At 33.4% G+C, this 251,601-nt stretch overlaps 19 protein-coding genes across 33 annotated transcripts; 15 read left to right on the top strand and 4 right to left on the bottom strand.

Annotated features, from left to right (window-relative positions):
* Window positions 1–12,014: 12,014 nt before the first annotated feature.
* Window positions 12,015–32,043, bottom strand: LOC105348927 (sodium- and chloride-dependent glycine transporter 1). Its single transcript, XM_011458536.4, has 13 exons — window positions 31,789–32,043; window positions 28,596–28,782; window positions 27,740–27,871; window positions 26,431–26,752; window positions 23,532–23,664; window positions 23,104–23,238; window positions 22,749–22,977; window positions 21,268–21,380; window positions 16,828–16,959; window positions 15,072–15,171; window positions 14,844–14,944; window positions 13,756–13,923; window positions 12,015–13,526 (listed from the first exon to the last, which is right to left on the bottom strand). The coding sequence occupies exons 1-13, from the start codon at window positions 31,846–31,848 to the stop codon at window positions 13,398–13,400; spliced, it is 1,941 nt and encodes a 646-aa protein (XP_011456838.3). The 5' UTR covers window positions 31,849–32,043; the 3' UTR covers window positions 12,015–13,397.
* A 4,175-nt stretch (window positions 32,044–36,218) lies between these two features.
* Window positions 36,219–46,880, bottom strand: LOC105319178 (sodium- and chloride-dependent glycine transporter 1). The gene is made up of 13 exons (XM_011416591.4): window positions 46,721–46,880; window positions 46,017–46,203; window positions 45,763–45,894; window positions 44,089–44,434; window positions 43,214–43,346; window positions 42,966–43,100; window positions 42,641–42,869; window positions 42,182–42,294; window positions 38,957–39,088; window positions 38,549–38,648; window positions 38,279–38,379; window positions 37,803–37,970; window positions 36,219–37,057 (listed from the first exon to the last, which is right to left on the bottom strand). The coding sequence occupies exons 1-13, from the start codon at window positions 46,778–46,780 to the stop codon at window positions 36,893–36,895; spliced, it is 2,001 nt and encodes a 666-aa protein (XP_011414893.3). The 5' UTR covers window positions 46,781–46,880; the 3' UTR covers window positions 36,219–36,892.
* Window positions 46,881–55,072: 8,192 nt separating this feature from the next.
* Window positions 55,073–64,111, bottom strand: LOC105348929 (uncharacterized). The gene is made up of 7 exons (XM_011458540.4): window positions 64,013–64,111; window positions 63,836–63,902; window positions 61,459–61,548; window positions 59,171–59,223; window positions 58,618–58,819; window positions 57,551–57,714; window positions 55,073–57,175 (listed from the first exon to the last, which is right to left on the bottom strand). The coding sequence occupies exons 1-7, from the start codon at window positions 64,094–64,096 to the stop codon at window positions 55,145–55,147; spliced, it is 2,691 nt and encodes an 896-aa protein (XP_011456842.4). The 5' UTR covers window positions 64,097–64,111; the 3' UTR covers window positions 55,073–55,144.
* Window positions 60,691–73,731, top strand: LOC105348928 (protein mono-ADP-ribosyltransferase PARP15). Of its 2 annotated transcripts, none has more exons than XM_011458537.4 (15): window positions 60,691–60,828; window positions 64,841–64,983; window positions 66,514–66,741; window positions 67,154–67,366; window positions 67,493–67,529; window positions 67,665–67,741; window positions 68,263–68,499; window positions 68,852–69,085; window positions 69,377–69,446; window positions 69,826–69,905; window positions 70,036–70,272; window positions 71,068–71,301; window positions 71,466–71,532; window positions 71,763–72,389; window positions 72,806–73,731. In XM_011458537.4, exons 1-15 carry the CDS (start codon window positions 60,774–60,776, stop codon window positions 73,075–73,077), a joined length of 2,811 nt encoding a protein of 936 aa, XP_011456839.3. In that variant the 5' UTR covers window positions 60,691–60,773; the 3' UTR covers window positions 73,078–73,731. The 2 variants fall into 2 exon arrangements, with proteins under 2 accessions (XP_011456839.3, XP_011456840.3); XM_011458538.4 differs by lacking the exon at window positions 60,691–60,828 and adding an exon at window positions 64,323–64,530.
* A 2,600-nt stretch (window positions 73,732–76,331) lies between these two features.
* On the top strand, window positions 76,332–83,641 carry LOC105348930 (uncharacterized). Its single transcript, XM_011458541.4, has 6 exons — window positions 76,332–76,485; window positions 77,618–77,729; window positions 78,065–78,153; window positions 78,370–78,486; window positions 82,486–82,542; window positions 82,892–83,641. The coding sequence occupies exons 1-6, from the start codon at window positions 76,414–76,416 to the stop codon at window positions 82,991–82,993; spliced, it is 549 nt and encodes a 182-aa protein (XP_011456843.1). The 5' UTR covers window positions 76,332–76,413; the 3' UTR covers window positions 82,994–83,641.
* Window positions 83,642–84,570: 929 nt separating this feature from the next.
* Window positions 84,571–87,702, top strand: LOC105348933 (uncharacterized). Its single transcript, XM_011458543.4, has 7 exons — window positions 84,571–84,970; window positions 85,151–85,297; window positions 85,437–85,585; window positions 85,911–86,021; window positions 86,502–86,583; window positions 86,713–86,916; window positions 87,380–87,702. The coding sequence occupies exons 1-7, from the start codon at window positions 84,757–84,759 to the stop codon at window positions 87,676–87,678; spliced, it is 1,206 nt and encodes a 401-aa protein (XP_011456845.3). The 5' UTR covers window positions 84,571–84,756; the 3' UTR covers window positions 87,679–87,702.
* Window positions 87,703–87,918: 216 nt separating this feature from the next.
* Window positions 87,919–91,796, top strand: LOC105348932 (protein unc-93 homolog A). Its single transcript, XM_011458542.4, has 3 exons — window positions 87,919–89,753; window positions 90,039–90,306; window positions 91,466–91,796. The coding sequence occupies exons 1-3, from the start codon at window positions 88,884–88,886 to the stop codon at window positions 91,681–91,683; spliced, it is 1,356 nt and encodes a 451-aa protein (XP_011456844.3). The 5' UTR covers window positions 87,919–88,883; the 3' UTR covers window positions 91,684–91,796.
* Window positions 91,797–93,387: 1,591 nt separating this feature from the next.
* Window positions 93,388–99,339, top strand: LOC105324791 (uncharacterized). Its single transcript, XM_066074866.1, has 7 exons — window positions 93,388–93,695; window positions 94,207–94,353; window positions 94,483–94,628; window positions 94,722–94,832; window positions 96,075–96,156; window positions 98,608–98,811; window positions 98,975–99,339. The coding sequence occupies exons 1-7, from the start codon at window positions 93,482–93,484 to the stop codon at window positions 99,268–99,270; spliced, it is 1,200 nt and encodes a 399-aa protein (XP_065930938.1). The 5' UTR covers window positions 93,388–93,481; the 3' UTR covers window positions 99,271–99,339.
* A 692-nt stretch (window positions 99,340–100,031) lies between these two features.
* LOC136272698 (protein unc-93 homolog A-like) lies at window positions 100,032–102,036 on the top strand. The gene is made up of 3 exons (XM_066074865.1): window positions 100,032–101,109; window positions 101,411–101,678; window positions 101,765–102,036. Exons 1-3 carry the CDS (start codon window positions 100,222–100,224, stop codon window positions 102,034–102,036), a joined length of 1,428 nt encoding a protein of 475 aa, XP_065930937.1. The 5' UTR covers window positions 100,032–100,221.
* A 732-nt stretch (window positions 102,037–102,768) lies between these two features.
* On the top strand, window positions 102,769–112,453 carry LOC105348940 (uncharacterized). Of its 3 annotated transcripts, none has more exons than XM_034444085.2 (22): window positions 102,769–102,923; window positions 104,477–104,553; window positions 104,639–104,754; window positions 105,125–105,214; window positions 105,441–105,697; window positions 105,894–105,994; window positions 106,089–106,183; window positions 106,345–106,460; window positions 106,758–106,888; window positions 107,105–107,197; window positions 107,836–108,008; window positions 108,239–108,334; window positions 108,727–108,855; window positions 108,953–109,096; window positions 109,190–109,274; window positions 109,503–109,603; window positions 109,903–110,053; window positions 110,566–110,703; window positions 110,877–111,062; window positions 111,632–111,859; window positions 112,065–112,178; window positions 112,315–112,453. In XM_034444085.2, the coding sequence occupies exons 1-22, from the start codon at window positions 102,805–102,807 to the stop codon at window positions 112,440–112,442; spliced, it is 2,868 nt and encodes a 955-aa protein (XP_034299976.2). In that variant the 5' UTR covers window positions 102,769–102,804; the 3' UTR covers window positions 112,443–112,453. The 3 variants fall into 3 exon arrangements, with proteins under 3 accessions (XP_034299976.2, XP_065930934.1, XP_034299977.2); XM_034444086.2 differs by lacking the exon at window positions 102,769–102,923 and adding an exon at window positions 102,937–103,016; XM_066074862.1 differs by lacking the exons at window positions 111,632–111,859; window positions 112,065–112,178; window positions 112,315–112,453 and having other exon boundaries at window positions 110,833–111,055.
* On the bottom strand, window positions 112,428–120,168 carry LOC105348941 (prestin). Its single transcript, XM_034444087.2, has 16 exons — window positions 119,763–120,168; window positions 118,613–118,723; window positions 118,096–118,376; window positions 117,502–117,666; window positions 116,101–116,256; window positions 115,917–115,999; window positions 115,452–115,602; window positions 115,241–115,354; window positions 114,843–114,920; window positions 114,572–114,667; window positions 114,271–114,377; window positions 114,110–114,179; window positions 113,812–113,985; window positions 113,376–113,480; window positions 113,227–113,281; window positions 112,428–113,124 (listed from the first exon to the last, which is right to left on the bottom strand). Exons 1-16 carry the CDS (start codon window positions 120,010–120,012, stop codon window positions 112,946–112,948), a joined length of 2,175 nt encoding a protein of 724 aa, XP_034299978.2. The 5' UTR covers window positions 120,013–120,168; the 3' UTR covers window positions 112,428–112,945.
* LOC105348935 (uncharacterized) lies at window positions 119,666–130,793 on the top strand. 2 transcript variants are annotated; one of them, XM_066074864.1, is made up of 14 exons: window positions 119,666–119,788; window positions 121,441–121,491; window positions 121,933–122,058; window positions 122,166–122,237; window positions 122,376–122,507; window positions 122,618–122,701; window positions 123,675–123,803; window positions 124,095–124,139; window positions 124,245–124,295; window positions 124,469–124,738; window positions 128,995–129,193; window positions 129,300–129,401; window positions 129,819–129,929; window positions 130,046–130,793. In XM_066074864.1, exons 2-14 carry the CDS (start codon window positions 121,454–121,456, stop codon window positions 130,634–130,636), a joined length of 1,950 nt encoding a protein of 649 aa, XP_065930936.1. In that variant the 5' UTR covers window positions 119,666–119,788; window positions 121,441–121,453; the 3' UTR covers window positions 130,637–130,793. The 2 variants fall into 2 exon arrangements, with proteins under 2 accessions (XP_065930936.1, XP_065930935.1); XM_066074863.1 differs by lacking the exon at window positions 119,666–119,788 and adding an exon at window positions 121,272–121,309.
* Window positions 130,794–132,460: 1,667 nt separating this feature from the next.
* Window positions 132,461–142,382, top strand: LOC105348936 (probable DNA double-strand break repair Rad50 ATPase). 4 transcript variants are annotated; one of them, XM_066074859.1, is made up of 15 exons: window positions 132,461–132,709; window positions 132,797–132,881; window positions 134,941–135,000; window positions 135,203–135,271; window positions 135,611–135,679; window positions 135,907–136,032; window positions 137,144–137,227; window positions 137,352–137,486; window positions 137,588–137,671; window positions 138,785–138,835; window positions 139,005–139,298; window positions 139,436–139,640; window positions 140,641–140,736; window positions 140,823–140,924; window positions 141,011–142,382. In XM_066074859.1, exons 2-15 carry the CDS (start codon window positions 132,844–132,846, stop codon window positions 141,599–141,601), a joined length of 2,004 nt encoding a protein of 667 aa, XP_065930931.1. In that variant the 5' UTR covers window positions 132,461–132,709; window positions 132,797–132,843; the 3' UTR covers window positions 141,602–142,382. The 4 variants fall into 4 exon arrangements, with proteins under 4 accessions (XP_065930931.1, XP_065930930.1, XP_065930933.1 ...); XM_066074858.1 differs by having other exon boundaries at window positions 132,461–132,881; XM_066074861.1 differs by lacking the exon at window positions 132,797–132,881 and having other exon boundaries at window positions 135,203–135,294; window positions 141,011–142,381.
* Window positions 142,383–145,110: 2,728 nt separating this feature from the next.
* Window positions 145,111–158,933, top strand: LOC105335918 (uncharacterized). Of its 2 annotated transcripts, XM_066074856.1 has the most exons (11): window positions 145,116–145,811; window positions 146,530–146,607; window positions 147,772–147,849; window positions 147,967–148,113; window positions 151,496–151,579; window positions 151,754–151,804; window positions 154,847–155,017; window positions 157,057–157,261; window positions 157,535–157,630; window positions 157,702–157,797; window positions 157,891–158,933. In XM_066074856.1, exons 1-11 carry the CDS (start codon window positions 145,801–145,803, stop codon window positions 158,512–158,514), a joined length of 1,641 nt encoding a protein of 546 aa, XP_065930928.1. In that variant the 5' UTR covers window positions 145,116–145,800; the 3' UTR covers window positions 158,515–158,933. The 2 variants fall into 2 exon arrangements, with proteins under 2 accessions (XP_065930929.1, XP_065930928.1); XM_066074857.1 differs by lacking the exons at window positions 157,702–157,797; window positions 157,891–158,933 and having other exon boundaries at window positions 145,111–145,811; window positions 157,514–157,632.
* Window positions 158,934–166,964: 8,031 nt separating this feature from the next.
* On the top strand, window positions 166,965–184,948 carry LOC105321465 (GRIP and coiled-coil domain-containing protein 2). 3 transcript variants are annotated; one of them, XM_066074854.1, is made up of 14 exons: window positions 166,965–167,092; window positions 171,121–171,169; window positions 172,527–172,598; window positions 175,838–175,915; window positions 176,014–176,151; window positions 176,342–176,425; window positions 178,275–178,325; window positions 178,483–178,623; window positions 180,014–180,064; window positions 180,211–180,351; window positions 181,489–181,687; window positions 182,995–183,090; window positions 183,168–183,263; window positions 183,351–184,948. In XM_066074854.1, exons 2-14 carry the CDS (start codon window positions 171,138–171,140, stop codon window positions 183,990–183,992), a joined length of 1,821 nt encoding a protein of 606 aa, XP_065930926.1. In that variant the 5' UTR covers window positions 166,965–167,092; window positions 171,121–171,137; the 3' UTR covers window positions 183,993–184,948. The 3 variants fall into 3 exon arrangements, with proteins under 3 accessions (XP_065930926.1, XP_065930927.1, XP_065930925.1); XM_066074853.1 differs by having other exon boundaries at window positions 166,967–167,092; window positions 181,489–181,693; XM_066074855.1 differs by lacking the exons at window positions 180,014–180,064; window positions 180,211–180,351 and having other exon boundaries at window positions 166,966–167,092; window positions 181,489–181,693.
* Window positions 184,949–189,245: 4,297 nt separating this feature from the next.
* On the top strand, window positions 189,246–202,712 carry LOC105319845 (glycine receptor subunit alpha-2). 3 transcript variants are annotated; one of them, XM_034444109.2, is made up of 8 exons: window positions 189,246–189,460; window positions 192,526–192,596; window positions 192,731–192,798; window positions 193,723–193,919; window positions 195,794–195,876; window positions 197,838–197,987; window positions 199,853–200,190; window positions 200,560–202,712. In XM_034444109.2, the coding sequence occupies exons 1-8, from the start codon at window positions 189,387–189,389 to the stop codon at window positions 200,719–200,721; spliced, it is 1,143 nt and encodes a 380-aa protein (XP_034300000.2). In that variant the 5' UTR covers window positions 189,246–189,386; the 3' UTR covers window positions 200,722–202,712. The 3 variants fall into 3 exon arrangements, with proteins under 3 accessions (XP_034300000.2, XP_034299999.2, XP_065930924.1); XM_034444108.2 differs by having other exon boundaries at window positions 193,693–193,919; XM_066074852.1 differs by lacking the exon at window positions 192,731–192,798 and having other exon boundaries at window positions 189,249–189,460; window positions 193,693–193,919.
* Window positions 202,713–206,453: 3,741 nt separating this feature from the next.
* LOC117681059 (glycine receptor subunit alpha-2-like) lies at window positions 206,454–215,133 on the top strand. Of its 2 annotated transcripts, XM_066074851.1 has the most exons (9): window positions 206,454–206,599; window positions 207,015–207,044; window positions 207,766–207,836; window positions 207,979–208,046; window positions 208,561–208,787; window positions 210,446–210,528; window positions 212,055–212,204; window positions 213,380–213,717; window positions 214,129–215,133. In XM_066074851.1, exons 1-9 carry the CDS (start codon window positions 206,526–206,528, stop codon window positions 214,288–214,290), a joined length of 1,203 nt encoding a protein of 400 aa, XP_065930923.1. In that variant the 5' UTR covers window positions 206,454–206,525; the 3' UTR covers window positions 214,291–215,133. The 2 variants fall into 2 exon arrangements, with proteins under 2 accessions (XP_065930923.1, XP_034299974.2); XM_034444083.2 differs by lacking the exon at window positions 207,015–207,044 and having other exon boundaries at window positions 214,129–215,132.
* A 4,107-nt stretch (window positions 215,134–219,240) lies between these two features.
* LOC105327475 (glycine receptor subunit alpha-2) lies at window positions 219,241–231,913 on the top strand. Its single transcript, XM_011427978.4, has 8 exons — window positions 219,241–219,462; window positions 223,242–223,312; window positions 224,308–224,375; window positions 225,065–225,291; window positions 227,401–227,483; window positions 228,755–228,913; window positions 229,503–229,846; window positions 230,130–231,913. Exons 1-8 carry the CDS (start codon window positions 219,380–219,382, stop codon window positions 230,325–230,327), a joined length of 1,233 nt encoding a protein of 410 aa, XP_011426280.1. The 5' UTR covers window positions 219,241–219,379; the 3' UTR covers window positions 230,328–231,913.
* Window positions 231,914–236,532: 4,619 nt separating this feature from the next.
* On the top strand, window positions 236,533–244,783 carry LOC105327474 (glycine receptor subunit alpha-1). Of its 2 annotated transcripts, XM_066074850.1 has the most exons (9): window positions 236,625–236,765; window positions 239,202–239,266; window positions 241,011–241,081; window positions 241,796–241,863; window positions 242,276–242,502; window positions 242,949–243,031; window positions 243,381–243,521; window positions 243,654–244,009; window positions 244,209–244,783. In XM_066074850.1, the coding sequence occupies exons 4-9, from the start codon at window positions 241,855–241,857 to the stop codon at window positions 244,422–244,424; spliced, it is 1,032 nt and encodes a 343-aa protein (XP_065930922.1). In that variant the 5' UTR covers window positions 236,625–236,765; window positions 239,202–239,266; window positions 241,011–241,081; window positions 241,796–241,854; the 3' UTR covers window positions 244,425–244,783. The 2 variants fall into 2 exon arrangements, with proteins under 2 accessions (XP_011426279.1, XP_065930922.1); XM_011427977.4 differs by lacking the exon at window positions 239,202–239,266 and having other exon boundaries at window positions 236,533–236,765.
* Window positions 244,784–251,601: the final 6,818 nt, after the last annotated feature.

Genomic DNA, 251,601 nt, shown 5'->3' with positions numbered 1-251,601 from the left:
TCTGAAAAAAGTACATCAATCTCTGGTGTATATATTATGTTTATCAAATAACTTCTAAATAAATAACCTGTGATCAATCTAGATCCAGAACTCTATGAACCAGTATGCATGTAACTGTCACCATTTTTGTTGGTGTGGTTTTTTTTTTACCAGAATATAGAATAGTATTCTGTAATACCGAGTATACCGCTGAAATAGGATGTCAGTACAACAATGTTTAAAACCACCGTATAGAATTTCATAAAAACTTGTTAATAATTAGGGCAAGATGTTAAGATTGCCCCTTTTAAATTTGAATTTCTTACCAATATTGAAAATACTACAAAAATAGTTTTAAAAGATGATCCTCGTAATTAAATCACTGAATAAAAGTTTCACAAAACTTTGTAGTTGATAAAGACAATAGTATAGATTTGTACATTTGCAGGGAGTTTTGATATGAAAGATGATTATTCTAATGATTATGAACCAAAGCACCTGAGAAACAATCTCTGGTTCACCTCTTTGAATGGGATGAGCTTATACTACTGTCGGTTGAGGTCAATGAATTAACCATCAAATCTGCTTTAAACTTTTTAGCCAAAGTCAAACTATCATATAATAGAGAAAAAAGCCCAAATACGGTTATTTAGGTTTTGAAGAATTTGAATTTTGGTATTTTCCTGTTGTATCTTAAAACAGGGCTCTTCTTCTAAAAGAAGGAAATACGTATTAAAAAAATGGTCACAGCCATGTTTTAGGAGCAGGTCTAATTCAAAAGTATTCTAGGTCAAAAGTGTACCTGGGTTGTATAGATGTTTTGGTGCAAGCAAGCAGACTTTACTCAACCAGTGTTTAGCACAGTCTTTACCCATACAGAGCCTAGCACAAAGTACCTAACATATTTTAATAATGCAGTGCCTAGCACAGACTTAACCCATGCAGCGCTTAGCACAGATTATACCCATACCATCCCAGCACAGAGAACTTAATTTAGCATATACTTTACCTATGCAGTCCTTAGCACAGAATTTACCTCGTAAGTATCTAGAAAAGACCTTATCTATACAGTGCATAGCTCAGGTTTGACCCATACAGTGCCTAGAACAGACTTTACCCATACAGAGCCCAGCACCAGACTTAATCTATACAGTGTCTTCTACAGACTTTAAAATATTCAGTGTCTTGATCAGACTTTACCCATAAAGTGCCAGGCTCAGACTTAATCTATACAGTGCTTAGCACAGACTTTACCCATAAGGTGCCTAGCACAGACTTTACTAATACAGTGCCTAGCACAGACTTCATCCATACAGTGCCTAGCACAGACTTCATCCATACAGTGCCTAGCACAGACTTCATCCATACAGTGCCTAGCACAGACATCATCCATACAGTGCATAGCACAGACTTTACCCATAAGGTGCCTAGCTCAGAATTTACCTATATAGTGCCTGGCACAGACTTCATCCATACAGTGCCTTGCTAAGACTCTATCCATACAGTGCCTAGCACAGACATCATCCATACAGTGCCTAGCTAAGACTCTATCCATACAGTGCCTAGCACAGACATCATCCATACAGTGCCTAGCTCAGACTTTTCTCATACATTGCCTATGATAAACTTTACCTATACAGTGCCTAGCTCAGACTTTACCCATAAGGTGCCTAGCTCAGAATTTACCTATACAGTGCCTAGCACAGACATCATCCATACAGTGCCTAGCTCAGACTTTTCTCATACATTGCCTATGATAAACTTTACCTATACAGTGCCTAGCTCAGACTTAACCCACAGGGCTTAGCCAGACTTTAACTATACAAATCTAGATTAGAGCACCAAGCCTAGACTTTACCCATGCAGTGCCTAGAACAAACTTTGACCATTCAATGCCTATAACAAAGTGTCTAACACAGATGTTACCCATACAGAGTCTAGCAAAGAGTGGCTAGCACATACTTTGCCCATACAGAGCCTAGCATAGAGTGCATAAACACAAACTCCATCCATACAGTGCCAAGCTCAGACTTTACCAATACAGTGCCTTAGCTCAAACTCTACCCACACAGTGCCTTGCATAGAGTGCCAAGCCTAGACTTTACCCATGCGGTGCCTAGCACAAACTTTACCCATACAATGCCTATAACCAAGTGTTAAACATAGATGTTACCCATACAGAGTCTAGCACAGAGTGTCTAGTACAGATTTTACTCACACAGTGCCTAGCATAGATTTTACTCACACATGCAGTGCCTAGCATAGATTTTACTCACACAGTGCCTAGCATAGATTTTACTCACACAGTGCCTAGCATAGATTTTACTCATACAGACTCTACCCATGCAGTGCCTAGCTCAGACTTTACCAATACATTTGCTAGCACAGACTTTGTCCATACAGTGCCTAGTACTGTACATGTATTTACCCATGCAGTGCATAGTACAGACTTCATTCATACAGTGCCTAGCTCAGACATTATCCTAAAGTGCCAAGCACAGACTTTACCCTAACCCATGCAGTGTCTAGCACAGACTTTACCCATACAGTGTCTAGCACAGACTTTACCCATACAGTGTCTAGCACAGACTTTACCCATGCAGTGTCTAGCACAGACTTTACCGATTAAGTGTCTAGCACAGACTTTATCCATACAGTGCTCAGTTCAGACTTTACCCATACAATGGCTTTGGGTGGATAACATGCATTGATCTTCAGGAATGCTGAATTGGATCTATATTTTTGTAATAGTGAACAGGTTGAAGATTATTGAGCAGTCCGTTCACCTGTGACCACGCCCGGATGTCTGGTACATAACTAGGCGATGGTGCACGTTCATTTGGGGAATTAAGCTCAAGGGGAATAAGTAAATCAAGAATGCACAAAGTCCAAATGGCAGGGTATGAGAAATGTTTATTAAAGATTGAATGTAATAAATAATCCAATCTACACACGCAGGTAACAACATTAATGAACAAGTCTTGTTCCTAACTGTAATTTAGAGAAAGGGGCCTAAACAGATGAATTAGAAATTTGTCTCCTAATGAAGTAGCGTTACTATTGGGCGCTGTACCAAGAATAACAATACTGATGGTTCGGATTATCATATATATATTTTCTGTATTAAAATGAACAACCCTGAAATATACAATGAGAGTATGCCTTATAATATGCACAACATGATAATGATATAAACAATTTATACGATGTACATAATCATATGAGTTATCGCTCTTACATAAACAATTACTTCATCCATGTAATTTCTACATGTACATATGCAATATTACTAAATCATATATTTATACATTTAGAGATATATCATATATATGCATCTCTATAATAACAACAATTAATAGATTTATTTAGGTAACAAAATATTGTAATACCTGATTGTGGATCAGGGTCCACTTCAAATAATTATGACAAATGCTGTTAATCAAGTCAGGATCCTGTTAAATAATAATGTGTGCGTATAGAACACTATTTTTGATAAATACCAACAAATAATAATTTCATTATCTGCTTTCACACTTAGCATTCTCACTGAATAGTCTTTATGTAAAAACTATAGACAATCAAAAATATTGCGCTATTTAATTAGAGTTTAACTGTGAATTAAAAAGTGAAAGAACTTACAGTATGAGGTCATGTCAGAAGTCGTATTTATTTGACGTATAATCTCAGACATATAATGTCCACCTCTCCTGAGCTCGACAAAAAACTAGCCCTCACTCTAAAACTACCTGCCGCGCACCGCGCGAAAATTATACCAGCCAATCAACAACCAGAATTAAATATAGAACTGACCATTTGCTATTTTTAACTTTAAGGGATAACACGTATAACACAACTTTTTAATATGAATGATTTTATTATTGTAATGATAAACGTTAATTTGTAAAGCTGAAATAAAAAATGCATAAAATAATATTTACGAAATTCAACACTATCACATATGCCCCCTCCACGAGAAATGACGTCCTCGTCATTATACTAGAGCATATGTGTAAACCTGACATAAACACAATTAAGAAATTAAAAATAAAAAACTATGATTTATCTAGTACAGCATTCATCATGGCCCTGCAAACCATGTTAACAACAAACTCACCTTCTCTCATCCATTTGGGTTGCTTCCGTGGACGAGATGATTTCCGCAGTCCACTGTTTCCATTTTCATATGACTCCCTGATTATTCCGGTATTATCATCTTCATGTTGTTCGATCTGCTCTAACTCTATACTAGGATCTTTATCGTCACCATCCTCATCATCATCCTCAGCATCATCATCATCATCCTCAGCATCATCATCATCATCATCATCATCATCATCATCATCATCATCATCAGCTCCTCTCACATACTCGTCACTTGAATCATTACTGTGATCTTGTGACGGTTTCAGTGGCCCAGGCACAACTTTACGGCATAATAATTCATCGTCGGATGAATCATCAGTCTCTTCACTCCTTGATTCTGGAGCTACTGCTGCCGTTGTTCTCTGATCAGAGTTCTTTTACCTTCTTGGAGCTGGTGTAGGTTTCTTACTAATGACAGTTTGATCTAAACTATCGCTTAGGTTAAGTGTACCTATAGGGAGCAGAAGATTTCTGTGTAAAGTACGCTTGCGTCCTTCACCATTCTCTTTACGAACAACATATACTGGTATGTCTGGATTCGGTCGATCTAAAACAACATAAGGTTCTTCCTCCCACCGATTTGCCAACTTGTGCTTTCCTTCAAAAGCTACTATTTTGACCATAACTCGGTCTCCAACCTCTATGTTATTTCCTCTTACCTTCAGGTCGTAATAATTCTTTTGTTTTCCCTGAGCTTCTTTAGTTGCCTTTGAAGCTAAATCATAAGCTTTCTGCAGCCTGTCCTTCATTTCTGCAACATAAGTTGTCATAGGTTGTTTGGTGATTTCCTGATCAAGTTCAAACGCTATGTCAACAGGTAATCTCGACTGTCGTCCAAACATAAGGAAATACGGTGCCTGACCAGTGGTTTCCTGTCGCAACGAGTTATAGGCGTGAACAATCGGGCCGACATATTTTTTCCAGTTATGCTTTTGCTCTGTCGTAAGAGTTCCTAGCATTTGGAGAAGAGTGCGGTTAAACCTTTCAGTTAGACCGTTCCCCATAGGGTGATAGGGAGTCGTTCTGGATCGTGCAATACCGCAAAGACTACAAAGCTCCTTGATTATTTTGGATTCAAAGTTTGCTCCTTGATCGGAGTGTATCCTTTTCGGAAGCCCATAATGTACAACAAAATTATTGAAAAATGCCTCAGCAGTAGTTTTTGCTGTCTGGTTACGAGTTGGCACAGCAACAGCATAGCGCGTGAAGTGGTCGGTAATGACCAAAATATTCTGGTAACCCCCTTTTGACGTTTCTAAGGAAAGGTAGTCTAAACAAACTAGCTCTAATGCTTCTGAGGTTTCAATACTAATTAAGGGTGCCCTAATGTTGGTAGGTGACTTTCTTAATATACAATTCTTACAACCCTTAATCCACTCATCAGCATCTCTAAACATCACAGGCCAGAAAAAACGTTCTCTAATAAATGCTACAGTTTTATCCCTACCCGGATGACCGTTGCTGTTGTGTGATAGCCTTAAAACCTCGTTTACTAGACTAGGAGGTACTACTAGCTGGTGTACAACTCCAAACTCTGTCTGAATAATTCTAAATAACTTACCTTCTCTTATTCTAAATCTGCTGAAGTTCTTCCTAAAAATGCGCGACTCTTGAATCTCTGGTAACTCGTGCTGTTCTGGACATTTGTCGTTCTCCACGAAGTATACCCATTCCTTGATTAACGGATCTTGTCGCTGCTTTCTTTCAACATCAAACTGGTTTATCTGCTGACATGGTAATTGCACCAAAGGTTGAAGCGCATCGCTGTCAATTGAGAGACTTTCAACCAAAGGTGACGGAGTCTGTACCATAGAAATACTGGCAATCGTCTTAACGCTGTCTAAGGAAATTGGAATGCGGTCTTGCTGTTGCGATTCTGGAAGTCTGGACAGCGAATCTGCATCTGCATTGTTGCGCCCAGGGCGGTAGCGAATTTCAAAATCAAATGCTGCTAATGCTGCTACCCAGCGATGCCCTGAAGCATCCAATTTGGCTGACGTTAAGACATACGTTAAAGGATTGTTATCTCTTACCATACAGATAATCTTGAAACTTTTCTGTAACTGCCCATTTTAGAGATAAAAACTCTAACTTATGTGCGGGGTAATTGATTTCAGAACGATTCAACCCACGACTTGCATAGGCAATTACACGGTCCTTACCATCCTGTTTTTGGTACAGTACAGCCCCAAGGCCTGTCAGGCTTGCATCGGTATGCACCTCAAACGGCAAATCAAAATCTGGATAAGATAAAATAGGAGGGGATGATAAACGCTCTTTCAGAACTTTGAATGCCTCATCTTGCTCCTTGCCCCAATTCCAGTCAGGAAACTTTGTTTTCTTCTTATTTGTTTTCTTGGATTTTGTGGTTGTTGGAATTAGACTCGTAAGGGGTCGAGCTATTTTGGAAAAATTCATAATGAATTTCCGATAATAACCAACAAAACCAAGAAATCTACGGACATCCTCTGAGTTTGAGGGCGTTGGCCAATTCTTAACCTTAGTAATTTTGTCATCGTCTGGTTCTATACCTTCTGCAGACACAACATGGCCAACATACTTAACTCGCCGTTTGAAGAGAGAGCACTTGCTAGGGGATAGTTTGATACCACAATCCTGCAATCTCTGAAACACCATCCGTAATCTGTCTACGTGCTCATCAAAGTTGTCTCCCGAGAAAACAATGGCATCGTCTAAGTAAATAAAGCAGATTCGATGAAGAAAGTCCCCTAAACACTCCTCCATCAACCTCTGATATGTGGCTGGCGCAATTACTAGGCCCATGGCCATTCTGTTGTGCTCGAAAAACCCCAAAGATCCAACCGTAAAGGCTGTCCTTTCTTTGTGCTCTTCGGCAATGGGAATTTGGTAATATCCGGATTTCATATCTAATACGGAAAACCACGCATTCCCTGCTAACGAATCTAAAATTTCGTCTATGCGAGGTAAAGCATAATTATCCTTTTTGGTCTTACTGTTTAAGTGTCTATAATCAATACATATACGAAGTTGACCATTTTTCTTTCGGACGAGCACAACATTAGATGTAAAAGGCGAATGCGACCTTCGTATAATTCCAGCAGCAAGTTGTTGCTCAATGTGCATCTTAACCTCATCCATCATAGATGGCGGAATTCTGCGGAAACGTTGCTTAAATGGTGTTTCGTCCGATAACTCTATGCGGTGCTCCACAAATGGACAGTAACCAATATCATCGTCTCCTTTAGAGAACAGTGATTCAAACTCGGTAAGCAACCTATGCACTTTTTGCTGCTGCTCCTCACCAAGTTCATCCTTAGGTAAGTCAATCTCTGAAAGTACATTTGATGTATCTGCAATAACTGAGTTTACAGGGAAATTCTGCACAGTGACATACTGAATTTCGCAAAGCAGTGAATGCGGGTTCACTGTGACTGTGTTAGTGGTGATATTGCTAATACGCACAGGTACCACATCTATCGCCTTTGTATCATACATGACCAATATAGGCTCTATATCCAGATCATTTGGTATTTTTGAGTTCATGGTCGGTGTAAGCATTCCACATACTGGATGAAATGGTATGGTATCACACATGTAACCATTGATCGTTATATCGGAGTTTGGAGATATTGTGATTCTGTCCTGTTCTGCAGACCTTATTCGGGCTAGAACATTATTACGATGAGCAATCTCCTTTTCTCTCAACACAAGGCATCGAAACGCAAGATACCAAGGGGTATGTAATTTAGCTCTTTGTAAAAATCTCACCCCATACCTCTCCTTAGTATCATTCATCAGTGTCGACAAAATATTTGTTCCAATTAAAACGGGCACTGTTTCATGATAATTGGTTTGATTGACTACAAGAAACAAACATGTACATGTTTCTGGTTTATCGGAAATGCCATCAACCTGCAACTCGCATACGATGAAACCATGATACGGCAAAACTGTGCCATCTGCACACTCAAGTGTTAGCAACTATAATGGAATGTCAGACAAATGAGTCTCATAAAACTTTCTGCTGACCGTTGAAACTGCTGAGCCAGTATCAATTAAAGACTGGGTGGGGATACCCTGAATGTACACTTGAGCCTCGTTTGATGAGCCAACGAGCGTTGATATCTGTGTTGGGTTTCTCTTTCTTTCATTAAAAGGTTGTATATCATAACCAAATCTCTTGGAATGATCTAATCTGACCCTGCACTTCCAATTAGGATGACCAGATTGACCACATCTCTCACACTGTACATCATTGACAATATTTACATTAACGGGACAATTTCCCTCTGTGAAGCTCCCAAGCTGTCCCTCATTAGAAGCTTCTAACCGTTTAAATCCTCATTGGTGCGTCTATATTGTCTGTAACCTCTGTAATAATTGCCTCGCTGTGTATTGTTTCTAAATCGTCCTGTACCAAATGATCTAAATCTCTGTATTGGTGTATGACCTTGGTCCCGATTGACCATTAGATTCATTCTGGGTGAAAGGTCGGCTATTGCCTCTCGACCTTTTAACCTCTTTCTCCACTTCAATCATCCTTTTGTCCATATCCTCAAGTTTCTTAAGTATAGCATTTAAAGAAGAGTCAGTATCCGATATACCTATTTGGGATATTTGCGACTGTGGCAGTACCGGAAGCAGAGGCGGATGTTCTCAAATCTAACTCGATAGTACGTAGTTCCCTTCGCAACTCTTCAAAATCTCCTATGGTGTCATACTTGTAACGGCTTGCGTTTCTTAAGTCTATGTCACTAAGTCCTGACCATAGCTTTGTTCTCAGCATTTCATTTCTGGAATCAGAGTTGAATGTTCCTCTTTCAATGCATGTCTGTATAAGATTTTCAAGTCTCATTCCATAATCTGCGACAGTTTCTCCTTCTTTTTGTTTTGCCTCATAAAACTGTTGGATTAACTTTTCACTGGGATAAATATTTCCGTAAATACCATCCAATTTTTGTATTATTTGGTCTGGAGTTGCATCAGTTGGTAACGTTAGCAGCGAACTCCTAGCCTTTCCTTTAAGCGACGAACGTATGGCTTGTAATATCAAACTTGTTGACGCTGAGCCATCTCTAATTGCGCATTTAACGTCGTTTTTCCACACCTCAAAAGACGTCTCAGATTTTTCTTCTCCAGAAAAAATTGTAAATCGAGGCCTTACATTTGTTGCATCATATAAGACACTTGTATGTCCTTCTGTAAACTGATTCTGCATGATTTCCTAGCTTCGCCCTACATCCTTTCAGTCCGAAATCTCAAAGCTAACTCTCTCTCTCTCTAAAAGAACTCATGTACGAGAATTAATTTTCTCTATGAATTGCCTAAGGTAAAGTTGTCACTTATGGCTAATCAAATAATTAAGTTATCAGTGTCATCCCTTTGATGTGAAGAAGTCAAAGTGGTTTTGTTTACCCTAACTAACACTTATGAGTGCCCAGTGCCATGAGCAGTGTCACTGACAATAAAGATTAACAATTACTGTGAAATCACTAAATATTCTAGGGGATTAAGAAGTAAACAACAGCTTGGACAACCTTTAGAAATAAATAATAAGGAATGCTTTAAATGTCAATAAGGAATTGCAAAGTATGGGAACATATAAGATAAGAATAAAGTAAAATAAAGTAAAATAAAGTAGACTATGAAAATATATGCTAAAGTTATCAAAAGTGAAATGGAAGTCATTTCACTGGTGATACACCTATAAGTTACAAGCCCAATCTTAATCAAAGAAATTGGACACACAAGACTGTAAGTTTGCAGGAATCATCGACACGAATCAATTGGGATTTAAATGTTTATATTAAACCTCAAAATTTTATGTACAGGTTTGAACACAAATTGATCACTCAAACTATATAATGTGAGTATATACTGATATTCTATAATTCAACATACTGTTATATCAAAATATGTTTAAAAACAAAAAAGTTTTTCAAAAAGGAGTCGTGAGGAGGATTTGAACCCAAAACACTGCATGGTTGTATTCGCTAATCCAGAACAAAACTAGTGAGCCATACGAAACTTAACAACATTGGGTATTAAGTAGTGTTTGAAACATTGTCGTATCTCTCGTCTTTGTTTTTTATATCTTTATATCTATTCCTATCTTGAAAACTGTAGGAGGAGTAATCCGTACAATGAGGGTACCCTATATGCAATATTTTGCCAAAAAAATGACAAAGTTCAAAAGCTGGTATTTTTTTCATAAATTATCAGAAAATAAAATCCTAGCAATATGCACACCTCTTATATATGTACAATTGATCTGCAAAAGAACAACTTCCTACCTTGAAAACTGTAGGAGTTATCCGTAAAATGAGGGTACCCTATATGCAATATTTTGCCAAAAAATGACTAAGTTCAAAAGCTGGTATTTTTTTCATAAATTGTCAGAAATCAAAATCCTAGCAATATGCACACCTCTGATATATGTACAATTGATCTGCAAAAGAACATGTTCCTATCTTGAAAACTGTAGGAGGAGTTATCTGTACAATGAGGGTATCCTTTTGGCAGCCGCCCGCCAACCTGCCCGCCCGCCCGCCATTTTCACCATTTTAATAACCGGATTTTCCCTTCGGAAATCCCGGTTAAAAACTACCTAATTAGTCATCTCTGGGTCATCTCTCCATCTTTTTTAAAAAGTGACATTTTTAATGTTGAAATATGTTATCTTTACATGTTTCAAATTTGTGGAGAGAAGACAACAAAATCATTTAAAATCAGCTGTAAATAAATACAAGGATTTTGCATAAATTTCATCATGTTGATATAATTAGTCCATATTTATTTAAACAATATTTCATTCAATATAATATATTGAATGGGGTTGGGCAGCAGGCACAGCCTATTTTAGCCCTCTCCCAATATTATATACCCATATTAGACCCATATTATGGTAAAACCTTTTGCATTTCAAACATTTTTCTATCCATTCCACATCCAACAGCAACCAAATGACGGTTATAATACAAAAATGTGCAAAATTAATCTAAGAAATTTTCACTCCCCTTGTGCGCCAAGATTCCTGCCGAATCTACATCTTGAGTACCCACTTTCTTTGCATTGAAGGTATATCTAGTACCTATAGGCCTTTCTACTGAATTTTTTTTAAATTTTTTTATCTGCTAGAAAATTTCAAGAAGGTACTTGCATCGACATACTTTGTAACCCACCTTTGCACAGTGAGAGTGAATGTATTTATTAAAGGTATGATGACACGTGTGTCTATCGAACACGTGTTTTTGTTTATTTATATTTATACCGGAAACCAAATTTGATTGGTTTCTATAATAAGTATTTCACCTGTTATACAGGTATTTAAATTAGAGAGGCGCGACTTCTCGTGTTAAGTGAATAAAGAAATTAGCGCCATTCGAAGGCTCTCTCTTCGTGCAGTTAGACGTAGCCCTCACCCACCCACCCTACTTGTTTTCGTGTATCATTTTATTGTAATTAACAATTTTTCTCATTATTGTAGAGAACTGAGGAGAACTGAAGATATTTGTCTATAACTTTATTCGAATAAACTGCACTCTTGAGAGCGCTTCTGTACCTACACACTGTGTTTATTTATTTTATAAATTATTTATGTTTGGTTGAGTGTAACGAATTAGAACATAAGAGGGGTATTATAACCATAGCAGGCACTGTCAGACTCACAGTCTGCTAAATACCCAGGAGTAGGAAAAACATTTTTAAGGATTGAATATTTTGGGGTTTTACACTAAATTTATGTCCTTATGGGATGCAAGACATCATGTGGCAGTAGTTCCCTCCTCCAATAGATAACCCTGCTAGCAAAAGAGATAAAGATCAAATGTAAACACACAACGCCAGACAAAACGGAGGGCAATAAGCCACCCCAATAAAACTTAAAAGTTACCTTAAAAAAAAAGCAAATCCAAAATTTCAGACAAAATTTATTGTAGCAAATTTCATTTAAAATAAGAAAGCTTACAGTATTTTGCAGTATGTTGCACATTATTTTGAACAGAGTTCAAAAAAATTCGCTTATTTAAATTAATTTAAAATTCCTTCATTTTGATATGTACAACTCCAAGCTACTTTGAACAAATATTTTCAAAAGTTAAAAAAAAATATGTCTATCAGTAAATTGTAAATACAACTCAAATCATAATATAAAAATTGTTTGGTCTTTAAACTTCAGCTCGTTGCAAAAAGAGTTAAAACTTAATACTTATACATGTATAAACTCTTACAGGTATGCAATTTTTACAATCAACGTATTCAATATGAATAACAATTTCTCTTATCTGGGCTCATGTCAAATGTTTAACATAAAGTGTCACTGTTCTTAATTTTTTTTTCTTCTTTACTGACAACATTTATCCGATCAAAGCATTAGCAGTTGTTCCAAAATATTTTAGCAGTTAAGACAATGCACATAAATTTAATCAAATGTAAATGTGTGAAGAGATCTGTTGGCAGTGTAAAATAATTGCCACCCCAGCCCCATTACAAAATGAAATAACAATACACATAATAAAAAAATATACATCAAAAACTAAATGTGCAAACAATCACATTGACATGTGTGTCTGTATTTGACTATGATGGCATAATCTAATTTTTTTTCTAATTTCAAAATAATTTTTGAAATTGTTTGGCTCAATTACAAAGATAAAATACCTGTACAAGTTCATAAAACATTGTAAAAAGATCCTTATCTATGAACAAAGAAAAAATTCAAAATATATCTATATTTTAAACCACTTATAATCAAACTCTGGACTAAAAAGACAATTCACAAACTAAATCAATAGACTATCTTATTCAAATTTATCAAGATCAGCTCTGAGGAATTCTATGATAATTTTAATTATTTTGAACAGGTCGAGCATATCTTGCCATATTATCAACAAAGTTAATAGACTATTGCTTGTCTATTGCTATATCTATATATAAAAAGTCAGCATGATCAAAACCATAAATTTACAGAAAAATTCAACAGTGCATTACAGTTGTGTAGTATCAATATATATAGAACTGGTGACTAGTGAAGCCCACAGCCTCAGTACCAGGAAAGTCAACTTTCATTTGGTCCCCATTCACTTCCTCTTCATGTAAGTTCCATTGTGTATTTACTGCAACAAGACCTTATCTGACTTGCCTAAACTATGGCTGTTCATTCATTCATTAATTAGCTAGACAAAAAACTACATTTAAAGACTGACATACACATTTGGAACAAAACATCCCAGGCAGTTTAATTCTCTTGAGATCTTTCCTCTTCATGTCATGTTGTGACCGTTGTAAGTTTGTGACTAGTACAAGTGGCACATGACAGAATCCAGTGACTCTTGGGAATTCTGTAGCGACTGTAAATAACGGACGCGGTGTTTCTCCACAGCGGGACCCCAATCATCTGTATGATGGACCAGCTTCTTGATTCGCTGCAGAAACAATTCAAACACTCAAAATATAATTCAGCAATTGCATGGAATTTAATATTCATGTAAAAATTCCAATTTTACTATATTAGCATATCTTTCTTTACACAGCTGTGTTAAACCTTCAGCATATCTTTCTTTACACAGCTGTGTTAAACCTTCGTAGCTTTTAACAGGTCAATATTTTTAAAGTGACTTCGTTGTAACATTTTAAGACTGCTAAAATACTCACTTCATAAAAGCTTCCCTTTTCCCTGAGAATGGCCAGGATTGCACAAATGGGGATAGGCATGAGAGAAACCAATCCCAGCATCCACCCAATCACAATGGCACCATCTGGATACTCGTATTTACCGTAGGTCACGGGACTTAGCTGGGTAACACTGAACAGCCAAACAAACTGTGCAAAAAAAAAGATTGTTTCATTATCTTAATATACAAGTACATGTATTATGCTTCTGTGTGAATATGTTAAATCAATGTTTTCCTTCTAGAAAGTAATAACCTAATCAAAATGCTTTTGACTTATCACAATTAGCATTCTCCCAGTAGACTGTCACTTCAGAAAATCAATTTTTATACGCATGCAAATAAATCTGGTTGTTGGAGTACATTAGCAGCATTAAAGCCATTAGTTTTCTTGCAGTGAAAAAAAATATTAAACATGGCATAATCCAAGACAATATATTTTGTCAATTGAAATTGTGAATTTCATTTGATTTGTATGAACAAAACAAACATGAAATCATCAAAATTTTGAAAGGTGTAGTGTGCGTCTCATTCTGTAAATTATCAGAAGATTTGCTTTTGTGATATACATGTACCAGTATGTTCATATTTGAAGGTGATCATTGCTATTGGAGACTTAGCTCCAGGTCTGTACCTCCCGGTCTGAAAAAAATTCAGATGGACGACCTGGAAGCTACAGTACCTTACATGTTAAAAGGTTCAATTTACAGCGCACAAAAACTTGCGCTTGTTTTCGACTGACTATCCTTATTTAATCACACATTTTGTAAAAATAATCAGTAGCATCATAAATTCTTCAGGCAATTTGCTTCTTATGTCTTTTGCAATCAATACAATACTGGTAATAACTAGTTAAAACTAGTTTTAAATTTTTCACAAGAAAGTTCAGAAAACAACGTTTAAAATATCTGTGAAATACGTCATTAATACTGTTAAAAACAACTATATTTTCATCAATATTATATATTGTATCCCCCTCTAAATACCAGACTTGACAGATAATTATCATCATTTAAATGCCGATAGGAGATCTGTCTTGTTTTTCTACTTTTATTATGATGAGTCACGTACAGCAATAGTAACAGGGGTGATATACTTCCAGCAAATCTTCCACCACAAACATGGCTGAAAGCCAATCATAAGCTCGATGTCTTTGTAAAACCTGTCAGTACCTGGAATGGAAAAATATTCCATTAGGAATTGTAAACTTTGTTTAATAATAACAAAATAGGAGGCTATCCACAACAGAAAGAATTCCACAATTATGAGAGAGAGAGAGAGAGAGAAAGACTGACTTACCATAAATCCAAGCAATAACAACACATTCAGTCAAGGAGAGCAACATCAGAGAGAATGTAGCACAGTACCAGTCCATGATCTGGAGCACGTAGATTCCTCCCTACAATAAATGGAGACAATTAAGGACCTATATGATACATGCGCGGATCCAGAAAATTTTTCCAGGGGGGGTCCGAAGGATAATTGTGTTTGCCAGGGGGGGTCCGAGGCATATTTTCGCGATAATTTTACTATGTAAATTTAATAAATTTTCATTTTCCAGGGGGGGTCGGGACCCCCCCTCTAGATCCGCGCATGTGATATATTTTTTTTAAGTAACCATGTTTCAGGCATGTTTTTGCAGGACTGGATTTTAGATTTTGGCAAATGGTGTAACATTAAAACTTATATATTTTGGATACATGTAGTTTTTATAAATGCTTACTCCAGCTATTACATGGGGGGGGGGGGGGGGGGGAATGATAGGCCCTGCTCCTGCTAGCACTAGCTATCCCTTTCGCCCATGATCAGTCAGTGGAGTATTGGTCTTTAACTGAAGGGTCTATGGTTTGCGCCTAGCTGTGGTCATTATTTCTATTCTATCACACATTAATCTAAGAATAATAAGAATATATTCATATTTCAGCAATTCTAAAAAAGAAATGACCTGAGGCAGTTGTAAAAGAAGAGGAGGAAGAACCACAACTAGACTCGAACTCGGAACCCTTCAGTTTATAAACCAACGCTCTACTGACTGAGCTAAAGGGTTAACCCACTAGCTAGTGCTAGAAGGAGCGCGGCAGTATTGAGCCTTTATATACACACTATTACACTCTTCCCTCTTTTCTTTTGAGATTTCGAAGATCTACCCCATGTGGGTTATTTTGTTTGTTGATATTGTAATAGAAGAGGAGGAAGGACCACAACTAGACTTGAACTCAGGACCCTTCAGTTAGAAAACCAACACATTACCGACTGAGCTAAAGGGTTATATAACCCACTAGCTAGTGCTAGTAGGAGCGTGGCAAGATTAAACCTTTATATACACACTAATACACAGTCAAGCTCTAAGGCTAATGTAAGGAAGAAATTATTTTGTCACATTGTTTTTTTCCTCTTCTTTTAAAATGAAGTGTAATTAAAGTGAAATTAAAGTGTAAATTCCTGTTAACACGCATTTCCTGACAGATTTGTAACCTCACTTCCTTAAATAACATCTTGTCAACATAATTTGAAGGCCTGCTCCATTGATAGGGTTAACTAAGTAGATACTTCCTTTACATTGTTATTCAAATCTAATCAGAAAAGAAATTTATTTGATAAAGGATAGAAAGGACTTGGAACTAAAAATGAAGAATCGGTTAAATAAAAAATAAGGAATGAATGTGTATATTCATAATGTGAATGAACACAAGATAAAACTTGACTGGACTTAGTTAATTGTGTGACTTAGAAACACTTTTTCATGTCTAAAGAATATTGTAAAAAAACAAATATCTTTTTTTAATTTGTGCAGGCTTTCTGTTAACAGAAAAATGCTAAACACAATCTAATTAAAATTAGATCCTTCACGTATTTGATATGCTCACAGCGACATATCAAATACGAGAGCGTGAAGGATCTAATTTTAATTAGATTGATGCTAAACACTGAAGGGTTGTTTACAAGCAAATAATGTCCTCCATTTTGTGAAAGATGTAAGGCACATTACCATGAATTTTTTTATTTAACTTAACAAGAGAATTGAACATTTTTTCTACAGATATTTAATAGTTACCTGCATTACGCATGGAATTCCCAACAAAAATTCGATGAAGCAGAAAAATGCTGTGAACAAGACCTTCCTGTTTTTCAGTAGATGTGGAAATTCGTCGATGAAGGCACTAGTCATGGTCTCAAACATTCCAAACTATAAGATCGAAGGTAACAGTGTCAACATTCAAATAATGATACATATTCAAAAAAGAAACTGGTTTTACAAAAGAATTCAGGAAGATCTTCGGCACTAATTTTGAGAATACTTAAAAATTTTATTGTAACGAATTTTGGTCGAGGTACAAAATTGTTTAAAACTATGAGTTCCTGAATGCTTAATGTGGTTAAAAACGTCCCAATGTCAGGATTCAAACACATGCATTTTGGATGAGAATTAAAAGAGAAATTCCAAGTGAAATCATTCCTGGCAATACCTATGAGTGCAGGGTCAAATGTCATTCATCAAAGAACCAAGAACATTACAAAACCCTGAGCACAGAATTTTGAATCAATTCTCAGATTGATTGTATGTCAAAAGGCCCTAATCCTGTTTACTTCCTTTGCACAATTTCTCTATTTTTAATTCCTGTTTTATTTTAGTGAAAATATTTTTGAAAAAAATTGGATTTAGTATTTCAATACCATTAAACCTAAATACTAAAGCCAATCGAAATGTCACAATTTTATTAAGTGTTCGACTTAAAAGGTTTGATTCATGTGCAAAGGAAATCAACAGTTTTTACAAGGTCTTTACAAAGCTGAAAAATTATTGGTATTCAAATTAATTTCTAATTCAAAAAATGATTTATAACAAACTCATGCCTATGTATGATTTTGAAAAATGGAAAATTTTGACAAAGAGTAAGAAAGAATCAAGTTACTGATTACCAATGTTTCATTTTAACAAAGACCTTGTATATCCCATCAACAAAACCTATGTGGATGAATCTTTGCTATAACATTGTGACAAGAGATGTACAATTAACAAGTTAATATTTTGTTTTTTTTGACATTTACATATTTTAAGTTGCATTGTTATCAACCTACAACAAAATGAAAGGGTGTTAAAACTTACATGCCCAATATACACGAGCTATTTAAAATTCCAAAACTGCCAAATCAAAGGATCCTGATAAAAGCTCCAAAATTTTTGCACCAAATTTGACGGTATAAAAATAATAAAATTAAAAACAGATCTAAAGAAAATTGAAAAGTCTGAATTTTTGGTAAACTGCTATTAATTTGATGTTTGAATCGTTTTTTCTTCTTTTTTGAAAATTTCTTTACTCATACACATTGGGCAAAATAAAATAAGGCACAAGTTGATATCTTCAGACTGGACCAGGTTGCCATGGGGATATAAAGACGTTGATCACAAGGTCTTCCTTTATCAAGTTTCACCAGAATCCTAGACAAAAAATAAACCAAACACGCATTTCAATTTGTTTTTCTAAGAGTCTATATATAAAAATACCATATATAACCCAAATCACAATCCACATTTGCATAAATATATGAACAAATTTAAAAAAACACTCTCCGAACCATATAATTACCTCCCTTACCTTTGCTTCAACTCTTAGATTTACTTATATTTAACAATCAGAATGTCTTCAACATCTGTGGGCAGCATTCATTTACTCTGAAATATTGGGATAATATTTGGGTGTATTTTTGGATTCTGTGGAGTTTTACAAATTATTTTGTAATGTATATAATATACATATATCCATGATGATGCATGATGATGGCTTTCTGATAATAAAAACATAAAAGCTCTAATCTTTCAAGATGAAATGGTTTTTTTTTTATCAACTAAGAACACCATACTGGAAAAACATTTTAAATGCAATGTAATACTAGAAAGACAGAATATATCTAGGTCGACCTGTAGGCTTTTATCTGGGAAAACTTTGAAATTCATTTATATGTAAATACATACAACTGTGGACTCATTCACTAAATGTTGCTTAGGTTATCTATAAGGTGATTGTTTCACCAAAGGCCGCAGTCTTTGTTATAATAAATGGACTAATAAGTTAAAAACCTTAATTAAACTGTACACATGTACCAGCTGGTAATCATTCAAATATACCAACTTTCTATATTCAGAACACGTACGTACAGATCAATAATGTAAGGATTAAAACACACCTGTTGAAATATTTCTTCAAACATAAAAACATTGATCCACAACCACCTGAAGTAAAGATACTACCAACCCCACTCCCATTTTCTGATATTCCTGGAAGTTAGTTGATTCTCTTTCCTTTGTCATCCATATTTTAATTGATGCAATCATAGTTCATACTCCTGTTACTGATGTTGAAAAAAAATCTTGATCATCTCTAGAAGGTGACAAAAGAATGAATGATAACACCCACTAAAATACCGATGAGACATAAGGAATCCACATACTCCTGCAAAAATAATCAGAAAAGAGGGGGGTGGGAATGGAAGCATTATCGATGCTTCTGGTGCCTGCATGGGTTATATATGAATTCATTGATTAACTTAGTGCCAGCAGACAAACTAAAGAATGAAGCAAAGCAGGAAGGTTTATCACTTTGAGAGTTAACTACGTAAGCTGAACACATGTTACGTTGTGGTAGCATGTGTACATTAAAATAAAATTGCATTTTACAACTCTAAGCATCCAGTCCATTCTCCAATGGGTGCATATCACTTGAAAATGATAGGAATGAGAGAATATATGGGGTTTAAGTTTTCATACACAGAATTACAACATTTACCATGTCAGAGATAAATTTCTATTTAACAATTCAATTTTCTCATTCAAACACAGCTTGTGTGCTGTAGTTATCGTGTTGCCATCCCCATCACTTACACTCGTTCAGCCTGAGTGTAGCAAATCAATACACTTTAAGAGTCACTTGTTGCAAGCCCTTTTTCCTTTTATAAATTTACATCAATTTCTAAAACTGGTCCATTGATCAGCTATGGTCACAACAGGATAGTCTTCAGTCCTGCTACACTGTAAACAATCAAGGACTGCTACATATACCAATGATGCTCTTATTCTAAGATATATATAAATGTATACTTCACATTTCTGCACAATTCAGAATATTTACAATTCTACAACATTTTCAATACAATGTACTGCATCCTATTATGAGGCATCATGCTATTTTATTATCATGCGGTCTACACACCTCTCTAGCTGGTCCGCTATTATTCTAATATATTACTTACAGAAAGGGGCAGAGGTGCATGAATATGTTGTTCTAATGTGCTGAATAGGAATGAAATCAATGTACCAATATACCTACACTAAACATATTAACTATTTCATTGTTTGTCCTACCAATACATGAACTCCTGTATACCATAAAGTCTAAATATTCCTCTATACATTATGTAAAGCAATGAAGCCCATTGTGCATACAATGCCAGCACATCAGGTGCAGGTTGTCAGGATGCAGAATCATTGACATATGACAGATGGCACGCAACAGGTGCCCTTTACCGGACCTCATGTCATGTTTTAATCACCCTGACCTTATCACTGTTGTCTCTGACCTTTATCATTATTGTGAGTTCCTAACATATGAGTAAATCAATTTATTTCCTAGTTTATCTATTGTTTGTACAGTGTTTTAAGCTGGGACTACCGGCATGGCTTCCCTGCAAGTTAATTGGTTGATTTATCACGGCTCTGTTTGGTATGTAATGTTATCATAATACTCATTTGTAGCAACAGGCATAATGGGCTCAATTCATGGATGAGGAAGTATTTTTATTACTCTTTGGAACAATGTTAAATATTCATATACTGTAGATTCCTTCTTTTACACGGGCACTTAATTCTGCAATCGCTAGAACATAAAATCACGAATGCCAAGTTTAAATCATAGTTTCATGAAGTTTACATACCGTATGTCCGAAAAACCAAAGTGAGATTTTAAAATTTGCGAGCAGTGTTTATTGCAATTTTACATGGATATTAATTCCTCACTTTTAATTAGGAATCTACAGTATATGCGGGCATTAAATATGCACGACATACAGTGAATTAGCAACACAAATATACTTGCACTCAGATGTTTTTGTTAAAAGCAAGGAAATCAGACTCAACAGATGCACTCACAAACATTAACAACATAAAAGATTCAAATAATTCAACAAAGCCAAGAATGATGTATGATGCATGAAGTGATATGAGACAAATGCATTGGCAATTCTCATATAATTTAATTAAACCAGATTATTTCATCTCTGAAAATAATATCATGAAATCCTAATATTACCACGCTCTTTTTCTCATGCATAGACAGCTTCTAAACATCACTAGGGATCTAAATCATACACTTAAGACTACACACTAGCTGAGTTTATATCTGAAGGCTACTCAGGTTTTCCATTATTAAGGTGTGTGCCACCATTATGTGATTAATTAATCAAATGAACACACAACCCATGCAACAAACCGATATTTTACCTGCGTATCTAGTCCTACAGCAAACAGCATCAGGAAAAAGAGAACCGCCCACAGGGGGGAGATGGGGAGCTTGACTACTGCCTCAGGGTACGCCACAAACGCCAAACCAGGTCCTGCAAGTTCACAGAAATTGAAACAATAATTAATACTGTATACATGTTGCCAATTTTCTTTCATTTTTGCAGTTAGCGTAGAACCTTGTTTACATTAGGCATTATTACGCAAATTATTAGCTTTTCTTCTTGAAAAATATAACATTTAATCTGAATAATTAGGGCTATAAGGTTGTTCATGCAGCTTCAAGAATTAAAATGCAAACACCACAAGTTGTTCATATTCAACCTCTGAGAGCATTATTATAGCATTGAATGATTTATTTTTGACATCGTCGTGTCAATAACTGCCGTCAGGTGAGCAGACAAATTGAATAACGCGCGTTAGCGCGTTATGATAATTTGTCTGCTCACCTGACGGCAGTTATTGACACGACGACGTCAAAAATAAATCATTCAATGCTTATATTTACATTCCCTTACTGAAGAAATCAATTGTTTACTGAAATAAATCGATATAAAGTGAAGACCACGGAGGGAGTAAATTAGTAACAGCAAGAACAGCTGATTTGTAATACCGGTTTAAACTGGTTTTCACAGAGACCGTTGAGATTAGATCGACGAGCATGGAAATATAATCCATGAAAAATAACTATTGAAATTTGCTTTTAACAATAAAGTCAACTGTTTTGTTGAATAATTATAAAACATGGTGTTTTGACAACATTTATGAAATACATTTTTTAACCGATTACATAGAAATCACTGTTTGAGAACTACTTATGTAAATTACATGTAAATTCATTCGCAGTGAATAGGTGTTGCATTTAGAGGCATTTAAACATCACGGAATTTAATGGAAAAACACAGTAGAATGTAAATATAAGGCTTGGTACAGCAAATAACTTTAATACATGTACTCCTTTGTTGATTCATATATCATAATGAAGAAGGTTCATTGCTCCAAAATTGAGCCTCAGGAGAATTATCCCAAGAGACAAATTATCAAAATATGTCTTACACAATATTACCACAGGATTTCTACGTAAAAATTAAAAGCTTTTGCTTTGACAATTACATTAATAACAGAAAGTTGTTATGAAAAAAAAAAAGAAAAGTGAGCATGACGCAGATGTTTTAACCCTCGCAAATGAATTATGTCTCTAGTTTAGACATTCTAAAAATTATATTTTTAAAAACAATTTCAGTAGAACATGCTTATAACAAAGTGCCAGGGATGAACAATTCTGATTCATAACAGATGTAATTCATTATATCTGATGTGTTAATAATACAATTTAAGATTAGGGGAAATGAAACTGATTTTGCTAACATAAATTTGATATATGGTAAATGCATTTCTTTTTATAATGTTTTATTCTAGTTAGCTAGTAAATGTGAAAATTTAAAGATTTTATTTGGACGTACCCTGAGTGACGACGTTCTTGATGTCAATGCCCGTCTCGTGTGACATGAATCCTAACACAGAGAAGATGACCAGCCCGGCAAACACACTGGTGCCACAGTTAATCAGGGGGACAATCATAGCGTCACGGTAACAGTTGTTGTTGAATTTGTTGAAGCTGGCCATGGTGATCAGACCTCCCCACGCCATTCCCACCGAGTAGAAAATCTGGACTGCTGCATCCCCCCAAACCTAGAGACGTTCAGATAAACAATGAGACGTTCAGATAAACAATTGTTTTAGATATGATTTTGATATGAATATCTGATGGATCATGTAAATTTTGATCAATATCTACTGCACTGTAGTGTCACAAACCTTGAATGTCAGGAGTTTTTCCCACTCGGGCACCAGATAGAAGTAAATCCCTGCCCCTGCCCCAGGGAGAGTGACGCCACGGATAAACAGAATAGTCAGAACCAGATAGGGGAAGGTAGCTGTTACATATACAACCTAAAAAAAAAATCTGAAGTATTATGGTACACCTTATTTTCACTGAGCTACCATAAGCAATTTGATTGGTCAAAATAGTGGTTTATCAGGAAAATGTCATAAATGATGCACACATATTTATTCTTTTATGGATCATAATATCAAAATGATGAAAAATACAGTTTTCATTGTTGATAATAATGTTTACTGAAAATGACACCTAAAGTGTATTCATTCTTCAATTTATCTTAAAACAAATGTAAAAGGCTATGGCAAAGACAAAGGTATATGATATTGTACAGTATTTCACCTACCCTTCCAGAGGATTTAACTCCTTTACACAAGCAGAGAAAGATGACAATCCATGCTATGGCCAGACAAATTAATAGTTCCCAGCGAATGGTGCCCAAATCCTCAATCCCCTCAGTGATTTGTAAAACCTCATTCCTAAGGACAAATAAGTTTAGTTATAATTATACATAAAAATAAATAATTTATGATATTTTGAAGATGGAGTGATTAACAAATCTTCTAATTTTTGTAAAATATAGTGCAAGAAAATTTAGAATCATCAAACATGTAATAACAAAAGGCCCATGGGCCTTATCAGTCACCTGAGTAACTGTAATGTGGCTTTTGCAATGTATATTCATGTGTATTATAATTGTGCTAATGAAATCATTTTTAATATTCTGAGATTGTTTAATTTAATCCAATAAAGTTTTTAAATTCTAAAATAACTATTAAAAAATTGTTGCATTACAGTGACATAACTGAACAAATCTTAAGTACAAAAAAACAATTGGTCGAAATTACACCACCCTACCCTATAAAATCATTAGAGCCCTGCCCTAATACCAAAACCCCTGACCAAGGGGCCATGAAATTTATAACTTTGGAAGAGTCACTCTTCATCATCAAAACTACAGCTTACTCCACTTATATTAAAATATCTGATTTTGAAATAGAAATAAATCCCCAGTTTTAGCCTCTCATTTTTTTAGCATTATTTAATGGATATAATGAAATCAGCTTTTTTGTATCGCTTATTGAAGCCAGTGATCTGTCCCCAGGGTGATAATGAGGTTTTTTTTATAACTGTTATATTGAAGTACTCCCTGGTGGTTGTTGACACAATTGGTGACAGTATTTATGCCTGACTGTGAATTGATAAGTTCTCATCTTGTGTGTTTTTATACTTCTTTTAAAAATAAAATTTATTTACTGTTGAATTCTTTGTTTTACCGTATACGGATGTATTGAGGCTAGACGTAATATGGAAACCCCACAGAAAAGAAAAACCTAATCTTCGGACACTAAATACAAACTAGTTATGGCTATTGACAAAGGACAAAGATTAAATTCGAAATAGCTAAGGATTTTGAGATTAATCCATACATTTGAAATACGGATATACTGAAATAATTTGCATGATCCCCTGAATTTCAATATATCCAGAGTAGGCTGTATGTAATTTATTTATTAGATTTTTACCCAGGAGCAAAGGGGAAGATTTTCAAAGAATTACTGAGTGACTGAGGTGACCTAAAAATTGATGTACCAGTAAATACGCATGTACATACATGCCCTTACATGGTACATTGATCTACATCATACTAGAATTTTTTATTTACACTTTGGGTCCTTAAACTATGCACATTTTTTAAGGAATAAGGAAGTATCTTTATCGAAGACATTGTTTACATTTCTGAAATATTTAAGCTTAGGAAAGACTATACTTGTGTCCATACTTTAAACATAAACATAAATCAAATCTGTAAACTTCCTGAAGGCGAGCTCATTGCCTGATCAACTTTTATGAAATACTTGTACATTTAACTAGAAGGCAAATATCTAAAAATCATTGATTTTTATGTAAAAAGGGTTTATTATATCTGCATGCCAATGTGTGAATTCAATTTGCAATTTATATACATTCTATTACAATTATTACCGAGATCAAAAAGATGCCGCAGAAATTATTCTCCAATATACCACGAATGTCATCAATAAATTATAAGATCTTTAACACAAACTAAACTCGAGTCAATCATGAGTATATAACTTAAAAACTTGCTCTTTATTAAAAAAAACATTGAAAACACGGGTTAGTGTCCTTTAGAGCGATGTGTATTCCTTTAAATGTTTATTTCAAAGAGCTAATCGCGGCTGTTCCAAGACCCTACCCAACACATTTTCACTGCTTGTTCGTCCAAATAAAAAAACGAATTAATACGTTAATTATCGAATTCATTAATCTAAACTAATAAAAAAAAATTCATAAATAATTTCAGAGTGTATTTCATTCATCAATAAATATATCGTCTACATTTGATTCCAATAGACAGTCTGCTTTCAATGTACGGTGTACATGCCGATGTACAAACAAGTTATTACTAAAAAACCTTAAGGGTTACGCGGAACAGCCGTCTCAACCAATCAGATTCATCTCACTTGAAAGTATGATCTACTTCCTCTCTCTATAAATAAACTAATCAGCTGATAGTCGGAGCTGTTAGTAAAATAGAAATAAAGTTCTTGTTATCGTGAATGTTGCAGAATAACCTCCGAGGTCAAGAAATGTTGTTTCGAAATATAAAAGCTGAGGCTTCAACATTCATGAAATCTCTATTTACTTTATTCCTTAATTAATGTAGATTTATATAAAAAATTACCAAATAATTTTTTTTTCATTTTTTGCACTATATATCTATATCCCATTTGGGCTATTACCGGTATATTCCAAACATGCTTTTGTATCCCATTTAGAAATTTAAATTCACTTTTAAACAATTAATACCATGTCTAATAAACCATGTTTGCTTTTGTGAAATATTCTAAATACATGTATCATAATGTTCATCTGAAAGTTCTTTGTTTTAAATAAAAAAAATTAATTTGCACGCGTTCTATGTTTTCATCATAATTCATAAAGAATATTTCAATGTTAATTGGATCAACAAAATCAGACATAAAAACAAAGAAGCATACATACTGGGAACTACAGAGCTATAATTAACCTGAAGAATATTAGTCACAAAATTCACTGAAGGAACTTTGATGATAAAATAACTGTGATGTAAGTATGAATACAACTATAGGAGAATGGTGGAAATGACCCCATGGTGGAATTAAGTTAAGGCAGTACAAATGGAGCTTTGGATTCTAGATACTTCTCCGTGCTTTGTCTTTACAAATCAATAAAACCCTTACTGCCAGAACTCCTCACTGGCTGTGATTCTGCCCGCCAGATCTGATGTTCCATTACTTGTTCCGTTAGCAATCCCCGAAGGCAGAAGAAGACCTGTCATGTTTACACCTGTAGTGTTGTAGCCCATCGTGGTGTTGACTGTAGAATTGGTCCAAACACTTTCCCCACGAACATAACAATTTTCTGTGTTCCAGGCATTATTGCAGGTACTCCAGGGTAGTACAGCCCGCAGGGAGTGGTACAGGAAGTAGATGGTCCATGTTATGATGATGTTGTAGTACACACACACAATACCAGAGATTATGACCATGCCATAGCCCACACCTGGAATAGCACAAAACAAATATTCTGGAATCACATTTTGATTGTCAGTTGAACTCTATCTGTATGAAGTACCAAACAAAACATTCAATTGGTTTCAGTAGTTCAATACATATTTATGATAGACTACTTTGTAGAATATCTTATTCTAAGGTTGGGTAGAGCTATTTTAGTAACAGGGGCTGTGGCTGCATAATACAGCCTGTGTGACTGTGTGTGTGTGTGTGTGTGTATTTTTGGTGTTTTTGATTTTGTATTGTGCAATTCGTTCAATCTTAAAAAGCACACACTAGTCCCATCTTGAAAAATTATCAATATTCTATATTTAGTACTATCTGAACCTTGAAGGAGTGGGCTTCCTTCCGCTTTTAAATCAACAATTTTATGATCGACACACTGATATCCCCATTTTCATTTTATCATAATACCGTAAATAATCTTTCTTTTTTTTTATATGTATACACTTGTTTAATGTAAAAATCCAAGAAATAAATCAGTAATAATCTAACAGACTGATATTATGGATTCCATTCATCTACAATTCAAGTCTCCAACACTGAATGTCCTTTGGAGGCCCTCCAAGTTAACATGGAGAGCACAGATTAGCAGCTTTGCTGTTTATGTTTATGTTTATGAGAGCTTGCGGTCAGTTAAAGTAAACAACTCCTCGGCAGGAGCCAAACAGATGAGATAAGAAGGTGGTCAAGCCAGGCCTGTTCCCCATTATCTCTGGTGCACTGTGACACACATTTTGATACAGTAACTGGGAACCCAGCAAAACAACTTTATGCAAAATAATGAGGTTTTTATATAAATTAATTTACATATCACTAGAATAAGTAAAGTGCAAAAGCTTTTAGCTGGAAAGTGGCACCAGGTAAATCACAAATTAATGATCATACAATTTAGCCACGGAAACATTGAATGCACGTGCCTGTCAGATTCTGGTAGAGCTACTTAACATACTCTTATGCACTATATAATGCTCACCTTTAAAAAGTGGAGACATTTTCCAGACACTGATAGGACTTAGACTTGCAAACTGTCCATAACTGATCTCCAGGAAGAATAATGGCATCCCACATAATACTAGGAAAATCACGTAGGGGATCAAAAAAGCACCTGCAGAAAAAAAAATTGTGTTTATTCAATGGAGGACAAGACAATATCTGCAGATATATCTTGTTAGAATATTCTTACATCCAGTAATTTTTACAATTGTTGATTTTGCACCTATAATACTTTTACATTCATTACTAAGTCACAAAAAATGAAACACAGAAATTATTTTTGGTTCAATACAGGTTTACTTCATTTTTTGCAATATTTGTAATAAAAAAAACAACAGATATGCATTCTCACAAAATGAAAATACCCTTTCGGCATCTGATAACTACAGGTATATCTGATTAATAGAACTATAGAAAATTTGAAGGATTGATTCAATTTATAGCAATGAAGCCTATTTTGTGTCAATCTCACTGAATTATTACATAAAATTCTGTTGTTTGCAACTTTGCATGACTATATATTAATGCAAGCTTTAATCAATTAACATGAAGAATCCAAATTCAAGTTGAAACATGAATTCTGATGACCTTGAGCAGTGAATCATCACATTCATCAGGGTTATAAAAAAATACAACACAAACTTTTAACCATTCTTAAGAATAACAGGAAAGACACAAATTATTCTACACTAAGAAACATATTCCCCACCTATCTTCCGGCCACATGCCGCCATTATATTATCTGATAATATGAGCCAAGTGCACCCATTAACTTACAATAAAGCTAATAGCTAACAAGTACATTTTATGAATTTGTATGCAACAAGTTTTCATACCTCCTCCACTTTGATAACAGAGATAGGGAAACCTCCATATATTGCCAAGCCCCACAGCATATCCAATACAAGACAACAGGAAGTCCAGACGGCCCACCCAGTTACCGCGACCCACATTTTCATCCCCCGTCTCACTGCTTCCTCCAGAGGATGAGGTGTCTGTCTCCATCAGTGACTGCTGGACCATCTGAAAATTTAAACTTTTTTGTCACCCCTTACAGATATGGTTTTTCAAATTAACTTAGCATACACCATTTCAATTTTTCTTGCATTTTACTTCAGAATCATGTATCAAAATAATTGATTTTTTTAAAGAAAACTTTCCTTTACATGAGTACTTATCATGTGCAGATCCAGAATTTTTGAAAGGGGGAGTCTGAGAGATGATTGTGTTTGTCAGTGGGTCCAAGGCTTACTTTTAGTGAATTTTAAAAAACTGAATTTTTCTGGAGGAGTTCATAATTTTCTTTATATCAGTTTGTGGGGAGAAATTCAAATGTAAAATTGTCATGATTATTACAATATATATGGAGGAAGATAATAAAAAAAGTCATTAGTCCCAAGTGGAGAATATCACCATGGTAATATGGCTTGAAAATTCTCCAAAGCAACAATAAAACCTACACAACTAATAAATCAATGAAGAAGTACAACAACAGGAAGAAACCAACTCGATTCCTGTACGTCTATGTATGTTTTAGTGATTGATTCAAAGTCTTAATGCCTGTTTTTAAGCCAAATTCTGTACATTTGCTTACTGGGTAAATTTCATTTTCCAGTGTTTTTGTCTGTGATAACACTACGATCTTGTACCTCAAAATACTCAACGAATGATCCATTATTCCTTCAGTACATATACCATAATAAAATTTCAATTTTAATAGTTCTGTTTTGGAAAACTGCCAATAATGAAATGCAATTCAGTACATATATTGAACCATTTTAACAAGACCTTGGACTTTCAGTTGGATGTAACGATCTATTTCTTGCGTCAAAACAAGTTAAAATGACGCTGGTTTCAAGCGAAATATACACCGATTGTGCTCAAAAGCCAGACAAATTTGTTGATTTCAAAGAGCCATGTCTGAGTGGCCTACAATGAAATAGACAGGCCTATGTCACAGTGCCATTTGACTTAACTACCCAAAGTCCAAGCTCTTGTTAAAATGGTTCTATATACTCATGGTACTTTTTAATTACAAAGCTATTATTGGCCTATTAATTATTCTGATTTTGACAAGTATCCTATTCTAAATGTTAAAGTCCACATATACTGTAGAACTGATTGGTTTTTGTTATTTCCTCTTGAGAATTATTCTCTCACACTGAATTTAAAGCAAGCTTGTGACTAGGGCTTCAAATGTAGACCTATGTTTGGCCTTCAGGCTATTGAATTTCAAATTTGGAATCAAGCAAGCTAGCACTATACTGTCAGTACTGTGAAACGGATCCTTGTTTTGTTTTGGGGTTTTTTAATTAAGCCTCAACTTTTATACTAATTACCAGTGGATGTAAATCATACTATGATGACATGACAATGACTTTTGCTTAAAACATAAAATAAGAAAATACAACAGTATTTTTTGGCCTCTCAAATGCTTGGGTTCAGGGTTAGTTACTTTTAACTTGAAGTGTAACGAATGGAGACAGAGGTACGGTATATTTAAGGAATACGGAATCATTCTTTGAGTATTATGAGGTGATAATTTTGGTCGGGGCGTGGTCAAATTTAATAAAGCTCCTTTGGGCTTTATGATAGATTTGACCACGCTTCGACCAAAATTATCATCTCATAATATTCAAAGAATGATTCCTTATTACTTATATTTATATTATTTCCAATTTCTATACTTTAAAACAACATTTTTGAAACCACTATTTTTTTTCATGAAGCACATGCTATGTATTACTATACGGCGCAGCCAATATTGGTCTCGATTATGCTGTAAAACATGCCCATTTTGAGTCACTCATGTTTTATGAAGTTATCGAGTTTTAGGGTTTAAAATTGATTCGTAATGTTATCACAGACAATGACAGCTAAAAATGTAAATATAAGGTTATAGGGGCATGAAGCAAGTCTTGCATAAAGGCTACCAAAAGCACATTTAAGACAAAATGAGTTATGTGATTACAAAAAAATTATGGTCAATAAGCATGATAAAATCTGTAACAAAACTACTTGTACTGGTATGTCTACCATGCTGAACTTTCTATTTGTATTCTATACCATATTATTGTTTTTAATATACAAGCCCCTCGAGGGCCCTTATTTTGGTGAATAAACTAATTTAATAACCTTATTAGACTTTGGTTCGTAGGCTCTGTTGGCCACAACATATTATCTTAACCATTCCATAGCCTTAAAATTTGGCTATTATAGCCTTGGACATCCATTACCTGAAGTCAGAGAGACATCTAGATAGCTACTGCAATAACAGGTCATTGTACCCTGAAAAACTGTCTTAATGATGAGATTATCAAGTAATCAGGAATATCCCCCTCTCTAGCCCTGGGGCTTTCTGGTTGTTCATTAATTTGTATGGATACCCATGACTGATCTTTCAGATATTCTCAAGTAATATGAAGCCACCATTGATGGGGTTTTTTTCAGTTTAAATTCTTATCAGTGCACGGATACAACCTAGCTAACAATTGAGTGACTGTGGACAAAAAATACAGGATGTAAAGAAATGGGCGTTTTGTCGGGTTTGTTTAAGCAAAGACTTTTTAAAATTATTTTCTGGAAATTGATTGAATCATTCATAAAAATATTATAGAAAATGAAATACATTACATAACAGAAAATTAATATTTGCACCAGCAAATTATCCACTATTGAGGGACTTTGGAAAAAAAAATACAGGATATAAAGAAAAGGGGGTTTTTATCGGGTTTATTTAAACAAAGATTTCTTTAAAATTATTTTCTGGACATTTATGAATCATTCATAAAAATGTTATTGAAAATAAAATATATTACATAACATAGAAAAATAATATATGCACCGGCAATTTTTTCACCTGTATATTCTTTTCAGAAAATACTCCGTCAGTTCCCACAAATTGTAAGGAGTGGAAATCCCTGACTTTCCGACAAAGCGATGTGCTTTGTTCTTGAAGCGATCGATAGGAAACAGAAAACTTTGTCGATAAAAGCGAATGAATTAAATTTGTTAATATAGTACACGTACCTCTTCCTTTGAAAACTCCTCGTCAAAGCAAATATCACCCCTTTTCACCATTTCATTCATGATCTTTCTTCGTGTGAATCAAAAACTGTTTATTAAAGCACGCTCTCGGTTATCGGGGCTCTATCCTCCTCGGCTCAACGCCTGTTTCTGACCAAAGTTGATCGCGAATGCGTGCATGTGCGCATACAATGGCGAAAACTACGTCACTGAACACACACGGAAAATTCTACTCTAATCAACATAAATTTTATTAAAGGCGAAAGAAACTCTAACACAAAAAAGTGAATAGTGAGAACAAATTGGATAGATAAACGGATCGCGTTGTAGATACACGTGTTATGAAGCAATTAAAATATAATGTGGAAACTTTACAAATGTTGAGACCGTTTTGTAGGTTACAACTCTGGAGTAGATGAAGTACTGTAGATGAGGCGAATCCGTTGAGCCTTATTGACAATTGAATGTACAGATATGGCTCTATCTTTATTACGAGACAAAGCCTTCCCTTCCCCTTTGGTAATACACATCATATCACTATAGTTTCCATGTATTGTGAATTTCCTAGTATTTTACAAAAAATCTAATATCTGTAACTTTCAACTTTATTGATTATTCAGATCACGGCTTATTTGAGAAGTGTCTTATAGCTCTTCATTTATGAAGCAAATAAATTTTTGATGCGAAATCTTAAATATGAATATTTTGAAAAATAATTTTGACCACCCATGCAGTCAATAAATACTCGTCAAACCTACCTTTAATATGTTTAGATATGGTTTTTCTTGTTAGAGAAAAACTCCACGTGTTTTAGTTTTTCATTTTTAGTTAATCATTTGCCTATATTTTTAAACCGCTTTTACCAACATGAAACAACAAAGAATTCTATTGCTGACTCCGATTTATGTTTTTTATAGCTACTAAATACACATCTGTTCATTGATTTGACTGACTCACGAAAAAACGTTTGCCTTCATTTGCAAGACTTCGAATTTCAATATATTTCTATTGCTAGGGACTTGGTCTTGCGAACAAAGAAAGGCCATGATAACTTACATTGTAAATTGATATTTTCTATGCATGCATGGTCCGCAACATGCGGTGAAACTATTCTTATTAGCTGCATGAAAAATGATATAATCTGGAATTTTTCTTAAAAAGAAAAGTCAACACACCTGAAAATTCATGCATATTTGATACTTCGATATGGCCGTAAGTTGTACATCTACCCGAAGTTTTCTTGTAATTCCCAGTACACATAGCCTACGCTGTAACAACGTTTATATAGTTATGAATATTTATACAATATTTATTATGCATACATATTTTTAGAAATCGAAATCTGAAAAGTAAAAGACTACTTCCATTGTGGATATTTTTGGCTGTTCATCCCATTGTATTTTATATAATTTGGCAATAAAAGATCATAATACAAAAAAAAAAAATCAGGAAAGTGATAATTTATTTTGTAAGTAATTAATTAAGTTATTGTTTATTATATTGAGATTGTGCATGACATTTAAAATACAAAGTACATACATGTACATGTATATGTCGAATAATCGAAATTTGCACCCGGCCCCTTGGACCTATAAGTCTCTTTATACAATAGTAATTTTATTCATGTATAATTTTAAATTTATATTATATTAACATTTGGACATTGATAAATTACATTTCTGAGGTACAATATTTTAACATATTTCTTTTGAATATCATTTTTCCTGGGTTGGTAAGAGATTATGAATCTTGCAGTTTGTAATGGTATTTAAATTGTTGATCAATGAAACAAGTAAATACTCATCATGTCGAAATGTTTCTATCATAGATTTCTATAGAAAGTGCAATGAAAAAAGTTTTTCATCTTCAATACACTGTTCTGAGCAGAATGAATAAAGTCGGTCACAGAATTGTTTATTACGGAAAGGTCCAGTCTCAAAACGAATCGGAAGAGTTCCACATCTGAATCGGACAATTAAAAGTTGATCTCTCATGTTTTGATAAATTTGAAAGCCGATTCAATACTAGTATACGGTTCAAGTTTGTAATTAGTTTTAAAGGTAACGTATGTTCTTAGTTTTGGAAAAGCAGGTATTCCTTCTCTCCATATACTCTGTGTGTTTTCATTAAGCTTGTTCTCAATATCTTTCATATCGACTGATATAGAACCATTTTAACAAGACCTTGGACTTTCGGTTGGACGTAGCTATCTATTTCTTGCGTGAAAACAAGTTGAAAATAACGAGGTTTCAAGTGAAATATGCACCGATTGCGTAGTCTTAGCTCAAAAGCCAGACAAATCTTATTGATTTCAAAGAGCAATGGCTGAGTGGCTGACAATGAAATAGACAGGCCTACGTCACATTGCTGTTTGACACATCTACCCAGAGTCCAAGCTATTGGTAAAATGGTTTTAAAAGTGACGACAGAGTTTTCAAATGGAGATTTATAATCCCCCCTTGGAATTTGCAACGTTTGTAAATTAACATAGTAAAGGTATAAAAAAAATATACAAATGAACCCCCTCCCTCTGGGCAACAAAGACTGAATTAATACTGAAGGTAGTTGGGAGGGAGAGTGGTACGTATCATATATGTATCTCGTCAGGTCCGATATTTTAGCAGTGTGCGAAAATGCTTTCCTTCATATTTTGTTCTATACATCTATAATTTTTCTTTTACAATGCGATTCAAATATGGGATTTTTCCTTGCATATTTAACTGTTATATACTAATATATCTATCGTATATAAACATTAGGGATGGCTTATCTTTAAGATTTAATGAGTTTGCTTTTCAGTGACTTTTTATATGACCAATCGATACTTTCAGTAAGAAATGACGTCAGACGTCCAAATCCATAATATATTGATGAATAGTGCATAGATGTAACATACCCCGAGGATTACGGGTTCTGGTTGTTTTTTGTTTTTTTTTTTGAAACATAATTATACTTTAATAAATCATTTCATTTTTCATAATTAATTGCATTACACATGATACGGTTTCACAAGTCTCATTTTAATTAGATTGATATATTGGTGTCATTTATTTTTCATGCATAGGTGTCTGCAAGAAAAGGTACACAGCTCGGTAAAATTAAAAAAAAATTGCCATAATAATAATGAAAATAGCAAACTAATCAAAGTAGTGTGTTCTGGTATACTTTTTTATTCCAATTAATCATGGTATTATTTATTCGTGTACTTAATAATGTAAATTTGAAATAAATGTTATAAATCTGAATTTAATATTTTTCATTTTGGAAATGGAAGCTCTTTAGGAACAAAACATTGGATATGTAATATAAAATAAAGAAGAAAAAATAACATATTTTCATCTGGAATATGTTGTAAAATGCATATATTAATTCATTAATTACCTAGATAACTTTCTAAAATACCGACACAAAGTAGATTTAACAGACAAACCTTGAGAAATATTCTGTCTAACTCCCCAAAAATGTGTAAAGTTTATGTAATTGGTGAAGGGATATATTCGCGTACATTCTCAGATGATCTTGGTTAATTGTAATAAAGGTTTGGTTGAGTTTGGGAATGGTCCTTAACTTCTAAGAATGCAGTTCTGTATAAGTCAATTCATTTCCGATTTCTTTTTATGCATTCATTCCGATTTTCTTTTTATGCATACATTGCAAAGAAATTTATAGATATACCTCGAAATAAAATCCTCACCCTTTTGATTTCGAAGTTGAATGTGTTCTTTTGCAACTAGAAACGAAACCTTATGCAAATAGGGCGTGCATCGTGCAATTTTCATTCAAACAGGTTGTCAGCAGAGTGGTCCATGCGCACGTTATGACGCGATTATTACAAATCAAAACCGAATATTTGCCGGTATATCTACCAAACTATATTCTCCCTTATTTCATTAGGAAAATATAATCACATTCTCTTCGTTTTCATTTAGCTATTCACATAGCAAAATCATGATTTCACCAGTTTTAAATTTGTGGGCGAAATTGTTTGCGTTTGCAAATTGTTTGCGTATGAATGTACCAGTACTTCATACAAGCATGAACTGATATTTTTATTGTTTAAATAAATTCCCAAATTAAATGTTTTCCCCTTATAAATTTGAGTAGACGAGGATAATAGTTTGGAAAAGATATAGGGAACCTTATTAAATATATATGAAATCTTTCAAAATTGTTATTGAATGTGGTATAATTTTCAACTATTTTTCAACTGCTTAAAAAACCACAGGGACTTTTTCATTGCTATAAATGATTGCATGTATATGGAGGTGTTCACTTATGCAAGTATTTAAAAAAAAAAAAAAGAAGTTAGCATAGATTTAATCTAGCACAATTCCTATGTACTTTTATTTTGTGGTGATTGATTCCCATTTACCAGCTCAAAGCCAGTAACTTATAAAGTTCCAGTCAATAAAATAAATAAACATCTTTATTTCAAATTTATTAAAAAATAAAATTAAGAGCAATTTAAGTTACATAATACAATTTTTTACCACATTTAAAAAGATCAAATTAATTTTGAACACATCAAAAACTTTAAAAAGAATATATAAAAGATGTCTTAAAAAAACTTAAAATAAAATGTCATAATTTTTCAGTTAAAAGTGACTAGATTCAAATTTAAAAAATTTGTTAAAAAATTTTTAATTTGAGAATCCTGTATACATTTAATTAAAATTGCAGGTATATAATCTCCATTAAAATCACTGTATCTTCACTGAAGACATTTGAAAAATTCGGCAAGGTGAGCAAGTTGGAATTTTCAGTTAGATTTCCCTTTTTTTTTTACAGTCATGATTAAGTGAAAGCATTTCAGTCTGAGAAGTAGCTAGAAATTGACTCCATAACATCAACAAGCTATTCATAACAATTCAAATATGAGATACAGTACAAATAGTTCACAGACTACACTCTACAATGTCTGGTCCCTGTGATCGTTTGGCGTCACTGCCTTGAGATTCTTTGTATGCATTGAAATGCACTGCTTTCGACAATTATCTTGTCCACCTCCTCCAAAAACGGACCTGCCCAATCTGACACATATCACATGAGTTCTACACCCTTCATTTTATCTATTGAAATCTTCTGACACTTTAAAAATCTTCAATCATCATAACTGCTGGCTTGCTGACATGTTTTTAGCATCAACCAATGGAGTGCAGACCACAGAATCCAGGGACTCCTGGGAGTTCTGTAGCGACTGTAAATAACGGATGCGGTGTTTCTCCACCGCAGGACCCCAATCGTCTGTATGATGGACCAGCTTCTTGATTCGCTGTTAAAAAATTAAATTATTAAAAACACTTCATTAGATGTACATCAAAATTTAAAAAAAGAAAAACAAGTGAAAAGCTGTCAATGTGACAGCAAACTGGGTTTTCTTTTATGTGAACTGTATCCATAATCCATGTCAACCCGTATCCAGTGAAATGGAGTACCCTATATGCAATATTTTGCCAAAAAAAGTTCAAAAGCTGGTATTTTTTTCATAAATTATTGGAAATCAAAATCCTAGCAATATGCACACCTCTGATATATGTACAATTGATCTGCAAAAGAACAACTTCCTATTTTGAAAACTGTAGGAGGAGTTATTCGTACAATGAGGGTACCCTATATGCAATATTTTGCCAAAAAATGACTAAGTTCAAAAGCTGGTATTTTTTCATAAATTATCGGAAATCAAAATCCTAGCAATATGCACACCTCTGATATATGTACAATTGATCTGCAAAAGAACAACTTCGTATCTTGAAAACTGTAGGAGGAGTTATCCGTACAATGAGGGTACCCTTTTGGCAGCCGGCCGCCCACCTGCCCGCCATTTTCACCATTTTAATAACCAGATTTTTCCGTTGGAAAACCCGGTTAAAAAGTCTTCATATCTTACATTAAAGCAATGCACTTTTGCCTTTCAAAGATGAAACTATTGGAGAAATTTTAATCCAACTTTTTGTATAATTCAAATAGTAACCCCTTTATAAATCTTGATAAAATAAAAAGTGACGATGACAGCTTACTTGTACAAAGCTTCCCTTTTCCCCAAGGATTGCGATGATTGCACACACAGGAACAGGAACAATGGAGGCCAGTCCCAGCATCCAACCAAACACGATGGCGCCATCTGGATACTCGTAGTCACCATATGTCACAGGACTAAGTTGGGTAACACTGAACAGCCAAACAAACTGGAAAAGGAACAAACATTGTTTATTTTTTAGTTTTCTTGGCAAATAAATAAGTTTTGCATGACAAATCTTGAAGTTAAGTTAACTTAAGTTAACTTAAAACTAACCCAAAATCTATACAGAGTTGAAAAAGTTTTTGCAATCTAATTAATTTAATGAATGTAAACAAAAATTTGTCATTCTGAACCAGCTCAACTCTAGTAAATTACGTTTGAAGCAGCAGTTTTCCATCTACATGATAATTACACTAATGAGGTTGTATGTGACCAAGGAGAGAGAATTAGGGAGGGGGAGGTGTGGCAACTCACAGTGATGGTGGCAGGTGTGATATACTTCCAGCAAATCTTCCACCACACACCTGGCTGGTAACCAATCATCAGCTCGATGTCCTTGTAAAATCGGTCAGCACCTGTAGAGGGAAAAAGTTCAATGTGAAATCCAAGCCATCCTTAATTTGCACAGACTGACACTCTGTGTGTGTGTGTGAGAGAGAGAGAGAGAGAGAGAGAGAGAGAGAGAGAGAGAGAGAGAGAGAGAGAGAGAGAGAGAGAGAGAGACTGACTGACTGACTGACTTACCATAAATCCAAGCAATAACAACACATTCAGTCAAGGAGAGCAACATCAGAGAGAATGTAGCACAGTACCAGTCCATGATCTGGAGCACGTAGATTCCTCCCTACAAAAGTATTTGCACTGACATTGATAACCTGTATAATTTGTAATTTTATTTTAACCCCCCCCCCCCAAATTTGATAGCTCAGCAAACTCTTAAGTAAAGAAAGCAACCAAGCTGGTTAAAAAGAGGCTAATGTGTTATTTTAATTACAGTCCAACAGCCTCACATAAATCTCCCAATGGGTTTCATTATCCTCGGAACATGTAAATGACAAAAAATGCAGATGCCTCATTTTGGAACAAAAAAGCTTCTTTTACCTTTAAATTTAATTTCTACAGAGATAATTATAGTAGTATCCAGTTTCTTACCTCCATGATACAGGGAATTCCCAGCAGAAATTCGATGAAGCAGAAAAATGCTGTGAACAGGACCTTCCTGTTTTTCAGTAGATGTGGAAATTCATCGACAAATGCACTGGTCATGGTCTCAAACATTCCAAACTATAAAATCGAAAGACAATGACAGTACAAGGAAAGAAACTGAGTAGAGTCTGAAAACATTTGGTTGATGAGAAAGAATTCAGGATAGTTTCTCTCTAACAATCCTTTTGTTTTAAAAACTTTCATTATTAGATTTTAAAAAGAGAAAAGCAGTTTAATTTTTTATTTTGATGAGTGCTCTAACAAGTTCCAGAATGCAAATTGGTGGCGCCCATTACGCCGGTGAATGCTACTTTACAAAATCCTTATTCCTAAAAATCCTGAATTCTTTTTTTTCAAATGAAATCCAAAAATTCCACACACATGTATTTTGGATGAATTTCAGGCAAGACTTAAATGAAGCGATTGGACACCTGTGACCCCTGGGGCTTAGAGAGCGGACAGACAGCCTGAGGGTCAACAGAGCTCCGAATCAGTTCTCATGGCCCCAGCCATCCCAGGGTTCAATGTTTGTCTACTTCCTCTGCAGTTCTTTATCAATTATTGACAAGTTTCCACTGTATGTATGCATTCAATTTTTCATGCTCTTAGAATTTTGTCATTTCTGGATTTTGTACTAACAATATGATAATTCAAACAACTGAAAACAGATAGCACTGCATCAATTGAAAACAGATTTAATTAAGAATAAGGCTTATTAATAGAAGTACAAGACACTGAACCATTTCATTTTCCCAGAGGAAATAAACATTCAATGCATAGTTTTCATAAATCAAGAAAAGAGAGAATGCCAAAATCTTGTAATTTTGGGGGTTTTTTAAAATATTTTTTTCAATATTTAATTTCAATGATCTTTAAAAGAATAATGTCATAATAACTGGAAAATTGGAAATGAATACTGTTTGAAAGGTTGGATTTTACAAAGACCATGCATTGTTTATCATTAATCAGCAAGTACATGTGTGTGAAATTAAGAACAAATCAAAAGATTAAAAGTTCACAAGTGACATTTATTAAATGTTGAAATTGGTTTAACCATTACTTTGAGGAATATTGGGTATTTACAAATTAGAAATAGAAATCTTGTGAACTTTGTGCTTAATTAAACCTACAATGAAATTCAAAGTGTGTTAAACCTTAGTATATGCCTTTAATGCATAAGTCATTTTAGATTTGCTGAAGTTCTTTACCAAATCAGTACGAAAATTAACATATATAGACACCATTTTATGTCCCTCAAACCAAATTTCGTTAATATGATAAAGTTAAAAATGAAATCGCAGCCACTAGTCAAAAGCTTCGTAATTAATTCCTTATGCATACCAGGCATAACAAATATTATTTGGGCTGTTGAAACAAATATTGTCTATTTATCACAGTATGGGACCAGGGTTACCGTGGTGATACAAAGATGTGTTGATCACATGGTCTCCCAGCACCACATTCCCACACTTCCTGGACAAAAAAGAAACATAGCATACAAGCATTTCAAAGTGTCTCACCAAATTCACTTCAATGCTCATAGCCCAAGGGTTTGGTTGTTTTCTAAGAGTATCTTGTTTTACATTCCCACCCCAATATTCCCTGTATTTTTTCTGAATTTGTCCACAATGGGCCACCCCCCTACATGGATGTGTTAGTCATTCTATGACTCAGATGTGGGAAATATTCTTGAAGGGAAGAAATTTTGAAGAAAGTAGATAAAATTCTCAATTACTTTACTGTGTATTTGTGGAACACTGTAAAGAAGCAGCTATGATAGCTAATATATAAAACAGAACTTTCACTGATGTTAAATTAGCCTGGAATGGGGAGCATTTTAAATTAATAAAATTGTCACATCTGAGAAAAACAACCCATCCCTGTTCTAATCTCAGCTTCCACTTACATAAATCTAACAACCACCCATTCATCAAAAATCACAAAACATTCTTGTACACTCTGACAGACTTTTAAAAATAAGTATAACCTCAGCTGCCACTACTCTCACTGCTCTCCAAATTTGTGGAAAAAGAATTGATACATTGTATATGTCAAAATAAAGTCCATAAGCAAAAAAACTACTTCTAATGTCAATGGTGACAAGTATTAATTTTATTTGTTCATGTCTGCTGTCAAATTCGGACTAGAATATGTAATCTGGCTGTCCATGGTAAAAATAATTTGTCATCATATCAGTTAATGTCACTTGGCATGTAAAATTAAATCTATAATTCATTAAAATAGCTTCACTCTCTCCTCACTCTCCCATTAAAAAAACTAAACTTTACCTGTGTACCTTGCTACAGCAAGACTATTCTAGATAATAAAGATAGTTCATTATGTCAAGACAATGTTAAGATTAAAACTAAAGACTCATAAATATGTTGTTCAATTAAATAAAATTCAGAGTTATTCCCCTTGTGATGCGCTTCCCATCTAAATTGATTTGCAGAAAAAAACTGTCTCCTTAAGAACTAAACAACATATTTATGAGTCATACATAACTATTCATTTCCAAATCATTTTATTTTTCATAAAGAACATAAATGATTATTTAAATGATGGATGATTAATGAAGGATGTAAAACGATCTGCTTTTAAAAGCAGTCAAACACCATGAAAACTATGAAAGATGGTGAAAACAGGTGTGCAAGCTTCCATCACAGTTCATTTAGAGGAACCAATAGAAAATTCAACTGAAGTTTTTATCAATTATGTTATAGGTCTTCAAGTAATCAATTTCAATATCCTTTACCAACCCCTCAAGTTTGAACATTTTACTGCGATTATCACAACATCCTCATTCTGTACTTGCACTCCTGTGTTATTCTGTTAGAGGCGTATGTGTCCACAGAAAGCCTGAAACGGCTTTTTGTGAACCAAGATTTTGGATTAGGAACGAATGGTGACACACGCGTCAAATTTAGATAATGATGAAATCATAGTATCTTCATTCATCTAACGTGATTGAGCTCTTACATACAATCTTTCAAGTATCCTTGATTGTTAACAATAATCAACATTATGCATCAAGATCAAACTAGAATGTTTCTTTTGTCCCTCCATTTAGTTTATATTCTGTAGATTATTTTTCATCTTCATCAAACGAGTGTGTCATCATTTGAAGGCATATTTTGTTTTAAGTACACATGCACCAGAACAACATCATACCTGGCTGTCCAGACCGATTGTGAACAACATCAGGAAGAAGAGAACCGCCCACAATGGGGAGATGGGGAGCCTGGCCACTGCCTCGGGGTATGCCACGAAGGTCAGTCCGGGACCTAGAAATATACAGTAACATAAATAAAATCTTCAAATAATGCTAATGTTTGAACAACCATGCGCATACTAGAAGTAAACATAAAATGAATGAACAACCATGTGCATACTAGAAGTAAACATCAAATGAATTAGTTTTTAGATTTGTAATTTGCCATAGCTGTTGACTTCATACAATAGCATTTATTCAGGTCACAGTTAATTTCCCAAAATACAAATTGTTGCTCTTCTTCCGTATAAAACTCTACTAAAGGAAATCTCTACTTTCAAATCAGATAAAGCTGTAGTCAGAGACAAAATATGTACAACAAAATTTAAATCTGCATGGAAACAATCAATGAGAGGTACCCTGAGTGACGACGTTCTTGATGTCAATGCCCGTCTCGTGTGACATGAATCCTAACACAGAGAAGATGACCAGCCCAGCAAACACACTGGTGCCACAGTTAATCAGGGGGACAATCATAGCGTCACGGTAACAGTTGTTGTTGAATTTGTTGTAACTGGCCATGGTGATCAGACCTCCCCACGCCATTCCCACCGAGTAGAAAATCTGGACCGCTGCATCCCCCCAAACCTAGAGACGTTCAGATAAACAATTGTTTTAGATCATGAATATCTGATGGATCATGTAAATTTTGATCAATATCTACTGCACTGTAGTGTCACAAACCTTGAATGTCAGGAGTTTTTCCCACTCGGGCACCAGATAGAAGTAAATCCCTGCCCCTGCCCCGGGGAGAGTTACACCACGGATAAGAAGAATGGTCAGGACCAAGTAGGGGAAGGTGGCCGTCACATATACAACCTACAGAGGTCATTCACATGTTAAAATTCAATCAACAAAAAAATAATATTCACGAGTGCATTTATCTAATTCAAAAACGTTTTTATGTATATTTAGGGTATGACTTCACCTACCCTTCCTGAGGATTTAATTCCTTTACATAAGCAGAGAAATACAACAATCCATGCTATGGCCAAACAAATCAGGAGTTCCCAGCGAATAGTGCCCAAATCCTCGATCCCATCAGTGATTTGTAAAACTTCATTCCTTAAACAAGTCAAATATGATATCTGTATAATGATCAATTCATTTTCAGCAACACCAATATTCAAATAAAGACATCAACATACAATACTTTCTATTTACCAACAGAATGTGTTTTTTGTTTATTCTTTCTTTATGATAACTTTTTATTAATACTGAAAAAATGGTAAAAGATATAACTACAGTACCGATCAGACCCAACCTAACACCAGAGTAAACCCCAACTAATCCCCGGGTTTACTTTTTGGGTTTACTTGGGGTTTACTTTATGAAAATTTGGGTCCACTCGGGTTTTACTTTGGGTTTAATTTGAAATTGCTTTTGAGGTCAGCTGTATGCACTGAAGTGTGAAGCAGACTAGTATTTTGTCTTACCATCCTACTGCCTGTAATTCCTACCCTTTGTATATTCCGAATACACAGATTGCGTCTGCTTTCAGGGGTATACTTTTGACTGGGTTTACTCTCTGTGTCCACTCTGGGTTTACTTTGGGTTTACTCCGAGTCCACTCTAGTAAACCCGAAGTAAACCCAGGGTTTAGTTGGGGTTTACTTTCTGTTAGGATGGGTCTGATCAGTACTGTATAACAATCTTTTAATGACATGACCCAGTTAGTCTGAATTCCTTTTCTTAAAAAATTCTTATAACTGTTACATTTTATACACAAAAGAGACATTGAAATAGGAGTGTGTTTGCTTGAGAGATGAACACTCTTTTAAATAAAATACTGAAAGGGGCTCCTTACTGCCAAAATTCTTCACTTGCTGTGACCTTGTTTGTCAAGTTGACCAAATCGGATTTAGAGGTATTACTTGTTCCCCCAACAAAAGCCACCGTTACATCAGAGAGGTTGAGGAGACTTGTCGTATTTACGTTGTATCCAATCGTCCCATTGGCTGTGGCATTGTCCACTTGGGTCAGATTAATTTCCCCGCGGATGTAGCACTTTTCCGTGTTCCAGGAATTGCCACAAGTGCTCCATGGTAACACTGCTTTGAAGGAGTGATATAGGAAGTAGATGGTCCATGTTATGATGATGTTGTAGTACACACACACAATACCAGAGATTATGATCATGCCATAGCCAACACCTGAAATAAAGCAAAAAAAATTCATGTTTTTCCCTACTTCTTGATGTACGGTACATGAACAATTTATAGTAGAGAGATCGTATTTCTAATCATACAAATGAACTTCTAACTTGAACAGACTTATTTCTAGACATATTGAAAGATTCAAACATTTCAAATTCTTAAAAATTTATATCAACATCAATCTTTTCCACTTAATTGTTACACATCATTCACTCCACAGGGACGTTTTATTTTTTTGGGAAACTAGATTTAAAAGGTTTTGTAAAATGGTTATTTATAAGGCTTCCTATTTTGCAATTTGTATGCAATGTTTCAATATAAATATCTTTGTAGTCTGTTAAATAATTTCCTTCTTTGATCCACCTAAACATCAAATCTGTGGGAGGGTGAGTGTGTTAATTTCCCCTTCAAAATCTATTTGTTTAAATCTCTTCAATTATGCATGTGAGTATTCCCAACTTCCTCAGTTTTATCTGATTGTGACTCTGCATGCTAATTTTTTGGTATTTTCATCCCCCCTTTAATTCTGGGAAAAAACCCAATCTTTACAACACAAAACAGGCAGCTTCTGATAGTCTTTTACAACTCTCTTGACGCAAAGCTCTAAAATTAGACTCCCATTAACTAATAATAGCATTATAGAAGGTCAACAGAAGTCCATTCCAACCAATGAGCAGTTTTTATTCATCATCTCCCTCCCTCCATAAACTGACCTGACACTTATGACACAACACTTTTCGCTAACCTAGGGGGTCAGTAAATAATTTCCTAGGGAGTGTTTCTCCTTGTCCAAAGGCAATTATCTGACAGTTATTATGCAGGTTCAGGAGTGAGATAATTAATTCCCCTGGTGGGAGACTGGCTGGCTATCTATCCTACCAGTCAGCCCTGACAGCTGACATCTACTACCTAAAGGGAGAAAGGGTCCCCTGTAACATTTGTTGTTTTATATTACAGCATTAACTCTACCTTTTGTTAAATATTCATTCAGAATGTTTTTGGAAATTCATAACTTTTGGCCTTTAAATTATTGTAAAGTAGCTGGGCTAACCATGGAATAGTGCCAATTACTGTTTGGGAGTATTGATCTCTGTCTTTCATATCAAGGAGATCAACAAAGAATTATATACTAGCTACTGTAAGATTGGTACTGTACTATAAGCACTAATATTCAGAGGCTTTACCCTTTAACCTTGGCAAACATGCATGAACTCAGTAAAAATGGAGAGAAACTTTTCCATGAATCTCACCTTTAATTTAATCTCTCAGTGAGGTACTAGTATGGCTACGCAGCCCAGAGGCTTGATGCAAAAGAGATTACTAACCCTTGAAGAGCGGTGAAATTTTCCAAACAGTAATTGGGCTCAGACTGGCAAACTGTCCATAACTGATCTCCAAGAAGAACAATGGAACCCCACACAGAAACAGGAATATCACATAGGGGATCAAAAAGGCACCTGAAAATAGATCAGAAATGTATGATTAAGAAAAGAGCACATAAGATAAATAAACTTTACACCCCTTATATTCCAAATAATTAAACATATTTTTAAGCACTGAGATATAATTGTTTTCTTACCTCCTCCACTTTGATAACACAGATAGGGAAACCTCCATATATTGCCAAGCCCCACGGCAAACCCAACGCAAGACAATAGGAAGTCCAAACGGCCGGACCAATTTCCTCGACCCACATTTTCATCCCCACTCTCTAAACTACTCTGACTGCTACCAGCTGAAGAAGATTCCGTTTCCTCCAATGCTAGCTGTAAAGGGGTTACATGTCATGATGTCATAAATGTCTTTTTAAAATTACATTTCATAAATTCTTTTATGCCCACCCCCACCCCCCTCCTAAATCGCCTTAACTGCATGGTTGATTCATATCAAAATTAGGCATAACAAATGGTGTCTGTAAAATACTTCATGGATACAAGAAAATATTTATTGATCCACTTGCACCGAACAATTGTTGGCAATTAACCAAGAGGTTGCATAGCATATCAAATTTAATGTTAAAAACCACTTTACGCAAGACACTGCAGATGTCTTCTATGCTAAATTCTATAGGTACTACTTGTAACGATATTGTCAGCGAGGCGAAGAAAACATCTATAAAACTGTAAATTCTAAGAAAATACTCCTTTAAAACAACAATATCGAATAAATTATCGTAATGAGGGAATATTTTCAGACTATACAAGAAAAAAAGATGCCCAGAAAAAAATCGATAAATCATCAACATCAGCAAATATTTTGTATTAAAACAAACTAAACACGAACCTCTTTTTCTTTTAGATACTCCTGATTATCAGTAAATACATTTTTCTCTGAAACACTCATTATTATTTTTCAGTTTAAAGGAGCGCCAAGAAACACGTGTGCTTTCCTTCCTCGCTCACCAACTATAGCTCAACGAAATCGATCTCCTTTATTCACTCGCCGGGAAAATTTCCGCTACGTCACAGACTTTGAGAGCACGTGTGCGAGTGTGAGGTATTCAACATGTAGAATTTTACATTTTTATTTATAATAATTAAATGACAGTATTATACAATTTTTTTGTATTTGCGCATACATGTGCGAATCTCGGAAGAGATTGTGGGGGGTATTTTTTCTGGACATAAGTAGTGGACGAGTAAAAACATGGATATGTCCGTCTGTATAAATACTTGGGGGAATGAGGGAGTTAGTATTTTGATAAATTAATTTTATTTCAGATGTACAAGAAAAAAAAGAAATTATATTTAACATGAATCAATTATGTGATATGATTGCATGACCATTACACACAGTGTTGTACATATGCAAGAGACTTACTAATTCCTCTTACCTTATATCATTATGTCTCCATCACTACTATGCAACAATTTACATCTTGAAGTATAAATTGTCAATTGACAATTGTTTTATTTAGACAAAAGATCTTGAGTTTTTACCAAATTGTATCTTTTAGACTTAATCATGATGACACTCTGCAATAACATCTCTCAGTCACCTCACTGCTATGGAATTTTTTCTCCTGCCTCCCCTTCACTGGTTAAAGATTAAAACCTGACTCACCTTGTTGCGAAAAATGACTCGACTGGCACCTCACTGCTAGAAAATTTACTTATAAGTATATCCACCTCAAAGCTAGGGAACCTTACTGCTAAGTTAACCTCTGTTACCTCATTGCTACGGCTTGTGAATGAACCTGTCTCTAATCTCCTCATGGCTAGAACTATTAATATGAAACTCTTTGTTTTTATCTATAATGGATTGAAAATGAACCCCCATCTTCACATCAAGGATAGCTCTGTATCCACCTTACTGCTAGAGTTAGCCACTGTTACCTCAGTGTCTCCTCTGTCTCCACCTCATGGCTAGAGAATGAACCTCCATCGTCAGAATGAACCTCCATTTTCACCTCATGGCTAGAGAATGAACCTCCATCGTCAGAATGAACCTCCATTTTCACCTAATGGCTAGAGAATGAACATTAATCTTCACCTCATGGCTAGAGAAGGAACTTCCATCTACAACTTATAGCTAGAGAATGAACCTCACTATTCACCTCATAGCTAGAGAATGAACCTCCATCCTCAACTCATGACTAGAGAATGAACCTCCATTGTTAGAATGAATCTCCATGTTTGCCTTATGGCTAGAGAATGAACATTAATCTTCACCTCATAGCTAGAGAATGAACCTCACTCTTCACCTCATTGCTAGAGAATGAAATTCCATCTACACCTCATAGCTAGAGAATGAACCTCGATCCTCACATCATAACTAGAGAATGAACCTCCATTTACACCCTTCACCTTATGAATAAAATATGAAGCTCACTCTTAACCCTATGGTTAGAGAATGAACCTCCATCATTAGAATGAACCTTGATTTTTACCTTATGGCTAGAGAATGAACCCCACTCTTCACCTCATAGCTAGAAAATGAACCTCCATCCTCACCTCATGACTAGACTAAAAAACTCTCTGTTTTTATCTATAATGGATTGAAAATGAACCCCCATCTTCACATCAAGGATAGCTCTGTATCCACCTTACTGCTAGAGTTAGCCACTGTTACCTCAGTGTCTCCTCTGTCTCCACCTCATGGCTAGAGAATGAACCTCCATCGTCAGAATGAACCTCCTTTTTCACCTTATAGCTAGAGCATGAACATTAATCTTCACCTCATGGTTAGAGAAAGAGCATCCATCCTTTCCTGATGGCTAGAGAATGAACCTCTATCTTTCCATCTTCACTTCATTTCTAGAAACTTAACTTTAATCTTTATCTCATGGCTAGTGAATGAACCTCGATCTTCATCCCATAAATTTAGAGAATGAACCTCCGTCCTCACCTCATTGCTATAGAAGGGGCCTGCATCTTCATCTAACGACTAGTGAATGAACCTCTATCTTTAACATATGGCTAGAGAATGAACCTTCATCTTTATCTCATGGCCAAAATATTAACCTTTGTCTTCATCTCATGGCTAGAAAATAAACCCGTCTTCACCTTACGGCTAGAGTCAATGAACCATGGTTTTTTACTCATGGAGAGAGGGAAAATGAACCTTTGTTCTCCACCTCATGGCTGGAAAATAATCCTTTGTTTTTATTTCATGGTTCTAGCTGTTTACATCTCATTGCTAGAGGATAACCTCTAGATATACTTTGCTTTTAGAGAGTTACTATCTATTATCTCAGTGGTGCTGCTATTGTATGACCCTAACTTCAATCCCATGTAGCTAAAGAATGATCCTCTGTCTTTATGTCATGCCTAGAGAATGAAACTCTGTCTACACCACATCTGAATAGATTATCAACATCTCTCACCATCTCACAGTTGGTAAAACATGACACTAAATATGTTTCATTCTTCCTTTATATCTTCCTACAAGGAGAAAACCTCCAACTTTTCATTGCTGCTCTAACAATTGATGACTTTTCCTTTATTTTAATGCATCTTGAGAGCACAAAGCTTAGTTGCCATAGGCGATAACCCAAATGTCGCTGGTGTAAGCACCGCTGTGGTCATTTGGTGTTCTGAGCTGTGACCTGAGACAAGGCACTTTATCTGAGTGAGTAGTATATTGTCTCAGTCCACCCAGCTGAAATTGACAATTAATGCATCTTGAAGAGTAAATTTTAATTTACCAAGCATTTTCTCCCTAGTAATGAAACTTTTGACTTCTTATATCACCTTTTCAGTGTACCATAACTCATCACCTTAGTTATAATGATATACTATAGTGATCCTATGTAAACAGCGCTAGGTCTTATAAATTTTAATACAGTTCATTTCAAGTTATTCTTTGGTATCATTAAACCTCAGTTACACCAAACATGAAACCTCTAGCTGTTCCAACTCCTCAAAGGCAAGGTATCAACAACAAATGGAGCTGAATTTAAGAAGTACAACTGTTACCCAAGTGAGTGATAAGACCCACAGGCCTCTTTTAAATGACTGTTTAAATCAAGTTTGCCTTATTAAAGCAAAGCAACCAAGATCATTCTGCTACTCTATTTGTTGACCTAAAGATGAACTTATTGATTTGTTTTATTAAATTGCCTGAATGATCGACTCATGGATTGAATGCCTCAATGAACTTAAGCTGGAAAATGATGGGTTTTTTGGTTTATTTGTGTATGTACATGCATCTGTATTAAGCTAGTATAAAAATTGCAATCACCTATTTTTGTACAATGTTCATGTACAAGAGTAATTATATACATTATTCATTCAACAACGCTTTATACATATATGTATCAACAAACACAAAATTGAAATTAAAACCCCCCATAACTGTCTTATTTCCTCAAGTGAACATCCTTTCTTCAGAGTTAATGCATTAAAACCTGGGTTAATTCCAAACTGAGGCTCTTGACCTGCAACCAAAGTTCAGTGGTGGCAGAAGGGTAAGGAACTTATGTCTGTAAGCAACAGGTGCCTGTACTAATAGACCAACACAGCAATATCATTCACAAACAAAAACATCAGCACTTAGACCGTCCTTCACATATATATAAATAACATTTATTTTCTGACTATTGAGAGGGAAGACAATTAATTGGGCTCTGACATATATGTGTATGAATATACGCATCAGTTGGTATTTCATATCTGAACCGAGTTTAATTCTTCATCTAACCTTCAAGCTATCTACCGGTATTCTTGAAGAAATCATCATTTAAGTATACAGTTAACATTACCCACTTCCAAGTGAACTTTTCATTCCATGTGATAATGATGGATCATTGCTGTAACCCATGCCAATGCAAAAACTGTTGTAGGATACAAAATGTGTTCTTGCATGGCTTATTCCTTTAATTAAACTCAGCATATGAAAAGGCATTTTACAATTCACAATGTTTGATTGATGTGCAGGCTAGTTAAAGGCACCCCTCTTTATATCCAAAGTCAAAAGAATGAAAATTTTTGGCATCTTGCCAATATGTGAACATACATTATGAAATAAATGTAATTATATTTTTTTTTTGAGAGGGAGATATAAAAAATGAAATATTCAACCTCTTGGATATGATCTTATTAAACCATCCTGGGCAATATCTTCAAGACAGACATTTCTCTACTGATAACATTGAAAGTTTACATAATCTATTTTTTTGTTGAGATTTTATATTACATTGATTTTAAAACATTACTCTCTTTCTGCTGTTTTTGATTGGTCCGATGAATTACCATTAATGTTTATAGTCATCTAATATCTGTCTTATTCTGGATCTCAAATTCATTCATCTTCTCAAATACCGGTATTAAAAAAAAAAGATACAGTACTGCGTAAATACAAATTATCAAAGCCTGTTAGATCCAAGAGATTGAAGATAGCTTCCTATTAAAATATGAAAGCATCCAACAAGGAGCATCCAATGATTCTCAATTTTCATATTAAAAAACTCCCGATATGCAGATATCAATTTTATCCCCAAGACATTATTGGAATGCTATGTGGAGAAATTAAGACAATTATAATGGCAACCATGATTCATAGCAAAAGGACAAGATACCTCATTACCTGTATGACCATGACCTTTTATAATTACCTGAGCAAGGTCAGTGATACATATGAAATGGACCTACACACTTTAATCCAGAAAAACTCATGATAACAGATTAATTATACAGAGTCTAATATTTTTCTTTTTTCAACAACAAAAACTCAAAAAATTGATATAAGAAAAACTGAAAATGGGTGGTAAATCTACATCTTTGGACAAACTTTCTCCAGAAGTAACAAAAAAAAACCCTCAACAATTTTATTCACTTTTTCTTTCATAACTTTAATGTCTAACACATATTGTTCAGCATAAAGCATAAACTTCCCCAACCCAGGTTATACTTGAACAACTTTGGTAGACATTGAGTCCATATGTTAATTGAATAACTTGTAAGCCTGATATATAAAAAAAAACCCAAAACTTAAATCAAATGAAAGAAAGAAAACATATGTAACTGTTTTAAGTATTCTTCATTGAAAACAGAAATAAATGTAAAAGAAATAAGACAGCTTTGCATCAAGGAATGGTTTATAATTTTTCCCGTCATTTTTTAGAGACTAGCTAACACAACACGTGATTGTCAGACTGCAGTTACATAATTTGACATAAACAAGACAGGTATTTCTGTTCTGTCAACCTTACACATTGTTATAATATATATTACTAGCAAATGGGCTTTAATCACAACAAAGGTTTGATGTGCTAAAGTACAGGTGTTGATTTGGATATATCAAATAGCTCTATATGTTGTCAGCATCATAATATTTATCATTTCTCATGTCACATTGGTATTTAATTACTGTGTTAATCTATAAATTCCATATTGTGTGTTGAATTTTGAATTCCATCTTTCATGTCAAAACATGATTTTAATACTGATCAATGTTGAAAACTTGACACATACATACTGCAAATAATATCATATTGAAAAATATTTTTCAATAACATTCAGTTATTGCCACAACAAAAAATATGGTAAATCAAAAGAAAGTTAAGACTTACATAATCTCAAATAATTGCTAACTCATATCAAATTAAATCTACCAGTATTCATGATGCAAATAACACATGATTGTTCGAAACAAATTAGTAAGAATGCATTGCCATTTCCAGTTATGTGGGTGACTGCATGATCCATGTAACGTATTATAAATCTTTCTATATAACATGATACATATGATGTTCTGAGGTAATTTGCAATATGCTTCAGCTTGTAAGCATGTTTATTAAAGGTTGTTTATTCACAGAAGTCCATAATCTCCTTCCATGGGGTTGTACAGTCTTGGACCGAATCCATGCATGTGTCCATAACCCCCATGATGCATCATTGCCGCCGCTAAAATAGAAAAAAATTGCCGCTATGTAAAACTGACAAATAATTTGAAATATGTGTAATATTTACATTCACTGAGCTCTAGAAAAACTGACAGGGCTGAAATATACATGATCCAGTTCTAACCAGTTTATTGGTCGGTTGAAACCTTCAGCAGGCTAAAAACAATTTCACAGACTGTAGGAAATATTCAAGTTGATGCCCCAGACTCTAATTCCCATGTAAGAATAATTGGCTATTTCTTCTATCTAACGTATTGATGTACATTAACAATTTTGTTAAAAGAAAAAAGTAAATATAAACAATAAAATGCTTTCTTTGATGATTCATGCAGGTTATGAAGGTAGAAATCATTGCAGAATAAAATTACATCACATGCTTATACATGTACCAGTTATGTATTTCCTCTCCAATATTGCGACCTTAGTTACTGCATAAATCACGAACAAAAATATATCATTGATAAATCAAAGCATTCCATTATCACAAACTTTTACATTTCAGCTATTTAACTCAAAAAGGAGGGGGTTGGGGGTATAAAAGCTGCAATCAACTGGATTTACCCTAAACACTTCGGATTAAACACAAAAAGCCCACATGAAGGGTAACAAACCTGCTATAACCATATCTTCATTTCTGCTGTTTCTTATATTGTGCCCAGATGGAGGCAAGGTCATAGGTTGATCTGAAACCAGGAAGAAGAAAAACATTCAAACATACATGAATGTACAGTCTGTGCATTTAAAAAACCTTTTTTTCTCTTGCCATAATCAAAATTAGTCTCAATCTGATATAAGCAAAGCGCAAACCTGGTATATTAATTTCTATGATTAATTTTTGATACAACATTGATCAATGTTGAGAAGTTTCAAGACTCAGTTGTTACAAATTTATTTTGTTAGAATTTGTGTTGACTCAAATTTTAATTATTTCATAAACGAAACAATATCAAAAAAGATTTTAAAACATGTTTGTTTGTTCTTTAAATATCTACCAGTAGGAAATGTTCAATGCTTCTTCTCTCAATATAATCAAAAGGATTGTTGTAGGGATTGTGTCACCTAGATTACATCTACCATTTAAAGGCAAAGTTTATACTCGAGATTAAAACTGTGTTTATGTGGAACTGTATTTAATAAGAGACAATTAAACATATGGATAACTACAAACATATATAATATCATACTCCAAGTCCCTAAAATCATTATATTATTGGGAAAATTTTAAAAAAGGCTGATCTCATTGGGAGGGGGACTTTTTTGGGGGTGGGGTGTGGACTGGGGAGTATTTGCTGGTCCTGTTACATGCCCATTTACCTGGCTGTATCCACCTTGTTTCAACTCCCTGACTGCGGGGGTAAGAGTTCATTGCTGGACGAGGAACTGTGGGATCTACAGAACAAATGCATTATGTATGTTTACATAATTATATGAATAAAGGAGTTACCGGTATTCAGAAAAAAGACAACCAAAATACATGGGGTAAACACAAAATACATGGAAATGATCAATTATTTACGGTGCTACTTCAATATACATATATGTAACATTTTGTACTTGTCTAAAGTATTCTAGCTATTTTCAAATATGAATTACAACCATTCCATTATTTAATTACCTGGTATCTAAATGTATAAACATTTACATTTTCAGTGTTACTCATTTGGAAATTTATACAAACAAAAGTCACTCAAAAATTACACAAGTAAGTCAGTATTGGGATGTATGATATAACTGCCAATCAATACAGATATAACTGCCAATCAATACAATATAGATTACTTCATACCCGAGTTCGAGGAACAGGAACAGCCCATTGCATGATACTTTTACTTGTGTCACATTACTGTCTCTGTTGAAGGCCACTACACAGTCCCAGTCATTTCAAAATGAGAGTCCATTTTGGCATTGTGTGTTCTTACCAATATCATAACTCTGTTTATTCTGTTGCTATATATAACACTGTCAGGACATTTAAACTTGATGCAGCTCTAAGGGAAACAACTCTAGCTTCATTTAAATTTTTCTGTTAGGATAAAAACATTTTAACTATTTTAAAAACAAATTTCTAAAGACTCATGTACCTCCTTTAAAAATTTTAAGTTACACAATAAACTTTTTGAAATACAAGACTTCCAATTAATTTAGAATGGTAAGTGACATCTTGAAATTTTATTGTGGATGAAAGTATTTAACTACATATAAATTACAGTCACTTAGAGATGGGCAGCTTTACTACCTATTAAAGAAAAGTCATTTTATAGTCGATGATAAAAGAAAACAAAAAACACCTGATGGTTTCAACATGATTTATTTCAGCAGTAATTTCATTTTGCAATACTTTCACTAGAATGAAAAACAATTCCTTAAATTAAAATGACTTCATCTTCATCACTTGAACTATCTACATTTGGATTAATAGTTGAAAGAGAAGTGTCTAGTACAAGTTCACAGTTCCTTTTCTTTGGTGTGCTTTGTAAGTTCTTGCGACATGGAATCTCGGATGAAATCTTTGAATGCTCTTGCCTAGTTTGGTTCCAGTGATCCCCCCTATCTGAGATCATTTCATTACGCGTGTCTCTATTTTTGAGAGTGAAACTGGGCCTCTGGGGTGAAAATAAGCTTCCTAAACACTTAGGCTTGGTCTTTCCGACAGACACAAGTTCTCTGGGCAGTGACTGGAGAGGATAGCCAGTTTTCAGTTGTTGTCCACTCTCCATTTCTTCTTGTTGATATTCACCACAAACTCTTCTTGAAAGACTGCTATCCAGATTTTTTCTATGGAAAACTCGATACTGTCCATCAAAATTCATCCAATCAGGCTTGTCATTAAATTGAGATCTAAATCTACGATTTGACCTGTTGTCACAAGAGTTCGACCTCACATGCTTATCTCGAGCCCTTTCAACCTGCTGCTGTCCTCCTTCCCCTTCATCTATCAGTGTTCTTTGTGAAACTCTTTTGGTTGATGGAGATCTTTCATATGGAAAAGCATTTGGAACTTTGAATACCGGTGGAACATTGCATGTTGCCTGTATGCGGGGTGAGTGCTCCTCCACAGCCTGTCTTCTGTAATAGTTTTGTGACGCTTTGGGTGAAGATCTGGGTGAGGAGAGGCGAAGTCTTGCCAGTGATGAAGACGGAGAGCTGCTCGGATCAGGAAACAGTCCAACAGACTGTGGAGATGACGGGCAACTGTGAGCTCTCTGGGGAGAAAAGAAAGAGGTTTTTGGTTGGGGTTGGGACGCGGATATTTTAGAGGATGTTCTAGGTTGGGGTTGGTATGTGGATATTTCAGTAAATATTCTTGGCTGAGGTTGGTATGTGGATATTTCAGTGGATGTTCTTGGTTGGGGTTGGTATGTGGATATTTCAGTAAATGTTCTTGGCTGAGGTCGGTATGTTGATATTTCAGTGGATGTTCTTGGTGAAAGTGGAATAGCTTGAGGTGGAAAACTGTATGCTGAATTATTACCCCCTGAAGGACAAGCAAATGTCATTGAAGTCCTACTTCTACTTCCAAACTCATTATACTGAGAAATACTTTCTCCACTATCACAATCATCATCTCCAAACTGCTGAGGCTGCCTTGAGTCACACTTGTTAACACAATCTGTACAGTTACAAACACCTCTGTTTTGACAAAAACAATTGACACTGTTACATCCTATTGACATGCTTTCTTGATCAAACTCAGTATTCCTCATCTGATTTTGGTGTAATAAGTTCTCTGTGGTGATGGTAGAATTTCCACAAGAACTAGACACAATTGAAGATAGCTCACTCTCTCTATTGAAACTCTCTGCACTTGATTCTGGCACTTTCTGAATGGAAAGTTTCCGCTTGGCCTTCACAGTGTATCTGTCTATTCCACCCCCTTCCTGAGGTGGCAAAATCCACTTTGTAACCTTTTCAATGGAAGACATAGGCTGATTGCTCAGTCCCGGAGTTCCTACTTTAAGTTCTGGTTGACTGCAATATTCTGAAGCTCCATTTGTCATCATACTCTGAGACATTTTAAATGAAGCTTCAAATTCATCTAAGCACAGAGAATTTCTTCCCCTCTGTTTCTTTTCAAGGTCTCTATCAGACTTCCCTGAATTTTCTCTGCTACTTGACTTGTACAGGTTCTGAATTTGTTGACGGTAATTGGGGCGTTTCATGCTCACTAAGCCTGCGTCACCAGACAGGAAGTGGTTTTGAATCTGCCGGTAGCTGATGTTGGTTTCAGGTTGGCGGTACTGTTTGTGGATTTGGCTTCTTTTGATTAGACTGGACTGGATTTCTGAGCTATGATAACCAGAGCTGTCCTCTGAGGATGCGAAATAAGACTCCATTCTTGGACTGCTTTGTAAATCCCCATGGTAACCCCTTCTCATCTCCCTTGGCCTGCAAGTCTAAGAAAAATTAAAATCTATTAGTCTTGAATCATTTTTTTTTTTAATTTGCAAATAAATATACTAGAAAATATGAAAGAGATAGACTTAAGTAACATAAATATTCTGTGAAATATAAGAAACAAATTCTACTGTCATTTAATGTCTTAAACCTTGTGAATCATTTTTATAAAGTTTGATTCAATACAGAATAAAAGAGGGCTTTAACTTGTCATTACTTTTTACATCCCTTTATTGACTTTTCTTAGGATCTCAGTTACTGTACTTTCCCTGTCAACTCTGAGGAAAGCAAATTTGTGTTCTGACTCCAAGGAGCTTAGTTGTGTACCTTTTCTTTGTCTAACACGTCTGAGGAGCTTTTTTTTTTTTTTTTACCTGGTCTTTGTCTGACTCCTCTGATGAGCTCAGGTTGTAAGTCAGGTCCTCAAAGTCGTCATCCAAACTTTCCTCACTGTCCGAGGAAGTGGTCAATGTTTCTGCATCACTGATTTCCTCCTCCTCATCTGGACCAAACAAGGACAAGACGTCCTTGTATGTCTCTAAAATTTAGGAAAGTTGAATTAAAATATTTAGTACTTTCAGAATTTGACAAGTTGTATCGATATACCGGGTACCACAAGTTGCAGCATTCTTTTCACATTGTAATTTTTTGCAGGGTGTATGACCACGAAGCTACATCTATTTAGGATGATTGAAACTTAAGAACAGTTCCTTACCGGTAAGTGTTTGATACTAGACTTTAATTACTTGAAGTGATTCATTTAATTTTCATTGGAATGGGTTGTTTCATAATCATCAACTACATGTACATCTTTCTTATCAAATGATCAAAGAAAGATCAGAAAGTTGATTGCGAGAATTTACTTGGAGGTCATGTCTTCACAATCATTGTCTTAAGGAATAAAAAGTCATTCTTTGTGTATTATGAGGTGATCAAATATGATCGAAGATGAAGCCCAAAGGCTTTATGATAGATTTGATCTTGCCCAACCATATTTGATCACCTCATAATAATCAAAGAATGATTCCTTATAACTTAAATTTTTATAACTTTCAGCAACTGTACAATTAAATATCAATATAGTCATTGATGAAATGTATTGGACTACACATTACAAAATCGATTTGTAGTATTATCACACACACACTGGATAATGTAATATTTTTACGAACATCACAATAAGCATTTACCGGTAATAACCTGATTTAAGTGCACATGACTAATAAATGTACTTTTACAAATTAGCAGTTTAGTTGCATATCCGTTTCAGTCACTTTACAACGAATAATATCTATGTTAGTTCTTTGTATGTTCTTTTTATCTTAGTACCCAGACAGTTTGCTAAACTGCGCCATTTTAATTAAATATGTGTAAAAATCAAAATGTTGTGGCCCAGATCAATTCCTGGCAGGAATTGCTCTGCTGTGTGATTTAGATTTACCATTGAGGCACTGTATCCTGGAGCTGTCGTCTGAGAAATGGTCGACTTCCCTGGGATCAACATCACTAGGATCCACATCTATTCTCTGTCGGGGATCCAAGCAATCTGGCTCATCATAATTCAGTGGGAGAGGTTGGTTTCTATGAGAATTCCACAGATCATCTGACCTTGACACAACATATGTAGCCTGTAGGTCATCTCTCTGTTGAAATAAGGGTACAGTGTAAAGTTGACACTCATGAATTCAGAAGAAATACTTAATTATTCACTTTTTGAACTTGAAGAAAAAAGATTGCTTTGCTTTAAATATTGCAAATCAATTTTGAAATCAAAGCAAAAATAAAATATTTACAGTGAAGAACACCTAAGGTCATTGTCTTTAAGCATTACACACTGTTTGTATCGAATACTCTCAACTTTTCCAGTTGTTACTAAATGTAGTTTAATTTTGGGTTATCATGATAAAGTTATAGCTTATTCAAGGTTAACATATAATGAAAATCTCAAATAACATGTTCCTATTTTGAAGAAATCATCAATTAAGATATTTTACCTGTCTATCCCCTGTCTGTTGTCTGTAATCAATGACAGGGATATTATTCTGTCCTGAAATTTAAGCATGATATTGTAAAAATGGCATGGTACATGTTAAGGAAAAGTGCTTTGCTTTAGAAAGCAATACTAACAAGAGATGTTTGTGAAACACTTATGTGCCCCCCCCCCCTCCCTTGGAAACATCCACAAATAAATGAATGTAAAATGCCAATATTGAGAATTTTTCTATGTCCAAGGGGCATAACTCTGTCGAAAATTGCTCTATCATACCCAAAATCAAATTTGACCTAGATATTATCATGATAAACCTGTATACCAAATTTCATATCAATATGTGCACCTCTGCGAAGAAAATGAGCAGAAACTGCAAATCACTGGAATTTTTCTAGGTCCAAGAGCCATAACTCTGTTGAAAATTGCTCGATTGTACCCAATATCGAACTCGTCCTAGATATTATCATTATAAACCTGTATACCAAATTTCATTTCAATGTATATGTTCATCCTCTGCAAAGAAAATGAGCGGAAACTGCAAAAAACTGGAATTTTTCTAAGTCCAAGGGCCATAACTCTGTCGAAAATTGCTTGATCGTACCCAATATCGAAGTTGACCTAGATATTATCATGATAAATCTGTATACCAAATTTTATTTCAATATGTACATCCTTTGCTAAGAAAATGAGCGGAAACTGCAAAAAACTGGAATTTTTCTAAGTCCAAGGGCCATAACTCTGTCGAAAATTGCTTGATCGTACCCAATATCACACTTGACCTAGATATTATCATGATAAACCTGTATACCAAATTTCATTTCAATGTACATGTTCATCCTCTGCAAAGAAAATGAGCGGAAACTGCAAAAAACTGGAATTTTTCTAAGTCCAAGGGCCATAACTCTGTCGAAAATTGCTTGATCGTACCCAATATCGAAGTTGACCTAGATATTATCATGATAAACCTGTATACCAAATTTCATTTCAATATGTTCATCCTCTGCAAAGAAAATGAGTTGAAACTGTTGGTGGACAGACAGCAGCAAAGCAATATGCTTTCCCTTCTTAGAGGGGGGGGGGGGGGAATAAAAAATTATATATACCCATCTAAAGATATCATTTTGGCATGAAAATGACTAATGTTAACAAGCACAACAAAAAAATATCCTGAAAGAAGTTTGGACTGACAAACAGGTTTAATCCAGTCATTATGCAGAAAAGGATAAATAATGGTATAATTTGCAGTCTTTGCTGTATATAATCTTATCTCATGGGATAAATAATACAAAATATTAATATAGATATTATACACAAAATTAAATGTACTTACAATATCACATACATATCTTTTACCTATTTTTCAAACATTATCATGTAAAACTTGATCACATGAAATAAACTTATATATATTATATAATGTATTCATTTAATAGCTAGATCATATTCCTGTACGTAACTGATATCCCTCTGTTATTGGACCCATCTTGTTTACCACCCCATTACAAAAGTTGTAATCTAAGTACATATAGCTAAAAATGCAAGTCGCTATATTTAGAGATTATAGACAGACAAAAATGTCACATGCCCTGTAAAAACTTCCTTCAGAAATGAACTCATCCAATAAAGTACCACCATGTTTTGGTTATTTTATTCCAAGTTCAGGTAAGGCAGTTTCATTGATTAAAAAGAATCATCTTTAATATTTCAAAGTTACATGATTTGTATGAAAGTGGGATGTTATTCTTTCCTTGAACACTTATACAAATAAAAAATATCATGGACTTCATGACTGTTCACAAAACATTTTACAACTGTGCATGCAATCATATGCAATTGATGCGAGTCAGACAGTCTTCTGCCGTTTTCAGCTCAATATGAAAGAGAAATTGTTTTTTAGTAGAAAAGTTGGATATACTTGTTTTTAGATTGTGAAATCAAATATTATTTAATTTGTAATAAAAAGACAATTATCTCAACTTAGTATCTCATTAATATGAGTTATCCAGACAGTGACTGAACTCAGGACATTGCTTAAACATTACTGCTTTCTTTACATGACATCATTATCTAATACATATACTAAATATAAGACTAAATAATGTCGCTGATGGCAAACTGCTAATTTACAATTTTCCATGGACATATTGAACCGTTGGTCACCATTATCTCTCATTAGTCATGCCTTACTAAAACAAATTTTCCTCTTTGATTTTAAATTACTTTTGATGTACATGGACTTAAACATGTACTATATACCAGGTATATAGAGGTCATGACAACAGAATTACGTACCATGGTCCTCTAGATTTAGGTTCCCCTCTCTTGGTGTACTCCTAAGTTTGCTGTGTCCAAACCCCTTGGTTTTGCTTCTAATAAATTGTTCTACAAAATTATGAATTTACTATACATGTATTATGAAAAACATGTATATATAGCTAGAAGACTTTTTTCAAATTTGGTCATCATGTACAAGTCAAACAAGTTATCATAAATGTTTTTATTCTTTAATTAATAAGTATAAATAAACTTAAGCATGTTCAGGAAAGTTCTGCACATATGGAGTGGATTTATTAGTCAATTAACAGAATAGGAGGAATATCCACCAGTAGGCTACAATTCCAGACCCCTCGGTAAAATAAAACAATTATTAATGCTCTAACAATTGAGCTAAAGGGTTAACACACAAGCTAAAGTCTGTACTAGTTCATATTGATACATACTGATACAAGGGTCTGTTACCCTCATAATTTTGTTTCAGAAAAGACATACACATAAATACAAGAGTCTGTTACCCTAGTAACCCTTGTTACCCTGTTTCAAAAGAGACATTAGTATAGATACAAGGGTCTGTAACTCTCGTAACCCTTGTTACTCTGTTTCAGAATTAAAAGACATACATATAGATACAAGGGTCTGTTACCCTCACAAGTCTTAACACTGTTACCTTGTTTCTTAAGAGAGATTAGTATTAATCTAAGTGTCTGTAACCATGGTTATATGCTTCAAAAGAGAAATTAGCATTGTTCCAAGTGTCTATTAAAGGATCTTTGACATGATTTGAGCTTTACATTTTCAAATTTTATTTTTCCATTTTTTTTTAATGTATAGAATGATTTATATGGGTATCGTTAATGCTTCCCCAAAAATGTAGGTCAAATATCGAGTTACAAGCAAGATCCAGAGTTCGAAACTCTTTGTTTTGTAAACAAAGCTGAAGTCTTTGTTATTGTTTACATGTGTTGTATTGGGCAAAAAAAAATTATTGTTTGTTTGGAATTGCCTCCCGTCTCATTGAAATACCCCCCACTGATAAAATTTTATCAGCAAAAACTGAAGAACATTTTTTTAAACCAACTTTTAATTAGTGAAACTTCAAGTTTGAAAAAAAAAATTCCCTCCCTCTCAAGTCTAGAAACCTCCAAGCGACAATTCCAAACAAACATTTTTTTTAAGAGTGGCCCTGGTATAAGTTTCAATTAAATGGAGCTTTCTTTTGCTCATAATTTTATTTATGAACACATTGAATAAGTTTATCTTTTATGCCACAAGTCATTTTGTCAAAAATATGGTAATTTCCTTACTTCACATTATTTGTAAATGAATATCAGACTCCAGCTTTGTTTTCATATACAGTTGAACTTCGATATCTCGAATACAATAGATATGTCTAAGTGATTTGTAAGTCCCAACCACTTATTTTTTAAGTATTTTACCCATGACATCTCGAATACTCGGATATCTCGAAGTGTTGAAATAGTCCCATCTAGTGCGAGATATCAAAGTTTGACTGTATAACAATGAGTCCATGATTTCTTACCTCTGTATCTTGCATGTAATTTGATTTCTAACAATAAAGTTTGGTCAATTATTTAACATGTACATATATTTTACATCTATTTTATAATAAAAAAAATTAAAATTTTGATATAAAACTGTGTTTAGGTCCCTTTAACCTCGTAACCCTTGTTACCCTGTTTTAGAGAAAACCACTTTTACACAGAATTTGAGGCATTAAATCAGGAAGGGTGATTATTGCATTAGTCTGGTTTCATTTGTAACCAGGTTACAGATTTGCCTTACTGGAAATCTGAACTGTTTTATTGCCTTATATGAAAAGTGGTTGCAATTGCATGATATGTATTTATGCTGATTTATTTTAGGAATTACCAAATTAAAAATTTATTTCTTTTCATTTTAAATTTATTATAACTCAAACGTGCTTATATAACCGGTACTGGGTTCATTTGCCCTATCTACCTGTTTGCCTGGGTCGGATCACCCGGTGTCTGTTCACCCATATTATCGTTCGTTCACCCTATAACTTGTTCACTCCATACATGTATCTCACAGTACGTGTATCATGTTGTTTGCCATAATATAATATAATTAAGCCCAATAAGCAATTTACTCATAATCAATAAATTATCCATTTTATGTTGGCCTTGCATGCAGCCAACGAACATACATTCTATATAACCCACTTGGGAGATTAGTCCCAACCTGACTGTGAACAGCTGGTGAAAGGGGGCTAAAGGCAGTCATGGTAAGAAATGCATTGGAATATGATAAAACATCATGAACATTAGACAGTAACATTAACAACTAGACCCCCTATAAAGCATATTAGAAGATGTACAAGAACTGTAAAAAAGTAAACGTTAAGTCTTACTTCGTCCTCGATGCAAAGAAAGATCACGCAGGTCTATTTCTGTATCATCGTCTTCACAGTTTTCGTACTATAATCATAAACCAGAAATTAGACATGTTCAAATCATATTCGAATACTGCTTACGTCCAGACAAAGAAACTTGATAAGGAATGTCAATTTTATTCATGCAGTTCCAACCTTATCGAAGATATACAAAAGATTCGACTTAAATCTTTGCAATCGATTCTCATGATCTGACATATATTTCAAAGCCCCCGCCATTTTCCCCTTTAGCCTTTTTTTTTTTTTTTTTTTTTTTTACGAATTTCGAACCCGATCAAAGCTGGGTCACCGAAAGATTATAGCTGGAGGGATTAAACAAGACCAGTGTTAAACTAATTCAGTACAAATATAACGAACGGTGTTACCAAAATCAACAATAATGTCTCCCAGGTAGTGGAACGTAGATTAAGAAAATGAAAATAGGAAAATAGGAAGTATAAACAACTTTAAGATTACCAGGTTTTATATTTAGAATGACCAGAGACATAAATAACATTATTTATTTATGTCTCTGGAATGACAAAAATAGATATACTTCAGATTAATCTACTTATTACTTTCACTTTGTTTATAAAAAAGTGACTGGGGATAAAAATCAATATTAAACATCTAAATGGGGGGACAACAAACTAAAAAGTCTAATGCCAGTGTTGGTAAGTATTTAATACACGGTGCTCGCTTTGGTCTTGGCAAATATGAATATGTATATATTTTTTTTTCTCTGCTATTTGGGTTACAGGCTGACAGGCTTAGAAGCTCTTTTAACAACTGTCATCAGTTGTGTCATGAAAACAATATCAAAGTTTGTGCTAAAAGTTATGTTTATATCTTTATATGTATATTTCATCAACAGTACCTTTACTTAATAATTAATTTTATTACATATAATAAGGACATTGAATCAGATTGCTGTATTAATGTGATAAAAAAACCTGATCTTGATTCATTATGTTGCACTTATAGCCAATGCCACCACAGTGCCACTACCACATACACCCTCATCTCTCAATCTGTTCCAAGCCCGGGCCAATCAGAATGCCAGACAGTGGGTAAAGGTTGGCGCAGTCAGTGTGACAGTAGTAAATGGATCACTCACTGATGAACAGGTACACACAATGTGACAGTAGTCACAGTAGTACAGCAGACAGTGTAAACATAATAATACTTTATACATAGCAGTCAGTGTGACAGTAGTACAGTAGACAGTGTACCCATAGTGATACTGCAAGCTATTTATATAACAATCAGTGTGACAGTAGTGAAGGGACTACTCACAGATGAACAGGTACAGTACATAAGTAACACACAATGTGTCAGAAGTAAAGTAGACATTGTACACATAGTGATGCTATAGGGTGTATACATGACAGTTAATGAAACAATAGTACAGTGACAGTGTACACATAGTGATACTGCATACATAACAGTCAATATGACAGTAGTACAATAGAAATTGTACACATAGTAACTGCAGGATGTATAATTGACAGTCAATGTGACAGTAGTACAATAGACAGTGCACACATAGTAATACTGCAGGGTGTATACATGACAGTCAATGTGACAGTAGTACAGTAGACAGTGTACACATAGTGATACTGTAGGTTGTATACATGACAGTCAATGTGACAGTCGTACAGTAGACAGTGTACACATAGTGATACCATATACATAACAGGGTGATAGTAGTACAATAGACAGTGTACACATAGTGATACTGCAGGGTGTATACATGACAGTCAATGTGACAGTAGTACAGTAGACAGTGTACACATAGTAACACTGTAGGGTGTATACATGACAGTCAATGTGACAGTAGTACAGTAGACAGTGTACACATAGTGATACTGTAGGGTGTATACATGACAGTCAATCTGACAGTAGTACAGTAGACAGTGTACACATAGTGATACCATATACATAACACTCAATGTGACAATAGTACAATAGACAGTGTACACATAGTGATACCATATATATACATAACACTCAATGTGACAGTAGTACAATAGACAGTGCACACATAGTAATACTGCAGGGTGTATACATGACAGTCAATGTGACAGTAGTACAGTAGACAGTGTACACATAGTGATACTGTAGGGTGTATACATAACTCTTAATGTGACAGTAGTACAATAGACAATGCACAACTATTGATACTGTATACATAACAATAAGTTTGACAGTAGGACAATAGACAGTGTACACATAGTGATACTGTAGGGTATACATGACAGACAGTGTGACAATAGTACAGTAGACAATGTACACATAATGATACTGCTGGTAGTATGCATAATAGTCAGTGTGGCAGAAGTACAATAGACACTGTACGCATAGCAATAGTGTATACAAAACAATCAGTGCAACAATAGTACAATAGTCAATGTACGCCTAGCAATACTGTATACGAAATAGATTAGTGATATTGGTTCCATAACAGGCAGTGTGACAGTAGTACAGTAGTCAATGTACATATAGCAATACTGTATATTTAACAATAAATGTGACCGTGGTACAGTAGACTATATACACTTAGTGATACTGTATAAATAACATTTTTTATGTTAACAACACAATACAATATGTTATGTTCAGCACATTAGAATAAACATAGTACAAAATGTTTGCAGGTGGATGTGTATGTTAATGGGGTACCTCCTAACTTTGACCTCAGTAGAACTCCAAGCAAGGAGCTGAGTGATGCTGCTGGACCAAATCTAAAGTCAGAGTGTGAGAAAAAGTTTCCGCACGGTGTGAGTGTGGGGGCCATAGCTGACACAGGGGGGTACAACTTACCCTGCCAGAGAGTATACCATGTGACCCTTCCAGACAATCAGAAAGATGGCAGCCAAAACCAAGTATGGATCATTGAGTGATGTATTTTCCCTCTCAAAACAATTGATTTAATACTGGTTCTGTTTTGCAGCTTGAATTGTCCCAAGCTAATCTTTATCTTAAACATTTAAGTTTTCAGAAATAGTTTCATAATACCTGTACCTGTGTTTATTATAACTGGAATACAATCTAAAAGCATGAAAGAGCCTCTTTGTAATGAGTTTTATGAGGGGTTTTTTTCCTCTGAATTTCCAAATATGGTAGAAATATTCATGATTGCTTTCTATTCTGTATTATCATTAAAGATTTTTATGAACTATTGAACTCAGTTTTTTCTTTGTTACTAGAGTTGATAAATTCCAAAAAATGAATGACATTTACATTAAACTTTTTTATCTGTAAGTTGTCAGTAATTATCAATTTCAATTTATAAAGACAGTGACACAGATTGTCAAAGATTGTCTCACAAGAGCAAACTCCCAAGGCTTCAGTTCTATTGCTGTTCCTGATCTTGGATCCACCATTGGTTACCCAGCAAAAGTCCTTGCCGATTTACTGTTCAAAGCTGTGGAGGAATTTAGCAATGAAAATGCTGGACCCACACTCAGCCAAGTTGTATTTTGTGTGTTTAAGTCTTCGATTCATTCGGTATGATATAATTTGGTGCAATGTACAAGAAAATTAGTCATAGTGTTTTAGTATGTTATTGGGAAGCTGTAAAAAGAATAGCATTGCATTGTATTTAGTTACATGTGCATGATTGTATTTTTATAGGCATTCGTGAAGAAAGCCAGAAAAATATCTAAAACAGGTACCTCTATTCATTAAGAGTAAAAGAATAAAGTATCAGTCATCAAGGTTAATAGATTGATTGAGTTTAATTCTATGCTGTTTGCTTTGTTATTGTTTTATTTACCTGGTAACTCATTTTTTTTTTCAAATTCAGGCTCTTCACAGACAAGCCATTCCAAGGTCGGAAATATTGATGTTTCTTTGGAGATTGGAAATCTCCCAGACCAGAAGGTACAAAAACACAATAATGACAGTTTGCAAGCTATGGTTGGGACTGGGAATGGGATTATGGATGCAATACAGATATTAAGCACACTTTAAAAAAACCAATTACAGTAAAACACGCTTATAACGAAGTCCCAGGGACGGGCAATTTTACTTCGTTATAAGCGTAATTCGTTATATCCGTTAAGTTTACAACAAGAAATAAAGTCAAGGGGAATAAAAATCACTTCGCTGTAAGCGTCAATTCATTATAAGCGTGTTCGCTATAACCGTGTTTTACTGTACATCAAAATCATTTGAATATTTCAAAAATATATATACCAGGGTATATATATATTTATTCATCAACTTATATTGAGTTTGTGTTTAATGTCCATTGTCCAAAGTAAATGGTTGTACATATCTGGTAAATGTGAATCATTTAGAATTAACTTTAAAGGACTACTGATAATTCATTGAGTATCAGTGTCTTTTTTCAAAGCTGTATTTGTCTGTTGAGATATATAAATTACATATATATTATCCAGGTGGACGTGATAGTATGCAGTGGACCAGAAAATCTAAAACTTAAGAATGGAGGAATGGCAGAGAGCCTATTACAGGCCGCGGGGCCTGGTCTACAGACAGAGTGTGACCAGAAGTATCCTCAGGGGATTCAGTCCGGTGACCTCGCCATAACCAGAGGTCATAATCTACAGTGTCAGTTTGTGTACCACGGAGCCATTCCAAAATGGGGGACTGCAGGTACACCTACACCTAAACAGGTACAGTCTGCTTTAGGGTGAGATAGTTGCAAGGACTCAGTTCTTTATACTGAATACGTTCAACTTTGTTTATTGTTTGCTTCTTCAAATCAGTATACATCAATGGTTAATTACATGTACCGTATACAGAGTTCCTTCAAGAACTTGTAATAATAAGTTTATGGTACACCAGAATCTAGAATATGTCTAGTGAAACCAGGTTTGCTCCATTTATGGCTTTTAATTTTCTCTCCCTTTCCACTTTGATTATGTTTTGTTTTTATTTTGAGAGTGCATGTATTAATTTTGATATTTATTTAATATGTACATGTATATCTCCCCAAATTTATGTAGATCAAACATTTTTTATTAGATCTTAAAAGACTTTGTGACAGAATGTCTAGAGGAGGCCAACAAACACAAGATGACAAAGACCCTGGCTTTCCCCACCCTGGGGACGGGATCTCTGAACTACCCTCCCGACCAAGTGGCACAAGTGATGGCCGATTGCATCAAGGACTTTGACCAGAGGTATCAGAATAAGAAACTCAAAAGGATTATCATTGTTGTATACAATCAGGACAAGAAATGGAAAACAGTAGAACAGGTCAGCTTCCATCAAGTCATTACATATGGTGGTTGTACACTTGTTTATAAGGGGCTAAATGATCCATCACTCTTTAGGACATTCGATAATTCCCATCAGTTCTTTGTATTTTTTGCTCTACAAGTGGACCAAGCAATTTTGATTTTTACCTCAAATTATGTTACAAGTTATTGGTAGACTAGGATTTTGCTTTTTTTGCAGCAGACTTAATACAGTATCATTCACAGTAAAAAGAATGAATGTTATGCTGTAAAGGTTTATTAGTGAGTCTCTTAGCCATTTTCTTCACAGGCATTTATTTCTGCTCTGAACATGACAAATGCAACACAGAGTTCTCCGGCAGCTGCAGTGCCACCTGCAGGTGAGATATGGTAACCATATACTGTATAAACCAAAAAAGAGGAGATGTAGCTATCTCAGACTACTGGTCTGGTACACATGATGCCAGGTCATAGTTTCTCTGCTATGTACGAAATATTTAGTAGCTTTGTAAAATGTTCTAGCTGCTATAATTTATACTTTTCATTGACTGTTATTGAAGTGGACGTGATAGTATAATATATGGAAACTAAGCAGCCATCATGAGGTTTGACTTCATTGTTTTGCATGTTAAATGGGAAAATAATTTATTATGCATGCATAAATTTATCATCCTTTCAAAGAAAATAAAAAAGTATATGGTTCTTATTAAGTTAATTACATCAAGTTCTTGCTTTATGCATTATTTTTTATTTTTCTAGTCACACATGTTTCAAATTCCAAAGGAAAGATTGGAAAAATACAGATATCTTTTAAAGCTGGAGAACTTTCAAATCAGCAGGTATTGATGGAAGGACATGAACCTAACATGCTAAATCCATTTGTTCAGTTCTAATGTTTGTACAATGATAAAATGGGTGCTCTAGGTGACAAAGCTCAATCCTGTGTCATCTATGTTAATTTAAATGTAGGTGGATGTGATAGTATGCAGTGGACCAGAAAATCTAAAACTTAAGAATGGAGGAATGGCAGAGAGCCTATTACAGGCCGCGGGGCCTGGTCTACAGACAGAGTGTGACCAGAAGTATCCTCAGGGGATTCAGTCCGGCGACCTCGCCATTACCGGAGGTCATAATCTACAGTGTAAGTTTGTGTACCACGGAGCCATTCCAAAGTGGGGGACTGCTGGGACGCCTACACCTAAACAGGTACAGTCTGCTTAAGGGTGAGAGAGTTGCTAGGACTCATTTGTTTATACTGTCCAACTGTATACTAAAGTTGTTAAGTTCTTCTGTTCTGATGTATTAAAATATAATAAATGATTATTCTGTATACAGGGTTATGCTTGCCCTGGTTTTTGGTTTTTTTTGCCTTTCTACATTTGCAAATGGTTTTGCCCTTTCTTGAATCCACACAGTTGTACATGTATTAAGGAGAGATAGTATGAGAAATTTGAGGTTGTTCAGTCTTAATTAAATTAGGTGCCCGCTGACAACAAGGGCAGAAGGGGTGAAAAAAAATGGGGGCAAATATTTCCCTGCATGTATACTGTTTATTCCGAAACTTAAATTAAGATTATTAGCAAAAATAACTAAACAAATGTACGGGTATATAACATCAGAATGTAAAAAAATAATGATAAAAGGCTTGCCTTATTCATGCCTCCCGCCTTTCACACAAACAGTCACACATCTTAGCTTGCACTTCACCTCTGTGGGGCAAATTAATTTAGTTTTGAGAGTTTATAACTGGTAGACAATTAAATGACATCTTATCAACTATGGCTGTTATTATATTCCACTAGTATACTTGTATATCAGTTTTCCATGCAAAAAAATAGTATTTACTAGTTATCATGATCAGCTACTTTATTCATGCAGTATTTGTATATTGTATAATTGTTGATACAATTTTTACAAATCTGTTCCTTCATATTTTAACATGCATAAATTTAAACATGTGTTTGTAAAAAATGTTGGTGTAAATCAAACCTATTTTAACAGATCTTAAAAGACTTTGTGACCAAATGTCTAGAGGAGGCCAACAAGCACAAGATGACAAAGACCCTGGCTTTCCCCACCCTGGGGACAGGGTCTCTGAACTACCCTCCCGACCAAGTGGCACAAGTAATGGCTGAGTGCATCGAGGACTTTGATCAGAAATATCCGCAAACAGAACTTGCTCGCATCACTATTGTTGTATACAACCAAGACAGGAATAGGAAAACAGTGGAGCAGGTCAGTGGTGCACAGTGTTAGAGATGGAATTACCATATGCATGCATGATTATTCAAGTCTTATAGGCTACACAAAGTTATGGAAAAAGATTATTTTCAACATTTTCATATAATGATATAGCTTCTTCCATATAACACATGTAGCTTGATTGTGGTCGATTACAGGCCTTTCTCTCAGCTTTCAAGATGTCGACCCCAGCAGCAACTCTGCAGAGTCCTAACCCACCAACAGGTGCTTGATTTGTTTAACATACACACAATTAATTTAATAAGCAATATGCCCAGTTATCATCAATATATCATGTTCTTAAGTTAAGTGTTCTAAGTTTTAAAATTGTATCACAAACATAAGGACAGGTATTTCAATGTTAAACATCCTACAAATTTCACTTTGTATAAGATTATTTCAATGAGGTATGCTAATGAATAAAATAAAATTAAACAGTAATTAATTTATTACAGCACATGCTAACAAGTCACCAGTGAATTCAAAGCCATATTTTGAGAATCTGTACAAAATGAAGGCTGTAACTCCATCCTATTGGACATTTTACACTTCCTCCAATGACTTGGCAACTTGGAATTCCCGTGTCTCATCAAAGGACTTTAAACTTGAAGCTTTAAAGTCAAGCTCTCAAACATATTCTGCTGTAGAGAAGTTGGCATTAAATACTTGGAAGTCCCAGTTTGTGGGTAAAGGCACTGATGCAGTTGGTTTAGCCCAGTTAAACTATACAAAGATACAGATCACTAATATAGAACGTCTTGAAAGTCCTCATCTTTTTGAGGAGTATTGGAAGTACAGAGAAAAGATCTTCCTACGAGCTTCACAGAAGGGGCAATTCAAGGCACTAGGGCAGATTCCGCACGCGAAAAGTGGAGATGTGGCAACTACACAGATAGCCGATCCATGTCTTCAGGTGGAGATTTACCCAGGGATCAATGAGCATTATTTGTTCCATGGGACTCAACCAAGTCTCATTACAAATATTTTAACTCAGGGATTAGATGGGAGGATAGCAAACAATCCAGTTTTTGGAAATGGAGTATACTGTGCAGAGAGCTCGAGTAAATCGGATCAGTATGCAGGTAAACTTTGTGAATTTTGTCGTAATAAAGTATTGCTATTATTTTATTGGATAAAAATGCTCTAATCAGTTGAATTGAGCCACTTCTTTGGGGTTAATATATAAATAGTGCCTGTTTGGAAGGGTAACTGTTGAAAACACCCCGAGACAACCATTGACAATGGTTTTCGAGGGATGTCAATTTCAACAGTTACCCTTCCATAACAGGCACTATTCATTTTATTATACTGAATGTCTTAATTTTAAAGAACATTTTACTGTTTTATAAAGAAATGAAGTGAATTCTACGGCAAACCGTACGTGCATGATTTACGCGCATGTAATAATTCGTTGTGTTACCCGTTGCCAAGTGTGTTGCTAACGCTGAGGGTAATAGAACGGATTACCAATTGCGTTTTGAATGTTATGTTTTTGCAGATCCAAAAGATCAAAGAGATCTCCATGAGAAGAAAATGCTTTTGGTTCGAGCTTGCCTTGGCGAAATGTTCATCAGAACTGATACCACAAACAAACATCCCTATACCAGGCCTCCTTGTAAGAGCTGTCACAATGATCGGTGCAAGGACCCTACCCATAGTGCCATGTTTGATTCCATAGTTGTAGATGGAAGCTGGAACTTTAGAGAATTTATTCTGTATGACAACAAGGCCTGCTATCCCGAATATCTAATCACATACAAAAGAATTTAAATGATCTGTAGTGAGAGTTAGTCTGTAGAATCTTCATTTTGTGATGAATGGAAATTTATTTTTTCAAATCCTGTATGAAATGAGGAAAGAGTTGTGTTGAAATCTCCATACTAGTTGGTTTCTTTAACATTTCGTACACAATAAATTCTTTTTTGAGTGCTCAAATGCACTTTTAAAAGTGTATATCAATCTGTTTATCAAATTGACAGCACTGAGTAGTTCAGTTGCTAGATGTGTCAGCCAATGAACTGTATAATGGACGTTTCAAAACTTATTTTAAAGTGTGTCAAAAATTTGAAACTGTTGAATTTTAATGGATTTATAGTGATTCTGATTGAAAAAGTAGTAAAAATGAGCCTAATGATATTTATGTGTTTGTTTTGTCAACTGGTAGAAGCTGTAGCCGTTGAAAGTTTTACAGTCTGTATCATTTGCTGATGGGATCACTGATGTTTAGTCACAGGAAGTCTTTGTATTTTTACACAGTCATGCTTTTGTCCATGTTTATTTTATTGTTTGATATAATATCACTTTTACATGTATAATATGTCATATTTATACCCCTGCTCCGAAGGAGAGGGGGTATACTGTTTTACCCTTGTGTGTCTGTCTGTCTGTCTGTCCGTCCGTCCGTCTGTCTGTCTGTCTGTCTGTCCGTAACAAAAATTTCTTTCGCATTTATCTCAGCAACTATTTATCGCAGATGCTTGAAATTTTAACACAGTGTTTGTTAAGGCATGCCATATCGTGGGATATATTTTTATACCAATCGGACGTCAACTTCCTGTTAAATGACGACTTTGCTTATTTTTTAGCCAAAATTTTCGAACAAATTTTCGTCAAAGATTTCTCAGCAACTGTTTATCGCAGATGCTTGAAATTTTTACACAGTATTTGTATAGGCATGCCATATCGTGGGATATATTTTTGTACCAATCAGACGTCAACTTCCTGTTAAAAGAAGACTTTGTTTATTTTTAGCCAAAATTTTCAAACAAATTTCCGTCAAAGAATTCTCAGCAACTATTTATCGCAGATGCTTGAAATTTTACACACTATTTGTTTTGGCATGCTATGTCGTGGGATGTATTTTTGTACCAATCAGACGTCAACTTCCTGTTAAATGATGACTTTGTTTATTTTTTGCCAAAATTTTCAAACAAATTTCCGTCAAAGAATTCTCAGCAACTATTTATCGCAGATGCTTGAAATTTTAACACACTATTTGTTTAGGCATGCCATATTGTGGGATATATTTTTGTATCAATCGGACGTCAACTTCCTGTTAAATGACGACTCTGCTTATTTTTTAGCCAAAATTTTCAAACAAATTTTCCTCAAAGATTTCTCAGCAACTATTTATCGCAGATGCTTGAAATTTTAACACACTATTTGTTTTGGCATGCCATATTGTGGGATATATTTTTGTATCAATCGGACGTCAACTTCCTGTTAAATAATGACTGTTTATTTTTTGCCAAAATTTTCAAACAAATTTTCGTCAAAGATTTCTCAGCAGCTATTTATCTGAGATGCTTGAAATTTTTACACAGTTTTGATAAGGCATGCCATATCGTGGGATATATTTTTGTACCAATCGGAAGTCATCTTCCTGTTAAATGAGTACTTTGTTTATTTTAGCCAAAATTTTCAAACAAATTTTCCTCAAAGATTTCTCAGCAGCTATTTATCGCAGATGCTTGAAATTTTAACACACTATTTGTTTAGGCATGCCATATTGTGCTAAATATTTCTGTACCAACCGGATGCCAGCTTTCTGTTAAATGTCGACTATGCTTATTTTGCATATTCACATCAGAGCGGGGGTATCGCTAGTGAGCATTGGCTCACAGATATCTTGTTAATTCTTTTAAATTTTAATGCAATGAGATAAAATTTCACACAAATGCATAAACTGAACTGTAAGTTTTTTTTAATTTGAATTCTAAATGTTTATTTTACTTGTATGTTATCAATTATATTGAGTATGCAAATACTTCCATTATTTTTCTTGAACTGTGATATGGCTCAACTATATCTTCTATTGTGATATGAAAGTATGCTAGATGTGATAACAGTCTCAGTCATTTTGTAATCTGGTTTTCATTCAGTGAAATTTACATGATTACTTTGTATAAGATATATCTCGAGTTAATAAATATTTTTCTGGATAATTAAGAACTAATTTGCACCTGTTGCTCAGTCAACAGGTAGGAGTTGCCTGCTCAATATCTTGAAAACCCTTTGTTTAAAAGAAATCAAATTTGGTACTCGATCGGTATCCTCTTAAAAGTAGATGCATGACCCCTATTGAAGTATAGGTCATAGAGTTAAAGGTTAAAGTTTAACGGTCACACTTCTTTGGACATAAAAATTTATCACCCACTTTATACCTAAAGAACCCTTTGCTTGTACATACATGTATTGCACCCTCTGAAAAATAGAAGACCGTAATGTTTTGAGGACACAATCATATAGTCAAAATTTAATGATGAAAATACTATGGACAAATCACGTAGGCTCAATATCTCAATACCAGGACCATAAGGTCAAATTTAAAAATATACTCCTTGCAAATGAAAATATTCTCAATACAGTTTGTGACACGGGAATAAAACTTGATACAAGCATATTAATTTTTTTGCAGCAGGCGCTTTCCTTTACTTTAGATATATAATAAATGGTATTATCATGGATTTGCCCCCTCCACTTTTGTCGGAGAATGTAATAAATGAAACTGAAAATAAGGAATCTAATTTAATTGAAGTTACAATTAGGATTTTTTTCATAATTTTGAGAATTCGCCCTTTTATTAATTGCTTGTCAAGATGTTTTAGATGAAGTCCCCCCCCCCCCCCCCCCCCAACTTTCGAAAACAACACGTGCTTGAATATCCTTTCCTATGGTTGGGAATTAAATTTAATGAAATAATTTAATTTTAAGTGATATACATGCACTAGAATTTATGATCAACATCGAGAAATTAAAATTTTTTTCTTATAAGATAGCCTAGTTAGAATGAAGGTAAGTGTTTTGGAAATCTATTACTTGTAAAAGTCTTATATCCGCCACTTGGTTACGCGACTGAGGGAGCACTCGTTATTTTTGTACCGGAGCGTGGAAAATGTAAATATATAATCATCAATTTAATATGGTTTTAATGTACAGCTCTTTAACTTTAAATAATAACAAAATTCATTGGACGTTTTTTAATTACTCTGTTTGCAACATCAAAATCGGAAATATTTTCGTCATTTAGTGCATGGTGCATATACTGATTTCTCCCTTACCTGCCTCAGGTGTGACGAGTTTAAAACGAGACGAGAGAAAACAAATATGGCGTTGATGCACAGGTTCCTCTGTTGGAATCTACGAACAGCATGCTTCGTGGGCTATATTTTTGTGGTGGTAAGTTAATAAGTATACTAGTAACTAGAATGTGATGTTTAAAGTTATTTGGCCAGGTATAGAAAAGGTAAAATGATTAATTCGAACTATCAATCGCCGTATATTTACTTCCGGTATTTGTCATGGATTGTCAATACATTTCCATTAAATGAATCTAAAACGTATCAGCTGTTTTGATACATAATGGTCAATTAGTATATATGTTTGTACACATATATGGTACAAGTATGTATATTAATTTACGTAAAAGACACAGAATAAGTCTCTATAAATGGTATTACATAAATTAATGAGAGTAACTAACTGCACTTTTTTAGGGACGATTTGATGATTGTTTACCTAGGAGATAATTTAATGATGTTGATTAAGCAATTTCTGTTGTGTACTTTATTTAAGGTGGTTATATCAGCTAGGGAATGGGAATCAACGAGAATGTTTAGTACAATTATGTCACAATTTATAAAAAAAATTTAAATTGCACAGTATTTGACCAGAAAATGCCTTTTAGAACTGTTTTAACAAGAGCTTGAACCTTAAAATTAGCAGTATGTGAGAAACTCTTGATTTGATAAAGGTTGGGTCTTATAAATAACTCATGGTTAACTGTCCAGTCATTGGCTAATATATATAATGAATACATAGAATGCAATGACACTCGTCCGACTTCATCATGGGATGTATATTTTGCTGATACAGAGTCAATTTCAAACAGCAGAGCAGTCTTGGCAAACAACTTTGAATAATATCACAATTAATATGGAAGTGTTCCGACCGTAACTCCTTTACTTTCCTGTAGATGACAGCAATACCACAGTTATCAGAAACAAAATGAATATAGTTTAGTTGCCTCACCCAGTTGACTTTCATAATGAGAAAGGACTCAAGATATTTTAATCCACAATCTGAGCTTCAATTCAAGAAGTTTAAATACAAAAAAGTTTGAATACAAACAATAAAGACTGGTATTCTCCCTATAGTGATCCGAAGTTTACGTAGTAATTACCAAGTTGGTAAAGGTCAATTTTTTTTCTCAAAAGATTCCCTTAATATAAAGGTTTAATTATTGCATGCCCATGAAAATTGACATAATGCTATGAATGTATATGTACATGTATTTTTTTACTGTTTGTAGTTTACGGCCACATTCGCCTTGACTCTGCGACTGGTTGATCTGATAGCAACAGGGACGGACTTTGAGATCAGTATGGGATTTAAGACGTTGTGGCGGGCTCACTTCTGGCAGAGTAAGTATATATATATATATATATATAAAACCAGCGTGTCAAAGACTTTGATAAATATATTTCAGTTAGAGTATAAAATTATATTAAATATATATTGATATCGTGATATCATATTTAGGTTTTCTTTTTTTATTTAATATTCAGCAAAATTTCATATGTTTTATAACAGTTGTGATAATTAAAAAATGTTAAAAATTAGAATAACAACCTTAACTTTGTGTTTCACTTCAATTTACATAGGATTCTTTTGTGGTGTACTGTTTAGTGCAGTGTGCGTTAATTATTCTTTGTCCAATAACACACTAGGCCACTAACTATAATTTTGTCTGTTCCAGGTTTCTTGGCCAGTGACATAGTGCTCACATTTGGTCATGTGGTCCTTATCCTGTACAGTGGCTTCATGATTCTACAAACCATGGAAAGGGTATGTGTCTTATTAAAGGACATGAATGAAGTCTGTAAAATGTCTGCATGTGTTTATTATGATTTTGTTTTTATAATTCATTCATTCTTTAATTGTATATGCAAAATTATTTCAAAATATTGTCTATATCTATTTTTTTTCATATTGTTTATTACGGTAGGATAATTAACATGATTAATTTATGTATATCTACCATGATTGCATTTTTTATTGTAGCATTTTGTGATGTACATGAGAGCTCACAAAATTTACATCATCTATCTCATCATTTACATCCTTGTCGAGTTCGCCTTTTCTGTTTTCGAGTACACATTCTACGCCATGAACACATTTGTAAGTACTGAGATCTTTTTTAAGAGATATGTTTTAGAAGTTTTAATAGGAGAGATCATTTCACTTTAGTTGTAAAATTCCATTTCAGAACTTTATTAGAAAATAATAACATATTATTTAAACAATAGCCTTCAACTAGTCACGATGTAAAATGAATATTTGATTCCAATATGTTACTAATGTATGTACTTGTCACATATTTACTTTCTATTTCACAAAGTTAAAACAAAATCATCATGTGTTTTTAAAGTATCCCCCTTATTCCATAATTAAAGGTTTTTTTAGCTCACCTGAGCTGAAAGCTCAAGTGAGCTATTCTGATCACATTTTGTCTGTTGTCCGTCTGTCTGTCCGTCCGTCCGTCTGTCTGTCTGTCCGTCTGTCCGTAAACTTTTCACATTTTCAACATCTTCTCAAGAACTATTAGGCCAATTTCAACCAAACTTAGCACAAATCATCCTTAGGCAAAGGGGATTCAAAGTTGTGAAAATTAAGGGCCACACCCGTTTTCAAGGGGAGATAATTAGAAATTAATGAAAAATTTCGAGAAATTTTCAAAAATCTTCTTCTCAAGAACCAGAAAGCCAGGAAAGCTGAAACTTGTGTGGAAGCATCCTCAGGTAGTGTAGATTCAAAGTTGTGAAAATCATGACCCCCGGGGGTAGGGTGGGGCCACAATGGGGGGTCGAAGTTTTACATAGAAATATATAGAGTAAATCTTTAAAAATCTTCTTCTCAGAAACTAAACAGCCAGGAAATCTGAAACTTGTGTGGAAGCATCCTCAGGTAGTGTAGATTCAAAGTTGTGAAATTCATGACCCCCTGGGGGTAGGGTGGGGCCACAATGGGGGGGGGGTCGAAGTTTTACATAGGAATATATAGAGTAAATCTTTAAAAATCTTCTTCTCAGAAACTAAACAGCCAGGAAAGCTGAAACTTGTGTAGAAGCATCCTCAGGTAGTGTAGATTCAAAGTTGTGAAAATCATGATCCCTTGGGGTAGGGTGGGCCCACAATGGGGGGGGTCAAAGTTTTTCATAGGTATATATAGAGTATATCTTTAAAAATCTTCTTCTCAGAAACTAAACAGCCAGGAAAGCTTAAACTTGTGTGGAAGCATCCTCAGGTAGTGTAGATTCAAAGATGTGAAAATCATGACCCCTGGGGGTAGCGTGGGGCCACAATGGGGGGTCGAAGTTTTACATAGGAATATATAGAGTAAATCTTTAAAAATCTTCTTCTCAGAAACTAAACAGCCAGGAAAGCTGAAACTTGTGTGGAAGCATCCTCAGGTAGTGTAGATTCAAAGTTGTGAAATTCATGACCCCCGGGGGTAGGGTGGGGCCACAATGGGGGGTCGAAGTTTTACATAGAAATATATAGAGTAAATCTTTAAAAATCTTCTTCTCAGAAACTAAACAGCCAGGAAAGCTGAAACTTGTGTGGAAGCATCCTCAGGTAGTGTAGATTCAAAGTTGTGAAAATCATGATCCCTGGGGGTAGGGTGGGGCCACAATGGGGGGGTCGAAGTTTTACATAGAAATATAGAGAGTAAATCTTTAAAAATCTTCTTCTCAAAATCTAAACAGCCAGGAAAGCTGAAACTTGTGTGGAAGCATCCTCAGGTAGTGTAGATTCAAAGTTGTGAAATTCATTACCCCGGAAGGTAGGGTGGGGCCACAATGGGGGTCGAAGTTTTACATAGGAATATATAGAGTTAATCTTTAAAAATCTTCTTCTCAGAAACTAAACAGCCAGGAAAGCTGAAACTTGTGTAGAAGCATCCTCAGGTAGTGTAGATTCAAAGTTGTGAATCATGATCCCTGGGGGTAGGGTGAGGCCACATTGGGGGGGGGATGTTAAAATTTTACATAGAAATATATAGAGTAAATCTTTAAAAATCTTCTTCTCAGAAACTATTAAGCCAGGAAAGCTGAAACTTTTGTGGAAACATCCTCAGGCAGTGTAGATTCAAAGTTGTGAAAATCACGATCCCTGGGGGTAGGGTGGGGCACAATGGGGGGGGGGGTTGAAGTTTTACATAGGAATTTATAGAGTAAATATTTAAAAATCTTCTTCTCAGAAACTAATAAGCCAGGAAAGCTGAAACTTGTGTGGAAGTATCCTCAGGTAGTGTAGATTCAAAGTTGTGAAAATCATGATCCCTGGGGGTAGGGTGAGGCCACATTGGGGGGGGGGGTGTTAAAGTTTTACATAGGAATATATAGAGCAAATCTTTAAAAATCTTCTTCTTAGAAATGGATCAGCAAGATGATACTTTATAATTGTTAAGACTTTGGCTCCAGGACAATTCTTCAGCCTCACAAGAAGGTTCAGAGTTTGATGCAGCAAAATATCCCATATATAAACAATTGAAAAGGATCTTTTTGAAAACTGCAATACTCAACATGTGATATGACTATAAAATTGAGGCAGGCAGCTATTTCTTCATTAAAATCTTTTTGTATTTCTGTATTGAGTTATTGCCCTTGATTTATTGATTCTTGATTATTTTAATTAATGCATCCACTGTTAAGCAATTATTGTGATGATTATTTTTATACAATAATAAATATTCAATGTATATAAGTTGTTCTGCGTAAGTAGTTTTGGGTTAAGGCGGATTAGTTTGTTTATTTTTGATTTCCAATTTTTAGATACTATGAATTATTTTAGGCCGGCACATATATAGGGACAGTGTCTCTTCCATTACAACGAGTGACTGTTTGGGGTTAAACTTGAACAGGTATGGATAGAGAGAGTGTGTGGACACCCCTGCTCTATCTTATCTTCGTGTATCCTAACCTATGATACATAGTGTGTGCTCTTTCCTGTCCTGTATAGCATTAATACAAGTGTGCGGTAATACTTGCTTGTGGTGGTTGTGGCGGAGCACTAGTAAATGGTCATCTCTGCTGGTGTTTTGGCCTATCTAGTGTAAGTGTGCGGCAGGGAGCATTCCCTGCTTGCGTTATGTTGAGCTGTTGGCGCAAGTGTGCGGTCATTCCTGCTTGCGTTATCCCTGCTTGCATTAACATTGGTACCTGTTGAGTTGCGTAGGTGTGCGGACATCCCTGCCTGCGTAACGTTGAGTCCCTATACATGTGCAGGAGCGGTAACTAAAGTCTGCTCTTGTAAATATTGGCAGCAATCAGGGCTATCCGAGTTCCAAGGGGGAAAAATGGATTTTATTTATACAGGAGCTACATGTATTATTGTACATTGTCCAGATTGTTTGTATTATGACTCCATTAAGCTGACTTTATCATACCTATTGTTCCTCAGGTGAGCGATGTGGCCCATGGGCCTCTTGTTCCCAATTCACATAGCAAAACAAAGTTCTTCCCTTGGCACAATGTTAATTAAAACAAAGTATATCTCCTTTACACAATGTTAAAACATAGTTATTCCCCTTGTCACAATGTTAAAATAGTAACTCCTCTGCATGGTTACAATGTTAAAATAAATAAAGTTATTACTCTTCTCGCAATGTTAAAACATCTTCAATACTGGAACTATGAGCAAAAGTAGCTTCTTTGTTTCTTTTGTTGTACAGAAATTTGAGTTTTAAATCTCAAAAAATAATTTGCCAAAATCTTTGAAAAAGACTAGGGTTTTTTTAATTACAACAATGCTAAAAAGTATAGAAAAAATTGATTATTCCTAATACATGTACTAAAGGTTTTTCCCCCAGTTATTGTTGGTACCGACAGCTTTGTATACTTATCAACTAACTTACGTACACACAGCCATATATATCCCCTCTTCAGCAAGTTGCAAGAGGAAATAAAAAAGGCTACTCCTGAGACCTGTTCAGCAGAATGATTGCTCTTCAACATTTGCATCGGAAGGATAGTGAATATTGGTGCCTCAGCTTATAAGCACTCGCTCTGCTTAACAGGCCTCTATAGTCACAATGTATATAAAGCAGTCATTGTAGTACATGTATTTACACCCTTTACCACTGCAGTATCAGTAAATTGTTTTACCTTTCTTACAGAGGCTGGCCTTTGTGGTGTTTACCTGGCTGTTCTGGGTGTTCAGGACTCTACTCAATGTAAGTTCATTTATCACATCTCCAATCATTAACTTTGTGTAAACAGCAAACATTTCATTAATTTCATTGCACATGCAAATAAAACCTATAATCATCTACTGTAAATTCCTTATATTACGCGAGTACTTAATTCCGATCCGCTGGTTTGTACCAAATCGCAAGAATATAAAATCACGAATGTGGAAATTTTCTCCTTATTTCTTATAGTTCTAAACTCTCAGATAATAATGACGAGATTTTAAAATCCGCGAAGGGTGCTTCTCGCAATTTTACGGGGATATTAATTCCTCACATTTAATTAGGAATCTACAGTATTGTAACCGGAGAAAACCTTTGATTTTTTTTCTAGGTTGTCTTCGTTGTGGTTCTGATAGCAAGGAGGCAGGAAATGAACGAACAAATGGAGATGGAACTCAGGTTCGCAGGAGAATCAAAACGAGGCCATTATTGAGGTCAAAGGTCATTAGCTGACACACACACTGACAGTACATTTATCCTCCATGTGCCATCTATACCAAGCAATGTACTACTCTAAAAATAGAAATCTCAGCATTTCACTATGATTACTAAATTTTTAAATCCATGTTTGTATTATGTTATTTTATATCCAAAAAGAAAATTAAATGTAATTATATGGATTGTTGTTAGGGAAAATTCAGGAATTCTGAAAAGAAGATATTTTAGATAGTAAGACCAGTTTTCCCTCAAAACTGTTGTGTGGAGACCATCATCTTGAGATGTTTACATCCATTTGTTTAATACACCTGTGACAAAGTTTACCAAAATAAAAATACATGCATCATATTCCATATAATCGTTTCATTCATAAATAATGTATATCAGAAACCATCATCTTTTTGTTGATGGACATGTGTATATGGACATGGATGTAATCATTGTTTCTACCAAGAACTCTTTAACCAAGACTTACCACAGCTGTGGATTGTGTACACTATGTATCACAGACCATTCCACCTCATTCATTTGTAAATAGTTCATTACTTTTGTACCTCTGTGAAATCATGTATATAATTTAATCAACCATATTTTTTATGATAAATATATATAATGTAATTTTTAATAAATCATTTCAAAATGATGACTGTGTTTAGAATTTTGATTTGATGAAAATAGGCACTTATTTAATTGAGGACTCGATAATAATACATCTTTGAAATTTTGAACAAATTTACCCAGATATCTTTATTAGATGCATTTAATCAGCATTTCTGGATAAATGAGAATGTGAAACTAAAAGACTATGTACTATGACAATTGTATATATTGTATGTATTATCATTAGGAGAGGAACTTGTAAGTTGCAAGAACTTGTTTCCAATCCTTTTGTGTTATTTACACAATAAAATATGTTCAAATCAAAGAAGATGGCATACTTCTCAAGCACGTCAAACTAGTAGGGATGATTGCTGTATCTAAATCTGTAAATGCGTTATCTCAATAAGGCTTCAGATGTGACAAAGTCAGTAGCTTGTACGACGTGTTCGAGTCGCTCAAGACAATATTAAGTCTTGTTTATCTTAAGACAATGAAGACTATTCTAATGAACAATCACCAACACTTCGGGGGGAAAGCTCTTTTGGAATGCCAGAGAAAACGTGATTGCAACTTCATGAATTTTAAAAATGTTGTTACCAGGAAATAAAATGAGAACTCAGAAGGAATACACATTAAAATCATCGCTTTATTTAATAGAAATTATTACATAGACATGTACAAAGTATAATGTATTGGGCATATAACGAATATTTTTCTCTGTGAAAAACCTTTTCATGTAGTAAATCAAAATTACTGTAGCTTTAGTTCAAAAGGAAATCGAACGTTACAAAAATTTACGATGGAGATATCGTAATGTACCACCTTTAAAGATCTTGCATCCAATTTGCTTTAATACAACGCTATATTGCAGATAAGAGACAATTTATATTGTGTATGTAAATAATAAATGCGATATTCTGTTATTTACACACCCTTTATTTGGCACATTTATGAGACAAAACTTCAATATCGAATCGTAATGCGACTTGAGAAAATGATACGAAATATTCTTAGAGCTGATCGTTATTTTACTTGAACAGTTATCGTCCCTCCTAGAACTTTAGAAATTTGGTCAGTGACAGAATTTCAAACTGCTTCAATTTTCTTCATTTTGAAAAGACTTTTGCTGAGGTAACTAACTATTTGGACCAAGTAAAAATGCGTTTTATACGGGTTCTGTCCCTGCTGTGCGGCTTAAGTTGCCTGGGCGTAGGTCTGGCGAACGAGCAGCAGTGTTTGGCAATGCATACATTTCAGACCACGTACAACGATATCCGCAACAAGGCTGATGAAATGGCGGCACTGGTACAGAAGCTGAAGGCACAACTCGACACCACGATCGAGCAGAACTGTGGCGATGTAGGACTTAACGGTGAGCGGTCTAATTTCTCGCTAAAATTATCAAGCACAGTTTATAGTCCTTTGGTCTTCTGTTGGTATTCTAAAAGAGTGAAATAAAATAATACCTTTCTGCATGCAGCTTATACATTTGTCTTTTGTTGTTACATATAAGAGTGAAATAAACTTACATTCTGTTTTTCCTATATGAAAGCTGCCAGCAACCTGTACTCGTTCAATTTAACACATTGCGATTTCGAGGATGGCAGCCTGATGTGCGGCTTCACCCAGAACAGGGACGATACTTATGACTGGCAGATAGACAACACCTACCCTGATCACACCTTGGGCTCCAAAATGGGTGAACAATTAATGGATCGTCACAAAAAATTTCCACTGTGAAAAAAACCCCTTTCAATCTGTTTGTGTGAGAAATAGTTTTTTTTTTTATTTTTTATATTTTATTATATATTATATTTCTTATATATTTTTTATTTCAGGTCACAGTTTAAGAAATTACAGACCCGGAAGTTACATAATGCGCGTGACATCAAGACCTTTTAATCCTGCACATGCTTATTGTATCCGGTTCTTTTACAAAGCAGAAACTCGCCAGAATACTGCTGGAAAGCTAAATGTTTATCTGCAAGTAATGCCATATTAAGTTTAAATGAAAGACAATTTATCATGATATAAAATCGAGTTATGAGCGGGCGTACAATTTGACAATTTTAAGACATTGAGGAATACCATTTATTTTTACAATTTCAAACATTTTCGTATGCAAACAGAATATAGCGACTTTGATATTGATGGTTAAGCAAGTATGCTAAAGTAAGCCAAATAGACAAACGGTAAGATATTATTGACGAAAAAAACTGAAAAAAGTAACAAATGTACCGATATTGGACAACAACATGAAACAAGGAACTTCTAATTAGGACAATTTTAATTGGACTTTATTTCATCCGTAGGAGGGAAATCTGAGGGGTAACCCGGTCTTCTCGGTTACTAATATCCCTGCGCACGACTGGACACTTGCTGAGATTACCCCTGACCCAGAGTATCTTAGAAGACCATTTCAAGTGAGTACAGGGAATTCTTGAAGATACTAGTATATGTTATATTAACGTTTTATGGCATTTTTCGACCATTGTACAGTTATAGGATACGAGGTCCGATCCCTAACGCGACCCCGTCGAACAACCTGTGAACATTCGAAAGAAAAAAAAACTTTGAGCCAAGCATAACTATTAATGGTTATGTCTAAGATTAAGCCAGTTAATGCCTACTATATTATAATGAATGTTTTGCTTCTTTGAAATTGTCCTGAACATTGGATTACATTTAAGGGAGATTCCACCATATGTCATGTAATAATAAATTTACTGTAAATGAGGAACTAAAATGGGGTATTGGTAATTATTGGTGATGTTCCAACAAGTAAACAAAAACGCGAATTTATTTTGTAAATACAAAGATAACCATCAATAAAGAATATATATGCACTTGTTTTTTTCTTTAAACTGACACATCTTAGTGTGTGCATGGGCTTTGATTCATAGATTGTGTTTGAAGCTGACCATCTGAATCAGTACGTATATGTCGACGACCTGAGTGTTTACAACGCACCTTGTAGTACAGAAGGTAGGAAGAAAATGTTATTCTTCAAACAATTTAACACAATACTAGTAGTAGCCAATTAGGTTGACGAATGTTTGAAATGTCTAAAATCGTTAAAATTACATACATATTCATTAATTTTTTTACGCGAAGGCATCCGAGTTCCGCGGTGTCCCCCCGGGTCAGTGGAGAACAACATCGGTGGACAGATCACGTGTTACGTGTTCCACATGGAGCCAAAAACTTACATAGACGCCATGAAAGCGTGTAAAGCCATCTGGCCCCAGGCGAGCCTAGTAGCCATAGAAACTGCTGCCGAACAAGCGTTCATCTCAAACATGATCAACACTTCACATGGTAATTAAGTTTGCTTTTTATAAAATCACGTTGTAAATTACAGGCAATTTTTTTTTACTATAGATACGCAACAAAAACGTATTTACGACATGCACTTTTACATGAATGTAAAATATCATAGAAGTACTACATGTGATAAATACTTGTACAATATGTATTAAAAGCGAACATTTTAATCCGCTTTTATAAGACAATTCTTTATTTCGCAAATAACTGATGTCAAATATTGATTCGCGAGTTGCAAATATGACATATACTGTAGGGAAATGTATATACTGTACATGTATAACCTAGCAATATCGGCACTGTACATGTATAACCTAGCAATATCGGCACTGTACATGTATAACCTAGCAATATCGGCACTGTACATGTATAACCTAGCAATATCGGCACTGTACATGTATAACCTAGCAATATCGGCATTGTACATGTATAACCTAGCAATATCGGTACCTTTCAGCCATGTCTCTTGCCGCCGACTTCGGACTGTGGACAAACGGGAACGACTTTGACCACGAGAACTCTTTCACGTGGAGTGGTCAGGCTCACCCCGTCCCCCTAAACTACACCCACTGGCACCCCGGGCAGCCCAACAACATTGCGGGCGTCCAGGACTGTCTGGTCATCGAGTACCCAAAGTACGACTATGAGTGGGGGGATGTGTCGTGCTCCGAGAAGCATTCGTTCATCTGCGAGATGAACTTTGACCCGAAAGTACAGACTCTTGCCAGTCAAAACATTGGAACCATAATCGGATAGGCGTACTTAGATCTGAGTCAAGAATTCCGAAATGACGAAACGAGTTATTCCTTTTCCAAAAAAAAATTAGTGTTTACAACTGATTTCCTTTGCACTTTATTGATATAAAACAATATTCATAATATTCTTATTGTAAGCTCATGATTGGTAAACTAGAACTAACTCTTGTGATATTTATGATGAGAATCATAGTACAATTACATTGTAATTATTTATAAATAATAAAGTATATCAATGCTGACAGCCAGACGTTCTGATTTAATACTGTTGACAGGGTAAATCACAATACGCGACAGCGAAATCTTTGCAAACCAAGGTCATCACACCATTCTGATACATGGTTTTTAATGAAAGCGTATAAGCGATCTGCGTCAAGAATGCCGAAATGGCGAAACAAGTTTCTCCTTTTCAAAAAAAAAAAAAATAGTGTTTACAACTGATTTCCTTTGCACTTTATTGATATAAAACAATCATAATATTCTTATTGTAAGCTCATGATTGATAAACTAGAATTAACTACAGTAGGATTTTGTGTTAATTCTTATATAGTCCTTTGTGAGAAAATTGCTTGTAGTAAAAATGTGTGTTCCTATAGATGTCAATGTTAACTTTGTTAATGTTCGAAATGTTTAAGATAAATCTTACTATCAAATAAACCTATTAAAATCACACTTATAGTTTAGCGATTAAACTTGCAATCTATTAGATATGAAAAATAATCATTATGAGTAGACTTCCTTAAAGAAATGTTCACCGTTATTATCCGCAGTTCTTAGCAAATCTACAAATCATCGAATACGATGAATGTTACATAATTAGGGTTGATTCTACCTTGATTTAAAACTGCTGACATCGGCCAGATACTGATCTTAAAGATATTTAGATGAATTATTTCAGCTACATGTCTTGTCCTACTTACTGAACGCACATGAACCCTTACAGGTGCCTAGCAATATTCGTTGAGATGAAAACGATATTGTATGAACAAGTGGTAGGGTTGGGTAGAAATCCAAGAATGTCCAATTTATCATTGTTGTCTAGTGGATCCGGGACGCTCACAAAATTAAGATTAAAATAAACAAGCGTGGAGTATTATTGTCCGAAGGTCATCATGGGAATTTGCTTTAGGTGTTAAACTATCACCTATCACACCATCATATTGTAGCATCGCCACAGAAGTCCAGCTAGCAACCACAAAGTTTACGATGAAGATCTGTTTTGGGTGTAAAACTACCGAGAAAGAAGTTGGAATAAGTGGACGAGAAACCTGGAATGTTGTGATCATTTCCCTGAGCTTTTTCGCTGTGTTTACTGCCTATCTTGCTTTACAAAACCTCCAGAGTAGTTTGAACCAAGAGGACGGACTAGGAGTAATATCGCTGTCATGTCTCTATGCATTCATCATTGTATCCGCCATCTTAGCTCCCTGGATCATAAAGACGCTTGGAATTAAGATTTCTCTGCTTATTTCCTGGGTATCACATATTCTGTACACGTGCAGCAACTTCTATCCAACCTTTGCAACCTTGATACCGACATCTATTCTACTTGGATTGATATCTGGTCCATTATGGACTTCTCAGAGTGTGTTTATATCTAACAATGCATATTCGGCTTCCGAGCTAAATAGAGCCGATACGCATGCCACTCTCAGTCGTTTAAATGGAATTTTCTTCACCTTTTATGAACTAACACAGATAACAGGAAATTTAGTTTCATCCTTTGTTTTAAACAAGGATGAATATAATATGACGTCAGTTATTACGTCAACATGCGGTTGCAATGACTGTCCCATAACCACTTCCGGTAACGAGACGAGCAAAATCGTGGAGCCTGCGGCGCCAACAGTCTACCTAATGTTGTCGATCTTCTTGGCCTTTGATGTGCTTGGATTTCTTTGCACTGCCGCCTTTTTGCCCTCAATTCCTAAAAGTGAATGGGCAGAACAATCGAACAAAAAAGAATCATTTACAGCCTGTTTCTCCGCTTTGCGGGATCCAAAACTTGCTTTTCTTTTACCCTTTATTTCAATTATGGCAATGGAACAAGCCGTATTGTGGACTGATTTCACAAAGGTTTGTGCTTCAATGTTACAAAACATTAAATTAACTGTAGGCCTACATGTATTTCGTTACATTGCTTTAAGGAGACTGGATGTTCAACAAATTAACCATCAAAATCTTCCTAAAATTTTAAGATATGAATTGTTAAGCTCTAAACAATGATACTGTAAAGAAAATAATCCATAGATTTAACCTTTTAAACTTTCCAATATTTTTATATGACTGACATACTGATACTGCAATAGTAAAAATGTTGATGAACGTAAATAATCTAGAGTCTCTTAATTCTCTTTTCAGTCATACATAAGTTGCATCTTTGGAATACAGATGGTAGGTTTTGTTATGGCCAGTTATGGATGTGCCACCACCATCAGTGCCTTAGTGACGTCACGGATAGCTAAATACACGGGGCGTTATATTCTCTTTTCCTTCGCGGCAGCTGTCAATTTGGCAATTTTTATCCTTTTATACGTATGGGTTCCTACGGAAAACCAAAAAGCATATGTATTCGCTATGGCTGTTATGTGGGGCCTAGGAGAAGGTATCTGGCAGACTCAATCAAATGGTAGGTGAAATTTTCATTTTCTCTTTTTCTCAAAGGAAAATGCCGTTTTATATACACTTTATATCGCATAGCCCCCTAACTCCGTCACTACCCAAACTCCGTCACTTTCGGGAAACTCCTCGCCGTTTGAAATCAAGTGCGATTATGACGTCATTTTTTACATGTCAAAAATCTTTAATCAAATGTCAACAATTTGCAACGGTTAAAGTTAAGAATGTGTCAAAAAATAACAGAATTAAACCTTGTTCATTTTATGCACCATTAATTGTGGGAAATCGGCTAACACTTTTTCACGGGTGCACTAAAATATCGATATTTCTGACATGCGGGCCCATTCGATCATTTACGGTGGTCAGCCATTTTTAGAGAGGTCAAGATGAAACATTTAACATGTAATACATTTTTGATTAAGGTAATTAATACATTTTTTTCAGTCCGCAATAGCCTTTATGCACTACTCTTGATGATAACGTCAAATCGCTCATGCCGATACTTTTGCCTTATACAGGGTATAGATATATCCGGTTTATCGCTATTTAGAATATGCTACATTTCTAAAAATGTAATAAATAAATAATATAATAAGTAATTAATTAATTAATGATATAAAATATTTTAAATATGTAAGGACATAAATCAAACGGCATCCATACATTCTGAAAAGGCCATTGTGATTGTTGTTACATGGACCCATTCTTTAATCGGGCGATCATTTCATTTCGATGAAATTAAATACAATTTAAATTGTATGCACCATTTTTACTTACTATAACTTGGCCTAGATACAAATGGAGTTTTAACTAAATTGTTAATGTGTCTTCATTCCCTGCCATATCATAGAGCATGTGGGTGACGGAGTTAGGTTCATAAGTTATGATAGCACGTGTGATAAGCGTCGTATTCAGAGGGCTTATTTGAATAAAAATAAAAAATATTTTGGTAATAATTTTATAAATTATATTGTTTCAGATTATATTTAGTGATTGCAAATGATAAAAACCACAAAAAATAATTTACATAGAAACGCGGGAGGTTTTCTGCTTATGGTGACGGAGTTTGGGTACTCGGGGTTATATATATTTTTATGTAAACGTGTTTGAAATTAATGACAAAAAAGAATAAAATAAACTGAGGTGTAATTTTATTGGAATATTTACAGCATTGATAGCGTTACTGTTCCCAGAGAGGACGGAAGCAGCCTTTGCCAACTACCACTGCACGAAGGCTGCTAGTTTTACTGTGTACTTCGTCATCAGTTTATACGTATGCGTCAAAGTCAAGTTGTTGCTTGTTATTGTTCTCCTGGTCGTTGGTTCGGCGATGTACGCCGTTGTGGAGGTTCACGTATACAGGAACAAAACTACTGTAAACAAGTGAAAATAATGGGTTGGATTGTCGATTACTGATAGACAAATGCGAGCTGGTGTATTTTACTAATTAACAATTTTCAATAAAATGATAAATCAATCAAGGAATAACTATTATCTTATTGATTATTTTGGCGTTATTTTATTATACATCTACTTATTTTTCTCTATATACTGTAAACCAATTTTTATTCCCGGCGACTTCATTTCGCGATGAACTGCCGATTAACTAGTTCACGACGACTAATGTTCGCGACCAAGCCTTATTCAGGCTGAATATTGTTATTAAAACATTAGACAAAGGATTGGTTCGCGGCGAGAAATATTCGCGACGACAAGGCTCTTGCTTACCTCGCGAAAATTCCTTGTACGCGAATAAAAGTTGGTTTCCAGTAAGAGAAATTCCATATATTTCGCTGATTTCCTGGAAATCTCCGTAAACAAATTGATTCCCTGCAAAACAGAATGATTCCCTGCAAAAAGATTTGTCAGTTCGATAAACGAGTGAAAGGAGAAGTTCCGAATTATTCCGAATAAAATCATAAATATTCATAGCCATATGATATTAAATTCTAGTTGCAACATCCTTTTTTGATTGGCTATTATTCATCTTTATCCTATGATATAAATTTTCTACGTCAAAATACGGCGCGCGTGCAATTTGATTTCATTTACTTTGACTTTATAACTTGTTATATATACGAAGAATTCTTTTAATTTGAACTTTTCCGGATTAATTGTTTGTATTGTTTTAATAAAACAGCTAAAAGGTCAAGCAAGCCTATTTACCTCAGCTTCGCCTCGGGAAATAGACTAACTCTCGGGGAACTGGAATCTTGCTGACTCCCTCAATGGTTCAACTGTATACTCTTACCTCCTAATAAATGTTGTACCGTTTAATGTCATGGCAAATATCAGATATTTTAACTAACAAGAGAGTGCTTGGTATAACACTATCAAAAACCAACAAAGTTGTGTTGTTTATTACTCATTATAGCCTCAATAATTTTGTAATGCTAGAATCAAATATTACTCGGATTATATGCAGATGACCATGTTGACTAGATTTAATCACCAATAATGCAGTACATCGTGTCTTGCCAATGATCAGCGAAGACTGATTCATAAAAGGTTTCGATGCATTAAGATTGCACGGACTTCTAAACGCACGCAATTAGCCTAATTCATTACGAACAAATTCTAAAAAAAATTAAAAGTTTAAAAATTTAAAAATTATTTGATTGCAATTTTCTTGCATGTCAACATAATTATGTTGCATGTTGACATAATTATCTTGCATGTCAACATATTTATCTTGCATGTCGACATATTTGATAGAAAAATAACTTGCACACAAGGGGCAGAGATATTTAATCGTCGCCTAGCTTGATATATACCAGATTATCAACCCTTAAGATAAATATATCGGTATGTACTAGTTATTCCACAATGGGAACTGTTAGCATAGCGCAACATTACAGATTTGTGGTAATTTATATTGCATGTGTAAACAATGAGATGCATAAGTCTTTAACTTGACACCTAGTATCATGTCTATATCGTGCACGGTATTCTTGTTTTGCAGGAAAATGACATTTTTTCTTTGCAAACTGATATGGAATATTTTAGATGTTAAGAAGAATAGTTGTCAATCACCTCGAACACCTCCCCGAAAGATAAACATCTTTTTATTTTAATTTGCAACGAACGCCATTTTTTCATTTTTGAAAAGTCTCTAGACGAGGTAACAATCATTGTTGTAAAAAAGTTTTACCGAAATATCAAACTTGGTCTGGACCAAGTAAAAAATGCGTTATATACATTTTCTGTCCCTGCTGTGCGGCCTAAGCTGCATGGGATTGGGTCTGGCGAACGAACAACAGTGTCTGGCAATGCATACATTTCAGACCACGTACAACGATGTCCGCAACAAGGCCGAGGAACTTGCTGCTTTGGTACAGACGCTTAAAGTCCAACTCGACAACACGATCGAAAGTAATTGTGGCGATCTTGGAGCTAATGGTAGGCGCTTGATTATAAAAGAATAAAATTTATCACATGTTTATCTCAATATACGGTGGATATCACTCATGGGATTAATAGAATCATTCATTATTACGAGTGTGGGATAGTGAAATTCCGAGGAGGGGACAAGATTCACGGTCGAGGAAGAGGCTCTGTCGAGTCCTAGACCGTGAGTCTTGGCCCCGAGGTGGAATTTTACGATCCCACACGAGTATATAATGCATGATTATTTTTCTCGCATTATTTTACAATAATTTTATTCTGGTTGTAACGCGGTTTCTGATTGGCTTAAAAATTATTTTATATTGTATAAAGAATATTGCCTACGTCATAGTAAGACTAACGTCAAAAACACACAACTTGTTGGATAAAAATCCTTTAACATCGCAAATCATGAGAGATCCTAAATGAATATTATGAATGTGTATCCTTGTGTACATGTGCGTCTGTTTGTGATTTTTAAAAAATAATATGAATGTTTACCTAAATGTGTTTGTTTATCTGCAAGCTGCCAGCAACATGTACTCGTACAATTTAACGCACTGTGATTTCGAGGATGGGGTCCATATGTGCAATTTTACTCAAAACACCGACGACCAATATAATTGGTTGCTAGACAACGCACTCCCTGACCATACCTTAGGCTCAAAACTGGGTGAGCCAATTTATTAACTCAAACACCTGAAATATTATCAAATTTTACATGATTTTAAATTTGACATGTTCATTTTATATTAATTTTGCATTCTGAGTATATGTTTATAACGCCTTCTTTTTATTACAGGACACAGTTTAAGGTCTCAACATCCTAGTTATGTAATGCGTGTTACGTCTAGACCTTTTAATCCTGCACATGCGTATTGCATACGATTTTTCTACAAAGCAGAAAGTAATCAGAACACTGCTGGAAAATTTAGTGTTTATTTGCAGGTAGTCAATAAGTCGTATTTAATTTGCTCATGAGCTGTTCACTAGTAAAATTTTTGAATTAAATACATTTTTTAAAAATCTGTTTCCTTGTAGGAGGGTAATCAGAGGGGTTACCCGGTCTTCACGGTGACAAATATTCCTGCGCATGACTGGACACTCGCTGAAATAACTCCCGACCCGGAATATCTTAGAAGGCCATTCCAAGTGAGTACGATAAAGTCTTCTTAAAAGATCGTCTTGATGTAGGGATGTTTTTTCTCCCATTGCAAACCATAACACCTATATACATACATGAAAATATACAACAGGATTGAAAATCTAAGCCATTTATTATTTTCATTTTTTTCTGCAAAATCCTTCCAACTTAAAAATAACTCTTTGTTTTGGTCTTTTTGTTATGTTGTACTATCCAGATTATTTTGACGAGGCCGAGTACATTATGAAAGCGCGGGGCTTTGCGCATCTTTTTATTTTCATGAGGCAGTAGCTCAAAAGTTATAAACTTTCTTTTGAGTTGTAATTTTGTACAAAATTAACATTATATGTAAAGTTTATTAGTTGGAAAATTGTTTTATGAATTTGATAGGATGAAATGCTAAAATGGTGCTTACGCGTAATCTTATCTGCATAATTAAGAGAAACATAATAGCAATTTTAAAGAGTTCCTAGAATTTTGTTAATAATTAATTCATATGCCAATTATACTTCAATGTCCAAACGTTTTGGAGAGAAAAAAATCAACTTTGATATCATCTCTTGACCAAACCACGAGGAAAACATTAAAAAAATTACCATTTGGGGACTTTTTACAATAGTTTTCATATATGTGAGAGACAAAAATACAAAAATATGGGGGAAATACGAAAATTTAGTGCGTTTTCATTGAAGTTTAAAAGGTCCCGATAGTAAAAAAATATGTGAACTTTTGAGACGCATTTGAGACCCATAGGAAATCGGGGTGGTTAACATATTATTTTCTATCTTAAAATAATTGATAGAGTAATAAATCTACACGCAAGATCATCAAAATATCTAAGGTACAAATGATTAGACTCGGCCTCGTTATACATATATGATTTAAAAACCTTATAGCTATCTAAAGACTACTCAAGGTAGTACGAAACAACCGCGAAAATAATTATTTAAAATATTTTCTCAAATACAGAAAATAATGGTTTAATATATATTGGAAAAGTTATTCCTGATGCATTTTCTGAAAAAATCCGTGAGAAATAGAGGGATTCATACTCTGTAGATAAAATATATATATATATATATATATATATATATATATATATATATATATATATATATATATATATATATATATATATATATATATATATATATATATATAATTATGAAAGCATAATAAAATTTGTGGACAATTCTTGATGGATTTAGCACTAAAAGCAGGGAATTGAAATTAATTACTTTGATTTGCAGATTGTGTTTGAGGCTGACCATCTGAATCAGTACGTGTATGTTGACGACCTGAGTGTTTATAACGCACCTTGTAGTACTGAAGGTAAAATTAATCTGTTCTAAACTATATATTTGCTTAATTTAAAAGAGTAAACAACAATTACTTTTTTAGCTCACCTGAGCCAAAGGCTCAAGTGAGCTTTTCTGATCACAATTTGTCCGTTGTCTGTCGTTGTCGTTGTCGTCGACGTTGTTGTAAACTTTTCTCATTATCATCTTCTTCTCAAGAACCACTGGGCAGATTTCAACCAAATTTGGCACAAAGCACCACTAGGTGAAGGGGATTCAAGTTTGTTCAAATGAAGTGCCACGCCCTCTTTAAAGGGGAGATAATTGAGAATTATTGAACATTTGTTGGTATTTTTCAAAAATCTTCCTCTCAAAAACTATTTGGCCTGAAAAGCTAAAACTTGTGTGGAGGCATCATCAGGTAGTGTATATTCAAGTTTGTTCAAATCATGGTCCCCGGGGGTAGGGAGGGGCCAAAAGAGAAGGATCAAGTTTTACATAGGAATATATAGAGAACATCTTTAAAAATCTTCTTCTCAAATACTATTAGGGCAGAGAAGCTCAAATTAAATTTGAAGCATCCTCAGGAAGTGTAGATTCAAGTTTGTACAAATCATGGTCCCCGGGGGTAGGGTGGGGCCACAATAGGGGGATTAATTTTTACATAGGAATATATAGAGAAAATCTTTAAAAATCTTCTTCTCAAAAACTATTAGGCCAGGAAAGCTCAACTTTGAGTGGAAGCATCCTCAGATAGTGTAGATTCAAGTTTCTTCAAATCATGGTCCCCGGGGGTAAGGTGGGATCACAATTGGGGGATCATGTTTTACATAGGAATACATAGAGAAAATCTTTAAAAATCTTCTTCTCAAAAACTATTAGGCCAGAAAAGCTCAAATTAAAATGGAAGCATCCTCAGGAAGTGTAGATTCAAGTTTGTTCAAATCATGGTCCCCGGGGGTAGGGTGGGGCCACAATAGGGGGATCAATTTTTACATAGGAATATATAGAGAAAATCTTTAAAAATCTTCTTCTCAAAAACTATTAGGCCAGGAAAGCTCAACTTTGAGTGGAAGCATTCTCAGATAGTGTAGATTCAAGTTTGTTCAACTCATAGTCCCCGGGGGTATTGTGGGGCCACAATTAGTGGGTCAATTTTTACATAGGAATATATAGAGAAAATCTTTAAAAATCTTCTTCTCAAAAACTATTAGACCAGAAAAGCTCAAATTAAAATGGAAGCATCCTCAGGAAGTGAAGATTCAAGTTTGTTCAAATCATGGTCCCCGGGGGTAAGGTGGGATCACAATTGGGGGATCATGTTTTACATAGGAATACATAGAGAAAATCTTTAAAAATCTTCTTCTCAAAAACTATTAGGCCAGAAAAGCTCAAATTAAAATGGAAGCATCCTCAGGAAGTGTAGATTCAAGTTTGTTCAAATCATGGTCCCCGGGGGTAGGGTGGGGCCACAATAGGGGGATCAATTTTTACATAGGAATATATAGAGAAAATCTTTAAAAATCTTCTTCTCAAAAACTATTAGGCCAGGAAAGCTCAACTTTGAGTGGAAGCATTCTCAGATAGTGTAGATTCAAGTTTGTTCAACTCATAGTCCCCGGGGGTATTGTGGGGCCACAATTAGTGGGTCAATTTTTACATAGGAATATATAGAGAAAATCTTTAAAAATCTTCTCCTCAAAATCAATTAGACCAGAAAAGCTCAAATTAAAATGGAAGCATCCTCAGGAAGTGAAGATTCAAGTTTGTTCAAATCATGGTCCCCGGGGGTAGGGTGGGGCCATAGTTGTGGGATAAATTTTTATATAGGATTATATAGAGAAAATCTTTAAAAAAAATTTCTTTTAAAAACTATTTGGCCAAGAAAGCTCAAATTGGCGTGTAACCATCCTCAGATAATGTAGATTCAAGTTTGTTCAAATCATGGTCCTTGGGGGTAGGGCGGGCCACAATGGGGGATAAATTTTTATATATAGAGAAAATCTTTAAAAGTCTTCTTCTCAAAACTATTAGGCCAGGAAAGCCCAAATTTGAGGGGAAGCATCCCAAGATCATATAGATTCAAGTTTGTTTAAATAATAGTCCAGGGGTAGGGTGAGGCCACAATGGGGGATGAATTTTTTTTACTTAGGAATATATAGAGAAAATCTTTAAAAATCTTCTTTTTAAAGACTATTTGGCCAGAAAAGCTTAAACTTGTGTAGAGGCATCCTCGGGAAGTGTAAATTCAAGTTTGCAAAATCACAGTCCCTAGTGGTAGGGCGGGACCGTTATGGCGGTTTGAATTTTTACATAGTAATATATAGAGAAAATCTTAAAAAATATTCTGGGAAAGCATTGATACTGTAATGCTAATTTGATTAGAATTAAGGCAATTGTTGCTCAGGTGAGCGATGTGGCCCCTGGGCCTCTTGTTTTCAACTACAGTTAAAAACAAAAGTTCATAAGCGTATCTGTGTTCCAGGAATCCGATTTCCGCGGTGTCCTAACGGGTCTGTGATATACAATGTCAGTGGAACGACCACATGTTATGTGTTCCACGTTGAACCAAAAACCTACTTAGATGCCATGAAAGCGTGTAAAGCGAGATGGCCCCAGGCAAGCCTAATAGCCATAGAAACTGCAGCTGAACAAACGTTTATTTCAAACATGATCAAGAACTCAAACGGTAAAGAAAATATATAAATATAATTTATTATTTCTTGTACATTAACTTTTCCAAAATAGTTAATAACAACAGAGATCGTATTCGTTAATTAGGAAACCGCTAACATTAATGGATAAGTCTGTTGATAGATGGAAAAATGTCATGTAAAAATATAATTTTTCAGCCATGAGGCTTGCCGCCGACTTCGGACTGTGGACGAATGGGAACGACCTTGACCAAGAGAATTCGTTCACGTGGACTGGTCAGGCTCACCCTGTCCCTCTCAATTACACCCACTGGCACCCCGGGCAGCCCAACAACGTGGCTGGAAACCAGAACTGTCTGTTGATCGAGTATCCGAGGTATGACTACGAGTGGGGGGACGTGTCGTGCTCCGAGAAACATGCGTTCATCTGCGAGATGACGTTTGACCAGAAGGCTCGTCAGTCTAATTTTAATAGTGGATCGATAATAGGATAGATGCACAGGACCGTGTGACCGTCAAGAAAAACTGAAAATGTAACGTCTAGATGCATTTTACAACTGTGTATTCAAAGTGAGACTTCTTGTTAATAAAGAACTGAAAAATTCAAATTAGTTTTTACTGCTCGAACTTATTCCCGTGTAAATTGTTCCAACCCAGTTTATACTAGTATAAATTTGGTAACTACTAGTATTGAATTAATTCCGTATAATTTGGTTTTCTGTTATTGATTGTTAAAAAAAACCCCAGTCATTTGACTTTTGAAATAACATGAACTTATACCAAAATTCAAACGTAGCGTTAGATGAAATAATACGTTTTTTACGTCAGTGATACAGTGACGCAGGCAACATTCACTATATCCTATTTAAACTGTTTTTTAGGAAATCAGAAAACGCGTTACAACCTTAAATCATATTAACCATACATACATGTACATGTAGTAGAGAAGAACATAATTTGATAGTAATTCGTTCTTCAGAAAATGAACAAATATGATGCAATGTCATTCATAGCAACAAACGGTGGACTAGAATATGTGAATTAAATTGCGCATTTGACTATAAAATGAAAATCTCATATTCTACTTCAGAATGACGACAGCAGATTTTTTTTAGCAACGCCAATGAAATATTGATATTGAAAGCTGTAGGCTACTTGTCATTGAATGCAAAGAACCCCTTATTTTCTCCAGTGCAAGAGTTCTTTTTAAGGTGTTTCATGGCAATCTTATCATCATAGAACTTTGACGGACCTCCTTATCCTATCCGCCATCTTAGCTCCATTTATAATAAAGGAAAGAGCATACCAGGGCGACATTTATCGACGACATTTTTCAAAATTCACCTGACAGAGTAAACAAAACAAAATGGTTGGATATACAGGAATGCATATTATTATCTATCACTACTTGTGATTGAGCATAGTCACAGAAGGTCAACCATTAAATGAAACATACAATGAAGATCTGTTTTGGGTGTAAAACAACTGAGAATGAGGTTGGAATTACCGGACGGGAAACCTGGAACGTCGTGATCATTTCCCTGAGTTTTTTCGCTGTGTTTACTGCCTACACTGCTCTACAGAATCTCCAGAGTAGTTTGAACCAAGACGACGGGCTAGGAATAACATCGCTGTCGTGTCTCTATGCATTTGTCATCGTATCCGCCATCTTAGCTCCCTGGATGATAAAGACGCTTGGAATTAAGATTTCTTTGCTTATTTCCTGGGTATCACATATTCTGTACACGTGTAGCAATTTCTATCCAACATTTGCAACCTTGATACCGACATCCATTCTACTGGGACTAATATCCGGGCTACTGTGGACGTCACAGGGAGTCTTTATTTCGACAAATGCATACTCTATCAGTGAAAAGAACAAGGCGGAAATCCACGCCACTCTCAGTCGTTTGAATGGAATTTTCTTCACCTTCTTCGAACTTACACAGATAACGGGAAACTTGATTTCATCCTTTGTTTTAAACAAGGATACTGCATTCAATACGACTATGTCTTCCGCTTCAGCGTGCGGCTGTAATGACTGCCCTGTTGATGTGCATGGTAACTCAACAAGCAAAATCACGGAGCCTGCGAATTCGGCAAGGTATCTTCTTATGTCGATTTTCCTAGCTTTTGATGTTCTTGGAATTTTGTGTACTGTAATATTTTTGCCTGCAATTCAAAAAACACAATGGGCAGAAAAAGCAAATGGTAAGGACTCCGTAACAGCCTGCTGCTCTGTCCTACGCACAGATCCTAAGCTTGTCTTTCTTCTGCCCCTGTTTTCCATTGTTGCAATGCAAAAAGCCGTTGTATGGACAGATTTTACAAAGGTTTGAATTTGAATATTATTTTTTAAGAACTTCTAAGAGGCTGAAGGAGACCCGTTGGTCAACAAACTCACACCAGATCTATCTAAAATTTAAGATATGATTTGTTTGGCTATAAACTATTATCTAGTTTATAGAAAAATTTATCCTTGAATATGGGTATTTTCCTATATATTTTTTATATAGAGAGCTTTTCTTCTAAAAGAGATCAATACAGTCTTAAATTAAAGTGACGACGACCATTTAGCCCTATTAAACAATTTAATTTGATTGTAGTTAGTTATACATATTTCTTTGTTCATAGTCCTACGCCAGTTGCACATTTGGGATACATATGGTAGGCTTCGTGATGGCCAGTTATGGATGTGCCACAACCGCCAGTGCCATTGTGACGTCACGGATAGCCAAATACACGGGACGTTACGTGCTTTTCGCCACTGCTGTTGCCATTGATTTGACCATATTTATTGTTTTATATTTCTGGGCTCCGACAGCAGACCAAGAGGTTCACTTGTTTTCCATGGCTGTCGTGTGGGGTTTGGGCGAAGGAATTTGGGCAACACAATTCAATGGTAGGTGACATGTTTTACTGAAAAGATATAAAGAAATACAAAAATTGTAAATTGGTTTTATAATTCTAATCCATTGCAATTTACAGCATTGATAGCGCTACTGTTCCCAGAGAGGACGGAAGCAGCCTTTGCCAACTACCACTGCACGAAGGCTGCTAGTTTTACTGTGTACTTCGTTATCAGTTTATACGTATGCGTCAAAGTCAAGTTGTTGCTTGTCATCGTTCTTCTGGTCGTTGGTTCGGCGATGTACGCCGGTGTGGAGGTCCACGTGTACAAGAACAGACATGTTGTGGAAAAGGAAATACAAGTAGTCAACGTTGAGAATAATCCAGAAAATAATACAACTAGGCTATGACGTCTCTGGTTGAACGAACGGACACGTTTTTTCTGTATTGATAGATAACGAATTATTGATAAAAAGAAAATCAGTGTAAAAAGTTGCACACACTTCAAGAGATACTCTAAATCTCTTCACAAAAATATGCGAGACAAGTAATGCTTTGGTAACGAACAGCATTGCCTTTTTTTAACGAGAGTCAAGCAGGCAAATGCTTTTGTGTGAATTTACCTCTGATTACTAAGCTGTGTGAAACTTTTAGACTGTTTGCAATCACAAAGCTGTATGCAAAATATTCTTGTTAAAATGATGATTGATAATGCTGGATTTTGCGTTCTAGTTGTCTTTTGAAAACACCCATGTAGCTACTGTTACATTGTACCGATACATTGTACGAGCTTTTTGAATTGTCGTTCGTCGCCGCCAAAAGACAGATGTGTCACAAATGCATCTCAAAAAAGTTATTTTGACGAATTTATCAAATCATACCATGTGAAATTAAAAAAAATGAAAATAACTTTCATGATTTTTTTAGTCATGATAGTTATTTTAGATTTTATCCGTCAACATTTTAAGCGTTGGGAATCATGACTAAATCGCGCTATGTTGAATAAATACGATAAGGCAACCCTGGAAAAGTTCATATTGTAGAACAGTTCACATGGTACATAATCTATCGGAGTGTCTAACTAAATAGTTACCTATATGTTTACTTAATTCCATTTAGTCCTAGAGCTGATGTAGAGTAAATCTTGGCCGTAGAAGAGTGTTTTAACTGTTACAGGGATGTTGTACGCCGTGTTGCTCTTTTTACACGTGCTCTGTTGTGGGGGGTTCGTTCTGGACGGACTTTCGGGACCCGCCAATCTGTACGTGTCAACGCACGGAAGGGACCACAATAACGGGTATACACTGTGTTGATTTGAATACACAAGTTAAAGAACTACGTGATGTTCCATGCCTAATAACAGTGTCTGTCAGTCCGTCGGTCTGTTAAGGTCAGTTGTCAAAATTATATCTATCAAATGACAGCACTTCATTTCTTTAAATCGTACAAATTTAAAATGTAAATGCCTTTTTTAATGAATCAAATTTGCGCAACTAAATGTAGATTATCACATCATTTAATTTCTACCAATCACAAAGGAGAGGAAGTGCACAATGCGGAGACTGTAAATTATATCAACTCTTTATACAGTTTTCCAAAAAAGACGGTAACAATGTCGCTTTGCAGTGTTTCAATGACTGTGACGATTAAAATTGCGATATAAAATCATAAATATGTAGTAAGTGTAACGGCCATGCCATCAAGGACTTGTGTAAAACTCATTTTAATACATAGAATAACGATATATTTTAAATAGAGTTAAAGAAACTGTTCTTTTTTATTAAGATCATTTTTGCATCATGCATCAAATATTACTATTACATGTACAATCATTTGCACCAAAGATTACTATTAAAATCATCTATTTTATTGGATAAAATTCTGTTCGGCACTAAGGAAATAATTTTCTGGTGATCTTTATTTATGCAAGACAATGATTTTCGTAGATTTCAAATCTTAAAAAGTGATAAAACGAAAAAACCCAATAAAAATTGATATGAATGAAATCTAGGTTTTAACTTGTCAGTACAACTAGTTGAAAGCAATATTATATAAATAGTGCCTGTTTGGGAGGGTAACAGTTGAAATTGACACCCCGAGAAAACCATTGTCAACCGACGCGAAGCGGAGGTTGACAATGGTTTTCTCGGGGTGTCAATTTCAACTGTTATCCTCCCAAACAGGCACTATTTATTTTGTTATACTGAATGTCTTTTTTAAAATTTTAAAGAAAATTTTACTGCTTTTATATAGGAATAACGTGAATTCTACAGCGAACCGTACGCGCATAATTTTCGTACACAATATCCTTTTATATGATGTGTTCTTGTTTTTGTAACGTTTATTCAAATGTATACAAAAATGTTAAAATTTGATACGGTATGGCTAATATCTGTAAATAAGTTTGTTTTAATATTAGATACGGTAAAAGTACATGTAATATAAGTCAAACAGATGCTATTGCGTGGTATTAACTTTGATTTTATTTTAAAAATACACTCCTTCATTATACGATTTCTTTCTACCTACTTATAACAAGTACGTTGTCCACATTTCTTAGTTTTAGACAGGCAAGCTTAAAAGGTATTTGTAAAAATGTAGAGAAGGCGATATATATGTAAAAAAAGAGTCAATTTTTGTTTGCTGTTAGGTATTTTCTCTAAAGACGGAAAACTTTTTAAAAAGCTCAACTTTTTTAGTTTTAGACTAAACACTGATAGGTGGTTATATCAAAGTACAAATCACAAAGCCCGATCTTGTCACATTTGGTCCGTACCATTTTGTTTTGTCAGAGTTAGAAATTCTTTTTAAGATGTTAAGTTATGATTTTAAAATTCTTATTTTTTTCAGACACGATATTCACCATCCAGTGAGAACCCTGTCGCAGGCCTTGTCCCAACTCAAACTGTCCACTTACTCCAATAGAGGTCAGTCTTAGAACGAATACCGATTCCATGTTATTTTTATATAATTATTCTTGGTTTCTTTTTATAATTCTGTCCTTTGCTGTAGATGTTACCATTAACCTGATGCAAGGGTACCATGATTTGGATGCAACTGTGCACATTACCCACAGATCCCCTCACACGATCACAATTCAAGCACATAAAGATGAAGAAGTTCACGTGGTATCAATTGAACCTTAAACTTCCTTTACCGTAAAAAATTCAAAGGGATTTATAAAGAACATTTTAATGGAAAAGAAATTATAAGGCAAGAAAACATAGCTGAATAATATACGAGTACAATTTATCAGTAATTTAGTATAAGTCTACGATTTAATTACTGAAGACAAGGACTGCGCATGGAACCTTTTTCCTTGCTTCCTCTGTATTTGTGTCCCATATTAGCAACAACAATTTGTTTGTTTATAATGTCTCTTTTGTATTATTTTTATATTATAAATTCGCTGACATTTATTACTTAATATTTTACATGAGAACAAGGCAATCGTGTTGAATGGAACATGCAATGTTCTTTTATATCATTTTGTTGAAGACAGGGGGAAAGAGAATACCCAGCAACATGTTCCACAAAGTAACAGATACAGCCATACTCCACAGGCTTCCGCCGGAGTCTCGACACAAGGTGAGTTCTGATAGGCTCTTAAAGAGAGCGCGCGAAATTTGAATGAAGAGTGAAAGTTAAAATATGTATTTTGCAGTGTGCACGCGTTAACTTCGTTAAAAAGTCTTTTTAATACACCGATTGGTAAAGCCCTGTGCATTTGTAACATACTAGTATGATAATTCAAATTTTTGTTTTAATACAATCATGTTTGTTTGTTCATCAAAACCATTATCACCTATTAAAGGTGTACCAAATGAACCTTTCCGATGTTGGAATCACAGATTTGGGACATCTTACCTCATATGGATTTTATCACAACAGAGAAGCGCCCCTCGAGGTGTTTTATAATGGCGCACCTCTACGTCTTGCGAGATGGCCAAACGAGGGGTTCATCAACATTAGACAAGTGCTGAGTGGTACTCACGGACGACGATTCTCGTACGACAGCGAGCGACCAAAGAGATGGTCGTCTGAAAACGATCTGTGGGCGTACGGTTATTGGTAAAAAAAAATGTTTGTATACATTTAAAATAGTTTAACTGAATTGAACAAACCTTGGATTGTAATATTTTTCCAAAGTTCAATCATAAACTTTAGCAATAGTACTGTACAGTGAAAGGGTCCTATTACCCAGGCCAAATAGATATCTTAAGTGTGACACTCTTGAAACTATTCTTGTAATAATTAACATATGCAGGTTCTGGAGTTGGGCAGACATGGGTGTGAAAATTCACTCTTTAGATGTCACGAATCACTTGGTAGAACTTGAACGTGACACCTGGTATGGTCTGAAGGAAGGTAATCTTTCATACGGTTTAGAAATCTACTCGAATTAATATTTTTGTTGTTGCTAAAAAATTAACTATATGTCTGTTTCTGTTTTTCATTACAGGACATTATAACAACCAATCAAATGAAGGGATAAAATTTTCGCAACAAGGTGGATATTTCAGATTCCTGAACGTCCTTGGAGAGATCGATGAACCGGTACAGTTCAGTGTCTACCTGGACCTGATGATTGCTTAATGATGTTCATAACCATATGATTGCATTGGTGGATGTATGCAGAAAATATTGCTTTGAAGATTTCATACACTACAAGTATGTTCGTTTATAACAAATGACACAGACCATTCTTTGTTCATTAGGGCGAGTATTACATAGACAGATCCTCAGGAGTCCTCTACTTATGGCCGCCTACATCTTCTGGTCATCTCAGCAGTCATGACGTCATATACACATCTATCATCAACGATTGTTTCAGGTAACAGAACACAATTAGCTTCGCCTTTCTCGTTTGTATTAATTTTAAAGACAGCGAATAGCAAGTGAGAGACAGCAACACAGCGATCGTGATGTTTTTTCTTTGTGATATGTTTACATGAAACACGTTTTAGTTAACAAAGCCAACACTTACTAGAGTGTTTCCTGTGTTCTACGGAATACGTTCCATAGAAGGCCCCCTTTTGCCTATTTATCAAAGATAGTGGCAAAATAAGCAGTAATCTAGTATTTAGTAAAGTTCATATATTAATACCTCAGGTTATTCATTTTTTTTCAGCCTTGATGGAACAAGTACATGTACTAATGTGGTATTTCGGGGATTTACACTGGAGGCATGTAGAAGGTTTGGGATTAAAGGAAACAATGCTCACAACGTAACTGTTGAACAAATGGAAATCAAAAACACAGGTTTGTGTTCAATGAATTGAAATATCTACTGATTATTTATCTAGTAAAATCTGATAAGGAGAATTGTAGTGTCTATATTCAAGTTCGTGTACATCAAAATAGGGTGCTTAAACGATATCTATAGCCGAAAGTTTTAATCGGTCGTGGACATCGAAAAAGTTAAATTAAATTGCATTCAAATAGTATATCAAAAATACTTTCAATTTACATCAACAGGGTCTTACAATGTTTTCTTTTCGGGAGATTCACGTGACGTCACAATCAGCCGCTGTAATCTACATGACGGGGACGGGGGCGTCAGTTTAGACGGTAAGAATTTACCTTTCTCTCTTAAAAAAAACTCAATTTATGGATTGGACATGGCTTTGTTACATCTGTCTAAGGTGGTGCTTAGGTGTAAAAGTTAAATGGTCACGACTTTCGTAAAAATTTAATATTCCATTTATAATGTTTACAATGCTTTAGTAAGGCACACCTCATAGTCAATCGAAAATTTGAGTGTCATTCGTCGAGTTAAAAGCGATATACAGAGATTACTATTGTAAACTTTTTGGATATGTCAACAAAGCCCAGGTCACCTTTCAAAATTTTGAATGAAAAAAAGAAATTCCAGGTTTAGATGTAAAATGAATGTGTTAAACGCTAGGAACTGTTTTTTGTGTTTAAAACCAAAACACATATAGAAATATCATCTTTAAAACAAAAACGTTTGCCGATGTACTAGTATTGAACCGATGTAAACGTTTCACAAGCCTGTTATGTATCTTGCTTATAACTCCACGACTTACCCTCAAACTTTGGTTGACCAGTACGGAAGCATATGCATTGTCAACAAGAAAAATGGAGAAATAAAATTTAACTAAAATCCTGACCATGCCCCTTTTCCTTTTATTTATAAACTTTCGTCAAAATCTGTTAATTTTACATTATTTTTTATAACTGACCAGGGGGCGATCGCGTCACGCTGACTCCCTCAGGAAACTTGGTGACAGATAACCTTATTTGGAGATTCAGCCGAGAAACAGGGGTCGGGGCCAATGCTCTGTCTCTAAGGGGAGTTGCCGCACGGGTGCAATATAACGACATGCACACAGGGCAATACACGGCCATTCGGTGGTCAGTGAGTATTTATTTAAAATCATTATTAATAAGAGTCAGGAAAACTGCATATTGAGCGAAGTCTTCAATCGAAACGTGCCTTTGGCAATACAATACATCATATCACATACAGGAATTTAATAATAATGATTTGAGACTGTAAAATATTTTTAGTAACATATTCAGTTTTATTTGGATATTGCATAATACAAGAATATCATACCTTATCACCCATTGTATGATACTATTCAGGGGAACGATCACGTGATGGAATACAACAACATCCACCACACGTGTCAGAACAGCTCCGACTGCGGAGGGATACACTCAGGACGAGACTGGACTGCGGTGAGAGCCATTTACATTGTAATCGTCGTATAGAAAATAATGGTTGTTCTAATACGCTATGTAAATATGTAATACATGTATATGTTTTAAAAAGTATTGTCTCTGAAGTTTATCGCCTTATATTGTTTTATCATTTATTTAAGAAACAAAACCATCAGCTTATCTCATAATATACAATGATCTCATTAGATCATATGCATACTGTTGAAATAAGACCAATGGCCCTTGCTCTCTGTATTATAAGTCTACCTTATAGTATAATAATATTATTATATTATACTATATAATATTAGTATTTCACTATAGGGTGATCTTTTATTAGAACAACAGGCGCTTGTGAATAAGATTTACTTGTTAAATTACCGTAATTATTAACTTGTGTTTTCATGCAGAGAGGAAATATAATCCGTAAGAACCATATACATCACACTCTGAGGAGGGTCCCGGGGGCGGATGTCCGGGGGATCATGCTGGACGATCAGTACTCGTCCGTGACCATCGAGGAAAACGTGTTCTATGACGTACGTGGTGGGCGGGGTCACCTAGTTTTAAAGTTCCTATTTACTGTACATTTATTAATATCAATGCATGTATTTCGTTACTCATATATTTCTAAAGAACGAAGTTCATACAAATATCGGAGGTGGACGGGACAACATCATACGTGACAATGTTTTCTATAATGCCACTTTGAACGCAATGCAAGTGGACCACAGAGGCACCGCCCATAGTGTGGACACGACACTCTATGACAAACTGCGGGTGAGATACTTCATCTCTGATGAAACAAGTTGCGTTATATTAATGTTAAATTGAAAAATTGTCATTCAACTGGCGAACCTGTTTGATGTACAGAAAGTACCTTTTAAGACTGGGATATGGGCCTCGAAATATCCAAAGTTGGCTGTCATTGAATCGAACAGTCCAAGCGAACCAAAAGGTAAGTCTGTTTTTTCTTGAGATGATAAAAATGAAACTATAAGGAATAATCCTAGAAAAAACCAGTATAATTTGTAGACGTGAACATTTACAGGGTATGTTCAAACTTTCATTAATTTTATAACGGCGACATGATGGGAAAAACCCCTTGTGAACATTTTGTAAAATGCTCGATATTTGATATAGAATTGTTAACGGAATATTATTTCATGTATATAAAACTGAATAGGAAACCAGATCTACAACAACGTATTCTACGGAGCTAAGACTTCGTCTATACGTGGCCTGGAACAAAATGTGGACTGGTTTAACGTGTCGAACAACGCCTACGTAAGTAACGAAATGCATCGGCAATGATATATTCAATAGTTGCTGTAAAGTAAAAGAACAATAACTTTGTGTGTTGTTGTGAAGTGCATTTTTAAAGACGATGCCTATAGGATATACGTAAAAAAATCCATAAAATCCCAAAGGTGTAAATACAAATATATAACTTGTATGACATATACGATTAGATTTATAGAAACAGAACAAAAAGGTTAGTTATTTTAAAATAACTGAAAATTTTGCAGACAGATGACATTAGTGTTGAATAAAAGTATTAACATTGGTTAATGTTAATTTTGTAGTCAGATCTGACGTCAGACTTCTATGACGTAACAGTGCGGGACTTCCGGCCTCAGTGTCAGCTGGCACAGTTCGCACATAGAGTCCATTTTCCGACCCCAATACAACTGAACCAGGTGGGTCCACGTTTCGCCGTGGGACCTAAATACAACGGTATATAGCTTGTTGTTGTTTTTCTTTTGTTTCTTAAATCAATACCTAGAAGAAACGGTAATATATAAATCGTGCCAGTTTGGGAGGGTAACACTTGAAATTGACACCCCTAGGAAACCATTGTCAACCGACGCTTCGCGTCGGTTGACAATGGTTTTCGAGGGGTGTCAATTTCAACTTTTATCCTCCCAAACAGGCACTATTTATTTTATTATACTGAATGTCTTGATTTTAGAGAATTTTTATTTTGCTTTTATATAAAAATGACGTGAATTCTACGGCGAACCGTACGCGCATAATTTACGCGCATGTAACAATTCGTTGTGTTACCCGTTGCTAAGTGCGTTGCTAATGCTGAGGGTAATAGAACGGATTATCAACTGCGTCTAAACCAATCAGATTTCAGTATTTAACATGAAAGTATAATAATATATTATATATCAATCAAAAATCTATTAACAATTAATATGTTGTTTTTATATTACATGTTATCACATTTTACGTGTTTACAGAACACGTGGCGGCGGCCCCTGTCACACACAGCTCTCCTTCCCCATGTACCACTTACCCACCGGTCACACATGTACCCAAAGGATCTTATCTACCGGACGGATCCGCCCCCAATACAATACACGCAACCCCCAAACAAGGTTAGACAAATACATGGTATTGCGGTACAGTGAACAGGCGTTCATTTCAGCTAAAAATTTTAAAGATATTATAGACATTATTTGTTTTATTACAATGAACTGGTTGCTATACTGATATTAACTGTGCAGGGTGTACCATTCCCTCTCTATTGCATTGCTTGTGCAACTTGAAGGATGTTGGTTGTATGTGGAAAAATGCGCCTCACACCCCGGACTGATATCTAGAAACAAAACTCATTTTTACCGAGACACGAACCCTGGTGCCAACACCAGACAGTCTCTCTGTCTGCAGCGAGTGTCTCACTACGTCAGCTACTGTGGAGCAGAGTCCCTCTTCCATGTTATTTTCGGACCTACTGGTACGTTTACATGAACTTTGCAATCGACCTAAAAAGGTTGCTTTAGTCAGATTCTAATTTTCTATAAATCATTCAGTGATAATTACTTCCACTATCCTTTGATTCATTTTAAAGTTAAATAATGTTTACTGTAGAGAAACGATTTTAATTGCAGATTTGACATGTCATAAGGTGGCTCACTACACTTTGAAATAGTTTCTCAAATCAGCAGAAAATTAATTGATGATAGATAGTCGGATGCATAAGAGGTATTCAAGTAAAATAAAAAAATTGCAATTTTGGATGGAAAATTATTTTCATAAATACGAAATTCCCAGGCGCGCGGAGTCAACTTGTGATATGCGATTCGCAAGCCCAATAATTTAACGATATACGACCAAAAATATTGATAAAAACGATTTAACAAAACATTTAAATCGCTATTTGTGAAATAATTCTTGATGTAGTGAGGTACCTCAAGTTTTAAGATATCATATACTCTCCAATGACAACACGATTAGGCATACAATACTAATGTGAATGCTATGGTTTTCGAGGCTAACTGTTTTTAGTGCGTTGTTGATTATCAGGGGCGATGACTGTTGGGGGACACGAGGGCTGCTACTTCGCTGAATATGGCTGTCCTGACCACAGCCATAGCCTACCAAAGGTTGGCCTTATCCACCACGACGCCTACGCCGAGCACTCATTAAATGCCTTACACAATGAACACAACTGCCTCTCACGCGCATTTCCGCAATATCGTTATTGTGGTAGTCACGTTGATTATCCATACACCAGCATATTTTTACCGACAGGTATAGCTCTTCTATCTTTCATGTACCGCTTGGTTTTCCATCGATTAAGATACAATTGTGGATGTCAAGGTATTCAAGGAAATGATAATGATGTAAAACATTGATTTAATTGATTTTAAACAAGGATGTTTTAGAATGACATTGATATTATAATTCTAAATTCAGCTATTTCAACTTTGAGTTTCTTTATATGTCATTGAAACAGGTAAAACTACAACAGCGGGTGGTGGATGTTGGATTCAAATGGACGCATGCATAGCCGATTCTTCTATACAGTTATCTTTTTATGATGCGTTGGGACAAACAAGTTCGGGATCAGGTAAAATTAGGACTAACATAAGATAATCTATTTATTTTCTTCTTCATTTTCTTTCGATTGAACAATTCATTAATAAAAAAATACGGATGAAACCTTCTGGAATTGATAATCACTCTTGGTCCTGTTTCTTAAACAGACAACAGCCAGGAGATCTGCTTTAACCGGGCGGCATATTACTGGTATCACTGTGGATCTCACAATACCTACCCTGTTACAGCGTTCTTCCGTCCACAAGCAGCTTCCGCCACGTACCCGCCGTCTTAATAAAATGTTTGTTGAACTTAGCTTTTATTGTCCTTTACTGATACTCTTATTCTGAGGTACGTACATTTATATTCACACAGAACAATACCATGTGATGCTATAAAATAGATACATAAAGATCTATATTGCATGTTGAATACAAAATTCTAATGCCATGTAAATGTAAAAAATAATTATACAAAAACATATAAAACATCTCATACTATATGTCATATATAAAAAAATTTGTATACAAAATATGTTGTAAAAAGATTTTAACATTTCCGCCTGAAAAATAACCGTGGGTTATCTTTAATAGTGTTTAAAAACATCAAGTTCTTCTATATGCTTTTCATCGAAAGATAATCGAAAGGTAATCATTGATCCAGGTATATATATATATATCCATCAATCGTTGTGTTTCTATATGCAAGTAAGCTATCCTTATATATGCTTGTGTTTACCATTCCATACAAGACGCACAAAGAGTGGAATGATTTGACTATGCCTCACTTTCAGTCTTATCATGGCTGTTCCTTGGACTCTAATAAAGAACATCCATTCACTAAACCTTCCCTTCCGTTACAAATGGAATTTGTTCGATGAATATTAAAACCACACAAAAGAGGTTCCATTGATGTCATAAGGCACTGCGAAAGATCCTTCATGACATCACAGTTAATAAACATTTTAATGACTTCATCTGAAAATACAAACATATAGGCAGTTTATTATCTAAAACATTTCAAACTTTATTGAATATTTTTTTTTTTTGGGGGGGGGGGGCATTTTGATTAATATTTACCGTTACATCCGACCAATAGTAAATCAACTCCAACAGACTGATAGTCTGTATACACCTGAAAAGAAAAAGGAATCCTTAAATGTCATATGTCCACTTTTTCCAATAAACGATTGCAGTTTTTAAAATGTGATAAAAACCTCATGTATTACCCGTTTTATTGTTTTAACTCCAACAAGATCCACAAAGTTGACTGTCGTGAAATCTATCACAACTTTCCACCGACCATTCATCATTTCTATTTTGGCTAAACTATCCTATATACAAGTAATTGATAACTGATAAAATGCATTTAGTTTTACTTATGTTTCATATGCATTATCTCTTTTCGAGACACAACAATTCAAATTATCTTAATCCAAATATTTCCAAAACAACCAATTAAAAATTCAGTTTCGTTTACTAATACCAGTCAGTATGATAAAGTTAACATATGACATTATCATGTTGTGTAAAAATATTAATTTAATTTAGAAAAGTACATTACATAAAATAGTACTACATTTCTTATTTCAAGAAAGTCTTACTTTAATAGAAGCTTTATTTGGATACATGGTTCTGATTATGAGAACTCTATATGTTTCTTACTGAATCAGTCATTGGGGACAGGGTTTTTGCCTCCTGTTTCTTCGCTTTCCGGAGAACCTTTGGATCAAGTCCAGATTTCTTATAAACAGTCCTCATAAAATGTTCTGCATTGGCAAAATAAACTGGTCCATGGAAATGTATGGCAACGAAATGAGATCCCTCGTCAGACCGAATCTAACGTAAAGATTAACATTTGTAAATCCTCATACTTTCATTAAAAGTAAATTTGTGCACTGGTTTGTTAATGGTGTGATTATCAATGAATCATATATCACGAGATGGTTGATGGCAATATTACCGGTTGATAGCGCTCGGTACTTTTGAAAATGTTAGTTCCTTCAACCAACCCTGCCTCGTATACATCTGTCCTAAAACAAACAAATAAAAAACACCTAAATGTTTGTCAAATTTATATCAAGTTCAATTTGTATTTGTAATGTAATAGTATGTGTGGTGTACCTTTGAGTTCGGAAAGTCACTGTGAAAACGGAGAATACGATTCCGATGATAATTCCTATCTCCGCATCCAGAATAATTGTACTAGCTGCTGTGACAATCCAGATCATCTGGAACAAATTCACGGAAAACATACTGCATACCAAACGTTTAACATTCTATTTGGATTTACATAAAATAACCAATAACTTTTTCTAGTAACCCCTCCCCCAATTTTCCAAACTAATACAAATAATATTGGCAGCACTTTCCTTAATCAACAGCAAATTCATGCTGCTGTTTTAAGTTAATACGATGGACTTACAAAATCTATCTTGGACTTGCGCCACAGTGAGGGTAGCTCGGTGTATTGTAGAAACATTCCCCGTAGACTCATGAGCACCACAGCGGACAGAACACACTGGTAAATGAAGTAAATGTTTGTCACGATAAACATCATGTTATTGCAATATGGAAACAAACAAACTACAGTCTTTAAATGTTGCCTCTGACTGGTCAATTAGGTTTTAACATGAAAATATAAATAAAAAAGTAAATGTATATGAAATGCCAGTGCAATATCAACATTACTATACCTTTGGTAGATGATAAAATAGAGGTCCTATAGCAACGATAACAACTAAGACCACAAGACAACCAAACAAAGACGCCACCTGGGAAATAAAGATCATTCATTGATGGTTCATTTAAAAGACTGGAGTGATAGTGTGCAACTTTTCATGGCTTGTTTAAAAATACCATATTAGATAGTAATTGCAAGGTCGAATTCAACAGTAACAATATAGCATAACCAAGAATATTCTTAAACAAATATCATGTATCAATACATTGACTAATCCAGGAATACCGTTCTGGATGGAAGAACGCCCCTTCCCCCATTTCATTTAGTTTTCCAAAAAATGTGTAGCAGTTCCATTTTATACATTGTATTTGACATTGTCATGACACGTTGTCTTATACACCGCCGTCTCACCTGAGTTTTACCCCCTGCTCCCTCTTGTACCATACTTCTTCCTACCGACCCCGCAGGAATGTACCCAGAAAACAGGGAACAAACCACGCTTCCAGCTCCATATGCTACCATTTCCTATTATGAACACATACACACTAACTTAGAATCGTTGCTATGCGTTTACAGATTTAAAAAGAATATATCAAATTACCCATGCTATAAAATGCTAAACCTGGTTTGAATCGATATCGTAGTTATTTGTCTGGGCTAATATCTTGGCTATGGAAACTGTCTGGGTAAATGCTACTACCCCAATCATAATGGCGTCTTTCAAGTAACGCGAGAAAACGAGAGACAGATCAGGTGGACGAAAGGATGGAAAACTGGAATACAATAAAGCTCATATTATGTCGAATACTTTAATTAACGCATATTGAACTTTAATTGCATATTAATTGAGAACAAGCCTATTCAATTTATTTGAAATACAAAAGTACGAACACATCTGTATTTTTCCCAGTTTTTGTGTTTCTGTCTCGCAAAGACTTTAAGTCATAAACACTAACGATTATGCCAAAGGGGAGTAAAATCAAAAATCTCTGAGAGAGCTGAGGGTTAAGATGATGCCTCAGTCAATATCAATACAATATTATGAAGTAATTTGCTGGCCTTTGTGTTGGCCGTTGTTACTACTCACCCCGCGGGGATCTCTCGGACAACATTCAGTCCGTTGTTCTCGGATAACTTTGCAACGTACGCAATCACTGTTGCTAGGACAACCTTCGTACCAAGATGAAGAAAAATCAAACGCAAAACCACACTTTACACATTGAAAGACATCGAATGCTTGTTTGATTACACTAATGATTTGCTATACTCACCACGATGAGATCAGCTGGAATGGGGACCTTGAGTTTTGTCTTGTAACGGATGTTGATATGGACTTTGACGATGTACAGAATGACAAAAGAAAAACAAAATATGAGCAATGGAAGCCACTGTGTACCATCGATACCTCTCAGGATGTCTATCCAGGTCTGTAATTAAAATAAAATAATATTCATTTATTTTTATTTTTATTTACTCTTTATCATCTTTTACAAAATTTCTCTCCTTTTTCGACATCCTCTGTTGTTCTTTTACTTCAATGGATTATGTTTTTATTCTGAAAAATTCACAATAAATCTTAGGCGATGGGTTCTAGGATAAACTTTAAGCATCGAAAGCTGAAATGTTTAAAACACCCCCTACACCACTATCTGAGGCAATAAGCGTCAGTTTTGTGATTTATTTTGGGGGATTCGATTACTCAGTGGCATTCGAACATATAAATAATGTATATTGAGCTATATTTGTAAGTTTTGGCGATTAAAAATATGATGTACATGTTCAATATATTTTGACGTATGCTTGGCAATATCAAATTTAATTATGCAGGCTTTATTTCTCGGACATCGACTTCAAGAATTTTAAATTTGCTATAATGCAATCTTATATAAATAACCTACAATGTGCTAAAATGACAACTAGTTTACTGAGTTTTTGTGTGATAAACGATTAAAATGATTAACTGATTCCTAGAAAAAGCGAGGTACATTACGTGTAATCCATTTCTAACTAACCACTAGTGATACACAAATCTACCATAAATATGTACAAAGCGATAACTGTTATCTAATATTAATACAAAAATTGGATACAGCGCAAATGACACTTGATAACGTGATGTCCATAGCAAAGCAAAAATACAGACACGTGGCATCGGGATGGGAGGACACTCTTTCTGGCAGCAAACATTTTTTCTAAAATATTCATGTAGAAAACTGAGTTTTCGTGGCATCTAAGTAAAAATAAGAAAACTGATAGTGAAATTAATGTTATAGGTATACAATATAGGTACAGCCCCCATCCTCTCCCCAATGAATGAGGATTTTTATGCTTATACGAATTTTCCTCCTTTTTTTCTTGTCAAGATTTTTTGGATGAGTCCCCCCCACCACTTAAAAAAAACGATGCTACGTGCCTGCAAATATCAGAATTATCTTGATCAGCACATATGAAATATGTTTTTTTTCCTCCAGATCTGTCAGCTTATATTAATATTTAATACCTACAAAATAATTCTTTAAAGAAGAGAAACCCAGTATCTTGATAATGTTATTCGCAGTCTTTTTAATAAAGTACTACAGTGGAAAAATAAAGGCATGATTATAGTACGGTTTCTTTCTAGATATAGTATTCAGAGAATCGCATGTAATGGGTTTTAAATTTACAGAACTGACCTTAATTGTCTTGTAGTACCCATTATGTCGCACAACATCCAGACCAAAGATGTGCTTGGCCTGCGCAGTGATGATCTGGACAGCCACAGCTGACGTAAACCCGCTCACCATGGGCTCTGGCATGTAGGTGGTGATGATGCCAAAACCAAACCTACCCAGGATTATCTACGAAATAAAGCCAACAAAATCACTACTCGATTTATTGTTATCGCTGATGCTAAAACCAAACCTACCCAGGGCTATCTACGAAATTTAGCCAACAAATCAATGTTCGAGTCATCGATATCAAACCTTTTCAAGAGCAACCGTGTGAGTTTTTGTCAGTTTGACAATTAAGCAAGAAACAAAAAATAAATATTCAAATATTATCATAATTTTTCTGTTTTCTCCAAAATATGGTTCTTTGCAAAATTTTATGGAGAAAACTTGAAATAAAAACCCATTCCAAGCACATGTGAATTAAACATTTTCTATTGTACTAAAATGTTTTTACTGCATATCTTTTGGATATACATAAAACTGCAATGTTAACGCTTAAAAATATTTTGTTGATCAATACCAATTTGTAAATCCAGTACAGGAAGTAACAGTTACCATGGTTATCCCTGAAATTAATGACAGAGCGCTAGCAAGGTCGATTTTGAACCTGTTGATGGGGGTGTCAGGCAGCTGTCCCTGAGAAACACCGGGTAAAGGAAAGCCTTCAACTGTACTGTTTGACTGTTTGTAGCTAGACATGTTGTACTCGGGTGAGCTCAGCACGGCATGGGCAGTGAGATTCTGAGCAATGAGACTTTGGTCTGTGTTTAGGCCGGAATAAGATAGAGCGTCATCCAATACGGAAGCAATCATAAGACTTACAATCGATATACAGCCTGTAGAAAAGAAAAGAAGTGTCACTGTCAGAATAGGTTAATTAAAAAACCCCACCAAAACAGCAATCAGAAGTTAACAAAATACTTAGTAGCTTTATGAAGTATGTTACGAATAATGTAACGTATATATGTTATTTGCCGATTAACCATAGTTCTAAAAATAATTTTAAAATAATAAAATATGAAATAAGCGAATTTCAGTAGTCTTGTAATACATTTCAAACAGTACACCTTACCCATCGACACGTGCTTTGACGTGCCAAGGAAGAAGTAAACGAGTGGACCAAAGAACGATATGTATAGCCCACATATCGGGGGAAGCGAAGAAAGCATGGCGTACGCCATACCTACAAAAAATCATTATTAAAAGTATTAATATAAAAAATTAAACATAAAAAATTCCAAAGATGTCTTAAGATGATAATGAAAACCCATTTTTTGTATGTTATAAAGCTTCAATTTAAATGTTATATTTTTTACCCAAACACTGGGTGGTCTGTTGATTTTTTAGAATAAAGGTTTGAAGTTAAAAAAAAAATCCTCAAAATTTTACACTATGATTGAGATTTCATGACATTGAACGTTAATTAAAGCAATCCGAAGACTCAAATTCTGAATAAACAACATCCTTCAAAAATTTGTTGTTTGGCAAAAATTGTACTGATCGGCTGTCGATTTTAAAAGAAAAATAAAAGTTGACAAATAAAAACACGTTCAATTTACATGTGGTAATCATTTTCTTTTAAAATCTTGAATTGTTATAGTCTGTCCCAAGTTATTGCTTCCATCGCTTTTTGATGATTTTTAATAAAATTACACATACCTGTGATAGAAATACAGTTGAAATCATTAAAAGGGAATATATCCAAGATATCTTTATTGAACAATTATCCCTTTCCACTCAGAAAAGTTCACAGGAACGAAAACAGATTCCTTATGGAGATTTATAATGGGGAATGTTTACATCTTTTCTCCATTCGGAATACACTCGGAATACATCGCGCAATTTTTTAACGTTATCATCCGGGCTTATTAATGGCTGTTGCAATGCAAAATCTCCGTAGACTTTCAATTTTGGGATGTGTATTGAAACCTGAAGCGGTAGAGGGGGCGTTTCAAAACAGATAATCTGGACATTTTTCATATTAGTGGATGAACGTAGTTTGAGCACAAAGGTATTTACTATTATTGAAATATCAAGCAAAAAGTGGTGGAAGCAAAAACTCGGGACAGAGTATAGCTTGTTGAATTTAAATCAGGAGTTTTCTCCATAGTGTTCATTTTATTTTTAATTGCATAAATGGCGCACCATACTCATTCAGCCAAGTGTACATTTCGAATTTCCTCAATAGTCAATGACTCAAAAGAAAAGTAGAGAGATTTTACCTTGTGGAATTTGCATCACCCCCACGGTAAGTCCTGATATTACGTCATTAGCAAGATAATCCTTCACTTTATAGGAACGCAAAGTACCCAGGAAGGGAAACGTAGTTCGTGCACAGTTTTGGTAATAATTTCTGGAGTGACTGGACACATATTTTCGACATAATTTTTGTAGCTTCCGGTATAAAGCACCCCGATCTCCATTTTCCTTCTTGAATCTTTCATTGAACTTCGAAGTATATGCATATTCCATGATTTTTCAATCATTAATTAACGTTAAACCTCGATAAAACCACCCAGTGATATTACCTACACGTAATCGGAGGTCGCATTTCAACTGTTGAACAGCGTTAAATAACCATGGTCCTAAGCTTTGTTTGAACTAGCTTCTGCTTCTGAAGTTCTGTGTTTGAATAGTGTTTGTTTATAAAGTTTTGTTGAGTTGATTAGGATTATATGTAATTATGTTTTCGGTCAATCCACATGACGGATTCTTTTTATACTTCGTGTAAATTTGATATCATTTTAAAACTTTTACATCCAATGTCCGCAGAATTTAAAAATTCTAGAACTAGGCCTAATTAAGAGAATGAAAATATACAGTAGACAAGCTTGTGAAATAGATTCGTTTGACGTTTATAAAAAAATACATTCTTTTACGAAGGTTGAATTAATTATGATGGTATTATGATGATGATTAAGATGATTAATAAAAATGAAAAAAGGTAGCCTGGCCGTGAATCTCTCTCTCTCTCTCTCTCTCTCTCTCTCTCTCTCTCTCTCTCTCTCATATTTCTGCATTTTTATTGGGGATACTCAGTAATGGTTTTTTGTTTGTTTTAGTATTAACAAGGAAGCAGATTGTTTTAAGGATCTATGAGGAAGCGACTTCCAACTGTTAAATTAATCGGATACAACTTTTCACCTTTGATATAAAATAATCAAATCAACCGGAAATTTCCTTTTGTGTTTTTTAAATATTATGAAAATAAGGAATTTATATATTGAAATACAGAAATATGGTATCCGTTGAATAAAGTATTATAAAGTTCCTTGTTCGTTTAGTTTGACCCAAATCTACTTTCGGTTTACTTCAAAACGAAGGGGTCCCACACAGGATTAAGATTTAGCTGAAAATACAATCTAGGCTAAATTGTCTATAATAACATACGAGTACTATGAATCATGAACTTATACTTGTGGTTGCTAAAATGGGAAGAATTTTAAAATATTCATGAGAAACTACATTTAATTTACACCTTTTTGTGTACTATTATGTATGTCTAATTAATATTAATTAAGTCTCCCCTTTACATTTCATAGGCATTGCTCCCGACACATTTTGTTAGTGTATAGCATTTATTAGCCTACGCTCTTGTGAAACACATATTTCTTTGTATGAATCATTATTTACAATATATGGTTGGAAAAATGCACAAACAATAATACTTTTGCAATTAGTTGTGCAATGATGTAGGCATATGTTGTGAAGATTGAACACCAGAATTAAGCAGGGCACGTAGAAGCATGTGTTTTGGAATAAGGTTGTTGTGCGTAACTTATTTAAGTCTGGTTTTGTACTGTTTTATAATATATTATCTTTATTTTGAATACATGCGAATCAAAATAAGATTTAAACTATGACTCGGCTTTTGTCATATCTCTTTATTTTGGTTTACAGATTGTTTATTGCCATGGATACAGTGATGGCGCGACAAGAGTACAATGAAAGGTAAATTTAACTGCAAACTACAACGACTCACATTAAATTCGTTTTATTTTCCGTTCAATTTTAATTTAACAGATTTTAACATTAACATATTTATGAATACATTCATTATTTCATCGACTATTGCATGTATAGATTCGAACATGGTAAAAAATGCACAGTACGGAAATTATACAGATCCTTTGAGATGTTATGATATTGATTCATATAGGTACAAAACTATAATTGAAACTACCATAGTGGTCTTAAATGATCATGCATTATTCTTTGTAAAGTACAATGATCAAAAGAATGATCTTCACGACTGAACCTTGTCTAGAAGTGAATATGATATCCTGTAGTATGATGGTTTTGGGTGGCAGTGATATAGAATCTCCATGTAATATTTTGGGTTGGTTGCTTGGGTTTATTACTAAGTTTTTTTTCTTCTGATTTTCTGTATAGACAACAACAAATGCAAGCGGATGAAGGTCAGGGAGCGCAGTTTAGATCCCGAGATGAATGGATAGACACTTTACCGAAAGCTTGGAGGTCTCATGTTTTGTTGGAAAAGGAGACCCAACTCAAAGAGTAAAATCCTAACATAGGTTTAGAATAATCGATCTGATAAGCATTGTAAACATTTCGGTTCAAAAGGCTTATATCACTTTCTATATGCAAAATATTCTAAATTTCAGGTCTTTCATATATTTTACAAATCTTCTCAAGGGATTCAAGAGGAATTGTCGCCAATTAGAAAGATTTGCCGAGTATGGTGATCCTTTTTAAACTTCAAAATAGATTAAACATCCGCGAGTTGAAATTGATTGCAATATTTTACAATAATATATATTTGGTACGAGCAGTTATCATTATTTTCATTCATATTTTTCTCATGATATTTCCAGTAAACCTGAGCATAATTTTAAATTGAGATTCATCTCTGACATCAATGATGAAGAATATGATTCTATTCTCTCTGGAATGGAAAATGAGCAAGTCAAATTCCCATTTTTTAAAATTGTTTCCCATTTAAAACGGTAGGTGATAATGAAGTTTACAAAAATTATTTTTGAAGTATGTGTGTTGAACATATTAATACTTTTTATGCTGCAGTAAGTTCATAATTGTTGAATTACAAATTTGATAGTGATCTGGATCAGCTTGTTGAAGAATGTGCCAAACAGAAAAGAACCGCCATTACAATGTGTGAAAACATTGCGGAAATTGAAGGGTGGGGCCAACACATATATTATACAGCTTTTTAAGATATTTAAGTTTTCCATTGTAGCACACTAAACAATGAATGTCGCAGTTATTTGAACGGAATGCATGATATTTACTGAACCTCATTTCTCAGAATGATATTCTTGAATCTCAGTATGTTAGGTTAATATCTATTTACGAATAATAATGTACAAAACTATGTATTATTAAACAAAGTAAATTTGACAAAAAACGAGTGTCCAAACTTTACAAAATGTATGAATCATCATGGAGTTCACACACCAAACTGTCCATAAATATAACCTGTATGACGTTTGAATTAGAAGACACTGTCAAACACTTTAGCATTATCATTGTAATATAGTCCATCAATCTAATTCAATTTATTTAACATTAAAGGGGCATGGTCCCGATTTTTGTCAAAAATTATTTTCTCGTTTTTAATTTTCACAATGCTTTAGTAAGGAATTTTTAACAGCCAACCAAAATTTGAGTGTCAGTGGTTGAGTTATAAGCGAGATACAGATATACAGAGATCACAAATCTTTGTTTTGTAAACAAAGTTTTTGTTTACAGTTTTAATGTTGATAAGAAAATTCCAGGTTTAGGCCTAGAATGAATGTGACAAATGCTAAGAACTGTTTGTTTATATCCAAAACAAATTAGCAGATAGAAAACTTCAGCATGACTTTTTTAAAGGTATATTAAACCAATGTTAAAAAAATAAAAAAAATAAAAAGTATATTAAACCATTTTTTTTGGTTAAAAAAAAAAAGACAGGAGCCTTTTTTACATAACAAAGAATTGTAAGCTCTGTATCTTACTTTTAACTTAACGACTGAAACTCAAATTTTGATTGATTATTAGGAATGCATTACTAAAGCATTGTAAACAATAAAATAGAAAAATAAAATTTGACGAAAATCGTGACCATGCCCCTTTAAATTTAAATGATATTGATCAATTCTATTTGTCCATAGGAAGCCGAAATATGTTCCATTAAAAGCTTGGCATCTTTTAGATAACGACTCTAAACAATTTGTCATTCGTGTACAGCAAGGCGCGGAGGCAGATAAAGCACAACTACAGCATATTTCTCGAGGATTATTGTAAGGAAAAATATTGCTTATTCAATTTTATGAAATTTAAGATTTGAATTTCATATATTCTCTCCTGATGTTATGCAATCTCTTAATCAAGTAAGGAAATACATGTATATAAATTATATTATAATTTATATAATTATCTTAATATGTTGCGAATACTTGAAGGGAAAAATGTCAATTACTATATATTTCAGTGGATTCTGTTAAAACAACGGATGAAGTGGTAATCATGATAAAGATAAGAAAATTTTTGGTTATATAGAATGTGTATAACTGTCTATTTTATTATTGTAGGAGTTTATTGAACATGATCTGCAAGTTACAGGACGAAAATGTTACGTAAGATAAACATGTTTTTAGAGAAGTGGAGTTTACAATTTGATTCATTATATATATATATTGCTTGTTATACATAAACTGTCAAAAGAAACAACAATCTTACAGGTTTAAAAGAGATATTGAAGCAGTGTGCAGAAAAAATATAAAAGTTGAGCAGTAAGTAAAATTATAAAATTGTTATCTTGGATGTCTTGATATGTTTAGGAAGTTGACAAATCAAAGCAGAAATTGATATGATATACAGAAATATTCAATTCAAAATTCAAATTGTAGAGCCTATGGTCGTGTTCAACCTTTTGTGCAATACTTAGTTAATAATTGTAATTCAGGGAAAAAGCATCCATAGAGGAAGAGTTATCAATCAGTACAGCACACATTCAATCTCTTCAAAATCATTTGAGAACTAAAACAGCATCACAGGGCCAAACACTGGCGAATTATGTCAGACAACTGGAGAAACAGGTTAAAGAATTGGAACAGAGAAACAACACATGTGTCAATCAACTGGAGAAACAGGTCAAAGAACTGCAACGGAAAAGCATCGAATGTGAAAAGAAAGTCGATGCACTTAAGCTGGAAAAGGAAGCATTACTTACGCGGTAAATACCAATTGTTAGTGTATCAGTTTATATTTACTTTTTTCCAGAATCGTTTCTGTGATGACACTACGAATCAATTTTGAATTCTGTAAGGTATAGTACAATACATTTCACCAATGACGCAAATAACGTACTGTTGGGGAGAATTCAGGGTTTTCATAAATTAAATGAAAATGATATCAACATTTGAAATATAAAATTTTAATCGAACATTATATCACTATAAGTAATAACGAATCATTCTTTTAAATATAATGAGGTGATAATAATGGTCGCGACGTGATCAAATCTATCCTAAAGCCCTTCGGTCTATTTAAACAATTAAATGCTTTCTTTGGTGATTCATTCGGGTTAAGAAAGCGGCAACATTGCAGAAAAATCCATAACCCCGCGCTAACGGGTTATGTAATTATACCCCCGCAAACGAAGTTTAGGGGGGTATATTGGTTTCACCCTGTCCGTCTGTCCGTCTGTTTGTCTGTCCGTCCGTCCGTATGTCCGTCTGTCTGTAGACGCAACTTTGTCCCCCCTATAGAATTTTTTATTACTGCATGGAACAGTTTGAAAATTTGTACATATGTTGAACACTATCTGAAGATGTGCACCTGCAATTTTTTTTAAGATCAGACAAGATTTAATGATTTTATGACAGTTTTCATTTTCCTTATTCTATATATTGTACACTAATGTTGAAAAGTAAGGGAGGTAATCCTTAGAGATTTTATTAATTAATTAATAGAAAACACTCTAAAATATATTTATATAAATACATCCAGATGGAGTTTTTTGTCTTTATGTCTTAATGAATAAAAAAAAAATATTTTTTATAAGTATTCTATCAACTGACAATGCAAAGTTTTTGTTTGTCAATGATAAATTCTTAGGAGCTAATAAGAACATCAAAGACAAGTGTGGCTGAATTCATTTGTCCCAAGGGAGCCATTATCGGAGCCATGGTTCAGATGGAGCATGTGTTTAGGGGAAATTGATAATCTGTAAAGTGGGTGATGGTTTTGGGGCTATTTTAAAACTGTTTCATGTAAACCAAAAGGTCTATCATTATAAGGAAATAAATAATATAATTATTAATAAAGAAGTTAAACTATTTTTAGAGGTTGTTTAAATTTATTTGTCAAGTAAATTGATGAAGTGACCCTATTGGGCATTAATTTAAATGAAATTCAAAATTACTGATATGATTGTAGTGTTTTGGCAATTTTAAAATTGTTTGTAATATTAAATTTCCTTTTTTTTTTTTTTTTTACATATTTTTACATAGTATGGTAATTATGGTAATGTTTTGGGAGTTTATTAAATTTATACAAGTTCATCAAAGAAAATCATAGTCCTATGGGATCAATTTTCTGATATGGAGTTCCATTGTGCCATAAGAGAAAGTGAGGAAAATTTGAAACAACTAATTGCATCTGTCAAGACTCTTATTAGAAAGATATTGAAAGTTTTATCAACAGAAGAGCATTGCTTGGCTACCGGTATTTCTATTCACTGCAAAGGGAGGGGTTATTGTCATTTTGTTGGTTTTTCTTTAAATCAATTAAATTAAAAAAATATATCATCAAATACATACATTTATAAATGTATTACTGTTATTGATATCTATTTACGGTGAAATTCTGACAATTTTGATTTTAATTTTTCTTTGTTAACTAATTTTTTTTTTTTTTTACAATTCTAGAATTTTTTTTTGTATGTGTTCCAAACCTTTATTATTCAATTCAATTATTTGTCCCATTTGAAATTAGCCTAGCGGGGGTATTAGTCCCATTAGGACAGTTCTAGTTTTTTTCTGCAATGATCGCTACCTTCACACCCCACATAAATCATCAAAGAAAGCTGTTTATTGTTTATATTTACATATTTCTATTCACAAATTAATAAATTGATGGTAAAAAGTAAGATTTAATTTAATTTAAAAGTAAAAGTTAAATTAACTTGAATACTGTTCATGTGCATCAGTACTTTTAGCTTGAAGAAACAGCCAAATCGTCTTCTATGGGAATCATACAGTCCGTGGTTGTTCCTAGGTCGTTGTAGGTTTTGACCAATCGATAAACAGGGCGTGTAGATTTTATGACAGTCAGGCTGTTTCTATAGAGCTATGAATTACCAATAAGTTTCCGTAAGAAATAGATGGAATCATACTCGGTATATGTAAACATTTTGATTTGATCACGCCCGACCAAAATTATCACCTCATAATACATGTACTTAGAAAAGATGTACTCAACACCTCTTGACTACTTTTTACGACTACACAAAACACTGTTTATAAATCACCATAGTAGGTTGTCTATCTCTGTAGCACAATGTGTATAGCTTCGGACAACTGACCCATAGGTCCCGAGTTGAAATACAACGGGCTTTTGTTTTTATGAAAGGCGATAGATGTTTCAAATTTTATCCCCCCCCCCCCCCAATTGATTTTTTTCTGTAAAGTAAACGAAGAAAACATGCAATAATTCCATAGATAGATAGATATATCCAATGAATATAAAAGTTTTGACTTTTATGTTAAACTTCCAAAGATGTGTAGGTCCTAAAGGAGCTCACCTGAAAGACCTAGCTGCAGGTCTGTGGCTCCCAATGTAAAAAAAATTCTTATGGACGACTTGAGAGCTACAATGCCTCACATAGAGTAAAAAACTGCAATTTACGGCGCACAAAAAATATGCTAGTTTTGGACTGATTAATCTAATTTCCGAACACGTTCTGTACAAATATTTGATTCCAAATAATTTCTCGGACATTTTACTTTAGATATCGTCACTTCACTTGCCTCTGATATTCTTTTAAACACCATCACCAGTCCCGTTAAATGAAATGGTGCAGTTTTTTAACATGTAAAAAAATGGCTCTCGATCTCGACGTGAATTATGTACTTCATTTTCCGAGGTCGGCTAGGATGTTTTAGAGAAAGTCTGAGGCAAGTAATGTGACGATATCAGTAGTAAATTGCCAAAAGAATTTAATGGTACTATATAATTGTTTTCACAGAATTTGTGTGAAAATAAGGTGAATTGGTCCACAACTATCGCTTTTTTGTACGCCGTAAATAGCATTTTTTTTTACTATGGAAGGCATTGTAGATCCCAGGTCGTCCATCAAAATTATTTATTCAGACCTGGAGCTACAGACCTGTAGCTTTGAAAGATCATGTGAGCTTTTCTGATCACATTTAATATGGATTTCGTCTGTTTGTCCATCTGTGAACATTTCTACATTTTTACAGACCTAGAGGACCTATTTCAACTAACAATGCACGAAACAACCATGGACAAAGGGCTCTTTTAATAGAAATGATGACGCCCCTTTCTAGTTTGAGATAAAAAAAAAAAAGGGAGTTGTTTAAAAAATGTTCTTTTCAAGAAACAAAATATTCTGTTTTATCTAAACTTTTTCCTTGATATTATTAGCTTTCTGATTTATGTTGGATTTAAGTTTGTTTATAATAACCCGAGAGGAAATTTCGTAATGGGGGTTCAAACCTTATAATAGAAAAAATAATTATAGAACTCATTAGAAATCAAATTTAAATAATTCTCCTGAATATATCAAAGACTATATTTCTTACTTTAATTCAGAAGCAAGCTACAAGAAAGAACTCGTACTAGATTAATAAACTAGTCGAATTATCCACTTAGATTAAGTTGTTTTCACTGTACAGTGAAAAGAAAAAAATCATATGCCACTTTAACAAAGTGGTTGTACATGTAATTTAAAGGGGCATGGTCACGATTTTGATTAAATTCTATTTTTTCTGCTTTTATTATTTACAATGCTTTAGGAATGTATTAATAAAATGAAATCTTAGAATCAATCGTAGAGTTATAAGCAAGATACAGGACTCACAATTCTTTGTCATCTAAACAAGGCTCGTGCCCTGTTTTTGTTTACATAGGTTAAATATACCAGTAAAAAAAATTCCAAGCGTATTTGTATATTTCCTACTATACTTCATCAGCATAAATAAACAGTTCCTAAATTTTAACACATTCATTTTAGGTCTAAAACTGGAATTTTTATTTCAACATTAAAAATGTAAACAAAAACTTTGTTTACATAGCGAAGAATTTCAAGCTCTGTAACTTGCCTATAACTCAACGAATGACACTCAAATTTTGGTTGCTTACTAGATATGCCTTTCTGAGGCATTGTTGACATTAAAATCGGAAGAATAATTTTTGACTAAAATCATGACCATGCCTCTTTAAAGGACAAATTCCACTTTTTAACAGGCTAAGTGAGATTGCAGGGACGAGGTTAACGTCCAACAACCCTGGAATCACGGACCTGAGTGACGAGTTCCGGCCCCTGAAGCTGAACGACATGTTCCGTGAAATGTACGACGACAAATGGACGGACGCCATGGAGGATCTCAGCTCTGGGGGCATCCAGGACAAGGTGGCCGTCACCCTCCTGCTGCAGATAGTTAAGGTTGGTCCAAGACGTTAGGTATAGCATATGTCATTCATATCCTCCATTGTTTGTCAAAGGATGGAGCGGTAGTGTTACGGTATTACTGTTTATTTTCTGTTCGTAGGAAGCCTTTGGTGTCTGCACGGATACCCATCTAATGCTGTTATTGTTACCAGAGTGTCAACTACTAGAATGTGTCCAGGGGAGTGATCCCTCTCAAAGAAAGGTGGTACCCTAGAACCTTTATAGTTATCTTACAAAAACACTATCTGTGTTTTAATGCCCATCCATGTTGGGCTACTGGCTCTATACAATGATTGATCAAGAGGTGTGATAACTAAGTATTGCGGGAACTAATTACCGTATAACTTATGGAGATTAAATAAGTTTATTAATTTATATAAAAGGTTTGGTGTTTGTCAAAAAGGTTTAACTTAATCATAAGAATGTACAGTTACCTAATAGTTTTTTGGAAAGCTATTTTTTTTCTAAACTTATACCATGTATTTTATAGATTATAGTGTAACACTTGAAAGAAAGTGTTTTATTGTTTAATTAAATCTAACCAGCAGTACGTTAATAGTTAGCAGATTTATGAAAAAATGAAATGAATTTGATGCAGTACTGTTATTTAATTCATTAGCTGCATGCGTTGGATAATATACTAACTGAGGAAGACAGAACAGGTCTGCGCAGATCTACTGGCGAATTGAAGAGGAAACACCACAAGGACCTGATTCAGGCCTGTCAAACGGTAACTACCAACGTATCTGTATAATACTTTTGCAAGCTGCATATTATTATATTTACTCGTTTTGATAAATAGAAAATGAAGTTAATTTTTAAAAAATATAATTTTTGCACTTTCAGAAGTTTACTTCTATCGTTTCTAAACTGATCCAACGCAGAATGCAGTTGTGTACCAGTTCTGGAGATTGTGACGTTTATAGAGGAGACAGGGATAAGCTGTGTGAACAACATGAACAAAAAGGGGACTTTGGAAAAGCAGTATACAAGAAGGCAGCAAATCCTCCAGAAACCGAGTATCATAATACTCCAAAGAGGCAAAAATTTACCACAGGTTCCAACTCCCTTAATCTTAGCAATGCAGAAGGGAAAGAAAATATCCCTGACAGAAAAGCAAATTCCGCTAGGGCTGATTTTGCTAAGCCTATCGAAGACGGTCATGTAGCCGAGCCAAGCGAGATAACTCTGGACAATGATAAGTTTTCTAATGTTTTGAATTTTGCGAAAGATGTCGTTGAAGTCTGCTGGTGGATGCGGTGTACTCAACCTCCAGTTCATCTAGACTTCAGTATTCCAGTAGATGGGAAATTCAGTCCAGAACTGTATAAAGCCTACACAAAATCGGGCCAGACCATTGATTATGTTGTGTGGCCTGTGATGTATTTACATGAAAATGGACCCCTCTTGTCTAAAGGTGTGGCCCAACCAGTGTAATGCTAATTCTCAGCAAAACCGAATCGCATTCCGAATGTAATATGTATAAATGACGCATAATACTCTCTCTCTCTCTCTCTCTCTCTCTCTCTCTCTCTCATGAAAATATATTCAGGATGTTATCTTTATGAATAAAGTGGCTGATATGATAAGTTTATTATAGTTTTATGTTAATTTTCTGTTCCTGCTCCTTGACTTCTACTTTTAAAAAATTATGACAGTACTAGTACGTCACAACATGGCGATTTAAACCCATAATGAAACAGTTAATATGGCCAACATCTCTGGGTGTAGCTTCGATCTACCGATCCGCAGGCCCTGAGTTTGAATACTGCAGGGACATTTTTCAATAATAGCGGTAAAATATAATAAGCGGATTTTCTCCGTCAAAATTTAGATTTCTTTTTCTGTTATTTTCTAGTCGAAAACATGCTAGACATCCACATCTTAAAGTCGTTTTGAAAAATGGACTTGTATGCAGAACTTTTCCCAAGTGTGTGGAGGACCTTAACTCTAGTTTATATGAAACTTAAGACACATTTATTTTTATATTCTTATCTTAGAAACATGATAAAACTACATATTGACATAAAAAGAACATTGGGTAAAGTCTGTCCTAGGACAAAATTCAGACTCAGTATCACCATTGCGAAACTGTTTCTATTCCAAAACGGCCTATTTTTACTAACGTACATTTTATCCATGATTGCACATTTTCAAATATCCATGATAAAGTTACAAATTTATATCGGTCTATTAAAAAATTAGCTAAGTAAACTCGCGTCTTTAGAAATATTAAGAGATTTACGTTGTAATGCTAAAATTTTACATTATGATTGTGTTATAAACGAGGAGGCTCATTTTCATTTCATACTGTAAATTTTGAATGTACTGGGTGCATGGGTGTAAATACAAAATTTACAAATTGTCATCATGATGTAACCTATCCAGTGGATTCAAAATCTACAACATAACATTTAAGTAAAACTTCTCCGCTCTTGAAAATACTGCCAACAATGAAGCTAGGTTTTTTGCCAATAAAAGATAACAACATATCAGGTTCCATAAATGTCATTTATTGAAAAATGACGTTGAACATAAAACAAAATACATAAAAATATTGGGAGGCAACTCTTACAACATATACTAAAATATTTGACAAGATTGTTTACATATCATAACTCACAATATGACATTCTTAACAATTCAAAATCTTAAACATAACATTTACTTCAGCTTCAGACCATACAGCTAAATACTACAACTCTATTGATAATGATGCAAAAATACACATGCATCAAAAACACGAACAGGAAAGAAATAAAACCTAGCAAAAGTGGATGAATGTTAAGATTATATAAAGTTTCATGTTTTAATCGCCATATAATTATGTAACATAAAAGGATAAAAATATGGAATATCAATTCCTTAAATATAGGCGGTGTGCCCAATATTGTATGAAAGATTTCAATTTACAATACTATTATATGAATATTGAATTCATTATAATTTTGCTTTGCTTTAAACTCTCTGGTCTGGACTTTATTAAAGTCCTGCAACTCAACGACGTTAAACCTTACTTACTGCGGAATCAATACACGTGCAATGTATACAACGTCTATGCGCGGATCTATATGTAGAAGAAGGGGACACTCTTAACCCCAACCTAAAAATTCAGATTTCCAATATTTACATAGTAAAGTTACCGAAAATATGCCTCGAACTGTCAAACATAATATCCCTCGAACCCCTCCTCCCCTGGAAAACAATTCTGGATCCGCACATGACGTCGATCACTAGCATTTAGGTATCAATTTAAACCCTTATCAACGATCAAGGAAGTAATTCTTATTCAATAATGAAACTAGTTCAAGAATGATAAACTTAAGAAATATGTGGAATGTAAGAAATAGAAAAAGATTCTCTCCCACGGCTAAGTAGACCAGTCATTGTAAAAATTATCCTTAATATTCAAGGATTTTTAACAATAGTTCTCATTCAACTGAAAAAAAGTATCTATGAAGGAATACTACATTTAGAACACTGGAAAGAAGTGCGGATATGTTTATTCCGGTATCTATGGAGTTTTAATTTTGTGAATTTTATTTTAGCATGGATTGAATTGATATTAATTAACAACATTCATTTGATAATAAACAGTACTAAGACAAGTTTTAATGTGCCGGAAAATCTAAAGTGAAAGTAGAATGGGAAACGCTTCCAGTTCCAAAGCCGTGAATCCAAGGTAAACATACTTATCACAAGATTTCATTTAGCATAATTTATTAGGGTTCGCTCTACTGGTACTTATAGAGACCAGTATCTCCGTCCGTCTGTCTACCCGACGTGACCCATCCGAATTATATTGCTTATATTTATTTATCCTTACTGATGTCTATTTGTATGAAATATTATGTACCGTCGCTATAAAGCCATTATATACGCTCTTAGTCAGGGATATGAAATACACACGGAGCAGCCATATTAACATGCTTTAAGTATTTAGATCGCTTTAATTCTGCGACTTTAAATATAGTGTCAGAAACTATGTCAAACAATTCCATTTTATTGACGAATAAATATGAATTAACGATTATTTTCCAATAGTATATATATATATATATATATCAAATTGATTATAAATGTAAGTTTAAACGTTAAATTAATTTTACAATAAAATATATACTCAAAACGCGTGATGACGGTTATATTTGTGCTTCTGGCGCATGAATTAGTGTATTCACAGGAAATTGAACGTCGCAAATTTCCAAAGGAATATATACACTAAATGTAAATATTTTCTTTCCAAACCAATCAGGCGTGTGCAATACGTTAAAATCTGAATAAAAAGCATGTAAATTAAATCTGTGTAAACTCCTTGGATGGTTCATTGTTTTATCTCACTGTCCTTATCCTATCTTGAAATTATACCCAAATAAGGAGTATTCGTTGGTAAAAATTGTTTGCACTGATATTAAACAATTTTTCTACAATAACTGTCAAGGTCAAAGCAGACCCTGGTATAAATTGCCAGGTTCGCACTTAAGACAATTCTACCAGAGTGTACAGTAACAACAACGAAACACTTGTGGTACTCATCTGCCTTTTCAAAGATTTTTAACAGTATTTTATGGTCCATTCTTCCCTTGAAGTTCTTAATTTACAAATACCTCACCTTTTACCGCTTGAAAGCTTGAATATCCATTAACATAAAAGTTTATGTGCTTTCATCTTTATAAAAATAAAAACGGATTGTTTTCAACCAAACTGGACATAAGCATCATCCAACAAACTTATTCAAAAGTGTTGAAATTAGTTTATGTTGATAAACTATGGTAAAAATTTTTTAAAAATTCATGTTCTAACGATAAAAATTGTTATCACGATCGATAAAGTAAAGATTTAAAAATATTAAACCATAACCCCCTAGAATATAATCAGTCATATTAGCATTAGTAAAATTTAACTAAGACAACTTCATTAAAAAAGAGTTTGTCTCAGCAACTACATCACTGCTAATCAAAATATAGATATGGATCTTGAAAAAACTCTCAAGTTTATAGTAGACCAATATAGTGGCCAATGTGATATTTTTCTAAAGGGAACTACTTAAGGTACTAATGGGGGAAATATCCAGTAGTAGTTTTCAAAAATCCTCCAGGAATATTGTTTCCTTTGAGATGAGACTATTTAACGTTTTCATAGGATTTAAAAATTTAAAAAAAACCTGTTGTATTTCTAGTAAAATCATTTTAAAATTTATACAGAAAACAGCTTTATTGGGGTAGAAGAAATTCCCATTTATCCTGTATGAAAAACTTTTCCCCATGAATATCTTTTTACTATGGGATTTTATTTTTAAAGGTTAATATCTCACCTGTCAGGTAAGATAAAAGACATTAAAAGGACCTATGAGAAACATTAGTGTTTCTTTAATTTTTTTCAAACTATGCCCCTTTTAACCCTTTAGTGGCTTGCTCCCGTTTTTAATCTTTGAAAAATCTGGTATGGAAAAAAGTGTTCGAGACAAGGTGAGACAACTATCTTATTTGCTTGTACTATACATTTTATGTATATGTTATATATTTTTTTCTGGTATCCTTGAATAAATCTATAGCTTTGTGAAATGATGAAGATTTGGTTGAATTGGGTTTGTTTATTATATATTTCAGGGAATCGGGTATTAGATTAGATGTACATTGTTTTGAATGTCAAGTAACATTGGCTTTCTTGCTTCGTCGAGATTTTAAACGCTTTTGATAGGTGCAACACATTAACTAATAATTATATGTTTGTTTAAATAGCGACGGCAAAGATAAGAATACGCAATGCTTAAAGCAAGACGCACAAGAGGGAAATACGAGGTATTACCGCCTATATGTTTCAGCTTCTAAAACTCTCTTTTTAGATTAATGTACATATATAAGTCAAAGAGTAATCAAATATAGTACATGTATCCCTTTTTCTAGTTTGCCTTTTACTTAAAATGATATGATACTTTTATTTAAGCACTAAAACTATACCTGATCACATTTTCCATAACTTGTATCAAACTTGTTTTTATAGCAGTGAAAAATTTGGCATAAACCAACAGCCGCAAAAACAAATAGAAGTCAAATCGAAGGAACAGTCGAGGTAATTGACGCCTTATCGTGAAAGTAGGTTAAAAACTCTAAAAAAAAAAAAACAAAACAAAAAAAAAAACAAAACTTTAAAGAATTCTAAATTTTGATTTTGTTTAATTTTTTAGAGTAAAGATTAATGTAAAAGGTCAGTTTTATTATGCGTCTTAAAATAATAAGACTATGTGATATGATGATTATTTATTTGAACAGAGATATATTATGCTTATTTTATTGAAAAGGAAAATATTTTTTTTTGAATGTAATTTTGTTTTGTTTTTGCTTTCGAGGAGATGTTAAATGCGTTTAATGCAATAACTTTAAATAATGAAATATATTTTTGTTTAAACAGCAATGAGGACATTGACACAGATCAGCTACCACAACAGTTGATGCAAGGTGAACTGGAGGGATATGAAAGGTTTTTTTTTCAGTCTATTTAGCTTACAAGAGTTACAGTTGCTATTTGAAATAAAGTGTTTATCGTGATTATGATTCCGGTTTAATTCGTATCCTTGTTAATTCAAAAACCAAGTTTCATAAACGATGATTATTCTAGGGAGGTGTGTTAAATTAAGTTAATGTCTGCTGTTAAATGAATTTTACAATCAATCTGATAATTACACTTGTGTATTTTTGTTTAAATAGCAATGGACATGTAAACATAGACCTGTTACCACCGCACTGGAAGGATCACGTACAAAAGAAACCTACAGCCTGCTTAACTCCCATTTCTTCTGACACTCCATTGGGTCTGACATATATCGACAACAGGTCATATATCATTTACCTCAAGTCCCTTAATATTGACGATACATATAATGTGAATTTTAAAATGGTTTTGGTACTGGAAGCAAGAAGTGTGAGGACACTTTTGTTCTTTTGAATTAACTTATACATAGGTTTCAAGTACATATCCACTGATGTTTTAATAATTGAAATCTCGTGCATGATGCATTAATATTAGCATTAAAGCTGACATGAATTCATAAAAGCATTTGGTCGCCATATTAGTTTCGATCGCTCCTCTACTGCTTCTGGGGTATATATACCGGTTGAGAAAGTTACGGTCGGTTGCTTTTCGATCGACGCATTCACGTTGCACGGACTTCTAAATGCATGAACTACACATTGTACATGTAGTAAAATGTAATAATAAAGAAAACAACAATCAATGAAATACAAAATATATTTATTCTTTGAAAGGATGTCCAAGGTATCTGTATTATTTTGCACAGACAGTGCTGCCTTACTTCGCATGCAAATCGAACACCTGTGTCGTTCATACAGAGTGCATAACGTCTGCATCTTTTTGAAAACCCTGGCGACACTACATCCAACACAATAGCTAAATGATGGTAAATCCAAGAAAGTAACAACGTTTCTATCTGTTCCTACAAAACTCCCCGTTTATAAAATCCATGCGATAATTGACATTGCTCGATCTACTACAGTGTGTGGTTGCACATGTGCGATGTTATAACATACACAGGAAAACGGTCTACAATTAGGAATTTCTGAAGTATCTGCGCCTGGATTTCAATCTGTCTTGTTTCGTCGTTTATTGGATATATGTTGCCAGTGAAGTGGTTGTCATATTATTTTTGTTCAAAACGCGTTTTTACAAGTCTTTTCGTCCAAGGTAACGTGTTCGGGTGTATGAAATTCCTGAATGCGGTAAAGCATGACGAGGGCTCTCGGCCTTATATAGGAGGTGTGTAGCGTTGAGCAGAACAATAGAAATCGACAACTAATATGGCGGTAGTCGGAGATAAAAGGGACGTTATGCGTATTTATGAATTCATGTCAGCTTTAATTTGTAAAATGATAAACAGTCAGGAAATAGTTGATATATATCAACGTTTTGTGTTATGTATGCTTTCAGTTTCATAGATGATGTAAAATGGTTCTTCAACCTCTTGGCAGCTTATAAACAGCAAACACATAATATTCTGGAATTTCTTTCTAAGTATACATTAAATTATATTCAATAAATAATTTATAAAATGAAAATAAAATGATTTAAACTATCAGTTATAATTTGTATACCTATCATTTGTTTTATTTTAGATGCATATATTTTGTAACTCTAGGTCAAATGGTATTGATGAAACGATACGTTGTCCTGTTGATATGGATGATAAAGCCTTTGATGATTTTGCAAGAAAATATACAGAAAAAACAAGCTTCGAGATCCCACTTTCCTTGACTGAAACCACAATGAAACAGTATGATTATTAGATATATCATGGAATCTCAGACATATATATTGAAATATATCCATACATAGAATTTGTTTGTTATAATTTTTTCATCACTAAAATTGTAGAAAGCTGTATGACTGTATTAAAAAGTGTCTGAAAAAGAAAGGGACTTTGATAAAGATGGGCTCTATTCTTAAGAATCACAATAGGTAATGTACTAAAGCGTTTTCTATCGAGACACCACCACTAATATTTAACAATTGTTGTTATAAGATTTCTATGACAGATTCACACAACCGAGTAGTCTATATTACCAGACAACTTTATTTTTGTAGCAAGGTCAAAACGTAGTAAGTTTGTGAATCAGTCGGAAAATCATATTAATTTTGCGTGACATGTTCCAAATCATAAGTCTCTAATAGATGTGCTTACGTGTATTTAAGGACCTTGGATCCTGCAATCACTAGTCTTGAAGTTTTTTTCTATATTATTTTTATAAAACTACACACATGGCTTAACCAAAATTCAAAACAAACTGTTGGGGTCTTTATGCTGCTTTCGGCGCTACGGTGTATTAAATATGACCTTTCTTCACTGAAAGTGCAAATTGCAAACAATAACTTTTTTTGCTATAATTTTCAATCGGAACTAATCATGGCATCAATTACAAATTAATACCATTTAAAATAAGTAAAATAAAATTATCATAAAGAAAATGTTGATTTTCTTCTTAAAGACCTTCCGCAACAAAATATAGTCCCTCATTAAACTATTATAGATGTGTAATTTTCCCTTAATTATCTAATTCAATATAGTTTATTTGACATTGTAAAATATGAATCTACAAGTAGAATTTTAAATATATGATGCATAATTTCCGGACTAGGGGTGAGGCAAAATGTCTACCCAAAAACAGAGGAACTAACATTTTTAATGAAAAAACCCTGTACTGTTTTATTTATATATATTAAACAAATAAAATCGTTGTTGCACAATACCGGTACATTTAACGCTGTCCGAAGCCATCATTTTGCGAAAAATATAGTCTGTGTTAGATAATAATCTTTGTCAACTACATGTATATTGTACTGTATATATCTACTGTATTTTCATGCCAAGATGTCAACTGATGGTATGAGAGAAAAAAAATTGTAAAAAGTAACAAAAATAAATTCTTTTTATCCTAAAAATAATGAAAAATCATTTTATAAAATTTGCATTGTACTATAAGCATTTTGGCAGAAACAAAGGAAGAATTTTTCCTTAAACCTACTGAAATGTATACATTATTCATTTTTTCTTCATGTTTGATTAATTCGCAGATTGACATTAGAGGTTCAGAATCTGAAAGAGGAAAATGAGGAACTTCAAAAGTATAAGACAAGACAATTCATTTCTCCTTTCCTCTTACTTGAATTTAAATACATTGTATATTTTCACTTATTATTTCAATTAGTAAAATAGTAAAAGAAAAAAAATCGGGCTCGCCCCTCTATTGTAATTATTTCGTGTCTATGATATAATGTCGTTTTGCTTTTTAAGATTGCAGGCAAAGAAACAAAAACATCAAAAGAAAAAGAGTAAAAAATATTTGAAACGCGTTCATGATGAGGTTGAAGAAGGAAAAGTCCTAACAAAGGAAGACTCTGAAGAATTGGGAAAACAATATGACAGTTTAAATGAAAATCTGCCGTATGTTGTTAAAGAAAATGATCAAAAGAGTAAAAATGATTGGATTCGTATTCATGACCAGGTTGAACAAGAAAGAAAAAAGGTCAAAGACCTCGAGTGTAAGCTCAAACAGATCGAAGAAGAAAAGGAGCATCTCTTAACTCGGTATGTTTCCAATACAAGATTAGTATAAGATAAAAATTATTTTTTTTTATAGAAAAATAAACTTCAACTACACGACATTTACATAGGTTTCATTATATTATATTGTGTGATGATTGTGTTTATTTATTCCAATTAAGGCTTAGCAAAATAGCTGGATCCAAATTGACCTCCAACAACCCTGATATTGCTGACTTGAATGATGATAACCGACCGACCAAGCTGGCAGAAAAATTCAGTCAGTTGTATGACGACGCATGGACAGATTCTATGGAGGAGTTGACGGGAGGGGAATTGAGGCTGGATGACAGAGCTGCAATTGGCTTTTTACTGCGCATTGTCATGGTATGACTTACTACTTTTGTCTTTGAAATGACTTGTCTGTAATATCATATTCCAAAACTTGAAAGAATTCTCAGTTTATGTAGTTTAGGTTTAAGTTTGCTCAAAACATGCGAAGGTCAGAATTGGAATCGATATTTTACATATGAATATATATAGAAAAGTTTCTTCCAAAGCCATATGCACTTAACTTAAATGCATGCGTCTTCATATTGTGTAGTTTCAAGTTTGTCTTTGGGGGTAAGGTGGGACAACATCTTTACTTAAGAAATTTTTAAAATAATTTTTGAACACTCTAATGTTTTATGTATGGTATTACTTATATAGAAAGATCTTAACAAGCACAGATTCTCATCTGTTTAGACTGTGGACCTTGGACAACTCTTGGGTCCAACAAGATGTACGATTTTTGATAAAGGCGATTTTTGAAGTTTGATATTGCTTTTTGTATAGAAATGACAATTGTTTAAGATCTTTTGTAAGACTGTATTGCTTAATATATGATATGCTTTTGAAATCACCCTGTTACCAAAGTGGATCATTGTTTAACTTAAACATATCTCGGCGGGTGGATTTGGGGGATATGAATTATTATATACAGAAGATGAATTGCTACGTTATCCAGATAATTTTTATATGACTTCATTTAATTTTTTTGCTATTGTTGATGAGGTTAGTGCTGTAGCCAAAGTTTTTGCCAAAGGTGGGATATGCGTTTATTTGATCTCTTATTTTGATTATAAACTTGAAGTATTTTAATTCAATAATGTTTATGAATTGGAAAACTAAATGTGAATATCATCCTTATGATAAAGACACTCTTCCAATTGACTGGGATATTAAAAAAATATACATTTGAGTGAGTAAAATTCATATTGAATTCTTAGATTTAACTTAAATCAACCTTCTAATGCAAGGATAGTAGATAAAATAAATTCCATGAAACAATTTGGACGTAAGTCCTTGATATAAGAAAATAAATATTCTTCTTCATACATTACAGACAGCCTACAACTTTTGTTCTGGCTCTCGTTCCATGTTTCTTGACCTAACAGATTGTCAAACCATAATGACCTGTAAAGACACTGGAGAAATGAAAGTAAGCTTTTATTTATAATATAAATTATCTTTAAAGTCCTAATTTACCTCTAAATATATGTAAATCAGTTATGTTATCTTTTTAAGGTTGTAACCAAACTTCCCGAAGCGATGGTGCCGGACATCCAACAAGCACTTAAAACGTGTTTACGCGCTAAAGAAACAACTTTGATTTCTGAGATGCAAGAGGTTTTAAGTAGTTCTTTCTTATTGAGAATTATTTTTTAAAAGAATCTTAGAAGAAAATAAAATGACTTTCATATTTATGCTTTTAGAAATTTGCTGACACCTTACACGGTATCTTAAGTGATATAACTACTAGAGTGAAGAGTTCAGTATCACACGAACATACTATGAATCCATTCGAAGACAATGTCAGAAGAAACAACCCCCCAGACTATTGTTTGCATGACTTTAGTACAGCACATTTGCAAAGCAAAGGAAATGAAGATAATTTACAAACGACTAAAAAATCAAAAAAGAGACGAAAAAAAGTAGCACACTCAGAAAATGCTGATTCCTCACAACCATGTAATGAACAGTATTCTGGAGACAGATGTTCGCTGAAGAAAAAACAATTTTGTGGACAGATGGGTGCCCCTTCTTTCTTTCAGACAATTTCATCGTCCCAGTTTACAAAAACGACTCACTTTGCCGAGCGCTGTGTTGAGTTGTGTTGGTTCATGCAGACAACACAGCCACCAATACATCTAAGTACCCGTTTTTCGGCCGACGGGATGAAAAACAATGATATATTTAGAGCGTACATGAAATCAGGGAAGGAAGTGGATTACATTGTATGGCCTGTTATGTATTTATATGAAAACGGACCTGTGTTAAATAAAGGTATTGCCCAACCGAAGTGAATTGATAACAGAAAAAACATACATGAATTTTTTCATGTTAAACAATTTTTTAACATATAAGAACAACACTCATCACTAAATTGAGAAAAAGGTTATAAATGATTAACGTCTTTTTCGTTAATATTCATATAATCTAATAATTTGTAAAAAAAAAAAATAAAAAAAAAAAATTGGTAATCGTAACAGAATAGTTTCTACAGACCCTTCTGTTGATAGAAATAGTTTACACTTAGTTTTGAATTAGCAATTCCGGTAGTCATCATTTAAATTAGTTTTTAACAATTTGCGATACCAACCTGGACTAAGAACTTTAAAGTCAGAATATTATTATTCCTTTAACTTTCCATATGTTATAATAAATGACAATAAGATGCATTTCATTTTTTTCTGAAGCCCGTTGAATTATTAATTTGAAAAAAAAAAAAATAGAAAAAAGGTTTGTCATTGTTTAGTTAGTTAAAAAACGTCACAATTGAAAAGTGCTACTTTCTAATCTTGTAAACTACTTAACTCACGTTTTAATACAGATTCAATAATCCATATAATTTTGGAATAAACTAGTTTAGATTGCTTTGCAGTGCTTTCCATATGTAGGTTAGTTTCTTTAACCAAATGAATTTTAAAATTATTAAAAAGGTACATTTGACACTTGACTGTACAGTATTTTTAAATGTTTGCAATGTGATAAAGTTTATGTAAATATAGTATTGTGTAGATAAATTTTACGTTGTTAGATATTGAAATTTGACTTATCTTTAAATAGATTTTTTTTTTTAATAAACATTCACAAACCTTCGTTGTTGCTATAATAAAATCAATTAAATACTTAAATGATTTATCATCATACTTATAAGAAATCCATGGAAAATATATTCTTGAGGGTTTTTTTTCAGAACAACAGGAGGCACAGATGCCACATCAGTCTCCTAAGCAACAACAGGCATTACTCTGATCAAATCAGCTTTATATAATCAATTACAAAAATCTACTGTATACAGTATTTCATCCCGTGTATTGTCCACTCTTCTACAACCGCAAACAATTTCGCCCCTTCTTGAATTTGTACAATTATAGTTGTGTTTAAAGAGAGAATAATTCGCCCAGTCATAAAGTTAACTTGCCTGCTGACAACGAAGTAAAAAGGCGAAAATAAAACAGAGTTGCATATTTACTGCATACAGTATCTTGAAAATTAAAAATAGAGTATGTATTGTTTGAAAAATAAGGTTTTTTTTCTCATAATCTTATGTTAATCGTTTAGCCACATTTATTTTTTGAATATTTGGGCAGAAGATTTTCAAAGATTTTTACTGATTGTTCTTATGTCAAAAGAACCCCATTAGGATATCACAGTACTCAAGATATCATAATTTTAACAAACCTAAACCTAGGCTACTAGAGGGTGCTTTTACACAAACTTCGTCTATTTAAGCTAAATGGTCTATAAAAATAAGGTTTTTGAAGATATTTCTCTGTTAATTCTGAAGCAAAAAAAAATCAACCCCCATTAAGGCCTCATCTCGCTATCTGCGTTAATGATTTTACAAAGGAGATTCTTAACAATTTGAGAATGTTTCCACATAATTAAGTTGTAGCTTTTTTACGGGGCGCCAGAAGGCGGTCCGTTATTTGATATACATTTAGATAGGGTGTCTGCGTTTCTGCGTGATGGTTTTTTTTTATATATAGAACTAATATTATGCTTATTTTTATGAATTAAATGTAAATTTGCATGTAGAAATATGATTTATGCCTTCAAGAAGTATTACATATTTTTTGTTTTACTCGTAAATGTAAAGTGGGTCATAGACTGTCTTGTTAGGTGCGATTTTACCGAGACTATAATCTTTTCGGAAAATTTCGGAGTTTTTCATTGTACATGTATACATGTACATGGGAATCGGTATACGGGACATTCTAAAGACCTGAGTGAAATACTGAAGACCTGAATGACACGAAAATGATTTAAATTTCTTTGTTCTGCGTCAAATGAAATGATCATGTGTGTTTATTTATGATATTTCCATAAAAAATGGGGTTAAAAAAATCATAAAATGACGTCCATATCAATAATTTACGCAAAAATATGAAAGACCTGAAAATTTCAACTGACCTGATTAATTTTGAATATATCTGAGAATCTCATGGAATTAAATAAGAATGATCATCTTCATAAACTGAAGTGTAGATAAGATTTATCATAATTTCGGAAAAAAATGATCCGGCTTATTTTTTACCTTTAAAATTGTGTAGTTTCTACCGGATGAGCATTTGATCTAATCCAGTCATGATTCAATACAATGCAACAAAAGATAGAAACGGTTTGAAATACATAATCTCCAAGAGAATAATGGTGAGTTGAACTTTGTCTTAGAGTGATATACAAATCAATGTGTTCTCCATTACTTCATACTATAGCAATGGTCATACAATTACCGTTAGAAATACTTACGGTAACGAATTCGATTCTTAATAATTATAGTAAAATGATACTCTTTAAAACCTGTAGCTGAAAATATTATAAAATTTACAATAAGGATTAATAGTACAACAAACTCGTTATTTTCTTCTTTGTGGTGCATTTTTATGTAAACAACTAATGATGATTCATACAACAATTATATTTTTTACGGCCCATTTGACGCTTGCGACAATATTTTTTTCTTGTTTCCATTGTTTCACAATATTTCCCCATTTTTATTCTTATGTTAAAATGCAAGCCCCACATTACCCCAGGGAATCGAACGAAAATCTATCTTCACTCCCTGAGGATGTTTTCACACGAGTTTAAGATTTTTGGGCCAAATTGCTATTGGAAAGAAAATTTTAAGGATCATAATTATTCTTTATTTATTCCTATGTAAAAATTAAATTCCAAATATTGGACCCACATTACACCCAGGAATCATGATTTGAACAAACTTGAATCTATGCTACCCGAGAGTGCTTCCACTCTACTTGCAGCTTTTTTGGCATATTGGATTTTGAGAAGACCTTTTAGATACCGACAAATTATTATTAATTCTAAATTCACTCTCGCCTTGAAAGAGGATATGGCCTTTAACAATCTTGAATTCACTTTACTTAAGTATGCTTTATACCAAGTTTGGTTTAAATTGGCCTGAGCGTTTGAGAAGAAGTCTAAAATATGAAAAATTTTCTGGTAGACGGACTGACGAACGGACGGATATATACACACACAGACGCCGGACAAAACGTGATAACAAAAGTTCATTTGAGCTTTCAGCTCAGGTGAGCTGAAACATTAATTTGATTCAGATTGTACGTTAAAAATAAATTTCCATGTAGTGGTTATTTCCATGTTTTTACAAACTTGTCTTAAAGGAATTCTATTATCATTGTTATTTAATGCGGAAATTTTAAATGAACCTGTAATCATGTAATCCAACACAAATGAAACAAACTACCATACAGCGTACCTATTCCTAAATTTATTGTGGATAGAGGAAGTAATATCAATTCTGCCTATTTAAACTGTAGACTTGTCCTCTGTTTTTATTTACGAAAGATATCGCGCATATCAGACAGACATTGCCAGTCTATTTAAACTGGGAAGAACTGAAACGAAAGAGTACAAAGTAGAATTACTTGACACAGCTAAGTATAACATTTTTTAAAACATTTGTAATAAGTTCTTTAAAATCTTATTGCACAAATATCATTAAATGATTTTAATCCTTTGAATGACCGATACTGGAGAAATGAAAAAAAAAACCTATGACTGGATACTATATATAGATGGTTAACTTGATTCTACATGTATGTATTTGATAAACTACTTTCTATGTGTATCTTTATTAATCAATATAAGCAGCGATTTTATCTATAAATAATGTTCTCCATTGAGTTTATCTTTTAATGGTCTATTTTGTTTTATGTTTACTTCTTGTGTACCTACTGTGTTGTATTGAACTTTAAAAATATAATGTAACACTCAGGTGTTTTAGTGAATGAAATGGATTGAAGTCGACCTGAAAAGTATATGTTTTATAACACTCATTGATCAACACTCCTGCCTTGTTTTCATGATATCAGACTAGGGGTCCCTACTGAAGTCCAATTCTACTTGAAAGGAAGTCTATTTCTTGAAAAAAAAAATAGAATTAAATCTTTATTTAATAAATTGTTGTATTTTTTGTGTGTAGAAGTATTGGTGATGAAGACTATGGAATAAAACTATGGCGTCGAGGTAATCATCAAAATTGTTTTTTAATGAAAAAATTGAATGACAGATTTTTTTCTTTTAACTTTTGTCTTTTTTTATTTTTTTTTATTTTTTTTTCATAATTCCTTATTATTGTTTTATGGGAGAAAAAGGCGTCTAACGTTTTGTAACCGTAGTTGCAGAATACATTATAGTTGTCATCGATGATATTAAACAATCTTAATGAAACAGCTTTGTTCATGCTCTTCTCTTTACCATGGTATTCCAGATGTAATAATATTATCAATACGAACCTTTAAACATCATGAATATGATTTGATTCAACCATATTGAAAATTTAAGATTTACCTTTTTACAAGTCTAATTCTTGGATCAATATAAGTTTTTTTGGTTCTCCATTTGATCGCTTATTTGTTCATGGATACTAAAATAAACCCAGAAAAACTTGAACAGCCGTTGACAGTCTTCTCGATAGTATACGCACTCTGCATCGATGTGTATCGATTTGTCTCCTGAAAAGACTACCAACCAAGATTTCAGCAGCGGGGGTTGTGTTGAGGTGATCCCGTACAGGATGTCTTTATATAATGTATTAAGCGTATCTGTAGAGGAGCACGTTTACAAGTGAAATTTATGTTTCGATATAACAATTGTTGTAATTAACAGATGCCAAATTACAAATTATTTCTCCGGTTAAAATTCAGTCCATGTTGTTTGACCTTTTGAAACTGTTTCTTCCTAGAACCGATTATCGTACTTACAATGAGTGGGTGTTTTCTTTACCGAAACAATGGAGACAATACACATCTTCAGTTTTAAGGTAATTTGTCTTTGTTTTGCGAATTTCATGGACAACTGAATTATAAATAAATTAATAATATGAATAATTGAACTGAGAATAACTGCTTAAAAGCACTTTTTTCTTCTTCATAATTACGACCTGCGTAAAATAACTCATTTTCTTTCACTTAATGTAGGTCGTAGATTCTCAAATCAAAAAGAGGAATGTGTAATTTAGGGTCGATTAAGTTTTTATATAAAATTAAGTGAAAGTATTGTACTGTACAAATGTAAATGTACATGTTAAAGTGCTAAATACGCAAAACTGCTTCCGTGTATTTAACAATTTGAATACACTATCAAATTTTAAAATATTTTTTCCCATTTATAAGAAATCTTGTCATGCTAAATTTAATTACATCCCTATATATGACTTTTAGAATATAATTTAATTATAACAGTCTGAGGCTGGCATTGATACTTTACAACTAAAAATGTTGTGCAACGTCTATTAAGTATGTACATTTAGATTTTGTATCAGAGGTCCTACACTTATGAGTTTGAAGACAATCAATGAATTAAATTCACATTCATTTATGAAATTGTCTGAAGGGGGCGGATATTAATTAACTCTACTAAAAAGGAAGACATTTATCTTAAATTATTAGGGTAATACATTATATAAATATGACATCATGAATTTACTTTTTTTCGCCAATTTTGAATAAATTACTAGATTTAAAGCATTTTATTCTTCGCCAAATATAAATGACTAGTTTTAAAGCAGTTTATTTTTCAAGGACATCAAATATCGAGCAAAGGAATGAATAAACTATAATTGTTCATCAATGATGTATCTATTAAAGGCTTACTACCAACAGAAAAAATGCATTTTCAAAATTGTGCATTGTATGTGTTTTCAATGAGTTAACTCTTCGTAAAAAGGATACTTTTCATTTTGATTATATAATTTGCAAAATAGTGTCGAATACTCATCTGCAAATGACAGCATGAAAATGAGCTAAATATCATATTCAAAACTTAAACAATGCAAACATAACTAGGAAAAAACACACGAAACATTCTGATATCATAACTTCAAAGGACTAGTATTCTTTTTTATCATGAAATGTTGATAAACCTTTCTGAAAAGAGAGCGAAAAATTACTTTTAATGATCAACCAGTTTATGCTTTTTGTTTCAGAAAAGATATTGACTGGTTTCAATCTCTACTGAGAGCTTATGACCTGCATGTGGAACTATTTTTGGATACACTCACAAAGTATTTTTCGTTGATTTTGAAAAAAATCGAAATATATGGAACATGATGAATATTTTTCGGCAAGATCGTAACGTGATTGGTTAATTGTTATTATAAATTTCTGTGTTTTATCCATAGATCAAGTCGGGAAAGAACGCAAATCATATTTCCAAGTGATACTGATGATGAAACCTTTGACAATTTTGTTTTGAAAAAACATTGTAAAAATTTCCAATGTTCACCAACTCCAAAACAATTAAAAGGAAAAGAAAAAGAAGTGAACAGGTAATTAATGATATCTCATCAACCCTAGTTATATAGTATGACGTTTCAAGTAGCCATGTGTTTCTGCTGGTCTATTTGATGAAATTGTCTCCTTCAACAAGACGCATTGCCTACTTCCCTAAAGCTTTTTTCAATGAATTTGGTTGAATGAAACAGTGTTATTTAAAACAATATTCAACTTGATTACCATTATTGTATCATTCAAATCATTTAAAACAATTATTTTTAGACTTGCATTTATTAAAGACGAGTGTTGTGTTTTTGCGGGTTTATTTTGTCCTCCGTCTGTTCAATATTTTTATATTTTTCACTCTATTGAAAGAACCACTGAACCAAACTTAACCAGTTTTAAACACAAATCAACGTAATGAGCAGGACAATCAGAATTATAAAACGGACCAATTTATTTAATTGGCGGTACTTCAAAACATTCTCGCTTAAATATTTATATTATATAGTAACAACATTATTTTTATTTTAAAGAACCCCAATGCTTTAAGTTGTGTTATTATACCTCCAATTAGAATAAAAAGAATCTGATTGGTTTATAAGAAAATATTAAGATTAGCTTATGACCCGTTTTTGTGTCACGTGGTCATAAATGACTGAATTGTTGCATGTGTTTGAGGTATTGACCAGTCATCAATATTATTGACCACTAAACCTGACCTGTGCAGAAAATAAAAATGGCGGAACAAATGATATAGGATATAGCTACCCCAGGTCACGTCCTCGCATCAGCTTGATGACGCGACCTCTAAATATAGAATTAGGATATAGACTATAAATTTGTGTACTACGTCCTTTCCCATGTGTTATTTGTCGTTTGTCTACAAATGATGAATGGCGAGACGAGGTTTGCAACACTGACAAGTGAGGAACTATAAGCAATCCTAGAAAACTGCAATAGTTCCAATACAAAACAATGCACAGAATCAGCGAAACGAGTGTTTATTACATACTGCACTGAAAAAGGATTGATTGTGGACAACATAGTGCAAAAACAAAAGGTGAAATTGCTGAAATTCTGATAAACTTTTACGCTGAACTTAAAAGAAAAGATGGTGAATTGTACAGTAGACCCCCCATGATTAGCATCAGGTTTGATTTGCAGAGATTTTCCAAAAAATTAAGTATGACATTATCAATGACCCAGATTTTCGTTTATCCAACGAAATGTTCAAGGCAGTTTCTGGAAAGGGTACCACTCAACACAAGGACGTAATTAGCGATGCTGACATGGAAACTTTGTATAGCAGCGGCATCTTAAACAGATAAAATCCTTAGGGATTGCAATACAAATTCTTTCTTGATGTGATACGTATGATGTGTGATGTGCGACATGTGATTTTATACACGTAGAGGAGGAAGAGAAAATCTGGGAAATATGAGGAAAACAGATTTTGTTTTGAGGACAGATGGCCAAGGAAGGAGATACTATCTAAAAGTCGCTCAGTATGAAACCAAACATCACAGAGGAAGTGATGTAAATGACTTTGATGCATCTTCAGCAAGAATATATGAGATACCAGGTAATATACTGCACTTCTTAAAATAAATGTAAAATAAAAATAATTTTAACTTAAGTAAAACTTAAGTATTGACTAATTTTACAGATTTATATCCTTTATTGTGTATATTTGACTCTGTGACATACTTTTTCATGGATTCCACTAATTTACAATTTTCAAATTAATTTGTTGATGTAGGTGATGAGAAGAGTCCCGTGTCTAGTCTCGAGAAATACTTCGGAAAGCTGAATCCAAACTGTGAAAGTTTTTGGCAGAGACTGAAGCGCAATACTAACGATTCAGATGCTGTTTGGTATGATAATTCTCCAGTTGGCCATAATACTTTGGGAAATTTATGAAAACAATATCTATGAAAGCTTAACTCTCGACTCTGTATACAAACCACTGCATACGTGCTACATGTATTACTAGTTTGGGCAAGTGTTGGATAGAGGCTCGACACATCATGTCTGTCAGTGGACAAAAGTCCTAAAAGTCAATGAAAAGCTATTCAAGATGTGTAAGTAAAACAAAAAAAACAAGAAATATTTGATGATTTATCATGTGTTGTTTACCCACCACCAAAGCTAGGGCCAGAAGACCCAGTTGATGTGTCAACAAATGCTTGTACCAATTCTTCAGAAAGTCACCTCTTGAATTTAGATAACAGTGATAACTGTGAATTTGAGACTGTCTGTACCAAACAATTGCTATCTGAAGTCATACACGATGAAAATGGTTCGAATTTGTTTGCAAATGTTCCAGATGAATCGGAAAATGTAAAAATTGATCAAACGCCTCAAAACTCTTGTGGCCCATTACTCAAAAATGTCAGTCAAGTGCACATTCACTATTACATGGGAAAAGAACGACAAAAGTAAAGAAGATACTGTAAAGTTCTTTATTGGATTCTACAAATGGTTCTAAGGATTTTAATTGAACATTCAAAGTCAATGTTATTGTTGCTAAAAGCTTAAACAGATATATTCAGAATATGCATTATTCTGTTGAAATAAAATGTTATTTATGTGTAAAAAAAACTATTGTTATTATTGTCGGTATAATAAAACAATTGATCACCCATCATGAGGTCAACTTGGTAAAATAATGCCCCTTGCCCTGACCCACTCGATGACCTGACCTGACCGATGTCACCTTGTGGGTCAGGTCTCGGGTCATCATTTTACCATGTTGACCTCATGAAGGGTGATTTATTGTATAATAATACTTTACAAGTATCATGATGAAATTTAAAATGTTTAACCCCACACTAGTACTTGAGCCCAAGAAGGGATTCGAAATTCATCAGATAAGTTAATTTGGGTAGGTCTTTTAAAATCTTCTTAACAAGAACTTCGCCGTTATAATTTGTGATGTTACTTGCAAGCATTTTGAATTTAACTTGAAAACGTAACCCTGGATCAATACTCGCGCCACACTTTAAAAACCATCTTTATCGTTTTAAACAAAAATCCGCGCCTTATTGTATATATATATATATATATATATATATATATATATATATATATATATATATATATATATATATATTCAAAAAAGAAAATGAACAGTTCCAGTTCCAGTTTCTATTCACTAGAGCTTCCTGGATTTACATCCTTCTTCAGGTGAACGTACATAAGTTATGAAATTGTTTTCAGAAAGCGCTAGTGAATAGAAACTTTGGAACTGTTCCTTTTATTTTTATTTTTCGATTATATATACTGTGTGATATCACCTTTCACTCATTTTGGAGTATATATATATATATATATATATATATATATATATATATATATATATATATATATATATATATATATATATACACACACAAAGGTTTTCTTATATTTTATTATATTGACATTTTGTAGAGAGCTGTGTGATTGCATTGCAAAGTGCCTGGAAAAGAAAATGGTTTTGATAAAACTGGGCCAAATGTCTTTAGAAAACAAGAGGTAAATTACATTTATTTTAGTTATATGCCAAAATAATCGTATTACCTATGACCAAAGTGGTGTCACACGATTATTTGCAAATAAAAATTAACATAGATTTACAAGTCTAAAAGTAGTGGCATGACAAATATCAAAATAAATGTAAAAGTTTTATATAATAGTTTTTATTTATAGCTGGCAGTCTGATATGCAGACGGCTATTGCTGAAAAACTTGAAGCGCAAAAGTAAGCAAATCTTTCCAAAGACTTATTTATGAATTTTATTTTAAAAATTATAATATCCCCTGCAGCGGAGGTTCACGTGAGCTATTCTGATCATCTGTTGTCTGTCGTCCGTCTGTCTAACTGTCTGTAAACCTTTTTAAATATAGACTTTTTTTCTCAAAACTTTGGGCAAATTTTAACCAAACTTGATACAAAGCATCCTTACGGTATCTTAAATAAAAGATGAATCCCTTTATTAAAGAGGGATAATTGCAACAAAATGAAAATAGGGTGTGTGTCATAAAAATATTCCTCATAAGAACCACTGCAACAGAAGTTTAATATAGAAATATATAGGGGAACTGTTTATAATGCTTCAATGCTTTAGTTTAGTTTATAAGATTATTATGCAAGTATCCTTACATAGTGTACATTATACAATTATTGCTGTTTTTTTTCGATCTATTTGCTTTTTGCTATTCACTATTCGAACAGCGAATGTGGTCAGTTCGCTATTCAAATTACCGTAAACATGCTAATAATCATAAATTCAAAATTTCATATAAACTTCTCTTTTTAATTGAAAAAATTGTTTTATAGTAAAAATTATTCCTTGCTGACCTACCCTGAACATAATGATTACGACCAGTAAGAGGCTTAGCTAGCCTGGAGAAAATGCGACATTCCGTATAACACAGTTATAATGGGATTTCTTTCAAGGGGCTGGCTAACACCCTGTATCCCATATTTCGGCCTTCATATTTGGTGAGGATGGGGCCCCGGGACAGACCAGTCGACCCTCAAAAGGAATTGGGTTTACACGACCAGTAAGAGGCTTAGCTAGCCTGGCAAAAATGCGACATTTCGTATAATACAGTTATAATGGGATTTCCTTCAAGGGGCTGGCTAACACACTGTATCACATATCTGGGCCTTCATATTTGGTGGGGATGGCTCCTCGGGTCAGCCCAGTCGACCCTTCACGGCCATTAACAGGTTTAGCTAGCCTGGCGAAAATATGAAAATTTCGTACAATACAATTATAATGGGATATCTTTTAAGGGGCTGGCTAACACCTTGTATCCCATATCTGGGCCTTCATATTTGGTGGGGATGGGGCCCCGGGACAGCCAGGTCGACCCTCTAGCCTGAAGAAAATAGGAAATTTCGTATAATACAATTATAATGGGATATCTTTCAAGGGGCTGGCTAACACCCTGTATCCCATATCTGTGCATTCATATTTGGTGGGGATGGGGCCCCGGGACAGCCAGGTCGATCCTCAAAAGAAATTGGGTTAACACGACCATTAACAGGCTTAGCTAGCCTGGCGAAAATAGGAAATTTCGTATAATACTGTGGTTTCATTAATATTCAAGGAATTGGGTATACACGACCATTAACAGGCTTAGCTAGCCTGGCGAAAATAGGAAATTTCGTATAATACTGTGGTTTCATTAATATTCAAGGGTATCAATTTTCGTGGATAAAGTGAAAATCACAATTTGAAGGATACGTTTATTCGTGGCCAATGACCCTATCAATACAAAATGTTAATAGAAATTGCACTTCAATGAACATTTAATTTCGTGGATCAACTCAATAACGAAATCTACGAAAATTGGTATTCAACGAATATTGATGAAACCACAGTACAATTAAAATGGGATATTTTTCAAGGGGCTGGCTAACGCCCTGTATCCCGCATCTGGGCCTTCATATTTGGTGAGGATGGAGCCCAGGAGTTCAGAGGGAGTTAATGAAATTCATCTGAATATTTCCACGGTAATCAGGAAAAAAATATTTACATTGGTTGGAGAAAGAATGAAATTATTTTTTATAATGCAAATACATGTACTTCCAACAAGCTTGCTCATCTCTTAACAGAACATATAATGGTTTGATTGTTCTTTCATATCGCTGAATCGGGAAATACTTTCTTTTGTTTTAGATACCATAAATCTGTAACTAATATATTTCTTTCCGAGTTGAAAATTACTATTTACTAATTAGCTATAAAAAGAATAAGGCTTAAGAAACGAAATTTGTACGAGTGTGAAATTAAATCTGGTAGTTGCCAAGACCTAAGCTTTTCCTTCGCATAAAATGCATTTAATGGACATTGTCTCAAGATCAATTTGTATTTCTGAGTCAGTGATAAATTTGTGACCGTGTGATAAATCATTTAATTTTGTATGTTTTATGGGCGTTAAATACATGTAAATGTAAATAAACATACATGTATTAAGCTTATAGATGTACATGAATGCTAATGTTTATATCTGTAACCTTTCAATCATATATCTTTTGGTTGTGTTAATTGAACATTGTGAATGTTTATTATACAATATTCCTGCTACCCCTTTGAGGACCCTTAATGATCAATAAAGAATTTGAATTGGAATTTACAGCTTTAAAGAATTGTGGAATTTTTATGATATGTTATACCTTTGAAGACTTTTATAATTTTTGCCAGGCTAGTTAAGCCTGTTAATGGCCTTGTAAACTTAATTCCTTTTGAGGGTCGACTGGGCTATCCTGGGGCCCCATCCCCACCAAATATGAATGCCCAGATATGGGATACAGGGTGTTAGCCAGCCCCTTGAAAAGTTAAGCCTGTTAATGATCGTGTAAACCCAATTCCTTTTGAGGGTCGACTTGGCTGTCCCGGGGCCCCATCCTCACCAAATATAAAGGCTCAGATATGGGATACAGGGTGTTAGCCAACCCCTTGAAAGATATCCCATTATTAAGTATTATACAAAATTTCCTATTTTCGCCAGGCTAACTAGGCCTCTGACTTGTCGTGTTCATTATGTCAATGTTCAGGTGAGGTCAGCAAGAGATGATTTTTACTATAAAACTGTTTTTTCAATTAAAAAAGGAAGTTTATACGAAAAATTGAATTTACGTTTATTAGCATGTTTACGGTATTTTGAATAGCAAACCGACCAGAGAAATCTATTCGCTATTCGAATAGTGAATAGCGAAAAGCGAATAGAACTCCAACTTCTGAATGCCTTATGACATTGCATTTGTTTTGGTGTACGAACGTTTACGTAGATTGCTGGAAGACAACAAAGTGGAAACTTTGCGCTTTAAAGACCAAGTGGAGAAACTAACTAAAATAGTTAGAGACATTAAGATGGAAATAACACAAGAAAGGGAACGATCATCGAAAATGTCACTTAAATTGCAAGAAATAACTAAAGATAAAGAAGATCTCTTGATACGGTATATTTTTAAGCATTTTACTGTTTATTCCTCAGAAACCGCTATCACTAAACGATCTTGATTTTTTGCAACACATATGCACACAAACGCACGCTTCATTGAAGTATTTCGTACATAGTTCGACACATAGGAAACTTCATAATTTTGTGACCAATTTAATAACAAATCATTGCATTGCAGATAATAAGAAAATGTCAAAGTTGCATTATTGCACCATGTAGATGTATATCTAAAAGTTTTAAATGAAAAAATGTGTCAGTATCCTTAAGATTTAGCAAGTAGGTGCAAATTTGTTGTTAAAATCAATTCAGTTTTACATTAACATAATCTTTATAATATCGTATTTTTCTGTAGCATCTGAATGATTATTTGCTGTCACGTGATCGTGCAATAAATTATGTTATAAATCATACTTTATTAACAATAGAAAATTTATAAACCTCAATATACTAAAAATAGATTTTAATGACAAAATACTGGCATTAGCATATGCGACATTGTAATATCACAATAGCGAAATCGAGGCTAATACATTATGAACCATATATTTTATACTGTAATAAACTTGAAGAGAATTGAAGTTTCTCATTTATTATAATAAAACAATGATATGTTTTTCATATCGGTCTTTACGTGGTTTTATAGACTAGATGAGAGGATATCAACCTCGGACTTCGTCCTCGGTCATTATTCTCAGTTTACGTTTTCTACGTGTAAAGTGTTCCATCGTATATGCTATATCGTGCATGTTATATCGTATATCATAGATAAAAATTAAATTTATTCCATGGGGAAGGAGTCTTCTCTCGTTTTCGACTTGTCAAAAGTAAATGGGATAAAATATTAATTAAAATCGTGATGAAAGGAAACCCAAATATCATATTTTTTTTAATTTTACGTTTATGCAACTAGGCATAACTATAGGGATACAAGTTTAGAATCTAACAAGGATTTTATTTTTGGCGAAAAATATTGGAAATTTTTGCTATTCAGAATTGCTGTAGATTCATAAGTTTATTTAATTTAGCATTTTTAAAACAATAACATTATCGTAATATTAATGCAAGACTTTGGTCTCAAAATATGATTTCAAAACATGATTTGCTTATCAAATTACATTTTATCAAGCTATTTGAAGCACTCATTCTAAAAAAAGATTTGTGTAAAAAATCACCTAAATTGGATTTTCTCTCTTGTGAAATGATCAATATACTATTTAAGTATTGGGAGTATAATATATTAATTAAAATATCTTCAAAATTTAAGAAAATTAGAGGAAATGCGGGCTTAGCAATATAAATGTTAGTTTCAATATTTATTTTGATTTAGTAGTTAAGCCGATAGACATTCTGATATTATATCATTTCATTGAAGAATAGAAACTTCATGTCTTGAAAAGCTGTCTATATAACTGCAGATAACTACGTTTATTTATATCATTCTTTAAGTTGAAAAAGGTAGTGACCTTGGCCTGACCTTGACGAGGAAAGGTCAAATTTGATTAAAGTGTTACAATCATTTGGTTATATGGTCTTTTTGACCGTGTTAACTTTTCATAAATTTCTTAATATAAGAAGCATATCTAATATCGAGAAGACTCCTTCCTTCAATGAGATTTAACGTATTTCTATGTTTCGCATAGTATTTGATAGAAAAGAAAAATTTTGTGGACATAATAGGAACTTTATTTAAAAAAGTGTTTATAACATACTTCATGAAGTTATTTATATAGATAGAGTTGTAGACAAAAGAAGATCAAGATCAACATTACATTTTCAAAATTATTTCTATTAATTTATGGAAAGAAAATAAACAGCATTAAATGCAAAATTTTAAACGGATATTTTTTCTCTACTTTTCAATCTTCCTTTATGAAACGCCTGAACCTATGTAATGTTTAATTATGACGTCATATGGTGCGTAATATCAAAACTTTATCACATGATACACTTAAGAAACATGTAAAAATACATCTAAAAAAGTAATGTTACTTTTTAGCAGGTGCTCTCAAAAATAAAAGTTAAAACCCCTGTTTTTAGGTTAAGCAAGATAGCTGGATCTAAATTGACGTCGAACAACCCTGATATAGCGGACCTGAGTGACGACAACCGACCGACCAAACTTGCGGAAAAATTTGGTCAGTTATATGATGACGCGTGGACAGATTCTTTGGAGGAGTTAACGGATGTGGAAACGAAGCTGGATGAAGGAGTGGCGATAGGCTTCCTGCTCCAAATCATCCTGGTACGTACATAATATGTGTAAATGTTATAATTCATTCGTTAGGTAATACTTATCTAAAGTTCAATTTGAAGTTCGTGTCTTCTGGCAATTGTTCTAATGTCTTCGTAATTGAGATTGAAAATATTTGTGTTTATTCATTTTTTCATATTTTCACATCGCTTTTAATGGCGTTTAGATTTGTAAAAGAAAACAGCCTAAACTTCTGTTTATGAAAAAAGGCGTGAAATGTATAATTAATTTGTTACATAAAAGTGATAGTGGAAAACATTGCAGGCAGCGTACCAGTTCTGTCGTAGTCCCCGCTCCATGTTTCTTGACCTCACGGACTGTCAAACAATTATGACATGTGCAAACTTGAAAGACATGAAAGTAAGTTTTTATTCTTTAGATACATCTTACTGCACATGAACGAAGGCTAAATATTTTATTTCTTTTTTAAGGTCCTCATTAAAATCACAGAATCGTCAAAAGTGGACATACAACCGAGGATGAAAATGAGTCTACACGCTAAGGAAACTGTTTCTGAGATGCAAAAGGTCTAAAAATGATTGAGTTTTTTTTAAATTATATAACATTGTATTTTTAAGCTTTTAAAGAACTGATGCAACTTCAGCATTATTTTTTTCCAGAATTTTTTTTGTATCCTCAAAGGTATTTTCAATGATATAAAAAGGACAAACAAATTTCGTCCGTCCGTATCTGACGAATTAAACACAAATTCATGGGAAGTGGACGAGGTTAAAGAAACCAATCCTTTGGACAATCATTTTACAACAAACGTGTATAAAAAGGACGTTATCAATGTATTGCAGCGTTCTAAAGAAGAACCAGCTAATATGTTAAGACACACAGAATTTAGTATATGTAAAAAGTTATCAAACTCCGCAAAAGGTGACTTTTTGCAACCACGATGCAAAACTAACCCCCAAGACGGATTTGCACTGAAGAAAGAAGAAATGCAGACAATGCTTACATTTCCTTTTAAAAGTAAAGCAGAGTCGGCAGGTCCTAAAACCAGATTTCCAAAAACGACTCACTTTGCCGAGCGCTGTGTGGAGTTATGTTGGTTTATGCAGACAACTCAGCCACCGATACATCTCAGTGCTCGTATTCCGGATGATGGGAGGATGAACAATGATATATTTAGAGCGTACATGAAATCGGGAACGGAAGTAGATTACATTGTATGGCCTGCCATGTATTTGCATGAAAATGGACCTCTGTTGTCCAAAGGTATCGCTCAGCCAAAATGAATTGATGCGTTTCACAGGAGATATGTTTGGTTATCTGTAACTTTAAAATATCTGTGATTATCTTGTTAATTTCAAAGCTTAAACTTTGTTAATCTTTAAAAATTGAAATGTTTTGTTATGAAATTGTTATTAATATCTGATTTGTTTTATGTATTTGAATTCATAAGCCGTTAGGTGTACGCAATGCCAATTTGCTAAACTACCGCACTGTAAATCTATACACCAACTTCTGTAAATTAACCGATTTGATATAACTCTTCTCATAAACATATTTATAAAAGTAAATTTAACTTAATGTTGTTCTTATGATACAAAGTCACAACTTGTCAAATCATTTAAGATAAATATATTATTTCGAAATTCCCATTCCAACTGCACTTCTTCAAAAACCTATTCAATAATATATTCATTCAAAATCATATCTGCAAGTCACTTATTTAAGTAGTCACATTAAAATAAGGTTGATACTGACTCTCGTCTGATTACCAGTTACTCATAAATAATAAGAGCATTTAAGAAAACGAATTTATCAAAACTTATCCTGCATTTTAAAAATAATATGCATGTATCACGTGGTTGTTGTGATAATACAGAATATTGAAGTAAACCCGATAGTGCAAACCTTAGTTAAAACACTAAGAACAAACCATTTGTGGGGATTGATTTTAATCAACTCTTCTAAGCAGTTACTTTGGCGAACCGGAAGTGAAACAGTGTTCGGAGCTAAGCACAAACTGTCATCTCTGACAAGACATAGTACTTGAAAATAATCGATAAAATCGATGTTATATATTCAGAGGCATTGTTTTCAAAGGAAACTTATCTATAATCTATCTATAGATCTATCTTATCTATAGTTACGTTGAAATGAGTCCGATTTTAAATGGTACGAACAATTTAGATATACTTTGTAGTCTTGTGTATTCCTACGCCAGAGTTCAGTATTATTTGCATACAATTATTTAAAAATATTTCGATTACTAACACATATAATTCATCGTAGAGTTTGATTAATTTCTCTCTCTAAATAATAAAAAAAAAAACCATTTTCTCTTTAAATACTACACAACATTTTTTTTTCGTTTATAGTTCGAAAAAATTCTTGTCGGGAAAAGCCTAATAATCCATATTAGAAAAAATGTGCGTATTTATTCAAATACAGCTAAGAAACTACATGTACTTGCTATGCGAAATTAGGTATCGTTGATTTTAAAATAAATACTAATTCCAAAAAATCAACTCCTGTCAGTACTTCAGTACTTTGATTATTAAATGTTGTCAACAGAATTTGAATTTGAACTTATAATATTTGATAATTACACAAACAAAATCATTTTGTTATATTTTGTAATATTAATGAATCGCTACCAGTTTTATTTTGTTACCATGAATTGGATGGATTGGATGGATTGTTTCATGCAGTTTGATATTGAAATACGTTTTAATGTTTGTTTTAATATATTATCAACAACTCAAACAAATTAGAGAAAACCAAGAAAAAAATAATATAAACTGTATTTTTATCGTATACATTTGTTTGTATTGTTAAGCACAAAAAAATGACACAAAGCACAAGATAGTTAGTGAGGTACTAAATGATATGCCGCTTGGAATATGCCGAAGGAGTTGATGCACTTCTCTTAGCTTTGCTTTACGATACTTATTCTGATATCTGTTCATGTGTGTTAATTTAAAACTCATCGTTACCAAATTTGAACAGCAGTGTTACCGTGAAAGTGTAGAGGCCTATATGTACGTTATAATTATTCCTGGTATTGGAATAGCAAGCCTCGCCGTAAATATTGATAAGCAGACGAAATCGTAAAAAGACGCTTAATTTCCTATTTCGTGAACTAAATAATGTGTATTGTTTATTTTTGAAGGTTAAACTTTCAATTTTTTATGTTTATGAAGTTGTATTTTGTTTGCTGACAATTAAACAGACACAATTTTACATTTTGTTGACAGTGTTTATTTTGGGAATTTCTGTTCTATAAATAGTGTTAAATCAGAACAGTTGAGAAAAGTGGATCCGGTGTTATATAGTGCCTTTTCCCCCTAGCCATCTTTCCCCCCGGAAAAATGGCTATATAGCAGTTCTTCCCCCCGGAAAAATGGCTATATAGCAGTTTTTCCCCCACGGAAAGCTGACTATATAGTGGGCTTTCCCCCTTTTTATAGCCAGATTACCCCCACGGAAAACCTACTATATAGTGGATTTTCCCCCATTTTTACTTTCCGGCCATGTTTATTGCGGACCACTCGTGACAATAATTTGCAATAACTGATATGATATTAATTTCTCACAAAAAAGGATAATTATGGCATTTATTAATACATAGAATAAAATACATGGTTTTTCAACCCCAAATATGAACTAAGGCATGCGCCATCATAACATGCATGTGTCATCATCGTTTATTTCACCTGTTCTCACCCCTTTTTGGAACACCTTTTACACGGATTTCGGAATACCTCGAATCTTTTTCATCTAATCGATGCTTATCCACAGTTTTGACTTCGACGTTATGAACACGCGAGAACACATTTGAGTGAAAATACGCTGGTTTGGAAATGTAATTTTCCAATGTATTACCATCAATGTATAAGCTTCTCCCAGGGAACTAACTGACCAATCTTGACTTAATTTTGTTGAGGAAGGGAATAAAAAGTGGAAATGTATTACTCCCTTCGTCCAAAAGGTTATCAATTTTAAATTAATACCGTTAGAATTGACGATCTTAAAAACAAATATATATTTCTTCTGCTAAATATCAAACGGGAGACAGGATGCAATGATATGATGAGAAACTGAAATGTTTTAGTTTTACTTTGATTGATGGGGTTCTAAATCATGGGTAAGGGGTATTTTAATTATGTATTAAAAGCATATGTGAAGTTAGTGTTTACCATTTCGTTTTAAAGTTACGCATATTCATATTTTTAAGCACATTTCTACGAAACGCGAGATACATGTATTATGATTTAAACATTTTAAAAAACAATGAAATGTCTTCACAACCAGAACAATGTCGGTATCTTTCCTGGTTACTTTGGAAAATGTGAAATGGATCCTGAACTAACTTTATGTTTATATTGTCACTCACTATTTGCTTATTTTTCCACTTTTAAGTTTGCAACGTGATTTATAAATATACAATTTTGAAAGCGATGCCATATAAATCAAGATGTACGATTCCATTACCTAAAAATTTATACTATTTGTTTCATATTTTTGCAATAAAGATTTACTTGTGTACCATATTATTTTTTCGAACAATTAAACGAGGGTAATTAAAAAAATACAAAACAAAAAAAACCCTCAAAAAACAACCAACACATATATTGTGATGAGCTGACTTTTTTAAAAATATAAGCTTGTTTTTCTAATCAACTAACAAGTTAAAAAGTCGTATATGCGCTTAGGTTGGTTATTTATTTTTTATTTTCGGTTTCTCCTTTTATTGATAAACGTTCATTGATTTATCTATCTAATTATCTATTATATCATTAGTCATCTTATGAATAGATTAAATGTTTTGAAGAAAAATGAATTTTACCCGCGTACCTTTTTAAAAAATTTTGTTTGTAAATTTAAAAAAAAAAAGCAGCAGAATTAAAGTAATTTTCAATCATTTTGATAAAGAAATATATGAGTGGTTGTGTATTTTCATGATGGTTTTACTTTTAAATGACCGTAAAAATATGTTCATGTGGTCATCTATAGTTTTTTAGATATGGGGCCCTAAAAATACATATTCTTTATAATTGGATTTCAAACATCGGGCTCGAAACCAACAAAGGCTCCTACCCTGAATGGGGGCTTAAATTTTCGGTGTCATCTACTAGTGGTATACCACTTTAACTGTGAAAATATGGTTAATTGGTCATCTCTAGAATTTGAGATTCGGGTGACCACTCATAGAACACTATTCAATCATTATAATGGGGTTTTAAACATCGGGCCCTGAAACATTAAGGGCCCCTGAGGGCTGAAATTTTCAGAGTCATCTTCAAGTGGTAAACCTTTGCAACTTAAAAAATATGGTGATATGGTCATCTCTAGTTTATGAGACATTGGACCCTAAAGAATATGCACTATAAGTATTATAATAGGATTTAAAAAATCGGGCTCTGAAACATCGGAAACAAAATTTCTCTAAAACAGAGGTTTAGCCTATCTGATAGATTTATCAAGAAATTCGTTTAATACAATTTCAGAACACAGAATTATGAATATAAGTGTTTAACTTGTAAAACTTTTTTCAATAAATTACCTAAATTAAGTTCTATGTGTAATTCCATTACACACATGTTCAACTTTCAGCATCGTCTATAAAGATAATAAATCGGCAAAACGAAACTTAACCTGTACAGATGAATGCAGATATACATGTATGCACCTGGGACTGTAGAAACATTGATTTTAATCCTTACTGGATTTCCATAAATATTTTTTATAAAATCTGAACCAAAAACGTGCGGGAGAAACCCTACTATGGGGGAAAAGCTACTATATAGTAGCTTTTCCCCCCGGGGGGAAAGGCTACTATATAGTAGGTTTTCCGAGGGGAAAAGCTACTATGGGGGAAAAACTGCTATACAACACCGGCAAAAATTTTATTGATGCAGGTATCAAAGAAATTTTTCGACCAATCAGAAGCGCCGATATCTCATCAAACGAATAAATATTAAATGATTTATGATTAAAAGACATCGTTTTTATTCACATTATGTCTGAAAAACTATCAAAATTGGTGTAGAAAGCATACAATTTATAATAAGAAAGGGATGCAAAATGTAGTCACAGCATATCATCCTATCAATTTTTCTGTACAAGGATTTGATATTAATTTCAGCCTCAATCATATAATTATAGGCAAGATACAGAGCTCACAATTCTGCTAAGTTTGAGTCATGTTTTGTACACATGAGTTTTACATTCAAATAAAGATTTTTAAACTTGGACTTTCTTTTTCAGCATTTAAAGTGTAAACGAACAAAGCAGTTAAAAAGCAAGGCCTCAGCTGTGTGCAAACATACATGTAGAATTGTTTGCAAAGCCCTGTATCTTGCTTATAACTCAAAGCTTGAGACTCAAATATGGTTAGTAAATAGAACATTGTAAACCATTAAAACAGAATAAAAATGCACTAAAACAAAGAGCACATCTTTATGTTCCTACATACAAAGACATAAATAACAATTATTTATGTCTCTGCTACATGTACATATATGATATTTCCATCAGCGAAATTAATCTCTGTTTAGACTAATTAGACTTGAGCAAATACTGATCATCTAACAAAAACACATTGCATTAATAGACCATTACGCAAAGATCATACCATATCGGTAAATCATTAAAATGACTATCTGGCTTTTCATTTCTGCAATTTATATTCACCTGACCATAGGGATGTTTTGTGCTAAATTTGGTTAAAATTAGTTCAGTTGTTTTAGAAAAGAAAATTAAAAATGTGAAAAGTTTTAAGATGTTCTAAATTGTGATCAGAATAGCTCACTTGAGAGTTGCTGTACTTGAAGACTTATGAGTGTTGCTTAAATTCATGAAATGATTTTTAATGAATATCATTAGTTAGAGGGGTGTCTCTTGTTGAAATTGATATGCAATATGTAGGCCCCATATGTTATGTACATAAGAATCAGAAGTAAATTACAAAACCTGCGGCTATGACTGTTGTGTTGACTTTACAAAGTGAAATTGCAAGTTAAAGACGGGAGGTAAAATAACACCAAAAGTAGGTGGATAGGACATTATAAACTATACATCGGTAAGTTTCTGAAATGTGACGGTGCAATATACACAGGGTACGGAAGGTCAACCCTTTGCAGGGAATTAGCTAGGGGGGGGGGGTCTAAAAAGCTGAAAAATTAGGAAAATATGAAATGGTCAAAATCTCACATAAAAACCAGTACGTACAGAATTTTACAGGTTTTGACTGGTAATTTTCTTAAGAAATTGGTGATTGGCATTATAAAGATAGAATTAAAGGTATTTCTGCTGAATGGGAACTGAGGAAATTCTAGTTAAAGAGTTCCCTGGCTACAATGAATTATATAAATAAAAACTGTCGCGTGCCACCTTCAAGACTACATGTTATTTTCAGATTTCTCATGTAAGTGTAATTTTGAGTGGATTTTGTACCATAAGTAATATATTTTGTGAAAATGGGTGATTTTTTTGCTATAGATGTCATTACAGTCATGATTTATTAGAAAAAAATATTCAAGGGGAGTAACTCCATCTTAAATGTGTAGAATGACCACCACTAGAGTAAATTGGCTTAGAGAGTAGGTATTTCCTATCTTGATACCAATTAATAGGTTTAAGTTAATTACTGAGATAAGAATAAATACTTTAAAACAGTTTTGATCAATTTAATCATTAAATTTATGAATTTGCAGCCATTTTGCTGTCTGATTTTATGAAATAGCATTAAGCCACCTGACTTATATGATCCAATTTTTTTTAAAACAGCATATTTTCATTTCAAATGAACTTTACTTGTAGACAAATGCAGTTATCAAAGTATACAATATGTCAAAAAACTCAAGTTTTTGCTCCTTCCTATCCAAAAATGATATTTTAGATGTATTTACAGAATTGAAAAAGCCACCCCCTCTTTCCAATTGACTCCATTACCATTACATGTAGGATATGTAAATGTACATTTGACCTTGAAATAACATCTGCTATGATAATACTTTTGAAATGAACAAAAATTTTTTTTTTTACCGTTTTATTGTATATATGCATCAAAAATGTAATAAAACATGTAAGATATGAACATTTTTCATGATATTCTCATCCGTTCCCAGGTACCCGGGTGTGTTTGAATTTTATTTTAATTAAAGGCAGACATCACACTTGTAGGTCTTACTATTTTAGGAAAGTTAAGAGGAGACTAGAAGCCAGAGTATATAAGATATCCACTAAATATGATTATAGGCTTACTTTTTCATGAAAACAAGAAATCACGTGTAGGACGGCATGTCTTTTTGTGAATAAAAATGCTACAAATCTTCCATTTACCAGAAAAGATCAATTTTAAATATCAGTGTTGGTTGTTTTCAAATATGTGTGAGAAATGACTCAAGGAAATTGTCATAATATTGGGTTAAAGTGTTCAAACTAATGTTTCTTGTGAAAATCAAAAGATAGGGGGAAGGATATGCTTTTATCATGATAATATCAAGAAGATGTATGTAGTATTGAATAAGGTTTCTTATTCAAGGAGGTTGAACAGCAATTGACCTCTAAAAGATTGAGTAAAGATGCTTTATTTATGGAGAGCCCTATGGATCTGTGTTAAATAGAGGTAAGTGTAAATGGTGGGTTCACTTAAATGGCCATATTTTTCTTAAACCTCAATGGACTTGGCAAAATGTGGTGTACTTTTTCTCAGAATAGCATAAACTTTTAATTTTAAGACAAGATGACTTTTCAGAGAATGTTAGTGTAAGTTAAAGGTAGCAAAGGACAGTTTCGGATAAAGTACCCGTCAATATTTTTGTAAAATTGAGAGTTGCTGTACTTGAAGGCTTATGAGTGTCGCTAAAATTCATGAAATCATTTTTAATGAATATCATTAGTTAGAGGGGTGTCTCTTGTTGAAATTGATATGCAATATGTAGGCCCCATATGTTATGTACATGAGAATCAGAAGTAAAATGCAAAACCTGCGGCTATGACTGTTGTGTTGACTTTACAAAGTGAAATTGCAAGTTAAAGACGGGAGGTAAAATAACACCAAAAGTAGGTGGATAGGACATTGTAAACTAAACATCGGTAAGTTTCTGAAATTTGACGGTGCAATATACACAGGGTACGGAAGGTCAACCCTTTGCAGGGAATTAGCTGGGGGAGGTCTAAAAAGCTAAAACAAATCATGAAAAATTAGGAAAATATAAAAAGGTCAAAATCTCATAAAATCCAGTATGTACAGAATTTAACAGGTTTTGACTAGTAATTTTCTTAAGAAATTAGTGATTGGCATTATAAGAGTAAATTAAAGGTATTTGTGCTGAATGGGAACTTAGGAAATTCTAGTTACAGAGTTCCGAAGACACGCATTCCCTGGCTATAATGAATTGTATAAAAAAAAACTGTCCCGTGCCACCTCATTTGTTTGTACGAATTAGTTAGTTCTTCGGACAAATTAAGATTTGTTCGAACGAATTAGGATTTGTTCGGACAAATTAGCTATTTGTTCGGACAAATATTATTTGTTTGGACGAATAACAATTTGCATTGTCTTTGTTTAAAGTCGCAAAACTAAACAATTGTCTTGAGATGCCCGTGGGCCTCTTATTTTGTAACTTTTATCAATGTTTTACCTGTGTCGGCCAACATAGACTTAATTGTAATAATGATTGAGTAACACCTCTTATATTGTGCTCCTTACATTACAAAGGAAACTAAATACCGTAGCCGCCGCTCAACACACTGATAACATTTGAAAAGGGAAGTAAAATACCTGGGAATTTTAAAACGAAAGCTGACCACAAAGAGAAACTAAAAAGAAATAGCTCAAATTTGGATTAATTACAAAAGGTAGGTATAAAATATAATATATAACCGATTCCGATCAATAATATTCCGTGGACGGGATTCATAAAATACTAAATATTGAAAATTAAATATGATAAAAAATTTTATGAGCTGTGTACAAAATGAAAAAAAGTTGATTTTTGTATGATTTTCTGGCTGGTGTTAGTTAAAATGATATGAATAAAGACGGATAAATTAAACATGGGTGTCTCTTACTGTTAAAGAAGATACAATGAAAGATGAAAAGTTGATAAAAATTCGGTTAAACAGCCATGTAAATGAACTTCAAACCAGCCTCAGCTGGAATTCACACAATTTATGTAAACCATTATATTGTTATCTTAAAGTTGCCAGAAACACAGGCATCTTACAGTATATATTTCTATCACAATCCAAACTGTATAGTCTCTACTTATTTATATACAAAGTACACATCGTCGCCATCTTGGATTTATTTAAACCGTTACTTCAGCTGCGATTTTTGTCGAAACCACTTTGTTACTTTTTGCGATCCTTACCATCATCCAATTGGTCCTTTAACGATTAATCTTACAATCGATTAAAGCAAAACGGTGCATTGCACCTGTTATGTATGAAAATCACCTACAATCTTTATCTATTGCCTTAGATATGCAATAAATGTCTCAAGGAAGGACGTAAGTTTACAGCTAAGTGTAAATGATATTTCCTTCTACGTGTGTTTGTGTAAATCATTTAAGATATTTAAGGAGTAAGGAATCATTCTTTGAGTATTATAAATTGATAATTTCGGTCGGGGCGTGGTCAAATCTAAAAAAGCCCGATGGACTCTATGATAAATTTGACCACGCTTCAACCGAAGTTATAACCTTATAATTTAAAGATTGACTCCTTATTACTTATATTTATATAATTTTCAATTTGTACTCTTTTAAACAACATTATTTTAAAACCACTATTTTTTAAGTATCACGTGCTATGTATTACTACGCGGCGCAGCCAATACCGTGTTTCGGTTATGCTATAAGACACGCCCATTTTTTGTCACTCATGTTTTATGAAGTTGTTGGGTTTTAGGGCTCAAAATTGATTCGAAATGTTATCACAGACAAAGACTGTTGAAAATTTAAATATATGCATTGATGAACATGTTTATGTAAACTTTGTGCAATAAAAGGTATAATACTTGACAGCAAATTTTATCCACTTCCATCATTTTAAGGTGCCTCTATACATCCACATTTTATTACAATTTTCAATAGAAGACAACAAAACATATACTAATCCAATACAAAAAAGATGACAGTGATACCATAGGTATTTTAAAAGAATTTTTTAATGATTTTTTGTGTTTCTGTTAAAGAATTTTTTTGTAGTTAACTATTAACAAATAGAGAGAAATCATTTTGTCATTTGAAGGATATTTCCTTTAGACACATAAAAAAATATAACACTTCATATCATTCAAAACTTTTTTTATTGCAGTTTTTATAGTATTTCCCCCAAACATAATTTTTCATATATTCTTACTCTGTTGACAAATAATCTAAAAAATCTATCTGATGTTATAAGAAAATGTATTTAAATAAATGTGACATAAAAAATTGAATGAAAATCATTGCAAATTAACATCAATTTTTTTTTTTAAATTAATTTGGTATGAAAGTTCCTCAGGTAGAAGTTATCGTTCTTAAGACCCAGGGCCCAAACACCTTGGGGACTTTTCAATTTCTGAGTTGAATTTTTTTTCCTTAATATTGTGTTGAAATGATAAATACATACATATTTCATTTTAGGCATATATAACTGAATATATTCTCGTTAATGCAAAACGAAGTCAAATTTATAAAGGGGAAAATTAACTTATACGATTTATGTATCCCAACCTGAGAGAAATTCAAAGCCACCCTCCCATCCCCTTAAGGTGAAACGGAACATCTGTCGAAGTTAGTGTGAATTAAAGTAAATTAGAATTGAAATACTTTCACCAGTTTAGAATTTTACCCACTGCACTACCATGTTAGATGAAAATGATGGGAAAGAAAGTATTTATAAAATTATACTTGATTTTATTGATTATTTCGATAAATAATACCACCTTACATGTAAATAATGAATTTTCCAATTATCAAATTAAATCTATTTATTTAACATTTTTTAGATTTAAGAGCGATCCCCATACAATTCGCCTAAGATTAAATCAGCCAGTACCGGAATTGCATGCTTCCAGATTTATTTTTTTGCGTACTCCGTCATCAAAAACTGGTGTATAGAGCCACCTTAACTTGCATGTGGATCGAAGTTAACATCAACGCCTTTATACGCACACCAGTGAATAATTAGGAAGAATTGCCCAATGTAAGATGCAAAGGTCCGTGCTCCCTTAACCATCTAATGCATGTATAAGACAAAAGATGCAAATTGAGGGATGACTTTTATTAATGACAAACGTAATAAACCGTTTTGTTATAATTGGTTGTGAGCTTACATGTTGAACGGCATAAAGGAATAGGGAGACTGCGAGGATCACAAACTAATTTTACCAATATATGTTCCAAGTGAAACTTCCAGCTGATGTGACAGTTCTAAATAAAAACAAAAAATGCAGCGATGTGTATCTTGTGTACTACCGTATATCAGGTTTTTTTCTGCGTCATGTTTTTTCCGCGAATCAGAACCTAGAATGGTATATAATATTTTCGCGAAGCAAATTTTCACTTTTTTAGAGTCATAGTGAAAATATAATTCAAGTTTAACCCTGAGAAGTAAGAGGAAAAAAGGTATCTAAATTGTCACTCTTAATTTATGAAAAATTCGGACAATAAAACCATTACACCAATAAAACCATGACACGGTTTTTTTAATGTAAAATAATTACCGATAATTATGTTCAGAGACGCAAACAGTCATAGATCAATAGATCATGTACCGTTACATATACCAGTTGCTCAGATATAATTAGACATTGGTTAACGCACGGAAAGTGACCGTTTTAATTAGCTTGTCAATGGATTATTAAATCAACAATGATGCTCACATGCCATCTGATCCCGCAATATTTACCTCTAACTAAACTAACTAAACACAGTTCACCGTACTGTAAATTACCTGTTTACTTTATAAGGAAAGAAAAAACTCTATTACAAGAACAAAACTTTGTATCAAATTTTACGCTCATTTTTTCCGCGATTCAGCAATCGTCGCGAACAAAGCAGAACTTGCATACACGCGGAAAAAACCTGATATACGGTATCTAGTAAAAAGTATAAATTTTTTATATGAGAAAAATATATAACGGCAGATGCCTGTTGGCGGTAGTAATTTTTTATGAATGATCGTTCTCTTTACCAAGACAGTTGAATTCAAACCTAATACATACCCCCTTTTACAAAGTACTTAAAGTAAGCAAGATGCAAGCAAATTTACTCTCACAGCTATACTCTGTCTCAAGATATCATTGATTCACATTTTGATTGATTACTCGATATTTGTAAATGCTTCATGGTTAAAACGATGTTCTTTTAAAAGTATGAACAATATCTTTTAAAGATACCATAAATATTAGATGATCAAACTGACAAACTGAATTGAAAACAATTGTTGTGCATCTTCAGACTTCCAGATGTCTTCATTTATCTAAGCTTTATGTTCCTTTGTATATTTATAACAATTTAAAAGTACCTGCCTGAGATTAATGATTTATAAAAATACTGAAAAAAACTTTTTAAGAGATTTTTACAATAATAGCAAAAGTACAAATGCGATCGTGCCATTCTTTAATTAAGTATAAAAATCATTGAACATTTCGAAGTTACAAAACATATTATAATATGGTACATGATTTGATTATTCATTGAAAATTTACATAAATTTCAATCTAAATCTGATTTTGTAAATAATCTTTGATGACTCACTATATATGGAAAAAAAACTATAAACATAATGTTAAACGTTTTTCGCTAGTATTAAAATCATTTTAACATGTACACAGTATAAATTCAACTTAACTATAAGCATCGATGATTTTGCACATGAACCTATTTTTATTGTAGAGGTCAAAGTTTAAAAAATGGGGGACAAAGCCGCTGCTGTGAAGTCTTTGTAAATAATTGTACTTCAGTTGATAACTTAAACTACTTTTAACTTAAAGGGGTATGGTAACGATTTTGGTCAAATATGATTTTTCCAATTTTAATGTTTACGATGCTTCAGTAATGCATTGTTAATAAACAATCAAAATTTGAGTGTCATTCGATGAGTTATAAGGGAGTTACAAAGGTTACTATTCTTTGCTATGAAAACAAAGCTTTTGTTTACATTTTGAATGTTGAGGTGATAATTCCAGTTTTAGATCTAAAATGTATGTGTAAAACGTTTAAAACTGTCTTGTTATGCTTAAAATGAATAAGAACATAGACAAATCAGCTTGAAAAAGATTTTTTTACAGGTATGTTGAACATATGTAAACAAAACCAGGGCACATGCCTTGTTTACATAATAAAGACTTGTAAGCCGTGTATCTTGCTGATAACTCTCAATTTTATTTGATTATTAGAAATGCATTCCTAAAGTTTTGTAAATAATAAAATAAGAAAAATAAAATTTGACCAAAAATCTGACCATGCCCCTTTAATGTACCAATGAATAAGCTTTTTTGATCACCTGTTGTCCATCGTTCGTTCGTCTGTCGGTAACTTTTCATAAGTTTCATCTCTTTTCTAGAACCACCGAATTTAAACATCTTTGTGGGAAGGGGATTCAAAATTGTTAAAATAAGGCGAAACCCTTTTCAAAAAATAACCATGAAACAATGAAAATAGGATGCGTGTCTTAACAATTTATTCATGTATCCTCTCAAATATCACTGCACCAGAATTGCCAATACTTACTTCAACGCTTCTATATTTTGTGTAGATTCTAAATTGTTCACACCGTGCCTCCCGACTTCTACTACGCTGCTTGGAGGGTTTCAAGAAATATAAAGGGGGCATCGTTCAATAATCTTATTAAGAATTTCAATGCTTACATTTTTTATATTACTATGCAATTATAATACTATACTATGTATTTTAGATATTGTAGATTATAATATGTTTTAACCATGACCCTTAGGCAAAAATTGGGTTTCCAGGAGCATTGGTTCAAATTTTAATATAAAAATATTTTACAACTTTATTATATCTTCATTCAAAAGTACCGCACAGTAACATATTTTTCACATTTTATCATTGTTTGTTTTCAATTTTGTTGTGATCTCTGATACGTTGTAGCGTAGAATAAGATTGGTCCGTTGATGTAGGATATATTCATAAGCAGGTTTCAATTGATGATTTGAGAATTTTTTTCGAGTTTTATAACAAGATATTCATATTTAAAAAACTTGAAAGAGACACATGAAGTGATAATCATATGAACAATGTGGCTGTTCAATAATTCAAGTAATGAAGGTTTCTTTTAGCGCTGATGAACAGAGTTATCAATGTTGGCTGCCAAAACACTGGAAACAACACACATCATCACCAATTTCCAGGTATTGTAGTGCTGGAAGCATTTAAGGCATTGGTGAATGAATATCCCTTCCAAATATAACACCATTCTGTTTTATACTTTGTAAATTCTCAAATCTTCTTTTAAACAAACTTTCTTGATTAGATTAATAAATGTAATGTTGTTATAGCAAGATATCAAGATAAAAAATAATATTGATTATTACTTTGGAAAAAATCAAGCCTGGCTTGTTTTACTGGTTTTGTCTTCTTCATGTGAACTTTTTCAAATTTGGATTGTTTTCACAAAAAAATGACTTTCAGGTTAAAAATTTCAATTTGTCTTAATACTTCTTGTCTCTATTTGGGGTTATTCAGGCTTTTGTATTTTTACTTTTTATTAACAAATAAATTAAAGTCATCCCCGAAAACAGTATAATGATATTAAACAGAATCTCAAGATGCTGAAATAATTTTTAATAGAACTAACGTGTATTAATTTGGACCACATATGTGCACCAATAGAATCACTAAGTCATCAACAGAAACAGCAAGAATAAGAAAATTGCTAATATTTAAGCGGTTAAATGTATCTATACACCAAACTAAATGCTGGACTAGTTTGTAAAGTGCATCCTTTTGAACAAAAATAACAGCTTATCTCTATTTTAACTAATTCAGCGGCTGTATTGTTTGATGCAGCAAGCGTTTTACTGATTTTTTAGTTGAGTAATAAAACGACACATTAAATGACAACAATTAAATCATGTACTGGATCATAACTTTGAAAGAAAAAACATATCGACGAAGGTGATTTTTTGTACATCATGTACTAAAATGAAATTGTCTACTGATTCTCTATATGGATTTACATAAAGTTCGTTATGAAAGTATCGCGGCGATTTTGTGATGAAAATATGATGTATAGTAAAAATCCCATATCTAACTTCTTAAATTATCAAATAAACAAACGTGTGATTGCAGGTTGCAGGTTGTAGACAGTACCGTCATCTTTCTACATTTTTATGAAAATTAATGCGATTAATGGTGTTTATTAACACGTGACCTTCTTAATTAAGCTTTACAATATTTGTTTACTTGCAAGATGATTGAATTCCCGCTATCTATCTTTTAGATAACCGACCTGCAATCGGTTTCTTGTAAACTGACGTGAAATCTGATATGATTTATATCATATGTATTCTTTTATTCGACTTGTACAAAAAAGTCATATATGTACATCGTAACAAAGTATAAATATCAGACAATTAATGTTTTAATTTGTTATAATTTCAAGTAAGTTTTAAGAAATGCAATAATATTCCGAGAATGTGGGTTTATTGACTTGTCTTACACAAACATTTTATTTCTTTTCAATGGCTTGTGTTACGTTTTAAGTATTTCCAAACTAGATTTTTGATTTAGAATGCACAAGCTATGAGTAGTAAGATAAAAGTGCGTAGTGATTTGTGTAAAAAAATCAAAACGATTTCAAGGGGAAAAAATCTACCGAACCTAGTCTATAAATCAGAAATTTTCTTACCTTAATCTCTCGGCAAATTATATAATTTCTTAACCATATATTTGACCTTATCTTAACAGCAAATGGATTATTTTCGCCCCGTGTTAATTTCGCACTTCTACACTTGCAAACAGATTTGCCCAGTTTTGATTTCGCCAAGATACAGATTTACTTGAATTATTGGAATTTGCGCAGTCATAAATTCGCCCACTGACAACGAGGGCGAAAAGAAAAAGGCGGCGATTATTGCATACAGTATACGTGAATAGCAATGTTATTACGTGTCAACTTATTGGTATAAAAAAAGCAATGGCTGTCCAAAAACTGATGTGTGTGATTTCGATCTGTGTTGGGTTTCTGTACTTTGGTATCGATTATCTGAACAAGACTGCATCGGACTGTCCGTGATTGAGCTTCTGCATGTTATCAAGTTGTTATATCGGAACCCCGAGGCTTGGTTTACATTGGAATACCATGTACCGTATTCAAAATACAATTTTTAATATTTTTTTTCATTCGTTTTTTTTAGTTTTTATGAAGTATTTACTTGAGCGAAGATAACAAATAAGGCTTATCCCTAAATTCATCAAATTCTTTTAAGAATATTTACATTACAATTAACAATATGAATCAATTTTTTTCATATTTTTTTCAAATACAAGATACATGTGTGTTCGAGAATGTTTGCTAGCATTTCAATAGAAAGCCAAAATGCATCCTACCAGGTTAACTACAGCTTTACGATCAAAATTTTAAGTTTTAAACTTTAATAGTGAAACTTGTATTGTAACTCCATAGTGCCCAAAAATAAAATATTAATGTTTGCATTCCTCTCAACATGAAAACAATCAAGCAATCTTTCAAGAAATTTAAAGACTTTGAAAAATTAATGTAATAAAGTTGCAGTTTAGACATTAGTAATTCCTTTAATTAAAATATGTCCCCATTTTTTAAATTTATTTTGTCACAATTTTTAAATGTCCAGTACAATCCTTCTTTTGTGAGCCTTTTGCATTTAGACAATTGTCTTTAATATTTCAATTTGATTTGAAATAAAAGCTTTTTGAGTATCAAGAATTTTATACAATTAATTAAGTTTGTCTAGATATGTATTAAGTATTATTGTGGCATAATAAAATATGGGAATTAGTAATGTCAAATATAAGGTAGAGAGCTTCCAAATTTTGGCATTAAGAGTTCTGTGCTAAAGGTCTACCACACTTCTGTACACTAAAAACGTATAGAATGTGATCTTAACCTAACAAATGTTAAAAATGCAAGTCATGATAACGTGTCTTATAAAAAGGTTCATTGAATATAATAAAATTGCTTGTTTTTGCCATTTTGTCTTTTAAAAACCTCCGCAAAAAAACATTTCCCCCATCAAACCTGATTATTTATTGAATTCAAATGGGGTTTTTTTATGCATCTTGTGTTGTAATGAAAATAAATCTTTCTGTGATGATTGGACAGAAAATTCTACTCTTTTTAAATATATTGATCATGTGCGCAATGAAATAAAAACTTGTCAAGTGAGATACCTTAATATTAATAATTAATCATTCAATTGTTTATTCAAGAATAAACATTCAATAATTATCAAAATTCATTTCACCACATATTTGGTAATTTTATTTCTATAATATGGTAAGTGAACGATTTTCTAAGTGAATGTTTTGTGAATTTGCAACGCTGTAACAAGGAGCTGTATTATATGCAGTATTGATTTTCTTAAATTCTTGTTTTTATTTATTTTTTCAGAAACGACTTGCAATGGTTTTGTTCTCTCCTCAACGCTTATGATGTTTATACACAAGTATTTCTGAAGACAATTTCAGAGTAGGGTTGTGTTTATATTAAAATAGTCCAAAAATTTTAAAATTTGTAGATTAAATGATTGCTCCGGATTTGCACATATTTATATTCTCTTTTTGTAGATCAAGCTGGAATGGAGAGCTCATTTCTTATCCAAGAAATATTGAGGATGAAGTCTTTGACAATTTCGTTTTAAAATCGTATTCTCCTGGAGAATTACAAACCATTCCAGCAAACACTACTAGAGAGAGATTAAGACAGTAGTTTTACAAACTGTATTCAATATTGAAAGTTTTTTAAATAGGTTATTCTGTCTATATATATATATATATATATATATATATATATATATATATATATATATATATATATATATATATATATATATATACACACTGTATATCAAATTGTGCTATATGTTTCTAATGTTTCTTACATTGAATATTGTAGCATGCGGAGTGATAGCATTGGAAAATGTATAGAAAAGAAAAGGAGTTTGAAAAAACTCGGCGATATACTTTCAGGATATAAGAGGTAACGTAAAATTTAATAAACTAACCAGAATAGCGTAAAAAATCTTAAACTTTCTGTGGAAAATTTTGTCAAATATCATATGTTGTTTATAGTAAATGGAAAATACCGTAATTATGTTAATGAGTTTGTATACCAGTTGGGGAAGTTTGTATTTGGCGCTTAGTTTTGTCTTTACATTTTATTTTTAATAGCTAGTTATTACATCATACTGAAATACAAAATAAAAATATACTACCGGAAAAAAGAAACTGTGCATTATTTAATATATAAAAAAAACATTTAAAAATTACAATGAACAAATTTTATTTTTTGTAATACTGTTAACACATGTATTCGTAACAACATCTCATAACACATTAATGTCAACGTCGAATAACGTCAATTTCAGCATATTCGAAAGTCACTGTTATTTGAAATTGAATCAACAAAATTAATAACGCGTGTGACCACCATTTGCGTTCACGCATGCTTCACAGCGACGCATCATTGATGTCACTACAGTGTTCAGAAATGCTTGAGGGATGTTGTTCTAGATGTTGGTTAAAGCCTGGCCTAAATCAGCCAATGTCACTGGCTGATTTGGTAAACGGCGTAAACGTCTTTCCATTTCATCATAGACGTGCTCAATCGGCGACAAATCGATGGAAACAGCTGGGCAAGGCAATACATCGACATTCTGTTGAACAAACAAGTCCCTGACTACACGTGCAGCGTGTGGCCTTGCGTTGTCTTGCTGCAGAGTGATGTGATTTTGATGTCTCTGTATGAAGGGGATCACATGACGCTGAATAATTTCATCTCGATAGCGTACGCCGGTGAGATTTCCATTGACAACTTGTAGAGGTGTCCTTCCACGTGCTGATATTCCACCCCACACCATAACGCTACCTCCACCAAATTGTCGACGTTGCACAACACAAGCGTCCTGGTAACGCTCCCCAACTCGACGATACACCCTACAACGGTTGTCACTGCTATCCAAATGAAATCTGGATTCATCAGTGAATAGAATATTGGCCCAGTCCTGTATTCTGAATCGCAGATGTCGTGTGCACCACGCTAGTCTGGCGATACGATGACGTTGAAGCAGTACTGGGCGCACTACTGGATGTCTTGGTCTGATGTTTTGCTCGCGCAGACGATTACGCACAGTTCTTGGACTAATTGGTAGAAGCCCTGGAATGCTACGGGCAGTCAAACTTGCTGTCTGGAAACGATTTCTCAGATGCACAAGTCTAATGTGGTTGTTCTGTTGACATGACGTCACACGAGGTCGCCCAGAGCGCGGTCGATCCTGAGTTTTGCCAGGTTGTTGAAAACGTCTCCATAATGACTGGATGGTGTTCCGATGAACTCCAAAGTGTCTTGCTACAGTATTTTGTGCCATTCCAGCTTGCAGTATCCAAACAGCACGATAACGTTGGTTTTTGTTGAGTCGTGGCATGACATAAGGGTAAATGTTGTTGAAACTAAAGTGATTTCCTTAACAAAAAAAGTTTAAACAAATCCTTTACAGTCCTTATTCCAAACAGTATTGGCCCGTAAAACTCGCGCATACAAATTCTTCTATAAACAACAAGTGCTCACTAACAATGAAAAAGTCCGTGCACCCGGACGGTTACCATCCGATATTGTCAAAAACATTACCATTATTGATTGTTTAAATTTTATAAATACAAACAATAGATATAGAAAATTTATGCTAAATTTTATAATGCACAGTTTCTTTTTTCTGGTAGCATATTATCAAATGTAAACAGTGTCAAATCAAGCTACAGCAACTACATTGAAATGTTCCATATGAATGCAATAATAACCTATATATTAATAAAACATCTTTTCTTTTTAGCTGGAAAAAAGACGTAGAGGAACTAAATCACAAATATATCATAGCACAACAGTAGGTAGCATTATATGTATTTATATATATTTCTACTAGCTTTGGAGTTATTGTAAGTTTTCACTATTATTTTTAATTACAAGAGATAAATTGAAATATATCTAGAAATTAACTATCATTGTTCATTTTTTGTATGGTATAATATTTCGAATTTAAGATTGCTGGAACTCGAACGAGAAGAAACTTCAAGATTAAAAAGACATGTAGAGGAGCTTAAAAAAGCACATTATGAAAGTGAAAATAAATTGTCACGCCAACTGAAACAGATTGCTAAAGAAAAGGAAGATCTTCTAATTCGGTATGTAAACACACCGCAAGCTACATTCAACGCAAGTTTTTACAAAAGCTTGATTCTTGGCATCTTGTTGATAATATCAAATTCATTTTTATCCATTGAATTATGAGGGTTCCATTTAATGTTATGCACAGATCTAAGATGTAAGTAGTTAACTTTTATTGGTACGTTAAAATCTATCAGATCCTCTTGAAAACATGACCCAAACAATTAGTAATTATATGTATAAAAGTCAACTTTTACATCAAAGCCTACGATTTTAGCTTATAGCATTGATCTAGAATATTTTTAATGGAAAGCCTATTATCGTGGATCCCCTCTTAAAGGACTATATATGATATGGGCCTAAAATGCCCCCCTTAAATAAACATCATCATTTTAATGTAAATCTGTGTTTTCTTTGTACATATATATATATATGTGATGTTTCTACATAATATTCATTTTGATTTAATTAAGTGCTCACAATTTAGAAATATGACATCGTAAAGACAACCTCTTTTCGCCATTTTTGCATTTTTAGCATAAAAAAGCTTGTTTTTATGCAGATTTTGTTCAGATAACAAAAAGCACATGCTTGAACAAACAAACGATTTTAATCAGAGATATATCTAGCCAAGACTAATCAGTTACAGGTTTTTTTTCCTTTTTCAAGCATGCGCTTTATATTCCCCATTCGTAAAAAGGTAAGAAAAATGTCAATTCTTGACTGATTTGAAATAGCGTCACTTCGGACGTCATATACTGTCAGTGAAAAGAAAAAAAACATATAAATAGGTTAAATATTTTTATATCAACTCTTGTAAAAAAAAAATGCATAACAACTATTGTACCCGAAACACTTTTAAAAATTATGGGGGCCAAATTTAACTCAAATCACATATAGTTCTTTGTATGAAATATCTGAACCATTATTGGCCACTATAAGCTGGTAGCGCTTATCAAGCGTATTAATCAATTTATCTTGACATGCAGTAAAATCGAACTGTCAAGTGATTAAAAAAAGTTTTGATAAGATTGGGAGCGATACATTCGGGATATAAAAGGAATCTTTTACAAATTCATATAAACGACAAAAAACAAAGTTACAATTCTTCCCCGTCCTGTGGATATTGATTGCAAAGTATCAAATATGGTTTATAGTAAACGAAGCTCAACGTAGGTACTTTTAAATGACCTTGTACGTTTGTTGTTTATGATTGTATCGAGCTACTTGTATTGCATTTTCAGTTTGTTTTTATCGGAGTTAATATCAAATAGAAACAAAAAGACTGCAGAATGAAAAAAAAAATGTATTTATTGTCTTATCTATTTACAATGTTTAACGACTGTATGCAGAAATATATTGAAAAGTCATAAATCGTATTGTCTATACAGTCTGTTTCCTTCTCAGTGGGAACAGTTACTTTGAAGAGCTTTGTCAAAAAAATATTGAAGTTAATAAGTAAGTATCATTTAATATTTTGCCTTGCATTTAATTTCATCATTATAGACCTTGTACACTAGTAAGAAGTAGCTGGGCTGTTCTTCTTAATTAAAATTGTAAAAGTAAGAAATGTCAAGGAATTCACAATCGATATTGCTTTTAAGATCTCTGAAACTCGAACGAGAAGAATCTTCACGATTAAAAAGACGTGAAGAGGAGCTTAAAAAAGCACATCATCAAAGTGAAAGTAAAATGTCACGCCAACTGAAACAGATTGCTGAAGAAAAGGAAGATCTTCTTATTCGGTATGTAAACACACTGCAAGCTACATTCACATTTATTGTTCACAAATGCTTGATTTCTGGCATTTTGTTGATAATATCAAATCCAGTTTTATCCATTGAGATATGAGGATGTCATTTTATACCATGCACAGATCTAAGATGTAAGTAATTAACTTTTATTGGTACGTTAAAAATCTATCTGATCCCCTTGAAAGCATGGACCTAGACGGTTAGTAAATATATGCATAAAAGTTAAGTTAGCTATGTTTTTATATAACCTCTTAAAAAGCTACGATTAATTTTGAGATTTTTTTTTAAAGGGACGGCCTTTTACTTTGGATCCGCGCTTACAAATGTAAATTCAGATGAAATATTTGACCCGCTAATGGCCACTATTAATTGATAACGCTTTTCGAGCGTTATAATCAGTTCATCTTGACATGCAGCAAAAATATCTATAGTTATGGGATATGCATCTTGATCACATTCAATATTTTGACCAATTAAAACAAAAAGAGTTACTTAACAAAATATTTTATGCCTATTTACAGTGTACAAATCACGTATTGTTTAGGAAAAAACTTTAAACTGTTGACAAGTATTTAACTAATTATAATGTAAGGGGTGGGCAAAATGCCTGGTTACCTTTCAGCAAAATATTAAATGCATCTTAGCAGCCAAAAAATTATTTACCAGTGCCTGGTGTAGCTGCAGAAATGTAGCTCCGCAAAAATTCGTGTTGACTGCCCATTGAGCTTCAATTCTAGGCAGACGAAAAACTGTATATTTATTGCGCACAAGAAGTTGTGTACGGTTTTAGACTTATTTAACTTAGACGTTTTTCCACGAACGTTGTTTTTATTAACACCCCGGATGACCATATTGTTATGTAAACAAACCACAATATATCACTTTACAGGATTGATGAGGGAGTTTAAAAGATATTCAGAGGCAAGTAGGGCAATGGCATTTAAATGCACTCCTTTTTAGGGTTATGAAATAATCCTAAACCCTTACTGGAAATTTGATCCACATGACAAATACATGTACTAGTAACTAAGAATTGTATAGCAATATGACCAGTGCCAAAGTAATATCTGAACAACAAACAGTAACGTTTCGTTCGAGTTTCCTTAAAATATCTAGTTTATATCAAAGGTTAAGCAGAATAGCTGGAGCTAAGTTGACGAACAACAACCCTCATATAGCGGACCTAAGTGACGACAACCGACCGACCAAACTGGCGGAAAAATTCGGTCAGTTATATGATGATGCATGGACAGATTCTCTGGAGGAGTTAACGGAAGTGGAAACAAAATTGGAAGACACCGTGGCGATAAGCTTTCTGCTGCGCATTGTAATGGTATAATTTCTGTCTATGGCATGTCAAAAATTGCAATATTCGATTCTTTCCATTTGTGTTGTACAAATTTCTATTTTTATTAATTTAATTTTCTAATTGCATTCTATAACCTAATTTTACATTGCATAATTTACAATGAAACGATCTTGTCTGACAGTTGTTTTACGTGAACGGTCTGAACGCTGTCGATCATTGACGTTTCCATTTGTCCGAACTTGGTTTATAAGTTGGCGTATGGAAGACGGATGCACATTATATTCCTGAGCAACATCTTTTAGCGAGAAACCAGCAGTAGGCATCCCTATAACTGTTTGACGTTCATTTTCAGAGAGTTCTCGTCGTTTCCCCATTTGACGTTTTCACAAGTTTTCTTTTAAACACGTGCTTGACAATGTATCTGGATAGTAAACTCTTCCCGGACCGGGATGATTCAAGCATAACCTTTTGTATTGTTATATTGTCCTAACGCTGGACATCATGGATTTAACGTTTCGAGCCTTTTAAAAAACATTGTCTTTTGAATCCTATAATTCTCTTGACTCGAATGAAATACAAGATAAACAATTCAAGAAAAGGTTTTATAAATTCTATCTATACAAAAGCATTAGCTAAACTTATTTAACTCAGTACATATTTCATTTTAATTGTAAATGAATTCGTTTGTATTGCTTTATTTTTTTCATTTGTGGTGTATCTTCAGGAGCGTTTATTTTGGTTAGTATCGAAGAATTTTATGATTTTAATATTATACTTAATCAAACTTGATAAATGCTAATGTGTCTGGAATCTTGCTTCGCGGTTTTTTTTACTGTTTAATCAAATACTAAGATGTTTTTCAGGAGGTCATAGGTCGTATTTATTTTTTCGAAGGAAATTTTCAGCACATAATCATCGTCGGAAACTCACGTTCGTTCTCGCCTGTCTTTCCTCCGGAAAGTAAGAGAAGCAAGACAGACCGTGAAGGTAGGAGAAGCGAGACCGGCTTTGGGTTTTTGACGATGAAAATGGAAACTTATAGAATACATATGAAAGGTATACAATGCAAATAAAACGTTATAGAATTCAAACGAAAGTTAGTGAATACAAATAGAGAATTATACAATACAAATTGAAAGATCGAGTATTGCAAGGTTTGACATGCCAGTTAATTTTTTTTTTCGTTAAGGTTACATTTATTGAGGGTTATGTTTGATCTCTGCTAAACTGCAGGAGATAATGTTTCAAATATTGACCTCTATTAAAAAGGCGTGCAATGATATAAATCCTTAAATGTATGAATGTGTCGTTGGATAACATTGCAGACAGCGTACCAGTTCTGTCGTGGTTCCCGCTCCATGCTCCTTGACCTCACAGACTGTCAAACGGTTGTAACTTGTAAAAATTCAAAGGACATTAAAGTAAGTCTTTTTGTTTTTTTCTTTCAATCAACCACGATCTCCGATGAAGAGGGTTATATGCTAGCTTTTATTTTAAGGTTCTTACCAAATTACCGGAATCATCAAAAGTGGACATAAAGCCAAGAACGCAAATGAGTCTACACGCTAAAGAAACTGTTTCTGAGATGCAAAAAGTATCAACATTTTAGAACTTTTTAATGTGTAACTATTTTTTATCAGCTTTCAAAGAAATAGAATTACTTTTAGGATTATATTTTCAGAAATTTCATGTTATCCTCAAGAGCATTATACGTGATATAATTAGGAAAGAGAAATTCCGTCCGTCTGTGTCTGACACATCTAAAACGAACCCATGGGAACTAGACGAAAGCGACGTAAAAGCAACCAAATGTTTGGGCCTTTGGAGTGGCTTTTCAACAGTCATGCACATCAAGGACATTTACAATTCACCAAAGGGTTCCAAAGAGGAGCCGGTTACTTTGTTAAGACACACAGAATTTAGTAAAATTAAGAAGAATAGGTTGTCAGAGTTCGCAAAAGATGACAATTTACGACCACGATCCCAAGCGTATTCAAAACAAGGATTTTTTCTGAGAAGAGATGACTTGCAGAGAATGCTTTCAGCTCTCAAAAATAGCCAAACAGAGTCGACAGGTCCTAAAACCAGATTTCCAAAAACGACTCACTTTGCCGAGCGCTGTGTAGAGTTGTGTTGGTTTATGCACATAACTCAACCACCGATACATCTCAGTGCCTGTATTCCAGAAAAAAAGAAAATGAACAATGATATATTTAAAGCGTATATGAAATCGGGGACGGTAATCGATTACATTGTATGGCCGGTTATGTATTTACATGAAAATGGACCCCTGTTGACCAAAGGCATCGCGCAGCCAGAATGAATTGTTATTTATGATATTTAAAATGTTACACGTATTTGAATTTATAAGCCGGTAAGTGTATGTTTTACTAGTCTCTTGCGAAGTGTTAAAACCGTAAAATTGTGCTTATGCTGTAATGTAGCAGATTTTTAAAGATGTTTTATGATATAAAACTCAATCACTGTCACGTGCAGTAAACTGATTTTTTTTTACATATTCACAATTTCAAAACTCCCATACTCTTAATAATATCCTCAATCAAATCTATATCTGCAAATCATCTTTTTAAATATGCACATTAACACAAAGTGGACATTGACTCCAGTCTGATTCCCAGTTACCAATAAACAAAACGAGTATTTACAAAACGAGTTCATCAAAAGGTACCCTGTTCTTCAGAGTTAATATGCATGTAATCCTGTGATTCTTGGCATAATACAGAATATTGATGAAAAATCGATAAAGCGAACATTCGTTTCAACACCAAGGTCAACCCACCTTAAATCAATGTTGTTTACAGAATTTTATTTGTTTAAATCTGAACCAATAACATGTTCATGATAATTACACCAACAAAATAATTTGTTATATTTAATAATAGTTATGAACTACTGTCAGTTACAAGTATTTATTGAGGCAATTCAAGATAATTACCACTACTTGGCCAAGATATGAAAGAACGGAATTTATTTATTGAAATCATTTTTTATTTGATATGAAATAACATTTATATGATTCTGTAAATATTTTCAGTTGACAAAAAATTCAAACAAATAAAACAAAACAACTAGTATTTACCTCATTAGTATTGTATATTAGTGTTTGAGAAGCACGCTTAAAAAGTCATCTTATGGACCTTTCTAATAATTTGAAAGATTCTTCATGTACGTAAAAATGGTATAATACTATCATTTTTCTTAAATGTAATTATCATATGAAAAATACTGTTCTTCTAGTTAATAAACATATAACAAATACCAAGGGAATTTGTCTTTATATTACATTAAGGGCAAAGATAATGGGGAAAAAATCTTGAAAATATACTAGGAAGTATGAATACAGAAATCTGGTTTCCTGATAGGAGGAGTGAAGGGATAGCCAAAATAATTTTCACAGGGTAGATAATACAATAGGACAAGTCTTTACTATTCCAAATAGATATTCATAAACTTTTAAAATGCTCATTTGTGAATTATTCTGCTAGCGATGACGGTATCCACTCGCAATTGATGAAATTCCTTGTCACAGTGTCTCTATCCACAAGGGATGGTTGTTTTAAATTCTTTGTCATAATGTTTGTATCCACTAGTGGATGTCGAAGTTCTTTGTCATAATGTCTTTATCCACTAGTGGTTGTAAAAAACAGTCTGCATAGTTACACCAATTTTTCTTCAATCTCTAGTGTTTACAAACAAGAACAATATTATATAATTGTAAAAATTAGTGTAGAAAAAATTATTTTTAAAAATGTTTTAAACATTGCTACAGTCAATCCTCTAATTGGGAAAGTTTTATAAGAATAACTTTTTTTATATGCTGGTATAAATTACAAATGTCATCACTACAATTTCTAAAGGCTTCTTCAGTAACACGCCAAGGAATGTTTCTTTACCACAGGGGAACTCTTTAAATATGTATTAGGGAATGTAGTTCGACTTTTCCGTTTAATACTAGTATAAAATTTCCTTTTCTATCGTTGTCCTTACAAAACGTTTCTATCAAGACTACCTCTCATATTTAAGAGCAAGACACAGATTCTGTAGATTTTCCTGAGACCCAGTGTCTGAATAATTCCGGTTATACCATACAGTGTTTTCAATTCCGTCATTCAGAACGCCTTTCATCAGTCCTTCTTCCTCTCTTGACATTTGTCATTTATATTTATTGCTCGACATTGTTTTTCTCCTTACAAAATGTTCGATTTCTTCTTTAGGACAGTTCATCCAGTTCATCTTAGACAATTTTTTATTTGCTTCATTGAAAAATACGAGGTTTTCTCGTTCTGAAGCAGGTGGAAGTTGTGGAAGTAAATCGCGTGCGATTAAATTCGCCACAATTAGAGGAACTCAATAAGTTTAAAAAACAATTTGTGCATTTTTTACTCTCTTAGCGTCATATGAGAAAAGTTTTAGCTATTGTATTAGAAGTGGACTGAATTAACCTCTATCGAACAGCTGTATATATGGAGTTTCCCTTTAAGACATTAAGAGAGATATTTAAAAATTCATTAATCACCACACCTGTACTAGTTGTCATCGCATGATTTACATTGGATTGATGCAGTGTTTAATCATTTATAATTTCGGAGAATTAATATTGTTATTGATTGAGACTTAATCTTGTTTGGACGAAATGAGGATTATTCATATAAAGCAGCAACTACCCTAAGATGTTTCAATATTTTTCAGATATTTAAGTGAGTTTACAGTTTAAATGATGTGTACCAAAGGCATCAGATGAGGCAAAGGATTTAAATTTCGGTTTATTTTGTGGTTGAGATCAAGCGGAATGTATTAAAACCTTTTTTGTATATCTTTAAACGCATTTTCAGCTCACCTGAACTAAAGGTTCAATTGAGATTTTCTGATCGCCTGATGTCTGTCGCCAGTCCATCCGTCTGTATGTCAGTCCGTCTGTCTGTAAATTTTTCACATTTCGACATCTTTAGAACCAATGGGCCAAATTTAACCAGACTTGGTACAAAGCATTTCAATAAGAAGGGGATTGTAAATTATTGAAAAAATGACCTAACCCTTTTTTAAAGGGAGATTATTATGAAACAGTGAAATCTTCTTCTCAAGAACCACTGCACCAGAAATGCCATTATTTACACCATAGCTGGTATACATATATAGTATAGATTCTAAATTGTTAAAATTGTGACCCTTGGGCCAATAATGGAGCCCAAAGAGGGGTTCAAAGTTAAACATAGATATGAATAGAAAAAATGTTTAGAAATCTTCTTCTCAACAACTACAATGCTACAATTTGTGATATTAATATGCAACCATCCTCAGGTTGTGTAGATTCTAAATTGTTAAAACTTTGACCAATACTGGGGTCCCAGGAAGGTTCAAAGCTTCCAATTGAAAAATATATGGAAAAGGGTTTTAAATCTTCTTGTCAAGAACTACAATTAGTGAGATTAATATACAAGCATCTTAAGATAGTGTAAATTCTAAAACGCTAAAGCCGAGACCCCTGACTAATACTGGGCCCAAAAAGGTGTTTAAATATAGCTTAGAAATATTAAGGGAAAATGTTAGAAAATCTTCTTCTCAACAACTACAATGCTGCAATTTGTGATATTACTATGCAACCATCCCCAATCAGTGAATATTCTAAACTATTAAAACCATGACCCCAGGACATTTCTTGTGCCCTAAGAGGGGTTCAAAATTAACATAGAAATATATAGGGAAAGGGTTTAAAAATCTTCTTTTCAAGAACTACAATATTACAAATACTAATGACTATTACTGGGGTCCCCTATTAGTGAATATTCTAAATTGTTAAATCCATGACTCCTAGGACATTTCCGGGCCCCAAGAGGGGTTCTAATTTAAGATAAAAATATATAGGGAAATGTTTAAAAAGCTTTTCTTAAGAACTATACAATTCTGTAATTTGTGATACTACTATGCAAGCATCTTTAATTAGTGTTGATTCTAAATTGTTTAACCTATGACCTCCAGGACATTAACAGGGCCTAACGGGGTTTAAAGTTTAAAATATAGAAGTATAGGAAATATGTGTGTATATATTCTTCTCATGAAATACAATGCTACGTTTAGTTACTGTAACTAAGTAATAGATGTATTCGCATTATCATATCTTCTTATCCTCACACCAAAGTCACAGTGACCTTCTTTCATTTTCTATAATTATGCACAGTTCATTTTACAATTATGTTATCTTAACATCTTGAAGAGTAGGATAATAAGATTGGCCGGTCAATGAATCTTAGATATCTTAAGATAGCTTCGATATCTGATAATATGATGTCCATAAAACTAGGCTTCTTTTTTATTTGCTGTTTAATATTAGGTCAAATTTTGGAATATAAGAGAGTTTTTCACACTTTTAAAAGTTTCATATTTAAATATTTTTAAAAAATGATACAAGAATTGTTGTTGTTCAGGTGCGCGATGTGGCCCATGGGCCTCTTGTATTATATTTTTCAGTTCAGTGATTCAAACATCCTATTAGTCTAAAAATAAATCTTAACCTTCACAAAAAGAAGAAAATGTTTGAGAGACATTGCTGACCAGAAAATAGTACAAACGAACATTCCACTGTTACATCACAAACTTAGTGATAAAGAGTTTGGATTTCATTCCTTTTTAAATTTATTCAATAAAAATATGTTTAAACTATAAAGATTTTAGAGACAGTGACGGTTCTTTTAGTAAAATAATCAATTTTCAGAAAGCAACACACTCATTGAAAAAAAAATTCAACAAATTAAAACACAAAAATATTACCGCAATCATATAGGGAAACCATAATATATGTACAGGGAAAATTAATATTAATTAAACATGTATTCAAAAATGTGAATACATAAAATCTTGCTATATAATTTCTATTGTAATTGCTATTTTTCTATAGATTTGTGTCCGGTGTCGTTCACGATCTGAATTTAGACTACAAAGAAACATCAAAATATTTCCGTACCTTTCAGAAACGCAATACAATTCATTGAATAATTAATTGAACATACAATAGGTAACATGGTAGTCTCTTGGTAGTTTCTTGCAAACATGGTTTCAAAAAATCACTTGCTTTTGTTTTCAGTATTTTAAGTATTTGTTTCTGAGTTTTTTTAAAATAAATATGTATTGCTTTAAATACATTTGTACATATGCGCATTTTGTGTATGTTTAACATTATTGTTCTCTACACTGTAAAAATACAGTGTAAACGATTGTCATTGCCATAATGAAACCATGACCACAGAGTAGCGTAATTATTCCTTTCGATTTTCGAGCATTAAATGCGTTCAATATTGTAATATCACATGATTAAACAACTTTTTTCTGTCTTTACCATCTACCCCAATTAATCTATAAAATTATGATTACACGGAGCATTTTAAAGTATAGTAAATATTTCAGAAGTCTGGGTCAATCAAATTTAAGGTTTACCAATCAATTCAATTTGAGAGCTTGGCTATGAGTGCGTGCGGGCGTGCTAAGAGTTTTCATCATTAATATTTATGTGTTTTTCTAAAGATTTTTCCCTTTAAAGCTTCCCTGTTCGGTTTACGTTCGGTTTACGTCTCCCCATACACACTGTAGATGTAGCTGGCAGTGTCCTCCGTACTGTTGGAGCAATTTGTCAAGCCCTTTAAAATCCTGTAACATTAGGCGCTGACTCCTTATCACATCGATCCGACAAGCAGCCACTACAGGGATGAACATTCTCTTCACCAGTCTGTGGACTGTTCTTATGCTTGGTCGCATGGTCAGGTCACAACAGCTGCAAAGGTAAGATGAACTTGATCCAAGCCTTTATAGAGTCTCTTTCCCGCTGCATATAATAGATAACAATAAATGTTAGGTAAAAGTAGGATGAAAATGTGGGGGGTGTTTAAGTGAATTAGATTAAAACGATTTTATGAGAAAAACTTTAACCGATGTTTATGTAAACGATGATGAAATATAATATATTTTTTAAATAAGAATAAATGTTTAACTTTCTTTACACTATCAAAGCAAAATTTTAAAACTTGATTATAAATATGTCTTAAAATATAACTAGAATATTTTTTATCAATTATGTTAACGTTTCATTCATTAAGTACGTAAATTATGAACTAGAATGAGCCTCAGCCAAGATTCTAGTAGTACTTTACTGCATTGTATATCTTGTATTAACCCATCGCAGTGTACACAGAGAAAACTCATCAAGTTCTAGTTAAAATCTGTTGGTATTAAGCTCACCTGAGCAAAAAGCTAAAGAGTTTTACTGATCACATTTGTCCGTCTGTCCGTCCGTCTATCAGTCCGTCCGTCCGTCTGTAAACTTTTCATATTTTGAACTTCTTCTCTAAAACCACTTAGGAAATTTCAACCAAATTATGCACAAAGCATCCCTAAAGAAAGTTGATTATAAATTGCAAAAATGAAATGCTAGTGTTTATTCGAAGCTGAGAAAATCTCCAACCTGCAAAAAGGTGGTGCATTTTTAAAAATCTCTCAAAAGATACTGGGTCAAATTCAACGTAAATTACCCTAAATAATCCTTATAGTAAGGAAAATATCAATTTCAAAAATTAAGAGCTAATTTTCGGTATTCCGTATTTCGACAAATTGTTCGAAGCAGCCATCTTAAACGTATGATAAACGTGTCAATCTGACAATGATAATTTGTTTTTATTTGCAACAGTTCGCGTGCGAAGGGAATCTTTGAAACATGCAAGATATATTGTTGTCGATTTTGTGAAGTAAATTGAGGAAAAAGTCACTCAAATTAACAGGAAAGTATTTGATTATGAAAGATATAATGATAAACTGTACGTATGTCAAAAAAGCGAAAAAAATGCAGTTTGGAGATAAAAAATGAATATCTAAAATATTCAATTCAGTAAGTAACAAAAGCATGTTACATGGTGCCAGCGTTGAAATCCTTTTTAATTAAACAAAACAGTTTTCAGCCATTTTGTGGTGATGTGTTATTCCACCTTAATATTCCAATGTGTTGACATTTCTCTTTTGACGGTGGTTTTAGCTTGTTGATTTTCGTTTTAGTTTCATTAATTACTTTGGGAACTATCATCTGTATTTTGTGGTTTTTATGTATCAAATCAAACATAGACTTTGGTAAATCAGACAGCTGGCTGTTTACCTGCGCAATGTGAGAAAAATGATGCATTTACAACATAACCAACATACTAAAATAAATCATTCTGTACGATATTTACGCAATGGTTGATTAATGCAACGTGTTTTATTAAGATGCTCAGCATGTTCTCGATTCTATTAAGTCTAAACAAATTTCGCTGATGGAAATGTATAGATATATATAAATATATATATGATTCATTTAAAAAAATAAACTGTGCTCTATATTTGTTTTGGTGCATTTTTCATTTGTTTTAATTGTTTGCATTTTTCCAACTATATTTGAGTGTCAAGCTTCGAGTTAAAAGCAAGATACAGAGCTTTGCTCACGATTCTATGTTTGCACACAGAGCTTTTGTTCTTTAACATTTTAAATGCTGAATATGAAATACCAGGTTTGAAAATCTTACGTTGAATGTAATAAACTCATGTGAACAAAAACATGACTCAAACAAAGCAGAATTGTGAGCTTTGTATCATGCTTATAATTCTACGATTGACGCTGAAATTTTGGTTGATCATTAAAAATGTTTCACAAAACGTTAAATACCTGTACAGAAAAATTGAAAGAATGATATAAGGATTACCAATTAAATTTTTAAATGTTTGAAATTTGGTACAATTTTCTTCTTTCACATAAAGGAATTTTTTTAATAAAATACAATGACCAGTAAGTAGTTGAGAAAGAACTTTACCTATATGCCCTCATATATTTTGATCGCTTTATAAAGTGTGGGGGGGGGGGGGCTAGAATAAAGGAAATGGGAAGTCAACAGTGTACCCCTACCAAAAATTAAGAAATATATATTGCATAGGATCTCATTTTTGGTAAAATGGTATTCAACGAAGATACATTTGTCAAAGATTAAGTATATGCAAAAATACTTGTAAAATTTGGATATTAATTTCTGTTATTCTTCCGAGGTACCATATTGCACAAAATTATTTGAAAGCAATGTTGCTCGGGTGAATGACGTGGCCCATGGGCCTTTTGTTTGTTTTGTCATAACGTCAATGTAGATATTATTTTTCGTAGTTTCATCAGCAAGAGCTGAAAGTTAAATTTTACAAGTTTTTATCAACATATTAAAACTCGTTTAATCCCTAGCAAGTCTCTGTGCGTTTCAAAATTCCCTTTTTGGCCAAGGTCAACTATTTTATCACTGCTGATATACACGCAACAAGCTTTATTTGCTAAATATTTTATGTCGTCACTTACCATGTTATTCTTTGTTGTCGTTAATCTTAGCTTGCCAACATTATTAATTTCAAGACCCTGGTGATGAATATCAGACAGGAATTACTAATTAATCAATGAATTAATTGTAACTAAAGTATATCGACTATTTTGAATTATTTTAAACCCCAATCTATCAATTATGGTGCCCCAAAGCCATTTTTGAACAGACTGATTCTTGGCTTTATTACAACCTATACAAACATATACTGTTCTTGGTTCAGATACTATCTACAATTAAGTAAAACTGTTACATGAACTAGCCACTTCATGGTTAGGTCAAGGTTGATCAAAATGGTTTTGTTAAATACTAGAATATGTACAAAGAACTTTAAAATTACGTTCGGTGCTGTATTTTATTTAACAACTCTTATAATCAAATATATTTAATAATTTTTTGAATTCAAGTTTGTACGCCCATATCAATAATAAAGCTGTATTGAAACATTTCATATAATTGTATGTATTTCAGAAGGGATATTTTGAATTATCTGCTGAACAGCTCAGCGTATGACGCTCGAATTGCACCTGACTACGAAAAAGGTAGCTATATTCAATGGTGTGCTAGTCAAAGGTTATCAAACATTTGATAACACCGTAAATTGTGAAATAGATGTGGTATTTTTTTTACTTGAAATAGACAATCATGTAACAAGGATATATTTTGTAATTCGTAGATGTTGCTACAGAAGTTGATGTCCAGCTTTTTGTTACAAGTATCGACTCCATTAATGCTATATCCATGGTATGAAAATTTAAATAATTCCGTTATATACCTACAAAAATTTGCAATTATTATCTTAAATACGCTCAATGCGCCCTTAAGTAGTCGTTGAAAGATGCTCTTTCGTGTCTTTGTTTGAAAGATTATATCAGTTAGGTGTTGGGGCAATTGTAAATTCATAAACGCTACTGCCGTGTCATTTCCAGTCTTGATAAAAGAACATGAATTTCATATATCATTGCAATGACTGTTTATCAATTGGTGTAAGCTTTACAACGACAATAGTAGAATGGTATCGGGTTACTCGTTTTAATAGACGCTAATGATTGTCCAGAATTGTAAAAGGAAAACCATGCTCATTAAAATTAAGAATATGCTCTCCATCCTAACATAACCCGAAAATTTTAATATCAGAAACTGTTGTATAAGTAGATCCATCGGGTATTTTACATGGTTCAGGCAAAAATAATAAAAGGCATATAATATTGTATTTAGTCAAATGTTATCAAAATAGCACTAGAGATCATGAATATGCGATTGCCACATTCTAAGAATCATACATTGAAAATGTAATTCTTAAACTGTTAGATCTAATAACTTACCATTGGTATGCCAAAATTGACCATGGTTCGATTTCAGACATTGGTAAAATGGTATGCAGTTTACTTGAAGTTGTAAGGTTGTTCAAGGCTATAGATGCTCGATTTAAAACGTTCAAAAAATTAATTCTTTTATATAAGCAATACAATTATCGCTTATAAAAAAGTATTAGTCTATACATGTAAAAACTGATATTTTAACAACTTTTTGAGTCACATAAAGATAATACACTAAATAGTGTGATTGAAGAAATGATAAGGAATCAACGTCACAATTCATCCGTCTGATTCCTCAACCTACACCATTTTGTTACAGGATTACTCAATGAACGTTTTTTTGCGACAGACATGGAGAGACTCTCGCCTCAACTTCTCTCATATCAGCAACATCAGTGTCCTAGAACTGGATCAGAGACGTATCGATGACGTGTGGGTCCCAGACACCTACTTCCAGAATGAGAAGAGTGCCAGCGTCCACACCGTCACAGTCCCAAACAAACTTTTCCACATCTACAACGACGGTTTCGTTATCTACAGCATCAGGTCGGACATGTCTCTGTGTATGACCTCTGTGTAGGCCGTTCTTGAATTCAACAAGAACCAAGAGCATAATCCTCTCCCCCCCCCCCCCAACCGCTCCCATTATTTTCGTTAATTATTGTGTCTTAAATTTCTATCAATTCTATAGATGCATTTACTATAAAGCAAATTTACAACACGATGAATAGCATTAGAATTTTTAGAGAACGTTAAGATAAGCTTATAAACAATACAATATAATGTGTCTCTGCATCTCACGCTTTGAAGAAGCATTATTACATGCACCATTTCTAGAGAGAAGTTAAAGTGAGACAGTTACTACCAAGTATAATTCCATTGTAAGTGTTAGAATTCTATACAAGTGCCAAGTCTAGCCTTGGATGTTTCTCTGAAGAGTTGTGTGTTAGGCGCGATGATTCTCACATTTTTCTCTGTTTCTGCCAATTCTAAATCCCAGAGCCTGCAGTTCAGGCTAGGTCAGACACATAAAAGCCAAAACATTGTTGCAGAACTTTTACCTACTTTCAGAATACACTCCAATATACCTCGTAAACTTTAATAATTGAAACAAAAGTTGTGATAATTCGGATCTTTGATAGTGCAATTCAAAAGAGTATAATCAATAGTTTTCTCTCTTTCGTATATCAAGCGACGCTCATAGTTTTATATGTTCCAGGATGATATTACATAATCATTGTATAACTATTCGGTGGTGAAGCTTGGTTATACCAACCAACCTTTTAAGACAAGACTATTTGAACTATTTATATCTCTTTTATGAACAACATGATTGCTTTAAAAAAATATCGTAAATGCAAACAATAATATACTGGTCAAAATTCCTAACATCCTAGTTGTATATATTTATTATTTTAAAAACGTTAACACCAGTTTTTAAGTTGTTGCCACTATCGACTGTTTCTAAATGATTACCTGTTCATGTCAAAAATTTGTAATCGAGTTAAAATAACTCAACCATGACCGTATTTGTTGAAAGGCGTGGAGGGCGTGTTCGATATGTTTTTCGAATGTGTTTTTCAAAACGACTCAATTCGATCGATTACTTTAAAAAACATAAATTCAATTCAGTTAAAATCGGCGAACGTGATCCAAGCAGAGCGCGGTTTACGATAGGTTTCTTTCTTTTCACAATATTTGATTTCTTGACTTTAATTTTTAACCTTTTAAAACTATGGTCCAAACAATAAGATATTCTTAATTCCTGATTTTCATCACAAATCGTTAAAGACATCACACAATCATTTAACGGTTTGACCGGAAATCCAATGCAACCGGAAATGTTGAAGACCTACCATGATGGCATAAACGTCATGTAACGGCACGTCAACATGACGGCTACATTTGGGTAACTCAATTTCAGATAAACACCGCACAAAACGCTCAACAGCACGCTATCTTTTATAACACATAAATGGCCTGTTTGGGTGGGATGAGAAACCTCAAAGACCGTTCCTCGGCATTCGAATTTTGCAAAACTAGACCACATAAACAGATGGAATAACCTTCCACAAAGGGTTTTTAATCAATTGTGGGGTCTCTATGAGATGCTGTTATCAATGAAAATGGGAAAATCACGTGGTTTTAAAGTAATAATTTTTATATTGGAGGGTACTGTGCCTTCTTCATTCTTTCAAAAACACTAAAATAAATTTTGATTGAGTTTTTTAAAAAATGCTTTGTTATTCTCTATGTTTGATATTTAACTATCGTCATGGTCAAATGATTTGAATTAGGAACTGTGTAAAATAAACACTTGCATGGGGCGTTAGAAATTTTGACTAGTGTATCTAAATCTAGAGAACTAAATATATAATAAACTATTAATAATTCAACTTAATGATGATTCTTATTTACAGATTATCATTAACTCTGTCTTGTATAATGGATCTACGATTTTTTCCAATGGACGACCAGACCTGTTCTATTTTTATGGAAAGCTGTAAGTATTAAAAGCAACAAAAAAAGCAAACAACGATGCAACATTGTGTTTCTCTGCCTTGCTAAGATAAGTTTGATAATTGAAGTGGAATATTATCGTTATGGTTCGAGCTGTCTACAAACATTAGACAAAAAATGAATATATAGTAAATAGGGACGTGGTTACGATTTTGATAAAATTCTATTTTTTCTTTCTGTTTTTATTACATACCATGCTTTTGGGATGCATTTCTAATGATCAAATGAAATTTGGGAGTTAGAGTTATTTACAAGATAAAGGGTTCTCAACTCTTTGTCATGTACACAATGCCCGTGCTTTGTTTTTGTTTTCATATGTTTAACTAAATAAACGGTTCTTGACGTTCAACATATTTAAGGTCTCAAACTGGAATTTTTACTTCAACATTCAATTGCCTATTAAAAATGCCTTACTGATACATCATAAAAATTTTAATCGGATAACATTTTTTGACCCAAATGGTGACCATGCCCCTTTAGGCTATTTATTAAGTTTGATATTAGACTCTGAACCCCTCTTCAGGTCCCGGAAATGGTCCGAATCTAAACTGATTGAAGATGCTTGCATAGTAGAATCACAAATTGTAGCACTGTAGTTCTTGAACAGATTTTAAAACATTTTTCCTGTGTATTTATATGTTGAACTTTTGCTATCTCTGAAGGCCTCATTATTGATCTGGGGGTCATATGCATAGTTTTAGCAATTTAGTATTGTCACTATCTATATAAGCTTTGTTATATACGTTGGAATTTGTGATGCAGTGGTTCTCGAAAAGATTTTTTTTTTACGAAAAACATCTTTTTCTACTGTTTTGGTTATTTTTTCGGCTATCTTTGAAAAGAGAAAGAATATTTAATTTTACAACGTTAAATTCCATTATCATAAAGATGCTTTATACCAATTTTTGTTAAATTTGGCTCAGTTGTTCTAGAGAAGAAGTAAAACATGTAAAAAGTTTACTGATGGACAGATGGACGGGCAGACAAACAAACAGACAGACAGACAATCGACAATTAGGTTCGGATGAGCAAAACCTAACGGCCTTCAACTTAAAGCTTACAGATCAAAACCTGATGGTTTTACCAATTACAAAATGCTGTTGGACAAGATTGCAGGGAAACTGATTGTTGATAATTGTTTGGGGTTTTAATACAATATGACTTTTTTTTTAAATCTTGAAATCTGTGTCATTTGACCCAGAAGCTCATTAGCTTAATTTGTTTGCAAGAAAATGATGAACAAAAAGTATGCTCTACCAGAAATTAAACATTCTAAATCAAAAAATTACGATGTTCTCCAATTACCTTGTGCTTCTAATTTTTTTAAGTAAGGTAACACATGTTAACAAAGGAAAATTGTTCCACTTCGACAAAATACAAACCCATTTAATCTAAGCAGATTTCTATAGATTTTTTGTTTCGTTTTAAACGTTTAAACAGCACAGAAAATCCAAGTAGAAACATGTACACATTTATATATTTAAATGTTTCTGAATTTAGAAGGTTTATAAATTTTAATGTATTATTTGTAAAAATGATTTATTTTTAAGTATTTAAATGAAAGTAAGGTTTTATTTGTGTTTTATGAAAAATGCACTGCGAGCACTACATGTATGCATGAGTTGTAACAATCGTTAGTTTCTTAGTTTAGCAGAAGTGATATTTAAATTAGTAAATATCTTGTCAAATCATTAGATAGAAAATTTTAAAAATCACATTACGGAACCATTTATTTAGATACTGAATAAAGTATAAATAGAAAATTTATCAACTTATGAAATAGATAAGAATTGAAAGAAGAACAAAAAATCGTAATTACGTACCTTTTCGGTTGTTTCCAAAGACACAACTTTTACGTTTTACGTATGAAACATGACGTCATAATGTAGACTGAGAACAAAAATAAATCAAGGAAATTATGATTTACTGGTTTTTGTCTTGCAGATGGTTACTCTATAGAAAATGTTGCTTTGAAGTGGAATCCCGATGACCCGGTTATCTTTGGGCTTGACGATAACGACGAACAAACCCTACCGCAGTTCTATTTCTACAAACCTTTGGAAACCAAGGGCTGCTCTACAGTCAACTCTTTTAGTGAGATTCTATTTTTACGTCTCTGTCACTCTATCACGTGTTTCTTAGGTTACGATGGTCTTTTACCATAAACATGAAACGGAATGACACAATATTTAAGGTGTTTTCAGGTGCACACCCTTTACTGAAATCATTTGATCGATCAGAAAACCACCAAGTCAACCCACTTTACTGATTTGTTTATCTTAACAAACACATTTGACAAAATAATCTGAGGATTTTTTTATTTTAGAATATAATATGACTATATATAAAATATATAACAATATCAAAAAAATTGTTGTTTGAAGACAAGAAGCACAATAAAGATATAGAATCGATTCTCGTTTTCCTGATAGTACACAGGGGTATGTTAATGGTGACCATTCTACAGAACAATTAGTGATGCATTTAACTAAGATAACAATTTTACATTAGTTAATAATTTGCCAAAGTTCATAATGAATATAGAACTTGTCACGTTTCTTAACTATTTGGGTTAAAGACAACAAAAAAGGATTTCTAGTAGAAAAAGGATAATTAATTTTGTAGCTTTTGCAGCCGCCCCCTCCACCAATCTGACATATAAGTCAGAGACTCCCTTTTTGGTTGCCGTTGATGTCATTATTCCCAATTTGCAATCACAATTATTCAAATTCCTGTTGAGTTTGTCAACTCAATTAGATACTAACAATATCTTATCATTGTCAAAACGTACAGCTTCATAGAAATTAAATCGGAACAGATTGCTGCAATCGTGTTAATTTTTCAGTTAACAAAATCATTAGATGTTGTTTGTTTTTAAATTAGTTAATTATAGCAATTGCATCTATTGCCAAATCTGTCTGGTTAGTTCACAATTGTTGTTTTTATTTTAAAAATAAGGTAACATTTCGGTATGTCAACACATTAATGAAACTAGCTTTGACCAAATGTAAACATTCATGAATTGTTCTACTTAAATGCTACGTTTGATTTTATTCCCTGCTTCTTCTTGGAGGGATTTTAAGTCTGCTTTAAGACCCATGGATTGAATGACATATTCATTTTCTCAAATACAAAGATCTGGGAAAGAACTAACGACAAAGTCGTAAATATTTTCCGTCTTGTAGAATGCATCATCTTTGACGAACAAAATTTAGTTTGAAAAAAGTACATCAATCAACCAAGTTTGTTTAAATTTTAAAAGGACCCGACACTCTGACCACTTAATGGGTTTTTATTAAATAAGCTATTATGGAAGTGTGGAGTGTTTCGGCGGGTTTTAAAGAGAATATAGAGTTTTTGCTCTTTTGGTCCGCCTCATCAGGGGTCCACCTTATAGGTCACACATTATTGTAATCGAGAGTGAGTTATTAATTCGCTTATGTTTTTGTGTTTACTGCAGGCGACTATTGGTTCAATGTTAAAAATTTCTTTGCAGATTGGGTCTTTTTGCAGAAGCTTCCAGTGTTTAAGAATGCGTTTTTTCATACCCTTAATATGAGGGTCATATTTAGTAATCATGACATTTGGTTTGCGCATCATCAATTAACCTTAATTTTGTTTTCTATAATTATATTTTGCCCTCTTTAAATTCAAATCTTAATTAGTTTGTTATTTAAATACATTCATTAAATTGGTCGTAGGTCGCAAGTTCTTTTGTGAAACGCAGCTCTGGATAAATTTCAAAACTTTACAAGAAAGTGAAGTTGGTTGAATGCATTAAATATAACATGTATAAACATTTTATATATACAGGTTATTCAAATGATAAAAGACGTACAGCATAATCCGGAGTCGTCGATGTTTTAAACTTTCACTTTTCATTTATTCCTAGGAAAGAGGGGCAATATTGCTCTTTCTTAATCACATGAAATCAAGAAATTCTTATGTACCAATTTCAGATACGGAGTTTTCCTGTCTCGAAGCCAAACTGTTTTTTCAAAGAAATTTGGGATTCTACATGTCACAAGTGTTTATTCCAAGCATGATGATTGTCATCCTTTCCTGGATCTCGTTTTGGATTCACGTGGATGCTGTTCCCGCAAGAGTTTCGCTCGGAGTCATTTGTGTGCTCACCATGACAACGCAGAGTTCCGGTATACGGTCCTCTCTTCCGGTTGTGTCTTATATTAAGGCCATCGATATTTGGATGGCTGTTGGACTTTTGTTTGTGTTTGCCGCTTTACTTGAATATGCTTATATAAACGTACAAACACGAAAACATCGAAAACAAACAAAGGTAATGTCCTCTAATTAAAATGAATTAATATAATAATAACTTACAACACAATGTTACGCTAGACGTATTTCAAACGTATACAATATTTGGCAAAAATTGACTTTTCAACAAGTACACAATTAACAGATTTATGAATGTAATTGCATAAATTTATAAAGTTTATGAAGGACATTTAGCAATTTATTTGTTTTTGGTTACCTCAATTAATGCTGAGATGAATTCATAGTGAAATGTTCGATACGTTTACTGTAAACTTTGAAAAATGAAAAACATAGCAAAGAAATCCGGGAAAAGTCAAAACACATGTTTAAAAAAAAATGGATTTTTGTTTGTCCATTGAGTGATTATTTGATTACTGAATAATTATAGGACAATGAGAAAGATAAGAAGAGCATGCAGATCATGGAACCCCAAACGAAGACAGATTTCATGGACCGAGCTCGACGTGTTGATAGATTGTCCAGAGTTGTCTTCCCTATCTGCTATGCTGTCTTCAATCTTGTTTTTTGGGTTGTTTATCTTTCAAAATAATTGATTTTAGTTTTCCCAATGAAACGGTATCAATGTGTTTCTTTTATTGCTTGATATTTCTTACTGGATTACATATACTATGTTGACTGTTATTGTCATTATTAACATTTCACACTTATCGATATCAGTTTCAGCATATCTTTCATTGTAAACTTTGAATAATGCGCACGTGATTGTGGTAAGTTGGTCATTTAGGCTTTCTTTGGAGATGAAATGTATCTTTGGTTTCTTTATAAATCTAATTTTGGCTCACACACCGCCTAAAACGTTTTGCATTGAATCAACTGTGTTTGTGATATATATTTCTTTCCAAGCGTTTGTGTGGTTTTAATTTGCGCTATAATGAATGTTGATAATGTTGATTGAAGTTGTCTAAGATTGACCGATTCAGAGAAAGAATCATGTGCATCAGAGGTTACCGCTATACTAACAAGATAGTACAGTGTCCTATGGATGCCCTAACTTAATTGTTAATTGCAGAATTTTAATACTCGATTAAAGTTCCATCAAAACAAACAAATTGTCACTTCGAACAATGGAACATCTTGTACACGTAATTTGTTTCTGCAATCGAACTAGATTTCACTTGCATATGACGAACAGTTTGCACAATTCGTTTCTAGCTACTACTTTGAAAGTGAAAAGCCATTGATTGAGGTCACTGATCTGATATTGACGCGTAAAATGCGAGCATATAGAAATGAGGCGATAATCGAGTAATATTTATGGTAGATGTAATTGGTGCCACATGGATAATTTTTATAATTGGCGGGAAGAGGGGAAGATCAGGTGAGATCTGCTTTGTGTCGCCTGTTGTTTTTTTAAAATTGAATGAGTCATAAAAATATGAACACACTCGATTGCCATAAGACAATTGCTGTTGTAGCTTCTTTCAAATAGAATTATATTTGCGTCATAGGGAAATATATATGTACAAACAAAGCAACTTTTTCTTTGGGATATTTCTAGAAACTACAACACCTATCGATCATAATTGACAATACAAATTAACCAAAATATAATCAAAGTTTCGTTTTAACAAATCAAATCGATTTTTTAATATCTCAGGGTTACAAAAGACATCGCTTGAGACGTTGTTGTTTTCTGATAAAAATAAAATCAATATTTCTATATTTCATACTCTACATAAATGCAACTGTTAAGTGTTTTCTCACTACCTTTTTGTCTTTACAAATAAACTCTTTAATTGAATATGTTGTATACTTCACAGAATGTATGACAGTAACATCAAACATCAATCCCTTTCATTTATTTTTCAAACAATTGACAGAAAAAAAATATTCTATCTATAATAAATAAAATACTTAAGGATGTTTAGTTGTCAACAGATTAAGCATATTGTTTACCTTAAATTTAAGATATGATTTGTTAAGCTCTAAAATATTTTAGCTAGTTAAGAAAAATCGATATATATAACCTCATTTTGGTTATTTCCTATATTTTCTTATATTTTAATGTATATCAATACAGCCTCGATACAGTCTTAAAATTGACATGACTATCGAGCCCGATTAAGTAAGTTAATGAAATAAGGTCAATTGAAACGTTTATAGCTTCATATAGAACATACAAAATGGCATGACTTTAAACTTTAAAACGTTTGATAGATTCATCTCTTTGATCGCATCTGTGAAGATCGGCCAAGCGTCGAATATTTAATCAACTGACGAACAACGTTCACGCCTTTTATTAAACTCGTGAGATGGCGTATATTTCAATGACTATCAACCTTTTCAGGATGTATTTTTCGCAAATCATTTTGAATTTATGTATGTAGATTACTCTTACTTTTATTCATATTTTTTTGATGTATGAACTATTTTGTATCGCCGCTTTGAAACTATTATATGCACATTTTGTCAGGAATATGATTAAAGAGACAGAACAGCTGAAAACACATACATTTCACATACATTATTAATGTAATTATGAGCTTCCGAAAATTAAAGGGGTCGTACAAACTGGAATAATCTTATATCGTTTATGTGTACCATGTTGATTTTGATTGACAGTAATTGACACGTGCTGAAAACTACAAGACATTCGCCTGACTGTGGTCATAATGGTATACGAGGTAAAGAAACTCTCTTAACGGAACACATCATTACTTTCTGAATAAATAAATTATTAATTGTTTACCAATTTTAAAATGAACGGACATAGATATGTCAAATAACCCTTCAAGGGGCCTCACTTACAAAAATGAATTTAGGTTGTAGCAACTTCTATGATAAACACGCAAAATACATGCTTACAAAATAATAATTGTGGTGATTTTTAAAACGTTGAACAATTACAACCTGGGAGTAGTAGAATATAGACATATTTCTATCAACAAGCATGTCCAGGAGAATCTTCGCGATCCCTGCATGCATTTAGTTTACTGTAAATACGCATGCGTAATAGTATAGAAGGCTTAACCCCGTAACATGTTGCGGTGTAAATATGTATGGGTTATACGTAACATTTCATTTTGATGAAATAATTAGATTTATTTCATTGAGAAATTTGTAATTATCTGAAAGTTGATACATTTATGAGTAGTACAAAAATACTGAACCCGATCGGATTCTTTTTAAGATTTTTTTTTGTTAAGATTCACCATACTGTCTCTTTAAAAAATTGAACAGCTATAAAACATGTTATATGTATTTAATGCTGCCGCGGCTTCAAATATAGTGCCAGAAACTATGCCGGGAAAACTCTTTTTTGAGATAAAAAAATATGACAACGATTATATTTCAAAAGTACTTGTACATATCAATTGGTTATGTAAGTTTGAATGTTTTATTTAATCTTTCAATAATAATTATATTCAAAGCGCATTTTGCTCGGGGGATTTGAACCCACAACATTATTTGATAAAGAAAACAAGAAAAAATTTATCTGCAGTTGCGCAAAATTTGTATGTAGTGCAGCAGCATGCTACAATAGAGCTCTATTATTCTTAGAGCAAATGTAACAATTTATAAATATTTTCCTTACTATATATGTATATACGTTGTCTTCACAATTATTTCCTATTTTTGTACGATTGACTGATTTTCTTTATATATTGTAATTTACAACATGAAATCTCCGCAAGGGGGAAATAAAGATTGAATGAATGAATGAATTGGTTATGTAAGTTTGAATGTTTTATTTAATCTTTCAATAATAATTATATTCAAAGCGCATGATGACGTTTACTTGTGCTCACATGTCGTGATCAAATATTCCCTGTGTTTTTGAAAATTAAATGTCACAGATTTCCAATGCAAACATAGCGGGAGATATACACCGAGCGTATACTAGATATTAATTTAAAGTTTTAAATAGACTGTGTTTTTACGGGGCTGTCATTATGAACTTATCTAATTGAACGTATATCATTCAACCAAACACATTGTCCGATGCTTTAAACCTTTTTCAAATAGAACGTATGGTTAAATAATACAATAATATGCAAAGAGTAGTCAAAATGTAGATCTTATATGTTATATATATGACATCTGTATTTAGTGCATTTTAAAGCATTCAAAAACTTAGAAACAATAGAAAATAATTTTTATATCGTTTTGAGCACAGGATAATCATGACTGTATCATTGGAATCAACAAAAACAGAATTGCATGTATTGAAAACAAGTGTGGACTTTTTTTAATTTTTATGCGATGATCAAGTTTTTTGAAGTTTATGTGAGCCTTTTAGATCAGTTTTGGGAAAGTCAACCAAAAAATGTGAGTTTTTTTCTTTTTAGCTCCCCTGAACCAAAAGTTCAAGTCAGCTTATCTAAGAAGCTGTCCGTCTGTCCGTCCGTTTGTCCGTAAGCTTTTCACATTTTGTTTTACTTTTTTCTCATGAACAACTGGACCAAAAGGAATGACACAAGCCATCTTTATGAGTAGGAAATCATCATTGTTTAAAACAACTAAACCTTTTTGGGGGAGATAATCCGACCATTATGAAAGCAAGTAGTTAAAAAAAGTAAATATAAGCATTAAATCATTACTTTTTGAAAAATTCGGCCTGACAACTGCAGCGGCTAACACTAACGCGCGTTACTCAATTGGTATACACACATCACTTCACGGCTGAGACTATATCTTTCAAAAATAATGATCGAATGCTTAAATGCACATTTATTCAAGGTGGGCATTGACTCTAGTTTATTGATTCCCAGTTACCAATAAACAAAACGAGTTCATCAAAAGGTACCCTGTTCTTCAAAGTTAATATGCATCTAATCCGCTGATTCTTGTGCTAATACAGTGTATTGAAGAAAAATTAAGAGCGAGCTTTCGTTTAAACACCAAGGACAAATCATTTTTATCAATGTTAATTGTTTATAGAATTTAATTCTCTTTGAGTATGAACTGATAATTTGTATACGATAATTACTTACACAGAATATTTTGTTATATTTTCTTTAACTTATGTATTGAAACCATGAATTGCATCATTTTTTAAATGGCTGAAATTCCTTGTCATGGTGTCTAATCCACTAGCAAATGTAAAAATTCTTTGTCATGGTGTCTCTATAAGGAGCGATGGTTGAAACTCCTTGTTAACATGTCTGATATATATGTGGTAGGTATGTAAGTTGTAATGATTTTTGTGAATGATTGAAACTATTCAAAACCATTCATTATAGACTTTCCTCTATACAACGTATCTTGTTAAATATTCTTTTGATATTTCTTTTCCTACTGCCACCCTACTTCTCATTTTTGAAAGCACGTTTTATTTCCTGTGGATATTTTCATCTGTATCTGAATATTTCCGGTAACCCATGCTTTGATTTCCATTATATAGTGCGTCTTATATCAGGCTGTCTCTCTCTCTTGACATACGCTATATTTTTGGTATATTGTGCTTTGTTTTTCTCCTCATGAATCGTTTGATTTTCTCTTATAGATACTTCTTTCAATTTAATCTGAAACACTTTTTTATTTGCTTAATAGAAAACTACATGGTTTCTTTGTTATGTAGCCGGTAGAAATTCTGGGAAGTAAATCGCATTCGCTTGAATTCGCAACAATAAGATCTAGAGATGTAGAGGAAGTCAGCAAGTAAGCAAGTTAAAAGAAACTTTGTGTATTTTTGGCTTTTTTAGGCTTATCAATGTAATCCTTACTAGAAACAACATAGCTATTCTTTTCTGATGAGGATAGAGCTCTACAAATTATAATATTATACATTATAGCCTCTTGTTTAAACAGAAATTGAATTGTATTTGTTATGTAGCATCCAGGTAATGGTTTCAGGTTTTCATATTCATTGTTTTAGATTTCATTTGTACATATGCCCATTGACACTGTGTATGTTTAATATTTTCTGTATACTGTGAGAATACACTGCAAACGTATTGTTATGGCCATAGGCATCCATAATCCGACAATAACAACGGGATTCTTCTGTACTTTCTTTGATCATTAAATGTTTTAAAATTGTTATCTCACAAGCTTTATTCTGAATTCTCCATCCGCTTTAAAACAAAGTTTTTCTACTTTAACATTCAACACCAAATAGTCTATAAAATCATAACTACTGTAAACACTTGAAATAAAATGAATATTTCAGAAGAATGGGTCGGTTAACTTGTTGGTTTACCAATAATTTCAACATAAAAGGTTGTATGTAAGTGCGTTAATGTGTTTCCTAAAGATTCTAAATTCATGTTGTTCCCTTTTAAGCTTCCTTGTTTGCTTCACACATAAAAACACAGCAATTTGTTAAACTCTTTAAAATCCTGTTACATAAGGCGCTGACTCCTAATGATCTGACCAACAGCTACAACAAGGATGAACACTCTCTTCACCAGTCTGTGGATTGTTCTTTTGCTGGGTCGCCTGGTCAGGTCCCAGCAGCTGCAGAGGTATGATTACTTGATTCCAGCTTTTATAAAGTCTTTTCCCCCTGATGCATGATATAGATAACAATGAATCTAAAGTAATAAAAGGATAGCGTTATGTCTTTGTATAAATGTATGGGTTGTTGTATGCGACCTCAGTTAAAAACGATTTTATCAGAAAAAATTACACCAATTTTCATTTTTTTAATAAAGATGAAAGGAATATGATTTATGTTAACCTTTCTTTACACGTATAAAGCAAAATAAAATGAATGGATTATAAATGCGCCTTACAACATATCTCGAATCTTTTTTTTTTATAAATTATGTAAACGTTTCATTTATTACGTACATGAAATGATGAAAGAGTACAAGCATCAGACGAACTTCTTGTAGTACTTTCTGCTTTATATATCTTGTATTCTCGCATCGCATGGAGGACACTCATCCTGTGCTTAATGAAATCGATGTAAGTAGTCTTATTTTTTTTGTTTTATCATAAAGTCAACGTTGATTTGGTTTCTCAAGGTTTCATAACCAAGAATACAAACTAAAATTCTGCAAGTTTACATCAACTTAACTATGCGGGACAAATCTTTTTTTATGACCAAGGTCAACTATTCTGTCGCAGCAATACACGCAACAAGCTTGATATTTCTGACGTGGCTTACATTGTTACTCCCCTAGCTTTCCAAAATTGTCAATTTCGTATCCTGGTTTTACGATATCAAATAAACATTGCTAATTGATTAATGATTGATTGTAACTAAAGTGCATTGACTATTTATTTGAAATCATTCACCTCCTGATTTATTATTGATATGTGTCCTATTTGTGACAAATTAAATTGTGTTGTTGACAAAAAAATTACATCTATATGGTGCCCCAAACCCATTTTCAACTAACTCTTTATAATATCTCTCCTAACATATATTACTCTTAGTTGAGAATCTACACGTTAGTAGAACTGTTACATATACATATTTAACAATACAACTGGGTCAACCTTGACCTGTCCTAGAATTGCCATGTGTCGCGAAGACCTTTAGGGCTGAGTTCACTGCTGCATTTTATTCAACAACGCTTAAGATATAATATATTAAACATTTGTTTGATAAGCAGGTTTAGAGTCCCATATCAATAATAAAGCTGTATACAAAAACATTTAATATTACTGTGGTACATTTCAGAAGGGATATTTTGAATCATCTACTGAACAGCTCAACATATGACGCTGGAATTGCACCTGACTACGAAAAAGGTAGCTATATATATTGGTGTGTTTTAGTCAAAGAAGGCCCTATATCAACATTTGATAAAACCTTTAAATTGCGATATAGAACCAATTTTAATTGGTTGATATGTACAATCATGTAACAAGGATGTTATTATATTGTTTGTAGATGTGGCAACGGAGGTTGATGTTCAGCTTGAAATAACAAGTATCGACTCCATTAGTGCCATATCCATGGTATGAAAGTGTGAATAATTCGGTTTTATACTAACGCAAAAGTGCAATTAATATCCAATATAAGCTAAATACTTTTTTTGAGAAATAACTGTATGATCCTGTTTTTTGTGTCTTTATTTGGAACATTTTATTTTATTTTATTATCAAAAACATCAAAGCAGGCGTTGTGGCATTTATTAATTCAAATACGACGATTAACGTGTCATTTCTACTTTAATAGTATGGCATATTTTTATATATATATATACTGCATGACACTTTGCTTGAAGCTCTTAGGTTGATTAAGGCTATGGTTGCCCCATTTGAAACGTTTATAAAATGATTTTTTTTTATATAATACGGCACAATTGTGTAAAGATGTATCACAAGTAAAATCTGTTATAACAATTGTCTGAGTCCCATAAAGATAGTACACACTATATACGTTATTTAAGAAATAATAAGGATTAACACCGACACAATTAATGTCACAATTCATCTTTCTGATTCTTCAACCTTCACCATTCTGTTACAGGATTACTCAATGAACGTGTTTTTGCGACAGACATGGAGAGACTCTCGCCTCAACTTCTCTCATATCAGCAACATCAGTGTCCTAGAACTGGACCAGAGGCGTATTGGTGACGTGTGGATCCCTGACCTCTTCTTCAAGAATGAGAAAAGCGCCAGCTTCCACACCATCACGGTCCCAAACAAACTTCTCCACATCTACAACAACGGTTCCGTCATCTACAGCATCAGGTCGGACATGCCTCTGTCTATATATGACCCTTACTGAATTCAACACCAAGTGAAAATCACCCCAACTCCCATTTTTACCGTTAATTAATGTGCGTTATTAGCTCACCTGAAGTGAAGGTTCAAATGAGCTTTTCTGATCACCTGTTGTCCGTCGTCCGTCTGTAAACTTTTCATACTTTTCATTTCTTCTCTAAAACCACTGGGCCAAATTTAACCAAACTTAATAGAAAGCATCCTTATAGTATGGGGATTCTAAATAAAATAATTTAAGATGGAGATAATTACGAAGCTGTGAGTATAGGGTATGTGTTTTTAAAAATCTTCTTCTCAAGAACAACTAAACGAAATGCGAATATTTACACCAAAGATTGTATTGATAGTAAATTCTAAATTGTAAAATTCGTGACCCTCGGACCAAAACTTGGACCCAAGTCGAGGTTCAAAGTTTAACATAGAAATACGTAGGGAGAAAAGTTTTAAAAAATTCTTCTCGAGAACCACAGCACCAGAAATGCCATTATTTAACCAAAAGCTAAAATATACAATAAAATATGGTGGCCCCCAGATAAAAATGGGGTCCGTGGTGAGGTTCAAGAAACTACAATGCTTCAATTTGGGAGATTACTATGTAAGCATCCTTAAATAATGAAGATTCTAAATCAACAACGCTGTGCCCACTGGACTAATATTGGGGCCCCGAGACGGGTTCAAAGTTTAACATAGAAATGTATATTATGAAAAATGTTTAAAAAAATTATTTTTGAGAACTACAAAGCTACAGTTTGTGAGATTACTGTGCAAGCATCCTGAGATAGTGTAGATTCGAAATTGTTAAAGCCAACAATAATCCACGGACCAATACTGGGGCCCCAGAAAGGGGTTCCAAGATTAAAATAGAAATAGCATATGCTACGAAATAGAATGTTGCAAGGAACTGTTGTTCAGGTGAGCGATGTGGCCTATGGGCCTTTTGTTTTTCTAACAATTCTGTAAATGCATTCACTGTACATCAAATTTAAAACATCATAGATAAATTATTAAATAAATTTGGAAAACGTTAAAGAAGATGAATAACATTACTAAAAATGCACGCTTCGTAGTAACATTATTGCATTCAACATTTTTCGAGTGTAGTTAAAGTAAGACAGTGTGTATTACTATCAAGTATTCCATAACAAGTGTTGGTCTAGAGTTGAATGTTTTTTTAAGAGATTTCGTCTCTTTTGCTGCCATGTCTGTATCACCGAGCCTGCAGTTCAGGCGAGATGAGACACCTTGAAGCCAAAGCATTGTTCTAAACCTTTCAAACATTATAAGGACACAATATCAAATACTAAGTACCTCATAAAGTTTAATAATCGAAATAGAAGATTTTTGATAACTTTACTCAAGAATATGACCAATAGTTTTCTTTTCTGTTGTTGTTACAACTATTCTTATAGTATGTGCATTTATAATTTAGAGTTAAAGTTTGGTTATACCGACCACCTTTTTCAAAATGAGAGAATGTTGTTTAATAATTTGAAATATCCATATCTTTTGAACAACAAGATTGCTTTACAGAAAAATCATCAATGCAAACAATAATATTTTTATATAAAGACTATTTTAGATTAAATTATTCAACAATTAAACTTTTTGGTAATTCTTATTTACAGATTATCATTAACTCTGTCTTGTATGATGGATCTTCGATATTTTCCAATGGACGACCAGACCTGTTATATTTTCCTGGAAAGTTGTAAGTGTTGAAAGCAAAAAAGCAACAACGTGTAAGATACTGTTTAATAGTGGTTTAATATCTGCTCAGAATGAATAAAGATGAAATTGTTTAAAAGCAACAACGTGTAATGTCGTTTTTAATAGTGGTGTAATACCTGCTCAGAATGAAAAAAAGATAAAATTGTTCAGGGTAGTGAAACATTATCGTTCAGATCCGAGCTATCCACAAACATTGCATGGCACATATTGATTTTTTAGTATATTTATGGATCGTATCAAGCTAAATATTTGACAATGATTATTATAAAAAGTAAAACATGGTCACTTTTGATTTGATCTTAATATGAGGACTTTATGAGAATATTAAGTCGCTTGCATCGCATCGTAAAGTCCCAAATGTAACATTGTATTTTCTAACAATTTCCCTATATATTTCTAATCTGAACTCCGAAAATTTTTGGGGCCACCGTTGTGGACAGGGATCACAGTTTGCACAGTTCAAAATCTACACTATATTAGAATACGTGCAAAGTTAATCCACAAATTATAACATTGTGAGAATTAAATGTTTTCATGTAAAACTTCAAACCCTCTTTTGGTACCAAAATTGGTCCGATGGTCACGGTTTTTACAATTTCAAATCTATATTATTTGAAGGTGATCATTGCATAGTAGAATCACTTATTGTAGCATTAAATCTATATTGGACTTTCAACCCCTCTTGAGGACTCATTATTGGTCTGGATGTCAGAATTTTAGCAATTTAGATTTTTTGTTTACTATTAATATAACCCTTGTTATAAATATTGGTATTTCTGATGCAGTGGTTTCTCGGAAAGTAATTTCAAGCAACACACTACTTTTACTGTTGTAACAACGGTCATACAGATCAAAAGATGGCGTTTAAGCATTTCAAAACGCTGTTGAATAAGATTTCGGGGAAAACAAGAGATTGTTGTTCTTTTCATTTTGGATTTTTTTTCGAAACACAGTAGGTTTATTATATGAAACAAACCCTGACTGTGTCATTTGGCACAATAAGTCCATTAGCTATGTGAACAAGAAAAAGTTTTATCAGAAATTAAATTACCTAAATCTTTAATTACGCAGTGCTTTTGCTATTTAAAGGTAAGTAATTACTAATTAACAATGAGAACGTTTCCTCAACGACGAATCATGAACCTGTTTAATATTGCTTGACATCGATGGCTGTTTTACGTTTATGGAACGGAGAAAATTTAAGATAAAACATGTAAACACCTTTTATTTATTGCGATGAAATAAACATTTCTGAATTTAGGAGAGGCTAAACATTAATTCCTAAAATTCCTAAAAAAAAAATTAAAAGAATGTTCTAAAAGTATTTATTTTAAAATAATTGATAAGTACAGAGAAAGTTTATTTTGCTTGAAAAATAAAACTGCATAACGATCGCAAGTTTAAGTAATAATAATTTCAAATTATTATTACATGAATTATGCTGACACGTTTATACTTATGAAAAGAATTGAACAGAATGATGATGTACAAGTTTTTGAGTTGCAGATGCTTACTCTAAAGAGAACGTTGCCTTGAGGTGGAATCCCAAAGAACCGGTTATTTTTAAACTTGACGATAACGACGAACAGAGGCTACCTCAGTTCTATTTCTACAAACCACTGGAGACCAAGGGCGGTTCTAACGTCAACTCGTTTAGTAAGTCTTATGTTGTCGTGTTAGTTCAGTTGTGACGTGTTATTCAGATTACGCTTGTCTTTTGTCATAAGCATAATACAGAATGGCACGACACTCATTGTGTATTTAGGTACAGTACTATTTAATTAAAGCATTTGATCTATCAAAAAGCTATCAAATCATTCTGTATCAATAACTTCAACCGGACAATAAATATTTGCTAAATAAATTAAAATTTGAGGAGTTTCGTTTTTTGACATAAAATTATATGACAATAGATAAGAAGGAAAACAATTTGAAATATTTGTCATTTGACTTGATCTTCGTTAAAATTTGATAAAACAAAACGCTTAATATAGATATAGAATTGATTATCGTTCTTTGATATCACACCAGAGCATATCAATAGTAAACAATCTAAAGAGCAGTGCTGTATATTAGCTCAAATTACAATGATACAATTACAAAGCTCATAATGAATATAGAACTAGTCATGTAAATTTACTATTTGTGTAAAGCACACCTAATTAAGGATTTTTAGCTGGAAAGGATAATTTATCTTCTAGCTATTACAAGTTGACCGCCCATCATACACATAATAGTCAGAAATTCCCTTCTTTTTGGTTGCCGTTGATGTTATTTTTGACAGTTTATAATTACAATCACATTCATTCTACTTTCTTTCGGGTTTGTTAAATCGATTGGATACAAGTAACATCATATAATTATCAAAACGTACAGTTTTATAGAAGAAAAAAAAACGGAACAATTTCAATTATCAAACACATTAGATGTACTTTTGTTTTAAAATTACTTCATTTATATTAGATGCATCAATTTTTTAATATGTCTGGTTAGTTATCAATGTTGTTGTTTCCGTTCTAAAATCATGGGGACATTTTGGTATGTCAACACATTAATGAAACTTGCTTTGACCAAATGTAAACATTCAACTCTTCTAAACATATATGAATTATTCTATTAAATGCTTTTTTCCTGCGTTTAATTTTGTTCCCTGTTTCTTGTTGGGAATGATGTATTAGTCTGTTTTAAAAACTAACAAGGAAGTGAGGTTGGTTGGTCTGGAGTCTTCGGTGTTTTAGAGTTTACTCCTCTTTATTTAATCCTAGAAAAAAGAGGATACCTTGCTCTTTCATCATTACATGGGTCAAGAAATTTTTATACTTCAATTCCAGATATAGAGTTTTCCTGTCTCGAAGCCAAACTGTTCATTCAAAGAAATTTGGGATTATACATGTCACACGTGTTTATTCCAAGCATGATGATTGTCATCCTTTCCTGGCTCTCGTTTTGGATTCACTTGGATCATGTTCCCGCGAGGGTTTCGCTAGGAGTCATCTGTGTGCTCACTATGACAACGCAGAGTTCCGGCATACGGTCTTCTCTTCCGGTTTTGTCTTACATAAAGGCCATTGATATCTGGTTGGCTGCTGGACTTTTGTTTGTATTTGCCGCTTTATTGGAATACGCTTATATAAACGTTCACACAAGAAAACATTGCAAACAAGCTAAGGTACCTTACTCTAATACCAATAATTATAATGATAACTCACAACATGATAATACCCTAAACGTATAATAGGCGTTTATGATATTGACTTTAAAAAGTAAATTATAAACCGATTCTTCAATTTAATAGCATTAATTAATATAAGTAAAATAGTTTTTGTAGGACACTCAGCAATGACTTTTTTTGAGTCAGCTCAAAAACTGCCGAAATAAATTCAAGGTGAAATAAAAGATACGTTTACAGTAAACTTGGAAAAACGAAAATCAAAGTAAAGAAATCGAGTTTTTTAAAGAATTTAAAATCCAGATAAAGTCAAACCACATTTTCAAAAAAAAACAAAACAAGAAGAACAGATTCCTTGTTAAATATGTTTGCTTGTTCATTAAAGATTAACTGATTGTCGAATTATTATAGGACAATAAGAAAGATGGAAAAAGCATGCAGATTGCGGAACCACAACCGAAGAAAGATTTCATGGACCGAGCTCGACGAGTTGATAGAGTGTCAAGAATTGTATTTCCTCTCTGCTATGTTGTATTCAATCTTGTTTTTTGGGTTTTCTACCTTGCAAAATAATTGATTTTAGTTTTCGCAGTGAAACTCTATCAAGACATTTGTTTTATTGCTCAATATTCCCGACTGCATTACATATAAATATTTGTGGACTGTCATCGTCATTATTGTCATTATTACACTGAACGATATCAGTTGCATCACTTCTCACCATGTAAATTTCAAGTTTTCGCACGTGATTCTTCAATTCAGTTTCTAAACAAGGTTGGCTCTTGTGTCTCTCTGTGGAGATGAAATGTATCTCTAATTTATTTATAAATCCAATTTAATATCATGCACTTTCTAATATGTTTCACATCAAATCAACTGTGTTTGTGTTATATATTTGTTTTCAAGTGTTTATGTGATTTTTGAAAAGTAATAAAGAATAATGTGATTTTGAGAAGTAATAAAGAATAATATTTTGAATTCAATAACAATGAAAGGTTTTCATTTTAAAGCCTTTGCTTTGGGTGTGTTTAAAAGTCAAATGGAAGCTACGCTAATTACAAATACTTATAAATATCGAGAAAATATAACAGTGCTATGTAAAAACATTTTTTTTCTCACACACCACGGATTTTTATTAATCAATTAAAAATCAATATTGTAACAACTTATTTTTTTATGAGCTGCATTTTACGTGAATTAAATGAAATATCTATTCTTAAAAGATAGTACTATTTGAATGCCTTGAAACGTAAAAGCTGTCTACTTCACAAGCAGACTGACGTTAACTTGCATTATTTTACCTGACGTTACAATTTCGGTGGCCAACTTAAGTTTACGTTGCACATGCTTTTGCACTTTACAGTAAAATACCATGTATTTTTCCCTTTTAAAAATGTTTTGATTCCATTTATAAAATTGAACATAATTAACAATTACTGATAAAAATATTAAATTTTATCTCTCTTGATCTGAAGACTCAATCTGTATCTACTGCGATATATGTCAAGGGTAGGCGGAATTTGTCACCTATACGTAAATGAGATTTCCCTGCACCGGGTGTTTATTTCATTATTTCAAAATATATGCATTCTTAAATGTGTTTTATAAACTTTGTGAAATAAAAGTTATAATTGACAGTTTGTAGTATCCCTTTTCTTAATTTTAACTTGTATGTTGTTCGAATTCCAAATAGACGTCTTTTGAATATTTGTATCAGTGCTATATTTGGAAGGAATTACCACAAGTTTGACAAAATAACGTCAACTTCCGTCTACTCGTTAGCGTTTTGTCGTATACCTAAAACAGTAGATGCAGATTGGGGAATGATTTTTATTAATAACAGATGTAATGCACCGTTTTGGTTGAATCAGTTGTAAGCTAAAATTTTGAAGAACCGATTAGAAGACGAAGGATCGCAAACAATTTTTATCGATGAATTTTAACTCAAAATTTCACCTGATGTGACAGTGTGAAATAAATGCAAGATGACAGCGATGGGTACATATACCTGTGCATTATTAGATATAGGGTATTTAGTTTTATTATGGGAACAATCTATAACGCCAGATGCCTGTGACTTTATAATATATATGTCTATTCTTATAAGATACAAGTGTATAAATATAGATACCAGAGCTGTCAGATTCGGCGCTGGTGTCAGCTCAATCGTCTCTTTTCATTTGCTCTTGTCCTCTCAGTGTACAGGTATTTATCTATTTTTTTATTACGACCAAGTGGCTCAATTTGATTTCACTTTTATACATTGTTCCTGAAAGTGTTGAATAAAGTTGTCTAACATTAACCGTTTGGAGAGAGAGAGAGAGAGAGAGAGAGAGAGAACCAAGTACATCAGAGCACTAGATGATACACAAGTAATTCTGTATGGAGGTCCTGACAATCAAATTGATTGCAGAATTTCAATACTTGATTAAAGTTCCATCAAAATGAAAAAATTGTCCCATTAAAAATTGAAACTTTTCGTACACGATTTTTGTTTTGCAATGGAACTAAATAATCATTACATAAGACGAAACTGTACAATTGCGCAAAATTTTTTGTTTCTAGCTACAAGATTAAAATTGGAAAAAAAGCCATTGATTGAGGTCACTGTTCTATCTTGCGTCTAAAACAAGGATCTGATATTGACGCATAAAATGCGAGCATACAGGAATGAGGCGATTAATGGAATCTAGTCTTACCCCCCGTGTATTATGGTAATATTCATGGTAGATGTAATTGGTGCCACATGGGTATTTTTTGAATTGGCGGGAAGAGGGGACAGATCAGGTAAGATCTGCTTTGTGCCGCCTGCTGTTTTGTAATTTGAATGAGTCAAAAAAAAAATATGAACACACACGATTGCCATAAGACAATTGCTATTGTAGCTTGTTCCAAATAGAATCGTACTTGCGTATTAGCGAAATATAAATGTAGGACAAAGCAAACCTTCTCTACATCGCTTGAGATATTGTTGTTTTCTAGTATTAAAAATCGATATTTCTATATTTTACACTCTTGATATGTACAACTGTTGCGTGTTTTCTCGCCACTTTACAAATGTTCGTTTTTATTGAATATAAAACATAAAAGAACATAAAAAGGTAGCATCTAGCATTTTGGATGTAACAGGTGGGTGATATTTGAGATTTTATGAGATTTTGTATAATTCTTATCTGATTGGAATTTTCTTGCATGTCAACATAATTATGTTGCATGTTGACATAATTATCTTGCATGTCAACATAGTTGATAGAAAAATAACTTGCACACAAGGGGCAGAGATATGTCACAATACGAATAAGCAAAGGGTGTTCAGTATTATTATATTTAGATCAGTGGCGTAGCTACATTGGAGCACTGTAAGCTCGTGCTTACAAGTTAATTTCTTAATCTCAGTGAAATTGTAACTTTTTCATTGCAAATTCCGACGACATTTTGTGTTTGTGTGGGCACACTTCTCCTGAAGCATACCGACCTTTGGAAAACTAAAGAAAGCAAAATATAAACCGCGTATATTTTCAAAATGCGAGTATGTTTTTAATTGTCAAATCAGGTCACATTCGAAATATCGTTGGGTTTTTTTTAATTGACAGAATTAAATTTTGTTCTACCTGTAAACGTTTTAAAAATACTTTTTCATAAATAATTTAAAGGGGCATGGTCACGATTTTGGTCAAATTTTATTTTTCTGTTTTTATTATTTGCAATGCTTTAGGAATGCATTTCTAATGATCAAATTAAATTTGGGTGCCAGTCGTTGATTTTTAAGCAAGATACAGGGCTCACAATTCTTGGTCATGTAAACAAGGTTCGTGCCCTGTTTTTGTTTACATAGGTTCAATATACCAGGAAAATATCTATTTTAAAGCTGGTTTGTCTATCTTATTATTCATTTAAAGCATAAATAAATAGTTCCTAACGATTAGCACATTTATTTCAGGTCGAAAACTGGAATTATCACTTCAACATTCGAAATGTAAACAAACGCTTTGTTTTCATAGCGAAGAATTGTAAGCTCTGTAACTCGCTTATAACTCATCAAATGACACTCAAATTTTGGTTGCCTATTAAATATGCCTTACTAAAGCATTGTAAACATTAAAATCGAAAAAATAATTTTTGACCAAAATCGTGACCATGTCCCTATAAGACCCTGTACGTAAATGGAAATAAGAATCTTTAAAAAAAATAAAAATTGAAATTTTCCTAGTTTAACATATTCTGACCATTGCAACAGGGTAATTTTTTTTATAATAACCATATACAAATATTTAAGGGCAATAAACTATAATCACGATGACCTCAAGGGTACCGAAGTATCCCTTTCAAAAACATAACTTTTCATAATCTTTCTTCTCCCCAATCAAAAGATTAAACTTTTTTTCCTCTGCATTTTTTTTTCTTTTTATCTTAATGTTTTCCCTCTCTAACCATTTTTCTGAAATTTAACTTAAAATCGTCATTTTGTGCATTGTTCTCCCCTGTTACCATGACAACGGGACCACATGGCAACAATTTCTTCTCTATGTATCAATGCATTTCAATCTATAGTGTAGACACTGTTGGCTATGAGTGGTTTTTTTTTGGTTTTTTGGTTTTTTACATGATAATGTATTGTTAATAAATCATTACATATTATAAATTAGATGCTACTTAGATTTCAAATTAGAATACCTTTCTTAAACAATAAACAGTAAATTTTATTTAAATCTGCTTTTGTGTATCTGTAATAGACGAAAATAGATGTTTATGTTCTTTATCAGTATATAATGGACGTTCCTTATGCTAATATTAAATTCAGTCTGGTTGGCTGGATTGCTATGGCATACGCATTTACAATAAAATACTTCTGCACGATATTCTTCATTGTTATTCATCAAAGTATTCCGTGAAGACTTGAGATCTTACTGTTCCAATTTAATACTGTTATTCGCACACAATTCCATCTGTAATCATGAAATTCGTTTTCTCCTTTCTCTGCATTATAATTCAACAAACCGGCTCTAATCGGTATCAGTTTCACTGATGTTTGCAGTATGATTTCCATCGATTTCGCTGCTGAAGACGCTTTCTGTAAGGGTTTTATTTTCGTACCAAACGGCTAAGTCTTCACCGGAACTTAATGACTAGTTTATAGTGCGAGAAAATCCATTATGTATAAGATAAAACTGCACCATTATTTACATATTCTCTTATATTTTTGATCAGCTGTTTATCATCACAAGATAGACATCAAACTATCGACACAAATTCCCGTACACGCTGTCACTTGATGAACATTCATAAGACAGACGAACAAATAGACAGACATAGAAAAGCAGACCAAAATAAACGTTGAAGGATCTTCAATAAATTAAATTAAACTTCAAAGTAATTTACATGTGTGATTTTAATTAAAAAGGAACCCATATATTACTGATTATCCAATTAGGTTAAAGCCATCTTAATGAACTTTTCCGTCTATTAACTCTCACTTGCTCTCACACATACCTCTGTCACTGTTGCACCATCAGTAGGTTACACAGTATGCAACACAATCTACTTGACAGTTCGGTCGATCGGAAACAACAGGGCATCGTTCCATTAATACTCGAGTGGTGGATTGAAGCAGGCAGCGAGCTACTGCTGTGGCTGATGCCAGTAGTACTCAGTACCCCAGAAAATGTACACCCAGGGCACGACCAGTGTCTGTACTATCCTAATATGTCTGACCGCTGTACCAGAGGTTTACTGCGAAATGGCGAGGTAGGTGTTCTTTTATATTTACCCTTAGCGTTATTTTTTCATTTTTGAGCTCAACTGGGTTTATTTTTTTTTCATTGATGCATAGTAATATCAAATAGATGTGAAGTGTTAAAATCGCTTTTAAAAAATATTCTGTTTGTCTTGGGTAGTTAACATGTGTGCTAAAGTTATAGCAGCATCAATAATATTGATAACACAAAGTTGTCTGTATATGTTTATCAATGTGATAAACAAGTAGCTAAACTTTGAATTATCTTTTTGACAGTATGCATGTAGATAATAGATTATGCCACTAACAGTACCGTTCCCGACACATTGGGCTTAAACATTACATTTCTTACATAGAGAGTTGTGGTGAACAAACAACATGGACTCTCTTTGGATTTTTACAGGGTTGTACCCTAGGGATTTTTGAGTGGTAAGGAATTTCCTGTTTACCTGTGATGCACCCAGTAAATATCGATCATTACATTTAATCTTAGCATCAATAAACAATGAGACATAAGTTGAAACGGGTGCGAGTTCATCTTTTAGGTTCAGGGATTTATTGATAGTAATATTGGAGCAAAATTCTTACTATTCGAAAAAACATCGCTTATTGGTAACCAGTTTTTCAAAAAAAATTTACCCCACCGTATCCCCCTTTCATTTATCTCTAAGCGTTTCTAACGCGTTTCTAACGAGACCAGCATTCAGCAAGATGAAATCATAGACTATTGAATTTAAAAAAAACATCACTAAGTCTTAACAAGTTTTTTGAAGAAAAAAAATCTTTAACTAGATCTTGGGATACTAAAACATGTTCATTTCACGTCAATCAAGTAAGGACATTATAATACAGAAAATTGTTATCCATAAGGCCAAAAAAAACTGACGTTAAGTTTACATAGAAAGGGTAGTGTTGTGACAGTGTTTACTTTTTGCAAATGAAATGATTCTATACATGTGCCTCACTACTAAAGTTGGGCAATGAAGGTTTTTTCGGTTGTTTTAGCAAGTAAGTTTTTTAATGACCTGTGAGGATTGATACAAGAGTCGCCCATTTTATGGTCTCAGTTACACCTCATCGGATAACGCTAATGGACGCCACAAAGACTCCAGACTTTCCACTCAGTTCCTTTTGTGCCCGTTTAAGTTCTCCTTTTTTTCGGTGAATACGTGTCACGTCTAGGGAGGTTCGAGAAATCCGTTCTATTATAAGGACGTTCTAACTTGGAGCGTACTTCCCCGGACAAATTATTTTACGGTTGTTATCCGTTTTGTGTTCTCCAATATTGTTAAGCGGCCTTTGCTTTACGGCTTCTAAACAGTGACTGCGACAACTCTTATACGACAAAGACTTTCGTCAGTGGACACGATTGGATTGTGTTCTATTACTTTTTTTCTGCCCTTGGACGACCATGTGTTATCCAGACAGGCGTGACCGGATGCCGATGTTTGTAGCGTTTTGTTTTGTTTGATATCGTGAATAAACTTAACAATCAATTCTAATGTTAATTTATTATAATGCAATCAAACAAGTACAATCGGCTTTAAAAATTAATGTATATAATTAGTCAAAGTGACTTAAAATACGTTTGCTAATCAAATAACCAAGATACTTGTTATTTATCCTTTGGGTGTTTTAAACTGCGATGGTTATGATAACATTGCAAGTTAGAACATTTAAAAAGCTAAGTTTAAAGTGTAAAAATATGATTTTAGTACGTTAAAGAGAATATAAAATGTTACTGATAGATCTGACTTAAAGTATGTTTAATGAATTATTCAAGTTTCACAAAATTTTCCATTTGCAAACAAATATATATGCAGATGATAAATTATTCATTAGTATTCATCGACAGTAGCCTACCAATCATCATATTCTTTTATGTCTTACGCATTTTGATTATACTATTCAATTAAACACTATAAACATTGTAAGCGAAGCATCATTTCGCATCTGTTTGCACTCAAAGCTAAGATGTTGGTATTTTCCTTGCTTTTGATCTTTTGGTGTATTACTTGGATATAATACCTTCATTTGCAAACATGGCCAATTCAAAATCGACAATTTTGTCAACAAACACAACTTGGAGAACATCGACAATATCACAGCATAACAAATAAATGTTTCGTGGACACACTGCTAGCAATGTGTTGGGTCTTTGCCTGATGTTTGCAAAAATGGCTGATCATTTATGAAATTATATAACCATAATGACCAAATATAACATTTTATTCTTGATTTTCGCTAAAACACTTTTCAGGTTATTTCATTTTGGGGAATAATTTTTATATTGATATTCTCAAGTTCGTTGAAAGTGGTCTTATACACTTCTTACTAAAAATTTTAAATTTTGTTCTTAAAATTAAATCAGTATTACTAATTCACATATTTCAATTAGTCCATGATAATCAAAAAATTGTTAATAAGTAAACGACAGCACTAATAATTATCATAATCAAACAATTATCAAACAATTACAATTCTGTATACATAAATCCTACGTACTTCACTAAACATTGAACGTTATAGATACTGCTCAACCAATCAAACAAAAACGATTAGAACAGTCATCATCAATTTGTATCACTATAGCACAAGGGTAAAAAGACACTAATTGGTACTTAGACAGTTGCTGAACTTTGATTTTTGGTACTCAGACAGTTGCTGAACTTTGATATGATAGATAATATTTTTTTTCCATGAAAGGCATGCATTTTTCGTCAATAGTTTATTTCATTGGTTTAAGGTACCTCACTACACCTACACTTATACTTTTTAAGACACTACGTCACAAGACGGCGATTTAAACGTTCTTTTTAAACTGTTTATAGCGTTCAGTTGGGTTGTATATCGTTGAAGCTCAGTTGTTAAAATATTGGGCTTCTGCACCGCAGATCATGAGTTCTAATCCGTCTGTTTGTTAATGTTAACTGAATTAAATTTTTGAAAATGTAATTTTTCATTCAAAATTGCATATTTTTTGGCCTATTAGACTTAAATACTTCTTATCCATAATGATATCTATCATAATCAAGTAATTATCTGCTGATTTGAGATTATATTTTACGGTGTAGTGAGCCACCTTAATAAAAATGGCACTTTAATCCTGCATATTTACATGTACCTGTAATGATAGTGTAATGATACGTTTCTTTAATACTGTATATCTATGATGATAACTCTTTTTTATTTTGTAGTCATATTTTATTTATACAGTCATTTGAAGATTCAAGACAGTTGATCAAAAATGTTTCTCAAATTTCAGCATTGGTATTTAATCTGAATAAGCACTAGTACGGGTAATTGAACAAAGAATTTTCAAAACATGTTTTGCATGCCTTAGACATTTACTTTCTCTGCAGAGACCTGTTGTACGTAATCTTAATTATATCTACATCGCTCGCGACCCAGACAGCTCCGTACAGCGTAAACTCACGGGACCTTTGGGGCGAGTTCTTACTTTAACTGTGATACTCCCTAATTCTTTGTGACTGTGCGTGATTCCTTTACCCGGGAGATTCAGGACTTCCACGCTTATGAAATGCAGCTCCCCTCCAATACATCTGTTTGTATAATTGATGTGACACATATGTGGGCCAGTATTGTAAGACAATTAGGCAACTGTACGCAGGTGCCATTACTGTACTGGTTAATTACTTAATCTCCCACACGTGCATGTTATTGTACTGTACTATTGTCTTCAAAAAACACCCTCTAGATTATAAACCGATATAACTGTTGTTTCTTGTCGATACAATAGTCACTAAAAGAAATTATGTTTGTATTGCAGAAGAGATGTCTTGCAGACTCTTCTAAACAACAACTCCTACGACAACCGAATAGCTCCTAATTATGAAGAAGGTAGGTGTTCCTTGGGACAAACAACATTAAGACATAAGATGTGTATATAAACTTCAATAGGATGCTACCGTAGGTCGTTTGAGTTACGAAACATACGCATGCAAGGATAAAGCGTACTTTGTGCATTGACATTTTACTTTGTGTATTCTTATGATACAATTTACGTATAAATTCCTGGCTTAAGACTGGAAATTTTAGGTATAAACCTTATTTGTATGTTGAAATCTTTAATTAGAATGAAGGCATAAGTTTATTTGATGATCTTAAGACGCATGGACCTGTCTTAACCTTATTGCACAACCCAGACATTGATTTTGCGCTTATCGTAGTAAACAACCAGCGAAATAAAATAGAATGGATTGATATTGTAAGATGGTATTTTAGTGGTGCTTTATGATTCCCTCTAGAGTAATGAAATCTGCTTCGAGAAGGTATCTGGCTTTTCTATAAGAACTTATGTGATTGATGAATACATTTCACACAACACGGAACTCGCTAAACAAGAGAGTCTCAGTCGCGCACGGCTAGGTTATTCCGATCGAACCGTTAATTTCAGATATATGTCATGAGAAGAATAATGAATGAGAACTGTTACGATTGAATCGAAATGCAAGATTAAAAATCTGTATTAAACCTTTTATGTTGGAATTACAAGGGGTTGCAAAATAGTAAATGTGACTTACATTAGCAATATTTAGGCTAAGTATTAAATCAAGTTTATTGTCACACTACTAAAAAGGCCAAATTAAAAAGGCATCTCTCAATCATGAAACACTCATACAATTAGCATACTTTAGCTACACGATGAAATGTTTTCGAGAAAATATCTACATTTATAAAAGATCAATAACATCGTCACAATATTTTGATGTAGTCAACATTGCAACATTATTTCGTGTTTAAAAAATTACAGCTGTGCTTTGTTATGTTATATGTTAGCAGTGTTGTGATATCATTCCTTGAAACTAATATCTGACTTTTATATTCATTTACAGACAGAGCCACCAACGTAACCATTAACTTATCAATTATAAGTATCGACTCCATCAATGAAATCTCAATGGTAAAACTTTACATACAAATCTTTTTTTCCATAAAGACCTTGCGATAGGGCCATATATATAAAAATAACTTATTCAAATAAATTCACTTAGCCAAAGACATATTCCATTTGTATCGAATATATTTTTAGAATAGTTACTAGAAGTGTTTTCTTGTTAGAACAACATTGTTCTACTAGGTTTTAAACGGGCATGTCACGATTTAGATCAATTTTTTCCAGTTTTTATTGTCTAGAATACTTCATGAATATTTGATATTCAATTAGAATTTCAGTTCATATATCAAATTTTTATGTTTGTCATATTTTTGTTTATGTTTTGAATGTGAAAGTGAAAATTTCAATTTTAGACCTAAATTGAATGTGATAAACTGTAGGAGGTATTTGTCTATGCTTGAAGCGAATTAGAAACGAAAGAAATCAGAGTATATGGAACGTTTACCTGTATATTGAATCACTGTAAACAAATACAGGACACAAGTCTTGTTTACGCGACGAAGAATTGTGAGTTCTGTATCTTGCTAATACTCTACGACGGACACTTACATTTTGGTTGATCATTAAAAATGCATTTCTAAAGAATTTTTAACAATAAAAAAGAAAAATGAGTTGGACCAAAATCGTGACCATGCCCCTTTAAAAAATTGTATGTGAAATAAAAAAGACAATACATATACTGTATTTTTTCCAAGGACTTTTCCCTGAATCTTTTTCTTTACCAACAATGGGTGGATCCGCGTCTGAATTACACCAAATACAGCGACTTTCCAAACTTGGAGCTGGACCAGAAGATGATAGAAAACGTCTGGGTCCCAGACACTTACTTCCCCAACGAGAAGCAGGCGACCTTCCACACAGTCACTGTAAACAACAAACTGCTCCACATTTACCAGAACGGGACCGTCTTTTACAGTATAAGGTGAGTGGTTACGTCATCAGGTGTAGACAGGTGTTGATCCACATGTACTAGAACCAGGCGGCTCCCTACAGGTCTATATTGATGTGTTATCAACGTGTGTATTTATACTAAAGCTGTTGTAGAATATATCTTATTTGTCTTTATTTGAATATATTATCTCGAGTATCAACCCTTTTAAACGTATGTAAATAAATCCATTGCATGTTGGCGATCAATATCAGACTTTTTTGCAAATGAATTGAAGTTTGTTTTCTCTGGGGACACTGGATCCAGATTCTTGCTGATTGGGTTCAAGTGCACTCCACTACAGTATTAAGTCGATAAAGACCAGTCAAATAGTGTTTTGCTAAAGAACAAAGATAATTAATAATTCATGAGCACAGGTACTGATAAAGTGAAAACCCCTCGCTGTAGACTGCAGTGAGTGATAAGCAGGGATCGAGTTTTGAAGCTCTTTTTTACGTAGCACAATCATGACCTGAAATTGAAAGTATATTATTAAAGGTTCATGAAGTTAGCAAGATGCGATTTTGAAGCTAAGAAATCGTAAAGAAAAAAATCAAATTTAAATAATTTGGTCATCAATAAGGTTACTTTTGTACATACTATTTATATATTTTGTTAATAGTTCTGAAGACACAACCTTATATTCATAGTGAAAATTATCGCAAGTTTAATAATTATTATTCCCAAAATATTTCCTTTCTACATATTTTAATATTTGTTGTAGTTGTAATAAAACATTTCTTCATCAAAATAGTTAAATATTATTTACATTCAAACTGTATATAATATTACTTATCTTGTAATCATACCATATCTTAAGCAAATTGAAGGAGCAATCTAATATAATGGCTATTTTTATTTCCATATTTTAAACAAATATATTTTAAGATATTAGATATTTTAAGATATATATTTCTTGTATATATTTCGCCCAAAAAGTTGATACAGTTTTGAGGTACTCAATAAAATGTTTCAAAAATTTAGACAAATTTCAAAACAGTTAAAAGCAATTTTTCGAAAGTGCAGTTTCTTAAAAGTGCATTTTCTCAAATTGAGACATTATATCCTTTAGTGATGTAATTAGAGACAAATTGCCTGGTAAAATAAGGTTATCAATCCACAATTGTTGGATAAAAACAACACAATATCCATTCTTGAAACAATTTGTTTGTTAAAAGTCAAAAAACAGTAATGACTTACATATCAACCTCTTTATAAAAGGATATTTAATTCGATAATTGTTGGTTTCTGCACGTCTACATATTCAAAAAATTTCAAATGCAATATTCTAGCAAAGGCATTTTTAGATAATTCACATTAAGCCATCAGGTACTGAAAATGCTAAACAAATCACGTAGGGTATTAAAATGATTCTTGCAATAAATACCCTCAGCATCAATTAAAATATTCTTTAACTACATTTTAAGCGTAACTGGCCTTTTCATATATTTTAGGCAATCGGTTTTTAGAACACCTTTGCAAGTTTGTTATTTGCAATTCAAAAGCTAACTGCATTTTACAAAATGTACAATGCATATATTGCATTACTTAACAACCGTCTTGGTAAAAAAAAAACCCCAAACATGCTTTTATGCTCAAGATAATTGGAATTTGGAAAGTTTTAAACTACCACCTTTGTTTATAATGTGATGATTTTTTGCATTTTCATAATTCCATCACCTTATTTCGATGAAATTCGTAACATTTTCACATTAAAACACAATTTAAATCAAATATTTATACATACATTTTGATAGGTTTTTTTTCAACAAAATTGTGCCTTTAGATAATCTGAGAATCGATTTACATTACCTAGTACGAAAATTGTTTCAAACTAAAATAATGATGATTTGTAAAAGAAAACTCGGCTTCATGCAAACAATTGATCGAGAGTTGTCTCTTGAATATAAAAAATGATGTTGATCTTCTAGAGACTGAGTGGTAATTTAGTAAAGAACACCAATGAAATGATATATTCTCTGTAAATCTCTGCAGAAATTAGATTTATACCAAGTTGTCATTAATTAGGAACGAATAAACCCTTGACGTGAACTCTGTAACTTAATTTTAAACCCGTTTCTCTTCTCCTATATTCTCGGCCAGGCTGTCGATGACTCTGACATGTACGATGAAACTTCACAACTTTCCGCTGGATGACCAGGAGTGCACCATTTTCTTGGAGAGCTGTGAGTATTGATCGCCGACAGATTCGTAAGAGAAAACCCCCTTAGAGGTGTTATATCCCACCATTAAGTAGTCACCAAAGAAGAAGCAAAGACAGTTTCCTTAGATAAATGGTCATTCCTTTCGATATTGATTCTTGGTAGGATTTGAACAGTAAAGATAATTTATATCTCCCTGTTGTTCGGAAGGGCCTTGTAAACGTTGTAACAATACTTTGAACTGTACTATGACTCAAAACAATGAAATGTGTGTAAAATCTGTTCGTTAATTGATTTCATTAATACCACTCGTGAAATGGAGGACTTAATGTAAATTAAAAGATTTTAATTCCAAATCTTTAAAATTATATGCATTCGAAAGATTAGTCATGTTTTAATAAAAGAGTTATCTCCCCAGGGCATATCAATTTGAAAAATGTCAGTTATATTTGAATCGGTCTGCAATTTCGAATAAAGAATAACACTTTACATACATAACGAAAACAAAGCTAATTGGAGAAAGTAGCTCCTTCCATTCAACTTTTTCTGTTGTAAATGAAAGTATGCACCAATGATAATTTAGGTCTCAAAGCGAATCACACATTTAACTTTGTAATTTTTCAGATTTAAGATTAATTCTTCAGGCATATTTTTGGTGGGGGTTTTTCCTGAATAATTGCTTCGATGAAAATTAGCTTTCACTGTTTAAACATTACATGGAAGCGCAAGTAAACTTGATCACTGACAATGAGGGCGAAATGCAAAAGGTTTCGACAGAATGACAACTTTGATAGATATTTTTAGAAGTCAGTTTAGTCCCTGAGGGCAGTTCTATTTTATTACAAAGCTCCAAACAATGTGTACAAAGAGACAGTTTGCCCTACAAACCGTATATACGAATTGCATTGGAATTGTACATCTAATGAATTCGTCTCAGCATTGTTTGGGTGTTTCTGCTGGGATTTTACCACATTTCTTAATGAGAACTAGTACTAGAAGTGGCCTAGTTGTTTGCAGTATTTTGGTTTCCACATACTATTCTTTCACTCCGTAATTGGTTTTGGGGTTGGCAGGTCATAAGTGCTGAAACCCAATGAGAAGGCGTGATTGTCAAGTTCATAATAAACCGCAGGCTTCATAAAAATAAAAGCCCTTTTGCATTAATTTATTGGTCATGAAAAAAGTTCCTTGTTGATTTGAAAACCAAGAAGCTCTCTACAAAATTTCATTATTTTCCTTTCACTAATTAAAGGATTAAGTTTTTGGCGTATGCTCACAACGAAATATTCTTGCAGATGCGTACAGCATAGAGAATGTGGTCTTTCATTGGCACAAGAGAGATCCGGTGATTTTGATGAACGCTGACAAAAACGACGAACAGGAGACCCCTCAGTTCTACTTCTATAAACAAATACATACGGGTTCCTGTGAAAAGACCACCTCGTTTGGACCAAGTAAGTTATTTTTTACAGCCACAAACAGCTGGGTATATTGCCAGAGCAGGATCGATACGTGGTAGCTATTTCATCCTTGTCTTGGAAATCACCATAAAGAATTCTAGATATCAAGCTCTGATTCAGCGGCTCTTTTGGTTATGAAATTAAAAAAAAAATATAATAATTTTAAGTTCTCTGGTGATAGTCTAGATATTTTGCCTTCATTTTACCGACTTAAGTCTTTGTCCATAAAGTACTCCTAACTGTATTAACATATCCCTATTTTTAGATATGGTTGTAAAATTCTGGGTATTTTCTTTATTCAACTTTACATCCCCAGGATGTTGTTTCTTTGACTCAATAATTGTTTCTGTCTATTGTTCTTTTTCCCTGTCCGTTTTTGAGCGGTATCATCTATGCACAGAAAATATTGATATGAATTAAAAGATTCCATCTGATGAAAAAAATGATTGATCAAATCCATGAATATTTTCAGAGAAATATTCTTTTTAAATACAAAATATGGAATTGTAACCATTGAATAAGGGTAGAGATTTAATACATTTATCTCTATTATTTCATAACATATTTATACATTGTATTTCAGACAACGAATTTGCATGTCTTCAAGCCAAACTCTTCTTCCGACGAAATTTAGGGTACTATTTGGCCCAGATTTTTGTGCCAAGCATACTTATAGTCATACTCTCTTGGATATCCTTTTGGATTCATGTGGATGCAGTTCCCGCCAGAATCTCGTTAGGAGTTTTGTGTGTACTCACCATGACAACACAGAGTTCCGGTATTAGAAATTCCCTACCACGTGTTTCATACATCAAAGCTATAGATGTGTGGATGTCAATGGGATTAGTGTTTGTGTTTGCTGCCTTACTAGAATATGCTTACATCAACGTGCAGACACGAAGACACGTCAAATATACCTCTATGAAGGTACTTTGTTTTGAACAAATGATCTCTATCATGTCACACTCTCCTGCAACCAAATATTTCCAAACATTTATGTTTGTAGATTAGCTTATTCAGTTCTGGCCGTAAACAAGACTAGTAATACTCTTTTATTTACATTTTGAAACATTGCCTTGAATAATACGTTATTACTTTTTGAATAATATGTTTTTCAAAAGTTGTAATTAAAGGATTTTTTTTCAGTTGTGAAATCCTCAGATTTATTTTTCCTTATTAGATTTAAGAAACATTTTCAATCTTTGTCTAGAATCAACCATCAATGCGAGAAAAGGGTCCTATGCTACCCTCTAATGGGGTACCGGACAGGAGAGAAATCGACTTCCTACAGAGAGCTCGGCAGGTGGACAAGGTGGCTCGTGTCGGGTTCCCGGTCAGTTTTCTGTTATTCAACGTTGTTTTCTGGACATATTACTTGGTACAGCGATATGTAGTAGGCAAGGATTAATTTTTATTTGTTTAAACAAACTTGTTGTCACCTCACAGATCTTTCAAAACAGTTTCCAAATACCAGAGTATGTATTCAAACTCTCTTTTTCCATTTTCTGAATTCTGAATATACATATATTGTATGTACCTGGATGTATTGTATTTTGAATTTTTTTACATCTTGTATAGTACTAGCATCTAGTTCATTTACACATGTCGCTATGTCCATTTATAGACAATAATATAAAGCGAAATAGAGAAAATATATAATATTTTGGATAGTGTGATAAGCTTGCCGATCAAACAAAGATGTAAAATTTAGGTCAAGGATGATGTACTGGATTCCCATGATTACTTTGTGTTGATTCTGTGTAAAACCAGCATTCTAGAACGTATTGCATTCTTACACTAATCTACTTCACACCCCCCCCCCCCGTCCCACTCTTAATATTGGCAAAAGTCACTTCTTTGCTTCATTCTTACATTATAGTTATAGATTTTATCCGTCACAGCTCACCGTTTATTGTTCTCTTGATCGCTTGTTGGAAAACGCATGCTAGTATTAATAATGCAAACGGTTTTCCTCCTGATTGTTTCTATTCATTGTTTTGCAAACAAATTATGCATAGGTATTGTTAAGTTTAATTTACTGTAAGGTTAACCTTTCCGAAATATATGAGAATGCTGCATCAATAATACAAAATCCAGGATCAAAAAGGTTCGGATCCATTGTAATGTTGAAGTGTGGAAGTGTTTGATTTTTCAAGTATGACAAACAGTTGATTTAATATAATGTTGGTGGCATTTCAGAAGGAAGTTCTAAATGGTCAGGTTGGTACAATTGTTGAATGTCTGTATTTCTTCCATATTGAATGCGTTATGGTATACTCAAATCATTCCTTTGTCGTTATAACAAGAGAAGTAATCCAACTTCATAAATGAAAACGTGCACCTCATATCATCATTTGTACAACCATGCATTGGGTATTTTATTGCATACTTAGTAATAAATACAAGTTTTAGGCATATGTAAGACAGATAACATCACGCAACTCGGATCTCTATCACACCCCTTGCAGAAGTCATCTGACTTCTTTTTTCGTGTTGGCATTTGTGCATGTTTACAGACAAAAAATAAACATCTGTTACAGTTGACATTTTTAAGTTCAGTTGAAAACTCTAAATGCTATCAAATGTTTTGGAGCAGTTAACTTTTAAAATCAATTTGTTCAAGTTGATGGGTTTTTTTTAATTCATTTACTAAGTATGTAAGTAAGTATGGTAATAGATGCCCTTTCCTTTTTCCATATCACAGCCTGTATCAGCCCTCAACCAATATCATCCTTTGGCCCTCGGGCTGATATTGGAGTCTAGGGCTGATACATGTGATATAGAAAAGGGTATTAAAATTCACTGATTTGCTTCAAAAGTACTTATCTTTATGTGTATGTTATAAAAATCATTATCATCTTCTTTACCGCCATAATGATCTTTTCACACAACATGTATATATATGTTTATGTATTTAGATTTTTCAGATTTATACGATTTTCTAATTGTACAACATTTATTGAATGCATTGAAAATAAAATAACTTTAATTATATTTTTGTCGGCTTGAGACCATCTTTTACACTAGACCTCCTCGATGGATGCAAGAACAGCATTTCGAAATTCATTTAAGGTGAATGTGCGGCCATATCGTATTTTTGAGGATAAGAATGTAAACATTTTTTGAACTGGCTTGTTTCTGCCCGAAACCGGCCAAAACTGTTGCCAAAAGATACAAAAGGAATAAATACGAAGTCCTACATGTCATTTTGTTTGAAAAGTATGCATATAATAACAGGACAATGCAATCACTTAAAACAGACTGTCGAACTGCGCAGCAACAGACTTATTTTGAAGATTTAAAAATCTGAAAAAAATACTGAAATATTTTTTTATTATCCACATATTTAGCATAACTATCGTTTAAATGCTTTCATAAAATTTGATATAAAATTGGCCCAAGCAGCTATAATCTTTGTTACATATTAATGTCGGGTAACGTTTTTAATCAACGTGTGTTAATTTATTCACCTGATTAACTTAGTTAATAATGTTAGTGTATCTATGAATATTTATATCTCAACAAATTGTTGAGAAAATATCAAGATATTTAAAAAGTTGAGAATCGGATAAAGTAGTTATAACTGACGTAGATAAAATGCTAAGACAAAAAAATAAGGAATTTTTTTTGGCAATTATTTCTATATATGGTTTGGGCCTAAAATGGCCCCATTAAATGAACAACATCATTTTACTGTAATTCTTTGTTTTATATGTACAGATGTACGTTTGAAGATTTTTCATAATTTTCATTTCGATTTGAGTGCCCACAATTTAAAAATATGACATAAATTAAGTTTACCCTTACCCGCAATTTTCGCATTTTTAGCATAAAACGGCTTGTTTTCAAAGAGATTTTCTTTAAGAAAACATTGAGCGAATGTTTGAACAAAATGATTCTATCGAGTACTTATAAGTGAAAAAAAATCCTTCCTTGCTCAAAGAGTCGCTCGATATTTCCCAAATAGATAAAAAAAAATAAATTAATTTTTGATTGATTTTTATTTGATTAGTAAACTAGTGTCACTTATTACGTCATATACTACCAGTAAGTGCATATAAATTAATTAAATTAAATTGAAGAACATATTTTTTGTCAACTCAAATTTTGATTTAATTATAAAAATAGTGTCACTTATTACGTCATATACTGCCAGTAAGTTCATTAAATCAAAATAAATAGGTGAAAAACATAATTTTTGTCAACTCTTCCAAGAAATAACACAACAAATTGATGTACCTGAAACACTTTTTTAAAAAGGCAAACTATGTGGGCCAAATTTGACTAATATCATATATATATATATATATATATATATATATATATATATATATATATATATATATATGTTTTTGCGTTGATTTCTTTGTTGAAACTGTTATGTTTAAATTTTGTATTAACTGCCACCCGATGAATTCAAAAATTACAAGACACCGCTATTTTCCCCACTGCTTCTTACTCTTAAACAATTTGGAGTTTAAAACTAACTATCAGGAGCGGAACAGCAATGCCGCCAACACATTCTCCTTTAAATCCATTCATTACTTTCCAAATGAAAGCTGAAAACTATGATACTAGTAAATAACAACACATTGTGTGGAATTAGCAACGACACGCTGCAGCTATTTAATATTTGGCATATTAAATGTACACACACATAATTATGGCATAAAGTTGGATCACATGATTTATCTATTTAATGAAACAGTTCTGAAAATTTAAACTTTCCGCTGTACGTGTCGTCCTAAACTGGTATTTAACACCTGGGCAATTCTTTATATAGCCTTGCTAATAAACCGGTTCTTAAGAACCAGGTGACACAAACAGGTATTCGAATGAAAACCTTATATATCCGGATAATTAATTCATTATTATACCAAGTAGAAATTGATTTCTGTCTAATTCGTCCCTCAAACGAAAGAAATCATATTTCTTATCAACACGAGAAGCAAGCACGTGAGGACTGAAAATAATGATGAGAGCTGAATCATCGTAAATATGATTCATGTAAACAAATTAAATCAGTACCAAGTAAGCTCGCACCTGGGTCTTCGAGGACATTGTTTGAGAAAAAAGTATTTCCTGTCTGGAGTGTATTCATTGTAATGATTGGGAGGAGAAACCCGTTGTCAGTTCATCTCTTTACGTTATGGCTGAACGTGTTTATAAAAACACGTCCCTAAGGAAAGACTGCGTTTGAAAACAATGTCGTTGTATCGATCATAAAGTTAGTGAAATGTTCAGTTTTAACAAGTTTAATATCAATTCAACATTTCAAAGAACTATAATTATATGATATTAGTCAAATTTGGCCCTCATAATTCGCTAATTTTAAAGTGATTCGGGTACATTCATTTGTTGTGTAATTTTATAAAGGAAGTGACATAAAATATGTTTTTCACCAATTTATTTGATTTATATGCACTCACTGGCAGTATATGACGTCAGAAGTGACGCTATTCTTAAAATTCAATCAAATCAGTCAAAAATTGACATTTTTCGTATCTTTTTTCGAATCGGAAATATAGAGCGACTCTTTGAACAAGAACGAACTTTTTGTCACTTAAATAAGTACTGAAGAGATAAATCTTTGGTGAAAATATTTTGTTTGTTCAAGCAGTCGCTCAATATTTCCTTAAAGAAAAACTGCTTCAAAACAAGTCGTTTTATGCTAAAAATGCGAAAATGGCGGGATAAGGTAAACTTTATGATGCCATATTTTTAAATTGTGGGCACTAAAATCAAAAATAATATTATGAAAAAACTTCAAATGTATATTTGTTCAAATAAAACAAAGAATTACAGTAAAGTGACAATGTTCATTTAAGGGGGCCATTTTAGGCTCAAACCATATATAGTCCTTTATGATGTAACATCAACTTTCTAGTTATTGTAAAGGTTTTAAAGCTGTTATCAATTTCAATCTACTCTGGAGGAAATATTTTGCTTTTTTTGCAAACTTTTATTTACTTTAGAAAATGTATTAACTTCATTCAGTAATCATTTAATATTTATTCGTTTGATGAGATATCGGCGCTTCTGATTGGTTGAAAAATTTCTTTGATACCTGCATCAATAAAATTTTGCCGGATCAACTTTTCTCAACTGATCAGGTCTAACACTATTTATAGAACGGGTATTTCCAAGATAAACACTGTCAACAAAATGTAAAGTTGTGTCCGTTTTATTGTCAGCAAAGAAAATGCAAACTTGTGAATATAAAAACTTGAAAGTTTAACCTTCAAAAATGAACGAAACACATTATTTGATTCACGAAATAGAAAATTAAGCGTCTTCTCACGATTTCGTCTGCTTGAGATCAATCAACATTTATAGCGAGGCTGGCTGTTCCTTCTTTGTCGACATATCAGCTATTTTCGTCTACGATCGGCGATCGCCTTTCCATGGATGGTTATGTCCAGTTGTATATTCCAGCGATCTCACATGAAAACTAGTTTTAATACAAAGACTCCTAGCAATACTAAACCCCTCCGTACTCCCCCTTCAATACATGTAGTATGCACCATAGTAAAGTGTGACTACAGCATAATATCTGCAATGATCTAATACACTTATTTTAATATACTCGTGCACACTTACCGTTCAAGGTATAAGGGCAAAACGTTAAAACGTTAAAAAGTTTGTCAAAGTTTCGAGGTCTAAACTGGCTGAAAATGAAGATGCCTAGCATTATGCTTTAAATGATTAAACCCTATTGTACCTGATGCATGAGGTAGTATACCAACTAATTTGACAGTTATCAACACCCTGATATTAGATATGTTGATCAAATTTTGATTGGATATGTACCTGTTCATAATGGTATGAATAAAAACGCGATATTTTAAACGTATCAGTTTGCTGCCTGGCAGTTATTGGCCACCGTGTTCAGAACAATTAATATTTACAACATCTGCGGGGTCGCTGTACAACAGGGTTCAACCTTAACAATAACAAAAACAACACAATGATGCGTGGTACGATATGGCAAGAAACATAATTTATATAAAGGCGATATAAAACAGTATAATAAACTTTAAACAGAATAACTTAAATTATTGCTGCATTTACTACTGCCATGAATTTTGACAGGCGTCGTAGATTACAGTGTTTTCTATACATCAATGTTTATTCATATATATTTATTAATGTTTGATACATGTGGTTTGTTTCATATTTATTGTATATAATAAAATGAATTATATTTCCCTAATATGGTAGATCACTTTCAGCGCCCAAAACACATCGAAACCAATGGGCAAATTTAATATAGGAATTAGTCACTAAATGCTAGTAAGGGAATTGGAATGAAAACACTCTCTTATCTCAGGAAGATATAAATCAATGTGTACCCAGTAAAACAACTTTTGTTCCTACGTCAAAATTAAAGCAGGTGGGTATTAATAATTTGTAACTAGGGTCAATAGAAACTTATGAAATTAATGTTTGCAAATATTTGCTTGTAGTTATCAATTACCACGTTTCATAGTTTCTCATTTGCCAAAACAAGAGAATAAAGTGCAATTATGTTGCCCTAATCAATAAGATCAAGGCAATTAATGAAGTCTCATTGTACCGTTGCCGATATTTTATATCTAACTACCTATTGTCTTAATGAGTATTTGGTTTCTGGGTGCTGTGGTTTGGTGAGATTTGTAGATCAATAGTATATATTAGCACCGCGCGTGTGCTCAAGTTACTGAGCTACAGAGATTTTGTCTTAATGTCGGTGGTACTCTGGGCTGGCTTTCGTGGCCAGCATTACAGGATATAAGGCTATGAGATGTGTACTAGTGGTTCTCAGTTTGTACTGGTATTCTTCTCTGTGTCTCTGTGAATTAGCGAGGTGAGTACCTTTTTATCATGTGGCATTCGTTACTGAGTTGATTGAGGGTTGGTTTAATTTTATTGTTTACTGGGAATATTTTTCATTTTATTTATATAACGTTTCTACTTCATTTACTAACATGGGCTTTTGCATTATGATATTATTTAAAGTTTGCAAAGGAAGAAAATTTGCAAGATAATTTTAATCATGTAAAAGAAATTACACACTTGTCAGGAATCAAAAAGTGAAAATAGAATTAACTAGATACCGATCTCGTTACGAGTAACGAGTAGGTCTTCCGTTAAATTTTTTAAACGATACGATTATAATATCAATGAAATTTCATAATTTCCACTCAACCCATCCCTTTCAGATAATGTATACGATTGTCATTATCCTTTCAAAAGCTTAACAAAGTGTTTTGCTTTTTCACATACAGCACATTAAAGATTTAAGATTTTAGTCCCCTAAAATCTCTAATTACGTCATCAATGGGTGTGGCAATGCGTTTTACAAACTGATATTGCTACGATCAGCAACTTTGCTTCTGTAATGCATTACAAAATATTGATCGTTTTTAATCGTATATGTAAAAGACTTTACGAGTGTCTTGACCCCTAATTTAAGGGGCCAGCCCCTTTTTCTTGAGTTCATCCAAAAGGTCCCACGAATGCTAACATTTTTTGTTCTTACACCTATCTAAAGTTGTTGATCATTTTTGAGATACAACAAATGATTGAATATTTTAGGGGCCAGCCTTCTAGATCTTTAATGGGGACAAAAATTGGTCTTTTGATTAGTGGAATCGATTAGAAACATCAGTGCAGACATTTTCTCTTCTACAATGCTTAACAAAATATGTCTCCTTCTCTAGATATATCGCTCTTCTACAATGCTTAACAAAATATGTCTCCTTCTCTAGATATATCGCGTCTAAGTTTAAGTACATTGGCTCCTAAAAATCCCTAATTACGTAATAAATGGGTGTGGCAATAATTTTACCTGATAGATATTGTTACGCTCAACAACTTTGCTTCTATAATGCATTACAAAAACTTGATCGTTTTTAAGTTATTTGTAATATAGTTTATGAGTGTATTGGCCCCTAATTTAAGGGACCAGCACCTTTTTCTTGATTTTGTTGAAAAGGTCTCACGAATACTAACATTTTTTGTTCTTACTCCCATCTAACATTTTTGCTCATTTTTGAGATAAAAATGATTGAATATTTTAGAGGCCAGCCCTGTAGATCCCTAATGGGGACAGACATTAGTGTTTTGATAAGTGGAATCGATTTAAATCATCAATGCAAACATTTTCTCTTCTATGATGTGTAACAAAATATGTTTACTTCTCTAGATATATCGCGTCAAAGTTTAGGTTCTTTGGCCCCTAAAAATCCCTAATTACGTAATAAATGGGCGTGGCAATGATTTTTTCTGATAGATATTGTTACGATCAACAACTTTGCTTCTATAATGCATTACACAATCTATATCATTTTTAAGTTATTTGTAATAGAGTTTACGAGTGTCTTGGCCCCTAATTTAAGGGGCCAGCCCCTTTTTCTTGATTTTGTTGGAAAGAACTTAAAATTCTCTACCACTTGTGTTATATATGTCTTAACAAAATATCAACTGATAAAAAGATACAGATGAAAACGTATGAAAAGTTTGAATAAAAATACGTACCCGATTTTCGTGCCCAGGCGAGCTCCAAGAAATGGCGCCACTGGCGTAAAACAACATAATAGTGCACAACTTCAAACTATAGACTACCTATCCTGAAAATTTCATAGTCATATCTCTGATAGTTTCTGAGATCAGCTCTGCACAAAATAGGTCGTAAAAATGTACAAAATGGCCGATAAATCGGTACCGGAAGTGACGACAGGAAAAATCTCAAAAATGTATTAAGTTTACATCAAGTCCCATCTTCTGTGAAAAAATAGTTGAAATCGGTCGAACAGTTTTCGAGAAATCTCGTGCACAAAATTTGGAAAAAAAAATAAGAAGAAACAGTACGAAAACTATAAGGTCTTCCGTTGGAAACGGAAGACCTTAATGATGAAAAATTACGCTTTTGTTTATATATTTTTGCTGTATTACATGCATATCTGCCGAGTTACAGATGCAACCACTATCCTTGTCAGAATGACATAGCTTTACACTATTTCCTGGCCGTCTCGGAGAGATTATTTACAGAAAATATTCTCTCTCATCTATGATGCTAAAGAAAAGACTCCGAGCCTTATATTATTTTTTTCAGAAAAATGTCATTGAACTGTTATTAGAAAAGTATTTTCGGTCAGGTAAGTTGATAATTAGAGCTTTATTTCTGCAACTGACCTCAGGTGTAGATCTATTCTTTACAATAGTTAACCTCACAAAGTGCATACATATAACAGCCATGTTTTTACAGATGGAACTGATCTTAGCAAATGCTGTTTTACAGAACTTAAACAGAAATATATCACACACATGTACAAGAAAAACAGACAACCCGACAAGCATAACAAGGTACGGTGGTCAGTTCTGATTCTCTGACTACTGCCTCAGTGTTTTCAAGAACGACCTATGTTATTCTATACAATTATATACCTTGTGTTGAATTTCCATTGTAGTACAAATACCATACAAATACTTTTCATAAGATAGTAAGTTATAAGTTAGTACTATTTGCGACTAGCGATTTAATTTTTTTAATACGACCCCCCCCCCCCCCCTTCTGGTTTCAGCTAAAGGAACTGTCAAGGAACTTTGGTATCCATTTGTGGGTTTAAAATTTTTAGCACGTTTACAAATCAGAAGTTTTCTTAAAGTTTACAAATAGGAAGATTGCATAGAGAAATAGTAAGACTTCCTAGAGTTTACAAATAAGAAGCTTTCTTAGCGTTTACAAATATGAAGATTGTCTAGAGTTTACAAATAGAAAGACTTCCTAGTGTTTACAAGTAGGAAGACTTCCTAGCGTTTGCAAATAAGAATATTGTCTTCCCACAAATGTTTATTTAATTTGATGTTTTAGTCATAATACCAAATAAACAATTGTATAAAATCAGATACAATTCACATCAAGCGAGTGCCATTTAAGGCGTATTATCTCCTATGATACTTAAGAACACGTCAATCAAAAAGGACTACATCAATGCTATGCCTGTCCACTTCTCAAAAGATAATATTGTCTACATTATACATGTCCTATGATTCATTACTGGATACAGATATGTTAAAGTTCACACATTACATAAAGCCTAAATGAAATAAAGAATTCTTAATGCATTATACTTTAAAACTCGTCAAACCAATGCCTTGACTAATTTAAAGGATATAAATGAATGTAAATCAATTTAAGAAAAGAAAAAAGACTGATTCAGAAAATAAAATAGTGAATAAGACTAATGTGAATGCAAAAGCAAATCATTTATTGTTCAATTATCTCGTTTCATTACAGATCTCGAGGTCACACTTGATTACGATGCAAAATTTTCCTTATAATACGCTTGTTTCAAGGATTAATGATTTATAATATTACTGTAGAAAAAGGTGCCCCTTACAAGGTTTTATAATATTTACCGCGGAGAAAAGTGCCCTTTTTACCATTATTTAACATGCCCTTTTCAAATCCTAGATTTAACACTAAGGAGCCATATCAAAAGTGGTAATACTTCCAAGATTCTTTCTTCAGTCAGGGAATGTAAAAGTGTAATTTTCACCCGAGGATTTTTTGACAATTGTTTCCTATGGAGAAAAGAGTTTGTCAAAGAGCAGATGTCGCAACAAAAATACCCATCATTTTCATTTGCAGCAATTTCTCTATAGATTTTGCTTATGGTAAAACAATCTTTTAACCAAAACTTCTCAAAATACTGTGCTATAACTATGAAAGTGACCTGAAGGAATGAATAGGAGTTGAAAAGATTGTTCATATCTTTTTATTTCATCTATAATGTTTTTAATTTCCATAGGGTTTTTAAATATTCAAAACAATTTATATACCATAACACACAAATGTGACAAAAACAACAGCATAATTATTAACATCAGATGGAAATAGGTTTGATGTTTTATGTAAACGTGTTTATAATTACCCCTCTAATAGCGTAACAAAAGGTTAATGTGTAATTTGTGCTTTTACATACATGGTTTCATACAGCTTTGGTGAATATTTCTCTGTACGACATAACATTCACGCTTTCACATTAAAATTCATTAAATCATAAGCTCATTTGCATTATCTTGTTGTAACTTTCTTTTGTTTTAGGAGAGAAATACTAAATCATTTGCTAAATGCATCCAGATATGACGCAAGAATTGCCCCAAATTATGAAGAAGGTACGTATCAAAAAAGAGTATTATGACACAATAACCAGGTATCAAGCCTTTCAGATGAATTCATCTAGGTTCTGGTATTGGTGTTTATAATAACTTCACATATTACCATCTCAAAAATAGCTGTATCCGACTCAATACAATTATTCGAGAGATGAACGCAGTCTATTTAATGGCCAAATATTGTTGCTACTATATTGGCAGTTTTCTGTATTTCATGTACAATTATACTCTCTGCTTTTGTAATGAACTTGAGGTAAATAAATTCCATTGGTGCTAAGTGGCTTCCGTGTTCTCCGGTCATTTCTTATCAAGATTGGCGTGCAGCAGCTGCGGAGTCAGCCCTATACATCATTATTGAACATTGGGAAGCGTTTTCACGTATGATGAAATGAACTGACATAAATGATGTTCTTCAGCCATACGAAATTGTGATCTCCTTTCCAACTGATAATATCAACCTTATGCGTTGAATGCTTCGAACTGTTAATCATACAGGCATCGGTTTCTAAGATAAAGTTTACCTTTTTTATAGTTAGCGTAAACTCCAACGTTGAAACCGATTGTCCATCTTTTTTTTAAATTTTTATGCACTAGTTTATATGATTTATCTCAGTGTCCATAACACAAGTGAGAGGTAAAACATGACAAAACAAATGTTTTACAATACATGTACATTGTTTAACTACCTCTAATAAAGATATTTGCTTATTGTAGATCGAGCTACAAACGTCACTTTGCAGCTATATATCCTCAGCATTAATTCCATCAACGAAATGGCAATGGTAAGACGGACATGTTTTGTTGCAAATACTATGATTGATGACTTTTGATAAGGTTGAAAGACCGAGAAATGAATAATCGGCCCCTGGAGATGTAGCCCAATAATGACCAATAGATATACTAGACATATTGTTATTTTGACAGTCGATTCTGAATATTTAAGAAAAGGAACAGAGATATAAGGCATGGAGATAACATACATACAAACATTAGACAGAAAATAACTGCTTAAGAATTACACACTACTTTGATAAACCATAATCTAATTGCTTAATTACATGTACATTGCGAAATGCTTTATCTGTCATTTACAGTCAATCGAGACACATTCTTTGGCCAGATACAGACGTTATTATAGTAGAGACAAATACACTAGATATGTAGAATTTACACTGTATTTAAATTCTTATGAAGGATCTTTCAATGGAGACGTTCCTTAGACAGACGTGGGTAGATCCACGCCTGAATTACGAGCACCTGAGTAATTTCAGCAACCTTGAGCTGGATCAGAGAATGATGGCGGACGTATGGGTCCCCGATACCTACTTCCCAAATGAGAAAGAGGCTCATTTTCACGTCGTTACGGTTCCGAACAGGCTACTTCATATAAGCAGAAATGGCACCGTTTTTTACAGTATTAGGTGGGTTTCTTTAAGGAATGAATAAATACTCAATCTTTGAGTTTTATGAGGTGATCAAATCAGGTCCGGGTGACCAAGTCCAATAAAGCCCGGAGGGCTTTCTGAAAGGTTTGATCACGTCCGATAGTATGTGATCACCATTCAAAGAAAGATTTTTTCTTACTTAATATATTTATATAATTTTCAGCTATTGTGAGATGAAATATTTAAATAGATATTGATGAAATGTATACAATACATTACAAAACCGATTCGTAGTGTTATCACAAAGACTCTGGAAAATGTAAATTTTTTAAAATCAACGGTGCTGAGGCTTCAGGGTTTTTTTCATTTCCGGTGTAGTTTACTTCTTACTTTGTTGAAAAAAAATTATTTTAATGGTTAAACTGACTATTTGATAATTTTATCTGACTTTGATCATGCTTTCACATTAAATATTTTTGCAGGTTGTCTTTAACACTGACTTGTCGGATGAATTTGTACAATTATCCCATGGACGAGCAAAACTGTCCAATCTACATAGAAACCTGTAAGTCTTTCTATACAGGAAACTGATTGACAAGCACCAAAATATGTTAACAAAAACATTTCCCTACGTATTTTTAAGGTGATGGGGGTTTCGAGAGATACAGTTTTTAAAGTTATAATCCACAGAACAAAGTTCTCAATTTACACATGTTTAATATGTGTTTCAAATTTTGAATATCGAATTTAAAAATATAACTTCGCCAAAAGTTTCACTAATATAATTAATGGGTTTTTTCTGTCACGGATCTGATCTTCTTACATGTAGATTCAAAGTTTGGGATTTTGTAAGCCCTAAGATATTTTGGGTAGTTTTCTATCATTTTGACGTAAATAGCCTCGTGCTGTTGTAGATGGCTACACTGAAGAGAATGTGCTTTTTAACTGGAAGTCTGTGGATGCAGTTCAGGTGGACGATGTGGAAATGCCGCAGTTCTACTTCAGAAAGAGTCCCGCCATCAGCAAGTGTACCCGAACATTCAAATATGGCTCCGGTGGGTACCTTATTTACATGGAGTAAATTTTTCAGTAATATAGTTTAAGCAAATATAAAGACTCTGTGTACATTTTACTTTTTCCCTAACTTCATGTGCACATATCATTTGGAAAATATGGTTTGATTTCAGAGGCAACCTTTACTTGTTTATCAACCACTCTGCACCTTCAACGCAACATCGGCTACTACATGGCACAGGTCTTTGTTCCCAGCATCCTTATCGTCATCCTGTCGTGGGTGTCTTTCTGGATACACGTGGACGCCATTCCCGCCCGAATTTCCTTGGGCGTGTTGACAGTGCTCACCATTACTACACAGAGTGCTGGGATACGGGCGTCTTTACCCCGTGTGTCTTACATTAAGGCGATAGACGTGTGGAATTCCGCCTGTCTTGTGTTCGTGTTCACCGCTTTGTTGGAGTATGCTTATATCAACGTTCAAACACGGCGTCATCAAAAATCTGCATCAAAAGAAACCCTGTTGACGGTAATTAGTACAGACAATTAGATACATCAACTTCTGAGAGATCGTAGCCAAGATTATAGAGAATTACATAATAACAGTGTTGCTACACTCCAAACTCCCTTTAGATACATGAATTCCAGTTAACGTAATCAAAAACAATAATACGGCACACATAATTGCGGAGTGAATGTTTTTCATCACACCATTCTATGTTTTGTAGATACAGGCCTCCAACCCTCTGGTCCTCTCCCAGGGCGTGACCCCAGCACGTTGCATAGACGTCCGGAAGACTATCGGAGCGAGAGAAATGGACTACCTGAAGAGAGCACGGACTATCGACAGGGTTGCGCGATTTGCCTTCCCAATCTCATTCGCCATTTTTAACATTACATTTTGGATTTACTACATGTTTGCACATGATTATCAAAATGATTGAAAAGAAACTGTTTGCGTGTTAATTGCCTGTAATGAGCTCAAGATATGCAGATGCAAAAAAGAAAAATGACGTTAAGACATAAATACCAAGTGTTTGTTAAACAGACTTGTTTAACTTTGTTAAAAAGAACATTGATTACTGTTTATGTTAATTACATTCTATGGTATCTTTTTTTTTTATTAAATAGCATTCCGTTGTCAAAAAGTTTTGATGAAGGGGACCCATTGTATCCACGTTTGTCTGTTGTCAAGCGTCGTCATTCGGGCATTTAAGCCTTTGAACAGTTTAGCTTTATTTTGTTACCTTGTCCAAAGGTGCGTAGCATGCCATCTGTAGGAGAATTAAAATCTTGATCCTTGTCTCTTTTAGTTAAAAAATATAATCTAACTTTTATTATATAGTTTTTTTTTACTTACGTATCAGTCTATTGAGTTGAGTAACCCCTCTCTATTTATAATTAAATTGGCATTTTATCAATCTGTCATATTTTAAATTTTGAATTTACTGGGTGGGCGTAAATACAAAATTTACAACATTTTTGTCATGTCGTAAATCTTATATTTATTATATCATGAAGTAAATTAAAAAAATTATAGCACAACTATGTTGTAAATTTTTATTCACTCACCATGTGAATCAAAAATTCACAACACAACTATGTTGTAAAGTTTGTATTTACACCCATGCAAAAGTCAAAATTTACGACATGACCAATCAGATGTCTTGTAATGCATGGGACATTCGAGGATTTTCGACTCATTGGGTCAGTGCGAATATTAACAAAGAAATTGACATTTATCAAGTGTTTTCAGAGAGAAAATCACACAAAATCCAAGAGTCATTGTAAAACTTATAATAATGATTCTTTTTCATTGTAAATTGTGTTTGATCAAAATATGACAAAATGGAAAGAGGCAAAGATTTTTCATTTTATTCTTCTTTTACCACTGAATACCAATATAAATATCTGTAAAGAAAAGTAACTCTAAAATGTACGCCCGTGTCAATTTCAAAATGTGAACTTTTTAAGGAAGAAATACTCTAAGAATTAAAAAAATGTCATTTGACAACAATAAAGTAGAATTAAGTTATATTTAAGAAAAATTGAAAATATAGAAATTTCTAATTCAAAGAATATGTATATTAGATAAATGAAATATATCTGAAAACTCGAATTTGACTCTCTCTGCAATTTTATTCATAACAGTAAAATACATCTATGTAGATATTACCTCTCACAGTTACCAAGGAGTGGTCCCATAAACTTACCTTAACCTGTCATTCGATGTCGAATTATTTTAACGTTCTTCTATGTCTTCTCCTGGTCGATTCTACATCTTGATTTATGGTATACTATTAGTATATACTAGTTTATTTGCAAAAAATTCAAACGAACCATTATCGATATACAATGCATTTAACCATTTTAAAAGCAATGCATAAGTAATATATATATATATATATATATATATATATATATATATATATATATATATATATATATATATATATATATATATATATATATATATATATAGTTAAATCCAAAAAATATCGCAGTGTCCGGTTTTATATATAACGTTTTACTCTGTGTTGTCTTTCGTTTTTCAAATTTTCTATATATATATATATATATATATATATATATATATATATATATATATATATATATATATATATATATATATGGTATTATTATATACACTATTCATCACTACATAAAACCAAAACCAAACGTAATGCACATTAAAGTTTTATGATAAATATACATGAGGTAAGTTGATCTCCAGAAAACGTCGTGATATAGTTTACTGCCATTCCATCAAAAATAGGCCGTTATATTTGCATTTAATTAAGATATTTCTCCCTTCTTCTTATTAAATCCACTAATTCTTGTGTGATTGTTTTCAAAAAATCTAAGATGCCGAGGATGTGAACCGTGGTTATACAAGAGAAGTTAGATGGTAATGTTTGTAAAATCCAGGTAAATGCAATCACCATGTCACTTCAAACAAGGATTTCTAACAATCTTCCTCAGACGGGTTCTAGTCACGTGATCTTCTTTGTTTGATGATTACATTTACTCATTGGCAACTTTCTTAATTCATTGGCATAACAGCACAAAGCACAAAAAACAGGCAATATAAATAGAAAGTATATAATACAAATGGAAAATTATTCAATACAAATGAAATGATAAAATACAGATGAAAAATTAATTAATACAAAAAAAATTAAAAGTGAATATACTCGTACAATACCATTATAAAAGATCAAATATTGCAAAATGTGACATGCCATGTAGTTCTGAATGTTATGATAATTTATTGACGTTTGCGTTAAGTACAAAGTTATACATGTACCTTAAATACAATCCAAGCAAATAATTCATCCTCATGTTGTGTTGCCCATCACTCGATACACTGATTGGGGTCCTACTGCTGAATCAACAGGGGTTGCTTTTCTTCCGATACACTTTAAATTTGACTCTCCGTATTCTACGAAACCGTTGTGCACCAAAAATATTTCCAAATGAAATTAAAATCAGGCATTTCATCCAGGTGTTTTTTTCATAATATTGTTGTCCGTAAGAGGAGAAAGGTTTCGTTTTTAAAGTAGTTAGATTGAAAGGAATCACTGATACGTCACAAGAAAATCTAAACAAGTCAGATTTCACGCCTGAGAACTCATCGTTCATAACCGCTAAAATGTGAAACGTCATTGGCCATTGATGAACCGTATTTTAAAATTCTTTTGTGTTACTCTTATAAGTATTAATAATTTACCATGCATGTTTTCTTAGTTTGATTGTATTGATACTTGCTGATGAAGAAGAGAAAGCATTTGTATTTTTTATTAAGATTGAAACCATCTTTAAAGGGGCATGGTCACGATTTTGGTCAAAAAATATTTTTCCGATTTTAAACTTTACAATGCTTTGGTAAGGCATCTTTAACAGGCAACCGAAATTTGAGTGTCATTTATTAAGTTATAAACCGGTTACAGAGTTTGAAACTCTTTGATGTGTAAACAAAGCGTTTGTTTACATTTTTATTGTTGAAGTAAAAATTCCAGTTTTAGACCTAAAATGAATATGTTAAACGTTAGAAACTGTTTATTTGTGCTTAAAATGAATAAAAAAAAGATCGACAAATCAGCTTGAAAAAAATTGTTACGGGTATATTGAACCTGTAAATAAAAACAGCGAACAAGCTTTGTTTACATAACAAAGGATTGTGAGCCCTGTATCTTGCATATACCGGCATATAACTCCACGAATGACTCTCAAATTCCATTTGATCATTAGAAATGCATTTCTAAAGCATTGTAATTAATATTATATACAGAAAAGCAGAATTTGACCAAAATCAAAACCATGCCCCTTTAAGACAAGCGCAAAAAATAACCCTTAACTATATCGCAAGAATGTGTCTAGTTTAATACTGGTATACAAAGTCACATATTACCGCCATTTTTAATGTTATGTAGAATGTATTACTCTACACAAAACTATAATGTCTGGCTAGCATTAATATATGGTTAGTATGTGCCTTCCTCTTTTGCACTCAATGTATTTGCATTTGTTATTCGACGGTTACTAAAAACTGTTGGCTGAAAATAGTTTCTTATTATATCCTATTTATTCTCTATTATCTTTTCGTGGAGTGTTGAGATTAAAAATTACATAGTCATTACAACTACATTAGAATTTGGCTGTATATTGCGTAAAAAATAAAGTAAATGGTGAAATAGTTATCTGACAACGTTATTCGTCATAAATATACGCTGAGGACAAGAAATCTTGAAATTAAGCTTTTAAAGGTCGATTTTTCTTCAGAAAATAATTTGATACAAGATGATTGATGGTAAATGTACTCACTTTTATTAGATGGAGAGACGCTGACCAGAGAGAGCGAAGGCCATAAAAAAGTTATGTTCAGTGATTTCTCGACAAGTTGTTGATCAATATTTATTAATCTTGACCATTCTTAACCACGTTTGTGTAAAATGCTTCCTTCGGTAAACACTGCGCTGATTAAGTCTGTAGCAAGTTTCGGATGATTGATGGCAAACCGTTTAGAAGGACCAACAAAATTCCTAGGCACCAATTAAGATCCAAGTCCGGCATTTTACTCATAAAACGTTTGACGGATCTTTTCTTATTTCTGAAATTTCCTACATTTTCCTACCGCATCACTGCATCAGTCAGGACAAATCTGCTGTAGCTTATATTTTTTCTATTTTATTAAAAAAAAATCAATGTTTTTAAATGTTTTCTTTTAATTATTTTATATTTCTTTGATGCGCGTAACATAATTTACAAATAGGCTAGACATTTAATCTAAAATGTTATTTTTCGAGTTTCATACATAAAATAAGTTTAAAAATACTTCTGAACGCTTTGTTTCTTTGTAGCGGGAATACAATGGATTCTAGTATATGAAAAGGTATGAAAAGATAGATCCAGACTCATGAAACGACATTTTAAAGTCTCTCTCTCTTTTCTTTTCTCTTTGTGGGGGGGGGGGGGTGGTTCTTACTGCACTGCTACAATAAAAAATGAATTAAGATTCTTTTAGTTGTCACGTATGATCCTAAAGTTGTGGGAAATGTATATCGTGTTAACGAAAGCATATCAGTGTTTTGTTATAATACAAAAAAAAACATTCAAAATGAACAAAGGAAAATTTGAACAAAAATTCAGTTAACGGAAAAGTTAATCTGAGTCTGGAGTATATTGGAAACCACTGATTGGTCCAGGTATGGTGCGTTGACTACCAGAGGCAGACCTTGGCCCCAAACACTGCCGCTAGCCAACGATCAAAATTGTCCGAAAGATCAATTAAAATACATTACTATTTGATAAATGTGATACCAGTAGTACGATAAATAGACGAAATGAAAAAAAGTTTTTTTTACCAAATTTATGCATTTCATTTTTTTCTCATTTTTACAATGTGATAAGAAAACTGAAACTTTCGATAAATATGCTTAAAGGGGCATGGTCACGATTTTGGTCAAATTCTATTGTTCTGTTTTTATTATTTACAATGCTTGAGAAATGCATTTCTAATGATCAAATGAACTTTGAGAGTCAGTCGTAGAGCTATAAGCAAGATACAGGGCTCACATTTCTTTGTCATGTAAATAAGGCGGTGCCCTGTTTCTGTTTACATAGGTTCAACATACAAGTAAAAAATCTCTTTTTTTATGCTGAATTGTCTGTCTTATATTCATTTTAAGCATAATTAAACAAATTCTAACGTTTAACACATTCATTTTTGGTCTAAAACTGGAGTTTTCACTTCAACCTTCAGCATTCAAAATTTAAACAAAAACTTTTTACATAGCAAAGAATTGTAAGCTCTATAAATCGCTTATAACTCAACGAATGACACTCAAATATTGGTTGCCTATCAAAAATGCCTCTCTAAAGCATTGTAAACATTAAAATCGGAAAATCATTTTTGACCAAAACCGTGACCACGCCCCTTTAACATTATAAGGCGGTTGATCTAATATAATTTTCAAACAACTTATATTTCCTTCTATTTTTATAAATCTCGGGATGTATAAGTTTGTATACATTCACGTATCACTGTAGTATTCATTAAAATTTAAATTTTAAGTTTAGTTGGTTTCTTTATTAAAGGTTGCAGTATATTAAGTCCCGCGATGATTTAAAATTGATATATTAAAATGGGGTTCATTGATTTTCTTGTAATGTATTTTTCATGGATACGGAAGTACAACATGCAAGTATATCATGTAAGAATCCGAAGCATAACATTCAGAATATATATCAAATGTTCTTTTTCAGCACCCTGTTATGCAGAAACTTTAGAATAGGGCAGAAAGGTTACTGGTATTTCAGTGTAATCCAGGATTTTGTTTCCATGTATCTCGGATTATAAGCTCTGATAATTTCATTTTTATCATACAGTTATGGGCTTTGTGGTAGCGCTTTGTACGTTATGGTCCGACAAACATTAGATTGCCTTGACGTAACACGTTACCGGTCGATGGGTGTCGCTAACGTTATTCGATAGATTAGAAGATCCAACATAGTTAGCTTTGTTCAATTATTTGCTATCGAATAAACAAATAATTAGACAGAATTATTAAATCCAAATGAGATAATTATGACAAAATCCACGGTCCTGGTCCTGTTTAAATATACAGCAGACACATTTTTCATAATTATCAGAGGCTGCATCTAAAATGCCAGCCAGAAAGCTCTTGGACTGTCTCTGACAAATAGCAATGATATTTACATTGTGCGATACTATATCCAATTCCTCTTCAATGATGACAGAGCATAGATTTCTATTATTAAAAAAAGCAAGGTATTGGTGGTTCTTGTGAATTTTGCAAGAAAGGTCTGTTGACAAGCTCAATATGACTGAATCGAAAGAGTGTTCTTGTGTTTGCAAACGGATACAGCATAGTTTAGACAAAACTCAAAAATCACTGCGGGGACAGTTTTCAGAGATGATATTATACTAGATTATAACATGTTTTTCTACATACATGCATATTTAGAAAACGAAGGAGAAAAAGTCTCTTCGCTGCTAATCATATCAAGTGCAGAGAAAAGTAACTCTTTTACAAATTGTCAGGTGATATTTACCTAAGCTTGAACCGTTGCCTTAAACAGTATCGTCTTGCTTAATACACAGTTTAGTCATTATGACGTTACAACGTTGCAAACCTGGCGTCATGACGCCTACCTATGTAGTGATTATTAAATAATAGTAGTACGTGTACATGAGTTAAGTCGTATAGAATTTACTTATACACTATATTAAACCTGTATCCGTTCAATGGTTTGAACAAGGAAAACCGGAAACTTTGAAATCGATGATGTCATGCATAGATATTTTCCAGTGTAACTGCCGTCAAATATATTACTATGGACTTTAAAACTGTTAATTATACTTCTTCGGACAGTTTCATTTTTTGTATCCTCTATTTTACTGCGTAGTCGTTTTAAGTTGATGGGTTTGAATGAGATTGACTATTTCACCGACTGTATTTTACTAAAGCAATTGCTTTGCGTAAAGTTTACGACCATAAGTTGGCATCCCATCGGGCAATTAGTAACGACAGGTTTTAAAAGGTCTCTCATGAAACTTTCGGGTTTTATGAGTTTTGCTGTGTTTACTTATTTTTTGGC

Source organism: Magallana gigas, chromosome 2 (assembly GCF_963853765.1).
Source record: "Magallana gigas chromosome 2, xbMagGiga1.1, whole genome shotgun sequence".
NCBI lineage: Eukaryota > Metazoa > Mollusca > Bivalvia > Ostreida > Ostreidae > Magallana > Magallana gigas.
This window is presented reverse-complemented; position numbering and strand designations above follow the sequence as displayed.

What these genes read in the sequence shown, in the direction of transcription:
- LOC105348927 (XM_011458536.4), bottom strand. Translation starts at nt 31,848, where the DNA reads ATGAATGAAATGGTGAAAAGGGGTGATATTTGCTTTGACGAGGAGTTT. An exon ending in AATGTCTCCACTTTTTAAAG is followed by an intron (nt 26,753 to 27,739) that starts GTGAGCATTATA and finishes GTGCTATTCCAG; the next exon opens with GTGTGGGCTATGGCATGGTC. An exon ending in AAAAGGGAAGCTTTTATGAA is followed by an intron (nt 13,527 to 13,755) that starts GTGAGTATTTTA and finishes TTGTTTCTGCAG; the next exon opens with CGAATCAAGAAGCTGGTCCA.
- LOC105319178 (XM_011416591.4), bottom strand. Translation starts at nt 46,780, where the DNA reads ATGAGTGTTTCAGAGAAAAATGTATTTACTGATAATCAGGAGTATCTA. An exon ending in GAATTAAATCCTCAGGAAGG is followed by an intron (nt 43,101 to 43,213) that starts GTAGGTGAAGTC and finishes TGACCTCTGTAG; the next exon opens with GTTGTATATGTGACGGCCAC. An exon ending in TGTTATTGCTTGGATTTATG is followed by an intron (nt 38,380 to 38,548) that starts GTAAGTCAGTCA and finishes TTCCCTCTACAG; the next exon opens with GTGCTGACCGATTTTACAAG.
- LOC105348928 (XM_011458537.4), top strand. Translation starts at nt 60,774, where the DNA reads ATGAACTCATCCAATAAAGTACCACCATGTTTTGGTTATTTTATTCCA. An exon ending in GATCACTCACTGATGAACAG is followed by an intron (nt 64,984 to 66,513) that starts GTACACACAATG and finishes AAATGTTTGCAG; the next exon opens with GTGGATGTGTATGTTAATGG. An exon ending in TTAAGTCTTCGATTCATTCG is followed by an intron (nt 67,367 to 67,492) that starts GTATGATATAAT and finishes GTATTTTTATAG; the next exon opens with GCATTCGTGAAGAAAGCCAG.
- LOC105348929 (XM_011458540.4), bottom strand. Translation starts at nt 64,096, where the DNA reads ATGGCGGGGGCTTTGAAATATATGTCAGATCATGAGAATCGATTGCAA. An exon ending in AACAGACAGGGGATAGACAG is followed by an intron (nt 58,820 to 59,170) that starts GTAAAATATCTT and finishes TTATTTCAACAG; the next exon opens with AGAGATGACCTACAGGCTAC. An exon ending in AGGAGTCAGACAAAGACCAG is followed by an intron (nt 57,176 to 57,550) that starts GTAAAAAAAAAA and finishes AATTTTTCTTAG; the next exon opens with ACTTGCAGGCCAAGGGAGAT.
- LOC105348930 (XM_011458541.4), top strand. Translation starts at nt 76,414, where the DNA reads ATGGCGTTGATGCACAGGTTCCTCTGTTGGAATCTACGAACAGCATGC. An exon ending in TCTACGCCATGAACACATTT is followed by an intron (nt 78,487 to 82,485) that starts GTAAGTACTGAG and finishes CCTTTCTTACAG; the next exon opens with AGGCTGGCCTTTGTGGTGTT. An exon ending in TGTTCAGGACTCTACTCAAT is followed by an intron (nt 82,543 to 82,891) that starts GTAAGTTCATTT and finishes TTTTTTTTCTAG; the next exon opens with GTTGTCTTCGTTGTGGTTCT.
- LOC105348933 (XM_011458543.4), top strand. Translation starts at nt 84,757, where the DNA reads ATGCGTTTTATACGGGTTCTGTCCCTGCTGTGCGGCTTAAGTTGCCTG. An exon ending in TGGCGATGTAGGACTTAACG is followed by an intron (nt 84,971 to 85,150) that starts GTGAGCGGTCTA and finishes CCTATATGAAAG; the next exon opens with CTGCCAGCAACCTGTACTCG. An exon ending in CACCTTGGGCTCCAAAATGG is followed by an intron (nt 85,298 to 85,436) that starts GTGAACAATTAA and finishes TTTTTATTTCAG; the next exon opens with GTCACAGTTTAAGAAATTAC.
- LOC105348932 (XM_011458542.4), top strand. Translation starts at nt 88,884, where the DNA reads ATGAAGATCTGTTTTGGGTGTAAAACTACCGAGAAAGAAGTTGGAATA. An exon ending in TGTGGACTGATTTCACAAAG is followed by an intron (nt 89,754 to 90,038) that starts GTTTGTGCTTCA and finishes TTCTCTTTTCAG; the next exon opens with TCATACATAAGTTGCATCTT. An exon ending in CTGGCAGACTCAATCAAATG is followed by an intron (nt 90,307 to 91,465) that starts GTAGGTGAAATT and finishes GAATATTTACAG; the next exon opens with CATTGATAGCGTTACTGTTC.
- LOC105324791 (XM_066074866.1), top strand. Translation starts at nt 93,482, where the DNA reads ATGCGTTATATACATTTTCTGTCCCTGCTGTGCGGCCTAAGCTGCATG. An exon ending in TGGCGATCTTGGAGCTAATG is followed by an intron (nt 93,696 to 94,206) that starts GTAGGCGCTTGA and finishes TTTATCTGCAAG; the next exon opens with CTGCCAGCAACATGTACTCG. An exon ending in TACCTTAGGCTCAAAACTGG is followed by an intron (nt 94,354 to 94,482) that starts GTGAGCCAATTT and finishes TTTTTATTACAG; the next exon opens with GACACAGTTTAAGGTCTCAA.
- LOC136272698 (XM_066074865.1), top strand. Translation starts at nt 100,222, where the DNA reads ATGAAACATACAATGAAGATCTGTTTTGGGTGTAAAACAACTGAGAAT. An exon ending in TATGGACAGATTTTACAAAG is followed by an intron (nt 101,110 to 101,410) that starts GTTTGAATTTGA and finishes CTTTGTTCATAG; the next exon opens with TCCTACGCCAGTTGCACATT. An exon ending in TTGGGCAACACAATTCAATG is followed by an intron (nt 101,679 to 101,764) that starts GTAGGTGACATG and finishes TGCAATTTACAG; the next exon opens with CATTGATAGCGCTACTGTTC.
- LOC105348940 (XM_034444085.2), top strand. Translation starts at nt 102,805, where the DNA reads ATGTTGTACGCCGTGTTGCTCTTTTTACACGTGCTCTGTTGTGGGGGG. An exon ending in ACGTGTCGAACAACGCCTAC is followed by an intron (nt 109,604 to 109,902) that starts GTAAGTAACGAA and finishes TTAATTTTGTAG; the next exon opens with TCAGATCTGACGTCAGACTT. An exon ending in ACACGCAACCCCCAAACAAG is followed by an intron (nt 110,704 to 110,876) that starts GTTAGACAAATA and finishes TGCAACTTGAAG; the next exon opens with GATGTTGGTTGTATGTGGAA.
- LOC105348941 (XM_034444087.2), bottom strand. Translation starts at nt 120,012, where the DNA reads ATGGAATATGCATATACTTCGAAGTTCAATGAAAGATTCAAGAAGGAA. An exon ending in GAGCAGGGGGTAAAACTCAG is followed by an intron (nt 114,921 to 115,240) that starts GTGAGACGGCGG and finishes TTTATTTCCCAG; the next exon opens with GTGGCGTCTTTGTTTGGTTG. An exon ending in TGTCCCCAATGACTGATTCA is followed by an intron (nt 113,481 to 113,811) that starts GTAAGAAACATA and finishes ACTTGTATATAG; the next exon opens with GATAGTTTAGCCAAAATAGA.
- LOC105348935 (XM_066074863.1), top strand. Translation starts at nt 121,287, where the DNA reads ATGTGTTTTGGAATAAGGTTGTT. An exon ending in CATATTTCTCGAGGATTATT is followed by an intron (nt 123,804 to 124,094) that starts GTAAGGAAAAAT and finishes TTATTATTGTAG; the next exon opens with GAGTTTATTGAACATGATCT. An exon ending in GTGATCCCTCTCAAAGAAAG is followed by an intron (nt 129,402 to 129,818) that starts GTGGTACCCTAG and finishes TTAATTCATTAG; the next exon opens with CTGCATGCGTTGGATAATAT.
- LOC105348936 (XM_066074859.1), top strand. Translation starts at nt 132,844, where the DNA reads ATGGGAAACGCTTCCAGTTCCAAAGCCGTGAATCCAAG. An exon ending in ATTCTGGAATTTCTTTCTAA is followed by an intron (nt 137,228 to 137,351) that starts GTATACATTAAA and finishes TTGTAACTCTAG; the next exon opens with GTCAAATGGTATTGATGAAA. An exon ending in TGATTTCTGAGATGCAAGAG is followed by an intron (nt 140,925 to 141,010) that starts GTTTTAAGTAGT and finishes TTATGCTTTTAG; the next exon opens with AAATTTGCTGACACCTTACA.
- LOC105335918 (XM_066074856.1), top strand. An exon ending in TTTTTGGATACACTCACAAA is followed by an intron (nt 147,850 to 147,966) that starts GTATTTTTCGTT and finishes TTTTATCCATAG; the next exon opens with ATCAAGTCGGGAAAGAACGC. An exon ending in TCCTGCTCCAAATCATCCTG is followed by an intron (nt 157,262 to 157,534) that starts GTACGTACATAA and finishes AAAACATTGCAG; the next exon opens with GCAGCGTACCAGTTCTGTCG.
- LOC105321465 (XM_066074853.1), top strand. Translation starts at nt 171,138, where the DNA reads ATGGGGGACAAAGCCGCTGCTGTGAAGTCTTT. An exon ending in ACTAGAGAGAGATTAAGACA is followed by an intron (nt 176,152 to 176,341) that starts GTAGTTTTACAA and finishes TGAATATTGTAG; the next exon opens with CATGCGGAGTGATAGCATTG. An exon ending in TTCTGCTGCGCATTGTAATG is followed by an intron (nt 181,694 to 182,994) that starts GTATAATTTCTG and finishes ATAACATTGCAG; the next exon opens with ACAGCGTACCAGTTCTGTCG.
- LOC105319845 (XM_034444108.2), top strand. Translation starts at nt 189,387, where the DNA reads ATGAACATTCTCTTCACCAGTCTGTGGACTGTTCTTATGCTTGGTCGC. An exon ending in TGCACCTGACTACGAAAAAG is followed by an intron (nt 192,597 to 192,730) that starts GTAGCTATATTC and finishes TGTAATTCGTAG; the next exon opens with ATGTTGCTACAGAAGTTGAT. An exon ending in AACATCGAAAACAAACAAAG is followed by an intron (nt 200,191 to 200,559) that starts GTAATGTCCTCT and finishes GAATAATTATAG; the next exon opens with GACAATGAGAAAGATAAGAA.
- LOC117681059 (XM_066074851.1), top strand. Translation starts at nt 206,526, where the DNA reads ATGAACACTCTCTTCACCAGTCTGTGGATTGTTCTTTTGCTGGGTCGC. An exon ending in CCATTAGTGCCATATCCATG is followed by an intron (nt 208,047 to 208,560) that starts GTATGAAAGTGT and finishes ATTCTGTTACAG; the next exon opens with GATTACTCAATGAACGTGTT. An exon ending in TTCTAACGTCAACTCGTTTA is followed by an intron (nt 212,205 to 213,379) that starts GTAAGTCTTATG and finishes CTTCAATTCCAG; the next exon opens with ATATAGAGTTTTCCTGTCTC.
- LOC105327475 (XM_011427978.4), top strand. Translation starts at nt 219,380, where the DNA reads ATGTACACCCAGGGCACGACCAGTGTCTGTACTATCCTAATATGTCTG. An exon ending in CCATCAATGAAATCTCAATG is followed by an intron (nt 224,376 to 225,064) that starts GTAAAACTTTAC and finishes ATTTTTTCCAAG; the next exon opens with GACTTTTCCCTGAATCTTTT. An exon ending in GACCACCTCGTTTGGACCAA is followed by an intron (nt 228,914 to 229,502) that starts GTAAGTTATTTT and finishes ATTGTATTTCAG; the next exon opens with ACAACGAATTTGCATGTCTT.
- LOC105327474 (XM_011427977.4), top strand. Translation starts at nt 236,698, where the DNA reads ATGAGATGTGTACTAGTGGTTCTCAGTTTGTACTGGTATTCTTCTCTG. An exon ending in CCATCAACGAAATGGCAATG is followed by an intron (nt 241,864 to 242,275) that starts GTAAGACGGACA and finishes ATTCTTATGAAG; the next exon opens with GATCTTTCAATGGAGACGTT. An exon ending in TCCAATCTACATAGAAACCT is followed by an intron (nt 243,032 to 243,380) that starts GTAAGTCTTTCT and finishes GTGCTGTTGTAG; the next exon opens with ATGGCTACACTGAAGAGAAT.